Source organism: Ovis canadensis, chromosome 11, assembly GCF_042477335.2.
Source record: "Ovis canadensis isolate MfBH-ARS-UI-01 breed Bighorn chromosome 11, ARS-UI_OviCan_v2, whole genome shotgun sequence".
NCBI lineage: Eukaryota > Metazoa > Chordata > Mammalia > Artiodactyla > Bovidae > Ovis > Ovis canadensis.
The window spans coordinates 27477756-27764012 of record NC_091255.1 but is presented as its reverse complement, the minus strand read 5'-3'; the positions used below and the strand labels follow the sequence as shown (position 1 = coordinate 27764012).

Sequence of the window (286257 nt, the reverse complement as noted above, 5' to 3'; positions counted from 1 at the left end):
CCTGGTTCCTGCATAACCATCCTACGTTTGGACCTCAATAAAAGCAGAACCCCAACCTGTGCTCTCACCCCCTCCTTCCCACTGGCCACTGTGCTATGTGGCCCTTAGGGCTTGAGAGTAATAATCCTCGTTTTCTTCAAAGCTACCTGATGGTTGTTGCTGAGCTGTGTCTTGAAGTCGTGATAAGGACCACAGGGGCCCATCTGGCCACATTACTAGCTCCAGCTGGCCTAATGTCTTTGAGGCTCCCATGAGTAGTAAAGACCCACGTGAGTGCCCACGGTGCTCATGAACAGAGAGCATCTCTATACATAGTCTGAGACTGACACTACAAAACAGTACGATGTTCCTTTAACGACTAAACACAGAGTTACCATCTGGTCCACCAATTCCACATCTGGGTCAGATGGGAAAGAATCTGCCTGTGATGCAGGACACCTGGGTTTGACCCCTGGGTCAGGAAGATCCCCTGGAGAAGATCATGGCAACCCACTCCAGTACTCTTGCCAGGAGAATCCCATGGACAGAAGAGCCTAGCAGGCTACAGGCCACAGGGTCGCAAAAAGTCAGACACAACCGAAGCAACCTACCACTGCCAGCAATTCCATGTCTGGCTATATAGCCTAAAGAACTGAAAGCAGAGGCTTGATGAGAGATGTGTACACCCATGTACCTGGTATTATTTACAAGAGCCACGAGATAGAAGCAACACGGGTGTCCATCAGTGGATGACTAGATAAACAAAATGAGGTCTATTCATACAATGCAATATTGTTCAGCCCTATAAAGGAAGTGAATTCTGCCACAAGTGACAACATGAATGTTGGGGAATGAATTAATTTTCCTCTACCCTTCTAGGTTCTTCTGGCTGGTCTAAGATCAGAATGACATGAGACATATTAAAAGGAAAAAAATCTAACAAACATATAGTAACCCTTGCATACATAGGAGAGACCCAGGAGAACTACCCACCAAAATGGTCAAAACCATCACTTTAAATACCACCTTCAGCTAAAATCACAAGAGGACGTTGAGGGCAATGGTTGGGGACTTCAAAGAAGAGGAAGGCTATTCACAGAAAAGTCAGTGTTCGGTATGTCGTGTTTGCTGGGTGCAGAGTGGACTCTGATCTCCACACCTCACTGTGTTCTTCTGTAAATACCTCTGATCGCGGCTCTATTTCTGCAACAGGTCCTTTGTCTGCATTCTTTGCTGCAGTTGTTCAGTTCAGTCACTCAGTCGTGTCCGACTCTTTGCAAACCCGTGTTGTGGAGGAGGTAAAAGAAAAGCTTTGAGTCTTCAGTTTCTTGAGAAGAATCAGCCTAAATGAATACTCAGGCCAAAGTGACATGTAGGGGTGGCAACCTTGCTCCCCTGCACTCTCTAAGTTTCGGTCTCTCCTCATCTGTGAGATGGAGCTAATCACGGGCCTCCTTTGATATGACTGTCGTGAGCACTGAGTGACCTGAGGCTTGGAGGGCACTAGGTCTGACTACAACTCACCAAACTCAGTCCCAGTTGTCTTCTACCATCTGATTTGGAATCACTAAGAGCAAAATCTTCCCTTTAACCTCCTTGAAAGGGATTGTACCAGATCATCCCAACTGCATGGATGACAGTCAAGCTCTTGAATCCTGGATAAATGTCTCACAACTGAAGAAGACCCCACATGACCCCTGGTCCTGTCCAAGTGATGGAGACTTCAGAATGAGAGTGAGGGGGAAGAGCAGTAGATGACGTTCAGGTAGGCTGCCTGGGCCCGAGAGAACGGATCAAGTCTTCACACTTTAACTAAACATGACACCCTTTCTCCTTCTTTTCCTCTCTTTTTCTCTGCCACTGACTAGGAAAGAGAAAGCTCCACTCTGTAGCCCCCCATACATTGCTAAAGAAAGGAATCTTTCAAATGAATTCATCATCAGAATTTCCAGTCCATCCGTCACTATCTAGATCAGATTTACCTCCACTTACTATCACTCATCCACGCACAGTAAAACCAACCTACTGACACAGGGTTATGATGAAGGAAAGCGCAGCATTTAATGCAGGTACCAAGCAAGGAGCCCAGGCAAGCTTAAAAACCCCAAATTCCATGATGACTTTCCGGGAAATGGTCTTAAACACAGGGTGAGGGAGAGGGTGAGGGGTGTGTGATCAGCTAGTGGATGTCTTCTGATTGGTTGGTGATGAGGTAATCGGGAGCCAATATCATCAAGCTTCTGAGTTCTAAGACCATGTGAGCACCATGCAGTGAACATCTTCCACACGGTAGGGGTTTCTATATCTGTAAAACAGCACCAAGAATTTGGTTCAGATACTGCCTATAGTTCTTAAGGAGGAACTAAAGGTCCCTGATGGTGTCTAATGTTAACCTATTATCACTCTTTTGCTTGACTGTTACCCTTTGCTTCTGCATTTGCTCACTTATATTTAATCCTTGGAACCTGGGGAAGGCCTAGGAGGCTAAAGGTTTATAATACTCATGGGTCATAGGGCTGTCCCAGGATGCCCCCATAGGGTCCTGCTGGGTTACACATGTCAGAGGGATTAAGCAAACAGTCCTGCCCATGGAGACCACACCAAGGGTGAACAAAGCTGTGGGGACTCTATATCGGTAGCTGAGAGTGATGCTGATGCCTTACAGTCTGAATTTATCTTTGGGTTAGGCTGAGAGTTTGCTACAAAGTGGGGCATAGTTAAAGAGAAAACCACAGGTTCAAAATGGCCTCACTTTTGTTGAAGCCCATGATACCAAGCCTAGGTGTAACACCTGACCTAACTGTAGCTTTGACCTTCCCCAGGAATGTAGTCTAAATCAGCCATTCTGGAATTTTTTAGTCAGCATCCTTGAGGTGATCAGTCTCCTGGGACCTCTCCCTCTTCAGGAGGAAGAAGAAATCTACCTGACCTCTTTTGCTAAACAGTGGTGAAATGCACATCACGTAAAATTGACCATCTTCAGTGTACTCGCTCAGACTGTAGAGAACCCACCTGCAGTGAGGGAGACCTGGGCTTGATCCCTGGGTTGGGAAGATCCCCTGGAGAGGGCCTGGCAACCCACTCCAGTAGTTTTGCCTGGAGAAGCACCATGGACAGAGGAGACTGGCGGGCTCCAGTCCACGGGGTCACAACGAGTCAGGCATGACTAAGCAAACAAGCACACTCACGAGTGTGCCTACAGTTCCGTGTCCATGCCTGTGGTTGTGCAAAACTCACCACCATCCAATTCCAGAACTCTTTCATTTTGCAAAATTGGTCCTGACCTTTCAGATGTTGCTAACACATTCAGAAATTATAATACACAGAGAAGGTCAAATAAACCCGGGAATGGCCACAGAAAGGATATACTGTGCCCTTCGATGTGTATGGTCTCACTGAACTCATACAATGACCTGTGGGGCGGCCGATATTGCTCATTCCACAGGTGAAGAGACTAAGGCTGGGAGAGGTGAAGTCACTCATCTAAGATTCCCGAGACGATGAAAATGGCAGAGCCGGGGATCTGAGCTGGATTCAGTGTGATTCCAGGTTCTTTCTAGAAGCACAGGGCCTCCTCACCAGGGGAATGACAGAGAGTCACAGAGACAAGAAGCCTGGAGGCTGAGCGGGTGTCCCAGACAGAGACAGTGACACAAGAAGGACAGACTGGGGCAGCCAGAGGTGTGAACCCAGAAGCACCTGGAGACGAGACTGGCTGGCACCTTTGGGTTCACACAGTAGGACCCGCACAGGGGACGGGGCCCCACACCCAGCCCCTGGGGACGAGTGCTGGGTGGAGTCTCACCTGGAAGCTGATATAGGACACATGCACACAGCCACCGATGGAGATGGCGTTGACTTGTTCGAAGGGCAAACGGTGTGCATAATCCAGGAAGATGCTCCCGTTCACCGTCACCTGTTGAGATGAGCGCACATGGCAGGAGGGGGTCCAGGACCAGGTGGGAGCACACCCGTGCTGCTGGGACCCCTGCTCCCAGACATTCAGACCTGTATCTAGTTCTTACATCAACCCCCAGTAGGTCAGGGCAACAGCCTGCAGAGCTGTGCGAGTTGCACGAACATGCTCGGGACGCTAAGTGCATCGAAGGGCAACCTCCACCTGACTCTAGTCCTTGGCTTCTTCATTCTTCTGGTGTGTGTTCATCACAGTGGGTCTGTCTTTCTTGTCTCAGCTCTCCTGTGGTGTTATTGAAAAATACATGCAAATGTCCACGGGGAGCAGAGAAGAAGTGATCTCAGGTTGTGTGATGGGGGGGTGGGAACATTCATGTTCACACAGAGAAAAAAGACACAGATGTACTCAGCTCCTCTCCCATCTCCCCAAGCTCAGAGACACCGCTCTGCTTGCAAAACCAATGTGCAATGCCAGGCAGAACTAAGTCTTTAATAACACCTGGATAAATGCAGCAACAAGGTAACAGAAAAACAAATATTCCCAGGGACCTGGAGTGGAAGAAGGGCCATGACAGAGAAATGGAAATAACTTGGACTGAAGGCCCAGGAGGCCAAAGAGCATCACGGTGACTTCTCCAGTGCTTACTTCCAGAGTGAAAGAAGCAACAGGTGAAGGTGTGTAAGGAGGTGAACGTGTGTAAGGAGACTGCGGCCTTACAGGTAACAGTCCTCTTCTCTGTACAAAGTGTTGCTCACATGACTATTTCAGGCTGCTCACAGCACCTTATGGGGCTGGGGAACAGACAGCTGAGGAGAGGAGAGTTCCCACTCACCTTGAACGAGGAGCTGTCTACCTTGAAGCAGATCTCAAACAGACTCCCCTTCTGGAAGGGCATCTGCATCTTCTTCTCCTCCGGCCCCCAGTTTCCTAGCTGCATCGTGTTACAGACCACATACCCGCTTCCTTCAAACCGAGGGTTGAAGTGGAAGGCAACGTTGTTTGTGTCACTGATGCCCGTCTGAAAGTCCACTTGAAACCTAGGTCAAGGAACATCAGACAGTATCCTGGCTTACTGCCAAAGGTGGGAACAGGAAGTGCTCACTCTCACGGACATTGTCTGGGAGCCTGCATACAACCTGCGTGGCCGGTTGGTACCCATCCCTAGTCTCGTCCCATCCCTTTGGTTCACCGAATTTGCACTGTGTGTTTTGTGCAGTTACCACATTTTGCCCTTACCGTGTGGTCTTCTAAAAGTAAGGAGGAAATGGGTAAAGAAATTTGTGTCCAAGATGGAAGTAGAGGAATGTGCCTAGAAGTGAGAGTCTTGGGGGCCAAGTGGTGGCTCCCTGGAGGTCAGCCTGTGTCTGCTGAGTTGGGAAAGAGGACAAATGGAAAGAACAAGTGTATTGATGGGACACCTACAGAGATGGTGTCTAAAGGGGAGACGCAGAAAAAACCCTAGGTCTCTGGGCATGGGGACCTCAGAGTGTGTGTGTGTCCCTCTTCAGAGGATGTCGTGTGCCCACCTGACCTGAGAGAGGTCAGCAGGCCTGGACCCTGACCCCAGATCTGCCCCGTTTGTCGTCTGCAATGCCCCAGGACCATGCTATCCTCACACTGCCCCATGCACCAAAGGGGTGACTGCCTTCCTTCAGGGAGGACAACTGAAACGATCTAAGGGCACCCCTAAATAAGTATCTCTTGTTTCCATCTCACCTCAGAGGAAGCCCCTCACCATCTCCACCTCTTTTGGCTATAGCTGAAACTATCAGGTGAGGAGGGAAAACAAAAGGAGCTTCCAAGGGGCCTAGCTCTCCAAAGCGATGCAATACGTCCTTCTTCTGCTTTTCCCCAGATGGAGCTCATGCCTGTCCCCTAACCAAGGTCTAGCCTGAATTATCCAATGAGCATCTCTCTCCCAACACCTTGCCTCAACTCAGTCCCCGTGTGGTTCCCAGTCTGCTTCTTGGGATCACTTAGGCTCCCAAATAAAACAAAACAGTCAGACGGCACGTCTGGCTCACACGCCATCACCACAGAACCAGGCTCCGCCCCACACCCACGGGCGGCCCTCAGTGGACATTCTACCAGCAGAGTGCTTTGTTTTGCTTGTTTATCTGGGGTTTCTTTTGGCTTCAGGGCTCGAGCTCTGGGTCATTGTATACGAAGTTCAGTCCCAGACTCCACCTCTGGGCTGGCCTGCTTCCCTCCCTAGACTGTGAGCCTACATTCCCCCTGTCTCTGCGGAGTCTGGTTAATGGTGCCCCGGATGCTACAGGTAGGTGGTAGGGGGCGCTGAGCATTGTTGGCAGGGCCAGGCCCTTCCCATCCCCTGAACAGGGTGGTGGCAGCTTGTAGGATACAGGATGGACCATCTGGCTGACAGCACCCTGGTTCACTCAGCGGTGAGGCCGAGAGAGACAACAATTCCCAGTACCTGTTTTCGTCTGTGGAAAGAACACGCCCCATGACGGTGACCTTGTGTCCATCCTGGAGACCCCCTTCGATCCTCCCCGTGAAGGGAATAGGCTGTGGAGAGGAGACAGTGGTCAGTTGGCCTGCCTCCTTCTCTCCATCCTCATCAGCCCTGGCCGGGGCTGGCCTGGGTGTGGGGCAGCAGCCTAGGGACCCAGTGCAGCCACGAACAGGACAGAAGGAGCCTCAGCTCCACGGACCTTCCAGCCCTGGAGCGAGGAAGTGACACAGATATTCTGAGGTTGGGACAAGGAGCCCCTCAGGCTCTGAGAGGAGGTGACAAGGTCACATTGGCAGCTGGCAAAGGAGGAAGTGGCGAGTCCACAGCCCTGAGATGGGAAGGAACCAGGGGAGAGAGGGGGGTGGCTGGACCCCAAGCCAAGCTACTGCTAAAGACCCAAGTCCTGGCTGGGGACTAGGGGTCCACCATGGACCAAAGAGACCCACCCACCTGTCCTCGAGGATAAACCTTCTGCTCAGCTGAGCAGGCCAAGAAGAGGTAGGTCATCCTCCCCGTCCTGCCCACCCCACCCAGAGAACATTGTTGACCTTGACCTTTGTCCCCTCACAGACTCAGAAAGTGCCTCTTTCCCAGGTGCTCTCTGCAGCACCCTCTTCTGCTCCTACTCCTGGGCTCCCATCCTTCCTCCAGGCTCCAGGAAGCCTCCCAAGTCCTCACTGGCATCTCCACGCACCTGGGCCCCATCACCTTGTCATGTTCTCTTTCCTGAGCCTCTTTAAGCACCCAGGGTTATGGTGAAGATGCTTCATTTTAGAGTCAGGCATCCTTCAGGTTGGAATCCTGATGCTGCTGCTCATTACCTGAGGAATGCTTATTTATTACTTGGGAAGCTTATTTAACTTCTCTTTGCCTCAGTTTCTTCATCCATGAAATGAGAACAAGTCCCAGCTTCTGGGTGACATTGATGATTAGTGAGAAAATGTCTGTGGGGAGAGACTGGCGCATCCTTCCAGAATGCTTTCTATCTAATGTGGTTCTACAAACTGCCTTCAGCACAGCTGTGTCTCCAAGTCAATTTTCCATTTCCACACTGTTGAAGTATTTTCTACCTTCTCCTCTAAGTAATATTTTACAAAGATTAAATGCTTAGAGGACCCAGACAGGTGATTTGCATATTTGAGCTGGCCAGGTAGCGGGCAGTCGGAAGTGGTGGAGACTGCAGCAAAGGAGGCATCATCCCCCTCATCTAAAGAGCAGTGGCCACTCGGCTGTGACCCGATTACCTTCCAGGCCCGGTGCTGTCAGAGCTTCCAAGTCTTCAGGAGAAGACAGAAATCTGACGTTTTTCTTCTGTAAAACTTTCTAATTTGGGGGGTGAAATGCTTTCAAAAATATTGTAGTAGGTTTCTTTTGTTATAAGAGCCATATAATGAAAGATTTGCATTGGATTGATATACCTAAATTTGCTTTAAAACAATCCATGGGTGGAAAGGAAAGTAGAGCTGGGCAGAGATAAAGCAGATACTCCATGAGTTGAAACTGAGTGACTGGTATGTGCTGTTTATGATACTAATATCTCTGTATTATACTTTCTCTTTGGCAATGAGTTAAACAGTCTGCAGGCCAAACAAACAAAAAAAAATCCACACCAGCTCAATTCAGTCCTAGTCCCTATCCTTTGGTTGTAGGACCACTCAGAATCCAGGGAAGCCCCTCCGAGCCCAGTGTGCACAGCTGCCCCTGGGAGATAACCAGTGATGCCTGAACCGCACTCAGATAGACTGTGCTCTCCATGGACCTTGGGCAGAGGTGTCTGTTGTGGCCCGCCGGTCGACCTGGTCTGAATTCTGCCATTAAAAACTTTGGTGACATTAAGCAAATCACAACATCTCTGCATCTCTGAGATCTTTCTGTCAAAATCCATGTCAGTGATTTTGGAGAAGTAGAATCAGCCTACCACAGGCTGACTAGCATGGTGCTCTTGCCTGAATCCCCTCATTTGTTGGAGTTTGAAATCCCCCTAAGAGCCTTTCTCACCATCAGGAGAGACAAGGCTGAAAATGTATCCACCTGGCAGCATGGGCTCCTCCCTCAAGCATATTCACACTAAGGTATAGAGTGATAGGAGGGGTCCTCAGGGCTCAGAAGGAAGGCAGGATGGAGGAAGCCCAGTGTGGATCATGAGGGCAGGCAGTACAGGTTAATCTTAAGGAATGATTCCCCCAAAAAAAACTTCATGGGATTTTAATGTCTTAAATGGTGCCCTCACATTCTGAAACACAAGATGATTTCAAATTGAGTATAATCCAAAGACAAGATTACTCATAACTGCGTTCTAATAGCAAACAATTGGAAATGAATCCAGAAGTCCACCAGGAAGAAAATGGTGAAATTAATGGTATTTCCACACAATAGATTCTAGGGAGACTTCACAAGAAAAGAGGAAGAAGGGACCACTTTGAGAACTGATAAGTAATATTGCCCTCTGTATTATTTTTCAAATGGGTAGGAGTTGCTATATACATATATTTACTAAATATAAATTAAACTTTTCTGGAAAGATTCAAAGAAACCACTAATATTTATTGACTCCAAGAAGGTTATGGTAGACCGAGTAATTACACCCTCTCCCGTTTCCCCACCAAAATTGTCAACATTATAATTCCTAGAAGCTGTGAATATGTTACTTTACTCAGCAACAGGGACTCTGCAGGTATGAATAAGAATCCTGAGATTGGGGGGTGGGGGGCGGGGGGGGTTGTCTGGAATATCTGCGTGGGCTCAATCGTCTCAGGGTCTGCAAAGAGGGAGGCAGAGGAGGAGAGTCAGTTGTAGGAGATGTGACAGCAGAAGCAAGAAGCTGCGGCTTTAGAGAAGGAGTCAAGTGAAGAGTTCCCTGGGGGTCCAGCAGCGGTTAAGTATCTGCCTCCAATGCCGCGACTGAGGGTTAGATCCCTGGTTGCAGAACTAAGATCCCACATGGGCCACAGCTAGAGAGCCCACGGGCCAAAATGAAGGTGCCTTGTGCCACAACTGAGCCCTGATACAGAAGAAAAAAAAAATCGCAGGAGGAGGAAGGGGCCACAAGCCAAGGCAAGCGGGCAGCCTCTGGAAGTTGGAAAAAACAACGACACATTCTTCCCTGAGGCTCCAGAAGGAAACAGCTTTGCTGACATTGGATTTTAGATTTCTAACCTCAGAACTGTAAGGAAATACATTTGTATGGTTTAAGCCTGGTGTGGCCGATGGCCCCTCTGTGCGTGCATGTGTATGTGTGATCTTAGCAGGAAAGACCAGCACAGGCCTTTGCTTCCTCTGACCCAGCAAGATGGGTTTTTATGTTGGATTTATAGCCTCACAGATTAAGCTGGCCTCCCGACTCCCTGTGCTGGCAGCTCTGATGTCACCAAGTCACGTGACCTGTCTATAGTTGGGCTTTTGAATCCAAGGATTAGAGAGTAAAAACATGTCATCAGAGTAATAAACGGGTTGAACCTGGAAGCGTCTCCGGGTTCCCCATCTGATGGAGAACAAGACCCAGGTGACACATCCTGACTCAGACCGCCGTGGAGGCACCCACCAGGCAGCCCAGCTTCCTCCTGCCCCACCAGGAGCCCTCACTAGACGGGCTGAAGGGCACTGGTCATTGCACGGAGCACACAGGCCACGCCAGGGCTCCAGGGGAGGTGGGCTTGAGTGGGGACCGAGCAGCTCCCCAGCACCTGATGCCCCATGCATCCCTCCCCACGAAGGGTTCTGTCAGCCCATCTGCCCAGCCTCTCAGGAACCTGAGCCCAGGAGAGGCTTGTACTGCAGGGCCAGGCCAGGATGCCGTGAGCTCAGAAAGTCCTGCTGCCTGCCAGCCTCTTCCTCCCCCAGGGTGCTCTCTGTGGACAACACCTTCCCCCAGGATGGGGGAAATCAAGACAACTCCCTCCTCAGCCCTTATCACCTGGGAACCTTACAAGTGGCCTCCACATCTGTGAGCCTCAGTAATACATATATGTTGTGGAGATGATAAGGGTTTAAACCAGCTGTCCCAGTCTTTCTGGCCCCAGGGACTAGTTTCACGGAGACAATTTTTCCAAAGCTGGCTAGATGTGAGTGATGGGGAGTGGCTATAGATACAGATGGAGCGTCACTAGCTCATGAGCTGCTCACCTCCTGCCATGCAGCCCACTGCCTACCAGGCCATGCACAAACACCAGTCCATGCCTGGAGGTGGGGACCGCGGGATTAAACAAGGCTGCCTATGACAAGACCTCCACACGGGGGGTAAAAGTGCCCAGAAGAAAGCCCTTTGCACCTCACAGTGCAGGGGCAGCCCACTCCCCCTTCCTGGGACAGTCTTTCTCAGACACCCTTGACCTGCCCTGGCTAACTCTCTCAACCCTCAGATGCCAGATATCTCTTCAGGAGGTCTTTCCTCCTGCGCCCAGACTCCTAACAATTCTAAACACTTTCAGAGCCCCCACAGTGGGGCAGACACCTTTCAAACTCTCTCAACATGCTACCCTGCTTGATCCTTAGCCGAGCTCTGGGTGGTGACTTGATTATTCCCATTAGACCCAAGCAGAAACTGAGGCCCAGGGAGGTAAAGTAACTTGCTTGAGGTCAACCAGTTAATAAATGGCTGAACCCAGGGAGGTCATCTTCCAAGTAAGTGCCCTGAAGTGCCATGTTCCATTGTTATCCTGCCCGGAAGATGTTTATCCTCCTTCATGTTAAAATAAAAATGGAAATTCACTGTTCTATTTATTACTTAGACTCTTCTTCCCCCACTGAGCACCCAGAACAGGAGAGAGATCAGGAGGAAGCTCAGGAAACATTTGTCCCACGCACAAATCCTGGTGCCCCTTGGCCTTGAGCGGCACTGAGGAGATGGGCACAGGCAGAAGTGGGGGCAGGGCCGCCCTGGCTGGTGTCTGCCCTTCGTCTGTTCTCTTTGGAACGAGGCCTCCCCCAGCCTCCTGTAACCCCAGCAGGAGCTTGTTTATCAGAGCCCCAGAGCTGCGTCCCCCTGGCCGAGGCCTCCCCCAGCCCTGGAACTCACAAGGTTTATGTAGGGAGGCTGGGTGTCCCTGAAGGCCAGTTCTTCAATGCCTTCGTGACCACTCTCGCTTTGCATGCTGTCCAGGTAGACTTCTGCAACAGGAATGACTCACCAAGATACAGAATTCAGTGCAATTTAACTGTTATTCAGTGGGGAGGAGCCAGGAGGAGGAGAAAGTCAGTTTAGAGGAAGGAGTAAGGTAGGGAGGTAAATGGAGGACAGAAGTGGGTGCTCCTCTCCCAGGGCCTTCTCCCCTCTGCTCTCCTCCTACCCTCTACCCCAAGTCAGAATAGTTCACGTAGGATCAGACATTCTCACCACATACACAGCTTCTAGAAGACACTGCTCCTGAGCGTGGGGCTGTGTCATGTCCAGACAACAGCGTGTGTGATGGGGCGCTGCCTGGGCATGGGGTGGCAGTGCTGCAGGAAGGCCTAGTTATACCCATTTTGCAGACCGGGAAACTAAGGCTCAGAGAATCTACAGGTCATATCCAAGGTCACACAGCTCACTAGTGACAGCTTGAGCCATATAAGGCTACTCCACTTCTTCAAAAGGTATTCCTCCCCTTTAAAATTCTACTCCTCACCTAAAAGCACAATCATATAAAAAGAAATGTTTTGCAAAAGAAAAGCCGGTGGTGGAGGTTCCCTTATCTTTGTGCATAATAATGCCCCGGGAACTTCTGACCCCTCCTCTCTGTGAATTTCTCTCTCTTCTCTCTTGATTCTGGGCTTTAGAATGGGGATCAGAGACATCTCAGACATAATAGAATATTCCAAGTGACATTGAGTTGGAGGCAATATATTGAAAACTGTCTTTAATTGGTTCCAGTACCTTGTTAATGGAAACGTTTGACTGAAACAGAGACTCAGGATCAGCTTTTGTCGGAAAGGGTTTGGGGAGGAAGTACACAGCAACAACAGACTTCGCGGAGATTAAGTAGGCCCCCACCGTGTGCTAGAGACGGGACCCATGTCCAGCCAGGACAAGCAGCTGAGGGGCCTATAGGTACTGAGTGTGGAGCAGGTGCCCTGGGGCTGAGAACCTGTCTGCACCTCTCTCTATTCTTGGGCTTGCCTCGGTGCCCCAGAATTTGCAAAGACTGACTTATTTGAGATGTTCCCATAGACTGTGCACACATGCCTCGTCTGTCCACCCTCCGTCCCCACTACATTCCTTGACCAACCACAATGTGACCGGATTTAAGCGGCCGATGGCACAGTTGAAGCAGAAAGGGGGAAAAGAAGGGGAAATGCTATGCAATCCTGTTTGACACCAGGAACACGGGGACCATAACCTCATCTACTGGGATAAAGATCATTGAATTCTCATTCAGTGCAGGTTGGAGTATAAAATGCAAGCGGGTTGGAGACTTGTTGGTGGGTCTTCTGCCTCTACTGTGTCCAGGCTCCTCTGCTTCTAGATGTTTACCCAAGAGAGATGAAAACATATGCATGCATGCATAACAGCCTCACTCACCGTAGCCCCACACTGGAATCACGCTGTCCATGAGCAACAGAAAGGAAAAATGAATAATGATGTGACCACAGTGGACTAGGCCTTGGCAATAAAAAGGGGCCAAAGATATAGGCATGATCATCAGAGACACTCATAGCTGTGCACAGGAGCCAGGCACGAGTGAGCACAGGCTGGAGTCTTTTATTAGATAAAATCCAACAATTGGTCAGAAAAGTGATGACCCATGGGGGCAACAACTGGGAGGAACCCGAAGGAATCATCTGGGTGCTGGATATGTCCTGGAGCTTGACCCGGATGATGGTCACACAGCTGTTTACAACATAAAAACTCATCCAACAGACTAGAGTCCATGTGTTTACTTGAACCATAACTCAATAAATACTGTTTTGTTTTGTTTTTTTAATTCTCAGAGCCCAGGGAGACTCAGAGACAGCTAGATTTCCAGGAAACACACTTTGGCATCATCAGACTACTTGGAAGCTGCCATTCACTCGTCAAGTCATGTCTGACTCTTTGCAAGTCCATGGACTGCAGCGTGCCAGGCTCCTGTCCTACACTATCTCCTGGAGCTTGCTCAAATTCATGTCCATTGAGCCAGTGATGCTATCTAACCATCACATCCTCTGTCGTCCCTTTCTCCTCCTGCCTCCAATCTTTCCCAGCATCAGGGCCTTTTCCAATGAATGGGCTCTTCGCATCAAGTGGCCAAAGTACTGGAGCTTCAGCCTCAGCACAAGTTCTTCCAATGCATATTCCAGGTCGATTTCCTTTAGGTTTGATTGGTTTGATCTCCTTGCTGTTCAAGGGACTCTCAAAGAGTCTGCTCCAGCACCACAATTCAAAAGCATCAGTTCTCCGGTGTCAACCTTCTTTATGGGCCAACATTCACATCTGTACACAGCTATTGGAAAGACCATAGCTTTGACTATGAGTATTTGTTGGCAAAGCGATGTCTCTGCTTTTTAAAATGCTGTCTGGGTTTTTCATAGCTTTCCTTCCAAGGAGCAAGCATCTTTTCACTTCATAGCTGCAGTCACCACCTGCAGTGATTTTGGATCCCAAGAAGCCCTGGACCAACACTAGTACATGACCTGAAGGTGGGGGACCCCTGGTTTAAACAAGGCATCCTGTGATGGGGCCTCCACACTGGAAGTCAAAAGGTGCAGAAGGAAGCCCTCTGCAGCCCACAGTTCACGAGCACCTGCCGGGGTCCAGCCCCAGTGGATCCAGGGAAATTCAAAGGGGAGATGGCGTGGTGAGGAAATCTTATTTATTCAAAAATATAAGATTAGGAAATAATAGTATAGCAGGAAAATTTAGTGGGGAAAAAAGAGGCTGAATAACTTGGTTTACGTGGAAAACCAATAAAACTTCAGGAGAAGAAGTTTGCACCATCTACGTAGGCCACCGGTGCCCGTTTGAATATCGGAGGGTGCCCCGCCTTGGGCTTCCTCTCTCACGGATCTTAGAAGCCAGGGCAAGTAAGTAGACATGGTGAGCCTCCCCGCTCCAGATGGGAATTCAGCCTAAAAAGGAGAGAAGGAGAATAGACCACACGGGGGAAACCAGTCTTTCCAGTGACTGGCCCATCCTCTATTGTCCAGAAAGGCCTTTTATACCCCTTTTTTTTGTACATAGAGATCAATGGATAATATAAAATTATGCATTGTCAACAGCCCTGACTCTCATCGAGACCAGGCTTTTTCTCTGCACACCTAGTTGTATATACAAGTCTTAGGTGATTTATATCATCTTCTGGCCAGAAGGCCAATTAGCATTTTATGGCCCTTTTTTGGTAAGGGTTTGTCAACCAGAAGACTTATTGGCCCTAACAGTGTTGTTCTTCCCAAAGTCTGGTGCCACTCTCAGAAGGCACTAAATAAAGTTACATTCTTACATAGCAAGGATACAACAATTCATAACAATGAAAGAAGTACAGTGATTTTTTAACAAAGAGAAAAGTAATTAACTCAAAAGTCTAGTGTTGCTAACATCAAAACTACTATATTCCTTTTTCTATATCCCAATTACATTGATTAATATCCTTCAGGTACCTAAAAGAAAAAGAATATGGAGGCCTGGCAGCAGTCATTGAGTCAACAGTGAAACCCATCACCGATATGATTTTTAGCTCTTTAGAAAAGGCTCTGTATCTTTAAGATGCTTTAAGCTTTGTGCCTCTCCCTGTTGAGGGGCTGTAAACAATTCGCAAGTTGTAAAAAGTCCCGGGGAACCTGTCAGGCAAGTTAGAGAGCCATCAGTGGGGTTAGAGCTGAAACATTCTTTTTATATGCAAGAGACTGTAAACTGGAGCCCTAAGTTAATTCCTTTTAGAGGCAAAAGAGTGGAAAACACAGTACAATAAGGCAGGCAGACTCTGGTTTTGGGGGGTAGATGTTCAGGAACCCAGGAGGAACACCAGAACCCAGATCACGCCTTTGCATTTTGTCCGGCTTCCTTCCTCATGACCTATGCCATGGGCGGGATTCCTCACGCTGGCTCCCAGCTGGCACCCAGCTCCCCCTAACACCTGAGATGGCCCCTTCTCAAACTCCTTTGACCTGCCCTGCCTTGCTCTCTTGCCCCTCAGAGAGCTGACACCTCCTCAGGAGGCCTTCTCTGCTGTGCCTAGTCTCCTAACAACTCTAAACACTTTCAGAGCTCCTGCAGTGGGACAGACACCATTTAAGCTCTCTCAACCTTCATTCAAGCTCACTTCGTCTTTCCCCCAGATCTGGGCAGTGACTCCAGGATTAACCCCATTATATAGATACAGAAACTGAGGCCCAGAGAGGGACAGTAAGTTGCTTGAGGTCATCCAACTAGTAAATGGTTCAGCACAGAGAGGCCATCTTTAGAGTATGTCCCTTGCTGCCATGCTGGCTTGTTACCCACCCCAGAAGCCCTGCTCCCTTCATGCAAAACAATCATCATTTTCCCAGTTCTTACTTAGAACAGTAGAGGCACCCACAGTGAGCTCAGTAAACATTTGTCAGATGCAGGAATCCTGGGGATGCTCACCCGCTGCCGTCCTGAGCAGCACCCAGGAGATGGTCATGGAGAAGCTGGTCTGCCCTTCCATGTTCTTTTCAGGTTGCTGCTCCCCTCCTCTCTCACCGCAGGAGTTGTTTTCTTAGAGCCCCAGAGCTGCTTCCTGTCCACTGGGACGCACCCCACCCCCAGCCCTGGAACTCCCTGGTGTCTGTAAGTAGACTGGGTGTCCCTGAAGGCCATCTCTCCACCGCATCTGTGGCCACTGTCACTTTACACACGGGCCAGGACGACCACTACACCCGGAGAACTTAAAAATATATAGAAACCAAAGCAACTAGACTGTTATTCAGTGGGGGAGGATCCAGGAGATGATGTAGGTTTAGAAACAGGGAGAAAGGTAGGCAGGGGAGGAGAGGGTAGAAGTGGGTGCTCCCCACCCAGGGTCCTTTCCCCTCTGTTGGCCTCCTGTGATCTGCACTGAGATCCAATAGTGCATAGAGGTTCATGTCGGCTCAGAGATCCTGACCACACTCATACTGCAGGGAGCTTCTAGACGTCACTGTTCCTGAGAACGTGGCTGTCTCTTGCGGGTCCAGACAGAAACAGAGCTGCTTGGTGGGGCCCGGGCAGCTGGGTGCTACTGGTGCACGGGTGGAGGTTGTGCTGGGAAGGCCTGTTTATACCCATTTTCCAGATAGGGAAACTGAGGCTCAGAGTGTTTAAAGGTCATTCCAAAAGTTATACAGTTCATTAGTGATAGCCTGAGCCATATGTGCCTTCTTGGGGCTTCAAAAAGGGATATATTCCCTCTAAAATTCTATTCCTCACATAAAAACCTAGTCATGGAGGGATGTCCCTGGTGGTTTAGTGGTGATGACTCTGTGTTTCCACTGCAGGGGGGATGGGTTCAATACTTGGTCAGGGAACTAAGAAGAGGCATATAGTATGGTGCAGTCAGAAAAGAGAGAGAGAGAGAAAAGAAAAACAAATCAATATATGATCAGATGGAAAGAAATGTTTTATAAATATGAATAGAAAACATTATCATGAAGGTACCTTATCATTGTGTTTAATGATGCCCCAGGAGCTTCTGATCCCTGCTCTCTAAGAATCTCTCTCTTCCTTCTTTTCTCTTCTCTCCCTTCCTTCTGGGCTCTAGACTGGGAGCGGAGAAGATTTAGACATTCTAGAACTTTCTGAATGACATGGAGGTGGGTCACTGTGTGGAATAAATGTCTCATATTGGCTCCAGCACCTTGTTAAAGCAAATGATTGACTAAAACAGAGACTAGGATCAGCTGGGTAGCAAAGTGGGGTAGGGAGGAAACGCATAGCTTACCTGATGTCAAGCGGGACCCCGCTCTTTGTTCGAGAGGGGGCCCTGGGGTGCAGCCAGGACGAGCAGCTGAGGGTCCTACAGGCACCAAGTGGGGAGCAGGGGAGCAGGTGCCCCAGGGCCACACACGGGTCTGTACCTCTCTCCCTTCTGGCTCTTGCCTGGGTTCTCAGAATTTGCAAAGGCTGACATCTCTGAGACGTTCTCATAGATGGAGCCCACTTGCCCCATGCATCTACTCTCTGACCCCACTAGATTCCTGAGTCAACTAGAATATGACCGGATTTAAGGGGAAGATGACACGCTAGGAACAGAAAGGAGGAAAAGAAGGAGAGATTCTTTACAATCCTCTTCAAAACCCGGGATATGGGAAATTTTTCCTCATTGACTGGAATAGGAAGCAACTGGAACTCATTCACCACAGGTTGGAGTGTAAAATACAACAGCCTTGGAAACTTGGTGGATTATAATAAAGTTAACCCTCTACCTCTCCTATGTCCTGGCTCCTCTGCTCTTAGATATTCACCAAAGAGAGATCAGAACAGATGTACATGTGCTTAACAGCTTCACTCGTCACAGCCCCTCACTGGAAACAGCACTGTTTAAAACAGGAGAAGGGGAACAGTGAATGCTCTTTGCAAACCCTTGGGCTATAGGCCACCAGGCTCCTCTGCCTGTGGATTTATTGAGGCAAGAATATTGATACCGGTTGCCATTCTCTCCTCCAGGGGATCTTCCCAATTCAGAGATCCAACCCATGTCTCCTGGGTCTCCTGCATTGGCAGGCAGATGCTTTACTACAGAGCCACCTGGGACTTGCCTGCTATGGACTAGCCCTCAGCAAGAAAATGAGACTGAGGATAAAGGCAAGGTCTTCAGTGAACCTCACTATTGAGCACAAGAGCCAGACACAAGTGAGCACACACTGGGAGCATTCTGATCACAGAAAATCCAGAAACAGGTCAGAAAAGCAATGGCTTATGAGGGGCACCAGTTGGGAGGGACCCGAAGGAGTCATCTGGGTACTGGGAATGTCCTGGAGCTTGACTTGGATGGTAGCCATACAGCTATTTACAGCATAAAAACTCATCCAGCAGACTAGGGTCTGTGTGTTTACATGGACTGTACCTCAATAAAGTACTGTTTAAAAAGCACCCCAGGCCAAGTGCAGTGGCACAGTGCGTGAGAATCCACCTCACCATGCAGAGAACGCAGGTTTGATCCTTGGTCCTGGGAGACTCCACATGCGGTGCCACGATTACTGAGCCCAGGTTCTGGAGGCCACTTGCCGTAAATACTGAATCCCACACCCCTAAGCCAGGCTCAGCAATAAGAAACCATACGTGGCACTGAAGAAGCCCCCACTTGCTGAAACTAGAGAAAGCCAGTGCAAAGCAACAAAGAATAAGCAAGGCCAAAGGAAAATAAGCGAGTGAACTTTTAAAAATTTAGAAACCACCCCAAACTCTCAGAGCCCAGGGAGAAACAGGGATAGCTCGAGGTCAAGAAGACATGCACTGTGACATCTCCAGGTGATTTGGAAGTGAGTCACAGTGAGTCCAGCCCAAAAAGGAGAGCCCAGGGGCCTCTGCTCCAGCCCTGTAGGGAGGGCCTACTGAAAACCCAAAGGCCAGTGGGTTTTTGGATGAATAAAGACCGTAAGGAGGTGTCTCCAAGACCCAGTGGCTGGCACAGCTGACCTCAGCAACCTGGCATCACTGTGTGTGCAGTCACTGAGACCCTTGCCCAGGACCAGGCTTGAGGTGAGAGGCAGCCCTCGAGCTCCGTTACTTAAAGTCCAGACACTTGTCTGAGATTCTCTGTTCTCTGCACTGTAGACCATGGGATCTGTTCCAAATGTGTCGGCCACTCACTCTCTCAAAAAGCCAGAACCTGACAAGTGTGGATGAGGACAAGGAGAAAGGAGGCCTTTTGTGCTGTTGGTGGGATGCTACACGGTGAGGCTGTGATGGGAAACACAGTGTACGTGCTTGACCCTAAGAGACTGGCATTAAGCTTCTGATTGCTAAAGAGTCCATTTCGAAGACACTCATCCTTCGTAAACATGGTGCCGGCTGTGTGACAGCTTCTAGATAAGCCACCACGCTTGCCCCATCCATCAAGTTCTCCTTTCTAGGAAACCCTGGGCAACCTAGAAAACTGTTTGAGTGACCCCACATGTTGCTTCCTGCCCCCTGGTTCCTGCGTAACCACCCTACCTTTGGACCCCAATAAAAGCGGAACCCCAACCTGTGCTCTCACCTCCTTCCCACTGGCCATTGTGCTATGTGGCCCTTAGGGCTTGAGAGTAATAATTCTCGTTTTCTTCAAAGCTACCTGATGGTTGTTGCTGAGCTGTGTCTTGAAGTCGTGATAAGGACCAGAGAGGCCCATCTGGCCACAGTACTAGCTCCAGCTGGCCTAATGGCTTTGGGGTCCCATGAGTAGTAAAGCCCCATGTGAGTGCCCCCGGTGTTCCTGAACTGAGAGCATCACTATGCATAGTCTTAGACCGACCCTACGAAACAGTACAGATGTTCCTTTAACAACTAAACACAGAATTACCATCTGGTCCAGCAATTCCACATCTGGGTCAGATGGTAAAGAATCTGCTTGTAATGCAGGACACCTGGGTGTGATCCCTGGGTCAGGAAGATCCCCTGGAGAAGATCATGGCAACCCACTCCAGTACTCTTGCCAGGAGAATCCCATGGACAGAAGAGCCTGGCAGGCAACAGGCCACAGGGTCGCAAAAAGTCAGACACAAGCGAAGCAACCTACCACTGCCAGCAATTCCATGTCTGGCTATATAGCCTAAAGAACTGAAAGCAGAGGCTTGAAGAGATACGTGTACATGCATGTACCTGGTATTATTTACAACAGCCAAGAGATAGAGGCAACACGGGTGTCCATCCATGGATGACTAGCTAAACAAAATGAGTCTATACATACAATGCAATATCATTCAGCCCTAAAAAGGAAGTGAATTCTGCCTCAAGTTTCAACATGAATGTTGGGGTATGAAGAAGTTTTCCTCTACCCTTCTAGGTTCTTCTGGCTGGTCTAAGATCAGATTGACATGAGACACAATAAAAGGAAAACAATCTAACAAACGTATAGTAACACTTGCACACATAGGAGAGACCCAGGAGAACTACCCACCAAAATGGTCAAAACCATCACTTTAAATAACACCTACAGCTAAAGTCACAAGAGGACGTTGAGGGCAATGGTTTGGGACTTCAAAGATGAGGAAGGCTACTCACAGAAAAGTCAGTGTTTGGTATGTCGTGTTTGCTGGGTGCAGAGTGGACTCTGACCTCCACACCCCGCTGTGCTCTTCTGTGAATACATCTCTTCACGGCTCTATTTCTGCAACAGGTCTTTTGTCTGCATTCTTTGCTGCAGTTGTTCAGTTCCGTCACTCAGTCGTGTCCGACACTTTGCAACCCTGTGTTGAGGAGGAGGTAAAAGAAAAGCTTTGAGTCTTCAGTTTCTTGAGAAGAATCAGCCTAAATGAATACTCAGGCCAAAGTGACACATTTAGGGGTGGCAACCTTTGCTCCCTTGCACTCTCTAAGTTTCGGTCTCTCCTCATCTGTGAGATGGAGCTAATCACGGGCCTCCTTTGATATGACTGTCGTGAGCACTGAGTGACCTGAGGCTTGGAGGGCACTTAGTCTGGCTACAACTCACCAAACTCAGTCCCAGTTATCTTCTACCATCTGATTTGGAATCACTAAGAGCAAAAACTTCCCTTTAACCTCCTTGAAAGGGATGGTACCAGATCATCTCAACTGCATGGATGACAGTCAAGCTCTTGAACCTTGGATATATGTCTCAGGACTGAAGAAGACCCCACATGGCACCTGGTCCTGTCCAAGTGATGGAGACTTCAGAATCAAAGTGAGGACGGAGAGCAGTAGATGGCGTTCAGGTAGGCTGCCTGGGCCCGAGAGAACGGATCAAGTCTTCACACTTTAACTAAACATGACACCCTTTCTCCTTCTTTTCCTTTCTTTTTCTCTGCCACTGACTAGGAAAGATAAAGCCCCACTCTGTAGCCCCCCACACATTGCTAAATAAAGTAATCTTTCAACTGAATTTATCATCAGAATTTCCAATCCATCCGGCACTATCTAGATCAGATTTACCTCCACTCAGTACGACTCATCCACACACAGTAAAACCAACCTACTGACACAGGGTTATGATGAAGGAAAGCGCAGCATTTATTGTAGGTTACAGGCAAGGAGCCCAGGCAAGCTTAAAAACCCCATATTCCATGATGACTTTCAGGGAAATGGTCTTAAACACAGGGTGAGGGAGAGGGTGAGGGGTGTGTGATCAGCCCATGGATGTCTTCTGATTGGTTGGTGGTGAGGTATCGGGAGCCAATATCATCAAGCTTCTGGGTTTTATGACCATGTGAGCACCATACAGTGAACATCTTCCACGTAGCAGGGATTTCTATATCTGTAAAACAGCACAATTTGGTTCAGAATACTGTCTATAGCTCTTGTTGCTGCTGCTGCTGCTGCTGCTAAGTCGCTTCAGTAGTGTCTGACTCTGTGCGACCTGATAGATGGCAGCCCACCAGGCTCCCCCGTCCCTGGGATTCTCCAGGCAAGAACACTGGAGTGGCTTGCCATTTCCTTCTCCAATGTATGAAAGTGAAAAGTGAAAGTGAAGTCTCTCAGTCGTGTCCAACTCTTAGTGACCCCATGGACTGCAGCCCACCAGGCTCCTCCATCCATGGGATTTTCCAGGCAAGAGTACTGGAGTGGGTTGCCATTTCCTTCTCCAATGCATGAAAGTGAAAAGTGAAAGTGAAGTCGCTCAGTAGTTTCTGACTCTTAGCGACCCCATGAACTGCCGCCCACCAGGCTCCTCTGTCCATGGGATTTACCAGGCAACAGTACTGGAGTGGGGTACCATTGCCTTCTCCCTATAACTCTTGAGAAGAAACTAAATGTCCTTGACAGTGTTTAATGGTTAACCTATTATCACTTTGTTTTGCTTGACTATTACCCTTTGCTTCTACATTTTCTCACTGAAATTTTATCCTTAGAACTTGAGGAAGGACTAGGAGGCTAAAGGTTTATAACCCTCAAGGTTCATAGGGCTGTCCGAGGATGCTCCCATACCATCCTGCTGGGTTACAAATGTCAGAGGGATTAAGCGAACAGTCATGGTCATGGAGACCACACCAAGGTGAACAAAGCTGTGGGGACTATTTATCGTTAGCTCAAAGTAATGTTAATGCCTTACATTCTGATTATATCTTTTGGTTAGGCTGAGAGTTTGCTACAAAGGGGGGCATAGTTAAAGAGAAAACAACAGGTTCAAACTGGCCTCACTTTTGTTGAAGCTCATGATTCCAACCCTAGGTGTAACACCTGACCTAACTGTAGCTTTGACCTTCACCAGGAATGTAGTCTTAATCAGCCAGTCTGGAATTTTCTAGTCAGCATCTTGAGGTAATCAGTCTCCTGGGACTTCTTCCTCTTCAGGAGGAATAAGAAATCTACCTGACCTCTTTTGCTAAACAGTGGTGAAATGCACATCACATAAAATTGACCATCTTAAGTGTACTAGCTCAGACTGTAAAGAATCCACCTGCAATGTGGAAGACCTGGGTTTGATCCCTGGGTTGGGAAGATCCCCTGGAGGAGGGCCTGGCAACCCACTCCAGTGTTTTTGCCTGGAGAAGTGCCATGGAGAGAGGAGCCTGGCGGGCTCCAGTCCACGGGGTCTCGAGGAGTCGGGCATGACTGAGCAACCAAGCAGACACACAAGTATGCCTACAGTCCAGTGTCCACCCTGTGGTTGTACAAAACTCACCATCATCCAATTCCAGAACTCTTTCATTTTGCAAAATTGGTCCTGACCTTTCAGATGTTGCTAACACATTCAGAAATTATAATACACAGAGAAGGTCAAATAAACCCGGGAATGGCCACAGAAAGGATATACTGTGCCCTTCGATGTGTATGGTCTCATTGAACTCACACAATGACCTGTGGGGCAGCCAATCGTGCTGATTGCATAGGTGAACAGCTAAGGCTGGGAGAGGTGAAGTCGCTCGTCTAAGATTCCCCAGCCGATGAAAATGGCAGAGCCGGGGATCTGAGCTGGATTCAGTTTGATTCCAGGTTCTTTCTAGAAGCCCAGGGCCTCCTCAACAGGGGGATGACAGAGAGTGACAGAGACAAGAAACCCTCTAGTCCAGGATCCTGTGCGGGTGCCCCAGACAGAGACAGCGACACAAGAAGGACAGACTGGGGCAGCCAGAGGTGTGAACCTAGAAGCACCTGGAGACAAGACTGGCTGCACCTTTGGGTTCACACAGCAGGACCCGCAAGGGGACAGGGCCCCACACCCAGCCCCTGGGGACGAGTGCTGGGTGCAGTCTGACCTGGAGCTGATGCGGGACACATACACACCGCCCTTGATGGAGATGGCATTGACTTGGTAGAAGGGCAAAAGGTGTACATAATCCAGGAAGATGCTGTTGTTCACTGACACCTGTTGAGATGAACACACATGGCAGGAGGGGGTCCAGGGACAGGTGGGAGCACACCTGTGCCGCTGGGACCCCTGCTTCCAGACGTTCAGACCTGTATCTAGTTCTTACATCAATCCCCTGTAGCTCAGGGCAACAGCCTGCAGAGTTGTGCCAGCTGCAGGAACATGCTCGGGACCCGAAGTGCATCGAAGGGCAACCTCCACCTGACTCTAGTCCTTGGCTTCTTCGTTCTTCTGGTGTGTGTTTATCACAGTGGGTCTGTCTTTCTAGTCTCAGCTCTCTTGTGGTGTTATTGAAATATACATGCAAATGTCCATGGGGAGCAGAGAAGAAGTAATGTCAGCTTGTATGATGAGGGGGTGGGGACATTCATGTTCACACAGAGAAAAAAGACACAGATGTACTCAGCTCCTCTCCCATCTCCCCAAGCTCAGAGACACCGCTCTGCTTGCAAAACCAATGTGCAATGCCAGGCAGAACTAAGTCTTTAATAACACCTGGATAAATGCAGCAACAAGGTAACAGAAAAACAAATATTCCCAGGGACCTGGAGTGGAAGAAGGGCCATGACAGAGAAATGGAAATAACTTGGACTGAAGGCCCAGGAGGCCAAAGAGCATCACGGTGACTTCTCCAGTGCTTACTTCCAGAGTGAAAGAAGCAACAGGTGAAGGTGTGTAAGGAGGTGAACGTGTGTAAGGAGACTGCGGCCTTACAGGAAACAGTCCTCTTCTCTGTAGAAAGTGTTGCTCACATGACTATTTAAAGGCAGCTCGCAGCACCTTATGGGGCTGGGGAACAGACAGCTGAGGAGAGGAGAGTTCCCACTCACCTTGAACGTGGAGCTGTCTACCTTGAAGCAGATCTCAAACAGACTCCCCTTCTGGAAGGGCATCTGTATCTTCCTCTCCTCTGGCCCCCAGTTTCTAGCTGCCTCGTGTTGCAGACCACATACCCGCCTCCTTTAAACCAAGGGTTGAAGTGGAAGGCAATTTCACGGTCGTTGTAGCCCCTCTGAAAGTCCACTTGAAACCTAGGTCAGGGAACATCAGACAGTATCTGGGCTTACTGCCAAGGGTGGGAACAGGAGGTGCTCACTCTGACTGACATCATCTGGGAGCCTGCGTACAACCTGCGTGGCTGGTTGGTACCCATCCCTAGTCTTGTCCCATCCCTTTGGTTCACCGAATTTGCAGTGTGTTTTGTGCAGTTACCACATTTTGCCCTTACAGTGTGGTTTTCTAAAAATAAGGAGGAAATGGGTAAAGAAATTTGTGTCCAAGATGGAAGTAGAGGAATGTGCCTAGAAGTGAGAGGCTTTGGGTCCAAGTGGTGGCTCCCTGGAGGGCAGCCTGTGTCTCTGAAGCTGGGAAACAGGACAAATGGAAAGAACAAGTGCATTGATGGGACACCTACAGAGATGGTGTCTAAAGGGGAGACCCAGAAAAAGCCCTAGGTCTCTGGGCATGGGGACCTCAGAGTGTGCGTCTGTCCCTCATCAGAGGGTGTTGTGTGTCCACCTGACCTGAGTGAAGTCAGCAGGCCTGCACCCCGACCCCAGATCTGCCCTGTTTGTCATCTGCAATGACCCAGGGCCATGCTATCCTCACACTGCCCCATGCAGAAAAGGGGCGACTGCCTTCCTTCAGGGAGGACAACCGAAACGATCCAAGGGCACCCCTAAATAAGTATCTCTTGTTCCCATCTCACCTCGGAAGAAGCCCCTCACCATCTCCACCTCTTTTGGCTATAGCTGAAACTATACGGTGAGGAGTGAAGACAAAAGGAGCCTCCAAGGGGCCTAGCTCACCAAAGGGATGCAATAAATCCTTGTTCTGCTGTTTTCCAGACGGAGCTCATGCCTGTCCCCCAACCAAGGTCCAGCTTGAATTATCCAATAAGCATCTGTCTCCCAACATCTTGCCTGAAGTCATGGCCAGTGTTGTTCCCAGTCTGCTTCTAGGGTCACTCAGGCTCCCAGCTAACACACAACAGTCAGACGGCACGTCTGGCTCCCACGCCATCACCACAGAACCAGGCTCCGCGCCACACCCATGGGTGGCCCTCAGTGGACATTCTACCAGCAGAGTGCTCTGTTTCGCTTGTTTATCTGGGGTTTCTTTTGGCTTCATGGCTCGAGGATCTTAGGTCTCTGATCAGGGATCAAATCCATGACCTCTGCAGTGGAAGACTGGAGGCCTGACCACTGGACCACCAGGAAACCCCCAGAGCCCATTTGCTTTCGTGAATAAGGGTGTGAGTTCTGAATGCCATCCTAAATACCAGGATGCTCTGTGAGCCCTCAGCCATCAGGGGCAAGAGGAACTGGTGTGTTTCTGGACACAGCAGCCCTCCCTCCAATGAAAACGAAGCTCCAAGTGACCCTGAAATGAGAAATTTTAAGTTCCTATTTCTCTTAAAAGGGAGATGAGTGTTTCTGACATGTCTCTGGGTGTCGTTTTCCCCTTGCAGTCCCCCAGCTTCATTCCTGTGTTCCTTTGAAAATTCTGCCCCAGGGAAGGAGAGAACAGCAGCTCCCATCGGAAGGGGGACCCTCGGAGGTAGAGACAGGCTCTATTGGACAGAGTGGGAGTAGAAAGCCCTCCTGTGATGAGAGGAAGGGTTGGCACAGGGAGGGGGAGAGAGGGGTGGAGTTCATAGTCAAGGTCCTGGGTTCCCCTGCGGGCAGGGTTTCAGAAACAGGTGCCTCATTTCCCTCACAGTCCCCTGCAGGCACTGAGGGCTCTCAGAGTCCCACATCACTGTGGCCGTGTCACCTGGCAGGGGAGGCAGTGGCAGAGGAAGTCATCTAGAAGCCAGATGTAGAAGTAGGGCTGTGGCGGGGGAGGGGCCTGGAGGGATCCAGAAGGTCCCCAGGCCCCATACAAAGTAATGAGAGGAAGAGCTGGGGTAGAAGTCAGCTGGGATTGGACAGAGAGGCTTCTGAGAGAGGCCACGTGTCCAGAGGGGCCCCCGTGGGCACGGCAGACCTCAGGGTGCACAGGTCCCAGGCCTCCACACCACCCGGAGCTCAATATGGTTCAGCCAGGGCTTCATGAACTCCTGAGGACCTCCCACCTCTGGAATACGTGCAAGCTCTTCTCTGTTCCCGGACAGTCCCCCCCTTGGGAGAAAGACAATGGGAAACAGCTGAGTTATCTATATTTTGAACTGACTTTCGAGAGAAAAACCTTGAGACTGAAAGAGACCAAATACAACTTTGATGGCAAGTTTAAATATTTCCAGGTCCCCTGAAATGAAGTTTCCAAAGGAGATGAGACTGGCTAGAGGAAATGAAGGGAGTTGATGTATCTGCAGCTCTGGGTCATTGTATACGAAGTTCAGTCCCAGAACTCCACCTCTGGGCTGGCCTGCTTCCCTCCCTAGACCGTGAGCCTCCATTCCCCCCTCTCTGGGGAGTCTGGTTAATGGTGCCCTGGATGCTACAGGTAGGTGGTAGGGGGCGCTGAGCATTGTTGGCAGGGCCAGGCTCTTCCCTTCCCCTATACTGGGTGTGGGCAGCTTGGAGGATACAGGATGGACCATCCTGAGCTGACAGCACCCTGTTCACTCAGCGGTGAGGCTGAGAGAGACAACAATTCCCAGTACCTGTTTTCGTCTGTGGAAAGAACACGTCCCATGACGGTGACCATGTGTCCATCCTGGAGACCTCCTTCGATCCTCCCCGTGAAGGGAACAGGCTGTGGAGAGGAGACAGTGGTCAGTTGGCTGCCTCCTTCTCTCCATCCTCATCAGCCCTGGCTGGGGCTGGCCTGGGTGTGGGGCAGCTGCCTAGGGACCCAGTGCAGCCACGAACAGGACAGAAGGAGCCTCAGTCCAACGACCTTCCAGCCCTGGAGTGAGGAAGTGACACAGATATTCTGAGGTTGGGAGAAGGAGCCCCTCAGCCTCTGAGAGGATGTGACAAGGTCAGATTGGCAGCTGGCAAGGGAAGAAGTGGCAAGTCCACAGCCCTGAGATGGGAAGGAACCAGGGGAGAGAGGGAGGCGGCTGGACCCCAAGCCAAGCTACTGCTAAAGACCCAAGTCCTGGCTGGGGACTCAGGGGTCCACCATGGACCAAAGAGACCCACCCACCTGTCCTCGAGGATAAAACTTTGGCTCAGCTGAGCAGGTCAAGAAGTCGTCCTCCCCCTCCTGCCCAGCCCACCCAGAGAACAATGGTGACCTTGACCTTTGCCCCCCCACAGCCTCAGAAAGCGCCTCTTTTCCAGGTGCTCTTTGCAGCCAGGGGCAGCCAGCCCCCTCTTCAGCTCCTGCTCCTGGGCTCCCATCCTTCCTCCAGGCTCCAGAAAGCCTCCCAAGTCTTCACTGGCATCTCCATGCCTCCTGGGCCCCATCACTTTGTCATGTTCTCTTTCCTGAGCCTCTTTAAAGGACCCAGGCTTATGGTGAAGATGCTTCATTTTAGAGCCAGGCATCCTTCAGGTTTGAATCCTAATTCTGCTGCTCATTAACTGAGTGGCCTTGGGAAGCTTATTTAACTTCTCTTTGCCTCAGTTTCTTCATCCATGAAATGAGAACAAGTCCCAGCTTCTGGGTGACACTGATGATTAATGAGAAAATGTCTGTGGGGAGAGACTGGCGCATCCTTCCAGAATGCTTTCTATCTAACGTGGTTGTACAAACTGCCTTCAACACAGCTCTGTCTCCAAGTCAATTTTCACATTTTCACACTGTTGAAGTATTTTCTACCTTCTACTCTAAGCAATATTTTACAAAGATTAAATGCTTACAGGAACCAGGGAGGTGATTTGCATAGTTGAGCTGGCCAGGTAGGGGACAGTCGGGAGTGGTGGAGACTGCAGCAAAGGAGGCATCGTCTTCCTTATCTAAAGAGCAGTGTCCACTCAGCTGTAACCTGATTACCTTCCAGTCCAGTGCTGTCAGAGCTTCTAAGTCTTTAGGAGAAGACAGAAATCTGAGATTTTTCTTCTGTAAATCTTTCTAATTTGGGGGGACTAAATGCTTTGAAAAGGATTATAGTAGGTTTCCTTTGCTATAAGGGACATATAATGAAATATTTGCGCTGAACTGATATATCTAAGTTTGCTTCAAAACAATCCAGGGGTGGAAAGGAAAGTAGAGCTGGGCAGAGATTAAGCAGATAGTTCAAGATTTGAAACTGAGTGACTGGTATGTGTTGTTTATGATACTAATATCTCTGTATTATACTTTCTCTTTGGCGACGAGTTAAAACAGTCTGCAGGCCAAACAAAAAAATACGCACCAGCTCAATTCAGTCCTAGTCCATGTCCTTCAGTTGTAGGACCACCCAGAATCCAGGGAGGCCCCTCCGAGCCCAGTGTGCACAGTTGGCCCTGGGAGAAAACCAGTGATGCCGAAACCCCATTCAGACAGACTGTGCTCCTGGACCTTGGGCAGAGGAGTCTTTTGTGGCCCCCAGGTCTGGTCTGAATTCTGCCATTAAATACTTTGGTGACATTCAGTCCAGTTCAGTTCAGTCCCTCAGTTGTGTCCAACTCTGTGACCCCATGAATTGCAGCACGCCTGGCCTCCCTGTGCGTCACCAACTCCCAGAGTTCACTCAGACTTGTGTCCATCGAGTCAGTGATGCCATCTAGCCATCTCATCCTCTGTCATCCCCTTCTTCTCCTGCCCCCAATCCCTCCCAGCATCAGTCTTTTCCAATGAGTCAACACTTCTCATGAGATGGCCAAAGTACTGAGTTTCAGCTCATAACGTCTCTGCCTCTCTGAGTTCTTCCTGTCAAAATCCATGTCAGTGAATTTGGAGAAGTAGAATCAGCCTACCACAGGCTGACTAGCATGGTGCTCTTGCCTGAATCCCCTCATTTGTTGGAGTTTGAAATCCCCCTAAGAGCCTTTCTCACCATCAGGAGAGACAAGGCTTAAAACGTATCCACCTGGCAGCATGGGCTCCTCCCTCAAGCATATTCACACTAAGGTATAGAGTGATAGGACGGGTCCTCAGGGCACAGAAGGAAGGCAGGATGGAGGAAGCCCAGTGTGGATCATGGGGGCGGGCAGTACAGGTTAATCTTAAGGAACGATTCCCCCCAAAAAAACTTCATGAGATTTTAATGTCTTAAATGGTGCCCTCACATTTCAAATTGAGTATAATCCAAAGACAAGATTAATTATTACTGCATTATAACAGCAAAGAACTGGAAATGAATCCAGAAGTCCACTAGGAAGAAAATGGTGAAATTAATTATGGTATTTCCACACGACAGATTCTAGGGAGACCTAACAAGAAAAGAGGAAGAAGGGACCACTTTGAGAACTGATAAGTAATATTGCCCTCTGTATTATTTTTTTAATGGGTAGGAGTGGCTATATACATATATTTACTGAATTTAAACAAAACTTTTCTGGAAAGATTAAAAGAAACAGCTAATAATTATTGACTCCAAGAAGGTTATGGTAGACTGAGTAATTACACCCTCCCCCTTTTCCCCACCAAAAATGTCAACATTATAATTCCTAGAAGTTGTGAATATGTTCCTTTACCCAGCAAAAGGGACTCTGCAGGTATGATTGAGAATCTTGAGGTTGTGGGGGTGGGGGTTATCTGGAATATCTGTGTGGGCCCAATCATCACAGGGTCTGCAAAGAGGGAGGCAGAGGAGGAGAGTCGGCTGTAGGAGATGAGACAGCAGAAGCAAGAAGCTGCGGCTTTAGAGAAGGAGTCAAGTGGAGAGTTCCCTGGGGGTCCAGCAGTGGATAAGTATCTGCCTCCAATGCCGCGACTGAGGGTTAGATCCCTGGTTGCGGAACTAAGATCCCACATGGGCCACAGCTAGAGAGCCCACGGGCCACAGTGAAGATGCCTTGTGCCACAACTGAGCCCTGATACAGAAGAAAAAAAAAAAAACGCAGGAGGAGGAAGGGGCCACAAGCCAGGGCAAGCGGGCAGCCTCTGGAAGTTGGAAAACACAAGGACACATTCTCCCCTGAAGGCTCCAGAGGAAACAGCTTTGCTGACATTTGATTCTAGATTTCTAACCTCAGAACTGTAAGGAAATAAATTTGTATGGTTTAAGCCTGGTGTGGCCAAAGACCCCTCTGTGCGTGTGCATGTGTGTGTAATCTTAGCAGGAAAGATCAGTGCAGGCCTTGGCTTCCTATGACCCAGGAAGATGGATTTTTATCTTGGATTTATAGCCTCACAGATTAGGCTGGCCTCCCAGCTCCCTGTGCTGGCAGCTCTGATGTCACCAAGTCACGTGACCTGTCTATTGAAAAGCTGGCCTTTTGAATCCAAGGATTAGAGAGTAAAAACATGTCATCAGAATAATAAAATGGCTGAACCTGGAAGCAGCTCCAAGTCCCCCATCTGATGGAGAACAAGACCCAAGTGACACATCCTGACTCAGACCCCTGTGGAGGCACCCACCAGGCAGCCCAGCTTCCTCCAGCCCCACTGGAAGCCCTCACTAGACAGGCTGAAGGACATTGCCCAGCGCGGAGCACACAGACCATGCCAGGGCTCCGGGGGGGCGGGTGGGCTTGAGTAGGGACCAAGCAGCTCCCCAGCACCTGATGCCCCATGCACCCCTCCCAACGAGGGCTCCGTCAGCCCACCTGCCCAGCCTCTCAGGAACCTGAGACCAGGAGAGGCTCCAACTGCAGAGCCAGGCCAGGAAGCAGTGAGCTCAGAAAGTTCCTGGGACCCAGGCTGCGGCCTCCCTGCCTCCTCCTCCCCCATGGCACTCTCTGTGGACACCCCTTTCCCGCAGGATGGGGGAAATAAGACACCTCCCTCCTCAGCCCTTATCACCTGTGAACCTTACAAGTGGCCTCCATCTCTGTGAGCCTCAGTAATACATATACGTTGTGGAGATGATAAGGGTTTAAACCAGCTGTCCCAATCTTTCTGGCACCAGGGACTAGTTTCACGGGAGACAATTTTTCCAAGGATGGGATGATGTGAGTGATGCAGGGTGGCTATAAATACAGATGGAGCATCACTAGCTCATGAGCTGCTCACCTCCTGCCGTGCAGCACAGTTCCTATGAGACCACGGACAAACACCAGTCCATGCCTGGAGGTGGGGGACCGCTGGTTTAAACAAGGCTGCCTATGACAACACCTCCACACAGGAGGTAAAAGTGCCCAGAAGAGAGCCCTTTGCACCTCACAGTGCGGGGGCAGCCCGCTCCCCCCTCCTGGGACAGTCTTTCTCAGACACCCTTGACCTGCCCTGCCTAGCTCCCTCAACCCTCAGATGCCAGACACCTGTTCAGAAGGGCTTTCCTCCTGCACCCAGACTCCTAACAATTCTAAACACTTTCAGAGCCCCCCACAGTGGGCCAGATACCTTTCAAACTCTCTCAACATGCTACCTTGCTTGATCCTTAGCCGAACGCTGGGTGGTGACTTGATTATTCCCGCTATACCCAAGCAGAACCTGAGGCCCAGGGACATAAAGTAACTTGCTTGAGGTCATCCAGCTAGTAAATAGCTGAACCCAGGGAGGTCATCTTCCAAGTAAGTGCCCTTAAGTGCCATGTTCTATTGTTATTCTCCCCAGAAGACGTTTAACTTCCTTCATGTTAAAAAAAAAAATGGAAATTCACTTTTCTATTTATTACTTAGACTCTTCATCCCCCACTGAGCACCCAGAACAGGAGAGAGATCAGGAGGAAGCTCAGTAAACATTTGTCCCAGGCACAAATCCTGGTGCCCCTCGGCCCTGAGTGGCACCAAGGAGACGGGCACAGGCAGAAGAGGGGGCAGGGCCGCCCTGGTTGGTGTGTCTGCCCTTCGGCTGTTCTCTTTGGAACGAGGCCTCCCCTGGCCTCCTGTCACCCCAGCAGGAGCTGGTTCCTCAGAGCCCCACAGCTGCATCTGCCTGGCCGAGGCCTCCCCAGCCATGGAACTCACTGGGTTTATGTAGGGGTCCTAGGTGTGCCTGAAGCCCTGTTCTTCATCACCTACGTGACCATTGCTGCTTTTCATGCTGTCCAGGCAGACCTCTGCAACAGGAATGACGTACCAAGACACAGAATTCAATGCAGTTTATCTGTTATTCATTGGGGAGGAGCCAGGAACAGGAGAAAGTCAGTTTAGAGGAAGGAGAAAGGTAGGGAGGAAGACGGAGGACAGAAGTGGGTGCTCCTCTCCAGGGCCTCCTCCCCTCTGCTCTTCTCCTACCCTCCACCCCAAGTCAGAATAGTTCACGTAGGCTCAGACATTCTCACCACGTTCACAGCTTCTAGAAGACACTGCCCCTGAGCATGTGGCTGTGTCATGTCCAGACAACAGTGTGTGTGATGGGGCGCTGCCTGGGCATGGGGTGGCAGTGCTGCAGGAAGGCCTAGTTATACCCATTTTTCAGACCGGGAAACTAAGGCTCAGAGAATCTACAGGTCATATCCAAGGTCACACAGCTCACTAGTGGCAGCTTGAGCCGTATAAGGCTACTCCACTTCTTCAAAAGGTATTCCTCCCCTTTAAAATTCTACACCTCACATGATAGCATAATCACGTAAAAAGAAATGTGTTGAAAATAGAAAACCTGGTGATGGAGGTTCCCTTATCCTTGTGCATAATGATGCCCCGGGAACTTCTGACCCCTCCTCTCTGTGAATTTCTTTCTCTTCTCTCTCTTGATTCTGGGCTTTAGAATGGGGAGCAGAGACATCTCAGACATAATAGAATATTCCAACTGACTTTGCGTTGGAGGCAATATATTGAATGACTGTCTTTATTTTGTTCCAGTACTTGGTTAATGGAAATGTTTGACTGAAACAGAGACTCACGATCAGCTTTTGTCGGAAAGGGGTTTGGGGAGGAAACACACAGCAACAACAGACTTAGCGGAGATTAAGTAGGCCCCCACCATGTGCTAGAGACGGGACCCCGTGTCCAGCCAGGACAAGCAGCTGAGGGGCCTATAGGTACTGAGTGTGGAGCAGGTGCCCTGGGGCTGAGAACCTGTCTGCACCTCTCTCTATTCTTGGGCTTGCCTCAGTGCTGCAGAATTTGCAAAGAATGACTTATTTGACATATTCCCATAGATTGAGCACACATGCCTCCTGTGTCCACCCTCCGTCCCCACTACATTCCTAGATCAACCACAATGTGACTGGATTTAAGGGGCAGATGGCACAGTTGAAGCAGAAAGGAGGAAAAGAAGGGGAAATGCTTTGCAATCCTGTTTGACACCAGGAACACGGGGACCGTTTCCTCATCTACTGGGATAAAGATCACTGAACTCTCATTCAGTGCAGGTTGGAGTGTAAAATACAAGAGTGTTGGAGACTTGTAGGTGGGTCTTCTGCCTCTAGTATCCAGGCTCTTCTGCTTCTAGATGTTTACCCAAGAGAGATGAAAACATATGCATGCATGCATAACAGCCTCACTCACGGTAGCCCCACACCGGAATCACGCTGTCCACGAGCTACAGAAAGGAAACATGAATGATGATGTGACCACAGTGGACTAGCCCTTGGCAATAAAAAGTGCCGGGGGCCAGCGTGAGGAATTCCGCCCATGGCAAAGGTCATGAGGAAGGAGGCTTGGCATACGCAAAGGCGTGATCAAGCCTCAGGAAACCCCCTGTTCCCGAGCATCTAACCCCAAAACCAGAGTCTGTTTTATGCTCTCACCTACACCTCTGACTTTACGGGGGGCTCTCCCCCATAACCGTTTCTCTCGGAGAAGGAGTAAACGTGCAGCTCCAAGGCAATAAAAATTCTTGGGCGTGACAAGAGTGTTTCAGCTTACGGACTCCTCTGAAGGTTATCTAGCCCACCTGTATAGGTTCGTCCGGCCACATGTGATTGTCTACAGCCTCCTAACCTGAGAGGCACGAGATGTTTTAGACTTACTAAAGGCAAATTCTTTTGGGGAGTTGGAAATTATTAGTATAGTGTGTTGGTTAGGAATTATATTGGTGAAGGGTTTTTCATTTGTTGTGTCAATAATTGCTGCTAATTCCCTGCTCTGGGTGGAACAAGGGTGTCTCAGGTCAAACCTCTCTGCTGACAGACTAGCTTGTGTGACAGGATTATCCATACTGCTGCCACTAGGCACATGATTGTTTACTACCTCTCAACCATAAACAGCACAGAGAGTTTTGGAGTATTTTGAGAGTCTTAATTAGCATAGGACTTTTTCCTCTTGTTGAGTCAATGATTGCCGCCAGGCCTCCATATCCTTAGGCACCTGGGAATATATTAATCAATGTATTTGGAATATAGCAAAAGGAAATATAGTAGTTTTTGATGTTAGCAATACTAGACTTTTTGAGCTAATGGATTTTCTCTTTTGTAATAGATCACTGTACTTTGTTATAAATCACTGTGTCCTTGCTATGTAAGAATGTAACTTTATCACTATCTTAAGACTAAATAGATCTTAAGGGGAGCATTGGTGAAAGGATTTTCATTTGTTGGGCTGATGTTTGCTGCTAAATCTCCATGTTCCCTACCCTTATAATGAATATAACTAGCATATAGGAAGAAATAAGTATTAACCTTTAAGCATATAGGAGAAATAAGTATTAACCTTTAAGCATATAGGAGAAATAAGTATTAACCTTTAAGACTAATCACGTTAACCTTGGGTTAAATAAATTCCTTTCTTGATTGTAACTCACTACACCCTCACCCTATAGGAATGCAGCTTTATTTGGTGGGTGGTGCCTGGTTTGAGAGAAAACACCCTTGGGAAAAATAAGATTCTTGGTTATCAGAAAGAAAGGATCATAAAATGTCAGCAGGTCTCACTCATGGCCAGAAGATGATGTACCTTTTTTATACATTTATGTGAAGCACCTGATTTTGATAAAGGTCAGGACTGCTGACCCCCACGTGACTCTGTATTCATCCCTATGTGTAACAAAAGGTATATAAGCAAACCCCAAAATAAAGAAATCGGATCAGTTTCCGGAAAGACTGATTCCCCCATGTCGCTTCTTTCTTGCTCCCATTTTTCTGGCTGAATTCCCATCTGGAGCATGGACGCTATTCCACGTAATCCAAGTTATTCAGCCTCTTTTTCTCCACTAATCTTCCTACTGCACTATCCATTTCCAATCTCTCTATAACTGTGATTAAATATGTATTTTTCCAAAGACGCCGACTCCGTCCCCCCACCTTCGAATCACCCTGGATCCACCGGGGCTGGACCCCGGCAAAAAAGGGACCAAAGATATAGGCACGATCATCAGTGACACTGACAGCTGTGCACAGGAGCCAGGCACGAGTGAGCACAGGCTGGGAGTCTTTTATTAGATAAAATCCAACAATCGGTCAGAAAAGCGATGACCCATGGCAGGCACCAAGTGGGAGCAACCCGAAGGAATCATCTGGGTGCTGGAAATGTCCTGGAGCTTGACCCGGATGATGGTCACACAGCTGTTTACAACAGAAAAACTCATCCAACAGGCTAGGGTCTATGTGTTTACTTGAATGATAACTCAATAAAACACTGTTTTGTTTTGTTTTGTTTTTAATTCTCAGAGCCCAGGGCGACACAGAGACAGCTAGAGTTACGGGAAACACACTTTGGCATCAGCAGACAACTTGGAAGCTGTCATTCACTTGTCAAGTCGTGTCTGACTCTGCAACTCCATGGACTGCAGCATGCCGGGCTCCTCTGTCCTACACTATCTCCTGGAGTTTGCTCAAATTCATGTCCATTGAGTTGGTGATGCAATCTAACCATCTCATCCTCTGTCATCCCCTTCTCCTTCTGCCTCCAATCTTTCCCAGCATCAGGGCCTTTTCCAATGAATGGGCTCTTCGCATCAAGTGGCCAAAGTACTGGAGATTCAGCCTCAGCACAAGTTCTTCCAATGCATATCCCACGTCGATTTCCTTTCGGTTTGATTGGTTTGATCCCCTTGCTGTCCAAGGGACTCTCAAAGAGTCTGCTCCAGCACACAGTTCAAAAGCATCATTTCCTGGTGTCAACCTTCTTTATGGTCCAACATTCACAACTGTACATAACTACTGGAAAGACCATAGCTTTGACTATGAATATTTGTTGGCAAAGTGGTGTCTCGGCTTTTTAAAGTGCTGTCTGGGTTTTTCATAGCTTTCCTTCCAAGGAACAAGCCTCTTTTAACTTCATAGCTGCAGTGACCACCTGCAGTGATTCTGGATCCCAAGAAAATGAAATCTCTCACTGTTTTTCACATTTTCACATTCTATTTGCCATGAAGTGATGGGACCAGAGGCCATGATCTTAAGGTATTTTTATGCTGGATTTTAAGCCATCTTTTTCACTCCTTTCTTTCACTTTCGTCAAGAGGCTCTTTAGTTCCTCTTCACTTTCCTGCCATTAGAGTAGTACCATCTGCCTTTCTGAGGTTGTTATTTCTCCCAGCAATCTTAATTCCAGATTATAATTCATCCAGCCTGGCATATCTCATAATGTACTTTGCATAAAGTTAAATAAGCAGGGTGACAACATACAGCCTTGTCATACTCCTTTCCCAATTTTCAGCAGGTCAGTTGTTCCATGTCCAGTTCTAACTGTTACTTCTTAACTCTCATACAGGTTTTTTGGGAGACAGGTAGGGTGGTCTGCTGAGTAAGTAATGAAAGTTGCTCAATCGCTTCGGTCTCTTTACCACGCCATGGATTATACAGTCCATGGAATTCTCCAGGCCAGAATACTAGAGTGAGTAACCTTTCCCTTCAGGGGATCTTCCCAATCCAGGGATCGAACCCAGGTCTCTTGCATTGCAGGTGGATTCTTTACCAGCTAAGCCACAAGGGAAGCCCTAAAATACTGGAGTGGGGAGCCTATTCCTTTTCCAGCGGATATTCCCGACCCAGGAATCGAACGGGGGTCTCCTGCAGTGTCGGCGGATTCTTTACCAACTGAGCTCTCAGAGAAGCCCAGCGCGATCTGGTGCTCTTTAAGAATTTTCCAGGTTGTTTGGTTCCACACAGTCAAAGGCTTAGTATAGTCAGTGAAGCAGAAGTAGGTGTTTTTTCCTGGAATTTTCTTGCTTTCTCTATGATCCAACAAATGTTGGCAATTTGATCTCTGGTTCCTCAGCCTTTTCTAAACCCAGCTTGTATCTGGAAGTTCTCAGCTCACACACCGCTAAAGCCCAGCTTGAAGGATTTTGAGCATACCCTTGCTGGCCTGTAAAATGAGCACAGCTGAGTCACAGTGAGTCCAACCCAAAAAGAAGAGTCCACGGCCCTGCTCCCACTCCACAGAGAGAGGCAACAGCCACATTTGAGGGTCAGTGTATTTTCAGATGGATGGAGACAGTAGGGAGGCATCTCTAAGACCCACTGCCTGGCACAGTTGACCTCAGCAGCCTGGCATCATCGTGCAGTCACTGAGATCCTTTCCCAGGGCCTGGTTCTTGTCTTAAGGAGGTGAGAGGCAGCCCTCAGAGCTCTGTTACTCAAAGTTGCAGACACTACTCTCAGGCTATCCGTTCTCTGCCCTATAGACCATAGGATCTGTTCTCAATGTGTTGGCCACCTCACACTCTCAAGAAACTGACAGTATTGACGAGGTGTTGGAGAAAGGAGGTCTTTGGCACTGTTGGAAACACAGTAAACATGCCTGATCCTAAGGGACTAGTATTAAGTTTCTGATGGCTAAAGCTTCTACTTCAAACACGCATTTTGCATGAACACACTGTCAGCTGAATATCGGCTTCAAGGTAAGCCCCCATGCCTGCCTCACCCATCAAGTTCTCCTTTCTAGAAAACCTTGGGCAACCTAGATAACCATGTGAGTGACCTCACCTGTCTCTTCCTGCCCCTGGTTCTCTCTTCACCACCCCACCCTTGGACTCCAATAAAGCCAGAAGCCCAGTTCTGTGCTCCCTCCCCCTCCACACTGGCCACTGTCCTGCGTGGCCCTCAGGATGTGAGAGTAAGAAGCCCTGTTTTATCCAAGCTCCCCCTTGGTTGTTGCTGAGCTGCATCTTTCAACTGTAGTGGGAACCGTGACATTTGCACCAGCTGAGGAAATGCCTGCGGGGACTCCCGCCAGTAGTAAAGGCCCACGTGAGGGCCCCCAGGTACTCCTGAACTGCCAGCATCTCCACGCACAGTCAGAGACCAATGCCACACAGATTACGGCATGGATGTTGGGGAATGAAGAGACTGTCCTGTATCCTTCTGTGTTCTTCTGGCCAGTTTAAGAACTAAATTGGCACAAGAGAGATTAACAGGAGTTAAATCTAAGAAGAGTTAATTAACACATATATATTGGAGACACCCAGCAGAATTAGCCCACCAAAACGGTCAAAGCCCTCAGCATAAATAATCCCTGCAGCTAAAGACAGAAGAGAATGTTGAGGGTAATGGTTTGGGACTTCATAGGGGAGGAAGAGGATTCACAGACAAGCAAAAGTTTGGTTAATAAGTGCTTGCTGGGCTCAGAGTGGACTCTGATCTCTAGGTCCTGCCGGGTTTCCCCATCACACCTCCCCCAGGGTCTTTCGGAGATATCACTGGTTAAGGCTCTATTTCTGGAACAGACCTGTTTCTTAACAAAGAATCAGTCTAGGGACTTCCCTGACAGTCCAGTGGTTAAGACCCCAGACTTCCATTGCAGGGATGTGGCTTTAATCCCTGGTGGGAGAACTAAGATCCCTCAAGCCACGTACCAACCCCCACGCCCCAACCCTGCCAAAGAAAAAAAGAATCAGCCTAAATGAATCCTCCTGGCAAAACTGGAAAGACACATCAGTGTGACTTCCTAGCCCCATTAGACCTGTGACCTTTCCCCAAAGGGCCAGAGTTTTCCTTCATAGGGGGAGCACCCCAAACTGGAGCTGAGGCTTCTGACTGTCAAAGTTACCTGGGGCTCCTGTAGGGAAATTAGAATCAGACACCTCAAGCTCAGAGGAGCCTCTGGGACTCTTCATTTATTATCATTGTGTCCCTCTCCTTTGCAAAGCATTTCTAACTTCAAGACTGTATAAATGTGAGCCATTAAGGTGCCATTGCTCTCCTTATCTTAACATATCTAATCCATACCTCAAAGAGCTTTCCTTCAGGACAGATGAAATACTTCCTGTTTTTAAAAGTTTGATAACACCAAAATACAAAAGACATCGGAAAATTTCAACAAAGATGGCAGATTCCATCGTTGGTGCACAGATGAACCATTTCCCAAACCAGGTAAATAAATTGACCCTACAAAACAAATGAGCTAGTTCCTACTAGGCTGTTTCTACCGCCACAAGAACGAGTTTCCCCGTGAACTGGTTCCAACTCAGAAACAGTCCAACCACAATTCCCCTTCTTCAAGGTTCAGTTCAGTTCATTTCAGCTCAGCCACTGAGGAGAAACTCAGGCCGAGGAGGCAGTCGTCACCACCCAGGCAGGTGGAGAAGCAACTGACCATGAGGAACAAACACGCGGAAGAGAGGGTGCGTCCCTGCCCCAGACAGAGCTGGATTGTTCAGCTGTGAAGTTGGGGGTGAAGTGGGGCTCTGTGTGCATGTGCCAGGATTATCTGTGTTCAGTTCAGTTCAGTTCAGTCACTCAGTCGTGTCCAACTCTTTGCAACCCCATGAACAGCAACATGCCAGGCCTCCCTGTCCATCAACACCTCCCAGAGTTCACTCAAACTCACGTCCATGTAGTGGGTGATGCCATCCAGCCATCTCATCCTCTGTCGTCCCCTTCTCCTCCTGCCCCCAATACTTCCCCAGGATCAGAGTCTTTTCCAATGAGTCAACTCTTCGCATGAGGTGGCCAAAGTACTGGAGTTTCAGCTTTAGCATCTTTCCTTCCAAGAACACCCAGGACTGATCTCCTTCAGAATGGACTGGTTGGATCTCCTTGCAGTCCAAGGGACTCTCAAGAGTCTTCCCCAGCATCACAGTTCAAAAGCATCAATTCTTCAGCTCTCAGCTTTCTTCACAGTCCAACTCTCACATCCATACATGACCACTGGAAAAACCATAGCATTGACTAGATGGACCTTTCTCGGCAAAGTAATGTCTCTGCTTTTGAATATGCTATCTAGGTTGGTCTTACTTTCCTTCCAAGGAGTAAGTGTCTTAATTTCATCGCTGCAATCACATTTTGCCCTAAGAGTATCATTTTCTGAAAATAAGGAGAAAATGGGTATAGAAATCTGTGTCCAAGATGGAAGCGGAAATATGTGCCTAGAAGTGAGAGGCTTTGGGGTCAAGTGGCGGCTCCTTAGAGGCCGGCCTGTGTCTGCTCAGCTGGGAAAGGGGACAGCTGGAGAGGACAGGTGACACTGAGGGCACAGGAACAGATTGGTGTCCAAAAAGGAGACAGAATAAACTGTAGCTCTCCAAGAACAGGGACCTCAGTGTGCGTGTCTTTCCCTCAGTGGAGGCTGGTGTGTGTCTAGGAAGCCCTCTTCTTCCCCATTCCAGGAAGCCCTCAGTCAGCCCACGTGCCCAGCCTCTTGGGACGCCAAGGCAAGGAGAGGCTCCTCCTGCAGCGTCGGGCCCAGCACACGGTGAGCACAGAAACCGCCTGCCCTGGGGCCGTCCCCTCTTTGCCTGTCTCCTTCCGCAGGGCTCTCTCTGTGGGCACCTTATTCTCCAGGTCCCGGGAATTAAGGCACCTCCCTCCTTGGCCACTTTCCATCCAGGGGCCTTGAACAAGTGGCTTCCACCTCTATGAGGCTCAATTTTACACAGATAACATGGAGTGATAAGGGTTTAAACCAGCTGGCCCCAACCTGTGTGGGAAAGAGACTGGTTTTGTGGAAGATTATTTTTCCAAGGACAAGGGGATGTGAGTGATGGGGAGTGGCTGTAAATACAGATGAACTTTTACTAACTTGCCTGCCATTCACTGCCTGCTGTGTGGCCCAGTTCCTAAGAAGCCCTGGACCAACACTAGTATGTGACCTGGAGGTGGGGGACCCTTGGTTTAAACAAGGCATCCTGTGATGGGGCCTCCACACAGGAAGTCAAAGGCGCAGAAGGAAGCCCTCTGCAGCCCACAGTGCAGGGCACCCAGCTCCCCCAACTCCTGAGGTGGCCCCTTCTCATACTCCCTTGGCCTGCCCTGCCTTGCTCTCTTGCCCCTCAGACAGCAGACACGTCCTCAGGAGGCCTTCCCTCTGCGCCCAGTCTCCTAACAACTCTAAACTCTTTCAGACCTCCTGCAGTGGGCCAGACACCATTCAGGCTCTTGCAGTCTTCATTCAAGCTTGCTTCGTCTTTCCCCCAGATCTGGGCAGGAACTCCAGGATTAACCCCATTATATAGATGCAGAAACTGAGGCTCAGAGAGGGAAAGTAACTTGCTTGAGGTCATCCAACTAGTCGATGGTTCAGCACAGAGAGGCCATCTATAAAGTATGTCCCTTGCTGCCCTGCTGGCTTGTTACCCACCCCAGAAGCCCTGCTCCCTTCATGCAAAACAACCATCATTTTCCCAGTTCTTACTTAGCACAGCAGAGGCACCCACAGTGAGCTCAGTAAATGTATGTCAGATGAAGGAATCCTGGGGATGCTCACCAGCTGCCGTCCTAAGCAGCACCCAGGAGATGGTCACGGAGAAGTTGTGTCTGCCCTTCTGTGTTCTTTTTAGGTTGCTGCTCCCCTCCTCTCTCACCAGCAGGAGTTGTTTTCTTAGAGCCCCAGAGCTGCTTCCTGTCCACTGGGATGCACCCCACCACAGCCCTGGAACTCCCTCGTGTCTGTAAGGAGACTGTGTGTCCACGAGCGCCATCTCTCCACCGCCTCTGTGGGCACTGTCGCTTTACACACTGGCCAGGAAGACCACTGCACCCGGAGAACTTAAAAATGTATAGAAACCAAAGCAACTGGACTATTACCCAATAGGGGAGGATCCAGGAGATGATGTAGGTTTAGAAACAGGGAGAAAGGTAGGGAGGGGAGGAGAGGGTGGAAGTGGGTGCTCCTCACCAGGGCCCTTTCCCCTCTGCTGGCCTCCTGTGATCTGCACTGAGATCCAATAGTGCATAGAGGTTCATGTCGGCTCAGAGGTCCTGACCACACTCATACTGCAGGGAGCTTCTAGACGTTACTGTTCCTGAGAACGTGGCTGTCTCTTGCGGGTCCAGACAGAAACAGAGCTGCTTGGTGGGGCCCGGGCAGCTGGGTGCTATGGTGCACTGGGTGGAGGTTGTGCTGGGAAGGCCTGGTTATACCCATTTTCCAGATAGGGAAACTGAGGCTCAGAGTGTTTAAAGGTCATTCCAAAAGTCACACAACTCATTAGTGATAGCCTGAGCCATATGAGGCTTCTTGGGTCCTCAGAAAGGGATATGTTCCCCCTAAAATTCTATTCCTCACATAAAAACCTAGTCATGGAGGGATGTCCCTGGTGGTTTAGTGGTGAGGACTCTGTGTTTCCCCTGCAGGGGTGATGGGTTCAATTCTTGGTCAGGGAACTAAGAACATGCATATAGCATGGCTCAGTCAAAAAAAAAAAAAAAGAGAGAAAAGAGAAACAAAGCAGTATATGATCAGATGGAAAGAATGTGTTATAAATATCGATAGAAAACCTCATCATGATGGTACCTTTTCATCGTGTTTAATGATGCCTCAGGAGCTTCTGACGCCTCCTCTCTAAGAATTTCTCTCTCCTTCTTTTCTCTTCTCTCCCTTCCTTCTGGGCTCTAGACTGGGAGCAGAGAAGATGTAGACATTCTAGAACTTTCTGAATGACATGGAGGTGGGTCACTGTGTGGAATAAATGTCTCTAATTGGATCAGGCACCTTGTTAAAGGAAATGATTGACTAAAACAGTGACTAGGATCAGCTGGGTAGCAAAGTGGGGTAGAAAGGAAACACATAGCTTACCTGAAGTCAAGCGGGACCCCGCTGTGTGCTCGAGACAGGGCCCTGGGTTCCAGCCAGGCCGAGCAGCTGAGGGTCCTATAGGCACCAAGTGGGGAGCAGGGGAGCAGGTGCCCCAGGGCCACACACGGGTCTGCACCTCTCTCCCTTCTGGCTCTTGCCTGGGTTCTCAGAATTTGCAAAGGCTGACTTCTCTGAGACGTTCTCATAGACGGAGCCCACTTGCCCCATGCATCTACTCTCTGACCCCACTAGATTCCTGAGTCAACTAGAATATGACTGGATTTAAGGGGAAGATGACACGCTAGGAACAGAAAGGAGGAAAAGAAGGAGAGATTCTTTACAATCCTCTTCAAAACCCGGGATATGGGAAATTTTTCCTCATTGACTGGAATAGGAAGCAACTGGAACTCATTCACCACAGGTTGGAGTGTAAAATACAACAGCCTTGGAAACTTGGTGGATTATAATAAAGTTAACCCTCTACCTCTCCTATGTCCTGGCTCTTCTGCTCCTAGATATTCACCAAAGAGAGATCAGAACAGATGTACATGTGCTTAACAGCTTCACTCGTCACAGCCCCTCACTGGAAACAACACCACTGTTTAAAACAGGAGAAGGGGAACAGTGAATGCTCTTTCAAACCCTTGGGCTATAGCCCACCAGGCCCTCCGCCTGTGGATTTATTGAGGCAAGAATATTGATACCGGTTGCCATTCTCTCCTCCAGGGGATCTTCCCAATTCAGAGATCCAACCCATGTCTCCTGGGTCCCCTGCGTTGGCAGGCAGATGCTTTACTACTGAGCCACCTGGGACTTGCCTGCTATGGACTAGCCCTCAGCAAGAAAATGGGACTGAGAATAAAGGCAAGTCTTCAGTGAACCTCACCATTGAGCACAAGAGCCAGACACAAGTGAGCACACACTGGGAGCATTCTGATCACAGAAAATCCAGAAACGGGTCAGAAAAGCAATGGCTTATGAGGGGCACCACATGGGAGGGACCCGAAGGAGTCATCTGGGTACTGGGAATGTCCTGGAGCTTGACCTGGATGGTGGTCATACAGTTGTTTACAGCATAAAAACTCATCCAGCAGACTAGGGTCTGTGTGTTTACATGGACCGCACCTCAATAAAGTACTGTTTAAAAAACACCCCAGGCCATGTGCAGTGGCACAGTGCGTGAGAATCCACCTCACCATGCAGAGAACGCGGGTTTGATCCTTGGTCCTGGGAGACTCCACATACGGGGCCACGATTACTGAGCCCAGGTTCTGGAGGCCACTTGCTGTAAATACTGAATCCCACACCCCTAAGCCAGGCTCAGCAATGAGAAACCATATGTGGCACTGAAGAAGCCCCCACTTGCTGAAACTAGAGAAAGCTAGTGCAAAGCAACGAAGAATAAGCAAGGCCAAAGGAAAATAAGTAAGTGAACTTTTAAAAATTGAGAAGCCACCCCGAAACTCTCAGAGCCCAGGGAGAAACAGGGACAGCTCGAGGTCAAGAAGACATGCACTGTGACATCTCCAGGTGATTTGGAAGTGAGTCACAGTGAGTCCAGCCCAAAAAGGAGAGCCCAGGTGCCTCTGCTCCAGCCATGTAGGGAGAGCCTACTGAAAACCCAAAGGCCAGTGGGTTTTTGGATGAATGAAGACCGTAAGGAGGTGTCTCCAAGACCCAGTGGCTGGCACAGCTGACCTCAGCAACCTGGCATCACCGTGTGTGCAGTCACTGAGACCTTGCCCAGGACCTGGCTTGAGGTGAGAGGCAGCCCTCGAGCTCTGTTATTTAAAGCCCAGACACTTGTCTGAGGTTCTCTGTTCTCTGCACTGTAGACCATGGGATCTGTTTTGAATATGTCGGCCACCTCACCCTCTCAAAGAGCCAGAAACTGACAAGTGTGGATGAGGACAAGGAGAAAGGAGGCCTTTTGTGTGTTGGTGGGATGCTACACGGTGAGGCTGTGATGGGAAACACAGTGTACGTGCTTGACCCTAAGAGACTGGCATTAAGCTTCTGATTGCTAAAGCGTCCATTTCAAAGACACTCGTCTTTTGTAAACATGGTGCCAGCTGTGTGACAGCTTCGAGATAAGCCACCACGCTTGCCCCATCCATCAAGTTCTCCTTTCTAGGAAACCCTGGGCAACCTAGAAAACTGTTTGAGTGACCCCACATGTCGCTTCCTGCCCCCTGGTTCCTGCGTAACCACCCTACCTTTGGACCCCAATAAAAGCGGAGCCTCAACCTGTGCTCTCACCCCCTCCTTCCCACTGGCCACTGTGCTATGTGGCCCTTAGGGCTTGAGAGAAATAATCCTCATTTTTTTCAAAGCTACATGATGGTTGTTGCTGAGCTGTGTCTTGAAGTCGTGATAAGGACCACAGGGGCCCATCTGGCCATAGTACTAGCTCCAGCTGGCCTAATGTCTTTGGGGCTCCCATGAGTAGTAAAGACCCACGTGGGTGCTACTGGCATCCTGAACAGAGAGCATCACTATGCATAGTCTTAGACCGACCCTACAAAACAGTACGGATGTTCCTTTAACAACTAAACACAGAGTTACGATCTGGTCCAGCAATTCCACGTCTGGGCCAGATGGGAAAGAATCTGCCTGCAATGCAGGACACCTGGGTGTGATCCCTGGGTCAGGAAGATCCCCCGGAGAAGATCATGGCAACCCACTCCAGTATTCTTGCCAGGAGAATCCCACGGACAGAAGAGCCTGGCAGGCGACAGGCCATAGGGTCGCAAAAAGTCAGACACAACTGAAGCAACTTACCAAGCCAGCAATTCCATGTCTGGCTATATAGCCTGAAGAACTGAAAGCAGAGGCTTGATGAGAGATGTGTACACCCATGTACCTGGCATTATTTACAGGAGCCAAGAGATAGAAGCAACACTGATGTCTATCGATGGATGACTAGATAAACAAAATGAGGTCTATTCATACAATGCAATATCATTCAGCCCTAAAAACGAAGTGAATTCTGCCACAAGTTTCAACATGAATGTTGGGGAATGAAGAAGTTTTCCTCTACCCTTCTAGGTTCTTCTGGCGGGTCTAAGATCAGATTGACATGAGACACAATAAAAGGAAAACAATCTAACAAAGGTATAGTAACACTTGCACACATAGGAGAGACCCAGGGGAACTACCCACCAAATGGTCAAAACCATCACTTAAAATACCACCTCTAGCTAAAGTCACAAGAGGACGTTGAGGGCAATGGTTTGGGACTTCAAAGATGAGGAAGGCTACTCACAGAAAAGTCAGTGTTTGGTATGTCGTGTTTGGGATGTCGTGTTTGCTAGGTGCAGAGTGGACTCTGATCTCCACACCTCGCTGTGTTCTTCTGTAAATATCACTGCTCGTGGCTCTATTTCTACAACAGGTCCTTTGTCTGCATTCTTTGCTGCAGTTGCTCAGTTCTGTCGCTCAGTCGTGTCCGACTCTTTGTGACCCCGTGTTGCGGTGGAGGTAAAGGAAAAATTTTGTGTCTTCAGTTTCTAGAGAAGAATCAGCCTAAATGAATACTCAGGCCAAAGTGACACATGTAGGGGTGGCAACCTAGGCTCCCCTGCACTCTCTAAGTTTCGGTCTCTCCTCATCTGTGTGATGTAGCTAATCATGGGCCTCCTTTGATATGACTGTCGTGAGCACTGGCTGAGCTGAGGCTTGGAGGGCACTTAGTCTGACTACAACTCACCAAACTCACTCCCAGTTATCTTCTACCTTCTGATTTGGAATCACTAAGAGCAAAAACTTCCCTTTAATCTCCTTGAGAGGGACTGTACCAGATCATCCCAGCTGCATGGATGACAGTCAAGCTCGGGAATCTTGGATATATGTCTCAGGACTGAAGAAGACCCCACATGGCACCTGGTCCTGTCCAAGAGATGGAGACCAGAATCAAAGTGAGGATGAAGTGCAGTAGATGACGTTCAGGTAGGCTGCCTTTGCCCAAGAGAATCGATCAAGTCTTCACACTTTAACTAAACATGACAGCCTTTCTTCTTCTTTTCCTTTCTTTTTCTCTGCCACTGACTAGGAAAGATAAAGCCCCATTCTGTAACCCCCCATACATTGCTAAAGAAAGGAATCTTTCAGCTGAATGTATCATCAGAATTTCCAGTCCATCCATCACTATTAGGTTTACTTCCACTCAGTACGACTCATCCATGCACAGTAAAACCAACCTACTGACAAAGGCTTATGATGAAGGAAAGCGCAGCATTTATTGCAGGTTCCAGGCAAGGAGCCCAGGCAGCTTAAATACCCCAAATTCCACGATGACTTTCAGGTAAATGGTCTTAAACACAGGGTGAGGGTGAGGGTGAGGGGTGTGTGATCAGCTCAAGGATGTCTTCTGATTGGTTGGTGGTGACGTAATCGGGAGCCATATCATCAAGCTTCTGGGTTCTATGACCGTGTAAGCAATATACAGTGAACATCTTCAACATGGTAGCGGATTACATATCTGTAAAACAGCATCAAGAATTTGGTTCAGAATACTGTCGATAGCTCTTACTTCTGTTGCTGCTGCTAAGTCACTTCAGTAGTGTCCGACTCTGTGTGACCCCATAGACAGCAGCCCACCAGGCTCCCCCGTCCCTGGGATTCTCCAGGCAAGAACACTGGAGTGGGTTGCCATTTCCTTCCCCAATGCAAGAAAGTGAAAAGTGAAAGTGAAGTCTCTCAGTCGTGTCCGACTCCTAGCGACCCCATGGACTGCAGCCCACCAGGCTCCTCCATCCATGGGATTTTCCAGGCAAGAGTACTGGAGCGGGGTGCCGTTGCCTTCTCCCTATAGCTCTTGAGGAGGAACTAAAGGTCCTTGATGGTGTCTAATGTTAACCTATTATCACTTTGTTTTGCTTGACTGTTACCCTTTGCTTCTCCATTTTCTCGCTTAACTTTTATCCTTGGAACTTGGGGAAGGCCTAGGAGGCTGAAGATTTATAACCCTCATGGGTTATAGGGCTGTCCCAGGATGCCCCCACAGGGTCCTGCTGGGTGACACATGTCAGAGGGATTAAGCAAACGGTCATGGCCATGGAGACCACACCAAGGGTGAACAAAGCCGTGGGGACTCTACATCGGTACTGAGAGTGATGCTCATGCCTTACATTCTGATTATATCTCTTAGTTAGGCTGAGACTTTGCTACAAAGCGGGGCACAGTTAAAGAGAAAACCACAGGTTCAAAATGGCCTCACTTTTGTTGAAGCCCATGACACCAATCCTAGGTGTAACACCTGACCTGACTGTAGCTTTGACCTTCCCCAGGAATGTAGTCTTAATCAGCCAGTTTGGAATTTTCTAGTCAGCATCCTTGAGGTAATCAGTCTCCTGGGACCTCTCCATCTTCAGGAGGAAGAAGAAATCTACCTGACCTCTTTTGCTAAACAGTGGTGAAGTACACATCACGTAAAATTGACCATCTTCAATGTACTAACTCAGACTGTAAAGAATCCACCTGCAATGTGGGAGACCTGGGTTTGACCCCTGGGTTGGGAAGATTCCCTGGAGGAGGGCATGGCAACCCACCCCAGTATTTTTGCCTGGAGAAGCTCCATGGAGAGAGGAGCCTGGCGGGCTCCAGTCCATGGGGTTGTGAAGAGTCGGGCATGACGGAGCAACCAGGCACACACACGAGTGTGCCTACAGTCCAGTGTCCACTCCTGTGGTTGTGCAAAAGTCACCACCATCCAACTCCAGAACCTTTTCATTTTGCAAAATTGGTCCTGACCTTTTAGATGTTGCTAACACACTCAAAAGGCACCCCACTCCACTACTCTTGCCTGGAGAATCCCCTGGACGATGGAGCCTGGTGGGCTGTAGTTCATGGGGTCGCTAGGAGTTGGACACAACTGACCGACTTCACTTTCACTTTTCACTTTCATGCATTGGAGAAGGAAATGGCAACCCACTCCAGTTATTCTTGCCTGGAGAATCCCAAGGACGGGGGAGCCTGATAGGCTACCGTCTGTGGTGTCACACAGAGTCGGACACGACTGAAGTGACTTAGCAGAACACATTCAAAAATTATAATACACGAGAAGGTCAAATAAACCCAGGAATGGCCTTGGAAAGGATATACTGTGCCCTTCGATGTGTATGGTCTCATTGAACTCACACAATGGCCTGTGGGGCGGCCGATCGTGCTCATTCCACAGATGAAGAGACTAAGGCTGGGAGAGGTGAAGTCGCTCGTCTAAGACTCCCCAGCCGATGAAAATGGCAGAGTCGGGGATCTGAGCTGGATTCAGTTTGATTCCAGGTTCTTTCAAGAAGCCCAGGGCCTCCTCATCAGGGGGATGACAGAGAGTGACAGAGACAAGAAGCCTACTAGTCCAGGATCCTGAGCGGGTGCCCCAGACAGAGACAGCGACAGAAGGACAGACTGGGGCAGCCAGAGGTGTGAACCCAGAACCACCTGGAGATGGGGCTGGCTGGCACCTTGGGGTCACACAGCAGGACCCCCAAGGGGACGGGGACCCACACCCAGCCCCTGGGGACGAGTGCTGGGTGGAGTCTCACCTGGAAGCTGATGTAGGACACGTGCATGCAGCCGCAGATGGAGATGGCGTTGACTTGGTTGAAGGGCACACGGTGTGCATAATCCAGGAAGATGCTCCCATTCACCGTCACCTGTTGAGATGAGCGCACATGGCAGGAGGGCGTCCAGGACCAGGTGGGAGCACACCCGTGCCGCTGGGACCCCTGCTTCCAGACGTTCAGACCTGCATCTAGTTCTTACATCAATCCCCTGTAGGTCAGGGAAACAGCCTGCAGTGCTGTGCGAGTTGCAGGAACATGCTCGGGACCCGAAGTGCATCGAAGGGCAACCTCCACCTGACTCTAGTCCTTGGCTTCTTCGTTCTTCTGGTGTGTGTTTATCACAGTGGGTCTGTCTTTCTAGTCTCAGCTCTCCTGTGGTGTTCTTGAAATATACATGCAAATGTCCATGGGGAGCAGAGAAGAAGTGATGTCAGGTTGTATGATGAGGGGGTGGGGACATTCATGTTCACACAGAGAAAAAAGACACAGATGTGCTCAGCTCCCCTCCCATCTCCCCAAGCCCAGAGACACCGCTCTGCTTGCAAAACCAATGTGCGATGCCAGGCAGAACTAAGTCTTTAATAACATCTGGACAAATGCAGCAACAAGGTAACAGGAAAACACATATTCCCAGGGACCTGGAGTGGAAGAAGGGCCACGACAGAGAAATGGAAATAACTTGGACTGAAGGGCCAGGCGGCCAAAGAGCATCACGGTGACTTCTCCAGTGCTTACTTCCAGAGTGAAAGAAGCAACAGGTGAAGGTATGTAAGGAGGTGAACGTGTATAAGGAGACTGCGGCCTTACAGGAAACAGTCCTCTTCTCTGTACAAAGTGTTGCTCACATGACTATTTAAAGGGTGCTCACAGCACCTTATGTGGGGGCGGAACAGATAGCTGAAGAGAGGAGAGTTCCCACTCACCTTGAACGAGGACCTGTCTACATCGAAGCAGATCTCAAATTCACTCCCCTTCTGGAAGGGCATCTGCATCTTCTTCTCCTCCAACCCCCAGTTTCCTTGCTGCCTCGTGTTGCAGACCACATATCTGCCTCCATCAAACCGAGGGTTGAAGTGGAAGGCAATGTTGTTCGTGTCACTGATGCCCGTCTGAAAGTTCACTGAAAACCTAGGTCAAGGAAAATCAGACAGTATCCTGGCTTACTGCCAAGGGTGGGAACAGGAGGTGCTCACTCTGACTGGTATCGTCTGGGAGCCTGCATACAACCTGCGTGGCTAGTTGGTACCCATCCCTAGTCTCGTCCCATCCCTTTGGTTCAACGAATTTGCACTGTGTGTTTTGTGCAGTTACCACATTTTGCCCTTACAGTGTGGTCTTCTAAAAGTAAGGAGGAAATGGGTAAAGAAATTTGTGTCCAAGATGGAAGTAGAGGAATGTGCCTAGAAGTGAGAGGCTTTGGGGCCAAGTGGTGGCTTCCTGGAGGGCAGCCTGTGTCTCTGAAGTTGGGAAAGAGGACAAATGGAAAGAACAAGTGCATTGATGGGACACCTACAGAGATGGTGTCTAAAGGGGAGACGCAGAGAAAACCCTAGGTCTCTGGGCATGGGGACCTCAGGGTGTGTGTGTCCCTCATCAGAGGGTGTCGTGTGCCCACCTGACCTGAGAGAGGTCAGCAGGCCTGGACCCTGACCCCAGATCAGCCCCGTTTGTCGTCTGCAATGCCCCAGGACCATGCTATCCTCACACTGCCCCATGCAGAAAAGGGGTGACTGCATTCCTTCAGGGATGACAACTGAAACGGCCCAAGGACACCCCTAAATAAGTATCTCTTGTTCCCATCTCACCTCAGAGGAAGCCCCTCACCATCTCCACCTCTTTTGGCTATAGCTGAAACTATCAGGTGAGGAGGGAAGACAAAAGGAGTTTCCAAGGGGCCTAGCTCACCAAAGGGATGCAGCAAATCCTTGTTCTGCTCTTTCCCAGATGGAGCTCATGCCTGTCCCCCAACCAACGTCCAGCCTGAATTATTCAATGAGCATCTATCCCCCAACATCTTGCCTGAACTCAGCCCCAGTGTGGTTCCCAGTCTGCTTCTCGGGGTCACTCAGGCTCCCAGCTAACACACAGCACTCAGACGGCACGTCTGGCTCCCATGCCATCACCACAGAACCGGGCTCCACCCCACACCCACGGGTGGCCCTCAGTGGACATTCTCCCAGCAGAGTGCTCTGTGTGCTTGTTTACCTGTGGTTTCTTTGGCCTCATGGCTCGAGCTCTGGGTCATTGTATACGAAGTTCAGTCCCAGAACTCCACCTCTGGGCTGGCCTGCATCCCTCCCTAGACCGTGAGCCTCATTCCCCCTGTCTCTGCAGAGTCTGGTTAATGGTGCCCTGGATGCTACAGGTAGGTGGTAGGGGGCACTGAGCATTGTTGGCAGGCCGGACCCTTGCCATCCCCTGAACTGGGTGGGGGCAGCTTGGAGGATACTGTGTGGACCATCTGAGCTGACAGCACCCTGGTTCACTCAGGGCTGAGGCCGAGAGAGACAACTATCCCCCGTACCTGTTTTCGTCTGTGGAAAGAACACGCCCCATGAAGGTGACCTTGTGTCCATCCTGGAGACCCCCTTCTATCCTCCCCGTGAAGGGAACAGGCTGTGGAGAGGAGACAGTGGTCAGTTGGCCTGCCTCCTTCTCTCCATCCTCTCCAGCCCTGGCCGGGGCTGGCCTGGGTGTGGGGCAGCAGCCTAGGGACCCAGTGCAGCCACGAACAGGACAGAAGGAGCCTCAGCTCCACGGACCTTCCAGCCCTGGAGCGAGGAAGTGACACAGATATTCTGAGGTTGGGAGAAGGAGCCCCTCAGGCTCTGAGAGGAGGTGACAGGGTCAGATTGGCAGCTGACAAAGGAGGAAGTGGCGAGTTCACAGCCCTGAGATGGGAAGGAACCAGGGGAGAGAGGGGGGTGGCTGGACCCCAAGCCAAGCTACTGCTAAAGACCCAAGTCCTGGCTGGGGACTCAGGGGTCCACCATGGACCGGAGAGACCCACCCACCTGTTCTCGAGGATAAACCTTCTGCTCATCTGAGCAGGCCAAGAAGAGGTAGGTCATCCTCCCCGTCCTGCCCACCCCACCCAGAGAACAATGTTGACCTTGACCTTTGCCCCCCCACAACCTCAGAAAGTGCCTCTTCCCGGGTGCTCTCTGCAAACAGGGGCAGCCCCCTTTCTGCTCCTGCTCCTGGGCTCCCATCCTTCCTCCAGGCACCGGGAAGCCTCCCAAGTCGTCACTGGCGTCTCCACACACCTGTTCCCCATCACTTTGTCATGTTCTCTTTCCTGAGCCTCTTTAAGCACCCAGGCGTATGGTGACGATGCTTGATTTTAGAGCCAGGCATCCTTCAGGTTGGAATCCTGATTCTGCTGTTCATTACCTGAGTGGCCTTGGGAAGCTTATTAAACTTCTCCCTGCCTCAATTTCTTCATCCATGAAATGAGAACAAGTCCCAGCTTCTGGGTGACTTTGATGATTAATGAGAAAATATCTGTGGGGAGAGACTGGCGCATCCTTCCAGAATGCTTTTTATCTAACATGGTTGTACAAACTGCCTTCAACTCAGCTCTGTCTCCAAGTCAATTTTCCATTTTCACACTGTTGAAGTATTTTCTACCTTCTCCTCTAAGCAATAGTTTACAAAGATTAAATGCTTACAGGACCCAGGCAGGTGATTTGCATAGTTGAGCTGGCCAGGTAGGGGACAGTCGGGAGTGGTGGAGACTGCAGCAAAGGAGGCACCATCCCCCTCATCTAAAGAGCAGTGTCCACTCGGCTGTGACCCGATCACCTTCCAGGCCCGGGGCTGTCAGAGCTTCCAAGTCTTCAGGAGGAGACAGAAATCTGAGCTTTTCCTTCTGTAAAACTTTCTCTTTTGAGGGGCGAAATGCTCTGAAAAGGATTGTAGTAGGTTTCCTTTGCTATAAGAGACATATAATGAAATATTTGCATTGGATTGATATATCTAAATTTTCTTCAAAGCAATCCTGGGGTGGAAAGGAAAGTTGAGCTGGGCAGAAATAAAGCAGATAGTCCATGAGTTGAAACTGAGTGACTGGTATGTGTGGATTATGATACTAATATCTCTGTATTGTACTTTCTCTTTGGCAATGAGTTAAAACACTGTCTGCAGGCCAAACAAAAAACAATGTGCACCAGGTCAATTCAGTCCTAGTCCATGTCCTTCAGTTGTAGGATCACCCAGGATCCAGGGAAGCCCCTCCGAGCCCAGTGTGCACAGCTGGCCCTGGGAGATACCTGTTGATGCCAGAACCCCATTCAGACTGTACTCCTGGACCTTGGGTAGAGGTGTCTTTTGTGGCCCGCAGTTCTGGTCTGAATTCTGCCATTAAAAACTTTGGTGACATTAAGCAAATCACAACGTCTCTGCATCTCTGAGTTCTTTCTGTCAAAATCCATGTCAGTGATTTTGGAGAAGTAGAATCAGCCTACCACAGGCTGACTAGCATGGTGCTCTTGCCTGAATCCCCTCATTTGTTGGAGTTTGAAATCCCCCTAAGAGCCTTTCTCACCATCAGGAGAGACAAGGCTGAAAATGTATCCACCTGGCAGCATGGTCTCCTCCCTCAAGCATATTCACACTAAGGCATAGAGTGATAGGACGGGTCCTCAGGGCACAGAAGGAAGGCAGGACGGAGGAAGCCCAGTGTGGATCATGGGGGCGGGCAGTACAGGTTAATCTTAAGGAACGATTTCCCCCAAAAAAACTTCATGAGATTTTAATGTCTTAAATGGTGCCCTCACATTCTGAATGAAACACAAGATGATTTCAAATTGAGTATAATCCGAAGACAAGATTACTCATTACTGCGTTCTAATAGCAGAGAATTGGAAATGAATTCAGAAGTCCACCAGGAAGACAATGGTGAAATTAATTATGGTATTTCCACACAACAGATTCTAGGGAGAGTTAACAAGAAAAATGGAAGAAGGGACCACTTTGAGAACTGATAAGTAATATTGCCCTCTGTATTATTTTTCAAATGAGTAGGAGTGGCTATATACATATATTTACTTATTTTAAATAAAACTTTTCTGGAAAGATTCAAAGAAACTGCTAGTATTTATTGACTCCAAGAAGGTTATGGTAGACAGTAGTTACACCCTCTTCCTTTTCCCACCAAAAATGTCTACATTATAATTCCTAGAAGGTGTGAATATGTTACTTTACCCAGCAACAGGGACTCTGCAGGTATGAATAAGAATCCTGAGATGGGGGGGGGGGGGCGGGGTTATCTGGAATATCTGCGTGGGCCCGATAGTCACAGGGTCTGCAAAGAGGGAGGCAGAGGAGGAGAGTCAGCTGTAGGAGACGTGACAGCAGAAGCAAGAAGCTGCGGCTTTAGAGAAGGAGGCAAGTGAAGAGTTCCCTGGGGGTCCAGCAGCGGTTAAGTATCTGCCTCCAATGCAGCCATTGAGGGTTAGATCCCTGGTTGCGGAACTAAGATCCCACATGGGCCACAGCTAGAGAGCCCACGGGCCACAATGAAGATGCCTTGTGCCGCAATTGAGACCTGATACAGTCAAAAAAAAAAAAAAAAACGCAGGAGGAGGAAGGGGCCACAAGCCAAGGCAAGTGGGCAGCCTCTGGAAGTTGGAAAAAACAAGGACACATTCTCCCCTGAGGCTCCAGAAGGAAAAACTTTGCTGACATTGGATTTTAGATTTCCAACCTCAGAACTGTAAGGAAATACATTCATATGCTTTAAGCCTGGTGTGGCCGAAGACCCCTCTGTGCATGCGTGTTTGTGTGTGATCTTAGCAGGAAAGACCAGCACAGGCCTTTGCTTCCTCTGACCCAGCAAGATGGGTTTTTATGTTGAAATTATAGCCTCACAGATTACGCTGGCCTCCCAACTCCCTGTGCTGGCAGCTCTGATGTCACCAAGTCTCGTGACCTGTCTATAGTTGTGCTTTTGATTCCAAGGATTAGAGAGTAAAAACATGTCATCAGAGTAATAAACGGGTTGAACCTGGAAGCGTCTCCGGGTCCCCCATCTGATGGAGAACAAGACCCAAGTGACACATCCTGACTCAGACCACCGTGGAGGCACCCACCAGGCAGCCCAGCTTCCTCCAGCCCCACCGGGAGCCCTCACTAGACGGGCTGAAGGGCACTGGTCATTCCACAGAGCACACAGGCCACGCCAGGGCTCCGGGGGAGGTGGGCTTGAGTGGGGACCAAGCAGCTCCCCAGCACCTGATGCCCCATGCACCCCTCCCCATGAACGGCTCTGTCAGCCCACCTGCCCAGCCTCTCAGGAACCTGAGACCAGGAGAGGCTCGTACTGCAGGGCCAGGCCAGGATGCCGTGAGCTAAGAAAGTCCTAGGACCCAGGCTGCCGCCTGCCTGCCACCTCCTCCCCCAGGGTACTCTCTGTGGACAACCCCTTCCCCCAGGATGGGGGAAATCAAGACACCTCCCTCCTCAGCCCTTATCACCTAGGAACCTTACAAGTGGCCTGCACCTCTATGAGCCTTAGTAATACATATATGTTGTGGAGATGATAAGGGTTTAAACCAGCTGTCCCAATCTTTTTGGCACCAGGAACTACTTTCACGGAGACAATTTTTCCAAAGCTGGCTAGATGTGAGCGATGGGGAGAGGCTATAAATACAGATGGAGCGTCACTAGCTCATGAGCTGCTCACCTCCTGCCATGCAGCCCACTGCCTACCAGGCCATGCACAAACACCAGTCCATGCCTGGAGGTGGGGACCGCGGGATTAAACAAGGCTGCCTATGACAAGACCTCCACATGGGGGGTAAAAGTGCCCAGAAGAAAGCCCTTTGCACCTCACAGTGCTGGGGCAGCCTGCTCCCCCCTCCTGGGACAGTCTTTCTCAAACACCCTTGACCTGCCCTGGCTAGCTCTCTCAACCCTCAGATGCCAGATATCTCTTCAGGAGGTCTTTCCTCCTGCGCCCAGACTCCTAACAATTTTAAACACTTTCAGAGCCCCCCACAGTGGGCCAGACACCTTTCAAACTCTCTCAATGTGCTACCTTGCTTGATCCTTAGCCGAGCTCTGGGTGGTGACTTGATTATTCCCATTATAGTCAAGCAGAAACTGAGGCCCAGGGAGGTAAAGTAACTTGCTTGAGGTCAACCAGTTAATAAATGGCTGAACCCAGGGAGGTCATCTTCCAAGTAAGTGCCCTGAAGTGCCATGTTCCATTGTTATCCTGCCCGGAAGATGTTTATCCTCCTTCATGTTAAAATAAAATGAAAATTCACTTTTCTATTTATTACTTAGACTCTTCTTCCCCCACTGAGCACCCAGAACAGGAGAGAGATCAGGAGGAAGCTCAGGAAACATTTGTCCAACGCACAAATCCTGGTGCCCCCTGGCCTTGAGCGGCACCGAGGAGATGGGCACAGGCAGAAGTGGGGGCAGGGCCGCCCTGGCTGGTGTTTGCCCTTCGTCTGTTCTCTTTGGAATGAGGCCTCCCCCAGCCTCCTGTCACCCCAGCAGGAGCTGGTTCCTCAGAGCCCCACAGCTGCGTCCCCCTGGCCGAGGCCTCCCCCAGCCCTGGAACTCACAAGGTTTATGTAGGGAGGCTGGGTGTCCCTGAAGACCAGTTCTTCAATGCCTTCGTGACCACTCTCGCTTTGCATGCTGTCCAGGTAGACTTCTGCAACAGGAATGACTCACCAAGATACAGAATTCAGTGCAATTTAACTGTTATTAAATGGGGAGGAGCCAAGAGGAGGAGAAAGTCAGTTTAGAGGAAGGAGAAAGGTAGGGAGGAAGACGGAGGACAGAAGTGGGTGCTCCTCTCCCAGGGCCTTCTCCCCTCTGCTCTCCTCCTTCCCTCCACCCCAAGTCAGAATAGTTCACGTAGGCTCAGACATTCTCACCACCTTCACAGCTTCTAGAAGACACTGCCCCTGAGCGTGTGGCTGTGTCATGTCCAGACAACAGCGTGTGTGATGGGGCGCTGCCTGGGCATGGGGTGGCAGTGCTGCAGGAAGGCCTAGTTATACCCATTTTTCAGACCGGGAAACTAAGGCTCAGAGAATCTACAGGTCATATCCAAGGTCACACAGCTCACTAGCAGCAGCTTGAGCCATATAAGGCTACTCCACTTCTTCAGAAGGTATTCCTCCCCTTTAAAATTCTACTCCTCACCTAAAAGCACAATCATATAAAAAGAAATATTTTGCAAATAGAAAACCTGGTGGTGGACGTTCCCTTATCTTTGTGCATAATGATGCCCCGGACACTTCTGACCCCTCCTCTCTGTGAATTTCTCTCTCTTCTCTCTTGATTCTGGGCTTTAGAATGGGGATCAGAGACATCTCAGACATAATAGAATATTCCAAGTGACATTGAGTTGGAGGCAATATATTGAAAACTGTCTTTAATTGGTTCCAGTACCTTGTTAATGGAAACGTTTGACTGAAACAGAGACTCAGGATCAGCTTTTGTCGGAAAGGGGTTTGGGGAGGAAGTACACAGCAACAACAGACTTCGCGGAGATTAAGTAGGCCCCCACCGTGTGCTAGAGACGGGACCCATGTCCAGCCAGGACAAGCAGCTGGGGGGCCTGTAGGTACTGAGTGTGGAGCAGTGGCCCTGGGGCTGAGAACCTGTGTGCACCTCTCTATTCTTGGGCTTGCCTCGGTGCCCCAGAATTTGCAAAGACTGAATTATTTGAGATGTTCCCACAGACTGCGCACACATGCCTCCTCTGTCCACCCTCCGTCCCCACTACATTCCTAGATCAACCGCAATGTGACCGGATTTAAGGGGCAGATGGCACAGTTGAAGCAGAAAGGGGGAAAAGAAGGGGAAATGCTTTGCAATCCTGTTTGACACCAGGAACACGGGGACCATTTCCTCATCTACTGGGATAAAGATCACTGAACTCTCATTCAGTGCAGGTTGGAGTGTAAAATGCAAGAGGGTTGGAGACTTGTTGGTGGGTCTTCTGCCTCTGCTGTGTCCAGGCTCTTCTGTTTCTAGATGTTTACCCAAGAGAGATGAAAACATATGCATGCATGCATGACAGCTTCACTCACCGTAGCCCCACACTGGAATCACACTGTCCACGAGCAACAGAAAGGAAACATGAATGAGGACATGACCACAATAGACTAGGCCTTGGCAATAAAAAGGGGCCAAAGATATAGGCATGATCATTGCTGACACTCACAGCTGTGCACAGGAGCCAGGCACCAGTGAGCACAGGCTGGGAGTCTTTATTAGATAAAATCCAACAACAGTCAGAAAAGCGATGGCCCATGGCGGCCCCAACTGGGAGGAACCCAGAGGAATCATCTGGGTGCTGGAAATGTCCTGGAGCTTGACCCGGATGATGGTCACACAGCTGTTTACAACATAAAAACTCATCCAACAGACTAGAGTCCATGTGTTTATTTGAACCATAACTCAATAAATACTGTTTTGTTTTGTTTTTTTTAATTCTCAGAGCCCAGGGAGACAGAGACAGCTAGAGTTCCAGCAAAGACACTTTGGCATCATCAGACTACTTGGAAGCTGCCATTCACTCGTCAAGTCGTGTCTGACTCTTTGCAACTCCATGGACTGCAGCGTGCCAGGCTCCTCTGTGCTACACTATCTCCTGGAGCTTGCTCAAATTCATGTCCATTGAGCCAGTGATGCTATCTAACCATCACATCCTCTGTTGTCCCTTTCTCCTCCTGCCTCCAATCTTTCCCAGCATCAGGGCCTTTTCCAATGAATGGGCTCTTCACATCAAGTGGCCAAAGTACTGGAGATTCAGCCTCAGCACAAGTTCTTCCAATGCATATTCCAGGTCGATTTCCTTTAGGTTTGATTGGTTTGATCTCCTTGCTGTTCAAGGGACTCTCAAAGAGTCTGCTCCAGCACCACAATTCAAAAGCATCAGTTCTCCAGTGTCAACCTTCTTTATGGGCCAACATTCACATCTGTACATAGCTATTGGAACGACCATAGCTTTGACTATGAGTATTTGTTGGCAAAGCGATGTCTCTGCTTTTTAAAATGCTGTCTGGGTTTTTCATAGCTTTCCTTCCAAGGAGCAAGCATCTTTTCACTTCATAGCTGCAGTCACCACCTGCAGTGATTTTGGATCCCAAGAAGCCCTGGACCAACACTAGTACGTGATCTGAAGGTGGGGGACCCCTGGTTTAAACAAGGCATCCTGTGATGGGGCCTCCACACTGGAAGTCAAAAGGTGCAGAAGGAAGCCCTCTGCAGCCCACAGTTCACGAGCACCTGCCGGGGTCCAGCCCCAGTGGATCCAGGGAAATTCAAAGGGGAGATGGCATGGTGAGGAAATCTTATTTATTCAAAAATATAAGATTAGGAAATAATAGTACAGCAGGAAAATTTAGTGGGAAAAAAAGAGGCTGAATAACTTGGTTTACGTGGAAAACCAATAAAACTTCAGGAGAAGAAGTTTGCACCATCTACGTAGGCCACCGGCGCCCGTTTGAATATCGGAGGGTGCCCCGCCTTGGGCTTCCTCTCTCACGGATCTTAGAAGCCAGGGCAAGTAAGTAGACATGGTGAGCCTCCCCGCTCCAGATGGGAATTCAGCCTAAAAAGGAGAGAAGGAGAATAGACCACACGGGGGAAACCAGTCTTTCCAGTGACTGGCCCATCCTCTATTGTCCAGAAAGGCCTTTTATACCCCCTTTTTTTGTACATAGAGATCAATGGATAATATAAAATTATGCATTGTCAACAGCCCTGACTCTCATCGAGACCAGGCTTTTTCTCTGCACACCTAGTTGTATATACAAGTCTTAGGTGATTTATATCATCTTCTGGCCAGAAGGCCAATTAGCATTTTACGGCCCTTTTTTGATAAGGGTTTGTCAACCAGAAGACTTATTGGCCCTAACAGTGTTGTTCTTCCCAAAGTCTGGTGCCACTCTCAGAAAGCACTAAATAAAGTTACATTCTTACATAGCAAGGATACAACAATTCATAACAATGAAAGAAGTACAGTGATTTTTAACAAAGAGAAAAGTAATTAACTCAAAAGTCTAGTGTTGCTAACATCAAAACTACTATATTCCTTTTTCTATATCCCAATTACATTGATTAATATCCTTCAGGTACCTAAAAGAAAAAGAATATGGAGGCCTGGCAGCAGTCATTGAGTCAACAGTGAAACCCATCACCGATATGATTTTTAGCTCTTTAGAAAAGGCTCTGTATCTTTAAGATGCTTTAAGCTTTGTGCCTCTCGCTGTTGAGGGGCTGTAAACAATTCGCAAGTTGTAAAAAGTCCCGGGGAACCTGTCAGGCAAGTTAGAGAGCCATCAGTGGGGTTAGAGCTGAAACATTCTTTTTATATGCAAGAGACTGTAAACTGGAGCCCTAAGTTAATTCCTTTTAGAGGCAAAAGAGTGGAAAACACAGTACAATAAGGCAGGCAGACTCTGGTTTTGGGGGGTAGATGTTCAGGAAAACCGGGGGGAACACCTGAAGCCAGATCACGCCTTTGCATTTTGTCCAGCTTCCTTCCTCATGACCTTTGCCATGGGCGGGATTCCTCACGCTGGCTCCCGGCTGGCACCCAGCTCCCCCTAACACCTGAGATGGCCCCTTCTCAAACTCCCTTGACCTGCCCTGCCTTGCTCTCTTGCCCCTCAGAGAGCTGACACCTCCTCAGGAGGTGCGCCCAGTCTCTTAACAACTCTAAACACTTTCAGAGATCCTGCAGTGGGACAGACACAACTCAAGCTCTCTCAATCTTCATTCAAGCTCACTTCGTCTTTCCCCCAGATCTGGGCAGTGACTCCAGGATTAACCCCATTATATAGATACAGAAACTGAGGCCCAGAGAGGGACAGTAACTTGCTTGAGGTCATCCAAATAGTAAATGGTTCAGCACAGAGAGGCCATCTTTAGAGTATGTCCCTTGCCGCCATGCTGGCTTGTTACCCACCCCAGAAGCCCTGCTCCCTTCATGCAAAACAATCATCATTTTCCCAGTTCTCACTTAGAACAGTAGAGGCACCCACAGTGAGCTCAGTAAACATTTGTCAGATGCAGGAATCCTGGGGATGCTCACCCGCTGCCGTCCTGAGCAGCACCCAGGAGATGGTCATGGAGAAGCTGGTCTGCCCTTCCGTGTTCTTTTCAGGTTGCTGCTCCCCTCCTCTCTCACCAGCAGGAGTTGTTTTCCTAGAGCCCCAGAGCTGCTTCCTGTCCACTGGGACGCACCCCACCCCCAGCCCTGGAACTCCCTGGTGTCTGTAAGTAGACTGGGTGTCCCTGAAGGCCATCTCTCCACCGCCTCTGTGGCCACTGTCACTTTACACACTGGCCAGGAAGACCACAGCACCCGGAGAACTTAAAAATGTATAGAAACCAAAGCAACTGGACTGTTATTCAGTGGGGGAGGATCCAGGAGATGATGTTGGTTTAGAAACAGGGAGAAAGGTAGGGAGGGGAGGAGAGGGTGGAAGTGTGTGCTCCTCACCCAGGGTCCTTTCCCCTCTGCTGGCCTCCTGTGATCTGCACTGAGATCCAATAGTGCATAGAAGTTCATGTTGGCTCAGAGATCCTACCACACTCATACTGTAGGGAGCTTCTAGATGTTACTGTTCCTGAGAACGTGGCTGTCTCTTGAGGGTCCAGAGAGAAACAGAGCTGCTTGGTGGGGCCCGGGCAGCTGGGTGCTACTGGTGCACGGGGTGGAGGTTGTGCTGGGAAGGCCTGGTTATACCCATTTTCCAGATAGGGAAACTGAGGCTCAGAGTGTTTAAAGGTCATTCCAAAAGTTACACAGTTCATTAGTGATAGCCTGAGCCATATGTGCCTTCTTGGGGCCTCAAAAAGGGATATATTCCCTCTAAAATTCTATTCCTCACATAAAAACCTAGTCATGGAGGGATTTCCCTGGTGGTTTAGTGGTGATGACTCTGTGTTTCCACTGCAGGGTGATGGGTTCAATACTTGGTCAGGGAACTAAGAACAGGCATATAGCATGGTGCAGTCAGAAGAGAGAGAGAGAGAGAAAAGAAAAACAAATCAATATATGATCAGATGGAAAGAAATGTTTTATAAATATGAATAGAAAACCTTATCATGAAGGTACCTTATCATTGTGTTTAATGATGCCCCAGGAGCTTCTGATCCCTGCTCTCTAAGAATTTCTCTCTCCCTTCTTTTCTCTTCTCTCCCTTCCTTCTGGGCTCTAGACTGGGAGCAGAGAACATTTAGACATTCTAGAACTTTCTGAATGACATGGAGGTGGGTCACTGTGTGGAATAAATGTCTCATATTGGCTCCAGCACCTTGTTAAAGGAAATGATTGACTAAAACAGAGACTAGGATCAGCTGGGTAGCAAAGTGGGGTAGGGAGGAAACGCATAGCTTACCTGATGTCAAGCGGGACCCCACTCTTTGTTCGAGAGGCGGCCCTGGGGTGCAGCCTGGATGAGCAGCTGAGGGTCCTACAGGCACCAAGTGGGGAGCAGGGGAGCAGGTGCCCCAGGGCCACACACAGGTCTGCACCTCTCTCCCTTCTGGCTCTTGCCTGGGCTCTCAGAATTTGCAAAGGCTGACTTCTCTGAGACGTTCTCATAGACGGAGCCCACTTGCCTCCTCCCTCCACCCTCCATCCCCACTAGATTCCTGAGTCAACTAGAATATGACTGGATTTAAGGGGCAGATGACATACTTGGAACAGAAAGGGGGAAAAGAAGGAGAGATTCTTTGCAATCCTCTTCAAAACCCGGGATACGGGAAATTTTTCCTCATTGACTAGAATAGGAAGCAACTGGAACTCATTCACCACAGGTTGGAGTCAAAATACAACAGCATTGGAAACTTGGTGGATTATAATAAAGTTAATCCTCTACCTCTCCTATGTCCTGGCTCCTCTGCTCCTAGATATTCACCAAAGAGAGATCAGAACAGACGTACATGTGCTTAACAGCTTCACTCGTCACAGCCCCTCACTGGAAACAGCACTGTTTAAAACAGGAGAAGGGGAACAGTGAATGCTCTTTGCAAACACTTGGGCTATAGACAGCCTCCTCTGCCTGTGGATTTATTGAGGCAAGAGTATTGGTACAGGTTGCCATTCTCTCCTCCAGGGGATCTTCCCAATTCAGAGATCCAACCCATGTCTCCTGGGTCTCCTGCATTGGCAGGCAGATGCTTTACTACTGAGCCACCTGGGAATCGCCTGCTATGGACTAGCCCTCAGCAAGGAAATGAGACTGAGGATAAAGGCAAGGTCTTCAGTGAACCTCACCGTTGAGCACAAGAGCCAGACACAAGTGAGCACACACTGGGAGCATTCTGATCACAGAAAATCCAGAAACGGGTCAGAAAAGCAATGGCTTATGAGGGGCACCACGTGGGAGGGACCTGAAGGAGTCATCTGGGTACTGGGAATGCCCTGGAGCTTGACTTGAATGGTGGTCATACAGTTGTTTATAGCATAAAAACTCATCCAGCAGACTAGGGTCTGTGTGTTTACATGGACCGCACCTCAATAAAGTACTGTTTAAAAAACACCGCAGGCCAAGTGCAGTGGCACAGTGCGTGAGAATCCACCTCACCATGCAGAGAAGGCGGGTTTGATCCTTGGTCCTGGGAGACTCCACATGCGGTGCCACGATTACTGAGCCCAGGTTCTGGAGGCCACTTGCTGTAAATACTGAATCCCACACTCCTACAGCCTGGCTCAGCAATGAGAAACCATACATGGCACTGAAGAAGCCCCCACTTGCTGAAACCAGAGAAAGCCAGTGCAAAGCAATGAAGAATAAGCACAGACAAAGGAAAATGAAATAAGTGAGTGAACTTTTAAAAATTTAGAAACTACCCCAAACTCTCAGAGCCCAGGGAGAAACAGGGACGGCTCGAGGTCAAGTGGACATGCACTTTGACATCTCCAGGTGATTTGGAAGTGAGTCACAGTGAGTCCAGCCCAAAAAGGAGAGCCCAGGGGCCTCTGCTCCAGCCCTGTAGGGACGGCCTACTGAAAACCCAAAGGCCAGTGGGTTTTTGGATGAATAAAGGCCGTAAGGAGGTGTCTCCAAGACCCAGTGGCTGGCACAGCTGACCTCCGCAACCTGGCGTCACTGTGTGTGCAGTCACTGAGACCCTTGCCCAGGACCTGGCTTGAGGTGAGAGGCAGCCCTCAAGCTCCGTTATTTAAAGTCCAGACACTTGTCTGAGGTTCTCTGTTCTCTGCACTGTAGACCATGGGATCTGTTCCAAATGTGTCGGCCACTGACTTTCTCAAAAAGCCAGAACCTGACAAGTGTGGATGAGGACAAGGAGAAAGGAGGCCTTTTGTGTGTTGGTGGGATGCTAAACGGTGAGGCTGTGATGGGAAACACAGTGTACGTGCTTGACCCTAAGAGGCTGGCATTAAGCTTCTGATTGCTAAAGCGTCCATTTCAAAGACACTCGTCTTTTGTAAACGTGCTGTCAGCTGTGTGACAGCTTCGAGATAAGCCACCACGCTTGCCCCATCCATCAAGTTCTCCTTTCTAGGAAACCCTGGGCAACCTAGAAAACTGTTTGAGTGACCCCACATGTTGCTTCCTGCCCCCTGGTTCCTGCGTAACCACCCTACCTTTGGACCCCAATAAAAGCGGAGCCTCAACCTGTGCTCTCACCCCCTCCTTCCCACTGGCCACTGTGCTATGTGGCCCTTAGGGCTTGAGAGTAATAATCCTCGTTTTCTTCAAAGCTACCCGATGGTTGTTGCTGAGCTGTCTCTTGAAGTCGTGATAAGGACCACAGAGGCCCATCTGGCCACAGTACTAGCTCCAGCTGGCCTAATGTCTTTGGGGCTCCCTTGAGTAGTAAAGACCCATGTGAGTGCCCCCGGTGTTCCAGAACAGAGAGCATCACTATGCATAGTCTTAGACCGACCCTACAAAACAGTACAGATGTTCCTTTAACAACGAAACACAGAATTATCATCTGGTCCAGCAATTCCACATCTGGGTCAGATGGGAAAGAATCTGTCTGTAATGCAGGACACCTGGGTGTGATCCCTGGGTCAGGAAGATCCCCCGGAGAAGATCATGGCAACCCACTCCAGTACTCTTGCCAGGAGAATCCCACGGACAGAAGAGCCTGGCAGGCTACAGGCCATAGGGTCGCAAAAAGTCAGACACAACCGAAGCAACCTACCACTGCCAGCAATTCCATGTCTGGCTATATAGCCTAAAGAACTGAAAGCAGAGGCTTGAAGAGAGATGTGTACACCCATGTACCTGGTATTATTTACAACAGCCAAAAGATAGAAGCAACACTGGTGTCCATCGATGGATGACTAGATAAACAAAATGAGGTCTACACATACAATGCAATATCGTTCAGCCCTAAAAAGGAAGTGAATTCTGCCACAAGTGACAACATGAATGTTGGGGAATGAATAAATTTTCCTCTACCCTTCTAGGTTCTTCTGGCTGGTCTAAGATCAGATTGACATGAGACATATTAAAAGGAAAAAAAATCTAAGAAACATATAGTAACCCTTGCATACATAGGAGAGACCCAGGAGAACTACCCACCAAATGGTCAAAACCATCACTTTAAACACCACCTTCAGCTAAAATCACAAGAGGACGTTGAGGGCAATGGTTGGGGACTTCAAAGAAGAGGAAGGCTATTCACAGAAAAGTCAGTGTTTGGTATGTCGTGTTTGCTGGGTGCAGAGTGGACTCTGTCCTCCACACCTCGCTGTGTTCTTCTGTAAATACCTCTGCTCACGGCTCTATTCCTACAACAGGTCCTTTGTTTGCATTCTTTGCTGCAGTTGTTCAGTTCCGTCACTCGGTTTTGTCCGACTCTTTGCAAACCCGTGTTGAGGAGGAGGTAAAAGAAAAACTGTGAGCCTTCAGTTTCTTGAGAAGAATCAGCCTAAATGAATACTCAGGCCAAAGTGACATGTAGGAGTGGCAACCTTTGCTCCCCTGCACTCTCTAAGTTTCGGTCTCTCCTCATCTGTAAGATGGAGCTAATCATGGGCCTCCTTTGATATGACTGTCGTGAGCACTGAGTGACCTGAGGCTTGGAGGGCACTAGGTCTGACTACAACTCACCAAACTCAGTCCCAGTTGTCTTCTACCATCTGATTTGGAATCACTAAGAGCAAAATTTTCCCTTTAACCTCCTTAAAAGGGATTGTACCAGATCATCCCAACTGCATGGATGACAGTCAAGCTCTTGAATCCTGGATAAATGTCTCACAACTGAAGAAGACCCCACATGACCCCTGGTCCTGTCCAAGTGATGGAGACTTCAGAATCAGAGTGAGGAGGAAGAGCAGCAGATGACGTTCAGGTAGGCTGCTTTTGCCCGAGAGAACGGATCAAGTCTTCACACTTTAGCTAAACATGACACCCTTTCTCCTTCTTTTCCTTTCTTTTTCTCTGCCACTGACTAGGAAAGAGAAAGCCCCACTCTGTAGCCCCCATACATTGCTAAAGAAAGGAATCTTTCAAATGAATTCATCATCAGAATTTCCAGTCCATCCGTCACTATTTAGATCAGATTTACTCCACTTACTACGACTCATCCACGCACAGTAAAACCAACCTACTGACACAGGGTTATGATGAAGGAAAGCGCAGCATTTATTGCAGGTACCAAGCAAGGAGCCCAGGCAAGCTTAAAAACCCCAGATTCCACGATGACTTTCTGGAAAATGGTCTTAAACACAGGGTGAGGGAGAGGGTGAGGGGTGTGTGATCAGCGTAAGGATGTCTTCTGATTGGTTGGTGATGAGGTAATCGGGAGTCAATATCATCAAGCTTCTGAGTTCTAAGACCATGTGAGCACCATGCAGTGAACATCGTCTACATGGTAGCGATTTCTATATCTGTAAAACAGCACCAAGAATTTGGTTCAGATACTGCCTATAGCTCTTGAGGAGGAACTAAAGGTCCCTGATGGTGTCTAATGTTAACCTATTATCACTCTGTTTTGCTTGACTGTTACCCTTTGCTTCTGCATTTGCTCACTTAAATTTAATCCTTGGAACTTGGGGAAGGCCTAGGAGGCTAAAGGTTTATAACACTCATGGGTCATAGGGCTGTCCCAGGATGCCCCCATAGGGTCCTGCTGGGTTACGCATGTCAGAGGGATTAAGCAAACAGTCCTGCCCATGGAGACCACACCAAGGGTGAACAAAGCTGTGGGGACTCTATATCAGTAGCTGAGAGTGATGCTGATGCCTTACAGTCTGAATTTATCTTTGGGTTAGGCTGAGAGTTTGCTACAAATTGGGGCATAGTTAAAGAGAAAACCACAGGTTCAAAATGGCCTCACTTTTGTTGAAGCCCATGATACCAAGCCTAGGTGTAACACCTGACCTAACTGTAGCTTTGACCTTCCCCAGGAATGTAGTCTTAATCAGCCAGTCTGGAATTTTCTAGTCAGCATCCTTGAGGTGATCAGTCTCCTGGGACCTCTCCCTCTTCAGGAGGAAGAAGAAATCTACCTGACCTCTTTTGCTAAACAGTGGTGAAATGCACATCACGTAAAATTGACCGTCTTCAGTGTACTCGCTCAGACTGTAGAGAACCCACCTGCAGTGAGGGAGACCTGGGCTTGATCCCTGGGTTGGGAAGATCCCCTGGAGGAGGGCCTGGCAACCCACTCCAGTAGTTTTGCCTGGAGAAGCACCATGGACAGAGGAGACTGGCAGGCTCTAGTCCACGGGGTCACAACGAGTCGGGCATGACTGAGCAACCAAGCACACTCATGAGTGTGCCTACAGTTCAGTGTCCATGCCTGTGGTTGTGCAAAACTCACCACCATCCAATTCCAGAACTCTTTCATTTTGCAAAATTGGTCCTGACCTTTCAGATGTTGCTAACACATTCAGAAATTATAATACACAGAGAAGGTCAAATAAACCCGGGAATGGCCGCAGAAAGGATATACTGTGCCCTTCGATGTGTATGGTCTCACTGAACTCATACAATGACCTGTGGGGCTGCCGATATTGCTCCTTCCGCAGGTGAAGAGACTAATGCTGGGAGAGGTGAAGTCACTCATCTAAGATTCCCCAGACGATGAAAATGGCAGAGCTGGGGATCTGAGCTGGATTCAGTTTGATTCCAGGTTCTTTCTAGAAGCACAGGGCCTCCTCACCAGGGGGATGACAGAGAGTGACAGAGACAAGAAACCTACTAGTCCAGGAGCCTGAGTGGGTGCCCCAGACAGAGACAGCAACACAAGAAGGACAGACTGGGGGAGCCAGAGGTGTGAACCCAGAAGCACCTGGAGATGAGACTGGCTGGCACCACTGGGTTCACACAGTGGGACCCGCAAGAGGACGGGGCTTCACACCCAGCCCCTGGGGACGAATGCTGGGTGGAGTCTCACCTGGAAGCTGATATAGGACACATGCACACAGCCACCGATGGAGATGGCGTTGACTTGGTCAAAGGGCACACGGTGTGCATAATCCAGGAAGAGGCTCCCGTTCACCATCACCTGTTGAGATGAGCGCACATGGCAGGAAGGGGTCCAGGACCAGGTGGGAGCACACCCGTGCTGCTGGGACCCCTGCTCCCAGACGTTCAGACCTGTATCTAGTTCTTACATCAATCCCCTGTAGGTCAGGGCAACAGCCTGCAGTGCTGTGGGAGTGGCAGGAACATGCTCGGGAAACTAAGTGCATCGAAGGGCAACCTCCACCTGACTCTAGTCCTTGGCTTCTTCGTTCCTCTGGTGTGTGTTTATCACAGTAGGTCTGTCTTTCTAGTCTCAGCTCTCCTGTGGTGTTCTTGAAATATACATGCAAATGTCCATGGGGAGCAGAGAAGAAGTAATGTCAGCTTGTATGATGAGGGGGTGGGGACATTCATGTTCACACAGAGAAAAAAGACACAGATGTACTCAGCTCCCCTCCCATCTCCCCAAGCCCAGAGACACCGCTCTGCTTGCAAAACCAATGTGCGATGCCAGGCAGAACTAAGTCTTTAATAACACCTGCATAAATGCAGCAACAAGGTAACAGGAAAACACATATTCCCAGGGACCTGGAGTGGAAGAAGGGCCATGACAGAGAAATGGAAATAACTTGGACTGAAGGACCCAGGAGGCCAAAAAGCATCACAGTGACTTCTCCAGTGCTTACTTCCAGAGTGAAAGAAGCAACAGGTGAGGGTGTGTAAGGAGGTGAACGCGTGTAAGGAGACTGCGGCCTTACAGGAAATAGTCCTCTTCTCTGTACAAAGTGTTGCTCACATGACTATTTAAAGGCAGCTCGCAGCACCTTATGGGGCTGGGGAACAGACAGCTGAAGAGAGGAGAGTTCCCACTCACCTTGAATGAGGAGCTGTCTACCTTGAAGCAGATCTCAAACAGACTCCCCTTCTGGAAGGGCATCTGCATCTTCTTCTCCTCCGGCCCCCAGTTTCCTAGCTGCATCGTGTTACAGACCACATACCCGCTTCCTTCAAACCGAGGGTTGAAGTGGAAGGCAACGTTGTTTGTGTCACTGATGCCCATCTGAAAGTCCACTTGAAACCTAGGTCAGGGAACATCAGACAGTATCCTGGCTTACTGCCAAGGGTGGGAACAGGAAGTGCTCACTCTGACGGACATCGTCTGGGAGCCTGCATACAACCTGCGTGGCTGGTTGGTACCCATCCCTAGTCTTGTCCCATCCCTTTGGTTCATCGAATTTGCAGTGTGTTTTGTGCAGTTACCACATTTTGCCCTTACAGTGTGGTTTCCTAAAAATAAGGAAGAAATGGGTAAAGAAATTTGTATCCAAGATGGAAGTAGAGGAATGTGCCTAGAAGTGAGAGTCTTTGGGGCCAAGTGGTGGCTTCCTGGAGGTCAGCCTGTGTCTGCTGAGTTGGGAAAGAGGACAAATGGAAAGAACAAGTGCATTGATGGGACACCTACAGAGATGGTGTCTAAAGGGGAGACGCAGAAAAAACCCTAGGTCTCTGGGCATGGGGACCTCAGAGTGTGTGTGTGTCCCTCTTCAGAGGATGTCGTGTGCCCACCTGACCTGAGAGAGGTCAGCAGGCCTGCACCCTGACCCCAGATCTGCCCTGTTCGTCATCTGCAATGACTGAGGACCATGCTATCCTCAAACTGCCCCATGCACCAAAGGGGTGACTGCCTTCCTTCAGGGCTGACAACTGAAATGGCCCAAGGGCACCCCTAAATAATCTCTTGTTCCCATCTCACCTCAGAGGAAGCCCCTCACCATCTCCACCTCTTTTGGCTATAGCTGAAACTATCAGGTGAGGAGGGAAGACAAAAGGAGTTTCCAAGGGGCCTAGCTCACCAAAGGGATGCAGCAAGTCCTTGTTCTGCTCGTTCCCAGATGGAGCTCATGCCTGTCCCCCAACCAAGGTCCAGCCTGAATTATTCAATGAGCATCTCTCTCCCAACACCTTACCTGAACTCAGCCCCAGTGTGGTTCCCAGGCTGCTTCTTGGGGTCGCTCAGGCTCCCAAATAACACACAACAGTCAGACAGCACGTCTGGCTCCCATGCCATCACCACAGAACCAGGCTCCGCCCCACACCCATGGGTGGCCCTCAGTGGACATTCTACCAGCAGAGTGCTCTGTTTTGCTTGTTTATCTGGGGTTTCTTTTGGCTTCAGGGCTCGAGCTCTGGGTCATTGTATACGAAGTTCAGTCCTAGAACTCCACCTCTGGGCTGGCCTGCTTCCCTCCCTAGACGGTGAGCCTCCATTCCCCCTGTCTCTGCAGAGTCTGGTTAATGGTGCCCTGGATGCTACAGGTAGGTGGTAGGGGGCGCTGAGCATTGTTGGCAGGGCCAGGCCCTTCCCATCCCCTGAAAAGGGTGAGGGCAGCTTGGAGGAACAGGATGGACCATCTGAGCTGACAGCACCCTGGTTCACTCAGGGGTGAGGCCGAGAGAGACAACAATTCCCAGTACCTGTTTTCGTCTGTGGAAAGAACACGCCCCATGACGGTGACCTTGTGTCCATCCTGGAGACCCCCTTCAATCCTCCCCGTGAAGGGAACAGGCTGTGGAGAGGAGACAGCGGTCAGTTGGCCTGCCTCCCTCTCTCCATCCTCTCCAGCCCTGGCCGGGGCTGGCCTGGGTGTGGGGCAGCTGCCTAGGGACCAAGTGCAGCTACGAACAGGACAGAAGGAGCCTCAGCTCCATGGACCTTCCAGCCCTGGAGCAAGGAAGTGACACAGATATTCTGAGGTTGGGAGAAGGAGCCCCTCAGGTTCTGAGAGGATGTGACAAGATCAGATTGGCAGCTGACAAAGGAGGAAGTGGCGAGTCCACAGCCCTGAGATGGGAAGGAACCAGGGGAGAGAGGGGGGTGGCTGGACCCCAAGCCAAGCTGCTAGTAAAGACCTAAGTCCTGGCTGGGGACTCAGGGGTCCACCATGGACCAAAGGGACCCACCCACCTATCCTCGAGGATAAACCTTCTGCTCAGCTGAGCAGGCCAAAAAGTCATCCTCCCTGTCCTGCCCATCCCATCCAGAGAATAATGGAGACCTTGACCTTTGCCCCCCGCCCCCACAGCCTCAGAAAGTGCCTCTTCCCGGGTGCTCTCTGCAGCCAGGGGCAGCCCCCTCTTCTGCTCCTGCTCCTGGGCTCCCATCCTTGCTCCAGGCTCCAGGAAGCCTCCCAAGTCCTCACTGGCATCTCCATGCCTCCTGGGCCCCATCACTTTGTCATGTTCTCTTTCCGGAGCCTTTTTAAAGCACCCAGGCTTACGGTGAAGATGCTTCATTTTAGAGCCAGGCATCCTTCAGGTTTGAATCCTGATTCTGCTGCTCATTTACTGAGTGGCCTTGGGAAGCTTATTTAACTTCTCTTTGCCTCAGTTTCTTCATCCATGAAATGAGAACAAGTCCCAGTTTCTGGGTGACATTGATGATTAGTGAGAAAATGTCTGTGGGGAGAGACTGGAGCATCCTTCCAGAATGCTTTCTATCTAACGTGGTTGTACAAACTGCCTTCAACACAGCTCTGTCTCCAAGTCAATTTTCACATTTTCACTCTGTTGAAGTACTTTCTACCTCCTCTAAGTAATATTTTACAAAGATTAAATGCTTACAGGAGCCAGGCAGGTGATTTGCATAGTTGAGCTGGCCAGGTAGGGGGCAGCCGGGAGTGGTGGAGACTGCAGCAAAGAAGGCGTCATCTCCCTCATCTAAAGTGCAATGTCCACTCAGCTGTAACCCGATTACCTTCCAGGCCCAGTGTTGTCAGAGCTTCCAAGTCTTTAGGAGAAGACAGAAATCTGAGATTGTTCTTCTGTAAAACTTTCTAATTGGGGGAGCAAAATGCTTCGAAAAGGATTGTAGTAGGTTTCCTTTGCTATAGGTGACATATAATGAAATATTTTCATTCAACTGATATATCTATATTTGCTTCAAAGCAATCCAGGGGTGGAAAGGAAAGTAGAGCTGGGCAGAGATAAAGCAGATAATTCATGAGTTGAAACTGAGTGACTGGTATGTGTTGTTTTCATCTCTGTATTATACTTTTTCTTTGGCAATGAGTTAAACAGTCTGCAGGCCAAACAAAAAAGATACGCACCAGCTCAATTCAGTCCTAGTCCATGTCCTTCGGTTGTAGGACCACTCAGAATCCAGGGAAGACCCTCTGAGCCCAGTGTGCACAGCTGGCCCTGGGAGTTAACTGGTGATGCCAGAACCCCACTCAGACAGACTGTGCTCCCAGACCTTGGGCAGGTGTCTTTTGCGGCCCGCAGGTCTGGTAAATTCTGCCATTAAAAACTTTGGTGACATTAAGCAAATCACAACGTCTCTGCATCTCTGAGTTCTTTCTGTCAAAATCCATGTCAGTGATTTTGGAGAAGCAGAACACAGGCTGACTAGCATGGTGCTCTTGCCTGAATCCCCTCATTTGTTGGAGTTTGAAATCCCCCTAAGAGCCTTTCTCACCATCAGGAGAGACAAGGCTGAAAATGTATCCACCTGGCATCATGGGCTCCTCCCTTAAGCATAATCACACTAAGGCATAGAGTGATAGGAAGGGTTCTCAGGGCACAGAAGGAAGGCAGGATGGAGGAAGCCCTGTGTGGATCATGGGGGTGGGCAGTACAGGTTTGCCAGGAGCCAGCACGGGAGATCCCGCCCATGGCAAAGGTCATGAGGAAGAGGCCTGACAGGCAAAGGTGAGATCAGGCCTCAAGGGGCCCCCCTTCTCGAGCATCTACCCCAAAACCAGAATCTGTCTGTCTTATTATTTCATGACGTTCACCAACTCCTCGGACATTAACAGGGGGCTATCCCCGACCACCTTTCTCTGGAGAAAATCAACTTAGGGCTCTAGGTAGTAAGTCTCCTGGACATGAGAAGAATATTTCAAATCAAACCCCCTCTGTTAGCATTCTAGCTTGCTTGGCAGGTTTATCTAGACTCTTGCAGCTACACATATGATTGTTCACAGCCTCTCAACTGTGAGAGGCACGGGAAGCCTAAAACATAGAGCCTTTCAAAGAATTAAAAGTTATTAGAGTAGTGCTGGTGTAGGATTTCATTATTGGGCCAATGGTTGCTGCCAAGTTCCCATGTCTCTTATCCACTGTGCACCTGGGAGTACATTAGTTAACATAGTTGGAATGTGAGAAAAACAAGCAGTAACCTTGGAATTAACCACATCAGACTTTTGAGCTAATTGGTTCTTTCTTTGTTGTAACTCACTGCACCTTTGCTCCGTGAGAAATGTAACTCTGTTTAGCATTTTCTGAGGCTGACATAGATTCGAAATATAAAGAAAAAACACTTTGAGGGAAAATAAGTTTTCTGGTTGAGCAGCCTTTATCAAAAGAGGGTCATTAAATGTCCACAGGCCCCCAAGGCCAGAAGATAATGTACACAACATTGTCTATGGGAAAAGTCTGCAGAAAAAATCTTGGTTTCAAAAAAGACAAAACAGATGTAATGTTTGGGCTGACTCTGTATGACTTTGCATCTTTCATTTCCTCTATGTACAAGTCAAGGTATAAAAGTCCCTTTTGAAAATAAAGTAATGGGCCTCGCTCACCGAAGCTTGGTCACCCTAGGTCTTTCTTTTTTCTTTTTCTCCTCTATTTTCTTATCTGCAACATTCTTTCCTTATCTCTCTTTCGAAGTCATTTTCCACACGTCACCTTTCTCCTTCGGGCTCCCCTGGATCCTGCGGGGGCTGGACCCCGGCACAGGTTAATCTTAGGGAAGGATTCCCCCAAAAAAACTTCATGAGATTTTAATGTCTTAAGTGGTGCCCTCACATTCTGCAACACAAGATGATTTCAAATTGAGTATAATGCAAAGACAAGATTACTCATTACTGCATTCTAATAGCAAAGAATTGGAAATGAATCCAGAAGTCCGCTAGCAAGAAAATAGTGAAATTAATTACGGTATTTCCACACAACAGATTCTAGGGAGACTTAACAAGAAAAGAGGAAGAAGGGACCACTTTGAGAACTGATAAGTAATATTGCCCTCTGTATTATTTTTTAAATGGGTAGGAGTGGCTATATACATATACTTACTTATTATAAAGAAAACTTTTCTGGAAAGATTCAAAGAAACCACTAATATTTATTGACTCCAAGAAGGTTATGGTAGACTGAGTAATTACACCCTCTCCCTTTTCCCCACCAAAAATGCCAACATTATAATTCCTAAAAGTTGTGAATATGCTACGTTACCCAGCAAAAGGGACTTTGCAGGTATAATTAAGAATCTTGAGACTGTGTGTGTGGGGGGGGGGGGGGGGGCGGTTATCTGGAATATCTGCATGGGCCCAATAGTCACAGGGTCTGCAAAGAGGGAGGCGGAGGAGGAGAGTCGGCTGTAGGAGATGTGACAACAGAAGCAGGAAGCTGCGGCTTTAGAGAAGGAGGAAAGTGAAGAGTTCCCTGGTGATCCAGCAGTGGTTAAGTATCCGCCGTCCAATGCAGCAATTGAGGGTTAGATCCCTGGTTGCGGAACTAAGATCCCACGTGGGCCACAGCTAGAGAGCCCATGGGCCACAAGGAAGATTCCTTGTGCCGCAATTGAGACCTGACAGAGTAAAAAAAAAAAAAAAGATCGAAGGAGGAGGAAGGGGCCACAAGCCAGGGCAAGCGGGCAGCCTCTGGAAGTTGGAAAAAACAAGGACACATTCTCCCCTGAGGCTCCAGAGGAAACAGCTTTGCTGACATTTGATTCTAGATTTCTAACCTCAGAACTGTAAGGAAATGAATTTGTATGGTTTAAGCCTGGTGTGGCCGATGGCCCCTCTGTGCATGTGCGTGTGTGTCTGTGATCTTAGCAGGAAAGAGCAGCACAGGCCTTTGCTTCCTATGACCCAGGAAGATGGGTTTTTATGTTGGATTTGTAGCCTCACAGATTAGGCTGGCCTCCCAACTCCATGTGCTGGAAGCTCTGATGTCACCAAGTCACATGACCTGTCTACAGTTGGGCTTTTGAATCCAAGGATTAGAGAGTAAAAACATGTCATCAGAATAATAAAATGGCTGAACCTGGAAGCGGCTCCGGGTCCCCCATCTGATGGAGAACAAGACCCAGGCGACACATCCTGACTCAGACCACTGTGGAGGCACCCACCAGGCAGCCCAGCTTCCTCCAGCCCCACCGGCAGCCCTCACTAGATGGGCTGAAGGACTTTGGACATTGCACGGAGCACACAGGCCACACCAGGGCTCCTGGGGAGGTGAGCTTGAGTGGGGACCAAGCAGCTCCCCAGCACCTGATGCCTCATGCAACCCTCCCCACGAAGGGCTCCGTCAGCCCACCTGCCCAGCCTCTCAGGAACCTGAGCCCAGGAAAGGCTCCTACAGCAGGGCCAGGCCAGGAAGCAGTGAGCTCAGAAAGTTCTGGGACCCAGGCTTCTGCCTGCCTGCCTCCTCCTCCCCCAGGGCACTCCTCCTCCCCCAGGGCACTCTCTGTGGATACCTCCTTCCCTCCGGATGGGGGAAATCAAGACACCTCCCTCCTCAGCACTTATTACCTGGGAACCTTACAAGTGGCCTCCATCTCTGTGAGCCTCAGTAATACATGTATGTTGTGGAGATGATAAGGGTTTAAACCAGCTGTCCCAGTCTTTCTGGCCCCAGGGACTAGTTTCACGGGAGACAATTTTTACAAGGCTGGGAAGATGTGAAAGATGCGGAGTGGCTATAAATACAGATGGAGCGTCACTAGCTCATGAGCTGCTCACCTCCCGCTGTGCAGCCCAGTTCCTACCAGGCCATGCACAAACACCAGTCCATGCCTGGAGGTGGGGACCGCTGGTTTAAACAAGGCTGCCTATGACAAGACCTCCACACAGGGGGTTAAAAGTGCCCAGAAGAGAGCACTTTGCACCCTGCAGCGCAGGGGCAGCCCGCTCCCCCCTCCTGGGACAGTCTTTCTCAAACACCCTTGACCTGCCCTGCCTAGCTCTCTCAACCCTCAGACCCAGACACCTGTTCGGAAGGGCTTTCCTCCTGCACCCAGACTCTTAACAATTCTAAACACTTTCAGAGGCCCCCACAGTGGGCCAGATACCTTTCAAACTCTCTCAACGTGCTACCTTGCTTGATCCTTAGCCGAGCTCTGGGTGGTGACTTGATTATTCCCATTATGCCCAAGCAGAAACTGAGGCCAAGAGAGGTAAAGTAACTTGCTTGGGGTCATCCAGCTAGTAAATGGCTGAACCCAGGGAGGTCATTTCCAAGTAAGTGTGCTTAGAAGGGCACTTGTTCCATGTTCCATTGTTATCCTCCCCAGAAAACGCTTACTTTCCTTCATGTTAAACAAAAAAAGGAAATTCACCTTTCTATTTATTACTTAGACTCTTCTTCCCCCACTGAGCACCTAGGACAGGAGAGAGATCAGGAGGAAGCTCAGGAAACATTTGTCCCACGCACAAATCCTGGTGCCCCTCGGCCTTGAGCAGCATGGAGGAGATGGGCACAGGCAGGAGTGAGGGCAGGGCCGCCCTAGTTGGTGTGTCTGCCCTTCGTCTGTTCTCTTTGGAACGAGGCCTCCCCCAGCCTCCTGTAACCCCAGCAGGAGCTGTTTCCTCAGAGCCCCAGAGCCGCGTCCCCCTGGTTGAGGCCTCCCCAGCCCTGGAACTCACTGGGTTTATGTAGGGGTCCTGGGTCTCCCTGAAGGCCCGTTCTTCAATGCCTACGTGACCACTCTCGCTTTGCATGCTGTCCAGGTAGACCTCTGCAACAGGAATGACTCACCAAGATACAGAATTCAATGCAGTTTACTTGTTATGCAATGGGGAGGAGCCAGGAGGAGGAGAAAGTCAGTTTAGAGGAAGGGAGAAAGGTAGGGAGGAAGACGGAGGACAGAAGTGGGTGCTCCTCTCCAGGGCCTTCTCCCCTCTGCTCTCCTCCTTCCCTCCAGCCCAAGTCAGAATAGTTCACGTAGGCTCAGACATTCTCACCACGTGCACAGCTTCTGGAAGACACTGCCCCTGAGCGTGTGGCTGTGTCATATCCAGACAACAGTGTATGTGATGGGGTGCTGCCTGGGCATGGGGTGGCAGTGCTGCAGGAAGGCCTAGTTATACCCATTTTGCAGACCGGAAAACTAAGGCTCAGAGAATCTACAGGTCATATCCAAGGTCACACAGCTCACTAGCGGCAGCTTGAGCCATATAATGCTATTCTACTTCTTCAAAAGGTATTCCTCCCCTTTAAAATTCCTCTTCTCACCTAAAAGCATAATCATGTAAAAAGAAATGTTTTGAAAATAGAAAACCCGGTGGTGGAGGTTCCCTTATCCTTGTACATAATGATCCCCCGGGAAATTCTGACCCCTCATCTCTGTGAATTTCTCTCTCTTTTCTCTCTTGATTCTGGGCTTTAAAATGGGGAGCAGAGACATCTCAGACATAATAGAATATTCCAAGTGACTTTGCGTTGGAGGCAATATATTGAAAACTGTCTTTAATTGGTTCCAGTACCTTGTTGATGGAAATGTTTGACTGAAACAGAGACTCACGATCAGCTTTTGTCGGAAAGGGGTTTGGGGAGGAAACACACAGCAACAACAGATTTAGCAGAGATGAAATAGTCCCCCACCGTGTGCTAGAGACAGGACCCCGTGTTCAGCCAGGACAAGCAGCTGAGGGGACTATAGGTACTGAGTGTGGTGCAGGTGCCCTGGGGCTGAGAACCTGTCTGCACCTCTCTCTAATCTTGGGCTTGCCTCAGTGCTGCAGAATTTGCAAAGACTGACTTATTTGAGATGTTCCCATAGATTGAGCACACATGCCTCCTCTGTCCACCCTCTGTCCCCACTACATTTCTAGATCAACCACAATGTTCCTGGATTTAAGGGGCTGATGGCGCAGTTGAAGCAGAAAGGAGGAAAAGAAGGGGAAATGCTTTGCAATCCTGTTTGACACCAGGAACACAGGGACCATTTCCTCATCTTCTGGGATAAAGATCACTGAACTCTCATTCAGTGCAGGTTGGAGTGTAAAATGCAAGAGTGTCGGAAACTTGGTGGGTCTTCTGCCTCTACTGTGTCCAGGCTCCTCTGATTCTAGATGTTTACCCAGGAGAGATGAAAACATATGCATGCATGCATGACAGCCTCACTCACCGTAGCCCCACACTGGAATCACGCTGTCCACGAGCCACAGAAAGGAAACATGAACGATGATGTGACCACAATGGACTAGCCCTTGGCAATAAAAAGGGGCCAAAGATATAGGCACGATCATCAGAGACACTCACCGCTGTGCACAGGAGCCAGGCACGAGTGAGCACAGGCTGGAGTCTTTTATTAGATAAAATCCAACAATGGGTCAGAAAAGCGATGACCCATGCGGGCCCAACTGGGAGGAACCCGGAGGAATCATCTGGGTGCTGGAAATGTCCTGGCGCTTGACCCAGGTGATGGTCACACAGCTGTTTACAACATAAAAACTCATCCAACAGACTAGGGTCTATGTGTTTACCTGAACCATAATTCAATTAAATACTGTTTTGTTTTGTTTTAATTCTCAGAGCCCAGGGAGACACAGAGACAGCTAGAGTTCCAGTAAACACACTTTGGCATCACCAGACAACTTGGAAGCTGTCGTCAGTCGTCAAGTCGTGTCTGCCTCTGCAACTCCGTGGACTGCAGCGTGCCAGGCTCCTCTGTCCTACACTATCTCCTGGAGTTTGCTCAAATTCATGTCTATTGAGTTGGTGACACAATCTAACCATCTCATCCTCTGCTGTCCCCTTCTCCTCCTACCTCCAATCTTTCCCAGCATCAGGGTCTTTTCCAATGAATCGGCTCTTCACATCAGGTGGCCAAAGTACTGGAGCTTCAGCCTCAGCACAAGTTCTTCCAATGCATATCCCAGGTTGATTTCCTTTGGGTTTGATTGGTTTGATCCCCTTGCTGTCCAAGGGACTCTCAAAGAGTCTGCTCAAGCATCACAATTCAAAAGCATCAATTCTCCGGCATCAATCTTCTTTATGGTCCAACATTCACAGCTATACATAACTACTGGAAAGACCATAGCTTTGACTATGAATCTTTTTTGGCAAAGTGGTGTCTCTGCTTTTTAAAATGCCATCTGGGTTTTTCATAGCTTTCCTTCCAAGGAGCAAGAGTCTTTTAACTTCATAGCTGCAGTCACCACCTGCAGTGATTTTGGATCCCAAGAAAATGAAATCTCTCACTGTTTTCATTTTCACATTCTATTTGCCATGAAGTGATGGGACCAGAGACCATGATCTTAAGTTTTTTTTATGTTGGATTTTAAGCCATCTTTTTCACTCTCTTCATTCACTTTCAACAAGAGGCTCTTTAGTTCCTCTTCACGTTCTTGCCATTAGAGTGGTACCATCTGCCTTTCTGAGGTTGTTGATATTTCTCCCAGCAATCTTGACTCCAGATTATAGCTCATCCAGCCTGGCTTTTCTCATAATGTACTTTGCATAAAGTTAAATAAGCAGGCTGACAGCAGACAGCCTTGTCATACTCCTTTCCCAATTTTCAGCAGGTCAGTTGTTCCATGTCCAGTTCTAACTGTGGCTTCTTGACCCTCATACAGGGTTTCGGGAGAAAGGTAAGTTGGTCTGGTGAGTAAGTAAATGAAAGTTGCTCACACGTGTTGGACTCTTTACTACCCCATGGATTATACAGTCCATGGAATTCTCCAGGCCAGAATACTAGACTGGGTAACCTTTCCCTTCAGGGGATCTTGCCAACCCAGGGATCGAACCCAGGTCTCTCGCATTGCAGGTAGATTCTTTACCAGCTGAGCCATAAGGGACGCCCTAGAATACTGCAGTGGGGAGCCTATTCCTTTTCCAGCGGATCTTCCCGACCCAGGAATCGAACCGGGGTCTCCTGCATTGTTGGCAGATTCTTTACCAACTGAGCTTTCAGGGAAGCCCAAGGTGATCTGGTGCTCCTTAAGAATTTTCCAGTTTGTTTTGTTCCACACAGTCAAAGGCTGTAGTGTAGTCAGTGAAGCAGAAGTAGGTGTTTTCTTCTGGAATTTCCTTGCTTTCTCTATGATCCAACAAATGTTGGCAATTTGATCTCAGGTTCCTCAGGCTTTTCTAAACCCAGCTTGTACTTCTGGAAGATCTCAGTTCATGTACCGCTAAAGCCTAGCTTGAAGGATTTTGAGCATACCCTTGCTGGCCTGTGAAATGAGCACAACTGAGTCACTGTGAGTCCAACCCAAAAAGAAGAGTCCACGTCTCTGCTCCCACTCCACAGAGAGAGGCAACAGCCAAATGTGAGGGTCAGTGTATTTTCAGATGGATGGAGACAGTAGGGAGGCATCTCCAAAACCCAGTGCCTGGCACAGTTGACCTCAGCAGCCTGTCGTCACCGTGCAGTCACTGAGATCCCTTCCCAGGGCCTGGTTCTTGTCTTAAGGAGGTGAGAGGCAGCCCTCAGAGCTCTGTTACTCAAAGTTGCAGACACTTGTCTGAGGCTATCCATTCTCTGCCCTATAGACCATAGGATCTATTCTCAATGTGTTGGCCACCTCACACTCTCAAGAAATTGACAAGTATTGACGAGGTCTTGGAGAAAGGAGGCCTTTGGCACTGTTGGAAACACAGTAAACATGCCTGATCCTAAGGGACTAGTATTAAGCTTTTGATTGCTAAAGCTTCTATTTCAAACACGCGTTTTGCATGAACACACTGTCAGCTGTATACCAGCTTCAAGGTAAGCCCCCACGCCTGCCTCACCCATCAAGTTCTCCTTTCTAGAAAACCTTGGGCAACGTAGATAACCATGTGAGTGACCCCACCTGTCTCTTCCTGCCCCTGGTTCTCTCTTCACCACCCCACCCTAGGACTCCAATAAAGCCAGAAGCCCAGTTCTCTGCTCCCTCCCCCTCCACACTGGCCACTGTCCTGTGTGGCCCTCAAGATATGAGAGTAAGAATCCCTGTTTTACCAAAGCTTCCTCCTGGTTGTTGCTGAGCTGCATCCACCAGCTGAGGAAATGCCTGCAGGGACTCCCGCGAGTAGTAAAGGCCCACATGAGGGCCCCCAGGTACTCCTGAACTGCCAGCATCTCCATGCATAATCAGAGACAAAAGCCACACAGGTTACAGCACGGATGTTGGGGAATGAAGAGACTGTCCTGTATCCTTCTATGTTCTTCAGGCCAGTTTAAGAACTAAATTGACATGAGGCAGATGAACAGGAGATAAATCTAACAAGAGTTTATTAACACATATATATGGGAGACACCCAAGAGAATTAGCCCACCAAAACGGTCAACGCCCTCAGCTTAAATAATACCTGCAACTAAAGACAGAAGAGAATGTTGAGGGTATGGTTTGGGACTTCATAGAAGAGGAAGGGGATTCACAGACAAGCAAATGTTTGGTGAACAAGTGCTTGCTGGGCTCAGAGTGGACTCTGATCTCTAGGTCCTGCCGCGTTTCCCCACCACACCTCCCCCAGGGTCTTTCGGAGATATCACTGGTCAAGGCTCTATTTCTGGAACAGACCTGTTTCTTGAAAAAGAATCAGTCTAGGGACTTCCCTGACGGTCCAGTGGTTAAGACTCCAGACTTCCATTGCAGGGAGTGAGGCTTTAATCCCTGGTGGGAGAACTAAGATCCCTCACGTCACGTACCAACCCCCACCCACTCCCCATCCCACCAAAAAAAAAAAAAGAATCAGCCTAAATGAATCCTCCTGGCAAAACTGGAAAATCACATCAATGTGACTTCCTAGTCCCATTAGACCTGTGAGATTTCTCCAAAGGGCCAGAGTTTTCCTTCATAGGGGGAGCACCCCAAACTGGAGCTGAGGCTTCTGACTGTCAAAGTTACCTGGGGCTCCTGTAGGGAAATTAGAATCAGACATCTCAAGCTCAAAGGAGCCTCTGGCACTCTTCATTTATTATCATTGTGTCCCTCTCCTTTGCAAAGCATTTCGAACTTCAAGATTGTATACATGTGAGCCATTAAGGGGCCACTGCTCTCCTTATCTTAACATATCTAATATATACCTCAAAAAACTTTCCTTCAGGACAGATGAAATACTCCCTGTTTTTAAAAGTTTGATAACACCAAAACACAAAAGACATAGGGACATTCCAACAAAGATGGCACAAATTCCATCATTGGTGCACAGATCAACCATTTCTCAAAGCAGGTAAATAAATTGACCCTACAAAACAAATCAGCTAGTTCCCACTAGGCTGTTCCTACCCCCACAAGAACGAGTTTCCCCATGAACTGGTTCCGACTCAGAAACAGTCCAACCACAATTCCCCTTCTTCAAGGTTCAGTTCAGTTCAGTTCAGCTCAGCCGCTGAGGGGAAACTCAGGCCGAGGAGGCAGTCGTCATCACCACCCAGGCAGGTGGAGAAGCAACTGACCATGAGGAACAAACACGCGGAAGAGAGGGTGCATCCCTGCCCCCAGACAGAGCTGAATTGTTCAGCTGTGAAGTTGGGGGTGAAGTGGGGCTCTGTGTGCCCATGCCAGGATTATCTGTGTTCTGTTCAGTTCAGTTCAGTCACTCAGTTATGTCCGACTCATTGCAACCCCATGAATTGCAGCATGCCAGGCCTCTCTGTCCATCACCACCTCCCAGAGTTCACTCAGACTCATGTCCATCAAGTTGGTGATGCCATCCAGCCATCTTATCCTCTGTCATCCCCTTTTCCTGCTGCCCCCAATGCCTCCCCAGCATCAGAGTCTTTTCCAATGAGTCAACTCTTTGCATGAGGTGGCCAAAGTATTGGCGTTTCAGCTTTACCATCATTCCTTCCAAAGAAATCCCAGGGTTGATCTCCTTCAGAATGGACTGCTTGGATCTCCTTGCAGTCCAAGGGACTCTCAAGAGTCTTCTCCAACACCACAGTTCAAAAGCATCAATTCTTCGGTGCTCAGCTTTCTTCACAGTCCAACTGTCACATCCATACATGACTACTGGAAAAACCATAGCCTTGACTAGATGGACCTTTGTTGGCAAAGTAATGTCTTTGCTTTTCAGTATGCTATCTAGGTTGGTTACTACCCCAATCAAATTGGATTGTCTTGTAGAGGAAAAGCCTAAATTGAGGGGGGAATATGTTTCCAGAGTGCACACTGGAGGAACTTATGCTACAAAATCTAATCCATCGATTGGTAATGTTAGGACCAAACAGGCACCATTACAGGCTTCAGGGGGCCGAGGTAGGCCTAAGTCTCCTTTACAGAGGGGCTGAGTTATTGCCAAGGAGGAGCTGAGATCATCTTCTGCCGGCGCCAGGACTCAACCAATCAGTATACTCCCTGTAGCCTGGTTCAAGCCTACCAGCACGAGGTTGAAAATCCCCTAAGAAAGCCCGCGCGTGTGAAAATCTAGCCAATTAGTAGATGCTAAGGAACCCTTGCAACCAATCCGCCCCCGTCAACTCCCTGTCTTTGTCCTAAACCTATAAATACTGCTGTAATTCAGGGCTCAGGGCTCTCGTCAAGACTCCACTGCGCTGGGTGAGACTTGAGCCCTAGCTCGAGCTAGCAATAAACCCCTTTATGCTTTTGCATTGCTGTGGATGTCTTATTCTCTCAGTTTTGGGGACTCGGACACTGGGCATAACAGGTAATACAAAATGACACACAACACAGATGAACCAGTTCCCAACTCAGGCAAATAAATTTACCCTACAAACAAATGAACTAATTTCAACAAGGGTAGGATTATCCCCACAAGAACTCGTTCCCCAGTGAACTGCTTCCAACTCAAGTAGAGTCTAACAATTCCTCTCTCCACAAACTGAGGGGGGAATATATTGACTCACAACACAAAAGGACACACAGACTTACCAATAACATTGCGTTTGTCAGTTCCTTGCTTCAGTGCCAAGTGCTGGGGCAGCTGGTGCCACTTCAGGGAATCTTGAGTGAAAGATCTTCAGGACAAATGGTCCCAGCAGCTGCTAGAGCCTTGCTCCAATATTCCCTGACTGGAGCCAGCAAAAGGCAAGGCCCCTGCCTGGATGCACCAAATTTCTTACCAAGTCCAAGCTTGCTGTGCCTGCTGCACAACTGGCCAATGAGTCTGAGAGACAAGGTGTGTTGACAGGAGGAATACTGTTGCAGGGAAAAGCCAATTCTGACTCCATGTTGGAACTGTTTCTTTAACTTGTTTTACATCGCTTTTGTCATAATCTTATAGACTGCCTTGGAGAACCCTACCCCTCTGCCATACTGTTAAACTAAAAGAGCCTTTGTTCAGAACCCTGTCTACCTGTAGAAGATGGCAGGAAGGAAGAAATTAACACATTCCCTGCCTGAGGCTTGCCATTCTAGGAGATATTTGCAAAGTTAATGGTCTTTTTGCTTTGTTTCCTCCCACCCCCACCCCTGATCTATTAAAGAACCTAGCATCCAGACCCCAATAAGATGGTTATTTTGAGACATTAATCTGCCATCTTCTTCAGTCAGCCAGCTCTCCAAACAAAGTCATATTCCTTGAGTCAATACCTCATCTCCAATTCATTGATCGGTCAAGTGCAAACAGAACAAACTTGGACTTGGTAACAATAGGAATTTATTCAGGAAGCTAGCTGACTGAGAAGATGGTTGACTAATGTCTCCAAATGACCATCTTGTAGGGGTCTGGATGCCAGGTTCTTTTAAGAATCGGAGAGAAAACTGTGAGGTTCCAAAGTCAAAAGGTAGAATAGAAAGAGAGAGGCACTGAGGGAGTAAATAAAAAGGCCATTAGCCTTGCAAAATATCTCTGGGAAGGGCCAGACTTTGGAAAAGCTGTGTAAATCTCTTCTTTTCTTTGAAGCCATTCACAGGTGGGCAGGGTCAGATTATCTCTCTATGAGTTGAACAAAGGCACTTTAGTTTCACAGTCAGGCAGAGGGGCAGGGTCCTTTGAGGAGGACTCTTCAGTTCAGTTCAGTTGCTCAGTCGGTCAGACTCTTTGCAACCCCATGGATTGCAGCATGCCAGGCCTCCCTGTCCATCACCAACTCCCAGAGCTTGCCCAAACTCATGTCCAGAGAGTCAGTGATGCCATCCAACCATCTCATGCTGTGTCGTCCCCTTCTCCTCCCACCTTCAACTTTTCCCAGCATCAGGGACTTTTCCAATGAGTCAGTTCTTTGAATCAGGTGGCCAAAGTATTGGAGCTTCAGCTTCAGCATCAGTCCATCCAATGAACATCCAGGACTGATCTCCTTTAGGATAAACTGGTTGGATCTCCTTGCAGTCCAAGGGACTCTCAAAAGTCTTCTCCAACACTACAGTTCAAAAGCATCAGTTCTTCAGCACTCAGCTTCCTTTGTAGTCCAACTCTCCCATCCATACATGACCACTGGAAAAACCATAGCCTTGACCAGACTGACCTTTGTTGGCAAAGTAATGTCTCTGCTTTTGAATATGCTGTCTATGTTGGTCATAACTTTCCTTCCAAGGAGCAAGTGTCTTTTAATTTCATGGCTGCAGTCACCATTTGCAGTGATTTTGGAGCTCCAAAAAATAAAGTCAGCCGTGTTTCCACTGTTTCCCCATCTATTTTCCATGAAGTGATAGGACCAGATGCCATGATCTTCGTTTTCTGAATGTTGAGCTTTAAGCCAACTTTTTCACTCTCCTCTTTCACTTTCATCAAGAGGCTCTTTAGTTCTTCTTCAGTTTCTGACATAAGACTGGTATCATTTTCATATCTGAGGTTATTGATATTTCCCCTGGCAATCCTGATTCCAGTTTGTGCTTCATTCAGCCCATCATTTCTCATGATGTACTCTGCATATTATAAGTTAAATAATCAGGGTGACAATATACAGCCTTGATGTACTCCTTTTCTATTTGGAACCAGTCTGTTGTTTCATGTCCAGTTCTAACTGTTGCTTTCTGACCTGCATACGGGTGTTTCAAGAGGCAGGTCAGGTGGTCTGGTATTCCCAGAATTTTCCAGTTTATTGTGACCCACAGAGTCAAAGGCTTTGGCATGGTCAATAAAGCAGAAATAGATGTTTTTCTGGAACTCTCTTGCTTCTTCCATGATCCAGTGGATGTTGGCAATTTGATCTCTGGTTCCTCTGCCTTTTCTAAAACCAGCTTGAACATCAGGAAGTTCACAGTTCACATATTGCCAAAGCCTGGCTTGGAGAATTTTGAGCATTACTTTACTAGCGTGTGAGATGAGTGCAATTGTGCAGTAGTTTGAGCATTCTTTGGCATTTCCTTTCTTTGGGATTGGAATGAAAACTGACCTTTTCTGGTCCTGTGGCCACTGCTGAGTTTTCCAAATTTGCTGACATATTGAGTACAGCACTTTCACAGCACCATCTTCTAGGATTTGAAGTAGCTCAACTGGAATTCCATTACCTCCACTAGCTTTGTTTGTAATGAGGCTTCTTAAGGCCCACTTGACTTCACAGGATGTCTGACTCTAGGTGAGTGATCACACCATCGTGATTAACTGGGTCGTGAAGATCTTTTTTGTACTGTTCTTTGTATTCTTGCCACCTCTTCTTAATATCTTCTGCTTCTGTTGGTCCATACAATTTCTGTCCTTTATTGAGCCCATCTTTGCATGAAATGTTCCCTTGGTATCTCTAACTTTCTTGAAGAGATCTCTAGTCTTTCCCATTCTATTGTTTTCCTCTATTTCTTTGCACTGATTGCTGAGTAAGGCTTTCTTATCTCTCCTTGCTATTCTTTGGAACTCTGCATTCAAATGAGACTATCTTTCTTTTTCTCCTTTGCTTTTCACTTCTCTTCTTTTCACAGCTATTTTAAGGCCTCCTCTGACAACCATTTTGCTTTTTTGCATTTTTCCCCCCTTGGGGATGGTCTTGATGCCTGTCTCCTGTACAATGTCAGGAACCTCCATCCATAGTTCATAGGCCCTCTGTCGACCAGATCTGCTGCTGCTACTGCTGCTGCTGCTGCTGCTGCTAAGTCCCTTCAGTCGTGTCCGACTCTGTGCGACCCCATAGACGGCAGCCCACCAGGCTCCCCCGTCCTGGGGATTCTCCAGGCAAGAACACTGGAGTGGGTTGCCATTTCCTTCTCCAATGCATGAAAGTGAAAAGTGAAAGTGAAGTCGCTCAGTCTTGTCCGACTGTTTGCGACCCCATGGACTGCAGCCTTCCAGGCTCCCCTGTCCATGGGATTTTCCAGGCAAGAGGACTGGAGTGGGGTGTCATTGCCTTCTCCAGTCTATCAGATCTAGTCCCTTAAATCTATTTCTCATTTCCATTGTATGATCATAAGGGATTTGATTTAGGTCATACCTAAATGGTTTAGTGGTTTTTCCCACTTTCTTGAATTTAAGTCTGAATTTGGCAATAAGGAGTTCATGATCTGAGCCACAGTCCGCTCCCGGTCTTGTTTTTGCTGACTGTATAGAGCTTCTCCATCTTTGGTTGCAAAGAATATAGTCAATCTGATTTCAGTGTTGGCCATCTGGTGATGTCCATGTGTAGAGTCTTCTCTTGTGCATGGGGGATCTTAATTCCAAAACCAAGGACTGGGGGGGGGGGGGGGGGGGCGGTCCTAAGATGGCAGAGGAATAGGACGGGAAGACCACTTTCTCCCTCACAAATTCCTCAAAAGAACATTTCAACGCTGAGCAAACTCCACAGAACAACTTCTGTAGGCTGGCAGAGGACATCAGGCAACCAGAAAAGCAGACCATTGTCTTCAAAAACAGGTAGGAAAAAATATAAAAGACGAAAAAGGAGACAAAGGAGGTGGGGAGGGAGCTCCTTCCTGGGAAGGGAAGCCTGTCCCAGGAAGGGAATTTTAAGAAGAGAGGTTTCCAAACACCAAGAAACACTCTCCCTGCTGAGTCTGTGGCCAGCCTTGGAAACACAGAGGGCAACATAACAGGAAGGGGAAAATAAATAAATAATTAAAACCAAGATATTACAAGCCCAACAGTAACTCCCCCAGCGGAAAAGCAGCACAGACGCCTGCGTCCGCCACTAGGAAGTGGGGGCAGGGCAGGGAAGCGTGGGAGGCGCGGGCTGCAGTGCTTTGTAAGAATCCAGCAGGAACACCCCACGTGCAACCAGAACGATCTAACTTGGGCTAGCAAACCAGACTGTGGGATAGCTACCAGGAGAAAAGCTCGAACATAAGACACTGCCAGGACCGAGCACAGAACAAAGGACGGAACGGAAATAGCCGGCTGCAGACCATCCCCCGCCGGGGACAGGCAGCCAGAGCCATAAGGACTGGAAAGGAGCAATTGCAGACCCAGAGAGACTTTACTTACCAAACTGCAAACAGGCTTCTTTGCTAAGACTTCTGGGGGTGCTGGACAGTCACCATCTGCCTCACAAGGGGCACCAGCGGTCCACCCAGAAAACTGAGCAGCAGAGGCAGAAAAGGCGACAAGTCGCAGCGATCGCGCTCGCCAAACGCCTGAGCTACTCGGACCTGGGAAGGGCACAAAAGGCAGTCCCAACTGAATCTGTGCCTCTGAGGGCTACCTGAGCACCGAACCTGAGCAGCTTAGACCGGGGAAGTGCACGCAGCCTAGGGCTGGCCTCAGACGGTTCCCGGCTGAGCATTGTAGAGCCGGAGCAGTTTGTACGCTGCAAGAAGGGACAGGTCCAGCGGGGCTGAGACACTGTGTGCACACGACAGCGCTATTTGTTTGCACATCCCCCCTCCCCACAGCGCGCCTGAACTAGTGAGCCTGAAAAACCAGCAAACAGAAGAAGTTAAACAGAGGGAACCACCTTGGAAGTGACCCCACACTGCCCACAACATCAGAGAAGGGCCAAATATATTTTCACTGTTTTTAAAATCGTTCCTTTTTTTTTCTTTTTTTTCTAACTTTTTTTTTAATAGTTAAGTCTTCTATTTCTCCTCTAATTTTTATTTCTATACCCTATTATTATTATTCAAAAAAAAAAGACTTTTTTTTTTTTTAAGGCAAACACCATATATAGTCTTTGGGTGGTTATTGGTGGGTTTTTTTTGTTGTTTGTTTTGTTTTGTTTATTAAATAATTCTTGTGGCTTTTTTTTTCCTTTTTCCTTCTGCTTCTTTTCTTTAATATTGTATTTTTGAAAATCCAACCTCTACTCTAGATTTTTAATCTTTGCTCTTTGGTTTTTGTTGGCAATTTTGTACATTTAAAAACCCAAACTTCACTACCCAATTTTACCTGAGAGCGAGATTTCTGGCTTGACCACTCTCTCCTCCTTTGGACTCTCCTTTTTCCTCCACCAGGTGGCCTCTGTCTCTTTTCTCCCCCATCTCTTCTCTATCCAACTCTGTGAATCTCTGTGTGTTCCAGACGGTGGAGAACACCTAAGGAACTGGTTACTGGCAGGATTTGTCTCTCTCCTTCTCTTTCCTCTCTCTTATCCTCCTGGCCACCTCTGTCTACTTCCTCCCTCTCCTCTTCCCTCTATAACTCCGTAAATACCTCTGAGTGGTCCAGACTATGGAGTGCACATAAGGAAGTGACTACTGGCTAGCTTACTCTCTCCTCTTTTGATCTCACTCCATCTCATTCCAGTCACCTCTAACTACCCCCTCCCTCTTCTCTTCTCCTTCTAACTCAGTGAACCTCTCTGAGTGTCCCTCAATGTGGAGAAACTTTTCATCTTTAACCTAGATGTTTTATCATTGGGGCTGTATAGATGGAGAAGTCTAGAGGCTACTGTAAAAATAAAACTGAAAACCAGAAGCAGGAGGCTTAAGTCCAAAGCCTGAAAACATCAGAGAACTCCTGAATTCAGGGAACATTAAGCAATAGGAGCTCATCAAATGCCCCCATACCTACACTGAAACCAAGCTCCACCCAAGGACCAACAAGTTCCAGAACAAGACATACCATGCAAATTCTCCAGCAACACGGGAACACACCCCTGAGGTTCAATATACAGGCAGCTCAAAGTTACTCCAAAACTTTTGACGTCTCATAACCCATTACTGGTCACTCCACTGCACTCCAGAGAGAAGAAACCCAGCTCCACCCACCAGAACTCCAACACAAGCCTCCCTAACCTGGAAACCTAGACAAGCCACTGATACAACCCCACCCACAGTGAGGAAGCTCCATAATAAAGAGAACTCCACAAATTACCAGAATATAAAAAGGCCACCCCAAACACAGCAATATAATCAAGATGAAGAGACAGAGGAATACTCAGCAGGTAAAGGAACAGGAGAGTTGCCCACCAAACCAAACAAAAGAGGAACAGGTAGGGAATCTACCTGAGAAGGAATTCTGAATATTGATAGTGAAAATGATCCAAAATCTTGAAATCAAAATGGAATCACAGATAAATAGCCTAGAGACCAGGATTGAGAAGATGCAAGAAAGGTTTAACAAGGACTTAGAAGAAATAAAAAAGAGTCAAAATATAATGAATAATGCAATAAATGAGATCAGAAACACTCTGGAGGCAACAAATAGCAGAATAACAGAGGCAGAAGATAGGATTAGTGAAATAGAAGATAGAATGGTAGAAATAAATGAATCAGAGAGGAAACAAGAAAAACGAATTAAAAGAAATGAGGACAATCTCAGAGACCTCCAGGACGATATGAAACGCTCCAACATTCGAATTATAGGAGTCCCAGAAGAAGAAGACAAAAAGAAAGACCATGAGAAAATCCTTGAGGAGATAATAGTTGAAAACTTCCCTAAAATGGGGAAGGAAATAATCACCCAAGTCCAAGAAACACAGAGAGTTCCAAATAGGATAAACCCAAGGTGAAACACCCCAAGACACACATCAATCAAATTAACAAAGATCAAACACAAAGAACAAATACTAAAAGCAGCAAGGGAAAAGCAACAAAAAACACACAAGGGGATTCCCATAAGGATAACAGCTGATCTTTCAATAGAAACTCTTCAGGCCAGGAGGGAATGGCAAGACATACTTAAAGTGATGAAAGACAATAACCTATAGCCCAGATTACTGTACCCAGCAAGGATCTCATTCAAATACGAAGGAGAAATCAAAAGCTTTACAGACAAGCAAAAGCTGAGAGAATTCAGCACCACCAAACCAGCTCCCCAACAAATTCTAAAGGATATTCTCTAGACAGGAAACACAAAAAGGGTGTATAAACCCGAACCCAAAACAATAAAGAAAATAGTAACAGGATCATACTTATCAATAATTACCTTAAACATAAATGGATTGAATGCCCCAACCAAAAGGCAAAGACTGGCCGAATGGATACAAAAACCGAATGGATACCCCTCTATATGCTGCTTACAAGAGACCCACCTCAAAACAAGGGACACATACAGACTGAAAGTGAAGGGCTGGAAAAAGATATACCACGCAAATAGAGACCAAAAGAAAGCAGGAGTGGCAATACTCATATCCAATAAAATAGACTTTAAAACAAAGGCTGTGAAAAGAGACAAAGAAGGCCACTACATAATGATCAAAGGATCAATCCAAGAAGAAGATATAACAATTATAAATATATATGCACCCAATATAGGAGCACCGCAATATGTAAGACAAATGCTAACAAGCATGAAAGGGGAAATTAACAATAACACAATAATAGTGGGAGACTTTAATACCCCACTCACACCTATGGACAGATCAACTAAACAGAAAATCAACAAAGAAATGCAAACTTTAAATGATACATTAGACCACTTAGACCTAATTGGTATTTATAGGACATTTCACCCCAAAACAATGAATTTCACCTTTTTCCTCAAGTGCTCATGGAACCTTCTCCAGGATAGATCACATCCTGGGCCATAAATCTAAACTTGATAAATTCAAAAAAATCGAAATCATTCTAAACATCTTTTCTGATCATAATGCATTAAGATTAGATCTCAATTACAGGAGAAAAACTATTAAAACTTACAACATATGAAGGTTGAACAACACACTTCTGAATAACAAACAAATCATAGAAGAAATCAAAAAAGAAATCAAAATATGCATAGAAACTAATGAAAATGAAAACACAACAACCCAAAACCTGTGGGACACTATAAAAGCAGTGCTAAGAGGAAAGTTCATAGTAATACAGGCATACCTCAAGAAACGAAAAAAGTCAAATAAATAACCTAACTCTACACCTAAAGCAACTAGAAAAGGAAGAATTGGAGAACCCCAGAGTTAGTAGAAGGAAAGAAATCTTAAAAATTAGGGCAGAAATAAATGCAAAAGAAACAAAAGGGACCATAGCAAAAATCAACAAAGCCAAAAGCTGGTTCTTTGAAAGGATAAATAAAATTGACAAACCATTAGCCAGACTCATCAAGAAGCAAAGAGAGAAAAATCAAATCAATAAAATTAGAAATGAAAATGGAGAGATCACAACAGACAACACAGAAGTACAAAGGATCATAAGAGACTACTATCAGCAGTTATATGCCAATAAAATGGACAACGTGGAAGAAATGGACAAATTCTTAGAAAAGTACAATTTTCCAAAACTGAACCAGGAAGAAACAGAAAATCTTAACAGACCCATCACAAGCACGGAAATTGAAACTGTAATCAGAAATCTTCCAGCAAACAAAAACCCAGGTCCAGATGGCTTCACAGCTGAATTCTACCAAAAATTTCAAGAAGAGCTAACACCTATCCTACTCAAACTCTTCCAGAAAACTGCAGAGTAAGGTAAACTTCCAAACTCATTCTATGAGGCCACCATCACCCTAATACCAAAACCTGACAAAGATGACACAAAAAAAGAAAACTACAGGCCAATATCACTGATGAACACAGATGCAAAAATCCTCAACAAAATTCTAGCAATCAGAATCCAACAACACATTAAAAAGATCATACACCATGACCAAGCGGGCTTTATCCCAGGGATGCAAGGATTCTTCAATATCCGCAAATCAATCAATGTAATTCACCACATTAACAAATTGAAAAATAAAAGCCATATGATTATCTCAATAGATGCAGAGAAGGCCTTTGACAAAATTCAATATCCATTTATGATAAAAAACTCTCCAGAAAGCAGGAATAGAAGGAACATACCTCAACATAATAAAAGCTATATATGACAAACCCACAGCAAACATTATCTTCAATGGTGAAAAATTGAAAGCATTTCTCCTAAAGTCAGGAACAAGACAAGGGTGCCCACTTTCACCGCTACTATTCAACATAGTTCTGGAAGTTTTGGCCATAGCAATCAGAGCAGAAAAAGAAATAAAAGGAATCCAAATTGGAAAAGAAGAAGTAAAACTTTCACTGTTTGCAGATGACATGATCCTCTACATAGAAAACCCTAAAGACGCCACCAGAAAATTACTAGAGCTCATCAATGAATATAGTAAAGTTGCAGGATATAAAATCAACACACAGAAATCCCTTGCATTCCTATACACTGATAACGAGAGAGTAGAAAAAGAAATTAAGGAAACAGTTCCATTCACCATTGCAACGAAAAGAATAAAATACTTAGGAATATATCTACCTAAAGAAACTAAAGACCTATATATAGAAAACTATAAAACACTGATGAAAGAAATCAAAGAGGACACTAATAGATGGAGAAATATACCATGTTCATGGATCGGAAGAATCAATATAGTGAAAATGAGTATACTACCCAAAGCAATCTACAAATTCAATGCAATCCCTATCAAGCTACCAGCCATATTTTTCACAGAACTAGAACAAATAATTTCACAATTTGTATGGAAATAAAAAAAACCTCGAATAGCCAAAGCAATCTTGAGAAAGAAGAATGGAACTGGAGGAATCAACTTGCCTGACTTCAGGCTCTACGACAAAGCCACAGTCATCAAGACAGTATGGTACTGGCACAAAGACAGACATATAGATCAATGGAACAAAATAGAAAGCCCAGAGATAAATCCACACACATATGGACACCTTATCTTTGACAAAGGAGGCAAGAATATACAATGGAGGAAAGACAATCTCTTTAACAAGTGGTCCTGGGAAAACTGGTCAACTACTTGCAAAAGAATAAAACTAGATCACTTTCTAACAACATACACAAAAATAAACTCAAAATGGATTAAAGATCTAAATGTAAGACCAGAAACTATAAAACTCCTAGAGGAGAATATAGGCAAAACACTCTCCGACATAAATCACAGCAGGATCCTCTATGATCCACCTTCCAGAATACTGGAAACAAAAGCAAAAATAAACAAATGGGATCTAATTAAAATTAAAAGCTTCTGCACAACAAAGGAAAATATAAGCAAGATGAAAAGACAGCCTTCTGAATGGGAGAAAATAATAGCAAATGAAGCAACTGACAAACGACTAATCCAAAAATATACAAGCAACTTATGCAGCTCAATCCCAGAAAAATAAACGACCCAATCAAAAAATGGACCAAAGAACTAAATAGACATTTCTCCAAAGAAGACATACGGATGGCTAACAAACACATGAAAAGATGCTCAACATCACTCATTATTAGAGAAATGGAAATCAAAACCACAATGAGGTACCACTTCACACCAGTCAGAATGTCTGCGATCCAAAAATCTGCAAGCAATAAATGCTGGAGAGGGTGTGGAGAAAAGGGAACCCTCCTACACTGTTGGTGGGAATGCAAACTAGTACAGCCACTTTGGAGAACAGTGTGGAGATTCCTTTAAAAATTGCAAATGGAACTACCTTATGACCCAGCAATCCCACTGCTGGGCATACACACCGAGGAAACCAGAATTGAAAGAGACACATGTACCCCAATGTTCATCGCAGCACTGTTTATAATAGCCAGGACATGGAAACAACCTAGATGTCCATCAGCAGATGAATGGATAAGAAAGCTGTGGTACATATACACAATGGAGTATTACTCAGCCGTTAAAAAGAATTCATTTGAATCAGTTCTGATGAGATGGATGAAACTGGAGCTGATTATACAGAGTGAAGTAAGCCAGAAAGAAAAACACCAATACAGTATACTAACACATATATATGGAATTTAGAAAGATGGTAATGATGACCCTGTATGCAAGACAGCAAAAGAGACACAGAAGTGTATAGTGGACTTTTGGACTCAAAGGGAGAGGGAGAGGGTGGGATGACTTGGGAGAATGGCATTGTAACATGTATACTATCATATAAGAATCGAATCGCCAGTCTATGTCCGACGCAGGATACAGCATGCTTGGGGCTGGTGCACAGTGATGACCCAGAGAGATGTTATGGGGAGGGAGGTGGGAGGGGGGTTCATGTTTGGGAACGCATGTACACCCATGGTGGATTCATGTCAATGTATGGCAAAACCAATACAGTATTGTAAAGTAAAATAAGTAAAAATAAAAATTAAAAAAAAAAAAAAACAAGGACTGAACCCATGCCCCTTGCAGTGGAAGCTGGGACCCCTGGACCACCAGGGAACTCCCCCTAGGAATGTAGTCTTAACCAGCCAGACTGGAATTTTCTGGTCTGCACCCTGGTGGTAATCCGTCTCTTGGGCCCTCTCCATCCTTGGGAGGAAGAAGCAATCTACAAGAGTGACACTTGCCCTGCTTCCAGAAGAAGGTGAGTGGGTATGAAACAGTCCTTTATTAGCTTTTGTTAATAGCTCCTACTTCCCACCCTTCTTCGACCTCTAAAAACCTTTCTTTTTTCTTTTTTTACAACCTTTCTGTTTCTATTTACAACATCAGATGCTGCCTGATTCATGAATCACTGAATAATAAAGCCAATTAAATCTTCAGATTTACTCAGTGGAATTTTGTTTTTATCAGCTTTCATCTTCATCTTAGCAGCTGGTGGTTCTGTGTCTCCCTTCTCCATAGACCAGCCAAAGCACCCAACAGAACCACACCCACATGCCAATATATTCTAGGGAAGTCTTCTCTCCAGCACCAATATCTGGAACCATCCACTCCTGCAGAGGACGTGCACTTGTGATGCCAAAAGCTCAGCTTCTCTGTACACTGGTGCCAGATCAAATCTCAGAGACAGAGTTTTGAGTGAAGTAGAAAACAGTAGCTTTATTTTCGCGCCAGGCAAAGGGGGCTACAGTGAGCTAAATGCCCTCTAATTCTTGTGTCCCAACTTGGGGAAAATAGTGAGGAATAAAAAACCTTATTTTTTATTACTATAAAAAAAAAGTTTTATAGTAATAGTTCAAAGAGAGTGTGTTCAGTCCATGGACATTCTTCTGATGGGTTGATGGTGAGGTGAGTAGACTTCAGGTCCAACTGGTCCGGGGTCTACATGATTGTGGTCAGCATATCATCATTAATTGTTAACTTCTCCCACCTGGAAGGGGTGTCAGTATCTGCAAAACAACTCAAAGATATGGTATGTATCCGTTGATGGGGAAACAGGACCTTGTCCCAAGGCTGCTCTTGACTGTTTCTCTTTGGTCTCCAACCCTCTCCCTTCCCTAATGAACAACAGCTTGAATCTGCCCCTTGTGTGGGAAATAAAGCCCACCAGCCCCAACCCAAGGAATAGACTTGGAGACACAAGATGCAGCGAGAAGTAAGGCTTTAATGACAAGTCTCGCAAGATCGGGTGTCTGGTGGGAAGGCTGTAGACCCAGCGTCAATGGGATTTTTATCCTCTCAGCATGCAAGTCCCTCCCCCGGCTCCTCATTGGCTAAGTACTACAGGGTTAACAATCTTCCCGAGAAAGTCACTTGGATTTATTACTCTCCCTCTGTCTGGATTCTCCTATGCAAGTATCCTAAGGGCTCTTACATCAGCAGACTCTCACTCTAGGCTAGTTGTCCTTGAAAATGGACCATTTTGAGTTTTTATTTCTTACAGTTGGAACTCAGGGAAGGTCATGGAGGCCAAATCAAGGCTGTTTCCTATAATCAAAGAAATGGGAGACATAGGAAGGCCTTGTGCCTGGAGCCCCATCATCAGGCCCTACATGTATCACCTACTTGAATAGAATAGCATTTAAAGATGGGTTTCAGGGCATAGAGGTAGCTAGGAGATTTTAGATGTGAAACAGTGGGCTGAAGACAGAGCCTTGTTTGCCAAAAGCTCCTTCCCCCTACTGCTTTCAAGTCAGTCTGGAAGCTTCCATGAGCAGAAGGACAGAGGAACTCTCACCTGAACCTCGATTTACCCTGGTTAATCGTCAGCCTCCCCCACCTACACTCAGACCCTGGGTAAAGAGGTTTCCATTGCCATTGATTAGTGTTTCCTCAAAAGATAAAAATCACCTATTGAGAAAGGAAAAAAGTCCAAAGGCCAGTCGGTTGGTTTAGTCAACTAACTCATGTCTGACTCTTTGCGGCCCGCAAGATTGTAGCCCTCCAGGCTCCTCTGCCCATGAAATTTTCCAGGCAAGAACACTGGGCTTGGGTGCCATTTCCGTCTCCAGGGGATCTTCTCGGCCCAGGGACTGAACCTGCATCTCTTGTGTCTCCTGCAGTGGCAGGTGGATTCTTTACCACTAGCACCAGCGGGGAGCCCACCCTCCACTGCAGCTTAAGGGAAAACATGTAAATCTTTGCAAACACCTGCTCTGTCCACAATAGCCCCTGAACATTGTAAGTCTCACAAAATGGTTAGATTCAGCAATACATTTTCTTCTTTGAAAATCCTGCAAATCATCCTTCAACAGAGTGGAGGAATGTGTCCTGTGAAAGCGGAATCAATGCTCAATGTTCATTTCCAGTGTTGATGATTCAGTTTCCTAGTTCCCACCCTTGCTCATTCATTTCTACAGCCAATACATCTTGAAGGTTTGCAGCCAGCCAGTGCTTCCAAACTCATTAGCCTCTGCCATGCAGATAAGCTGGAATCAAGATTGCCAGGAGAAATATCAATAACCTGATATGCAGATGACACCACCCTTATGGCAAAAAGTGAAGAGGAACTAAAAAGCCTCTTGATGAAAGTGAAAGAGGAGAGTGAATAAGTTGGCTTAAAGCTCAACATTCAGAAAACAAAGATCATGGCATCCGATCCCATCACTTCATGGGAAATAAATGGGGAAACAGTGGAAACAGTGTCAGAGTTTATTTTTGGGGCTCCAAAATCACTGCAGATAGTGACTGCAGCCGTGAAATTAAAAGACACTTACTCCTTGGAAGGAAAGTTATGACCAACCTAAATAGCATATTGAAAAGCAAAGACATTACTTTGCCAACAAAGGTCCGTCAAGTCAAGGCTATGATTTTTCCAGTGGTCATGTCTGGATGTGAGAGTTGGACTGTGAAGAAAGCTGAGCGCCGAAGAACTGATGCTTTTGAACTGTGGTGTTGGAGAAGACTCTTGAGAGTCCCTTGGACTGCAAGGAGATCCAACCAGTCCATTCTGAAGGAGATCAGCCCTGGGTTTTCTTTGGAAGGAATGATGCTAAAGCTGAAACTCCAGTACTTTGGCCACCTCATGCAAAGAGTTGACTCTTGGAAAAAGACTAATGCTGGGAGGGATTGTGGGCAGGAGAAGGGGACGACAGAGGATGAGATGGCTGGATGGCATCATCGACTGGATGGACGTGAGTCTGAGTGAACTCCAGGAGTTGGTGAAGGACAGGGAGGCCTGGCGAGCAGCGATTCATGGGGTTGCAAAGAGTCGGACACGACTGAGCGACTGAACTGAGCTGAACTGAACGCAGATAATCCTGGCATGGGCACACAGAGCCCCACTTCACCCCCAACTTCACAGCTGAACAATCCAGCTCTGTCTGGGGCAGGGACGCACCCTCTCTTCCGCGTGTTTGTTCCCCGTGGTCAGTTGCTTCTCCACCTGCCTGGGTGGTGACGACGACTGCCTCCTCAGCCTGAGTTTCCCCTCCTACCTGGCAAGTGAGAAATGAGGCAGGCACACCCACCCAGATAAGCCTCCAGTTCCCTGTGAGATACTCTAAATCTCACAGGGGAAACCGTGGAAAAATTCAAAACATACGTTGATAGCTGGAGTCTTTTTCATCTTTGTTACACGTGGAACCTGGAGGCCTGCATTCTGGCTCGAACTGGGGGCACCTTCTCATGGCAGGTGTCACCTGAGCCTGCTGCACCTCCGCTGAAACTGAGCAAGACCCTGCGGGGCCCTCCCGGGCACAAAAGCCCCTCTGCATCCCCCATTTCTTCCTTTTTTTTTTTTTCTAAACAACCACTTGATTTTATTTCCATCATAAAAAAATGATCACTTTGGGGCAAACTATAAATTAAGTTCTTGTTCGTTTTCATTTTCTTAACAACCACTTGATTTTATTTATATCACAAAAAGTGATCCCCCGTTTCTTGTTTATAAAAAAGACTTCAGTCTCCTAGGACTTCCTTTACTTCCAAAAGGAGACTCGAGCAGTTCCTAACGAGAGAACTGAAGGAATGCAGAAACAAAGGAGAAGCAGGCAAGACACAGTAGTTCAGGGACTTCCCTCGTGGCCCAGTGGTTAGGGCTCTATGTTTCCACTGCCGGAGGCCCAGGCTCAATTCATGGCTCCCCAGCGGTGTCATGTTCAAGCCTAAACTCCTAGCTTGGCACCTACAGAATCCTCTCCAGGTTCCTTCTCCTCCCCGGGTTCCATTTCACAATGAAAAGCTGAACGCCTTCTGATATCCCAAGCACACTCTGTATTCCCAGACCTCTAAGCCTTTGCTCAAAGTAAAACCGTCTCCTCTTATTTCCATGTTGTTGTTTAGTCGATCAGCTATGTCTGACTCTTTGTGACCCCACAGACTGTAGCCCACCAGGCTTCTCTGTCCATGGAATTCTCCAGGCAAGAATACTGGAGTGGGTTGCCATTTCCTTCTCCAAGGGATCTTCCTGACCCAGGGATTGAACTCACATCTCCTGCACTGGCAGGTGGATTCTTTACCCCTGAACCACCTGGGAAGCCCTCTCGCTTACATGCAACAGGCATATTAGTCACCCTTCAAGTCAGCTCCAAGGCCACCTCCTCCATGAAGCCTGCTAGAAAGACTGAGGGACTCCTTCCCTGGGTCAGCCGCCCACCGAAGCCGAGCATTCTACCTCTTTCCTGTGCCCCAGCACTTTGCACCATCTTTTGAACACAGAGGTGCTCAATAAATGGCTGGCCAATAAATTCCCCAATTTCTGATGAGAGGGAGGTTCTGGAGTCAAGGTGTGGCCCAAGTCCTAGACTAGCCACTGACCAGCTGTGTTATCTTGGGTAGATATCTTCTCTGTGCCTCAGCTGAAATTTCACAACAGTTCCTACCCCAGGGGTGCTGCTGTGAGGCTTAAGGTAAGATGATGTGCAGAAAGCACTTCCTTGGCTCAGACGATGTTGGTTCCCCTTGGCCCCCATCTGTTTTGCTTACCCCAACCACCAGCTCACCTGTTTTTTCTAAAAAAATTCTTTTTATTTAAGACTTTTAAAAAATGTGGACCATTTTTAGCCTTTTTTAAAATTTATTTTTAATTGGAGGATAATTGCTTTACAATATTGTGTTGGTTTCTGCCATACATCAACATGAATCAGCCATAGGTATACATATGTCTGCCTGGAAAATCCCATGGACAGAGGAGCCTGGCAGGCTACAGTCTATAGGGTTTCAAAGAGCTGGACACAGCTGAGAACGCTCACATACGTATGCTCCCTCCCTCTGGAACCTCCCTCCCACCTCCCCAGGTTGTCAAAGAGCACTGGGCTTGAACTCCCCGCGTCATACAGCGAATCCCCACTGGCTCGCTGTTTACACATGGTTAAGGCATGTTTCCTTGCTGCTCTCTCAGTTCGTCCCACCCTCTCCTTCCCCCACTGTGTCCACAAGTCCTTTCCCTACATCTGCATCTGCATTGCTGCCCTGAAAATAGGTTCATCGGTACCATCTTTCTAGATTTCATATATATGTGTTAGTACACAATAATTATTTTTCTCTTTCTTACTTCACTCTGTATAATAGGCTCTAGGTTCATCCAGCTCTTTAGACCTGACTCAAATGTGTTCCTTTTTATGGCTGAGTAATATCCCTTTGTATATATGATTCTATACATAGAAAACCCTGAAGATGCCTCCAGGAGATTTATAGAGCTAACCAATGAATATAGTGAAGCCTTTACATATTGTCTCTGTTTTATGTCTTGGTTTTTTGGCTGCGAGGCACATGGAATCTTAGCTCCCTGACCAGGAGTTGAACCCACACCCCTGACATTGGAAGGTGTAGTCCTAACCACTGAACCACCAGGGAAGTCTCACCTCTCTTTATAACTGGTGAGGAGAGGCTCCTAAAAATAATATTCAGATGAATCTTATTTAGACTCCCTCCCCTCAAGGCTTTCACAAGTCAAAGACCCCTCCAGCAGAGGAGACAGTGACGGGTCTGAGCATGTTACCAGGCCGGCACTGTTGGGGGTAGGATGACCTTCTTCTGTACATCATGGGCTTTGATGCTCTTATCTCTACTCCCATGTGTTTGGAAATATCTGCCTCCAAGGTCCAGGCAAAATTTCTTTCCCTGGAAGGAGCTCACAGATGGGGGCCAAACACCCTACCCTCTCCCGTCCTGCTCTCCTATGCCACCCATCAGACAGCCCCCCACCTCTGCCCCACTCATCTGGAATGGACCCAAGCAGACACAAGGCCCAGACACCTTGGTACGATTTTATTCACAGACTCTAGACACCCAGGCTGGGCCTGGCACAGTGTTCTTGCCAATGGCAAAAAAAAAAAAAAAAACAAACCACCCACAAAAACAGATAGTGCACGTCCATTAATACTAACCATTTTAATTTAAATTAATAACATTTCTGGAAGACAAATGCAGTTGATAGAAAATATAAAAACTTTTAATATACAAATTTTACATCACATTCAAAAAAGCAAGTGTGTGCCTCGTGGCCACAGAAGATGCTGGGTTTGCACACACAGATGAAATCCTGGCTGACACTGCAGCATCGCACAAGCTCCCTAACTGGCTTCACATTTATATCTCCACCCGCCCCCCAAAGCAACACAGACAACCCCCACCACCCCCACCAGGGGCTTACAGGGCACGCCACGCCCCTCAGTGATCACAGGAAGAAATGCTGTGAGAGGGCAGAGGGATTCCAGGACCCGTACGCGTCTTTGATATAGCGGTTGGTATGGAGACGTCATCTTGGCTACACGCCACTCACAACTGGTGGGGAACTCAGGATTCAAGACCTCGGGTTGGATGGGGACCACGGGTTGTGGCTCTGGTGTTTAAAGGCAACAGGAACAGATCCCAGGCGTTTGGAGGTGATGCTGGGGAGTGGAGTTGGGGGGTGTGGGCTGAAGGTTGAAACTTGGGCTCCATTCTCAGACCCCAGGGGACCTCTGCAGCCCCCAAGATCTTGTCCAGGAGGCCTCCCAGCTTCTCCATCCCTTTCACAGTTGGCTGTGAGGGCTGAATTCACAGTATCTGCCGTCCTTCATGTGTTTCCAAGGCAGGCGGGGGAGCACACGGAAGGGCAGGCGTGTCTTCCTAACCTCAATTCACAGTCACTTAAATAGAGACAGGGTGATGGGGACCACCTGGGGAGCTCCTCAGCTGCTTCTCTTCAATGACAGGCAGGGCAGAGGCTCAGACTGAGAGCAAGAAGGCATCCCAGGGCCCGGGAGAGGAAGGGGGTGGCCCCCAGGCCCACCCTCCGGGTTCCTGGCAAATCAGCAGTTTCCTGAACGCGGGCGCGGTGACTGCTCCCCTCCTGGGCCGCCAGCACTTGCACCCAGTAGGCACTCAAAGAAAGCTTCCTGAACTGACCCAAGAGTGTGACACCTTCAAGGGAAAAAAAACCCAGACTGTCCGTCCGTGGGCCTGAGGTGAGTCCCATTCACTCAGCTGCCGTCCCAACCCTCAGGCCACCTGCTTGTCCAAGGGTTTGGAGGGGAATCGTGAGAGGCATGAACTGTGACCTCTGGGAAGGAGCTGATGTGGGGGGAGGAGCCTGATGACCAGAGGAGGCGGAGTCACATACCACCTGGAGTGGAGAAATCAGGGGAGAGGCTGACCTGGAGGTCAAAGGGATGATGGGGAGAAGCCAAGCGTCCTACAGAGCACAAAAGACCCCCAGAGCCAAGTCTAGCTGGTTTACAGCCTCTCCATCTTCCTCCCCACACACCCAACAGGCAGGATTGAGGTGCTGTTGGCCCGGAGGCCCGGGTACCGAGCACAGCTGTTTGGCTGTGCCCTCCCAGCAGGGCCGCCAAGGGACGCTCAGCCCAGAGCCAGGAAGGTCGCTCCACACTCCCCAGGCCAAGTGACAATTTGGCCAGACTCCAGGTTCAGAGCCTGGTTAGACAGGTGTACATAAACCCGGTGGGAGGGCCACATGCCTTCTCGTCTTGGCTCCTAATGTGGACATCGGTTCTGGGTCTGAAGACAATCTCTCCTCTCCACTTTCATCACCATGGGTCATTTTTGGCTTTGGAGCCTGATACGCCCTAACCTTCACTGAAGGGCTTCTCTGGCATTTGGAACTTTTCTCTTTAGGAGTCAGCTTCTAATGAGGACAGGCAGGACCCTCTCACATCCTGGACTTTCCCAAATCTGGTTCCAATGGACACAAACCTTGGTGCTTGGGAGGACTCTGAAGGTGAGGGGCTTGCTAGCTGGGTCTAAATGAAAGGCAGGGCACACACCTCCCACCTTATCTAAGAGCTCTGAACACGGGCAGCGGAGGAGTCAGGGGCAGGCTAAGGTGTTTCAGCAGGATTCAGGGGTGGGCAGTGACAGAAATTTGGCAAGATCGATGATGGGCTTCTAAAGGGCCACGGCACCCTATGACTGGGAGAGTGGGCTCAGAGACCCTGCCTGCTTCTTCCCCCACCTTCTACCTTCCCTCTTTTCATGGATCAAGCTTTCACGGTATACACAGCTGCTGGGCTGGGCCTTAGCGCTGGGGTCAAATATTAGTTAAGGACTGGGATGTATCTAAATAGTTAAAGCCTTTCATTCCATCTCCCAGATATCCCGCTGGGGGCTTCATGAAACAAACAGCTCCATAGGCAGTGGAGACCCTGGCTGGGAACCACTGGATCAGTCCAGATGTTATCTGGATTTGATCTGTCTCTGCTTTTCCAGCAGATATGGACTGGATTACAGGGGTCAAAGGTGAACTCAAGCTCTCTGCAGACTCCTGACCCTGTTAATCCAGCTTAAGGTCATGGTCAGGGTCTCACCTGCAAGAGGAGGAAGAGACCACACCTCTTTGATAGGATGAGGGGTGATAGGATTTAGGGCCAAAGTAGAAGCCTGGTCAAACCCTGTGCTTGCCACCCCCCAACCCCCGCCCATCCTGCCAGGAGACCAGCCACAATCATGATGCTTTTCTTCCTCTGGTTCAGTGTGGGCGCCTCCAGAGGGGAGGGCCCCTTCTGCTATCCTGGCCCACGGTGCCAGCAACCTCTGCACAGACCATTTTTTTTATTAATACCTACTGTACAACCTCAAGTCCAACTCCACACGAACATACATGTAAACATCTGCCGCCTGTCAGGACAGGTCTGGTTGTTGGTGATGTCATTTTAAGAAACAGCAGGCACAGCTCCATCTCCAGGACCCAAGTGTTTTTGCAGATGAACGGTCTAAACCAAGGCCTCATGCTCCTGGTTTGCGGCACTTAGGAGGGTGGCTGGCATTTTGAAGAGCATTGTTTTTTTTGTCGTGGTGGTGGTTCGGATGTTTTAGAGACACATTTAAGAAAGAAATATGTCATCAGAAAAACTGCACAGCTGGCTACATCTTTGGATTACTGGACTCCAGGATGCCCAAGCCAAACCTTTCAAACCGGGGTACAACTTTGCTGCTGTTAATGCTGAAAGAGGAACAAAAACAAGAATTACTGCCCTGCAGATTTTGATCAGAATTTGGGCAACATTAGCTAATGAGCAGGCCAGTTCCAGAAGCTCCATAGAGGACCTGGCCGCACCAAGCAGTGGGAGTGATGATAAGGCCAGCGGCCTTGGCAGAGCTGCTCCTGGTCACACCTGGCCGGGGGTGGGGATGGGGGGGTAGAGGTGCTAGGCCTCAGCTCCCTCCTGGAGGGCGGTGGCCTGTTTGTGTCGAAAGCCCCAGCACCCCGCGTGCCCAGTAACTGCTGCGGGCTCATTCTCATTGGCAGCTCATTCTCAAACCTCTTGCTCCGAGTAGAACTGGGAGGGAAGAGAAACTCAGCCCCAGCCTTGAGAGTGATATTTGCATGTTCCTTCTAGAAATGGTCCTCAAACGTAGGGGGGCATCAGGGCCATCTGGGAAGCGGGTTGAAATACAGGTTCTCAGCTTCTGCCTCCAGACACCCAGATTCAGGTCTTGGTGGGTCAGGAACCTGCGTTTGGTAAGCCATGGAGGACCCGTGCATGACCTGGCAGCCACACTCTTGCCAAATGCTGGCTTGGGGTCTGGTACTTTCTGTTTACACAGGGCAGGTGCAAGGGGAGTGATGCTGTGGGGGCGGGGGGATGGACTGGAAGCTTTCTCACAGTTGTTTGGAGACAGGCCCCACCCCCTTGCTTCAGGACGACTGTCCCAGGTGTCTGTGCGGCCGAGGACACACCCCTTCCAGCTGGTGTCTTTCACGGCAATAGAACTTGTGATGTTACACCGGCAGCCCGCCCAGAGGGGACCGCAGGCAGCTCTGAAATCATTCCACTCCTTGTTGGACAAGATCCTCGTGGGTTAAGAGCCAAGCAAAACCCCGCCCCCTGTCCCGAGGACACACCCTGCGAAGGGCGGGTATGTTGCGGGTGCGGGAGAGGGGGGATCTCTCTCGTTGAGCTGTTAGTAGGGAGACGGGACCGCCCCACAGAAGTGCTGCAGAGAGATGAAGTTGCATCCAGGGAGGAGGTTCTGGGTTGGTGGGGCGGGGGGGCGGCGCTGTTAGGGAGACCCTCCATGGAAAGCTGTTACTCAGGCACACACGGGGCCACAGGGCGGGGCGAGGGCCAGTTTTAACAAACAAAGCAGAAAGAAGTCTCAGCAGAGAGGCTGGGGCGGCAGGATCGCATTCCCTGGGTTAGTGGCCGCAGCGCTGTTTGAGCTGGAGTAGAAGTCGCGGTGCCGAGCGTGGATTAGGAGGAAGAAAGCCCCGAACATGCAAGGCAGCCAGGCCTACAACCTACAGGAGGAGAGACAAGAGGGGAGAGAGCAGAGTCAGAGCCTGAGACCGCAGGGAGGGGACAGGGGCCATGGCTAAGGCCTGGCCAGGACACAGGGCAGGGGCCCCTCTTTCCCTGTAGACAGAAGAAAGCACATCCCCACTCCAGTCCATGCTTGGCAGCAGAGCAAGCTTGGAAGGGAACCTGGCATAGAGAACCTCCCCCAAGCTTTCCTCTGGGACACAGCCACAGAATGCTGAACAGAGGTCGACCAGCAGGCCCACCGCTCCTCATTGAAACTGACATCTTGGAGTTTATTGTCTGGTCCCTGCATTTTCTTCTCTAAGATCCAGCCAGAGGGGCTTCTGGAGACCCAGGCCAGCGATCTGAGTTCTTGCCCTCCCTAGAACAAGCCATTGTCTGGCATGCTGTGTGGACAGAGGCCCTGCCACATGCTGTGAGTCTGCTCTCAGCCTGGGGACAGAAGCAGCCTGCAGGGCCCCTGCCAGTGGCCATGTGAGCTGCCAGAGCATCACTGTTGTTTATGGGAATACCACCCGCCAAGAAGGGGAAGCTGGATGCAGAAACAGTAGGAGACAGGATGTGCAAAGGGTTAAGTGTAAACAGGCCGAGGATCAGGGAAATGGCAGAAGACACACTATTCCTCCAGGACTGGACAGTTGTTCCTAAAGTCAGGGTGACCGGAACGTCCTTTCCCGTAGTAGCGGCTCCGCCAGCGCCTGGGAGTGCCCGCAACCATTTTGCCAGACGTGGGAGGAACGCAGTCCAGCAGGTGATGGAGATGGACACCCAGCGTGGGTGGGTGGAGGGGGGCCCGCAGAAATCAGCATGGCAGGAGAGGGGGGAGATGGCAGGACAGGCCAGCACATCCACCACCCCCCAAGAAATAAAAATAAGCAACAAGATAGATGGAAAAGAAAAGAGAAAATGAGAATTAGAGGCTTGAGTGTGTGGAAGTAAAAATCATTAACAGAAAGCTTTGATACAGATTTGTTGAGGTACGCTGGCATTCTCTCCCTGTGGGGGCTAAAACTGATCACTTTGGGCGGGAAACATCCCTATTTGTGACTCTGTGTCCCACGTGTGGAAAGAGAAGGTGGGTCTCCATGGCCTTTCAGGAATCTGGAATCATCTGAATGTCAGCACCCGCTCAGTGCAGCCTTCTCTTTTGGGGAGGAGAAAATCAAGGCCTGGTTTGCTAAACGAGCCAAATTTACCTTTATGCTTCAAAGTATTTTATTGACAACCTTTCCGTGTAACTCATCCACAAGCTATGTACATAATTCAAAATTAAAATTTTCAAAGTTGCTGTGACCATAATTCAAGCATACAAAAAAACTTCCCAACATCTGACAGACCAGATCCTTGAACTTCTTATGAGACCAGGAGAGCCCCAGGCTCCCACCCAAACCCAGCTCCCGTGACTGCTGTCTTCTGGAGACCCTTCCTCAAGCTCCCGGGGGTGAGGGCAGCGTGCCCACAGAGGCTGGGTTTTTGCCTGGCACTCAGCATGTTGTCATCATTCCCTCCTTCATCCCCTCACCCACCAAATATTTATTGAGTGATTACTACACCCCCGGAACTGAGCTAGGAGCTGAGAATAGAGAGGTGAGGAGACAGCGTCCTGCTCGGAGGGCTTACAGCGCACATCTGCTTGTCTTTATCCTAGACCATCAGTTCTGTGCTGGTGGAGGCCCGGTCCTGGCATGTGACCTCAGGGGTGGTGCAGCTGCCAGCAATCTCTGGGAAAAGCCCACACCTCTGACAGCTACATCCTGTCACCCGCTATTTGTACTGGACTCTGACCCATCTTGAGTGCAAAATACTGAATCGAATCTCCATTATAAGGTACAGTATCCCCTCACCACATATCATCATTCCTCAGCCCGTCCCTACAGCGGGCTTCAGTTGCCACATTTCTTCAACAAGTCCTCCTCACAGGTTCAGCCTGGGCCTCTCCTCCCCTTCAACTCAAAGCTTGGTTTGGTGTATTTTCAAAATGACCTGGCAAACTAAGTGTCTGTCAAATCAGGCCACAAAAAAAATGATCATTTTAGAGTTGTGAAAAATACAAAACAGGCAAAAAAAAGGTGTGACAGAGACCATATCTAGCTCATTCTGGAAGACGGAGGTACCGACACCACCACACTCATGGGCCAGTGTGAGATCTGGGTACAGATGTTCGGGGGGCTATGCTCTTGCCCTCCCTCCAACTCCCATCAAGTGAGGCACCACTTGGGACTTCCCTTGTGGTCCAGTGGCTAGGACACCCAGCTCCCAGTGAAGGGGGTCTGGGTTTGATCCCTGGGCAGGGAACTAGATCTCACATGGCGCAGCTGAGACCCACTGTTGTCCAGCAGCATAGCTGTGTCTGAGACTTTATGACACACCAGGCTTCCCTGTCCTTCAGTATCTCCCAGAGTTTGCTCAAACTCATGTCCATTGAGTCGGTGATGCACGGCAGCCAAACAAATATTTTAAAAAGAGAGAGAGAGGGAAGCCCCACTGTATCTGTTCTATCTTCATGTTCTGGGGCTGTGGCAGATTTCACTTCTAGAAAGCGCCTTTCACTTAAAACGAAGTTCAAAGCCATGAATCTTGCCCAAGCATCCAGCCACATGTGACCTCCCACTTGTTTCTGTGCAAGCCACAGACCAAGAATGTTTGTTTCTTTTCTTCACCTTTCTAAATTGTTTGCGGGGGAGGGAATCAAAAGAAGACTATTTCATGGCCTAAAATAATAGGAAATTCAAGTTTCAGCATTCGTAAGTACTGCTTTACTAGCACCAATCTGCCCGTGGCTTACAGGTCTGTGACTGCCCGCACACCAGACAGCAGGTGAGTTGCTATGACACAGACTGCATGCAGTTGTGTCACTGCTTTGCACACTGCTGGGTGCACTGCAAACCCCACTGACAAGAGCTGTCACTCGAGTTTCCCTCTCGGCCTGCAAAGCTGAACTATTTCCCATGTTTAGGCCATGTCTGCCCACCCCTCCACTTTGTCCAGCTGTGGAGCTGAGGCCGGAACAAGGAAGGACTTCCCCAGATTCTCGCAGAGGCAGGGCAGATGTCTGTTTATGAGGGATCTGGCAGAGAGAGCCAGAGGGACGAAGGAAAAAGGGAAGGAGGCAGAACTCAGAAGAGAGGAGTGGAGACCACCCTGGCACTGAGGCTGCCAAAGATCAGGATTACACAGAAGGAGGGTGGGCCTCCAGTGTCTAAGCGGCTCTTAACCCCAGAGATGCAGCCCCAGTAACCTGCTCAAGGGGCTGAAAGCTCTGTCGGGAGACTGCTATTTTAAGCAACAGCCACTCTGCTGGTTTTGGTGAAGCTCTGTTTTGCCCTTTCCCAGGCAGAAACTTCTTGCTGGGGCCTTAGCCTGGGCCAAGCTTTAGCACTGAGCTGATAACAGTGATATGGAGGTTTTCACATATCACATTTCACAGGAGGACGGAAGACACCAGCCTGTAGAAGAGTCTCCAAAATAAATGCGGTGAACAGCAGACTTAGAGAATGAACTTATGGTTGCTGGGGGAAGGATAGTGGAGGGGGATTTAGGGAGTTTGGGATGGACATGTATGCACTGCTATTTTTAAAATGGATAACTGATAAGGACCTACTGTATAGCACAGGGAATTCAGTTCAATGTTATGTGGCAGCCTGGATGGGAGAGGAGTTTGGGGGGAGAATGGATACAGTATATGCATGGCTGAGTCGCTCTGCTATGCACCTGAAGCTCTCACAGCACTGTTAACTGGCTGTACTCTAACATAAAAAGTTTTTTAAAATGTGGTAAACAGAATCCCAGTACCCCTTGGGCAAGAGAATGAGTCCTCTCTGGCTAACCAGCTCTAGGGGTTCTGTAGGTAGAAGTCTCGGGCAGACAGAGCAGATGGTGCCCCATCCCCAACACCTGGCTGCAGGTCTGTCTCCGAGGGCTACTTACTCAGCAGACTTCCAGAAGTGCCCAGGGTGCGAGAGCCGCCGGTTCAGCTTGGGCAGCTTCTCCAGCATGTCCATCAGCAGGGGGAAGCTGGGCCTCTCCTGCAGGTCGAAGGCCCAGCAGGCGGACAGGATCTCCTGCAAGGCGAGATGCCACAATAGGGCATGAGAGCTGGCAGGGAACAAGAGGGATGCATCTGAGGCCCTCTGCCCAGGGTCCCTTTGATGCTCCCAGGTACCACCTCCCATCCCTGCAAGCAGATGGTCCCCTGACCCTCCTGCCAACACTGAGGTGACCAGCCATGGCTGAAATACAGCCAAGAAATCACTGAATTTCAGAAGCACTCCCAGGCTTCCAGTTAAAATGAAAAGCATGGGCCTGCCTCTCCTCCTTCCTTCCTTGACCTCCCTGGGATAACAGTCACAAAGCCAAAAGACAGGCCAGAGCCAAGAGATCACAGACGTTTAGAATGGAAAGCAGAAGGCAGCATGTTGACGGGTGAGATACTCAGAAGGTGCCCAGGGCGGGGCTGCAGCAGAGGCGGGAGCCCAGGCAATGCAGGCATGGAGGCGGGAGTGACAAGACGGGCGGGGCGCAGGGCAGCGAAGTCGGCAGAGCAGCTGTCTTGCCCACCCCAAGTGACGGCAAAGCCCTCCTCCTGCCGCCTGCTCTCCAGATCCACTCATCCACACTGCAACCCCGTCGGCCTTTCAACTCAGGAGAACTTCCTGTAGAAGACAGGCCTGCACACACGACCAGGCAGAAGGTGCTCACACGACAGGGCAGGCGTGACACTCACCGCCTAGGTAGCACTTCACCTGGACGAGTGCCGGGTGGTCCCCCCAGAGGCCTCCACTGCCGCGCTGCCCAGGAACCCCCTGGAGCTCCTTATCAACACCCCCTGGCATCTGTCTGCTCCAGGCCCACCTGACTCATGAGCGCATGGCTAACACTGAGAACACCACCCCTGGACTCCTGCACGTATCACGGTGCCAGGCGGGGTGAACTCACACACGGTGATGCAGAGAAACAAACCATCAGTCACGCGAGGGCAGCAAACCTGTGATGATTTGGCCTCTTGAAAACAAATTTGCTGGGGTTCTCAAACACTCGAGAAAGACATGAAGGAGAAAGACCTGACACTACCACAACCCCACTGTTTGTACTTTAGGGAGTGAAATTTGTTATTATCTTTCTAATAAGTAACATACAGGCTTTATTATCTTTCTCATAATTCAAGAAAACCTTGAGCTTTATTTCCTTTCTATTTTTTTAAGACAGTTGTTTTTTAAAAGTTAGCAGTGGGGTAGTGAAGGATACAGGCTTCGTGTGTGTGTGTGTGTGTGTGTGTGTGTACACAGTCATGTCCAATTCTTTGTGACCCCATGCCCGCCAGGCTCCTCCGTCCATGGGATTTTCCAGGTAAGAATACTTGACTGGGTTGCCATTTCCTACTCCAGGGGATCTTCCCAACCTACAGATCAAACCCATATCTCCTGCGTCTCATGCATTGGCAGGTGGATTCTTTACCACCCGCCACCTGGGAAGCACACAGGCCTCCTAGCCAGCAGCACGGAGGCCAGCCTGACATGCATCCACTTCCCGGTTCCGCTTCTCAGGTGGGTGAAGGAAGAGCAGCCAGGCGCCGGCCCTCTAGCCCCACCGCCCTCTCCCAGCGCAGGGCAGCTACTCACGGTAACTTCCTTCCCCAGGCTGACGGAGGCCAGGACTCGCTTCATGCCCTCTCCGCTTCCAATCTGCCAGATCAGGGCCTCTGCAGCTTGGTTCTTCAAGGGCCAGTCTCTGGCTTGCAGCTCATACCAAACAGTCCTGTGGAGACCACCCACCCACACAGTGTGAGCTCCTGGACGGCTCCGCCCAGCTCTCACTAGCAGGGCGTGGGACGGTGTTGGGGGGGGGGGGGGGAACCTGCTGCCATGATGCCCGGAGCCCAGCCTGAGGACCCCGGACCCTCAGCCCACCTTCCTCACCTGCCAGACTTCTGGGACCACCCTGAGTCCACCCGGTGCCCTGAGCTCCCAGTGTGGTGAGAAGTCTGAGACACTGCTGGCTCTGGGCAGAGATCCTGGTACAACCATTCAACCTCAGTTGGGTAGGCGCCCACAGCCAAGGTCCTCTGAGGAGTGACAGGAATGCCCAGCCTGGGCCTGGCACATGAAGGTGCTCAGGAAATGACAGTGACAGGCCAGGGCAGTCCACCCATGAGGAAAGGATCCCCCAAGAGATTATGGCATGGGGCCCTCACTCTGACCCTCCAAGTCCCCTAGTGTTTCTCGACTCATCTGCACGGGACCGTCTCCATTAGACCCACCCTGACCAACACAGGGACAGGGGTGGAGGGCACACATGTGAGGATACTGTGTAACTCAAATGTGGGGAGAGGAACTGAGGTGTAAAATACACGACATTTTTGAAAGCTCCGTGGCATAAAATATCTCCTGAATTTCTTATTTTGATTACATGCTGAAATGATCATATTTTGGCCATAGTGAGTTAAATATCTATTTAAACTGACTTCACCAGCTTATTTTTCAATGGCTCAGAGAAGGTTTTATGCATCTGGCTCGTGTTTTATTTCTGCATTTCTGTGTGTCTATCCGTCAGCATGCCAGCTCTGCTCAGGGCACAGCGGAAAGCTGCCCCCTCCTCCCAGAAGGACAGCTCTCAGTTAGCTCTGGAGACTGTCCTTGGGGAGCAACAGGTGAGAAGGACGCCCAGAGTTAAGCATTTTATGCATGTGCGCTCACTCGCTTCGGTTGTGTTTGACTCTTTGCGACCCCATGGACTGTAGCCCGACAGGCTCCTCTATCCATAGGGATTCTCCAGGCAAAGATACGGGAGTGGGTTGCCATTTCCTCCTCCAGGGGACCTTCCTGACCCAGGGATCAAACTCGCATCTCATTAGGTTTCCTCCATTGGCAGACAGGTTCTTTTCCACTAGCACCACCTGGGAAGCCCCTTAAGTATTTTATACAATTACCTAATTTGGTCCTCATGAAACAGCTCTACCAGGGAAGAGCTCTATTTGTCCCATTTTACAGGTGGGGAAAACAGAAGGTCAAGGACACAGTCACTGGCCCAAACAAGCAGCTGAACCAGCCTCAAAGCACATCCCCCTGCCCCCCAATAGCCAGCAGGGCCCTCTGTTTCAGCCACAATTGGCCTCAGAGGCCCCAGGAAGAGGGACGCCAGGTGCCTCCTCACCCGAATGCATAGACGTCGGCAGCTTTGGAGAAGGGCAGCTGGTCCTCGTCCTTCCCGGGGGTCATCTCCCGCACGATCTCCGGGGCCAGGTAGCACAGCCAGTCATGTGACAGCTTCAGCTGGTTCTCACGCCTGGAGGCCAGAAGCCAGGGCAAGGACAGGGCCTTTAGTGGGTGGCAGCGCGGCCTGCAGGGCATGTGTCTTCCCCAGGGCTGGCACGCCACCGCGTGTGTGCGCTCAGTCGCTAGGGCATATCTGACTCTTGCAACCCCGTGCACGGCCCAGAAAAGCAGCACGCCAATGGTGCACTTGCCAAGGCACCCGCGCTTTGGGGGGATGTTACAGACGAGTGATAAGCAGGTTCTTCTAGAAAAGCAGGCCAAGGACAGTATTGGCCGGGAGCTGCCCCTGAGGGCGCTGATTCTCTACCCTGGGAGAGCAGCGGGAATCTCAGTGCAGGAGCCGGGAACTGCCTGTGGGGCTCACAACCTGGCCTGGGGCTGGCCCTCCCTCCTGGGGTCCTGAGGCTGGGGGAGTAGCCTTTCTCCTTCAGGATTCGTGGAACTAGAACCTGATGCTGGGAAAATGGGAGTGAGGGGACCCAGCCTCCTCGGCAGTCAGCCTGAGGATTAAGCACTATGAGGGACCTCAAGGTCACCCAAATCTGATCCTGAACCAGAACCACAAGAGCAGGAGCAGAGCAGGCCTGGCCTTTCCTATAGCAGGGCTGGCCCTCGGCCACCAACGGCAAGAGTGCCCAGGCCTCAGGCCCACCAGCACCGCCCCAGTCTCTCTGGATGCCCAAGGCCAACTGACCGTCCCTCTCGCACGACGCCTGAGATCCCGAACAGCCCAAAGTCTGTGATGACCACTTTGCCGTTGTCGTAGAAGACGTTCTTGGATTTGAGATCTTTGTGCACGATGCCCTTGGCGTGGAGGTACCCCATGCCCTGGAAGACAGAGAGCCTCACGTCAGGGGCACAGGGAAGACGAACAATGATGGCTTAGCTTCTACCCTGGGCCAGGCCCTGAGCCAGATGCCTTAGCCCAGGCCCCTCATTTAACCTTCGCAGCCCTATGCAGTGTGGCTGTCTCCTTTTCACGGAGGAGGGAACCCAGCCTCAGGGACAGGCAGTCCCTTGCCCGGGTCACGCAGCGGATAAGCAGCACGGCTGAGATCTGGTTCCAGGCCAGTCAGTGCTGCTGCCCCACATCCACCTTATACTCAGATGAAGTGCAGAAAGGGGGGATGGGGGGCTCTGGGGGAGGGGTGGTCAGGAAGTATAGAAAGGTTCACTGTGATGCTACCCTCCGTGTTTTGTTTCGTTTCTTTTTAAATTTTTTTGGCCATGTTGTGAGGCATGTGGGATCTTCCCCAATGAGGGATCAAACCCGTGCCCTCTGCATTGGAAGCATGGAGTCTTAACCACTGGACCTCCAGGGAAGTCTTTACCCTCTGTGTTAAGTCACAAAAGACCCAAGGATTTAAGGTCTCATCGGGCTTTACACAGCTAGCCTCGCCTCTCAGGCTGAGCAAAGGCTTGGGCTGGGAGAGGGGAACAGAGTGGAATTCCCACAGGGGGCGTCCCCGAGCTCAGGTGGCCCCACTGCCCGTGCTGCCGTAGAAGTCCTGGACTAAGACTGAAATCCAGCTCAGATGATTCGAATTCACTGTGTGGCCTTGGACTTGACTTCTGAGCCTCAGTTTCCTCATCTGCCAAGTGCCAGCTCCGGGCTAGGTGATTTCTAACCAATGCCTTATTTGCACTGAACGCTGACTGGCCAGGCACACAGGACGTGGGTGACCTGATGCAGGCATGCTCTCATCTGAGGTCAAACCGAGGACTCCCGGGTACCCTGATGTGCTTGGGAACAGGAAGAGGGGTACATGACGCCATGACTGAAGTGGGCATCTTTGCCAAGTCAGAAAGGCATGTGCAAGCCCACCTCCCTCCCTCCCACATCAAGGGTGCGTCACATGTGAAAAATCTCCCTGCCTTCACAGGTGTCTCGGGGTGAGGAGGGGAGAGGTCAGCAAGTCCCACTGAGGAAAGAGAGGGAACGAGCTGCGAGGCAGAAGCAGACAGAACTCAGCCGAGCCCAGAGCTTGGACCAAGTGGGGCTGGAGCGCATCCGAGAGGAATGTACTCAGGCAGATGCTCTTCTGTAAGAGATGGGAGGGCGCGGGGTTCACTGTGGCCACTTCCCTCAGGCCTACTGAGAGCTGTCATCCCACCACGGAAGCAGGGAGGTTTCAAAAAGAGTGACTTACTCTCTCCCGAAGCTCCATCCTGAATGCAAGACGATCCCCCTTAAAATATCTGCCCACTTCCCAAACCAAACCAAGGCACACTGCGTCCCCAGCGACCAAGGAGAGCCAAAGACCACACCTTGGGTTGAACAGGGACCAGCTGTGTGACTGAGGACAAGTGGCTGCACCTCTCTGAGCCTTGTTAATAAAACAGGTGCCACAGCCTCAAACAGCCAGAGACAAGATAGAGAGTGCCCGGGTCTGGAGCACAAAGTCTCCTCCCTTCCTATAATTTCACAACACTTCAGAGGTGGCCCCCCAAACCCTCTAACCAAAGGTCTGCTGCTAAGTCACTTCAGTCGTGTCCGACTCTGTGCGACCACATAGACGGCAGCCCACCAGGCTCCCCCATCCCTGGGATTCTCCAGGCAAGAGTACTGGAGTGGGGTGCCATTTCCTTCTCCAATGCATGAAAGTGAAAAGTGAAAGTGAAGTTGTTCAGTTGTGTCCGACTCTTCGCAACCCCATGGACTGCAGCCCACCAGGCTCCTCCGTCCATGGGACTTTCCAGGCAAGAGTACTGGAGTGGGGTGCCATTGCCTTCTCCGAATCAAAGGTCAAGACCACATTATTCTATTTTGAGCCTCAAAGTATCAAAGATGCATACAAAAGGAAGTGGCTTAGAAGTTCCCAGAAGAAGGGGGATGGGGAAAATAAATGAGCCAGCAGAGAGTTTGCTTCTGGCTCTGCAGCTCCAAAACCTTTCAGCAGCTTCTACCCTGGAATCTTCCAGATGACTCATTCAGCCTAACTCAGCACCCAGACTCCCCCAGTGTCCTGACACTAAGGAGACACAACAGTTTAGGGGAGCAGGGCCCAGCAGGTTTGGGGATATCACAGAGTAGGTATAACACTGCAGCTCCCCCCAACTTCTCTGTGATGAGACAGACTACAGATGAAGGCGTACATGTGACATTTTGGTTTCGGGGGCTGCAAAAGTTTAATGCGTTCATTTGTGGTTGTGTAGTCGCTAAGCTGTGTATCTTTTTTTGTGTGTGACTCTTTTTCTGATCCCATGGACTTTAGCCCACCAGGCTCCACTGTCCATGGGATTTCCCAGGCAAGAATACTGGAGTGGGCTGCCATTTCTTTCTCCAGGGGATCTTCCCGATTCAGGGACTGAACCTGCATTTCCTGCATTGGCAGGTGGATTCTTTACCACTGAGCCATCAGGGAAGCCCAGGCGTTCGTTTTGCTATGAGGAAATGTCGCGGAGAAATCTTGGTGTCCCTAAATGTCACTGAGATTTTTATCTTTTCCTCTCCAATGATGCGCACACATGATGGATGGAAGGAGGGAGGGAGAAAAAAAGAAAAGAAGCAAAACTGAAGACAGGACAGGGACAAAAACTTGGTGGGAGCTGGTAAGAGAAAGCTTTTCTGCAAAAACAAGAACCAGGAAGAGGAAGCTCATCCAGCCCGGATGGAGTTTTTCTCAGACCCTGTCTACTGCTAAATTAAGAAACAAATAAGCGTTTCTTTCACTTTTGTTTAATTACTTGGAAAAGATGGAAGCAAAAGAAAAAAGGCTGCCTGAGTTGAGCCTGAGGGCCTGTGTGCATGAAACTTAGATTCAGAAACTTTAAGGCAGAACACCTGCCCCCAAACTTAATCAATTCTAACAGACTCTCACCAAGTGCTAGTGGCCCAGGTCTCAATGCTCTCTCCATGGATTATCACAGTTTACCTTTGCACCAATCCAATGAGGGAGGTGACGCAGGCAACCCCATTTTACAGGGGAGAAGGCTGAGGCTCAGAGAAGCTAATTGACCTGCCCGAAGTCACACAGCTGGTATCACCAAGATTCAAACTCAGGCCATCTGTCTTTATAGCCCACTGCATTTCTCCAGTGTGTTCAGTTCCCAGCAGACAAGATAAAGAAAGAGGAAATGAGATGGAGGTCCCATCCATGAGGCACCCAAGCTAAAGGGAGAGACGGAAGAGCCACCACCACCAGCTGGACACCGGCAGACGGATTGGGGGACAGCTAGGAGCTCTGGAAACTTTACCTTAATGATCTCCTGGGCGATCTGCCTGGTCTTGTTGATGTCCAGAGATGTCTTGGGGTCCCTCACAAACGAGTGCAACGTCCGTCCCTTGCAGAAGCTGTGAAGAGCAGAGAGTTAGGCAGAGATCTGGGGCCTGTGCAGCCTGGCCTCAGCCCTTGTGGAGCCAGGGAGAGCTGTATCCACCGGCTCCATGCCCTGGACCCTGGGGGCCAGAATCCTTCTTGACCAACCTGATGCCATTCCTTCTTTGTTTCATTTTGGTCGCACTTCATGGCACATGGGGACCAGGGATTGAACCCTGCCCCATCATGGAAGTGCTGCGTCTTAACCACTGGACCACCAGGAAAGTCCCCTTGATGCTCATTGCTGCAGGGGCCCAGCCTGAATGGGCAAGAACACACGTCCCCTGAGACCTCTAGCCCACCCACCAGAGAACAGGAAATAGTTCACTAAGTTTAAGGATTGCTCAGTTGTGTCCAACTCTTTAAGATATACAGTCCACGGAATTCTCCAAGCCAGGATACTGGCATGGGTAGCCTTTCCCTTCTCCAGGGGATGTTCCCAACCCAGGGATCGAACTCAGGTCTCCCACATTGTGGGCAGATTCTTTACCAGCTGAGCCCCACATTCAGAGCAGTCCACCTGCTCTGATGGTTTGAGGCAGGAACCAGGGAAGAACCTGGCCTTTTCAGGCTATAACCAGGCAGCATCCGGGCTCTGGGATATCCATAATGACATTCATGATCGTGCAGTTTTCTGATCACGGGGTGTTTTATGACAAGGCAGAATGTGCAGTGGAGCAGGGGTGGGGGGGGGGGCGGGGGCGGCCATCAGCGGTATCAGAGTGATTATATTCGATAAGGGGCTTGGATATTGGAGTCCCTACCTGTACTGACTCCTGAAACCTGGGGTGAGGGACTTCAGTGGTTAAGAATCTGCCTTGCAATGCAGGGGACTCAGGTTCGATCCCTGATCAGAGAACTAATAATCCCACAGGCCATGAAGCAACTAAGCCGGGATACCACAGTGAAAGATCCTGTGAGCTGCAACTAAAACCACACACAGCCAAATAAATACATAAATATTTAAAGCAAAACCTGGAGTGAGGAAGGACCTAGAGAAAATGGGTGGCTTTGCTGCTGCTCCAGGGAGAAGCCGACTTAAGCCATCTGAGGGAGGGGCTAGTTTTTAGGAACTGTCTCCAACGAGATAAGATTCCTCGACCCTCAGGGTCTGGAGTATCGGTTGATGGTTACTGTTTCATGTTCCAGCCCCCTCGGCCGCGTTAAATGTTTTGTTAATGTTCTTTTATTCTTTTACTATATGTGCTAAGTAGCTTCAGTCGTGTCTGACTCTTTTTGACCCTGTGGACTGTAGTCCGCCAGGCTCCTCTGTCCATGGGAATCTCCAGGCAAGAATACTGGAGTGGGCTGCCATTTCCTCCTCCCAGGGATCTTCCTGACCCAGGAACTGAACCCACGTCTCAAGTCTCCTGCATTGGCAGGCAGATCTTTACCACTAGTGCCACATTCCCTTTAAGCAGACTCAGATCTCTCTTGGGACTGGGTAGATGAGACAGAGACGGAAGGCTGAGTGATGGACAGCACCGACGCTGGGGTCTGAGGGATGCTGAGCACCTCCTGCATTGGTAGCTGGACTCTTTACAACTAGCGCCACCGGAGAAGCCCTTAAAAACATGAGTGTATACAAACTCCCTGATTCAAATGGAAGGCATGATAAGGAACTGTTTACAGTACCCACCTTTGTTTACAGAAGCACCCAGGTAGGGTGGGAGGAGATTAGTTTTTACTTTGCGCTTTTCTGGAACATTTGAATTTTCTCTGTCTTTAGGTATCCTTTCATTAATTTATTTATTAATGTCAGTGGGGTTGTTTGATGGGGAAATTAGACCCCATTTGGGGGGTTTCTTCTTTTTTAAGATTTTTTTAAAATGTGGACCATTTTTAAAGCCTTTATTGAATTTGTTACAATATTGCTTCAGTATCTTAAAATTTATGTTTAATTGGAGGGTCGCTGCTTTACAATGTTGTGTTGGTTTCTGCCATACAACAACGTGCATCAGCCATAAGTATGCATACATCCCCTCCTTCTTGAGCCTGCCTCCTACCCCCACTCCATCTCTTCCCTCTAGGTTGTCACAGAGCATCTGGCTGAGCTCCCTGTATTGTATAGCAACTTCCCATTAGCTATCCATTTTACATATGACAGTGTATATATGTCCGGAGAAGGCAATGGCACCCAACTCCAGTATTCCTGCCTGGAAAATCCCATGGACGGAGGAACCTGGTAGACTGCAGTCCATGGGGTTGCTAAGAGTCGGACACGACTGAGCGACTTCACTTTCACTTTTCACTTTCATGCATCGGAGAAGGAAATGGCAACCCACTCCAGTGTTCTCAGGACCATTTTTCTTGATCCCATAGATATGCATTAATAGACAATATCTGTTTTTCTCTTTCTGACTTACTTCACTCTGTATAACAGGCTTTGTCTTTTTGGCCCTGAGGCATGTGGGATCTTAGCTGCCCGAACAGCTATGGAACTCACACCTGCTGCACTGGAGGCGAAGTGCTAACCCCTGGACAGCCAGGGAAGTCCCAGGTTTTTTTCTTTGTGCCTCTCTACATGAAAACGCCCTCCAGGAGCATACAGATAACCAGGCCCCCAGGGAAAGGGGAGGGGGCGGAGGCCACCCCTGGGAGGGCAGGGCCAAGTTACCTGGTGATGATGGCCAGGTGGGGCGGGTTCATGCAGGCCCCCATGAAGAGCACCACGTTCTCGTGCCGCGTCTGCCGGTAGTTCATCACCTCCTTCTTGAACAGCTTCAGGTGGTCCTGGTTGTGGCCGTCCATCTCCAGCAGGCGGATGGCCACCTCGCCGTGCCAGCGGCCACGGTGCACCCGGCCCCAGCGGCCCTGCCCGATGGGCTCGCCCAGCTCCACCTGCTCGAAGGGGATGTCCCACTCCTGCAGGTACACACTGGTCTGGCTGGCCTTGCGCGAGATGGGGCCCCGCCAGGGCCGGCGGGAGGTCGGCAGGTCGTCCACCTCGTCCTCGTCGTCTTCGGCCTCTGACTTGCTGGCCTCAGGCTCCTCGGCCTGGAAGGAGAGGAGGAGGGAATAGAAGGGGCAGCAGGCCTGGGGGCAGGTGACTTCCCTCCCCCAAGACCCCCACCAGGTCGGGGAGCAGAGGGCCCTGGGGTCAGGAGGCCTGGGCTCTAGTCACAGCTCTATGCAGACTTCATGGGCGAAGTGGATGGGTCACTCAGCACCACACGGTCTCAACGTCCTAATCCACAACTATGGAGCGTGGCCCTTCTTCCCGCCAATGTTCCAAGACATTGTTCCTAGGAGCAATACCTAATCACTGGGGAAGAACACTAACACCCTTTCTGGATATGCTTTTATTTTTTAAAAAATATTAATTCACTTTATTTATTTTCCTGCACCAGGTCTTAGTTGCAGCATGTGGGATCTTTTTTCTGTTCTTTTTTTAGTTACAGCATGCAGGAGTTTTAGTTGTAACATGCGGACACTTGGTTGCAGCATGTGGGATCTAGTCCCCTGACCGGAGATCAACCCTGGGCCCCCTGAATTGGGAGTGCAGAGTCTTAGCCACTAGGAAACCAACAAAGTCCTATGCTTTTGTTTAAACACAGAGTTTGAGACTTTCCTCTGTGTGCTGTGTTGTGCTTAGTTGCACAGTCTTGTCCAACTCTTTGGGACCCCATGGTCTGGGGCCCACTAGGCTCCTCTGCCCATGGAATTTTCCAGGCATATTCTACTCCACAGGATCTTCCTGACCCAGGATCAAACCCATGTCTCTTGCATCTCCTGCTTTGGCAGGTGGAGTCTTTACCACTAGCACCACCCAGGAAGCCCGTGACTCCTCTGGGCAAGAGTAAATCAGTCTGCTGAGGCTCCATAAGCCAGCACACTTGCCAGGTTCGTGTGACACTGGTTCAAGGGTCAAGGCAGCAGTCCTTGGCCCCAGCTACAATCAAAATCACCCAGGAACATCCAACTGCCTGGCCCCACCCCAGACTGACTGAGGGAGAGTCTCCTGGGCTGGGGGCCAGGCCTTTTGGCTGGAGGTGGAAACCACAGGAATGAAGAGCTTACTTTAGCCTCAAAAAACAGAAAAGCAAAAGGAAGCTTGCTTCGTGGCACCCCTCACTGCTCTTGCTGCTTTGCACACTGCCTGCGTCTGGTGCAGCAGGTGGGCACCTGAGATAGCCCCCACCAGAGCCGGGTGCCCACATGCTCCCAGACACCTCCACGCACTGAGCCAAGGAGAGAGGAAAGAGATGCTCCGTCTACGGCTCGCGTGTCGCCATCACTCACCTCCACTTCCTGATCTTCCGACACATCTGCTTTGGGCTGGTCGTCAAGCCTAAGAGTAAGGCAGGGTTTGTCAAAGAGATCCCGAGGCCGGGCCACTTGGGACAGGGCAGGGGACTCCCCATGTGAGGTCTGAGAACGGGGTGCCAGGCCTGGGCCCTTCCTTTGACCCACTTGGCCACGGGGAAGGCAGTCTGGATGCTGTGGAAACAGCAGGCCGAAGGCCAGACCCTACTTCCCTTCTCTGGCCTTGGCCTTCCCCAGGCTGAACTTGAGGGTGGTGGGGGCTGAGGGGTAGACAGTGACCATCAGCGACCTTTCAAATCTCACAACTAGTATGGGGTTCCGAGCGCAGGCACAGGATTTGGAATTCTACTTGACTGCTTCCGTTACTCCCTAAGCTGTGTGACTTAATGCAGCTTCTTAACCTCTCTGAGCTGATCCCCTCATCTGGATGTCAAGGATGACACCTACTTTACACCTGGCTGACAACTCTACAAAGCAAGGTGAGTCAAGCGCTCGGCGTGGCCTGACCGAGAAAGGGCTCCTTGACGCCCAAGGAGCTGTATTATTAGGGTTCTCTAAGGCTGGGTGCCCTTTGCCCAGCCCTCCTGGGTCTCTAGACAGCTCCTGTTGCACAGGCAGCCCCACCCAATGCTGACTGCCATGATAGGAGGCAAATAAAACCCTGTGGCTGAGTTCACTGGATCACAGGGAGAATTAGCCCAGGGAGTGCTCCATCTGACTGCCCAGGTCCATGGTAAGGTCTGAAATTAGAGGGTCAGAGATTTAAATGTGGAGGCAGAATACGGTCCTGCTATAGAGCTCAGGGAACTCTGCTCAGGGTTATGTGGCAGCCTGGATGGGAGGGGAGATTGGGGCGAGGGGAGAATGGATACACGGAATACGTATGGCTGAGTCCCATTGCTGTCCACCTGAAACTATCACAACACTGTCCATCGCCCATACTCCAATATAAAATAAAATGTTAAAAAAATATTAATAAAGGTAGATGAAGGAGGTGGTCAGGGATATGGGTCCAGCTTTAACAAGTCCCCAAGGAGGAGAAAGCGCACGATGCCTACCGGGAACTGTCTGCTCCATCGGCAAACGGTGCTGCCTGTGGAAATGCCGAAATGTCTGGAGAAAAAGGAAAAAAAAAAAACAAGGCATGAGGCCCATTCCCACTGCCCCCGGAGACACAGGGCAGAGGTGCTTCCCCAGCGGCCCCTCCGTGGGTCGCACGCGGGCCCTCGGGGCCACTTCCATGTGCTTTCCCTAAAACGGAGTGCAGACGCAGCCTCCGCAGCACTTGGTTTTTCCACATGGCTCTGCCCTGGGCAGGGATTCCAGGCAGCGTGGAAGCTGAGACTTCTCAGTTGTCACCATCGCCCTGAGGCCCCCTACAAGCAAGTGGTAAAAGCAACTGGGCCCCTATTGACTGGACGTGTGGGCTGGACCCTCCTCCTCGCCTCTGAGGCAGGAGCTGCTGGCTGCAACAACCCTTGAAGGTGGCAAGACCCTTGGGCCAGCAGAGGCCAAAGGCCAGACTCACAGGTGGCTCGTTGGTGACACTGGGTGCCTGGCATGGATGCCGGGCGCTTCGGGTGGGAGCCAGAGGCCCCATCCCCTCAGCTTCCAGCTTTGGTGGCTGGCAGAGCAGCCCTCTGGGGAGACAAATGCACAGTCCCCACATCAGGGACCCCGGGATCGGGCAGCTGGCGCTGACGCCTGTTTCAGCACCAAAAGGCCCCCATCCGGAGAACACTGGGCAGATGGTCACCGCAGGGTGGAGCCAGCGCGGCACAGGCCCACTCTCCCCTCTCCCCATGGCTGCTCCTGCAGCTGGCTGCTTTCTGCTCTCTCTGCTCCCTGCTCAGAGAGGCTGGCTGCCTCAGGGCTGGGTGGGCCCCTCACCCCCTCTTGCAGCAAAAGAAGAGATTGGAGGTGGCGGTGGTTGGAGCTAATCAGGGCCTCCCCCTGTCTGCTGGAACAAAGAGAATTCCCATCAGCCAGCAAATCTCCGTCACCTCCCTCTGGGCTCTCTGCAAGGCTATTCCTGAGGCTTTCTCGACATCTCTGCCTGCGTGTTCAGTCGTGTCTGACTCTTTGTGACCTCATGCACTGCAGCCCACCAGCTCTTCTGTCCATGGGATTTCCCAGGCAAGAATAGTGAGGTGGATTGCTATTTCCTCCTCCAGAGAATCTTCTCGATCCAGGGATCAAACCAGTGTCTCCTGCATTGGCAGGCAGATTCTTTACCGCAAGTACCATCTGGGAAGCCCTCTCAATATTTCTGGGACCTCACAGAAGTCCCAGAAGACCTCTGAGAGAGTCTGATAGAGGTCGTGGACCTTCTTATCAGAGAAAGGCACACATGTACCCAACATCCTGTGTGCAATTTCTGGGGAATCCTAAACCCCAGAAGTCTCTGCCAAGGCTCCCCCAGACACCACTACCTTATGTCTGCAGACTGTCAAAGGCAGCCTGATGTTTCTACCCACCCAACACTGCTCAAATGTTTCCACAGAAGAAAAACACACGCACAGAGGCAGGGTGACACAGGGTAGATGGGAGTCTGGGGAGAAACAGCACCCCAAGTTAGGGGGAGGCAAAATGTCTCTGAAGCTTCACACTTTTCCTTAAATATTAAGAGTGTAATCTGTATTCTGCTCCATATGTGTCCGTATCTGTTTTAATGGAACTGTATTTCCTTCCTCTCCCCCCTGACATCTTCAGAGCAAGATGGACCCTTCTAGAAGAAAAGCCACGTCCTCCCAAAGCTTTCAAGGGTACTCCCCCGTATGTCACCCTAGAGCAGTAACCAGGCAGGCTCTTGGAGGGGAACCACAGAGGCAGCTCAGGGAGCCTGGATCTACCCCCAACCAGCCTGCACAACCTGAGAAACCACCTATAAGAGCTAACAAGTGCTCTTAGTCACTCCCCTAATGGAGCTGGGATGGGGAATAGAAAGGCCTGGAATTACCAAAATACCATGACTTCAAGACAGGCCTGTTTAATCCAGGGAAAAACAATTAACTACAGTCTTCATCTGAAGCACATAGAACCTTCATATGACTAAACTCAGAATTAAAGTCACAGATTACTCATACTATTGCTTGTCACCTCCAATTAGAGAAATAAATACTAAAGAGTATGACCTCCTTAGGGGCAGGAATATGGTCACACATGCAAAGGCTGGCACATAGTAGGTGTGCAAAACAATTTCTGTGGAAGGAAATTAATGAGGACGTCTGACAAAATTTTCTTTCAACTTTCTGCACCGCAGGCATTTCCAACAATGGCCAGCAGATGGCGCTGTGCGGCAAGGCTCTGGAAGGAGACACCCGCCAAATAAATGAAGTCTGCAGACCTTCCCGGAGAAGGCAATGGCACCCCACTCCAATACTCTTGCCTGGAAAATCCCATGGATGGAGGAGCCTGGTGGGCTGCAGTCCATGGGGTCGCTGAGAGTTGGACACGACTCAGTGACTTCACTTTCATTTTTCACTTTCATGCATTTGGAGAAGGAAATGGCAACCCACTCCAGTGTCCTTGCCTGGAGAATCCCAGGGACAGAGGAGTCTGGTGAGTTGCCGTCTATGGGATCGCACAGAGTCGAACATGACTGAAGTGACTTAGCAGCAGACCTTCCCAAACTGGCAAGGTCTTCTTTAAGAAAGGGTAGTAGTTTCCTTGCCATTATGTAGAAGATGATATCTTGTCAGATGCGTAAAAGGCATCAGCAAAAGGTCCTCTCCCCTTATTCTGCAAACTGGGTTTCCGCCACCTCCTGGCTGTGACCCTGGACAAGTTGCTTGCAGCCTCTGCAAAGAGGCGGGGGAGGGTGGATGCCAAGGGTCCTCGCGGTAAGGTACTGATCCTGTGAAGGGCTGGCTTCAAGGCTACTCACTCTGCCCCCTTGCCCACCCTCAACAGACAGTCAGCTCTCAAAGTAGATGGGTGTGACACACAGGTCCTCAGGCTGGGCAGAGGGGGTCTTGGCAAGGGACAGTTAGTGGAACCATGCAAAGGACTCACCTGGGAAGATAAACTGCTGTCTATGATGAATGAAGTGGGCAGCTTTAAACAGAAGAGGAGGTGAGTCACACACAGAAGAGCAAAGGCAGCGCAGGGAGAGGGGACAGAGGCAGGGGCTGGGGGGAGAGGGGCTGGTTACAGGGCTGGGGCGCCCCTGCCCCACCTGCCCTGTCCCAGGTAGGCCTGGCCAGGACGAGGCGCTCCATGCAGGAAGGAGGAAACGAGCTGGGAGAGAGTGGGTGCCGGCAGGAGCCCCCGGGAGTAAGGGCTCTTGCACTGCAGGACTGGGGTTCCGAGACCCAGGCTTGGGAGCCACCCTGCTGCAGCCAATTCCATTCACCTCCCAGACCCCCTTCTCCTCCGTGAACTGCACATGAGCCCAGGAGGGCAAAATATAACAGGGAGAAAAACCAAGATTCTGAAAACAGTGAACAATGCTGTGTGCGGGAGAAGGGAAAATCCACCAGCCCACGTTCACACCTGGAGGTACCGAGGCTTCTGCCATTCAATATCACCATCCAAAAAAAAACCTTTCTCCCAGGTTAGCCTCAGACGTACCCAGAAATGCTCCCGCACAGTATGGAGCGGGTGGACTATGGGAAGAGGTGCCACCCCACATTAACTGCCAGCCCAGCCAGCCCATGACCAGAGAGGGCTCCGTGCAGGGTACAATGCCGGCCCAGCCTGGGACATCAGGGAAGCTAAGAAGCTCCGGCTGATGTCACACAAAGGACTTTTTCAGTGACTCTTGTTTCTCAAACAGGCTCTTCCTTTCAGAAAAAGCCTTTTCTTTCCTTTCAGACTAGAAGGTTCAGCAAAAGGCCCGGTTCCAGGGCATCACAATGACAGAGCAGAACAGAGGAGTGTAATCACGTGGCCATCGCTGGGTCGGAGGAGGGAGGCGCAGGCTTGGAACGATGCATTAGTGTTGGGAGATAGCCAGCCACATGCACGTTAAGGCAAAAAAGAAGCAAGAGTCCTAAAAAAGTCTCACCACCGCCCCCCAAAAGAAGTCCTGGGAACCTGGGGAGATGAAGCTAGAGAGGTTGCCCAGCCGGAGGTCCCCTGGCACAGGGAAAGCCATGCCTTTGTTCTCCTCGGCCTGGAGCCCTGGGGACCGGTGACAGGTGGGGCCGGGCCTGGAGTCCACAGGCTGAAGCTGGCAGCCAGCCTGACTGGGCCCGGAGCAAACTGGGGCTGCCCTCCTTCCCTGAGCTTGAAACACACTGAGGGCCGAGACCGGTTTCAAGGGGCTGCCTGGGAGCCCAGGGCTGGGGCTCAGTCCTGAAGGGGGCCAGTGGGCTTTGTTCCGCCCCGTGGGGAGGTGGGACACGCCAGGCCTGGCCGAGTGGCAGGAGCCCTGCCCCTGTAGACCCAGGGCAGCCGGGACCGTGCTCAGAGGTCGGCTCAGCTCTGGCACACACCCTTGGGTGGACTCTGTGGCCTCACCCACACAGTGGGGATAACCTAACTCCAGCCTCACATGGTCTCTTGTTTTATAGAAAAAAGAACAGAAGTGCCCCCTTAAGCAGCTTGTCCAGACCCAGAGCAGGTAAGCCACAGGGCCCCGGATTCCTTTGCCCTGGCCTTCTGGGCTTGCCCCAGGTCTCAGTGCGGCCTGCCCTGCTTCTCAGGAGCCCAGGAGCCCCGAGTGAGTGAACAATGCCCCCAAGAAGCCATCCCACACACAGGGGGGCAGCCTGGGGACTAGGTCAAGAACCCAGGCTTTACATCAGACAGACTTGGCTTTGATCGCGGCTCTGCTGCTTACAGCTGGGGGCAAGCCACTTACTCCCTCTGAAACTCAGTGTCCCCATCTGTAAAATGGGCACAATCACAGCAGGTTTAAATATGGTGATACATTCAGTGTTCAACTACTGCTTTTAGCAGTAGAGACGGTTTGGCCTTGAGTCAGCCAGGATGATGGGCAGAGAAGGGACATGCAACCCCATCCCTCAGGCCCGAGAAAGCCCCAAGGTGTGGTACCTGGGAAGTTGAACCTGCCATCCCGCTGGCCAGGCGAGGGGTTGGGGGGCGTGGTGGCACTGGATGGGTTGGATGACGCTGGGAAGGGCGCAGGCGAGGAGGGCGTGGAGGATGTAGTGGAGGACGGGTTGCTGCTGGAGTCCAGGTGGTTCATGGCTGGAGGATGCTCCTGCAGGACCAAAGACACGGGGAGTGGCAGGGACCACCCAGCCCAGCCAGCCCACCCCTCCCCACCTGGAAAGGAGGAGGTCAGCCAGGGTGCCCTGGCGCTTATGGGTGTAATGTTAGAGGGAAGGACGGCACAGGGAAACCTGCACCTCAACGCCTGACCCCTGGAGGGCTCCTCTCATCTTTCTGATTTCAGCTCAAGCATCCTTTCCTCCCAGAAGTCCTCCCACAGCCCTGGTGGAAGCCAGGCTACCCCCACCCCACTTTTATCCTCCCAGGGCCCTGAGAACTTTTCATTAGGGCACTTGAACTATGGTTTGCCAGCTGCAGGGGTGGTTTTCTGAAGACTCTCTCCACCACACTGTATGTGTCCCAGGAAAGCAAGAGCCACATCTTGTCACACACCCAGGGCCTAGCTCTTGGCTGACCACAGAGTAGGGTCCTTTAATGAATTAAATTCAGCCTCTGACAAGTATTTGTTTTAGTGGGTGGTTCACAATGGGTGGGGCTTCCAGATGACTCAGTGGTAAAGGAATCTGCCTGCCACTGTAGGAGATAGAGTTCAATCTCTGGGTCGGGAAGATCCCTTGGAGGAGGAAACGGCATCCCACTCCAGGATTCTTGCCTGGAAAATCCCATGGACAGAGGAGCCCGGTGAGCTGCAGTCCATGGGGTTTGCAAAGGGTCAGACATGACTGAGTGACTGGGCACACACACACAGTGGGTGCCTAATAAGTGCTCCCACCACTCAGCAGGTGGATCTGCCAGTTGGGCCACTCTAGCAAGGCCAGAGGATCCCCTGAGGGAGGGTCACCAGGGAACCGAGTCCATGCCTGGGGGACCATGGGCCTGACCAGTGTCTCCTGGACCAAACGCCAGTTCCTCAGGGGGTGGGGCAGGCAGTTCTGTTCAAAAAAAGTCGGGGCTAACCTGGGTTAAAAAAGCTAAGCTGAACCGGTTTCTCTCTGGCAGGCCCTCAAGGCTCTGGGATGCGGGGGCGATTCTGGAAACCACCAAAGCCACGCAGTGGGTCTCACTGTCCAGTGATGGCCAACACCGCCTGTTGTCAAGCTAAAGGGGGAGGTGGCTGCACCCCCTGCACCCCCACTCTGTCCCCTCACACACCACGTCCCAGACCCCTCATCCCAATCAGGCCAGGCCAGCAAGGGCAGGGGGTTTGTTTGAGGCAGGATGAACCCCAGCCCAGAGTCAGCGGCTGTGTGACCCTGGACGAATCGGCCCACGCTTCTCAGCCACATGGTGTGTTGTCTACATAAGCGGGGCCTCACAGCTGCTGCCTCATGGGGTTGCTCATTCGCTCAGCGTTCCATAGACACATTTCCTTGCTGCCAAGGCAGGCATCAGGGGCCCGGCTGGAGCACGGCCCCACAGCCCTGCCTTCCACAGCACCCACGCGCTCCGGGCCTGGCTCTCACCCACAGGGAACCTCGCACGCAGTTTCTTCATCTCTAAAAATCCCTGGTGGTACAGTGGTTAGGACTCTGTACTTTCACTGTTGAGGGCACAGGTTCGATCCCCAGTTTGGGAACGAAGATCCCACAAGTCACAGTGTAGCCAAAAAAAAATAAAAAAGAGGGCAGTGACATCAGCATGTGACTTTTAGAACCATCGTGGGGATCAGATGAGTTATCTGTGGAGAAAGTTCTGTTCCTGACACTGAAGTACAACCGAAGCCCGTGAGCTCTAGAGCCCTGCTCCACAACAGGAGAAGCCCCCGCCACGAGAAGCCTGAGCACGCTCCACGACCACAGAGCGGCTCTGGCTCAACGCAACTTGAGATAGTCTCCACATAGCAATGCAGACCCACTGCAGCCAAAAATCAACTGATTAAAAAATGCGGGCGGTGGGTATTGTCACATAACTATGGTTTGCACACAAATGTGAAACCTACGCAATGGCTAAACATGAGGTCCCCGCAGGCTACCCTCTGGCCGTGCAACCGGGTTGCAGCATCACACTTCCTTACTGGGCGTGTGTCACAGAAAGGGACCCTGGGCGAGGGTTCTCCTGACATGGTACCTTCTTTGTCAGTGCTTTAGGGAGTGTTCCAAAATGGGGTTCAGCGGCTCTGTCCACCGGATTGTTGATGTCCGAGGGCACGGATTCTGTCCTCCGAAGCTTGGGGACTGTTTAAAAAGAGAGGGGGTTGTAACCATCAGCAGTGAACAGGATCAAGAAAGATGCACCCCAAATCCCGAAGGTAGAGGGGAGAAGGGCAGGACACTCACGTGGAAGGAAGGATATTCTACAGGCAGGGGCTTCTTTTGTACACTTGTTATGACACTTGAACCTGGTGGAGAAGGCAGGGTCAGTGCACGGAGGGGCCACATGGGCCCCAGGACATACACAGGGGCTCGGAAGCACTGCCTGGCCGTTCTGTGCAGCACTCAACCCTGACTGCCTCAATTCCCACAAACGTCTCAACAGACGTTAGCTTTAGAGTGGACAGCATCTTGTTAATAGTACTAGCAGCTAGTATCCATTGAGCATGGCCATGTTCCCACTGTCATCTGCCTCATCTTCACAGCAAAGCAGGGTTTTGTTTTGTTTTTTAATTTAATTGGAGGATAATTGCTTTACAATGTTGAATTGGTTTCTGCCATACATGTACATGAATCAACCTGAATCAACCAATGTTCCCCTTCCTCTTGAATCTCCCTCCTACATCCCACCCCATGCCACCCATCTAGGTGCAAACAAGTTTAATTTCACCCATTTTTAACTTGCTGTAGGTCATACATCTATTTCTCTTTTCTAAACAAAAGGAGACCCTCTACCCACATTCAGAAAGCTTGAGACAAATCTGAACTTGAGAGAGATGAATTAGAAGGAAAATATTTCCATTATCCAAGGATCCCAGGGAGGCCCCTCCTGCTACCTTCTTGCATAGGCCACGTTGTCTGAGGATCAGAGCGAAGGGAATGGAAAGAGCGGGATTTAGATTCTTGGTTTGGCTCTGCCTGCTGAATCCTCTCAGAGTTCTCATTGAACAAATGGGCTGACAATTGGGGTTCTCCAACTTCACACTGCGACTACAGGAGAGCTGGGGGTTCAGAGGTTATCCTGTGCTCTCTGCATCAAAGGCATTACTTGAACAGGAGGTGGAGGCCCCTGATTTAAAGCCACATGGCCAGGAGCCCCCAAACACCTAGACTGGTAAGAAAGGTCTGACATCTCCTTTGCATTTTCCTGTGGTTCTCTTCTAACCACAATTTATCCAACAGACACACATGAGACCTATCACTTATAGTCTGGCGGGAGCCCGAATGCTTTTTACTACACACTCTAGTTCAGATTTTGAGAGTAATCCTGATTGCACAGAGAGACCTGGAAGATAAAAATGAGGCCCAGAAAGGGCAAGCACCTTGCTTCAGGTCACACAGCAATGCAAGGACAAAGTGAACTGGCAACAGGCTTCAGGTCCATCCAGGTAAAGTGGGAGTAGCTCGATAGCAGGGAACAGACTCTGCTCACCCTACTGTTCACTATCCTTGCCCTTCTTTCTTACCAGAAACCTCAATCCTAGGAAAAGGATTGAATTTATATAGAATCTACATTCTTCCTTCATTCTCCTCTCTAAATACCACAAGCCACTTCTCTGTATGTACCATGCCCTGGCCCCATTTCCCGATTCCTTATGTGCTAACCTTAAACTTCAGAACTCCTTACAGTCTCCAGAAAAGTCCTGCCATTCCTCTCTGCCTTTATTCAAGGTGCTTTCTTGACCCAGAATTCTCTTACCTCCTTAGCCCACCTGGTAAACTTCTATTCATCCTTCAAAGCCCACCTTAAAACAGTCCCTTCTTCTAACAATGCTTTGCCTGATGCTTCCTTATTCTTCAAAGAGAGGGCTGATCACTCCCTGATGTGCTGAGATTACAAACAGATTTTGGAACTCTCAAATGAGTTCCTTTGAACTGTGATTTGACCTGAGGCCAAGAACCAAGTAGCAAGACTTACTAAACTGGAAGTGTGGAGTTTATGCCCCCTCTCCCGCCTCTGCCACCCTCCGCTCATCACCTGCAATGCTTGCACTTCACTCCAAACATCATGCTCTTCTGGCACACGCGGCAGACCTGCGACAGCCAGGACTTGGTGGAGAACCTGCAGGGGCGGACACATGAAAATGCTCAGAGGGGCCAGGATGGAGAAGCGTCCCCACAAAGCCACAGGCAAACCAGAAGAACTGGTTGCACCCCAGACACCCGGGCACCCTCTCAAGTGGAGGGCAGGGACATCCAGGGCCACTGCTTTCCCCAGGCATTCAGATTTCTCGGCCACAAAGTCTTCATTGCCAAAGCTGGTGTGGTCACTGATGCCGGCTCTCTGGCAGGCAAACTGGCAAAAGCAAGCAAAATTACAAGTGCACCCATGGAGCAATTCCAGTCCCAGGAATTCATCCAACAGATACTCCCACGGGTGTCACATGAGGTACTGACAAGGCTACTCACTGCAGCATGTTCGCGGCAGCAGAGACTGGAAACGAGCTCTGTTGTTTAGGGGTACAGGTGACTGTCTGCATGATGTATCGTCCATGCACACAACTGAGCCCCAGACAGTCGGAAAATAAAGGAAGGAAGCTCTCTTTATGCAAATGGGGCACGATCACTAAATTACACCGTCAGTGACAAAAGGAAGGTACACTGCTACATGACTCCATTTATTTGAACTTCAGATACAGGAAAATCTAATCTATGATGACAGAAGGGAATAGCGTCTCTGGATGGTAGCACTATGGACTAAGAAGAGCCAAAGAGAACTTCTGGGGTGGGGACGTTCTGAATCTTCGTATGGGTGGTATACGTGGGTGTACACATATGTTAAGCATTTGTGTACTTAGCTCCATATAAATTACGCCTCAACTTTAAAAAGAAAAAAGCAAAGTATAGAACAGTGTGTATAATATATGCAATATTTTTGTGAAAATAAACGAAGGAGGCGGAAGAATTTACATATGTATTTGATTGTACAAAAATATCTCCGAGGACACAGAAGACTGCCGAGATCTGCCTATGGGGGGGTTGGGGGGTGATGACCAGAGGGAGGGGACTTTTCTCATAAATACACATCTTCTGGAGGTTTGAATTATAAATGCATCTCAATCCAAACTAAATTTTTTAACAATCCACAAGATACACTGAAAAGAAGGGTGGGGTGGAGTGGGTGGTTGCCTCCCAGAGCAAAAGTCCAAGGTCTGTGCACAGGATGGGGAGCCTCAGGGCAGAAAGAACTCACAGTTTTGCAGGACTCGATTTTTTAAAAGCATAGGATATCATAGTAACGACAGAACAAATAGCAACAGGGCTTGGGGAACGGTTTGTAATGCATCCATAAACATTAGCTCACTCCTGGGAGTGACCACCCCAGGGAGTTAGGCAGGTCAGGGATTCTTAGGACACAGGCAAGCAAACCAGCTCAGAGAGGTTAGGTGACTTTCCCAAGGTCACACAGTTGGGCTGCTGTGCAGCGGGGGCAGACCCCAGGTCTCTGAACTCAGAGAATGGCCCTGTAAGAGAGACCACTGGGATGGAAAACGAGGGAAAGAGCCGGGGCTTTGGGGTCAGACCACACCGGGTTTGAATCCTGACAACTGCTGGCTGTGGGATGGGTCCAAGTCTTTGCAAATGAGGCCGACACTCTCCCCTCACAGGGCTTGAGGAGAATCACGTGTGCCGTGTAATGTGCAGGGCCTGGACTGTGGGTGTGGACGTCGCTGCTTCTACTAGCCAAGATGGGAGCCTCTAGGCCTAGGGGAAAGGCACCCACCCCCTTGGAATGACTTTTTTAAAAAATATTTATTCATGTATTTATTTGGCTGTGTCGGGTCTTCGTTGCATCACTTCGGGTCTTTCGTTGCAGCACAGACTCTCTAGAGTGGCTTTAGTAGTTTCAGGCTTAGTTGCCCCACAGAATGTGGGGTCTCAGTTCCCCAACCAGGGATCGAACCCATGTCCGCTGCATTGCAAGGCAGATTCTTAGCCACTGGACCACCAGGGAAGTCCCTGGAATGTCTTTTAAGGAGCTCTGATCTGGCCTCTCTGGGATCCACACAGTCTCTCTGGCCTTTAATCTCTTGTGAACACGGGGGTTAGGGGAGCAGCTCAATGGTACTTGAGATGGCCTCCACTAGAAAATCCTGAAAACAGGTTGAAATGACAGCTGGGGGCTCAGCCAGAGAAGGGGCAGGCGCTGGGGAGGTTTGGGGGTGTGGAGTAAGCATCATAAAATATATTCCCCCTATGATTAGACCAAAGTGCTTCAGAACTTCTGAAGCGGAGAGAGGCTTGGATCATGACTTAAAAATCCAAGAGAGCGTAACCATGATGTCCCATGCCCAAGACGAGAGCCTAGGTGGGCAGGGCCACCTGGCGATGCCAGACAGGATGGATGCTGCTGCCCGCGGTCCAGCCAGCGAGGCCTCAAATCCGTGAGACCAGGTGCAGCCAAGACAAAAATGAAACAGAGCAGCCTGCTGATCCTGGTGTCCCTTACTTACCTAAGTCAGCCTGTCTCAGGCCAGAGCCAGGGGTTCAACACCAAGTGCTTCCCAGCACTGGATGCATGAGGCTCACATGCATGTCATCCCCCTTCTATCCTCCCAACAGGACTGGCAGCAAGTTCCAATCACAGAGAGGGAAACTGAGGCCGGGAGGGGTCACTGGCAGGGAAGATGGCACTGGGTGTGCTTGAAGGAGGCCCTCAAGACCTTCACTCAGATGGCTTCTCCTGGTGCCAGGGACTCTTCTCCCCGAGGATCTTGGGGACGGGCATCCGGGCCCTGCCAAGGCTTGGGACAGAAGTGCCTGGGCACCAGCCAGCAGTTTCAAGAGTATCTCAGTGGCCATGAGACCTCAGGCAAACTACTCAACCCCTCAGAGCCAAGCCTGCCTCACGGGACGAGGATTCGGTGCTGGCCTTCCGCACAGGCCAGAGTGCAGCACACACTCCAGGGAAAACCAAAGGCCCTGGCAAGTTGCAAGACTCTCGATAAGCATGCCCGGCCATGTTCACAACTTGTTTAATGGGGTGGCCAGAGTACAGGGATCCCAAAGGACTGTACTGCTGGCCGCCAGTGGGGAGACAAGGTGCTTCTCAGACCTGCTGTTGGCAGCACACGCCAGCCTCACAAGCGTTGAGGCCGAGGCCTCTGGGTGGTCCATGTCATGGGCCCTCACCAGCCATACCACCTGCATGAGCATCAGTCTCCAGAAGTTGCTAGAATCCTGACTGGCAAGCCAAGAACCTTACAGATGGAGCCTGGCATTTTACCAAGCTCCAGGAGGCTCTGACATGTGGCCAGTTATGTCCATGGAAGTGATGTCATGCCAGACCCAGGGGGACGCTCTCGGCTCCCTGTTTCTCCTGGGACCTGTGTTTTTCCTCAGCAGATGGAAAAGGAGACTCGAGGAGGGGCAGGGGAGGGCCAGCGAGTCTGAAAGGGCTGCTGGTGACAGGCAGGGCCTCCAGGTGGGTGCCATGTCCACAGAGGAATGGACAGACCACTGTCTGTCTGTGAGACAGAATGGACTGACAGACACACAAAGAGCCCTGAGAGACAGGGTCAGGACAGAGCTCCAGCGATGCAGTGACTCCCCCAAGCAGGGCTCAGCCTACACAGGTCCCAGCCCAGCTCTGTACCCCCTCCCCACCCCAGCCCGGCCACGCCTACCTGTGTGTCACGGAGAGCCCGATGTCCCTTCGTACCATCTGTGGGGATCCGTGAGGGTGATCTGCGGGGAAAGAGGCAAGGTCGGCAGGCTGAGGGGTCCTTCCTACCTGGACAGTGTGTACCTGGGACCTGCTGTCTCAGAGATCACAGACTGGGGGTGGGGGTGGAGACCAACCACATGGTTGGGGGAGTAGACGGGGCAAAACCAACCACATGGCAGAGGGCCGTTTTCCTGAACCTGCCTCTAAGCAACACAGGGATGGCCAGGCAAGACCAAAGCAGGGCAAGTGTGGTTACTCCCACCCCCCCACAGATGCTACCACCTAGCCTCTGCCGACAGCTCAGAAGCAGCCCCTGGGAGATTTCCAGCTTTGGGGGAAGACAGGCTTGTGAGGCAGAAGGCAAAGCCAAGGTGAGGCCTGCAGCTCAGCTCCCCCCATCTCCTGCACTTCCTCGTGGAGGCAGCCACAGGTCACCAATTCTTCTTGTCGCACAGGTAGAAGTTGCCTGACCCTGGCAGAGGGGGTGAGGCTGGCGGCCATGTGGCACACCCAGCTCTCCAGGCAGAGGCACCTTGGGCATTTTGCTCTGAGAGCCGCCACTGCCGGATCCCAGCAGGTAGAGAAGACGAGGTGAAGCTTCACTCGTTTCCATGCGGCCCAGCCCCGGCCAGGCACTCAGTCTGAGCCTCGGGGGAGGTCTCAGGCCATGAGCTTTGCATGCTTTCCAAGAGGGCACCCTGGCCTCTCTCTTCAGCCCTGGCTTCCTTACATGAATGGGCATCCCTGGGGTTGGCGGTACAATAGGTTGGGCAGTAGAGGAGCAGCTGGAGGCAATCTGTCATCCACTGGCAGCCCTCATGTCTAACTCCCTCTCCCCTCTTCCACCAGAGAGACCCCCGCTCCTCCCCACCCCACCTTCTGCCCATGCTCACTTCTGCCTATCTCCCCCTAGAGCAGGGTTTCTCAAAGGAGCCCATGGAGGTGCTGCAGGGGGTCTGGGACTCCTCTGGACTGGTAAGCAGGGCAGGGGTCCCCAGTCCCTGGGCTGTGGACTGGTACTGGTCTGTGGCCTGTTAGGAACCAGGCCACACAGCAGAAGGCGAGTGACAGATGAGACAGCAAAGCTTCATCTGCCGCTCCCCGTTGTTTGCATTATCACTGCCTGAACCATTCCCCTGCCCTCCCCCACGCCACCGCTGTCCATGGAAAAACTGTTTTCCAGGAAACCAGTCCCTGTGCCAAAAAGGTTGGAGATGGTTGATGTAGGATTTTCCTTACCAAGAAGGTCTGGATTTTTATCCAGTTATCAAAGAGACCTGTGAGTCAGAAAGGTCGGGAACACAGTGCTCTAGGGATCTGTGGCCATCTCCACCCCATGCTGGCCTGGCACACAGCTGGTGCTCAATAAGTGGTGGTTCACTTAAAGCTGTGTACCAGGAACCCAACCACAAGAGAAGGGTATGAAGGAGGTACTGACTTTCCTCCTACAACAAGGGGAGTTTGATGAGGACCTCTGCCACCTGCTGATAGCTGAACTCACAATCTCTCCAGCACATCTGCCATGGGGCTGACTTCTCCCAACTCCCTTGTCCGGGGGCAGAGTGGGCCAGGGTGGGGCACCCCACCCACCCCAGTCAGTAGCCAAGGCCATGAAAGCATATGGATCTAAAAGGGCTTAGGCTACCAGACTAGGAGAAACAGACAGTGGGATAATGAGATTTTAATCATCTATCTCTGGAGACAATCTGTGGTTGATTAGTAATGTCTGCCACAGGCCTAGGCCAGGACAAAGGTGAGATGAGGTGGTCCCTGACCCTGAAGACAACCTACAATTGATTAGTAATGTCTGCCACAGGCCTGGGATAGGACAGAGGTGAGATGAAGCTGTCTCTAATCCTGAAGACACCCTACAATTGATTACTAATGTCTGCCACAGGCCTGGGATAGGAAGGATATGAGATGATGCTATCCCTGATAGAGGTGAAACACTGGTCCTAAAGGCCTCGTCCCACCTTCCCAGCAAACTGGGGAAGCAGCCTCACCGTTGTGGTCCCTACATCACTATAGCAACCAGGAAGATGGATGTCCTAGGGATGCAGATGCTGGATTCTCCTCCAAGGCTCTGTGAGGAGTCCTGGGAGTCTTCCACCTGTGCCCTGGGGACAGGGAAGGGCAGTCTCCCTCCCTCCTTGCCCTATACCTCCCTGGTGGTCCTGCATTCAGATCCATTTTGGCAAAGTCACTGTCTGTTACCCCACTCCACATCTCTCAGACACTGCTGACAGCCTCTTCACTCTATGTAGCCAGTATAGGACAGTACAAAAACAAGCTGCTATTTTGCTCAGGCAAAAACCAGATGCCTCTGCATCTCCACAGAGACAATTAAAAGCAGACCCCAGAAGCTGTTTTCCTCTGCTTTGACTTTGGAGAGAGATGCCCTGCAGCACAGCCACATACAAGAATCAGCTCTCAACCCAGAGGTGGAAAAGGGACTTGGAGCCTGCCTGGGCATCCTTACCACCCCCCTCCAAGGGGACATCCATACCCTCTGATCTCTCAGACCTCATTCAGAGCTGACCACATCCTTCCTCCAGGGATGTCCCTCTCCTGAACAGGGTGGAGGGTCCCAAGACGTCAGCTGGACTTTGCAGATGGCTACCATCCATCTACACTGGACATAAGGAACCTCTCTCCCAGGAGCACGGCATCACCACAGCAGCCCAGCAGGTAAACAACTCCTGCCAGAGGTCGCCTGTGGGGGTGGCAAGGTGCAAGTGGGGCCCACAAACGGTGACATTCTCACGGTGCCTGCTTCTCAGGGCAGCTGCGGGCTGGGCTGAACCACCTTGTCTTCTGAAGGTTCCCTGTTCTAAGAGCTACTTCTTGAGGCAGAGCCCAGCATCTCTGCTTCTGGACCACAGCAAGGCCAGAGGACTAAGAGAGGGTCGAAGAAATCCACCCCTGATGGGGACAGCGACAGAAACAGGACTCCCGGGTGGCAGAGGGGATGAAAATGAATCACTCTTACCCAACCTGGAGGAGACAAAAAAGAGACAAAGCGGGATTATGTCACCATGCTGGCCTGGTGTCCCCCGGAACATCAGTCCTTGGGCAGGAGCGGATACAGTGCTTGGATGAGGACTTTGAGCCCCTGTGTGGGGCCGGGCTGGCTGAGTGACTGGGGACTTTCCTCAAGGACAAGGGCTAGAAGTGGCCCCCTCCCAACTCCCCAGTGGACAATGGAGCCATATACTGTGCTTTAATACATTAGATTTCCTAGCCCTCGCCAGCTACCTGCATTGTAATTAGAGTTCATTCCTTTTCACAGCTGAGCAAACAGGCTCACAGTCTCCCAAGATCATAGGCCAGTAGGTGGAGGAGCCCTGGGAGGAGGGCTGCTCGGACCAAACAGGAGGGTGGCTCAGGGAGCCAGAGAAGAAGTGGCTGGGGCAGAGGCGAGGAGGCCAGTTGTAAGAGCAGAGAGGCAGCCCCCAAGCAGGGCCTGAGCAACATCTCCTGCGGGTGCCGCTGTCCCAGGGACGAGGACAGCTGGGAGCCCAGGGCACTCAGTCCAGCCTCAGGGCTCATTGAGGGCGGCAGGAGGCCCTGAGTACTCATGTCGGTGCCAGCTTTGGTCTTTGTGGGATTCTGACTCAGAATCCCAGGGGGCAAGGCCCAGCTCACCAACAGTGGGATCCAAGGAAGTGTCATCTTCCTGAGAGTCTGTTCTCCACCCAGAGCCCCCCTAACACTCTTTTCAGGAAAAAAAAAAAAAAACCGAGGAAGAGAGGCACTGGGTTTTGCCCACCAAGATGCCCTCTGAATGACCCACACGTGTCCACATGGCTGTCATCACTGTGCTTCAGAGAGAAGATCCAGGGGCGGATGGAAGGCTCAGCCCCTTCTGGGGGTCAGGAAGGAGGGAAGCCCCAGGCCCCAGCAGGACAGTCTGATCGGGAGTGGCAGGTAGGTCACAGCTAGATTTCTCTCCTTGGGTGATATACGCTCAGAATCATCAGACTTGTCCAAAGTCTATCCCACAAGGGACCCAAAAGAGTCTGCCCAGGGGTGGGGGAACAAGCCCACTTGAGACCCAAAATGACCATATCAGGAGAGAGGCCGGGTTCCCAACCCTCAGGGCACAAGAAGGTAAGAGGCACCCAAGGAAAACTACCCCTTCCCTTCCACAAGGGTATATAGACAAGGGCGAATTTTATAATAGAGAAGGACAAAGACCTAAATATCCATCAAGAGGGGAGAAATTAAACTATACACTAGAAAGAGGCTTTACAAAGCTTAAAAGATGAAATAGCTTGAATTATAGATATATACAAAACTGATAACCTGGTTGGTTCCTGAAAGGAAAAGGAACAATGGTATGGGACAAATTTAACCTCTACAAAGTTCTATGTGAGTGATACTGGACCATGTGACTGTCACTAACTATTTAAAATACATAGATCAAGGGACTTCCCTAGTGGCCCAGTGGTTAAGACTCTGCACTTTCAATGCAAGGGGCATGAGTCCAATCCCTGGTCAGGGAACTAAGATCCCACATGCTGCGGCCATAAAATAAAATACATAGATAAATTTTTTATGAATAAATAAGAGAGTAAGGTAGTTCAAGATGAACTGATGTTTAGTTCTCAGAAATAAAAGTTGAAAAAATAGGTTATAGCATAAAGTACATAGTATTTGATAATTATTAGAAGTTTCAGCAAGATATTCTAGTTCCCCCTTCTGGGCATATAGGAGGATGACATTGTTTGGTTCTTTTGTTTGGGTAGGGTCATAAATGGTGTGTAGAACTTTTGGGAAAGAGCATTTAATTGCTCAGTTAACATGTCAAGTTGTGGGTTTTTTTTTCCCCCTCTGCCACAGTGGGATGGTCTAGACAGTGTTCTGGCCTGGAATCTGGAATGAGGCTGACCTGTGATGGACAGGTAGCATGAGCAAGAAATAAATCTCTGGTTATTTGAAGATCCAGAGGTCCGGGGGTATTTGTTATTGCATCATAACCCAGTCTATTCTGACGTGTCTGTGTGTGTGTACAAAAAAAAGAAATCTAATAGAATTCAGCCCAAACAGTTCAGGTTGTCTGGGTAGTGGACTGAGAGACGGGGGCATCTTTCACTTTTTGTGTTGCGGTTTCTATGTTGGCCAATTTTGTCCTTTAAAAATTGGCCCTATATTACCTTTACAGCGAGAAAACTGTAGTCAGAACTTTCAGTAGGTGGCAAATTCGGCACCTGCCTGGCAGGGACACTTACCTCATCGGGGAGACCTCGTCAATGCGGTTCCCCAGCTGAGACTCGTGGGACTTGCTCCTGGTGAGCGTGGGGAGGCTGGGCAGCAGTTGGAAGACCTTGCGGCTGGGCGGGGGCGGCGTCCTGGGTGGCTTCAGCTTGGAGTGCCGTCGGAGCTGGGGCGTGGTCGGCGGGGTGATGAAGCTGGGCAGGGCGCGGGGGGTCAACCGGCCGCTGGTGTGCAAGGAGATAAAGGGGTCCGACAGGCCCTCACTGGGGCCGGGGTTTGGGGAGTCCGAGGCGGGCAGAGCGGACACGGAGACGGAGCGTGGGCCCTGGGCACTGCTGCCCAGTCTGCCCAGCTGGGAGCTCCCTGGAGGCCAGGACAGGCTAGCTGTCGAGAGGGTGTCTGCGGGAGGCCCGGAGCCACTTTCCCGCCGGGCATCAGATGAACTCCAGCCTGAGTCCTCTTTGTGCTCCCCGCCTGTGGGCCAAAGAATCGAGTCACAGGTGGCTGCAGCCAGAGGGAGTCACAGGCGAGGCGGCCAGGGCCCACCCAAGAAGCACCGTCCCTCAACGGAGGCTCCAGCTGCCAGCCATCACCATTTTATAAAGGCCACTCGAGCACACACGCTACCTGGCTGACTGTCAGAACACCAGTGCAGATACTACTATCCTCGACATATAGAGAAGAAAATGGGGCCCAGAGAGGGACAGGGCAGGGCTCCCGCTGGCAGGTGTGTGGAAGCCCACCCCCAAAGTCAGTGATCTCAGAGAGGGAAGCGGTGAGTGATCTCTGCGAGTCAGGCTGTGTAGGGACTTCCCTGGTGGTCCAGAGGTTAGGGCTCCGTGCTTCCAACGCAGGGGGTATGGCTTTGATCCTTAGTCGGGGAACTAAGATCCTATATGCCACTCGGGGTGGCCAAAAGTAAACAAATAAAAAATAAAGATTTTTTTTTTTTAAGAGTTAGGCTGTAAAGGGATAACTCTCCTCTGAGAAAATTCAATCATCAGGAAAAGGGGCTGCACGGACCTTCTGAAAGCAAACTGCCCTGGGAATTTGCTAGAAGAGAGACACAGCTAGGAAGAGATCAACAGCCACTTCCTTTTGCGAGAAGCCTGTGAGTGACTTTGGGCTGCTCCCACGGTGACCCTCTGTCGGAGGCTCCTGAGGCTTTGGGGCTCTGAGGGCTCCAAATCAGTGACATGTCTGTCCATTCATGCGAGCACTCACTGTATGCCGGATGTCAGGGCATAAAAAGGCACGTCTGTGGCGCATACAAGTCCAGTGAGAGTGATGGACACTCAGTTCGGTGTGCTGTGTGCTGACAGAGACGCACGGAGACTGAGGGGATACAGAGGAGGACCCTAAGTATCTTGAGGGTCAGGGGGCTTTCTAGAGGAGGTGGCACCTGGGCTGGGCCAGCTAAGGGAGAATTGGAGAAGGCGTACCAGGGAGAGGGAACAGCACATGCGGGGAGCACAGGGCATCTTGCGGCAGCTACAGAGTCCCGCATGCCTTGAGAAGTCAGGACAAGCCAGGGAGAGGCGAGGGATGAAGCTGGAGGGTCAGTCCACTGGGGACCAGCTCCAGAGGGGCCTTGGATAATCTTGCCAAGGGCTTGAGGCTTGACCTTACAGGAGACGGGGAGATATTGAAGGGGTGGAGGCACGGAGAAAGGACGCCAGTCTACAGAGCCCCTGTCGTGGGAAGAGGACACCTCCCTCCTCGTATTTATCAATGAGTGGAAAGCACAGGAGGGGAGATATTGACTCAAGACAGAATGAACTTCCACCCTGTAATTCTTCTACTTTGCGTCCCTCAATCCGCCCAGCATGGCGAGGTTGATGAGATTCAGAGAGCCCATGTATACTGCCAACTTCACGCGGCAAAGTAAGAAATGGGATGGGAACTGAGCCCTTGATCTCAACCACAGCCCCGGACCTCCTCCTGCAAAGCTACCAATTCTGAATGACCTGTAACGACACAGCCATGGGAATGAATGAGCTCTCTATCATCAAAGATGATAAAGCCAGCCCACATAGTAATCTATTAGGGATGGTGGAGTGATATTAACCTTCTCAATTCTTAAGAGTTTGTCTATTCCATCCTCTCCTCAAATGCCCTTCCTTCTGCCTCACTGCATGGTGACTTCCTATTCATGCATCAACGTGGATGAGTTAGTCTGTGTATTCCTCATTCTTGCTCCTTTAGAACTGTGGCCAAGACCTAGCATGCATGCGTGTTCAGTTGCACCCGACTCTTTGCAACCCTATGGACTGTAGCCCGCCACGCTCCTCTGTCTGTGGGATTTTCCAGGCAAGAATAATGGAGTGGACTGCCATTTCCTCCTCCAGGAGAACTTCCTGACCCAGGGCTTGAACTCAGGTCTCCTGCTTAGGCAGGCAGATTCTTTACCACTGAGCCACCTGGGAAGCCATGGCCAAGACCTACACTTGAACTTAAATACTGCTCTTGTTGAGGGGATAAAAGAATGAGTTCCATGGATCTATGCACAAGTCTTCCACCAAAGGAAACAAGCCCCCAGTTCTTTAAATTGTCTATTTAATCACCATTGCTTTAGCCAGCTCAGGGATATGGCTCTGGTTTTGCACACGGACACTAGTCAATTGGCAGTGGCTGCTTGACAATGACTCTGGAGTCACTAAGCATGAGGAGCTCAGGGACTGACTAGTGATGTCTGCTATGGATGAAGGATGGGGAGATTCAGCAAGCATGAGCCTACCCTGTTCACCAGCCCCAGGCATAAAGAAACATCCTTTATCACCTTTCTTAAGACCAGAGACGTGGCCATTTGCCATCACCCCACAGGCCTAATACTGAAAAATACATACTAATATGTGCCAGGCTCTAGACTAAGTAGATGAATTTAACTCATTTAATCCTCCAACAAGTCCATGAGAGGAAGTCTTGTTAGTATGTCCTTTTTACACATAAGGAAACTAAGGCACACTGAGGTTAAGTAACAGCCTGCCAGGAGCCATGAAGACTGACTACAGGACCTGAGGGACAGGGCGATCACAGGTACCACCCAGTCCCCAGCAGGTACACTTGAAGTGCAGCCACTGCTGGGCAGGCCCATCCACCTGCCTGCACCCTGGACTTGGGTGTGGCAGGTCCCTCTTGGAGATGCAGGGCACCACAAACTAAGATGGAATGAGAAAGAGCACCTGGAAAGGACCCTCTGCCCAAGGCCTGCTCTGGGGCACTCTGGGAAAAGCATCTTCTAAGGAAGAGACCTGAGAGCAAAGTCCAGCTCAACTGAGTCCAGCTCGGGTGTGGGGTCCCAGACAACTCACCCAGAGCCTCTGATGCTTCAGCTACAAAGGGCACATACAGCAAGCGCGCCATATGTTAGTGATCTTCCGATCCTGGCACTCAGGATGGACAGCCAGCAGCCTTAACACACAGAGGTCACCAGCACCCTATGGCCAGAGCCTCCTCAGCTCCTTACAACACAGGCATAAAGAGGGCAGACTGACAAGGTCCCCCAGATTCTCAGCTTGGGAGGCAAGTACTTTTTTTTGACGGTTGTCTGAAGGAGACTGACAGAAATGGCTAAATTAGTCACGCTGCTAATTTACCTCCAGGGGTTTATTTAGCACATCAGAAATATATTTTCTCTTAATATAAAGAAAAAGATAATGAAATGTGCTTGGGCGGCAAGGGCTGAGGCTCGAGTCACAGTTCTGCCACCCACTGCTGTGTGCCCTTGGGTAAGCCCCTTCCCCTCTCTGGGCTCAGTCTCTTTCTCTGTAAAATGCAGAGATAAGAATGCTAACTATGTCCCTGTCCTGTTTACTTCCTGGCACTTGCCAGAGGCCTGATGTGTTGAGGTTTTCCAAATCAAGTAAAACTCTGGACTCTGTGTTCAGAGGAAGACTTGATACAATGGGGCCAGGGAAGAAATTAAGCACCATCTTCTCTGGGGGGAAAAAAAAATCAAGCTGAATATAAACCTCAGAGCCTTCCTTAAGCTTCAGGCAGCTGGAGATAAGACAAGAAGCTCAGCTAATTAAAAAATGGAGCTAATTCCATTCATTAGGTTCATTTTAAAGGCTTATCTGTGTGGTCATGGGAGCGCTAAGTCTGGGCATTTGAAGCTATTTCCAGGGTAAGATTGAGAAAGCCTGCAAATGAGTTCCTGAGGAACACCAGTCATCATGCCAGGATTACACACTTCGCCTGGGGCAGCCATGTCCATACTCACAGCTGAAACGTGTACAGTTTCTCTCCGCATGCTCGGCTCAGGCTGAGCCCACACCAGCGCGTGCCTTCTGAGCACACAGCCCAGATGGGGATGGAGAGGCAGGGGGAGGGTGGGGATCACAGGTATGGGAGAGGCAGGGAGAGGGTGAGGAGAGGGCTGGGCGGGGAGGGGGCTGGTGAGAAGATAGCTAGGGAAGGGTCACAGGGCCCTACCTACAGAGATGTTCCACAGAGGGGAAGTCATGCAGCCCCACCCAGCAGACCAGCCTCGGGTTGGTAACAATGGCTAAAGCTTCACACTAGCCAGACCAGTGGGACCTGGGAGCCTTCTGTCTCAGGGAGAGCCTCTGCCTTGAGTGGGGTCCATCACGCACTTTCTGAGTGTGGACTCCAGCCATTCCAAGCCAGCCCAGAGATCCTGGTCACACCGGCCCCACCCAGCCCCTCATCTACCCCAGTAAAAGCCCTGGGGCCCCGGGAACCAGGCCAGGCCTGGGAGAGAAATGCAGCGTCCGGGCCGGCGGGGAGGGCGAGGCGGCTGACGGGACTGGCCCAACCTACCCAGGCGTGTCACCTTCCGCAGGCAGGTGAGGGCGTACTGCAGGCGGCCACACTCCTCGGCGCTGGCCCCACAGCGCCGGAGCGTCTCCTTCACCTTGGCCTCGTTCATGTCCAGCAGGGCATCTAGCGTGAGCTCGCGGAGGATCTCCTGGGGAGGCACAGGACAGGCAGAGAACTGGGTGAGCAGTCATCCTGCTTGCGGCCAGGCCCAGCCTCCTGCTGAGTGGCAGGGGCCAGCTGCTGGGGCCGGCCTCCGACCCGCAGCCACCACTTGTCTGAGGACACCAGCAGCCAACCCCGGCCCCCACCCCCAGCATCCCAGAGACAGCAGCTGAAGCCGACATGCCAGAACCTGGGGATGGGGGCTGGGGAGAAGAGAAGGAAAAAACCAGAAACGTTCTGATGAGGGCATGTTGTCCCTCTGGTCTCTTTTTATTTATTCCTCTGGACAGGAAAATGATGAATCATGACAACTTTGGAGAATGACAAGTACTTCAGATAAAGATGGTTCTTTACAATTTTGCTGTATCTGAATCAGACCAGATAGGATTCAAAGAAAACTAGCTTCCAAGAAAAGGATTACAAAGAATTAACCCTCACCAAGATCTGTGTTTGGAGAAGGAAATGGCAACCCACTCCTGTATTCTTGCATGGGAAATTCCATGGACCAAGGAGCCTAGCCATACGGTTGCTAACCAGGAGTCAGGCAGGACTGAGCGACCGAACAACAGCAACGAAGATCTGTGCAGGTCTTTCCTACCGGGTCTTATCTGATTCTCAGCTGGGGTCTTCCAAGGTTTCAAGGTAGCAAAGAGAAGTGAGATGCTCGAAGCATATAAAGCACTCATTCAAACTCTGAGGATGGAGGGGGCTACGTAGAAGGAACAAGATGGCCTCGGGGGACAGAGCGGACACTGCTGAGCCCGGAGTTCAATCTTTGGTTGGAAAACTAAGATCCCACAAGCCACAAAGAGTGGCAAAAAAAAAAAAAAGACGAAAAGAAGCTACTGCAACGCAACACGATATGGACCAGCATAGAGAAAGCTCAAAGAGTTATGGGACCAGTGGAGGGATGGGGCGGGAGAGGGGAGGGGGGAGAAGTTGGTTCCGGAGTTTCTATAACAGGGAAAGCCAGACAACCCACATCAAATGATTCCTATAAACTTGCAGTTCTTGAGAATCTAAGTTGATTTTCACTGATTTTTATTAGCAAACTGTGTCTAATGTAACACAAGCAATGTTGCGGTCAGTCAATCCATGGTGCTATAAATCTTAGACTCAAGTGTCAAAACAAAACCTGATGAAGATACCAACTATGAGTCACTGGGGCAATGGTTTGGGGATTCTGTGATGCCTGGGTGCTGGGGCCACATCTGAAGCCTGGCATGTGGCCTCTGGTGTCTGGCTCTGTCCCCTCTCCCCATCTTTGGTCTTGTGTGAATATTCTTCCATCTCCAGGGTTGTGGAAAAGAAATCTCATGGCTCATTTTGGAGTCATTCTAGACTCTAAAAATTAGAAATAAACAGATACTCCCAGAGCGCCAAGAAGCTCATCAGTGGTTTGGACAAACCCTTGGTGGTGAGAAATCCTTCCAGATGATAAAATGAGAACGTCACAGGAAACCCTTGATAAGAACAACACAGAGAGCAGGATGCTTAGATAATGGCCCCAAGGCAGAAGCTTTTATTCAATCCATGTGTCTTCTTCTGTTGCCTTCAACAACGCCCTTCATCAAAATGCAGTTTTGACATCTTTGCCCCTCATTCCACTGACAGAAGCCATTTGGCAATACTGTCAGGGAAGACCAAATGGAAGTGGACGTTGCCCTGCACAACACAACCCTCCACCTCTCCCTGGGGTGGCCTCTGTTCTCACCCACACGGGTGCGTTTTCCCCAGGCTGTGATGACTCAGCAGTTCTCTCGAAAGTAGAGATTCCAGTATCTGCTTGATTTGGGGGTGGAGGTGGTATTGATGACGACAAAGGCAAGCCTAGAAACCCAATCCCCAATCTGACTACAATGCAAAGGCAGATTTTTTTTTCTTTTATATACGTTTCCTCCCCACCCACTTCAAGTTTCAGTTTCTCCGGCATAATAACTACATATATTATTACAAACTATTTGCTAGCACTTCACAAGATGTCCAGGGCTTTGTGCACTGACTCCGCTCAAAACAATTCAGCAAGGAGATGCCGCTAAGCCTGTTTTATTGAGGTTCAGTGACCTCACGCTATGCAGCTTAATAAATGGTGGCGCCACAACCCAAACCCAGGTGTGTCGAGTCCAAAGCACCTTCCGTTACCCCCCACTGTCACTCATGAACTTACCCAGGGGAAAATGATTTTTTTTTCAAAGTAAATTAATTTCTACCTGCTTTCTGAAAAAAAAAAAAAAACCTGTATTGTAAAATGAAGTCCTTTGTCATTAGCAAGTAACCCCCTAAATAAGAGAAATAATAGGTTCAAATTTATGGTCTTAAAAAAAAAAAAGAATGAAAAGAAAAAGCATTCCTTTATAGCTTTGAATAAGCTAGAAGGTTTGTCTCCATCCCCTGAGGCTGCAGGGATCAGTTCATCCTTAGGGAATAAGGGAACAGGATCTGCTTTCCCTTCCCCTCTATGCGCTCTCTTCATGCTCCAGTTCAAACCAGGGGTTGGCTAGACAAATTGAAGGGGCGTAGGGTACAGAACCCTTTCCTGGGATAGAAGAGCCAACCCAGGGTCCCGCTTGTACAGGAGCTGCCCAGTATCTCCCAGGACAAGCATCACTTTCTGGGGAGTGAACTATGTATGTCCTCAGTGAAACGGGAGTGCTCAGCACACCAGCATCACTAGGATTTCTGACTGTTTCTTCCACTTTCTAATCCCTCCTCCCTGCAAAGCTAGGTCATTGAAGTGGGGAGAGGGAACCACCCTGTTCTGCCTAAAAGCTGCAGTCAGTGACACTATCCACCAGTTAGCAGGTTATCTGGTAGAGTTAGGGTCTCAAACACACAAGCCTCAGGACGAGGTTTCAGAAAAGAAAAAAAAAAAAGGAGGTAGGTGGGCATGTTGCCCCTCGATCTATCTTTCCATGGAGATAAAAGTACTAGAAGGGGCTTCCCAGGTGGTGCTAGGGGTAAAGAATCTGGCTGCCAACGCAGGAGACACAAGAGGCATAGGTTTGAACCCTGGGTCAGGAAGATTCCCTGGAGCAGGGCATGGCAGTACATACGACACATGGCAATACACTCCAGTATTCTTGCCTGGAAAACCCCATGGACAGAGGAGCCTGGTGGGCTACATTCCATGGGGTCACACAGAGTCAGACATGACTGAAGCAACTTAGCACACACGCAGAAGGACTAGAAACGCTTCTCTTGCCTCTTTACTAGACAACAAGAATCTCAAGGAAAACGCTCATCAGAAACCCACTCTGCTCTCTCTCAGTGTCAGGGGGTGAGGAGAGGCCACAAGAGGGGCGCCGTATCATCATATAAAGAAATCGGAATTTTTATTTTAAAACAGCTGATTTTTATATGGTGGCAACTCATGCAAATCTGTGCAGACCAAACAGTCACGTCAGAGCCCCCAGATGACAGCACAGGGAACCCAGCAGCAAGGGGCTTGGGCGACACGTCACCAGGGGCCAGGCCTTCCCAGCCAGGTGCTGGCCTGGCTCTGGGACCCCATCATGAAAGCCAAGCGGGCCCTGGCCTTCCAACTCCTATGAGTTTATTCAGAAAGTAGTATTAGTCACTCAGTCATGTCTCTGCAACCCCATAGACTGCAGTCCACCAGGCTTTTCTGTCCGCGGAATTCTCCAGGCAAGGATACTGGAGTGGGCTGCCATCCCCTTCTCCAGGGGACCTTCCTGACCCAGGGATCGAGCCTCGGTCTCCTACGTTGCAGGCAAACTCTTTACTATCTGAGCCACCAGGGACCCAAAGTTAATCCAATTGAGAAGGGACAGTCCATGAGGGAAGTGCGCTGGAACCAGGCGAGCCAGGATACAAAGAAGACGCCTCCCGTGGCCTCTGCTGCGCCTCTGGCCAGACAACAGTCAGGCTGGGCCAGTGGCTGTGCCGGTCCCGGGAGGGGCTCTGACGTCTCCTCCCATCAAGACTCAGGCAATGCCCCCACCAGCAAGCCTCACACGTGGTTGTGATCGTCTTGCTCAGACATAAGCACGGCCAAGACTGGGTTAGGAGGTTATTTCAGACCAGGGTAATTCATGTACAGTTGTCCTGCGTAATCTCTAAACTGAAAGCAAATTAGGGAATGAGTGTTACCCCCTGCTGAAGGTGAACTCATGGGCTCACTGACAACCCAGGAGGTGAAGCCGCCCGGAAATGCTCTCAGGTCTGAGAGGCCCCGAGACTGTGGGAGGGTCTCTCACCCACCTGGAGGCATGTGAAGATGCCAAGTTGTCTCAAGCCAGGCGTCCAGACCCTGGAGTTCTGGAGAAGGGATGACAGGCTGAGGACGCACACTGCTTCAGGAATTAATGTCCATCCCACCCCAGCTTCCATGTAAAGAAGAAAATATGGGAGGGACTTCCTAGTGGTCCAGTGGCCAAGACTCTGTGCTCCTAATGCAGAGGGCCCAAGTTCAATCCCTGGTCAGGGAACTAGATCCCACGTGTTGCAACTAAGGCCCGGAGCAGCCAAATGAATAAATAAATACTTAAAAAGAAGAAAAAAAATATGAACTAGAAACCAGGAAGGGAAGACGTGTTGTCCGACCCATTGTTGGAGATGCCCCGGTTCCACCCAGCCCTGGGTCAGCACATGAGCGTGGAGGCGGGGAGCAGGGCCGTGGGACAGGGCACACTGGCTCCCTGCCTCTGCCTGTCCCCTTGAGCCACAACTTACTTCTCCCGTAGGTGACATTACGTTATGCTTTCTGATAATAATTAGAGGGCAGGGCCAGTGGAGCAGGGAGGTGACTCCCAGTCTGTGATCGTGAAACTGCTGGCTGTGTTCTTGGCAGCAGAAGGCGGGCTCGGGCTGGCCTGAGCACGCTGCCCCTCCCCTCAGCAGCTGGCAGCGACTGGTGTCACAGGCCCGGCTGGGTATCAAATGGTGTCCCAGGACTTACCAGCAGCCACGGGGCTGCCTGGGGTCTATACTTAGCAAACGGTGCTGGCTGACATGGAGAGCTGTCCCCCTGGCCGTGGCCAGTCAGGCGGGCTGTGGAAACGCCAGGGACTTCACACACTGCGTGTGGACCACGTGTCACAAGAATCCATGTGGCTCGGGATGGAACTGGGATGAAGACCTGGCCTGAGGGAAGGCTGAGAGGCAAGCCCACACTTGGCGTCTCCTTCTGGCATTGTGTCTAGTCCTGGAGCATAGCACGGACTGGTCACAGTCGTAACTGCCTCAACCAGTGCGCCCAGCACGCATGGTGCATCAACCAAACCTGGATTTCTGGTGGGTGGGCAGAGGTGTCCCCAACTGGCCTGGCTGGGGCTTAATTCAAGAGCCGGGATCCTCCACCTCACATGCTTTCCCAGGAGCTGGTCACAGCAGAGAGGCCAGAGGTGGGCTGCCAGAGCCCTGTACACCCCTCTCTGGCTGGCGAAGCAGAGACAGAGCAGTAGGGGGTTCTCCGGCAGCCCAGGTGGGGAGCCCACATCTCTCCAGTTGGCAAGGGGGCACCTGACAGATGCTCCTTCCTGCCTTCTCACCACCGCTGGTGCCGAGGGAGAAGAAGGGATGACACTTGGATAATAATAGCTGGATATTCTAGGAAGCACAGGAGGGGCTGAGGCAGTGAGCGGCCTGGGTCGGGCAGCTTCCTGGGGTTTCCATGGAGATCAGCAAAGAGCTTAGGGATACTGGCTTTGTCAATGGACCATGTCTGGATCTAGTCACTATCCCAGTTCTGGGGAATGAGAAAAAGTCCCTGCTGGGAAAAGTTACCCTGATAGAGAGGGCTTCTCTCTATCACTTCCCAGGGAAAGAAGGGTCAGATTTGGTCGGAACTCTGCCAACCTTGGGCCAGTCCCTGCCCCTCTCTGGGCTTCGGTTTCATCATTTATAACGTGAGTAGGTTTGGCTAGATCAGGTCAGTGTCTCTCAACCCTGTCAGCAACCTGGAATCACCTGAGAGGCTTTAAAAAAGGATCCTGGGACTTCCTTGGCAGTGCAGTGGTTAAAACACTTCATTTCCACTCTGGGGGAATGGGGGTGGGGCTGGGCATGAGTTCAATTCCTGGTTAGGGAACTAAGATCCCACAGGCCAAGCAGCAAGGCAAAAAAAAAAACACACAAAAAAAGGATCCTGATAACCAGGCCCCACCTTACATCAATTGAATTGGAACTTCTAGGGGTGAGAACCATGAGGGCAGACAAACTGTAGGGCCTTAAATCTGGCCAAAGTGGTCCAAGGCAGAAAGGTCTAAGAAAGTGGGGCTGGCCGGGGCAGGGCAGCACCCTGGGGGCTTGACCTCCCACCTGTCCTTTCACGAGGCCCCTGATCCTTCAACTCAACCCCAGCCCAGCCCAAGCTCACAAACATCCTAGGAGATTTACTCTCCTGTACCCTGGTGCCTCCCTCCCTCCCACAAGGCAGGGTGGACGTTTGCAGAGCAGGGAACCTGGTGGACTCTTCAGGGAGTCTGGCCTACACATTAGTACATCTGGGCTTGAAAGCCTCAGAAAGGGGGCGCAGCGGTGGGATATGGTGTGGAGGTGGAGGGGTGCACATAAAAGTGGAGGAGGTAAGAAGGGGGTCAAAACAGGGTGAGCAACAAGCAGTTATTACTCAGCCCTTGGGTGCCAGGCACTCTGTTAGATCAGCTATAGAGGTCAGCACAGGCGATCCTCATAAAAGCCTGAGATGGGTGACAAGGCTCAGAGAGGCTAGGAAACTGGCTCAAGGCCACACAGCCTGTTTGGTGAGGCTGAGACATGGCCATCTCTACCTCTTCACAGCCAGCTGGCTCTGCCTGCACTGGTGCCCACTTCTCTGCTCTATGATGTGGGATCCTTTCCCCAGGGTAGGATCTGCTTGGCATCACAGGTCACATCTGGTTTCCAGGCTCCATGCTGTGCCCTCCTTCCATGCAAGCTGGGGTGCACTCTGGCTGTGGGGTTAAAAGCAGCTGCAGGAGGCCTCCAGTGGGGGGTTCTTCTCTCTACATGACTTCTGAACCCCCTTAGCAGTCCTGCCAGGCCCCCTCAGTACCCCCCTGCCCTCTGGAGGAGGCAGGTGCCCTCCAAGTCTGCCTGAGACCAAATCTCTAGCTTCTGACGGCATCCGTCCTCACCACAGCCACCACCATCAGCCCAGGCGGCTGGCCTCACCCTCCTGAAAGGCCTGTCTTGGGGCTGCCTACCCAGGCCCCATTCTTCCTCCCATAAACCCTAGGCATCTAGTGCAGGAACTGGTACACTTTTTCTGAACAGACCATAGAGTATCTTCATCTTTCCAGGCCATACGCCCTCTGTCACAACTAGTCAACTCTGCTATCAGAGCTCCCAAGCAGCCACAGCCAGTATGGAAGCACATGGGTGTGGCTGGTGCCAGTAAAATCTCAACTATGCACCCGGAAACATGAATTTCATATAATTTTCACACGTCACAAAATAGTCTGGTTTTGCTTTGTTTTGCTTTTCCTACCAGTTACAAATGTGAAAACCATTCATAGCTCCAAAGGCTGTAGAGAAAGCAGTAGCGGGCTGGACTGGGTCCACAGGCCGACGTGGGTCATTCAGCCACTCAACAAACACACACCAGCTATGCTGGGCCCAGAGGAGAGACAAGGCAGGCCCACATTTTGTCACCTTTCTCTGTATCTTCAACACACATTTCCAAAACCAATTCTCCTGCATGCTGTTTGAAAACCGTCAGATACTTCCAGCATTAGAGAAACACACACACCCCCCCACCTCCATAGGTTTGGGGCTGTGTGCTTTCCCCCATTCATACTACTCCCAAGATGGAGAGAGGAGATGGGTGGGCTTCTATAGCAGGGGGTTCTCTTCCCCCAGGATGCTAGCTGACTGTTGGAAAGAACTCACTGTTGTCCACTAGACTCCACAGTAAAACACGAGTCAAAAATGGAATACTCTAAAAGGGGCTCACTGGCTACAAGAAAAAGAACATTCCAAAGTAAGACTGGGGTCAGGGTAGGACAGGGGGAGGGTGTAACATCAGTCAAAAGAATACACGAGCCCCCGTGGGTAAGGCTTCCTGGTGGCTCAGTGGTAAAGAAGCTGCCTGTGATGCGGGAGCTGCAAGGAGATGCGGGTTCAACCCCTGGGTCAGGAAGATCTCCTAGAGAAGGGCAAGGGCATGGCAACCCACTGCAGGATTCTTGCCTGGAAAATCCCACGGACAGAGGAGCCTGGAGGGCTACAGTCCACGGGGTCGAAAAGAGTCGGACAACTGAGTGACTAACACTTCCTTAAACCCTTGGGTGATGCTTAGGGAACCGGCAGATGGGGGCGGGGGGAGGCCCCTTCTGGCGCACGCAGGGCAGTGTGGAGGAGCCACAGCTGGGGCAGCTGGGGGTCAGGGGTCTGTCGCCGTGAGCCCCGCTCCAGGGCAGCAGCTTCCCCAAGCCGGTAGGCCCTCGTGGCATCCCTTGTTGACACAGCAGATGGACGAGGAGGGTGGCAGTGGAGACACAGGCCAAGCCAGCAGCAGGGTGAAGAAGAGGGCTTCCAGGGAAAGGCTGAGCATGGGATGACCATCTCAACAGGGACACTTCTGAGATGGGAAGGGGTAGATGTGAGAGGCTGCCCAGGACGACAGCTCTGGCAAACTTCGATGCTGAGCAATCCTCCGTAGAGAGTGCAGGGAACAGGGTCTGGTTAGAAATGCACCTCCCTGTGGGGAGCCCCAGCTCTCCGGGGCATAAAGGCACCAACAGAAAGACAGAGGGATCAGGCGTGGCCATTGCCTGTGGCCGGCTGGTGCCCAACATCTCCCCTTCCAGTTCTCCCCTGTGCAAACATACCAGTCAAGAGAGGGTTCCGAGACAAGTCTCCTCCGTCTCCTCCATACCCGCAGTGTGACAGCTCTGAGTGCAGCCCGTGAGCCCATTACTCAGCCCCATGCCAGACTGGCCAGCCAGCAAACTCAGGGCCCAGAGATTTCGCTCAGGGCCCTGGCGCATGACCAGCCCCAGCCGTGAAGTCTAACCCTCCTGTGAGGCCAGGAGACAAATCTCAGACCCCTCCCTCCACCAGAGGGGCACATCCCTCCCAGCGTTCAGCACGAAGTCTGTCCTTTGGGGCCATGGGTCAAGGGCTGGGGTGGAGTGGTGGGAGGGATCGGGGATAAGCCGCACTGCGGGAAGTGAGCGCAGAGCTGGAGACCTGAGAGGCAGGCTGCTCCACTGACAACAGAGGCCCATTGTTTCCGAGCTGCCCCACAAGGTCCGAGCAGGAGACTGAGATCTCTTGGGAGACCCTGGAAGGAGGCAGCCCCCTCTCTGTAGTTTTCCAGAAACTCTGTAAACAGCTCCTGGCCCATGGGAGTCACAGAGGACTCAAGCCAAGGAGACCATCGCCAGAGCCATCGGGGCTGAGGGCAAGAAGGGGCCAATGCGTATTCATGAGTCTGGGAAGACAGGAGAGAAAGTCTTCCTCTGCCAAGATCAAAGGCAGAGGACACTTGCAGGCATGCTAAGTCGCTTGAGTCGGACTGTTCAGTGTCTGACTCTTGGTGGCGCTACGGGCTGCATAGCCTGTGGGGCTCCTCTGTCCATGGGATTCTCCAGGCAAGAATACTGGTGTGAGTTGCCACTGCCCTCCTCCAGGGGATCTTCTGGACCCAGGGATCAAACCCGCATCGGCAGGTGGGTAGCGCCACCCAGGAACCCCTCAAAGGACCCTTAGAGACATTTTAGTCCAACACTCATTTTACAGAGGAGGAAATCGAGGCCCAGGGAGGGGAGGGGACTGATCTGGGTCACCCAGAACAATAGGATCAAGGCGTTGCCAGTGACTAACACCAGGATGTACCAACCCCTGGTGGGCATTCCTTACCCAGATATAAAGGTTTCATTCCTGCCAACTTTTCTGAGCTGCTCTAAGAAGGTGAGCCAAGAGGAAGACTTCCCTGAGAACCTTTTCCAAAGGTGCTGACCTAAGGGACACCATGCTATGTGCTTACCTCATGTGTCCAAAGCCCATGGAATGCAGGGTTCTTGGCTAATAGCCTCACCCTGGCAAGTCCCTAAAGTCTTGGTGGCTCAGAAGATGGTGGGTGGGCAGAAATCCTTGACTCCCTGCTCTTGCCCACCCCGACCCATGCCCACTTCAGGGACACACATTTTTCTTCTTTTCTTCTTTTTGTAAAGAAGCAAACCCCATATCACCACCTACAGCCAAACACCCAGCTTCTGAGCTGAGCTCTAAGACCCACCCAGGGCTGTGGCACGTTGATTCTCACCCAGCTTCTTGACCTGCCTCTTTTCACAACCAATCCAATCATCAAATAACAACTCCTTGTAATACAGCCACTCGTGAAGTGGCCTGGGCACGACTGCTTCATGGTGAAGGAAAGTGGAGTTCAGAGAGATTAGGTTACTCACCTAGGACACAGCAAGTGAGCAATGGGCCTGGGTTGGACCCTGGTCCGTGTGCCTCCAAATCTAGCACACACAGTCTCTACACGGCTTGGCCTCCTCTTATCAGGTTGACCAGAAGCGCTGAGGCAGGGCTGGGCCTGCCCATACAACTCCAGTTTCCTAAGCTCCCAGAAGAAGAAGCTGGCTCAAAACAAGTGTGTGCCCTGTTCAAACCAAAAGCACAAACGGGCCCCAAACCATTCACCAGGAGAATGGGGAAATATCTATTTCAGTAAGTGCCCGATGGGTCCCCACCAGCCACTTCACGGCAAAAAAGAAAGCAAATGAAATCCTATGAAGTGGAAGGCACATTCTACCCCATACGCTCATTTTTCCTGAAGTGTCTATAAGACAGCAAAGCGAGGGCCCGGAGCCCAGCCAAACACACTCCCTTCCAAGCTCTCATGGAAAGGCCGCTTGATCCCAGACCCCAGTGCCTACCTCACAACCCTTCGGCCGGGGCTGGTCCAGGCTCCGTGCCTCGCGCAGCACCACAGGAGGTGGGGTCCCTGAGCCCCGGGTAGCCTTGGCCGGCACCCAGCTCCACAGGCAATGCATGACGAGGGGCCCGAGCCCAGGGTCCCCAGCAGCCTCGGTCCCTGGTGTGGTGTCCCAGGGAAGGACAAGGTAGAGAGAAGAGTTTCTGTTTTCATGACTGTAGTGAACAGTCACTGCAGCCAAAAATAGTCTGTGCCCGGGCGCTGGGGAGTCAGCACATAGCTCCCAGAGCAGGTGCTGGGTGTAAGACACGCAGGTTCCAGCCGGCCTCGCTGCAGGGGGCCGGGTGTCGGGCAGGCGGCCGGGCACCCAGGGCACCTAGGATACAGGCGGCAGACAGAGAGGTGCTCCCTGCCTCCCGGCCCTCCTCCAAAGATTCCGACTTGAGTCAACAAGGAGCGTGATGATCCCTCCTCTTCCAGTGAATCATCTGGGGAACCCCCACCCCTGCGTGAACTCCAGCTGCTCCCACTGCCTCTGCGGTTCTCACAGATCTGGGGCTGGGTGATTTAGACACCCGTGGGAAGAGCTACCAGCTATCAAAACTCAGAACCGTATGCCAAAAAGGATGCACTTGACTATGCGTAGATTGGTGGGGCGGGGGGCGGGGGGAGGTCTAAAGTTATACGGCTGGCTAACAGTGGCTGGTGGGGTTGTGGGGGTATTTTTTTTTTTCTCTTTTGGGCTTCTCTATATCTTCAAATTTTCTTATGATAAACATGGGTCATTAGATTTAGAAAATGTTACTTTTAAAATGAAATTTTTAAAAAGAAAAGATGTTCAGGATCACAGAAGGAATATACAACATGGGCCTATCCATGAGAATATAAAGTGTGTGTGTGTGTTGTGTGTGTGTGTGTGTGTGTTGTGACCTTGGCTTTGGAGCCAGACTTCCCGGATATGAATCCTGGCTCCTCCACTTACCATCTAAGTGACCTGGGATAAGTGACACTGTCAGTTTCTCTATCTCTAGCCTGTGGAAGTGTCAGTCGCTCAGTTCTGTCCAACTCTTTGCGACCCTATGGACTGCAGCCCACCAGGCTCCTCTGTCCATGGGATTTCCCAGCCACGAATACTGGAGTGGGTTGCCATTCCCTTCTCCAAGAGATCGAACCTGGGTCTCCTGCACTGCAGGCAGATTCTTTACATCTGAGCCACCAGGAAAGTCTATCTCTATCCTATTTGGGGGATACAAGCATTGCCTCTTGCTACAGACTAAACATGTGTTCTCCCCAAAATTCACACGTGGAAACTTAATCCCAATGTGACAGTATTAGTAGGGTCTTTGGGACATCATGAGTGTGGAGCCCTCAGTTTGGGATTAGTGCCCTTATAAAAAACACTGGAGAGCTGCCTGGTCCCTCCCATCATGTGAAGACACAGCAGAAAATGGTCATCTATGAACCAGGAAGTGGATCCTCACCAGACACAGTATCTACTGGCACCTTGATCTTAGACTTCCTCGTCACCAGAACGATGAGAAATAAATTTCTGTTGTTTATAAGCTGCCCAGCCCACTCTATGTTATTTTTGTTCCAGCAGCCGGAATGGAATATAAGACATCTCCCCAGAAGGTTACTGGGAGGACTGAAAGAGACTCTCCACGTAAAGCTCACAGCTCAGTGCCAGGCACACTGGCAACACTTGCTAAACAATCATAGTATAAATTCACGAATAGATGACTTTAAAAAAGAAGAAAAAGAAAAGAAAGATCAACCAACAAAGAAGGCCAACTGGAAGGAAAGGTACCAACATGTTTCCAGCATTTCCTCTTGGTTGTAAGATTATGATGTAAACCGTCAATAAGCAGTAGTATTGTCTTCTTTAATTTCTACATTTTTCATACTTTGAAAAGGAATATTTGTGTAAATTATTGGCTATGAAGAAAAAACAAAAAACACCCTGAAAAGCTAAGAAGCAATCATTACCTCTGTGTAGGGTTACAGAGGACCTATTTTCTTTGCTTTTGTATACTTTCTAAAATAAATATTTTTTATTTTCACAGTGAAGAAAATGAGGTGTTATTAAAAACAAAAACTGGGACTTCCCTGGTGACGGAGCAACTAAGCATGCCTGCCACAACTACTGAAGCCCGCATGCCTGGAGCCTGTGCTCCACAAGAGAGGCCACTGCAATGAGAAGCTCTCACACCCCAGTGAGGAGCAGCCCCCACTCACTGCAGCTAGAGGAAGCCCACACAAAGGGATGAAGCCCAGCGCAGCCAAAAATAAATATTAATTTTTTAAAAAACTGAGGAATAGGCTCACCTATTACATCCTAGATATAAGATCTCTGAGGACCCCCTGCCAGAGTCTAGGCCTTTGATGACCCATCTCTGAGCCTGCGGCCCCTCACCTCCTATACCAACAAAGGAGTTCTACTCACTGTTGGGAAAAGCAGGCCCAATGGCACCCAGAGATTCCCCCCAGGGGAAAGCCAGGTGAGCCAACCCCATGGAGGGCCCCTGGTGAGGGTGAGGGTGGTGAGCTGCAGTAGCAACAGTTGGGAGTGAGTGTGTGCTTGTGCGTGCTTCTTCTGTCAGCAGGGTGGTCTTTCCTCCAAGACACATTTCCCAAGTGCAGATGGCGCTGATCCTTCAGGCTCACCATCTTTCTGCCAAAGGGCTGAACCTATGACCTAGTTTTGGCCAATGGGAGTTCTCTGTCTTATTAGCTCTGTGATTGGTTCTGATGTGAGCACATGACTAAAGCCAAGCCAATCAGAGCCTTCCCTGGGATTTTTCACCCACAGTTCTAGGGTAAGAAGCTCTTAATAGGCAATACCACTACTCTACTGAAAAAAAAGTGAGGCTTAGCTCCTGGTGCCCTTCAAGCCTGCCACGTGAAGTGGGCCTGTCTGAGAAGTGTGCTCTAAAGGCATCAGCTGGGCTTCTGCATCCAGACTTCCCGGACTTTAATTACTAAGCTGATAAAAGACTGTTTTCTTCAAGCCAGCTTGTATTGGAACTTGTTATAGAAAAGTTTTAACTAGTTGTAGAAGAACATAAAAGCTTTTACTTAGTAAGGGCTTACTATGTGCCCTGGTACCATGTCATTCTCCACCTATTTATCTATCCATCCATCCACCCACAATCAATAGACAGCTACTAAACAGCAAGGGTGGGCCAGGAACCTTACTCAGCACAGAGGATACAGCAGCGAACAAAATATATAGTCTCTTTCCTTAGGGAGCTTATATTCTATCAAGAAACAATAAAAAAACAAATTCAAAAATAACTAAAATACGTAATCGAGATTCGTGAATAAGTGCTAAAAGGAAATAGCAGACTGACACAAAGTGGTGGCTGTGGGGGCGGGGGGCGGGGTGTGCAGCTAATTTTAGACAGGATAGCTTCTCTGAAGAGCTGACTTCTAAGCTCCCATCAGAGGATGAGAAGGTGCTAGCCATGATGGTATAGAAATTTTGACAGAGGAAACAGAATACACAGAGGCCCCGGGCCATGACAGGAAACAACCTAACCTGTCCTAACATGAGGGGGAGAGTGAGAAGGGGCAGCAGGAGACACAGGAGGAGGCAGATGCGGATACTCCAGAGCCTTGAAGGCCACGGTGAGGGCTCTGGATTGTATGCTGAGTGCAACAAGGCACCAGTGAGGCACCCTACTCAGAAAAGTGAGGGGGTTGGGCTGGGGCACCACTGACGCACCCTACTCAGAGAAGTGAGGGGGTTGGGCTGGGGCTTTAAGAAGAATCACGTGGGAATTCCCTGGTGGTCCAGTGGTTAGGAATCTGCCTTTCCATGCAGAGGACACAGGTTTGATCCCTGGTTGGGGAACTAAGATCCCATATGCCACAGGGAAACTAAGCCCTCAAGTTGCAACACAGCTCGAGGTGGTGAGCCCACGCACCCCAACTAGAGAGAAAGGTGAGCACTACAGAGAAGAGCCTGCATGCTGCGGAGCCAACACAGCCGAATGATAACAAATAAATACGTTAAAAAGAAGACAAAGGACCATATAGTCAAAGCTATGGTTTTTCCAGCAGTCATGCACAGATATGAGAGTTGCATCATAAAGAAGGTTGAGCATCAAAGAAGTGATGCTTTCAAATTTGTGATCCTGGAGAAGATTCTTGAGAGTCCCTTGGACAGCAAAGAGGTCAAACCAGTCAATCCTAGAGGAAATCAACCCTGAATATTTATGGGAAGGGCTGATGCTAAAGCTGAAGCTCTAATACTTCAGCCACCTGATGCAAAAAGTCGACGCACTGAAAGAAGACCTTGATGCTGGGAAAGATTGCTGGCAAAAGTAGAAGGGGGTGAGATGGTTAAATAGCATCACCGACTCAATGGACATGAATTTGAGCAAACTCCAGGAGATAGTGAAGGACAGGGAAGCCTGGCATGCTCCAGTCTGCAGGATCAGAAAGAATTAGACATGACTTAGTGAGTGAACAACAACAACAAAAAGACGACGAAGAAGAAAAATCACTCTTGACTCATGAACAATGAAACGGAGGGAAGGGCAAGACTGATACAAAGAGCAACGTAGGTGCTAATGCACAAGTCCATGAAGTGGCTAGGACTAGGGAGGTGGCAGTGGTGAAAAAGAGACATAGATGGATTGGGATATATATTTGGGAATAGAGCTAGTGAGATTTGCTAGTCAACTGAATGTCAAGGTGGAGGAAGCAGAAGGAATCAGAAATGACTCCTCAGTTTCTAGTTAGAGCAGTCAACAGACTAGTAACAGGCTCGGAAAGGTAAGGGACTTATCACACCATTGGCGAGTGGCAAAGTGAAGCTTGTGTCTGCCTCCCAGCTCCAGGGGCTAGGCTGTCTAATTCCAGGGGTCATGGCCTTAAGCAATCTTTTTAACCTGTTGCCTACTCAAAGGCACAGAGCTGGAAGCAGGAGCCACTGAAACCTATTTTTTCTTTCTTTTGCTGATTTTTTTTTTTTTTTAAAGGAAGCGCAATGAGAGAAGAGACTTTTTCTTTAAGATAATTAAAACAGTGTGGTGTCGACACAAGAATTTCCCAATATCTAGCTGGGCAGATCTGTTCTAGAGCAATCTTGCCTTTGGAGGTAGTCCCCACAGAAGGCAGGCCAACAACTCAGGAGCCAGTGGCCCCAGAGGAGGCAACAGGCACATGGTCTTGCTCAAGTCTGCCTGTTGCCAACGGAAACCAAAGGCAGCTCAGGAACCCCAGACCTCAGCAGCCCCCAAAGGCCTCCCCAGAGACCCCTGCAATTCAACTTTCACTAGCTCAGATCAGAGAGCTCCTGAGACTGAAGAGACCAAAACTCTTGGATAATCTCACTTAGCTGCAGTCATTCATCAAGAACACTTCCCACATGCCAGGAACTGGAGACAGAGCAATGAGCAAGACACCCAGGTCCCTGCCCACGTGGCACTACCAGTCTCATTGGGTTTTGCTGGACTTGGCAGCCCAGAAATCTAAAAGATTGAGGAAATGGGCTCACTGTAAAAATGCTCAACCAATACGGGCTGAGCAGAGCAGTCGTCTCATGATTTTTCAGATATCTAGGAACCAGGAGTACCCCTTCAGTCAAAGCTTAAAAGAAGGCACTGTGGCTCATAATTAGAAAAATAAATCACTTCATTCATGGAAGAGGGTGATGTCTGCAAGTCTTGTAAGGACAGGAACTCATGGGCAGTGCCTAGATCAGGACCTGACTCACAACAGGAGGTAAGTGCGTGTTCACTGGGCGTGCGCATGCGTGGACGAACAGGCGAAACGTGAGCAGGCATCCTCTGCTCTGCTTCCTGCCGTATTTCATCCTTTCCTCCCTGGGGACCCATCACCATCGTTATCTGAGATGACTACATCCCACCACCCTGTAAGCCCGTCAGGGCAGACTGCACTTTGTTCATCAAGGAATCCCCTGTAGTAATGAATCTGGGTACCTGGCGCAAGGTAAGTAAGTGATCATTGGATGTCGAACAGGCGGTTGGAAAGGAAAGAAGACGGAGATTGAGGAAGGGAAGAAGGATGGAGGGATGAAAGAAGAGAAAGGAAGAGTGGGGAAGGGGAGAAAGGACGGCTGGAAAAAAAAGAGAAAAGAGACTGAGAGAGGGGAAGGGGGGCGGGGCAGGGAGGGGGATGGAGAAGGAGGAAGACTGGAAGAAATAAAGATCAAGTCAACCACGCAGCGACATACAGTAGCCCAACCCCCACCCCCACCCCAGGCCGGGCTGTTCTGGGTCAGACGACAGACAAAATCTGTCAGGGAAAGGAAGCCTGGCTTTGGAGTCACAAGAATGTGAGTTTGAAGCCTGACTTGGTTATCCGCCTGCTGTGTGACGCTAACATGTCACCCAATGTCTCTGAGCCTCAGTTTGCTCAGCTACAAAGTAGGGATCCTAGTGTTTCCCTCAACCCCCATCCCAGGGATTAAAGAGGATGGTAGCTATAAAATGCTCCCTTGTAGTTTGCCCTCTTCCTTCTATATCTGGCTTTAGATCTTCTCCTGACTGGCTGGGTGATGCCCACAGGCCAGTCCACTGGCCAGGGCTCCACTTGCCAGCCACACTGAGCTGGTACTGAGATCAGTGCCAGAGATCTCAGCAACTCTGTATGGAGGCAGCCCTGGGCCTGTAGGACTGACAGCCGGCCCAGATCCCTGCAGGCGGCAGGGTGAGGGTGTGGGCCACATTCCAAGGATGCTCCCAGCTGCCAACGAGCAAGGCAGTCAGGATGGCGGGGCTTCAGGCTTCCTGAGGGAGAGGGCAGGGACACGAAGAGGGCGGGAGGAGAGGCGAGGATGGCAGGATTCATGTCTATTAAAGCTGAACCCAGAAGCCAAATACCCCCTCGCTCTTCTGGTCTAATCTACAGCCTCCCACTCACATGGCCTACCTCCTGGGGCCCACGGAGCTGCAGCCACTCCCAGCCAATGGGAAGGCAAGATGGTAGCAGAGGTCAGGCAGCTTTCTTCTCCATCCCCAAGAGAAGACCGGACTTTAGACACGGGGATACACGGAAAGAGGAAAGAGAAACCTGCCCAGCGGGGGCCACCACATAAACCCCTTACCGGACCCGCCTGCATCTTCAATTCTGACCACGCCACCAGCAAGAGCTTATTCAAGGAGTCTGTGGACTGTGGCTGCAGCCCTGGAATTCAGCCTCTGCATCCCCCACGCTCCCTGCTAGCACTGGTCCCAGCTAGCGCTTGCCACTTCCTTTAACAACTTCCAACAGGGAAATTGCTGAAGGGAAAAAAAAATGGCTCCATGCCAGCAGGCTGTGAAATCATTTCCCCAGCTGCAGCCAGAACATGAAGCTGTGATTTTTAGTTTTTAACCTGTAGATGAGGAAGAGGCTGAGAAAAAGGGCGGAAATAATACAGTGTGCGACTCCAGATGCCCAGAGAAGGGGCCCTGCCTCTACACTCACTCGCCTGCCCACTCCCTCATCTTAACGACCCCAACCATCCAGATCTGCTCAGGGAGGGCGCTCCTATTTCTCACCAGTCAGGGGCACCATCTCACTTTCCTGTCCAATTCTTTGCAACCTCATGGACCGCAGCCCACCAGGCTCCTCTGTCCATGGGATTCTCCAGGCAAGAATACTGGAGTGGGTGGCCACGTCCTCCTCCCGACCCAGGGATCGAACCCACATCTCCCACATTGTGGGCAGATTTTTTACCGTCTGAGCCACCAGGGAAGCCAACTACCAAGGAAGTCCAGGAGGAGGTCTACTTGTCTTCAAACAACCCTAAAGTTCTCTCTCTTCCTCTCTCACATATACACCCTTCCATGATCTCCCAGGCAAAAACCCCAACCCTTACACTCCACTCATGGAGGTTCCCATGAACCAACCCTGTTTCCTCACTGATTCCTTCCAGATCTTTGCAAATTCTTCCTGGCAAGGACGGCACAGCTCTGTCAACCCCAAGGTCTTGCAGTTTCTGTTCCTTCCTGCCCGTCTAGCTGCCTGCTGGCACCCACGGTGAGTCTGCCCACCAGCTCCCACAGACCCCAGGCTGGCTTCCATCCAGGCACTCAGCACCAGCTGTTGACTATGCCTCTCCCCAGCCTGGGAGCTCCTGGCCCTGGGGAGAGCGCGATTAGAGTCCCGGCTCCCAGCACAGGACCTAGACCTGCACTGGCCCATCATAGCAACAGCCAAGTAGCTATTTATATGAAAATCCAACATGACAGGGGCTTCCCTGGTGGCTCAGATGGTAAAGAATCTGCCTACAATGCGGGAAATTCAGGTTCAATCCCTAGGTCAGGAAGATTCCCTAGAGAAGGGAATGGTAACCCAGTCCAGTATTCTTGCCCGGAGAATTCCATGGACAGAGGAGCTGGCGGGCTACAGTCCATGGGGTTGCAAAAGCCAGACATGACTGAGCGACTTACACACATACTGACATGACAGAATAAAATTTAAATTACGGTTTCTCAATTGCACTATACATATTTCAAGTGCTCCCTGGCCACATGGTTACCATGGTGCATAGAACAGATTGCTTCTAGCATCACAGAAAGTTCTGTCGGATGGTGTCACTCTAGACAAAGATGTGATGGTTGGGTGAATAGATAAAGGCATCTCCAGAGCTGCCTGTTTCCAGCATCCGAGGAGAAGGGGTCAGGGGTCACACAGGTCAGAAGGGCCCGCAGCAGGCTCTGGAGCCAGAGAGGGCTGGGGTGTGTCCCTGGTGGGAAAAGAAGGGAGAGTCAAGAGTCCCTTCGTCCACACCAGGACCCCAGAGGAGCCACACTGCCCTGTGGCCACTTCCATGTCCAGCCCCTCTCTTCATACAGCAGAAAGGCGTTCTTTCCTGAAAACTGTATGACCACAAACTGGTGACCACAGTCTTAAAGACAAAGCTGAAATAATGTTTAGATAACTCTAACCGGAGAAGGCAATGGCACCCCACTCCAGTACCTCTTGCCTGGAAAATCCATGGACAGAGGAGCCTGGTGGGCTGCAGTCCATGGGGTCGCTAAGAGTCGGGCACGACTCAGCGACTTCACTTTCACTTTTTACTTTCATGCATTGGAGAAGGAAATGACAACCCACTCCAGTGTTCTTGCCTGGAGAATGCCAGGGACGGAGGAGTCTAGTGGGCTGCCGTCTCTGGGGTCGCACAGAGTCGGACACGACTGAAGCGACTTAGCAGCAGCAGCAGCAGAAGGACAAACAGCTTCCCAGGCGGCAATAATGGAAAAGAACATGTCTGCCAATGCAGGAGACCTAAGAGATGTGGGTTCAATCCCTGAATAAGGAAGATTCCCCCAGAAGAGGGCAGAGCAACCCACTCCAGTATCCTTGCCTGGAGAATCCCATGGACAGAGGAGCCTGGCGGGCTACGGTCCATAGACAGAGTTGGACACGACTGAAGTGACTTAGCACACATGCATGGAGAGGGACGGGGCCCGGGAAGGAGATTTTGAAAAGGAAGGAGGAGGTTACGCACGGACATAGGGCTACACTCATATACACTGCAGGTATCAGGATCAGCAGAAAACCCCAAGAGAATAAAGAGACAAGTCCCATCACACAAAAGCCATTCCCAGAGGCCTAGGGAGCAGTCCTGGCAAAATCGTCTTGAGAGTGTTGACTGCACCAGTGCACCCCCATAGCTCAGCAGAAGGAAATGCCAGACTTCATGGATTTGAATCCTTTCTCCAAAAAACTGAACAGAAAAAAGACAGACACCCCGTTTTCAAGTCTGGCACCCCCAGCCTGCATCCCACTGTGACTTTTGCTCATTCCTCAGTCACTTTTCACCAGCAAATATATGCCAGGGCTTCCCGCATGCCAAGCACCACGCTGCCTGGCACACAGCTTCTACTGGGCACAAGCTGATGCCTTCTGGAGGGTTCCAACACAGCCATTCCTGAAATATTGAGGAGAAACCCAACCTCTTCCTATTCTATTGCTAAAGAAGAATGAAGTGGGCGTCCCTGGTGGCTCAGTGGCCAAGAATCCGCCTGCAAATGCAGGAGAGAGGGGTGGGTCTGGGAAGATCCCACATGGCCTGGAGCAACTCAGCCTGTGCACTGCAACTACTGAGCCTGTGCTCAAGAGCCCAGGAGTCGCGACTACTGAGCCCGCGTGCTGCAACTACCGAGCCCGCGTGCTGCAACTACTGAAGCCCGCGTGCCCTACAGCCCATGTTCCACAGCAAGTGAAGCCACCTCAGTGAGAAGCACTGAGAAAGTCTACACCTGGAGAAAGCCTGCAAGACCCAGCACAGCCAAACAAGTGAATAAATAATTTTAAAAGAAAGAAGAATGAGGTGGGCTTGCATGGACCAACACTGCGGTGAAATTCAAACTAAAAACCTCAGGATGATACCATTCTATGATCCCATTTTAGCATCATATATATATATATATATATATATATATATGTATATATATATATATATATATATTTTTTTTTTTTTTAAGGGAAACAAATTTGTATGTGAATAAACACAATGTGGTGAGACTTCCCTGGTGGTCCAGTGGCTAAGACTCACCACTTCTTAAGCAAGGGGTCCAGGTTCAATCTAGAGCCCGCGTGCCACAACTAAATGAATACATCTTTAAAGAGAACAACATGGTACCCTGGATTGGAACCTAGACCAGGAGGAGGACAACAATGGAAAAACTGGTGAAATCCAAATGGAATCTGGAGTGTAATTAGTAGTTGTAAACCAATGCCATGTTCTGAGTTTTCACAAATGTACGCTGGTAATATATGATGTTAATGACAGGGGACGCGGGTGAGGGGTGCAGACGGGAACTCTGCACGGACTCTGCAACTTTCCTGTAAATCTAAAACTATTCCAAAATAAAACATTCATTTAGGAAAATAAACGGTGGTTTCGCTGACATTCAGAAGTCAACGGATTCTGTCTCTGCGTTCAGCTGTGGAAAGGGGCGTGACTTTCATGCCACTTGGAACTTTGGTTTCTGAAATGTGCACCTGCCTATCTAGGCGGCACATCACTTTGTCGGCAAAGGTCCGAAGAGTCAAAGCTACGGCTTTTCCTGTAGTCATGTACGGATGTGAGAGACGGACCATAAACAAGGCTGAGCATCAAAGAACTGATGCTTTCAAACTGTGGTGTTGGAGAAGACTCTTAAGTGGGACAGCAAGGAGATCAAACCAGTCAATCCCTAAGGAAATCAACCCTGAATATTCATTGGGAGGACGGATGCTGAAGCTGAAGCTACAATACTTTGGCCATCTGATGCGAAGAACTGATTCATTTGAAAAGACCCTGATGCTGGGAAAGATTGAAGGCAGAAGGAGAAGGGGGTGATAGAGGATGAGATGGTCAGATGACATCATCGATTCAATGGACGAGTTTGAGCAAGCTCTGGGAGATGGCGAAGGGTAGGAAAGCCTGGCATGCTGTAGTCCATGGGGTTGCAAAGAGTCAGACACGACTGAGTGACTGAACAACAACCTATTCTCGAACCAATTCTGGCTGAAAGCACATAGGATGCATCTGGGCCTAGCAGAGTGGAGTGGGAGCCAGTCAGAGTCCACACAATTGGTGGGTTAAGAAGCACAGGAGTGGCAGCCATTAAAGAGAATGAAATGATGCCGTTTGCAGCAACATAGACAGATCTACAGAGTGTCATCCTGGGTGAAGCAAGTCAGACAGACAAGGAGAAATACTGGAAATAATGGATGACATTCCTTGCATGTGAAGTCTAAAATGAAATGACACAAAGGAACTTACTTAGGAAACAGAGAGAGACTCACAGACCTAGAAAACAGACTTACAGTTGCTGGGGAGAAGGGATAGTTAGGGAGCTTGCGATGGCCATGTACACACTGCTATATTTAAACTGGATAACCAGCAAGGACCTACTGGATAGCCTGGATGGGAGGGCGGTTTGGAGGAAGAATGGATACATGTAAACGTATGGCTGAATCCCTTCGCTTTTCACCTAAAACTATCACAACACTGACAGTTGGCTATACTCCAGTACAAAATAAACAACTCCAAAAAAAAGAGAAAGAAATATAAGAGTGGCCTTTTGCTCAACAGGGAAGACTGCGTGGAGGAGGTGACGATGGCTCTGACACTAGAATGATGTCCATGGGATAAGCCTAGGCAAGAGCACTCCAGGGAGCAAGGGAGTGGGTGCAAAAGTCAGACCAGAGGGAGTGAAGGGGAGGGTTAGTGAAATGAGGTCAGAGACATGCAGAGGGCAAAGTGTGTGAGGCATCTGGTGTTTATTCGGAAAGAAATGGGAAGCCCTGCAGAATTACGTGGTCCAATTTACATTTCCTCATGCTGCGTGGAAAATGGAGTGAAGCAGGTCAATGATAAAGTAGGGAGACAGCTCTGGGGCTGCTGCAGGAGCTCGGGTGAGAGGATGGGGGCCTGGGCCATGGTGCAGGCGAAGAGGTGGAGGGGTGAGGGGACACGGAGGGAGGGGCCGGAGACACTCCTGCCGTCTCTCCCCGACCCCACCACCCACACACAGCTTTCTGCTCAGACTCTGTCCCAGTGCCCTCCGCCAGGGAGCATCCTGGCTCCCAAACACACCTGGCTCGTGGGCTCTCCAGCCTGCCTGAACCTGCGCACAAATGAGCTCTCCCCTCATTTACACCCAGCTCTGACTACCCCAGATGACTTTGTTTTTGTTTGCTTTTTAAAAATATGTATTCATTTGCCTGTACCAGGCCTTAGTTGTAGCACGTGGGGTCTTTTTTAGTTGCGTGTGGGATCTAGTTCCTCAACCAGGGATCGAACCCCTGGGCCCCCTGCATTGGGAGCATGGAGTCCTAGACACTGGAAACTAGGCAAGTCCTCACGCATGACTCCGTGATTCAGACACCACTTAACTCACGATCACCTCTGGGCCCGGCTGGGAGACCCCTGTCCCGGCTGCCACCAGAGGGCTCCCCAGAGGCCAAAAAGCTTCTGCAGCCAGCCCACGGTCCTGGCTTCTGCCCTGGGCATGGCCAGCTCCTCTTTCAAAGCCGGGCACGGGTGAGGCTGGGTCTCCAGCATATTTCACATCTCTGCAGATCTGAGGGAAATCCCTCAAGGAGCAAAGCCACCTGCCAAAGATGTCTTAAGCCCAAGAAAGGAAGTTAGAAGGCACAGTTTGGAGTCCAGCAGCCCCGGGTTTGACCCTCAAGTCTGCCCCTGTTACCAGCTCGGGGACCTTCATAGAGTAACTCGGCCACTCTGAACCCGGTGGTCCTCATCATCAAGCAGGGAAGATGCTGATGCGATGCTGGGCAAGTCACTGCCCACGTGGGGCCCCAGCACCTTCCAGGGAGGCTACAGACATGAGTCTGGTGGGCTGCAGTCCATGGGGTCACAAAGAGTCGGACACACTGAGTGACTAAGCAGCTGGTGGCTTCCCTGGAGGCTCAGACGGTAAAGAATCCGCCTGCAGTGCAGGAGACCCGGGTTCAATAACTGGGTCAGGAAGATCCCTTGGAGAAGGGAAAGGCCACCCACTTCAGTATTCTTGCCTGGAGAATTCTATGGATGGAGGAGCCTGGTTGGCTATAGTCCAAGGGGTCACGAAGAGTCAGACATGACTGAGCGGCTAACAACATACCTATTATGTGCATGCATGCATGTGACTGTTAACAATACCCCCAAGGTACCTCCATCTCGCAGCCCACCAGGCTCCTCCATCCATGGGATTTTCCAGGCAAGAGTACTGGAGTGGGTTGCCATCGCCTTCTCCGATCTCACAAAGCAGTTTCCTTCAAAATTCTCATGAGCAAACTCTTTTCTGCCAGCTTCTTAAAAGTTGACGTATGTCACAACTATGAGGGCCACTGGGGCCAAGGCCAGGGCTGGGAGCGTGTAAGGTGCTAGAAGTGCCCTTGTGGGGAGCCCGCATTCACCCCCATCTTCTCTCACCCATAACAGGAATTTCTTAAGTTCAAGTCACCTCCTGTCCAAGGAATCTCTCCTAGTGAAAATTCTTAAATATACAAGCAGATTCATAAACAATATTAACCACCATGACATATACAATAGTCAACAACTGGAATTAACCTCTGCCTGGTAAACGATAGCACATAAACTCAGACATTATGAAGCTCCTGAAAGAAAGTGGGGTGGGAGGTGGTTACCAAGTGTGAAAATACAAGGAAAACATGGTTAGCATGTCCAATGATAAGAGTAAAATATAAAATTGTTTATTCAGGATGGTTTAAATCAGTGTTGCCCTAGAGAAATATAATGCAAGCCACATACTTAAATTTTAATTTCTGAATAGCCACACTTGAAAAAGTAAATATATATGAAATAAATTTTAATCATGTTATTTAGCTTCATATGACCAAAATAGCATCTCAACAGATTAACTATTAAGTTTTTAATATTTTCTTTTTTCTGGATCACGTCTTCAGAATTCAGCACATCTTTGAATTTATGTCTTTGAAATCATAATACATCTCAGTGTGGACTTGCCACATTCCAAGAACATATTAGCTACCTTACTAGACAGCACAGGTCTAACCCATCTAGAGATTTTTTTTTTAAAGACTTAAGTATTAGGGTAAAAAAAAAAAAAGGCTGGAAGGAAATAAAGTCTTAATGATCACAGATTTTTCTCTGAGTGGTGGTAATACGTATGTGATTTTTTCCCCCTTCTTCTTCTGTTTTCCAAAGTGTCTAAATAAAATGAATTCGTGTTGCTTTTACAACAATGGCCAAGTCCATCTTTTCCATTTTAGAAGAGAAGTGAGGGATTTAAAAGACCTGCCCGGGTGAACAACACCTGTCAAGCACTGATTTATTGATACGCCAAGAGAGCTGCCCCTGACCTCTGACCTCCTCCTTGCATACTGGTTGATTAGTTTAGTGGGTAGGTGGGTGGGTAGGTTGGATGGATGGGGAAAGAGAACAAAGGAAGGAAAACAGAATTACTGCTGGAGTTACAGGAGAAAACTAAACTCAGATCCTTGCTTCTAAATTCCAAAACTATCGTCTATCAGCCGTATGATTTTAAACAAGCTATTTGACCCATCCACGCTTTAATTTGTTCAAGTATAAAATGGTGCTTTAATTTTCTCAAGTATAAAACAGCGATCATGATAGTAACTCCTTCACAGGGCTTTTTGGGAATGAAGTGAGACTATTTATACAGAGTATTCAACAGTGTCTGTTGCACAGTCAGTGTTTCCAGAGACGCCGGCTGTTGTCCTCATGATGAACCTATGAGTGGCGGGGTCAGGCTGTCTGGCTATAGAGTGATGGCACCCAGGACACAAGCTAGAGCCACGTGGGCCCTGGGTCCCTCCTGGTGCTGCCGTCCCCTCCACATCCCACTCCTGCCCCATCGGTCGCAGCCACGGTGGAGCCAGTCCTCGGGTTTGTGTGTGGTCCCTTTGCTCGACACCCCGCCCACATCCCACCCGGAGACCCCAGTCCCCATGGCGCAGCCCCCGTACCTGCACCACCTCCGGCCTCACGTTGAAGGTGTACAGCCAGTCGCTGAAGCGAGGGTAGCTGTCGAGCTCCGAGGTCCTCTCGCCCGGAGCCACGCTCAGCTTGCACTGCCACTGCTTGCAGATGTACCGGAGCAGCTTCGCCTGCAGGGAGCCCAGGAGAGAGAAGCGGGTTCACTCGGGGCACGTGGACGTGATTCGGGGAGCTCTGGCAAACACGAGCCGTGAGACATGGACGGGGGCCTGCCAGGTGCCCCCTCCGCTGCCATTCAAGCAGGGTGAAGCAGGAAACCGAGGAGGCACGGGGAGACGAGTAGGGTCTGGCAGAGCCAGCAGGGAAGCCTAGAGAACCAGCCCCTACCCTCTGTCCCACCCAAGGCCGGCGGCCACACCACCCTCCCCACCTCCCACCAAGGACCACGCTCTTCAGAAAGTAATGGGCAAGACTGGGCAGAACAGAGTACAGGGTGGCACAGAAGAAGGGCTTCCTGCTTGGGAGAAGGGGAGGGGTACAGGGAGTCAGTGATGGATGACGTGAAAAACGCAGGGGCTTGGGGAGGATGAGTAACCTTCCACTTAAGAGGCTTCCAGCCAAGAATCAGATTGCCCGGGCTAGGACCCGAGGGCTCAGACACACCCGAGCCCTGTGACCTCGGACAAGCTACAGAACACCCTGCCCCCAGGAAAGTCTCAGTTTCCTACTCCAGAAAAGGGGGTAAGAATAGAACCTCCCTCTCAGGGAGGCTAAGAAGAAACGAAGCCCTCAGCGTGAGTGCCCAGCCCACGGCACGCTCATCCTGAGGGCCAGCCAGGCCGGCGGGCTGCGGCTCTATTGGCCAAGGTCCCTGACTGGGGTCCACCAAGAGGCTTTCAAGACTCGCTCCCTGAAATGCATGCAAATTTCAGACACGTGAATCTATGTGTTTTCCAGGCAAAGCCTGTCCACGGGTTTCAAAAGAGTCTCAAAAGGCTAAAGCTGCAAATAATAATAGAGTAAATACTAGTATTCTCTTTGACAAATGCTGGGCTGCCCCACACTGTGCTGAGGAATGCGGAGGGGCAAGACCTTCAGGGCAGAGTGCAGCTGCGACTGATTAAGAGGGAGTGGACTCAAACGTAGGGAAATGAGCGACAACCCAAAGAGGGCAGGTCCCACTGAGACTCAGCGACCCCGGGACCCCATGAGAGCTGCCGAGATGGCGACTTGGGAGCTTCCCCTCAAGACAAGCACCACCTTCACAGTCTTGCATGAATGAACCCTGCCCTTGGGAGCCACTTCCCAATACCTGCTGCCCCCTCGAGAGTTTTGCTGTTGCTAATTCATTCCTTGTTCTTTCATCTGTAAATATCTCAATGTGGTCAACTCTCTGGGACCCTATGGACCCTAGCCAGCCAGGTTCCTCTGTCCAAGGGATTCTCCAGGCAAGAATATTGGAGTGGGTGGCTGTGGGAATCTTCCCAACCCAGGGATCGAATTCACGTCTCTTGTGTCTCCTGCACTGGCAGGCGGGTTCTTCATCACTAGCGCCACCTGGGGAGCCCTTCTCCAAGTGTGACCAGAGGCCATTCCAAGTTCAGGACCTCAACTTTCTTTTCCAGCCTCATCTCCATTCCACCCTACCCCTGACCCACCCAGTCCTCCAGGTGAGCACTCTCCTAGGAGCTAGTCCTCAAATATTAATACTTTCTGTATGTCCATACTCCTGGGCCTCTGCTCAAATGTCTGGAGTGGCTGGACGTCCTGCTCTCTTCCAGCCACAGTGTCCTTGGCCTGGTCAAGACCCCCTGGGCTAATGAGAATCCTCCCCCGTCTCCCCTGCCTAGTGCCCTGTCCATACCTCTCTGGGAGCCACTACCACAGAGGGCCTCCTGTTCAAGCTTCTAACCGGGTCTCCCCCTACAGATGTGAGCTCCCAGGGCAGTGAACACAGCACAGATTTTGGAGTTGAACAGAATCTGCATTCAATACTGGAACTCCAACTGAAAACCTTAATTTATCCACTTAAAAAAAGAACTGTAATATATAGTAGAACTACACGTAACTTTGTTCTGTATTTTGCAATGTCTTGTAGCATAAATGTGTTATCAGACTTCGATAATTTAATGTGTTATGTAAATGTGTTATCATACTTTCATAATTTTAAAAAAAGAAAAACGACTCTGATTCAGATCTAGTTTCTGTCATTTAACTGTGTGACCTTAGAGAAGTTCATTAATTTTCCTGAGTCTTGGTTCTCTCATCTGTACAACAGCAAGGATGATTCCAGCTCACAGTAAGGTGGGAGGATTGAACTATAGTATGGAAACTTCCCCCCAAAACTAGGTTAGTCCCCCATTATTATACACCAGGGCAGGAACTATGCCCGCCTCATTGGACTGTCCGCACAAGCCTATTGCTGCCCCTGGTACATAATGTGTGCTCAAAGATGCCTGAGAAAGGAAGGAGGGAAGGAAATACAGGGGCCTCATCCCCACATTAAACGGTTTCCCACAGCCTGCCCTCCACTCCAAACTGCTCTCAAACCACAGCGTCAAATTGCTGACCAAAGATAGGGCAATAAATCAATTAACTGTGCAAAGTCAAAACCATTCTCTTCCGCATGAAGCAACAAGGTCGGGCTGCTGACATTGACATCAGCAGCAAAGAGGTCTATCCATCCCCAGCCTGAGTGTTTCAGGGGCCACACCCCTGGGAGCCAATGAATAACCTGTTCATTGTGCTAAGACTTTGGCCCACACAGGGCAACATCAAGATCAGCCAATCTGGCCTTGGCAATGAGCCAGGATCTGGGGGCTTCTCTCGTTCAGCCCCATCACCAAGTGCAGCCCCTTTCAGCCTCCAGGCCCTCAGCCCTTGTCCTCTATCAGATCACACATTTAATATTTGGCTTGTCTGCTTCCTTCTTCAGATGGGAAAATCCCTGAGGCCAGGTGCCTGGTCTATGTTCTCGATCACCTGATCACCACTGTGTCCCCAGGAGCCAGCATGGCACTGATGCATGGTCTGCTATGGTGAAACCTTTGTTGAATGAATGAGCAACTTAACACATATTACATTCTGTAGCCCTGACAGGCCCTCATGTTTATTAAAATGAGAGTTGAAAATAAATGTCAGCTGGGCAAGTGATGGCTCAGGAGAGTCTCAAAAATCAGGGTGGGTTCCCCTGAAGCGGAGTGAGAGGTTTCTTTATTTGAAGGCTGCTAGAGGTCCTCACTGGTCTTCTCAGGTGGTTCAGATGGTAAAGAATCTGCCTGCAATGCGGGAGATGCAGGTTTGATCCCTGGGTGGGGAAGATCCCTTGGAGAAGGGAAAGGCTACCCACTCCAGTATTCTTGCCTGGAGAATCCCATAGACAGAGGAGCCTGGCGGGCTACAGTCCATGGGGTTGCAAAGAGTCGGACACAACTGAGCAATTAACACTTTCATTTTTTTTCAGAGTTCCCATCAAAAGGCAGCCAGAGTGACTAGTGGGTAGGACCCAGGAGAACTTAAAGAATTCCTCTCTGTACCCAGGTGACAATCCGCAGCCCTGGCTGGTCATGAAGACCAGGAAGGAGAATGAGTCATGGGCAAGGGGGGTTGGTGTCTTGAAGCTTGTGAAGAAGAAACGACACCTGCAGATTTGCGTTCTGCTGGAGGAGGTGTCCGGCGTACAGTGCCTACCCAAGCAAAATAAGACTGCTCTCACTTTTTGGAAAGTTGGCCACAGCTGTAGAACCACCCAGGGGTTACTTTCCCAGACAAACCACAGCGGGCTGGCCAGCCCAGCCCTAGGGGCCTCCACCAGGGCCTTTCATGGGTAGCGTCATTTTCTCTTAACCACAAAACCGCCAGATAGAAATTCTCCAGAAGGGAAGAACACCTGGGGTTTCAGCACTGGGACCCAGCAGCGAGAGGGAAAGAGTCATCAGCACCCTGGCCGCAGGGGCGGACCGAGGCTGGAACGAAAGTCTTCGCCCACCTCTGATACTCTTTCGTTAACTGAGCGTGCATCCTGCGCCTGCCCTGAGGCTCAGTCATACTTACAGAAGGAGCAGAAGAGCAGCAAGTCAGCCCACAAGCAGCCGCTGGGTATCACCAAGACATGACGCATGGCAAGTGTTTGCTAAGTGTCCGAGGCTCAAAGATCTGGGCTCTGGTTCCAGTTCTGACATGTCAGATCAAGGCTCTTAGGGAAATCTCCCTTAGCTCAGCTTCAATATTACCATAAAATGGTATTGTTTTAGAGAAGCTGGAGTCAAAATAACTATATGTGAATGTGCTTGGAACAACACCACCAACAAAAACACAAGCCCCAGAAGGTTTCCACCGGTTACACCAAACACACCCAAGACGCAGTGTAGCTCCGAGGAAGAACTCTGGCTCTCGGGACACAGAGACCTGGCCCCCAAGCCCCTCACCATCACCCTCCCCCAGAAGTAAACACAGATGTAACCTGTCAGCCTCAGCTTCCCCACCTGTAAAATGGGGCTGATTTCCCTCAAAGGGCTATAAAGATTTACATGAGAAAATCTGGATGTAAAACGTTCGGCAAAGTGCCAGGCCCTCTCAGAGTCCCAGGACATGCCATCTCAAGCAGGGCAGGTGGGTCAGTCTATAAGGACAGAGGTGACAGACATAAATGGGCAACGAATCCCAGCACAGGCAGAGAGGGACACCAGACTCCCATGGACAACAGTGAGCTCTCTCAATTATGCAGATCACCTCAACACTCAATCAGCAGCCCTAGTAGTAATAATAATCGTATCTATCTATTTTTTCTCCATGTATGCAGCTTGTAAAAATCCTGGTTCCCCAACAAGGATCAAACCCACACCCCCTCCCTTGGCAGCTTGGAGTCTCAACCACTGGACCGGCAGGCAAGTCTCTCTCTTCTGTTTACTTAGCACGTTATCCTCTTCTCTTGCTGGGTTCTCAATGAAAATTCCAGGAGGTAAGCATGGTGTCCCAATATTCACACAACCCCAAAGCCCCTAAGCATAGCATTTTCCCACAGAATAGCTCTGTACAACCAAAAAGGTCACAACCCATTCAGACTCTTGACGGGAGACAAGAAGAGCGATGTCAAGATCTGGGTGCTGGGCAGCCTACCTGGCTCACTCGGATCCAGTCATGTCCAGACCGTCCCAGGTAGTGAGTCCTCTGAATAAAAGTCACAGACTTCCCCACACTCTCCACACTCTCCAGGCACGATGGGCCACCGCCTCTGGTCCTCTGTGCAAGAACCTACCCTCTGGGCTACACCTGACTCCTGCTCTGAAATCATTAAAACCAACTACCACCCTGCCCAATGCCAGGGGGCTGCCCCTTTCAAGGAGACCCCACCATGCTTTGCAGAGTGAAGCGAGGCCCCTGCAGGCCCCTACACACTTCCACCCCTTTCCCCGGCTCACTCAGCCCTCCAGCCAGCAGGCACACTTCACGGACCAGCCTCCAGCTCACCCACACCTATGGGACCCTGAATCCTTCCTCCCAGGTGGACTGCATGAAATATTCTTAAGAGGACGTCCATGGCAGTCTTTGTTAGCGCCGTATTCCTGTGCTTTCATGCATGCTAAGTTGCTTCAGTCGTGTCTGACTCTTTGTGACCCCCATGGATCTCAGCCCTCCAGATTCCTCTGTCCATGGGATTCTCCAAGCAAGAATACTGGAGTGGGTTGCCATGCCCTCCTCCAGAGGATCTTCCCGACCCAGGGATCAAACTCGTGTCTCTTATGTCTCCTGCAACCGGAAGGCGGGTTCTTTACCACTAGCGCCAGCTGGGAAGGCCAGGTCCCTGTCTAACCCATCCCAAACTTCAGGAAGTCGTCAAAGCTCTCAGGACTGACTCCAGCCTTCCCCGGACAGTCCTTGAAGCTGCAGCTCCTTCCTGGGCACCAGCCAGATCTGCCAGGGCCTCGGGAGGCTCCTCTTACTTCTCCCATCTCCTCTCCGAAACTGGAGCGCGCTTCTGGGGACGCCCGGCCGACCCCGCCAGCTGAGCAGCCTGGTGTGGCTGCCACGGCCAACGTGTTGCGAAATGATTTCTGAGATAGTAAGGAAGGCTCTGAGGCCATGGCTCGGCTCACGGCTCCCCCGCAGGCATGACCAGGCGCTGGGCTCCAAGAGTGCCTCGGCGCTGGCACTGCCGAGTCCCACGGAGCTCTCGAGGGTACCCAGGGGGGCTGCCGTGAGCAGGCAAGGGGCAGAGCCAGCATGCCAGGGAAAGTGGGGATGAGCAGAGGAGAAAGTGACCTCAGTTCCCAAACCGGGCATTTCGCAACCAGCCATCCTTCGCTCCCTCCACCCCACGCACCCGTGCTCTCCCTCCAGGAGAAGCTGCCAGACACGTGCATTTGTTACAGAGACAATCTCCCCGCCAAGCCTCCTGCCAGCAACCTTGCCCTGACGTCAAACTCGGAGTCGGGGAACTTCAAACACAAACAAACAAGTCTGCCCCAGACCACAAGTGGAGCCGTTCCCAAGGAGGCCGGGGGTGAGAAGGCCACAGCTGGAAACTCAGGGCCTCCCGCCCCCTTCCTTGGCTCCACTGGGGCTGCAAACTCTGGGGCCTGACAACCAGCGGCAAATGGGAGCTTCAAACCCCAACCAAGACAAAACAGGATCAGTCTTTGGTTCTGCTGATGGCTGAGAGTACCAGGGGCCAGTACAGCAGAGGGTGCAGGGAGACCCTGCCCGGAGGCACTGATGACTCCGTTAATTTCCTCTGTGCAATTAGCATCCCCATTAGATAGCATCGCCCATTCTAATTGCTCTGGTGCTGGGTGTTAAGTAGGCAGGAAAGGAGGGACCAATGAGGCTCAGAAGTACCTAAGAGACTTCTGGGGAAAGAGGGAGCTTGAGCCAGGCTAGGGTGGACAGCCAAGGACCCTCGTTTTCTCAGCAACACCGGTAGGTGTTTCTCAGCAACTCCACTGCAGTCCTGAGACTCAGAAGGAAAAGTTTCCAAGAGAAAGGCATTCCCTTGACCTACATATCCTAAGGCAGCTCCTACCTGAGAGGCCAAGGGTGGGCAAAGTGAATGTGCTCTAGAAAGCAACCGTGGCCTTGAAGAACCAGTGCATGAGCAGTCTTGGGGCTGCCGTGGCGGGTTTGCTTCCCAAGTCGATTCAACACTACAAGCGCCCAATACCCCCATGGGTTTTTCAGAACCAGCAGTCCTCAGGGGCTGCAGGAACAAACTGGACTAAATCATGAGAAAGCCAAACACCTGCTTCAACCCCTAACTGCCCTGGGCCTGAAATGACGACACGAGGGAAGGAAGAACCTCTATACATCACCCATTCATTCAGCAAATCATCAGGAAAGTTGGTCTGGGCTCCCAGCACCGAGAGGCACTGTGACATGGCCATAAGCAGCCTGGCGCATAAGCTTGAAGAACTGGTGTGTGAGATGCATCATCAACTAGTGACAGATGTGTCCACAGACAGATCTGACCAGACGGAGGGACAGAAAGGGGAGAAGGTATGCCCACCCTCGGAGCCTCCCTGATGGCCCCAACGCTCAGCGCGTCTGCTGAGCAGCCACAGAGAGCAGATGTCAGGAGACAGAGGGGTTGAGGCACCCACAAACCAGACCCCTTAACGACACAGCCTGTGTCTCAACTCAGACATACTCCACATGCCTGTCTGAAGTTCACCAGCCCACAGAGCACAGCCTAGCTCTCAAGCCCTGGACGACAAGAGGAAATCCCGGAGAGTTCCTGACACTGCACACCAGAAGAGACCTGGATGCGAATTATCAAGCCGAGACCTGGAAGAAAGGCAGAGGCTGCACCTAACGACTAAGGTGGGCTTTTGCCAGTGGGCCCACTTCAAACTCTGATCTGAAAGCACCTGCAATGTGTAGCAGGTTGTGTCATATACTGGGGAGGCAGGTCTTCCTTTCCAGAGACACAACTGTTTGCCTAGCAACTGAGACCATCACAGAAAAGGATAGAGAACCGTGCAGGGGTGAGGGGCCAGGGCAGGGGAGCTCCTCGAATACCCGGGGCTGACAAATGTGGTGGCCATCTCCCCTGGCACGCTGGGTGCCATGTTAGGTGCTGCCCACTACCCATCTGGTAGCCATGCCTGACCTCTTCTGCACTCGCAGGCCGATTTTGGCTAGGGCAGCACCGTGCCTGGTGATGAACTGATCCAAGTCAGCGGTTCTCAACCCTGACTTTACATCCACATAATCGACCTAGGATGGGATCCAGCATGGCTCTTTTGTGATCTGGGCCCCACTTCCATCTTCCTTTGAAATTAACTATGTATGACAGGTCTGGTCAATGAGATATGAGGCCATGTCCACTGGAAATGCCGGGAAAGTGTTTCCCTCACAAGTGGGGCAGTCTCTGGGGCTTCCCACAGCCCTGCTTTGAAGATTAGAATAGCCAAGAGTTGTCCAGAGACACCTCTGTCCAGCTGCTAAACACATGAGCCACCTAACTCCAAACTTCTCATTGCAGGAGAGACATAAGAGTCTGTTTGTGGAACTCACATTTTCTGTTACTTGCGATCAAAAGCAGTCTTTACTGCTAACATTTATTAACTTTGCACTATCACAGGTTCAGTTCAGTTCAGTTCAGTCGCTCAGTTGTGTCTTTGCGACCCCATGAATCGCAGCACGCCAGGCCTCCCTGTCCATCACCAACTCCCGGAGTTCACTCAAACTCATGTCCATCGAGTCAGTGATGCCATCCAGCCATCTCATCCTCTGTCGTCCCCTTCTCCTCCTGCCCCCAATCCCTCCCAGCACTATCTCAAATCTCCTTCTAAAACCTTGTAAGTCTTCCTGTTTGCCTCTGGAAAACCTACAGAAGGAAAAAAAAGGTCTCTCTCCATTCTTCTTGGGGCCCCGTGCTACCCACAAGCACTCCTCCAAACGTCTTCGCAAATTTCAAAGAGCAGCTACATGTTTATTAAGCCCAAGTTAGCCTTTTTTTTTTTTCTTTTTTGGTTTGTACTTTTTATTTTCTTGCCATGACCACTCTGAGGGAGGGACCACTTGGAGAGACTCTGAGCCCGTACAGGGAGGGATGGTGGGCCAGCTGAGTCCAGCTGCCCAGCCACCCTCGCCAAGATCCAGAGGTGTGGGTGGGGCCCTCCAGATGGGGACAGCTGATGCCACATGGAGTATGCCACCTGGGTGCTGCCACAGAGGTCTGTGGGACCCCAGGGGGACTGGGTCTATGGGGTGGGGGGGCTGAAATCCTAGAAAGACATCAAAGAGGAGATAATCCCCGAAATGGGTTCAATCAGTTGTGGGGGGGGGGGTGTGGAGTGTGACACACAGACAGAGGGTAAGGGGTAGGGACGACACCCAGGTGAGGAGCAGAGCAGAGGAAAAGCCAGAGTCACAAGAAAACCTTTATGGGGAAAAAAAAAAAAAAAAAAAAAGGGATATATTTATATGGCAAGCAGCCAGAGACTAGAGGGATGGGGAAGACGGGAGAGCAGTCAGCCAGGGGGCAGGGCCAGCTCATGCAGACCCCAGAAGGTTCTGGAAGGCCCAGGAAGACCACACTAAGGCGTGTGCACTCAATCTTGCAGGCATGGGGAGGAACACAAAGGCAGAAACGTGGTCAGATCTGCATTTTTGAATGATCATTCTGGAAACCATGTGGAGGACAGATTGAAGTGGGTGTGGAGAAACCCGAAACGGGGAAGCCAATTAAGGAGCCAAGGCAATTCAGCAAATGAGAACAAAAGGTAATTTAGTCAGTGGCTGTGTGGGTGGAAAGGAAGGAGCAGATTCTAGAGATGTTTTATTACATTTTTTACTCTAAGACAAGACTTCCCTGCTTGCTCCTCCAGAGAATTTCTGGCATACCAGCACCCTGGAATGCAGGAAGCCCATGAGCTGAACTTCTCCAACAAATGAGTCAACACGTGTTTGACTTCTTGGAGCTCTGTGCTTCAGGGGGGAGGGGGCCGGCTACAGGTCAGAAGCCTTCAGGCCCCAAGGTCTAACTTGGCCCAGGCACCTCAGCCCAGGTGGCTCTCCACTTGAGGTCTGCCCCCTTCTCCACCTCCCAGGCAGAGGGGAGCCCTGCACCCACCAAAAGTAAAAGTCATTCCCCAGAATCTCCATCTTCAGCTCCTCCTGAAACCCCCAGAGGAGATCAGACAGAAAGAGGTTGGAGAGACGCAGAAACTGCCAGAGCGGCCAGGTCCAGGAGGAGCATCGCCAGCCTGCCCACTCCAGGCCACACGCAGAGCACTGCATCCCCTCCCAGGAGAGCTGCCCAGGTGTTCCTGCAAGAGAAAGCGGGAGCTCTCCCCATCTTCAATGGAAAGATCATGGGGATCAGAGCCAGAGGGAGACTCAAGTTCAAATCTCGCCCCCACCTCCTACCAGCTAAAGGACTGCAGGCCATGGATCACGCCCCTGAGCCATCATTTCCTCTGTTGTAAATGAGGGGAAAGATCGGCCTCCAAAGAGCACCGTGGAGACAAAACGATAAGACGATAAGACGTATCCAGCAGCTGGCATGCCCATACGCAGCCGGTATGCCCACAGGCACCTGCAAATATCTACTCCCATCTCCCGTCTCTGTGGCCTTAATCATGCGTAAGGCTGTGGCTTTGATGACTGGCAGGGAGCCCGGGACAGGGGGTGGGAGGAGACCCCAAAAGGTGAGTGTCCAAATGGCCGGGGTGGATTACTGATCTGCTGAGGTATCTGCAGGCTCCCATGGAACAAGGCAGAGATCTGATTGTGGAAACAGTTCTGAGCACAAGGCGTGGGGTGGGGCGGGGTCGGCATTACCCCCACTTTTACAATCCATTCTGTACCATCAAGGTCTAAGCAACACCTCTGACACTGAACCACCACCGTGAGTTCCAGGTGAGACCAGGATGCCCCACCAGTGATGTGACTGTCCGTTCTAGCTTGAAGCGCACCCAAGAGATGACATCAGATCATGTGCGGGTCAAGCATCTTGGGCAATGCCTCACACGCGACACAGTTCACAGCCCTCATCCTAACCTACCCTCCCCACGGGTCCACGAGGACCATCCTCATCGCCAAGGCTCAGAGGCTAAGTGACGTCCCTCAGATCACACGGCCTTTACTGCACTGAGGCACCAGCTCCACCCCCAAGCTTTGAGAGAGAGAGAGAGAGAGAGAGATACATTTTACATATATATGTATTTTATTTATGTATTTTATTTATATATGTATACATACACACATATATGTTTTATATATATATATATATATATATGTATGTATGTATGTATTTGGAGAAGGGAATGGCAACCCACTCCAGTATTCCTGCCTGGAGAATCCCATGGACAGAGGAGCCTGGCAGGCTACATATAGTTCATGGGGTCACAAAGAGCCAGACATGACTGAGGGACTAACACATATAATTTTAGACGTATTCCCAGAGAATGACCTATCAGTAGGAATCAGGGTTTTTTGCCGCTTTCTTTGGCCATCCTGCGGCATGGAGGATCTTGATTCCCTGACCAAGAATCGAACCTGTGCTCCCTGCAATGAAAGCTTGGGGTCTTAACCTCTGAACCACCAGGGAAGTCCCCATAGCCACGATTTTCAGTCCAGTTGTCAATGCTTTCACCCCTCCCCCAAACCCCCAGAGTAGACAAAATGGTTTTAAGTTAATAGACTAAAAACGAGCTCTCAGCTGAAACAGTGGGACTCCCTGGGGCCACTACCGGCTGGGACCCCTCAGACATCTCTCAGGAAAGGAAGACCGGGGTGCTTGGCAAGTGTATCCACACCTCCTTTCACCAGGGATCTGCCAAGGCCATTCGACTACCCACAGCCTTCTCTGTTATAAAGTCTTCCCAGCTCTCTTCTTAAGAGACCATTTTATCTGGGCAGAGCAAGATAAGGACATACGGGGCTTAGGTAACACAAGAAAGAAATCAGACCTGGAACCCAGGAGCGGAATTGCAGTGGGGTTGAGGTGACATCAGCTCTGGGACCACCCTCTCCAGCACACAAAGGCCCAAAGATACAGGGTCTCTGTCCCTAAGGCCTGTGCACGTCCCTCAGCTGTACCGGGGCTGACATGACCAACACTGTCATTGGTGGAGAGTGAGAAAGGGCTCAGATAGCAGAATGTCACTAGTGAGCCATCCCAGGAATGCCAGCTCAGCTCTCCCTAGAGGGATGGTCAGACCAGGGTTCGCATCCCAGGTCTATTGCTGGCCAGTTGCCTTGAGTCAAGTTATTTAGCCATTCTATGCCTTAGTTTCCTTATCTGTAAAATGGAGGAATAACAGGACTAACTTCATGGCAGGAGATGAACGATGCTCGGCACTAGGCTTCAGTATCAGTAGTGTGCGTGCTCAGTCATGTCCGACTCTTTGCGACTCCACAGATTGTAGCCAGGTTCCTCTGTCCATGGAATTTTCCAGGCAAGAATACTGGAGTGAGTTGCCATTTCCTCCTCCAGGGGATCTTCCCGACCCAGGGATCAAACCCTCATCTCTTGCGTCTCCTGCCTTGGCAGGCAGGTTCTTTACCACTGGTGCCACCTGGGAAGCCCAACACTAGGCCTGAAAGATGGTTAATATTCACAGTCAGCCATCTTTATCAAGAAAATTCCAGATCACGCTATCTTTGAAAATAGTTAAATTTAGTTAAAATTCTGACTTGTTGATTCCCTTAAAATCTTGAGCATGTTCCTAAGTGAGTCAATACACATGGCAAATTGCAATGTGTCCCCCCAAAAGGGGCAGATGCAGACAAGGCCAGGAGAAGCTGGAACACACTCACCCCAGAGCCTTCCTGTTCCTACTATTCCTGGCAGGTCAAGAGCAGGCAGCAGAAGCGGACCTATTGTGACAGGCGCCCCAGTGAGCTGACCGAGCAGCAGAGCGAGACAAACCAGGGCAGCTATTAAGATGCAACCGCTCACCAGGTTTAAGTCAGCTGTTGGCATGACCAGCTCGGTGACTTTGGGTTGGCTCCCTGAGTCTCTGGGTCCCTGTATAAATGAGAATCCTCCTAGCACGGTGGCCAGCGCTGGCCTGGCTCTGGTAGGGGCCTCAAACAGCTGAGGCACTCGTGGAGGTAGCAGGGCCAGAGGCAGAGTCCAGGAGGGCCTGGGAGGGGTGGGCAGTGGGGGCCTGGCACGCGGGCTGTCACAGGAGCTGTCCTCCAGGCCCCAGGCAGAGGTGACACAGCTCTCTCTCACACACACACACACACACACACACACACACACATACACACCTGCCATCCGAGACAAGCTATGGCTGAACAAAGAGGGACCCCATTTCAAAATAAAAACAGAGCAGGTGGGCTGCCAACTGCCCAAGAAATCAACTAACCGGAACTTGTTGAAGAAACTAGATAATAATATCGGACACTGACAAGGGGTCTATCCCGTGCCAAGCATCGGTTTAATTGGCATATATGGCTTCCCTGGTGGCTCAGATGGTGAAGAATCTGCCTGCCATGCATCAGACCCAGGTTCAGTTCCTGGGTCAGGAAGATCCCCTGGAGGAGGAAGTGGCAACCCACTCCAGTACTCTTGCCCGGGAAATCCCATGGACAGAGGAGCCTGGTGGGCTACGGTCCACGGGGCTGCAGAGCCGGACCGGACTGAGCGCGCAGCACAAATGAAGCACAGGGTGCAGGCTCCGGCCACACAGGGAGGAAGTGGCAGAGCAGGGGCTTGAGCCCAGGTCCGCAATCTGCCCCCGGCTCTACCTCCACGAGTGCCTCAGCTGTTTGAGGCCCCTACCAGAGCCAGGCCAGCGCTGGCCACCGTGCTAGGAGGATTCTCATTTATACAGGGACCCAGAGACTCAGGGAGCCAACCCAAAGTCACCGAGCTGGTCACGCCAACAGCCGACTTAAACCTGGTGAGGGGCGGGGGGAGGCAGCTGATGCCCCATGCTGGGTTTGGCCTTATAGAACACCCCAGCCCAAACCTACAGTTCAGACAAGGACCTTCCCACCGTGCGGACAGACACATCAGCGACACACTGCATACAAACCCAGGCGAGGCTCTGCCCCCTGGCCAGCAGGCCTGGGGAACCCGCGGAACCCGGGAGAGAAGCCACCCGTCTCCACCCGCTTCCTCGGCACAGTTCCCTCCTCTGGGGCCTGGCCAGCCACCTCCTACTCCCTCCTAGCTGTCCGCAGAAAGAACCAGACCAAGAGCCTACTGCTGGGTCCCCAATCGCAGGAGCTCTGCGTATCTGGCCTTCTGATGTAACTGCTCAAGGTGGAAAGATACACACAGGCTCTTGCATAAGGACCGATTTCACTCACACACAGAACTCGGGGGCAAGTGGTGAGCTCTGAGGGCCGGGGTGTGCCAGCGGCCCACACCACTGGGCAGGACGGCGCACGTCTCACACTCCGAGGAGGCGAATTCTCCCATGGCCCGTTTCCAGGTGACCCAGATACTCTAATTCCCTATCTAGGTGGAGGAGGGTTCACCTGCATAGAGAACAACCTGGAAAAATCCTAGAGGGCTCTGGACCTCCTGCCCATCAGTCTTTTCAGCCAGCCCCCACTGAGGACCAAGGCGGGGGTCGGCAGGGGGCTCAATTGGCAGAACAGGACCCTTCTTGAGATCTCTCACATCCTTTTAAGTCACAAAATCCAAGAATTTTCTACAATGAGAAGAACCTTCAAGACGGCCTCACTTGTGGGGACTTCCCTGGTGGTCCAGTGGTTAAGAATCCACCTTGCAATGCAGAGGACGTGAGTTCGATCCCTGGTCAGGGAACTAAGATCCCACATGCCATGGAGCCACTAAGCCTATGTACCCCAAACAGACCATCTGCATGGCAAGGAAAGATCCTACACGATGCAAGCAAGACCCGGGTCAGCCAAATTAATTAGTTAATATTTTACAAAGATGGATACCCAACAGCAACAACAAAATGAGGTCCAGAGAGGGGCAGTGACTTGTCAAACAAGCACAGGAAGTTAGAAGGCAATGCCAGGACAGAACCCAGGCCCCCAGGCTCCTACCCAGGGCTCTTTCCTCCTTACTGGACAATAGAAGGTCTGGGTTCAACTTGCTGTATGAGAGAGATGCTTGGCTGGGCCTCCAGCTCTCTATTTTTTATTTAGCAACTTAGGGACTGTTTAAAGAAGTTTATACACGTTAACTCATTTCATCAGAGGAGCAAGATGTTATTACCATCCCCACTTGGGGATCAAAGTAAGACACAGAGATAAAGTAACTGTTGGAGGCAGGATGTGACCTCAGACAATGTTACTCCACCTCCAGGGCCTGGACCGTTGGCCCAGGCTGCCTTTGTGACTGCAGGCCCTCAGGGTAAACAGTTGGTTAGGACAGTTGTTCTTCAGAGAAGCAGGGCCCTGAAGATGCCTCCAGGACTGTGCCCAACCCAGCAGCCCCCGTGGATTTGCCCAGAGAATGCAGGGAACAGACCTGCCACCCAGGATGCAAGTCTGGAACCAGCCAGAGAAGGGACACTGTAAACTCCTGTGTGTGTGTGTGTGTGTGTGTGTGTGTGTGTATATTAGTCGCTCAGTCATGTCCAACTCTTTGAGGCCCTTATGGACTGTAGCCCACCATGCTCCCCATGGAATTTTCTAGGCCAGAATACTGGAGTGGGTAGCCATTCCCTTCTCCAGGGGATCTTCCTGACCCAGGGATCGAACCCCGGGTCTCCTGCATTGTAGGTGGATTATTTACCAACTGAGCCACCGGGAAAGTCCATAAACTCCTCGGGGGCCTGGAATGCGGGACCCGAGTTTACAGCTGGGAAGAGCAGCTCGGCTGGGTCTGAGGCCTGTGGCCCCTCCCAAGGCTAAACACCCCTCCCCTGCACCCCGGGCCTAGGAGGGGAGGAGCAACCGCTGTGCAGCCCCCAGGCCCTGACCCCGGGGCCATGATTCTGCACTCTTGTGCAGACTCCTCAAGGCTCAAGCACTTGAGTCTTCTTTCTGAAAAAGGAAGCCATTTCTCAATGAGGTTGCTACACGCGGATACTGAGAAACACAAGCCGAGAGGCAAAGGGGGCACCGGCCCCAAAGGGAAGAGACTGAGGGGGAGGGGCTGGCGTGAGCTGGTGAGCCTGAAGGTGCCCTCGTGAAACCCGAGGAGACAATGTGCCTGATCTTGTCCACTCCTGTTCGCCACTGACACAATGGGAACAACCTGAAGACCCAACCGCAGAAGCATGGCTGAGTAGGTTATGGTAAAACCACTTAAAGTATTACAAAATCATTGAACACGCTGACGAGAAACATGGGAAGTTTTTTGTATCGTTCTATTGAGAAGGCAGGAAAAAAGAACTGCTCTATAGATGTAGGGGGAAAAAACAAAACATTTTTGCCTAGAAAATGCATCTATGAGAAACATCTATTGCCAAGTGAGTTGAGTATGGGGGGTGGGGAGGGAGGGCTGTAGGGAATCTTTTCTTCTACTTCTCTGTTTTCCAAATGTTCTATAATTACCATATCCTGCTTTTATTAATATAAGGCGATTGGCAATAATAATACATTTTGCCTTTTTTTTAGTATTTATTTACTTAATTATTTGGCCACACTGGGTCCTAGTTTCAGCATGCAGGGTCTCTAGAGGTGGCACGCAGGACCTTGTCCTATGTGGCAGCAAGTGAAGTCTTAGGAGCAGCATGTGGGACTAGTTCTCTGACCAGGGATCAGACCCAGGCCCCCTGCATCAGGAGCTTAGAGTCTTAGCCACTGGACCAGCAGGCAAGTCCCATTAATAATACATTTTAAATAGTCAAAAGAGGGTGGTGGTGATTCTCTTCCAGCAAAAGAGAAAAAGTCTGGGTAGGCAGCCAACCTCAAGTCCTATCCGGAGCAGAGCCCTGCCCAGGACTGCCACACCCAGCCTTCCCACAAAGGCTGCCACAGCTGGTTACTCCACCTGCCCGGCTGGGTCTCAGATGGAGAGGAAAAACTCACTGATTCTGAAGGGAAAGGGGAGGAAGGGAATAAAACAATTTGATGAGATGGCATTCATTTCACCAAAACGTTTAACTTAATTTTTAAGAACAGTGTGTGTCCATCCATTCATTTAAGAATATGGAGTACCCACTATGCCATGCCCTACAGGTAACAGAGAAACGAGTAAGACCCATTTCCCACCTGAAAGACTAGATTCTAACAGGGGCCGAAGATACCAAGTGACCACACAGAGGGGTATTTGACAAGTACTTCTATGATGTGAGCTGTAGTGAGAATTCAGATATGAGAAAATAAAACATCATTTCCAGCTTCCGAGAAATGACAGGTGGCAGACAAGGGTTCATGGCCAAGGTAGGCTTTGAATTTGGTCTTGGAGAATGAGCAGGTGTCCAGAAAAGGGTCAGGAAGATAAGCCAGTTAAATAGACACGCTTACCTCAAAAGAAGTTACAGATGGAAGCAATCGTAACAAACCTCTCCACCTTAATAATAAGCAAGGAAGTGCAAAATGAAAAGAAATGGCAGGGTGACTCCAAAAAGTCCCTGGCTGGGATGTTGTGGGAGCACTGAGCTGAGAGGTACAGCCTTGCTGGAGGGCAGCCAAGAAATACGACACTGCAGCAGCAGCTTGCAAATCGGCACGCACGCTTTGAGCCAGCAAGTCCATTTCTAGGAATTTATCCTAAAGAAACAATTAAGCATGAGCCGAAGGCTATTCACGGAAGTGTAACTTAAAATAGCCAACCACAGGGAAGTGGGTAACTAAATTCTGATATGTTTATATAGCAAAAACTATACAGCAACTAAAAAAAAAATCCTATTTTCAAAGAACATTTAATGACATGGACAGTGTCCATGATAGAGCAACTTAACAACTCGAGAAAATCTATTTTCAGCATAAACCCCTCCCCAAATTAACTTTTTAAAATTTTAAAGCATTATTTTTCTTTTTTCACCTTTATAGAAGTCAAGTTATATCTTGTAGCAAAATAAATCTATCAAAACTTTGACACTGGAAATATAGTCTATGCTGATGTTTTTACTTTTCGGTATTTTGCTTATAATGACCTTTGTATAATGTTATTCCAAATGAAAGTATAAGATATGTTAGATGGGTTTTCAGTGGGGCGAGAAGGGGCATTACAGACTTAGAAAACAGCAGAAAGCAGAAGTTGAGAAATATGGGAATTCCTGGGGAGGAAAAATGGCTGAACTTTCGAGATAGAGCTCGGTTTAATTGCTGGAGCCATTATTTTCTAGTTGTGTGACCTTCAACAAAGTACTGAACAGAACGCCTCTTGAGCTTTGGTCTCCTTCAAAGACATCGTCTTAAACAAAGGAAGCCCCAGCTTAAACAAAACACCTACTTAATACGCTGGCCAGGGGCCCCCATCAACTCTCTCTCAGAAGTTTATACATGTAGAGTCCTTTCTACCAACCATGAAACAAAATCCACCTTGGCTCTGTTTTTTTTGTTTGTTGTGTGTGTGTTATATTTATCTATTTATTTGATTGTGCCAGGTCTTATCTGTAGCATGTGGGATCTTCACTCTTCATCACGGCATATGGGATCTGGTTCCCTGGCCAGAGATCAAACCCGGGCCCCCTACATTGGGTGTGCAGAGTCTTAGCCACTGGACTACCAGGAAAGTCTCCAAAATTCATTTTGGATGCACACAAGTAAGGTAGGAATTCTCATGTATAAGACACACCATCTATGTAATAAGAGCATTTGGGGAATACAAAGGAGTGTTATACTAGAAGCCAGTATATAACGCATCCCAGTTTCAGAAAGAGTAAACTCTGACAAGGTATTTGTCCTAAAATCAAGAAAATATGAAAATCTCTCTCTTCTAAAGACGGTGATGACCAGGTGAAGCCTTTGGTCACAACTCAAGCAATAATGTCATCCACATGCTGCTTAATAAGTCTGAATTGTGTCCAAAATGAGGAAACAGACATGAAAGTCAGATTCCAGGTCCTAAGCAGACTGCAGGGGTAAGAACTCACCTTCTACAGAAAGTCTGGATTAGAGAGCACCACCCTCATTCTCTCCGGAATCTGCCTATATTTCCCCAATTCAACACTAAAATAGAATTGAGGCAAAATTCTCTTGCCAGCCTACCTGGAGTACCCTGGTCCCAACCACCCCATCTTCTTTCAGATGAAAAAGGCACCAGAAATGCCAAGGTCAGCTGCCTTAGGGGTAAGAAGCCACACCCTGTAAAAGCTTAAGATTTGGAAAGAATCTTTCGGAAAGAAATGCAAGCTCAGGGAACAAATTATAAATAATCCAGAGCCCCAACCCCTCCCAATGCCAGGCTTTGGCAAATCCAACAAGATAAGCCTTCGGAGGAAGAGACCCAGGAGGCTCGGCTCATTCCCAATTATGTATGATCACAGCAGCTAACCCCCACACAGCGGTGATTACATGACAGGTGCCGTTCTGAGCACTTTACATGCAGTAACTCACTGATGCTCACAACGGAAGATGAAACACACACACACAGAGGATAAGCAACTCGCCCACAGTCAGGGCCAGAACCGGCCCATCCAGGGCCTTTGTGCAAGCTGGAAAAGAGTGCCCCTACCTCTAGAGAGACGCAGCACAGCCCTACACAGCACACATGCCTGGCAACTGGAGACAGTCTGGATTTCAGCAGCCTCTCACCTCCTTGTGCAGTGCGCAACCCGCTTGACTGTATCAGAAGCCATGCAGTGCTTCCCTAATGGCACAGTAGAGAAGCATCCGCCAGCTAACGCAGAGGACGCAGGTTCCATCCCTGGTCCGGGAAGATTCCACATGCCACAGGGCACCTAAGCCCGTGCACCACAACTGCTGAGCCAGGGTGCGGCAGCGACTGAAGCTGCGAGACAAGATATACAGAAGCACTGATTTGGTGACTACGTCACAGTTATTTTACTCTGCTGATGTCATTGTGAATGAAGCGTAACTTAATTTTAACTAATAGTCCATCCAAAGCAGTCTCGGTCAATTCAACATTCATATCTGAGGGCCCTTGGCTGCTTACTTGTCAATTCCCCCCCATGAGCTTATTAGCAACTAAATGATAGGAATATGTCTCTCACTTTTTACACAAAATATTTCAAACATTCCCCCCAAAAGTGCAACATAACATAACTTCACCACCAGATTTAACAAATGTTAACATTTTATCACATTTGTTTCAGACATTTTTAGTAAGAAATGAAACATTATAAATGAGGTTAAAATTCCCTTATATTCCTTCCTAGAGCCTTTTTTTTTTTTTTTGGCTGTACTGGGTCTTAGTTGCTGCATGTGGAATCTAGTTCCCTGACCAGGGATTGAACCCAGGCCCCCTGCATTGGGAGCTCGAAGTCTTAACCACTGGACCACCAGGGAAGTGCTCCTACAGCCTTCTAACTTTCTCTAGTGCCTCTACAGGCAACCACTAGGGTGAAGCTAATGGGTACTCTTTCCGTCAAGGATTTTATAGTTTTGCTCCATCGTTTTGATTGTTTTAACTTACAAATGGTTATGATGACTACACATATACTATAACTTGACTTTATACCCATCTTTCTCTTAAAGTAGCCAGGCTGATTCATGTTAGGTTTAACCTCTGAATAGTTCCACCATTTATTGATACATTTCCCTCCTGATAGGCATTTAGGTTGCTCCCAGCTTTTCAGGATAAAAGATGCTACAATGTGCATCCCTATCTATTTCTCCTTGAGCACCTGCATGGTAGATTTCCTAATACGGATACTAGAAGTTTCTGGCTGTAGGACACGGGCATCCTTAACTTTACCATCTAGTCAACTTCCTTTTGTGAGGAGCTGTACCAATTCATGGTCCCCCTTGTGTGAGAGAGGGGCCTTTCCTCCCAGCCATGCCATATTTATTCCTGAACCACTGCTGCTGCTGCTGCTAAGTCGCTTCAGTCGTGTCCGACTCTGCGACCCCATAGATGGCAGCCTACCAGGCTCCTCCGTCCCTGGGATTCTCCAGGCAAGAACACTGGAGTGGGTTGCCATTTCCTTCTCCAATGCATGAAAATGAAAAGTGAAACTGAAGTAACTCAGTCATGTCTGACTCTTAGCGACCCCATGGACTGCAGCCCACCAGGCTCCTCTGCCCAAGGGATTTTCCAGGCAAGAGTACTGGAGTGGGTGCCACTGCCTTCTCCATCCCGAACCACTAGCTCCTGCCTAACTCTGTGGTGGCAAGAAATGCTCTCATTCCCATTCTCATTCATGTCATCCCCTTCTCTTGCTTGCGTCCTAATACTTTGAATAAGCTACAGCAGAAACACAGAAAGACCCTCAGCCTGAGTTCCTCTTCCCAAAAGGCTGCCTGACTTCTATGTCAAAAGCCGTCTAGCTGGGCAGCCGACATTCCGAGCGAGGACACACGTTATTCTCCTTGTATCACATCTCCCTGTAAGATGGAATCAGATTCTTTTCCCTCCGGCAGCATTTGGAGTTGGGAGGGGGGTCCTCCACAAACTCCCCCACCCTGCGCAAAACTATTTCATACCAAGCCCACTTGTTCAAGCAAGTGGAAAGTGTTAGTCACTCAGTTTTGTGACCCCATGGACTGTAGCTCACCAGGCTCCTCCGTCCCTGGGATTCTCCAGGCAAGAACACTGGAGTGGGTTGCCATTCTCACTTGCTCAAGCCCTCCCCAATTACCAACATGAAGACAGAAGAGGACAATTTAGAGGTGTCTGGCCCACCCCAAGTCGTCCCTCTCTAAAAAAAACATTATTTATATTTGATTGCGTTGGGTCTTAATTCCATCCTGTGTGATCTTCATTGCAGCAGGCAGGATGTTTAGTTGTGCCATCCAAACTCTTGGTGGCATCTAGTTCCCAGACCAGGCATCGAACCCATGCTGTATGGGAGTGCAGAGTCTTAGCCCCTGGATCACCATGGAAGTCCCCTGGGCCCTCCTTCTTCTCCCCAGAGTTCTCCAGAAGATAGAAGGAAACCTTTCATCTCTCGGGTGGTGGCTTGTGTTTCCTGATAAAGGAAAGTTCCAGGCAAGGAGAGGGGCCAACTTGTTTATTTCCAAACACAAGCCAGATTCCAGCTGGGACATGTACACTGGATCTGCCCACTGTAAAACAGAGCTGGGAGGGAGGGCTGGGGGAGGGACGACTAAGGCTGCACAGGATGAGAAAGGGCTGTTTATTTTTAGGTAAGCTGGTCTTCCCTGGATCAAGCACACAGCTCCCTCCTAGTCCTGTTTTTCCTGACTCTGCCTGGCGGTGCATTTTTCATCTGGACTTGCCTCAAACACAGAAAGCAGCTGCCTCGACCCACCTAATCTAGGGGCTCACAAAGAGCGACAGAAGGCTCCTGTGTGGATATCGGCTCTCTCACTCCACGAACACCTACTGAGTGCCTCTTCCATCCAGGCACTGGTTTAGAATGACGGCTTTCACTCAGAACCTGCCCCAGGAAGCTCAGGGCCTAGTAAATAAACCTGTGAAAAGAGGCAATGGTAAATACAGTCATCCCTTGGTACCTGTAGGGGATCGGTTCCAGAGCACGCTCCACCCCCAGATACCAAAATCAGAGGATATTCAAGTATTCCCTTATATAAAACGATGCAGTTTAGTCGGATGCTGAACCCACGGACACACAGGGCTGACTACTGGTGCGAAATAAAGGAAGGCTGGAGAGGGACTTTCCCGGTGGCCCAGCAGTTAAGATTCTATGATCCCAATACAGGGGGCCTAGGTTCAGTCCTTGGTCAGGACTAGATCCTGCGTGCCACAACTAAGACCTGGTGCAGTCAAATAAGTAAATTAAAAAAAATTCAAATAATTTTTTAAAATATGTGATTAACATTTTAAAAGAAAAAGGAAGCACAGATAAGGGAAAGATTAAACTCGAGTTGAAAAATTCTGGCAAGACTTTCTGAACACGGTGATGCTAAGCTCGGTCTCCCTACCAGTTTGGGTGATGAGCATATACTTGATTATCAGCATCATCCAACCTCTGCCTTCCTTTCGCATAACCATGGACATGAGGAGTAACCACACAGCAGTCAGTGTTGGAGGAAAGCCCCAGGTCCCACGACGGAAGACCTGATTCTAACCCAATCTGCCTCCACCAGCATCGACTCTGCCAAGTCATCATCCTTCTGGTGGATAAACTGAAGGGTGGACAAGTGTCTCAGAACAGTCCACTCAGCTCCAACCCTCTCTGTGTGTCATACCCACAGGAAGGAAGTATAGGAATAGACACCCAGGACCCAAAGATATTGAGTCAACTGGTCTGGGGCTGTGCCCCCAGTATCTATAGGTTTTAAAAAAGCATCCTAGTGATTCAAATGTGCAGACAGGGTTAAGAACCATGAGGCCGATGACGTTCTGGCGGTGATGCTTGAAGGCTGGGTATCCCGTTTCACAGAACAACCCAGAACTTGCCCAAGTCAGGGAACAGACAGAGGCCATGGAGCCCCTAAGCGCCTGTTCTCTTCTCACAGGAATGTAATGATTCAAGGCAGAATTCTCTAAGATCCAGTTAGGAAGACAAGGAAATAAGGCATACACCATCTCCAAAGCACTCTCTCTCTCTCTACCTGCTCTCAGCAGGCTGAAGATGCTCAGTTCTGGGGGTGTTAGGAAAAAAAAAAAAAGGTCACCTTCATAGGACACAATGGCATCCCCTCCATCCACTGAACAGGGGGTCACCTCCCCTTAAGGGAGCTCCTGGTGTATAAGAGCAGGAGTTAGAGGCAGCCTGGAGCCTGGGAACCATGGACAGGCATAGCTCAGCCTCCTGCCTGTGAGTCAGCCTCACAGAGGCTGCTTTCAGACAAAGGGGCAGAAGAACAAAGCTCCATTGTGCATGTTTAAAAAAGTCAGCCGAGACAGGGAGACTTTGGGGCCAATGGGGGTGGCATTAGCATTTTACTTATTTATTTATTTACCTTCACTGCATCTAATGGACACTTAGTATGTGCCAGGCATAGCCCAAAGCCCTTCCAAATATTCCATGTAGTTTCTGATCACACTGTTGGCCACAAATTTAGCAGGTCAAGCTTTCCAAAGGCAACATCCAGAGAGGGGGAAGATCTAATTCTCCCTCCTCCACAGGTACACGAACCATCCAAGGATGATATTTACCCCCTGCATTCTGCCACTGCCTGGCCTGAGATGAGATACACATACCACTTGGATCTGGGACTGCATCCCAGGCTGTGACCTAAATTCCTCTGTTGCTGTAATGCAGGGCCATCCTCCGTAGGAACAGAAACTGTGTCATGGCAAGGTGGAAAGGACTGGGGAGTCAAACTCCACTTGATATGTGAACTCGCACAACAATCGTAACTTCTCCAAATCTCACCTCTATGTCTGCACAATAAGAATAGTGTCACCGCTGACCTCAGAGGAGGTGTGGGGGTGAAATGGATTACAGGAAGTCCCTACATATGAACCTTCAAGCTTCAAACTTTCAAAGATGCAAATGTGAGTTCCATCAAAGTCAGCCATGAGTGAAACGCCCTCCATCTCCTATTCCCGACGATCCTTGAGCTCTACCATCTCCCACCTCCTCTCCCTCCTCGAGTCGGTAACCCTTCCTTCCTGTTCACTCAATGCCAACCCCTGTATGGAGGCTGTTATACTGCACTACTGTACTTTTCAAGGCACTATACTGTATGATTTAAAATGTTTTATTTTTTGTGTTTATTGTTTTTTTACGTATTATTTGTACAGAAATGACTATTACTCAGTCACTCAGTTGTGTCCAACTCTTTGTGACCCCATGGACTGTAACCTGTCAGGCTCCTCTGTCCATGGAATTCTCCAAGCAAAAATACTGGAGTGGGTTGCCATTTCTTCCTCCAGGGGATCTTCCCTACCCAGGGATCAAACCTGCATCTCTTTTATCTCCTGCGTTCACAGGTGGATTCTTTACCACTAGCACCAGAAAGCCCCATTACAATCCAGTGCTATCTTCCTGTATTACAGAACAGTATTAAACAGCAGAATGTGTTCATTGGGTCCTAGGCTAAGTTTGTTGGATTTACAAACAAATTGGACTTACAAACACGCTCTGGAAATGGAACTGGTTTATACATCGGGGGCTTACTGTAATTAGATGTGACAATCTCGGCAAAGGGCCTGACATCAACTGAGGGCTCTTCCCTTCTCCCACCTGCAAAGCGCCATCCCATCATCACTGGACCTCACTCCCTTAATCTCACAGCAGCCCAGTGAAGCTGAGTTACAATCCTCATTTCCAGATGGGGAAACTGTGGCAACCCTGGAGAAAGACCTTCTGTGGAGCCCAGGTTCAAAGCCTGCACTGTGGAGTTTCCTGTGGCCCTTGCTCTGAGCCCCTCTCCTCTGTCCTGTGCGCCACCCAGGTCTAGGGTTTAAACAATCCTAGAGCTCAGTAGCACTTCTGCTTTTTTGTTCAGTTCGGTTTGTTTTGAACCATGTCAAACCCACCCCCTGCAGCCTGGCCGCTCTCACTGCAGTCCCCTCAGGGCAGGAACCTCGGTCCCCACCTGGGTCAGGTGTCCAAGGCAAGGCTGGGCAGAGAAGAAGGGGGGTCTCACTCTGGGGACAATCAGTCTTGTGACATTCCGTGTGGCACAGACAGTCACCATCCCACTTACTCATTCTTGGCATCAAAGCTGCCTAGTACAAGAAGAGAGGAAAATCACACCAACACCACAGAAGCGCCAAATGCTTGGGGTTCAAAGAGCCTCAGTTTCCTCGGCTGCAACATGGGTGTGGGGAGCATGGGGCTGAACGAAACAACCTTGAAGGGATCTCCTGACTTCCTGCTTCTGGGAGCCCTAGGGGAGCGGCTGATTCAACCCCAGTGTTGCCCCATGCTTGAGCCACAGGGCAGGCCTGGACCCGCGTTTGGAGAGTGGGAACCAGGGCGCAGAGGAGGACAGCAGCTCCCAGACTCCCACGTCAGAAGGGTGGGGAGCTACTGGGGATTGTTAAGGGATGAGGGCCATCCAGGTAAGTACAATTTTTTTTTTAACACTTTATTATAGGGACTTCCCTGACGGTCCAGTGGTTAAGGCTTTGCCTTCCAATGCAGGGGGGCACAGGTTTGATCCCTGGTTGGGGAGCTAAGATCTCACATGTCTAGCAGTCAAACAACCCAAAACATAAAACAGACGCGATACTGTGACAAATTCAATAGTGTTTAAAAATGGTCCACAACGAAGGTCCATCTAGTCAGGGCTATGGTTTTTCCAGTGGTCGTGTATGGATGTGAGAGTTGGACCGTGAAGAAGGCTGAGCGCTGAAGAATTGATGCTTTTGAACTGTGGTGTTGGAGAAGACTCTTGAAGAGTCCCTTGGACTGCAAGGAGATCCAACCAGTCCATTCTAAAGATCAGTCCTGGGTGTTCTTTGGAAGGAATGATGTTAAAGCTGAAACTCCAGTACTTTGGCCACCTCATGCGAAGAGTTGACTCCTTGGAAAAGACGCTGATGCTGGGAGGGATTGTGGGCAGGAGAAGGGGACGACAGAGGATGAGATGGCTGGATGGCATCACCGACTTGATGGACATGAGTTTGAGTGAACTCAAGGAGTTGGTGACGGACAGGGAGGCCTGGCGTGCTGCGATTCACAGGGTCGCAAAGAGACTGAGTGACTGAACTGAACTGAACTGAACAACAAAAAAAAATATTAAAAAAAAAAAAAAAAGACTTGGCCTTCCCTGGTGGTGGGCTTTCCTCGTGGCTCAGTTGGTAAAGAATCGGCCTGCAATGCGGGAGACCTGGCTTCGATCCCTGGGTTGGGAAGATCCCTGGGAGAAGGGAAAGGCTACCCACTCCAGTATTCTGGCCTGGAGAATTCCATGGACTGTATAGCCCATGGGGTCACAAAGAGTCGGACACGACTGAGCGACTTTCACCTTTTATTTTCCCTGGTGGCACAATGGATAAGAATCTGCCTGCCAATGCAAGGGACACAGGTTTGATCCCTGGTCCAGAAAGATTCCACATACCACAGAGCAACTAAACTCCTGAAGCCCAAGAGCCTAGAGCCTGCGCTCTGAAACAAGAGAAGCCAGCATGATGAGGAGCCCACATGCTACAACTAGAGAGCAGCCCCGACTCGCCACAGCTAGAGAAGCTCACACACGGCCACATAAATAAATAACACGCAAAATAAATAATAAAAATAAAAATATTTTAAAGGACTTTATTATATTTTCTGCATCTAAGTGATTCAATTTTTTGCTGCATCCTGAGTCTACCTTTTGTTTTTTGTTGCTGTTGCATTGGGCGGCATGTGGGATCTTAGTTCCCCAACCAGAGATTGAACCTGTGCCTCCTACAGTGGAAGCATGGAGTCTTAACCACTGAACCACCACGCAAATTCCCCGATAAGCTACCACCTTGATTAAACAAAAACCTCATGTCCAAGTCCTCAGGACTGCCCTCTGCAGTAGAAGCCCAGCCGATTTCCACTTGCTGACTACCCCAAGTCATTATCGGGAGGAGGCCTCCTCTACTCCCCAGTCCCACCCCCAGCAGCAGCTTGCAAGGCCCAGAATCGAGATCTGCAGCTCCAGGCTTCAGGATCAAGTAAGCCCAAGAGAAACGCCAGTCTCACCACTTCTAGGCCATGTGACCCTGGACAGACCACCCAACACCTGCGCCTCAGTGTCCTGGCTCTAAACCACCACTCGAGGGGATGATACATGCATCCCGCCACAGTCCCCACTCAGGGCCAGCTCCAGTGAATGGCAGCTCCCTGGAATGGCTGCACAGCTAAGGGATATGGAAACTCCTCCCCAGCACTGCTGTGCCTTTTACGGAGACAGAAGGGCATCTTGATAACACTTTTCCTCCTCTTTGAACATCAGAACCTTAAGGCTGCCCCACTCCTGAAGACAGAATTCTTGGCTGACCTCCTCTCTCCCATAGGAACTAGCCCAAAACGTCAATTGTTCACCCAGATGCCCACCTCCATCCACACCCTGTGGGGGCCCAGCAAGGGCGGGCTCTGGTCACCCAGGACAAGGCCTGGTAGAGAGTAGGCACTCTACCAGGTGATGGATGGATGGGCAAAAGTACTGCAAACACCAGAATTACTAGACACGGCTTCTCTGATTTCCTGGGGGAGCATCCGCAGTTCTTAGAGAAAGTATGGCAGGAAAACCTTCAGGTTTACAAACCTTTGGGCGTACTTACGAAACAAGTACCTTGGGTCTTTTCTTTTTACTTTAAGAATATTAAAGTTCACGCTGAATTTCACAAGTGGAACTTCCCGGCCCAGCATTAAGTGGCTTGAGAAATGAAAAGGTGTAGCTATTGCTTCATCTTGTTGCTAACTTAATCCAGTCAAGCTGTTTCACACCTCCAGGGCCTTGCTCCCAAGGTTCCCTCACCTGGAATGACCCTCTACATAGACTCTGAGGTTCCAAATCCCATCACCACCACCCTAACCCACCCCGGCCTCCTTAGCAAGACTAACCTCCCTATCCATGGGGCTCCCTCTGGGGACAGCATCACTAAGCTTTTCTAAGTCATCCCTCAGAGACTAGTCTCACTCTAAGACTAGAAGCTCCATGAGGGCTCCTGGCCTCCTCCCCCCATCTTTTTTTTTTTTTAATACTTATTTTTATTTATTTGTCTGTACCAGGTCTTAGCTATGGCAGGCAGGACTTTAGTTTCAGCATGTGGAATCTAGTTCCCCAACCAGGGATCGAACCCAGGCCCCTTGCATTGGGAGTGCAGAGTCTTAGCCACTGGACCTCCAGGGAAGATCCAGGTGGGCCCTGTCTTGTCTGTTTCTGCATCAAGAACACCTAGCCTGATGTGGCAGCACACAGCAAGTCCTCATAATGACTAAATGAATAAACAGCTTCAATTGTTGGACTGCTTTCGCTTCCTTAAGTATGTTCCTGCCTGTATCTGAAACTTCTGCAGGCCCCCACATCTGCTCACCATCCGAGCTTATAACACTCACAACAGCAGCAAACAGGATGGTGGTTTAGTCGCTAAGTCGTGTCCGACTCTTGTGATCCCATGGTCTGTAGCCCGCAAGGCTCCTCTGTCCATGGGATTCTCCAGGCGAGAAACTGGAGTGGGTTACCATTTCCTTCTCCAGGGCATCTTCCCGACCAGGAATCGGACCCAGGTCTCCTGCACTGCTGGCAGATTCTTTAATTGACTGAGCTATGAGGGAAGCCCCACACATGGGGACCCAACCGTAATCCACTCAGCCCCTTAGCAGGGTTTTCCAGTTTGGAAGTGAGCCAAGGGGGTTTTCCCTAAGATTGCCCAGGAGAGTTATGCAGTCTTCAAATCTCAGGGGTGTCGTCCAACTCCAGGTAAAAATCTAGCCAACGGAAGCTACGTGGCCACACTTAACAGGCGAGCATTCACCTGTGATTTACTGCACTAGAGAAATGGAAGCACATTACAGAACAGAGCATGAGGTGGTCCCACCTTTTTATTTTGTATTTTCTTTAATATTTATTTATCTAGCTGGCTATACCGGGTCTTATGATGTAGCTGAGGGATCTTTAGTTGCAGGATTCAAACTCTTAATTGCAGCATGTGAGATCCAGTTCCCTGATGTGGGGTCTAGTTCCCTGACCAGGGATCAAACCAGGGTGCCCTGCCTTGGGAGTGCAGTCTTAGCCACGGGACCACCATGGAAGTCCCTTTCTTGAACCATTTAAAATGAAAATACATTATGGTGCTCACAGGAGTAAGTTTCTTACCAAGGGATGTTTTACTCTATTTGAAACTTGTTTCCTACAGTATCCATGAAAGTGTGGCATCTGCTGTTAGCTGGCTTCCTATGCCCATTCTCCCCACTTTCCTGAACTGTGGGGATCCCTGATTTTGTTCAGAGTAACAATGTGCTCAGCTCCCAGACACCCCTGAAATCAGCGGTTGCCATATGTCCCAGTTCTAGCCAATGAAATGTAAGGGGAAGCCTATTACTTGGTACTTCCACGAAGTTAGTGTCCCTCATTAAAATGGGTAAGGCAGTTGGCAAAAGCGAGCTTCCCTCTCCCTTTCTTCTTGCCTGGAATGCAGATGTGAAGCCTAGAGATACAGCAGCCATTTTGAGAGCATGAGGAAAAAAAGCCTGAGGATGATAGAGCAAAAAGACATAAGGAATCAATGAGGAGCCCTAGGACTGACCGCCTGCCTCTAGACCTCTTGTGTCATGAGAAAAACACTGCATATTCTGTTACCATCGTATGGTGGTAATGGGATTTGTTTTTCCATTTTCCCATCGGATGAAAAAACCCAAATGAACTTTTTGGCCAACTCAATAATTCCCTTCCTTGTTCAACCCAGTGTTATTTGTATTTTCTAAACATGGAGCCAAGTGAACCCTAAGTCACACATTAATATCAGATTATAATTCCAGGTTGATAAAGATGACTCCTAATACCTTACTGTGTTCTTCCAAGAAGCTGCAAAAGTGTTTTTGTGTGCTTGGGGTACCCCAATAAAACACAAGCTGGCGGACCGTTGCTCACTAGGCGCTTGCCTAGCTGCTGCAAGTGGCGAATGGCCATTAATTGGTATTGTGTCTTTGCTAAGCTGACATGCTCTTGCAACTTGGAATTTTGTTAGGAAACAAAAAGCGCTTTATGGCTAAAGCATTAGTGCCACAATGGGACCTTTCTGCTTTGATTATGAAAACACATTAAGAGCTCAGCTGCCCTGCAGGCAGTGGCCAGAAGCCTCAGCTGAGGCCTCAGCCTCCCTGACCGTTCTCCACTAGTATGCTGGAAGGGGGCCCAAGCCACTCAGGAGGAAACAAGGCAGGCAGACACTCAAGCTTACGGGCCCAGGCATTCAGGTCCACCTGGAGGACTGTGATGGACAGGCTATGCCCACAACACTGCCAGCATGCCCCCGATCAGGCTGCTACATGCCACTCACACCTCACACCTGCACAGTTACCCATGTGCAGCACACACAGGATTTAGTGCCCTGATCTCTCATCACCTGGAAAGGTGATACGGCCCCAGTGGGAGCTCAGAGACAAGTCAAGGTGTACAGAGGCAGGACAGTGAGGAAAGTGCTTCCCATACTGCTGAGCTCAGCCAACCCTCCCCACACACTGACAAGGCCACTGTGAGGACAGACCGGCATGTTGTGATTCCACTGCCAAGTATAGCCAAGAGAAAACACGTGCACACACACACACAGGCTTATCAAGACACATGTCCAATGCTGATCCCAGCAGCATTTTTGGGTGACATTTCCAAACATAAACAAACCAAGTGTGTATCAGCAAAACAGAGACAACAATTTTGCAAATCATTCAATAGAGTGATATACAATGGACATGAATAAATGATACCTACATGCAAAACCGCAGGGCTTCCCAGGTGGCGCTGGTGGTAAAGAGCCCACCTGCCAATGGAGGAGACTTAAGAGACATGGGTTCCATCCCTGGGTCAGAAGATCCCCTAGAGGAGGTCACAGCAGTCCCAGTATTCTTGCCTGGAGAATCCCATGGACAGAGGAGCCTGGCGGGCTACAGCTCAGGGGGGTTGCAAAGAGTCAGACACAACTGAAGCAGCTTAGCATGCACATACGTGTAAAACTGCACGAATTTCACAAATAGCGTTGTGCAAAATAAGCTAAATACCAAAGAATACGTAACGATTCTCCGTCTAGAAAGCTCAAAAAAACAGGCAAAACTAAATCACAGTGCTTAGGGGCACTTCTGAGTGCTGAGATCACTGTGTCGAGAAGTAATAGGCACATGGAAAGATACTCAACATTGCTAATCAACAGAGAAATGCAAATCAAAACTATTAATACAATGAGGTAACGCCTCACCCTGGTCACAATGGCCATCAACAGAAAGTCTACAAATAAATGCGAGACAGAGTGTGGAGTAAAGGGAACCCTCCCACACTGTTGGGGAGACTGGAAGCTGTGGCAACCACTACGGATAACAGCATGGAGGTTCCTTAAAAAGCTAAAAATAGAGCGGCCATATGATCCTGCAATCCCATTCCTGGGCATATATCCAGAAAAGACAGAAACTCTAGTTCAGAAATATACATGCAGTCTCACGTTCGAAGCAGCACTATTTTTAATAGCCAAGACATGGAAGCCACCTAAATGTTCATAGACAAATGAATGGATAACGAAGATGCGATACACACACACACACACACACACACACAGAGGAAGATTACTCAGCCATAAAAAGTCACTTTAAAATGCCATTTGCAGCAACCTGGATGGACCTAGAGACTGTCATACAAAGTGAAGTAAGGCAGAAAAAGACCACTAACCTATGATAGCACTTACATGTGGAATCTAAAAACAGATACAAATGAACTTATTTACAAAACAAAAATAGTTTCACAAAGATAGAAAACAAATGTATGGTTATCAAGGGGAAGGGAGTAGGGAGGGATAACTAGGAGTATGAGATTAATAGATACACACCACTGTGTATGGACTAAGTAAATAACAAGGACGTATTATATAGCAAAATCTCATGTAATAACCTATAATGGGAAAGAAACTGAAAAAGAATATATATACGTACAACTCAATCACTTTTATATGTGTATAATTGAATATGTATGTATAATTGAATCACCTTGCAGCAGAAATTATTGCAAATCAACTATAATTCAATAAAAGTTGTTTTGGGAGAAAAAAAAGTCAGGTCAGTGTTACTGTGCTGTCCTAAGTCACTTCAGCCCTATCTGACTCTTTGAGACCCCATGGACTGTAGCCAGCCAGGCTCCCCGTCCATGAGATCCTCCAGGTAAGAATAGTGGAGTGGGTTGCCGTGCCCTTCTCCAGAGGATCTTCCCAGCCCAGGGATCAAACCTGAGTCTCTTAAGTCTCCCGTGTGACTCCTGGTAGTAAGAGAAGGGGTTAGGAGCAGGAGAGTTCTGGAGTGCTGGCAGGGTTCCCTTTCTTGCTTTAGACAGTGGTTACGAGGGTGTTCACTTTGAGATAACTCCTTGAGCTGTGTGTTTATGCTTTGTGTACTCTTCTGAATCTGTTTGTATTGTGCAATAGAAACAGCCAAAAATTAGAAGTGAAAAAGAACGATGTCTAGATAACAAATCCAGCCTGCTCTTCAGAAACGAAGGGGTGCCCATACCAGTGCCAAGTCAAAGATTCAGCATTTCGTCCCCCTCCAGTATATTCAGCTCTATCTTTCCCAACCAGAATTGTAAGCTCCTTGGAGGAAAGAAACAGCTTGGAACACATACTTAACTATGCAGATTAGTGCATGTATGCTAAGTTGCTTCAGTCACGTCCAACTTTGTGATCCTATGGACCGTAGCCCACCAGGCTCCTCTATCCATGGGATTCTCCAGGCAAGAATACTGGAGTGGGTGGCCCTGCCCTCCTTCAGGGGATCTGATCAACCCAGGGACTGAACCCAGGTCTCCCACATTGCAAGCGGATTCTTTACCAGCTGAGCCATCAGGTAAGCCCAACTAGAACAGAAAGAACAAGGAAAGTCAGTGCAGGAGGAGGAGATGACATTCTGCTGTGTCATCAGAGCAAAGTTTAGAGCCCAGTCCACAGTCAGGCGGACAAGGAGACAGAGGTCCAGGGTCTGGCCCAGTCCCAGCCCTGAGAGGGGGCCTAACCTAACTGAACACCCGCAAGATCATTATACACTAGCAAAAAGCCACTTTATTGTTTTATGGTGAGAAATTGCCACCTTGGGTTCTGCTATCCTAGAAAGTCTGCATAAATCAGTGTATTCTCCTCCTGGTGCACAGGCTTATTATCACACTTCAGCAGATGTCTGCTAGGTGAGCTTGTCCTTACCTAGCACCTGGTTTGAGAACTTCCATATTTAGTGGGATCGAAGGGGAGGGGCAGAGGGGGGTGCGTGTGGAATGCTTGCAGCTAAGCATAGCGATGAAACGCACAGAAGTCTAATGGCTGGGTGCCCGCTCCCCTGAGCAACTTTGTTGGGCACTGGCAAGGTTGACTCAGGACCGCCCCCCTTTTCTAAGTTTCCATGGATGACCAAGCCATCTTTATTTTGTTTTTCTAGTCGTTTTATTTTTTTACTTTTTATTTTATATTAGAGTGTAGCCAATTAACAACGTTGTAATAGTTTCAGGTACACAGCAAAGGGACTCAGCCATACATATACATGTATCCATTCTCCCCCAACCAAGCCACCTTTAAATCATACAGTCCCTGGCAGTCCAGTGGTTAGGACTCAGAGCTATCCGTGAGGGCCTGGGTTCAGTCCCTAGTCAGGGAAACTAGGATCCCACAAGCCTCAAGATGCAACCCCCCTCCAAAAAAAATCATACATTCTCTCTACTAAGATATCTAAACTGAGCCACAGCCAAACCCTGCTGGCCCGGGGACCACTCCCCACCCGCCATGGGATCCTGTTGGAAACTTTGCCCAGCTGTCCACAGGCTCCTCACAAGTGGACTCTAAGAGATCCAGGGGGCAGGCTATTGAACTTCCTTCATGAGTTCCAGTCCCGGAGTATGTCCTGACCCTCCTACCCATTAATGGGTGTTAAGCTTCTTCCCAGCAGAGTACAGCAGCCTACAGTCCCTGGCACATCCTCAACTACCCTCCACTCCACCCTCTGCCATAGCAAAGCTACTTCGAGGTGCTTACCTACCACCACCCCAGAACCCTCAAAGCCCTCAGACTGGGAGGGATACAAAAGCAGAGACCCTTCCTGGCTGGGTTGTCATGAAGGTATTGACCCTCAACTGTCAGCTCCCTAAAGATGCTCTGCGAATGACAGCTTTCCAGCCCCAGGACTTCCCTGGTGGCCCAGTGGGCACAAATCTGCCTGCCAGGGCAGGGGACACAGGTTCAGTCCCTGGTCAGGGAAGATCCCACATGCCACGGGGCTACTAAGCCCATGTGCCACAACAGCTAAGCCTGAGTTCTAGAGACTCTGAGCTGAATCTACTAAAGCCCGCACACAAGGAAGACAAGTGTAACCAATATATAAACAAAATTTCTAGCCCCGGCCCGCTGTCCCCACAACCATGCTCCCTGTCTATCTCTTCACAGCCAACCCTTCTGCATAAGCAAGATGTATTAACACTAAAATCTCTATCCCGTCTTTCTCATTCTTTTGCTAAGAAAGAAACCAACAGCAAAGAAGCTGATGGCAAGGGTTTTTTATCTAGAGAATTTCTAGATTATTCTTCCCAGGGCTGCGTGTGCACAGGTGTGATCACTCCCACCTTCTGAGACCCCGTCTTCTAAGATGGAATAGTGTAGGTTGTGCCCACGGTCGGGACAGCTGTGAGCATCGGGGATGTGAAGGCACTCTGTCATTTAAGACGCCGCAGTTACTGGGGCAGAACAGCTGTCAATATGGGGATCACACTGGCCCAGGAGTGTACCCAGGAGGCACTGCGGGATGCTCAAAGGATTAAAACTCATCTGCAGCTCAGAAATGAACCAGGAAATGGTATTCATCCACCTTAAAAAGAAGCTAAGCAAGCATTCTCTTGATAGCCTTCAGCTTAAGCAGATCCCATCACGCCCAAGCATTTAGGAAAATGGAGACTCTACAGAGCATCCGCCAGGCACATGCCAGGCACAGAGTCACATTCAAGGTCTCTTCAACCAGCCCATTTTACAGACCAGGACACTGAGGCCTGGAAGGTTACCTTAAGCTAAGACCATTCAGCTATTCAGCGTCAGGACTCAGATACACTCTGGTTCCCATTTTCTTTCCAATTCCATTTTGTCTGGAAGACATCCATGACACTATGGAAAACGACCTTCACATGGCTCTTACACGCTTCACCAAACCCTAGTACATGTTCTCCCCTGTCCCTTACAACGCGCTGGGGTCTGTTTCAGCACCACCAACATTCCCATTTTATACATGAGGAAACTGAGGCTTAGGGAGGTGAAGTGACTTGCACAAGGTCACTGAGATCAAGGAGGGCAGCCCCTGCCACCTTCACAGGCTAATCAGGGGTGGTCGTTCCCCGACTGGTGGTTCTGCCATGACTCACTGCCCTCAGAAGGGAGGGTGGCAAGTCCACAGAAGAGGGAAAACCACAGCGGTTATCTCCGGTCAGGGCGGAGTGGGCAGTGAAGAAGTGGGCCCAGGTGGATTTTATTGGAGACAAATAGCTCAATTCCTTGGATGCTAGGAGGAAGATGTTGGGGGGCACTGGCCCCCGAGTTTAGATTACATGATACTCCTAGCCCCTGGACCAGGGGCTAGAGGCCAAGGCAGCATTTTGCCTCCTCTCCATAGCACACACCTAATAGAGGTCTCTGACCTCTTAGACCAATATTTATTCAGTGTTTAAAAGGTGCTTGACTGTGAAGCAGAGCTTTACCCAAGTGCCTGCAACCCAGGAACCTGGGCCTTCCCCCCTCACTCTGCAGAAGATGTGCTGGGGCCTCAGGGCTGGCTGTCCAGCCTCTGGGCACTGGGGTTCTCTCAGGGTCTGTCCAAAATTCAGACCCAAACTCAAACTCAGTTAACACAGGAAAGAAGGCTGGGTCAACACAAGCACACACGTCCCCTCTCCCTCCAGGATGGGAGCCCTGAATTGAAAGCCAACATTCTATCTACCCCTACCTTCCTCCGCCTCCTGTGAGCAAGCGTCTGCCGCGTTGTCTTCATCATAAAACTGAGGGTCAGAGGAGCCAGAGGGACTGAGTCCAGAGAGGAGTGGTGTGTGGCAAAGAGCAGGACACTAAGTTAGACAGGGGGTTCGCTATAAGCTCTGACACTTATCAGACAGCAGGATCCCAGGCCTATATGTTACTACTTAGGCCCTCAGTGATACTCATCTGCAAAATGGGCACCATGGCACCTCCCAGCCCAGTGGGAGGATTCAGTGGGATGATAAAGTGCCCAGCACAGGGCTTGGCATGTCATAAGCAACCAGTCAATGGTAGCCAATATTCTAAGTGCCCAGAATCAGGTTTCCGGCCAGAGCTCAAGACATTAATGTCCAGTACAACACCGTGGAGCCCAAGTCCATGCCTTCCATGGCCTAAGCCATTCAATCCCACTGAGAAGTTCCCTCAGTGAACTGACTTCTAGGCCTAACACCCAGAGGTGTTACCAGGGTGGCGGGCACAATGAACTCTCTGCCCCAGGACACTTGCTCCTTCTCATCCATGTAGGCAGGTCTGGCAGCAAGAAGCACTGGGCACATGGGGACTGGTGGGTGCCCCGGTGGGTTTCACTTTCTGCCCACTCTAAGCACTTCCTGGGGCAGGACAGCAGCTTCCAGTCTACACTTTAAAACAGTACTCTCCAACCAAAGTATAATACTAGTCCCTAGGGAGCTTTATGGACTTCCCTGGTGGCTCAGATGGTAAATTGTCTGTCTACAATGCAAGAGACCTGGGTTCGCTCCCTTGGTTGGGAAGATTCCCTGGAGAAGGAAATGGCAACCCACTCCAGTACTCTTGCCTTGAAAATCCCATGGATGGAGGAACTTGGTGCAGGCTACTGTCCATGGGGATGCAAAGAGTCAGGCACGACTCAGCGGCTTACATTTTTGTATAAAAATCAGTATAATTTTATAGTATAAGTATAAATTTTATACTTTCTAGCCAACATGAATGGGCTTCCCTGGTAGCTCAGCTTGTAAAGAATCTGCCTGCAATGCAGGAGACCGCTGTTTGATCCCTGGGTTGGGAAGATCCCCTGGAGGAGGGCATGGCAACCCACTCCAGTATTCTTGCCTGGAGAATCCCATGGACAGAGGAGCCTGGCAGGCTACATTCCATGGGGTCGCAAAAAGGCGGATACAGCTGAGCGACTAACACTTTCCCTGGCGGTCCAGTGGTTAAGAATCTGCCTTGTAGTGCAGGGGACATGGGTTTGCTCTCTGGTGGGGCAATCCCACATGCCTGCACGCCACAACTACCGAAGCCTGAGCGCGACAACTAGAGTCCCTGCACAGAAACAGAAGATCCTATGTGCTGCAACTAAGACCCGACTCGGCCAAATAAATAGTTTTTTTTTTCCCAATGAGCTGCAGTCGATTCTTTTGCTTGTGCTAAATCTGCCGCATATCAGAACACATGCGGGTCTAGACGAAGCCCCATTTTAGGGCTCAACAGTCCTCGGTGGCCAGCAGCTACCATCCTGGAAAGAGCAGAAGGTACATTTCCATTATCAGAAAAAGTTCTGCTGGACGGTGCAGCTGTCCTCCTTCACCAAGTCCTGGGGGTTGCAGGCCCTTGGGGCTGGGGAGTGGCCTGGGTGGGGCTCATTTTTCCGAATTACACAGGGGGCTGATTTCTCAGACAGCTGGGGGCTGACAGGAAATACCTGTTTGTCTGCCTAAGAAAAAGTTTTCCCCTCCTTCTTCCCCGGGCTTGGGCAGGGCTGGGGGGTTTCCAGGGCACCTGCAGAACCCAAAGCCGTGTCCCCCCAGGGAGCTGAACCCACACCCAGACCCACAGAGGAGAAAAATCCAGCTTAGGGCCTGGGGGCGGGGGGAGCAGGGAGACAGATAAAGGCTGACCCTCAGCAGGGCTCTGCGAGGGCTGACTCCAGAGGCTCCCAGCTGCCAACTGCCAGGACTGCTCCCTCCAGAGGGGACAAATCCACCTCTGTCTAGACGACCACATGTCAGGCAACCATGAAAACTCTAAAAAGTATGCCTTTACCAAGCTAGAGCCTTTACCTAGACCATTTCTTCCATGACAGCAGCAATGTCACTCCCCTGCTACCCAAGGGAGTGTGCAAAGTTAGATTAACTTGCCCGTGATGGTGCTGGAGAAGACTCTTGAGAGTCCCTTGGACAGCAAGGAGATCAAACCAGTCAATCCTAAAGGAAGTCAACGCTGAAGATTCATTGGAAGAACTGAAGCTAAAGCTCCAATACTCTGGCCCCTTGACATGAAGAGCCGATTCCTTGAGAAAGACCCTGATGCTGGGAAAGACTGAGGGCAAGAAGGGAAGTGGGGGACAGAGGATGAGATGGTTGGATGGCATCAATGGACATGAGTTTGAGCAAACTCCAGGAGATGGTGAAGGACGGGGAAACCTGGGTGCTGCAGTCAAGAAAGGAGTCAGAAAGAGTCGGACATGACTTAGCGAATGAACAACAACAAGATGGCCCGGCCAGCAAGGGCGAAGGTCACACTGAGCCAAAGCCCACCAGACCCCAGGCGGCAAATACATTATGATTCTACTGCTCCTGGTGTATATTAATAGAACAGTTATTTACTGGGGAGAGGGGCAGGGTGTACCATCATCAAAAAGTGTCTTTGCTCTTTAATTAACCATTACTAGATGCATATCTGCTCCTGACAAGGATAGGGAGAAAACACGGAGACAGGAAAACAGTTTAAATTAGGTCGGGGCAGTAAGGCAACTGGTTCCTTTTTAACACTGTTACTTTGTTTATGTAATGCATCTTTTTTTTTTTTTTTTAAAGGCAGCTATATTCTGGGAAGAGGGAAAAAATGATAGAAATACCAAGAAAACCATACAGGTAGCTGTCCTGGTCACCCCTCAAGGTCTGGAGTCCCACGTTCCCCACGGCAGGCAGGACTGAGGCTTGAACGATGATGTCTGCATGATGTTCCAGTAAGACTGAAAACAGCATCGTTTACATCAAAGACCTGGGCAGAGGCATGGTTGATGGCAACCCCTTAGTGACACCAATAATGAAAGTGAAAATGAAAGTCGCTCAGTCGTGTCCGACTCTTTGCGACCCCGTGGACTATACAGTCCAGGTCTCCCGCGCTGCAGGCGGATTCTTTACCAGCTGAGCCAGGAGGGAAGCCCAGTGACACCAACACCTGGCACAAAAACGTGAACAGCCAGTAGATTTATGGTGTTCTGGGCTTCTCCAGTGGCTCAGCAATAAAGAATCCGCCTACAATGCAGGAGACCCCGGTTCAGTTCCTGGGTCGGCAAGATCCCCTGGAGAAGGGATAGGCTACCCACTCCAGTATTCTTGGGCTTCCCTTGTGGCTCAGCTGGTAAAGAATCTGCCTGCAATGTGCGAGACCTGGGTCCAATCCCTGTGTTGGGAAGATGCCCTGGAGAAGGGAAAGGCTACCCACTCCAGTATTCTTGCCTGGAGAATCCCATGGACAGAGGAACCTGGTGGGCAACAGTCCACGGGGTGGCAAAGAATCGGACAAGACTGAAGCGACTAAACAGGCAGGCAGGCCCTGTTGGAAGCATTTTGCAGGTAATAAATATTCTCATTCATCTGAAACTCACAACAACCCAGTTGAGCTAGGTACTGTGATGACCCAGTTTTATTGATAAGGCAACTGAGTCTCGGGGAGATGAATAACTTGCTCCAGACCACACAGCTAGGGAATGGCCGGGCTGGGCTTCAAGTCCCAACAGTCTGGCTCCAAGCAGGACCTCTCGGCCTCTATGTTGTGATTTCAGTCTCTTTTAACAATAATAACCTCCTGGCTGCCTGAATCTGCGTGAATCACCCAGCTGAGGTGGAGACTGCTGGTACCTCCGTAGCTTTAAGATCCAAGCCCTGCTGGGTTAGTGCGGGCAGTGGAGGGGGGAGGGGACTAGCTTACAGGAAATACGCCCATGCACCTGCAGGCACCGTGGGAAAGGCAGTCTGGCCGAGCAAGTGGGCTGCGCTGCGGAAGCCACACCGGTTAGGATCAACCTGTGAGGCTAGAAGCACCCAGAGGGAGAGGATGGGCCTGCAGGAGGCAGAAAGACAAACCTCTCTGGTCCGCACCCGGAGCAGCCAAACGGACAATCCCACCTCTAAGGGTCAGCAGAGCCCACCGGTGCTGCCAGAGCTGTGCCCAGGCTCCCGCCCCATCCCCCGCCAGGCCCGAGTTCCTTGGAGAACTGAGTTGGGTGGCAAGAGACTGATGTGTGATTCCTCCCGCTTCTCCCTTTCTAAAGCCAGGGAGATGCTACAAGGCAGAGCCATGTGGCACGACAACCTTCGCCAAAGGCAGATCTGGTGAGCTCTCCCGATGATGCTCCTTTTGTGGACGGGAACACTGAGGTGCCTGCGAGTGTGAGTCAAGCTGACTTTGTTCTGCGCTGCTGGGAAGGGCTCTGGCTCTGTGCCAGGATAAGCCGGTTCCTGGCACCAAAAGATCATCCCTCAAGCCTCCGGAGCACAGCGCATGAGCCTTCAGAGCAATTCCAGGAGGTAACACCCGCTTCCCAGCGTACATGCCAGTAAGTACATTCCCAGTAAGGTAGTGGCTCCCCAGGCAAAGCCGGGGACACCAGAGGCCCTCTCTGGGCACGTGCACGCTCAGTCATTTCCTCATGTCTGACTCTTTGCAGCCCGCCAGGCTCCTCAGTCCAGGCTCCTCCAGGCAAGAATACGGGGGTGGGTTCCCATGCTTTCCTCCAGGGCATCTTCCTGACCCAGGGACCAAACCCATGTCTCCTGGGTCTCTTGCATTGCAGGCGAGCTCTTTATCCACTGAGACACCTGGAAAGCCAGGAGGCCCTCTCCAAGACCTGCTGAAGGAGGACAACCCACCCTAAAGTCCTCCTTCTTCATGGAGACCCCAGGATTGGGGTGCTTCCTGCACATGTGAAACTCACAAAAGTGAGAAATTCCCAGTTCCTCCCTCCTCTCCACTCAGGTCCCATCCTTTGTGGTACCCACCCCAGAAAGCAGGCTGTGCCCCCGCTGGCCACTTCCAGTCATCTCTTCCCCCAGAACCCTCAGGGCCCTCAAAGTTGTACCCCCATCATGGCACCGCTCACTCCCTACCCCATCCCCCAACCCCAACTCGATTCACTCAACAAACACCACTGTGCCAGATGCTACACGAAGCCCAGGGCAGGTAAAGACGGACTTTGTCCTCCAGGCATTCAGAGACCAGCCAACTGATTAAAAGCCTCTCACCGAGTTCCGTAAGCACAGCTTCACAGAGCCACAGTTTGGGTAGGGTTTCCTGATCCCAGCAGGAGACTCAAATGATTGGGTAAGTCACTTAACCTCTTTAGACATCAAAGAGGTCCAGATGGGCCCTGACAGATCTTCTAAACTCCCTTCCATTCCTTCTATGAAGCCATCAATCTGGCGGCGTCTCTCAGTCTCCCACAGAGCTACACACAGGATCTTCCCAAGAGTAAGCGGATCCACAAACACCTGGCGCTTGAGTGGCCCACATCAGCATCCAGACAGAAACAAAATCACATACCACCTGCTGATTCGAGTCCTAAACTTCTTGTGTGTGCGTGCTAAGTCACTTCAGTCATGTCCGACTCTTTGCAACCCCATGGACTGTAGTCTACCAGGCCCCTCTGTCCATGGGATTCTCCAGGCAAAAATACTGGAGTGGGTTGCATGCCCTCTTCTAGGGGATCTTTCTAACCCAGGGATCGAACCCTCATCTCATGTATCCTGCATTTGCAGGTGGGTTCTTTACCACTAGCACCACCTGGGAAGCCCCCTAAACTTCTTAGTTTTGTTCTCTTCAGAATACATCAGTCAGGATCTGATAGATTATCAGTTCAGTTCAGTTCAGTTCAGTGGCTCAGTCATGTCCGACTCTTTGCAACCCCATGAATCGCAGCATGCCAGGCCTCCCTGTCCATCACCAACTCCCAGAGTTCACTCAGACTCACGTCCATCGAGTCAGTGATGCCATCCAGCCATCTCCTCCTCTGTCGTCCCCTTCTCCTCCTGCCCCCAATCCCTCCCAGCATCAAAGTCTTTTCCAATGAGTCAACTCTTCGCATGAGGTGGCCAAAGTACTGGAGTTTCAGCTTTAGCATCAGCCCTTCCAAAGAAATCCCAGGGCTGATCTCCTTCAGAATGGACTGGATAGATTACACCATGGTAATAAAACAACTCCCAAAGTTCAGTAGTTTAAATAACAAAGTATTTTTCATTCAGTACTTCCCAGCTGGCAGTAGTAGTAAAGAGCCTGCCTGGCAATGCAGGAGACATAAGAGATGCAGGTTTGATCCCTGAGTTGCGGAGATCCCTTGGAGGAGGGCATGGCAACCCACTCTAGTATTCTTGCCAGAAGAATCCCATGGGCAGAGGAGCCTGCCGGGCTACAGTCCACAAGGTTGCAAAGAGTCAGACACGACTGAGCGACTTAGCACACATGCACGCATTTCTCATTCATCCTGCACATCCATGTGAGTTAATCAGGAGCTCTCCCCCTGATTCCTGACTCCAACACACAGGCTGATGGAGCCTCTACCAACTGGAAGCATTGGTGGTTGCCATCGTAAGTGGGAAGGAATATGGCAGATTACACCTGAGTTCTTGAAGGTTTCAACATTAAAGTGCCGTGGTACTTCCTGCTCACACTTCTTTGGCCAAATAAGCCACATCTCCACTTACGAGAAGGAGGGAAGCGCAATCCTCCCACCGGTTTCGTGGGGAAACCAGAAAGAGGTGATGAATAGCATCAACGACCACAAGCAGGGTTTGAGCAGGACTTAGAGGATGACAGGATAAATACTGTCTTTTTCTTCCCTTCAGATCTGAGTTTCTCAACCTGCCACTCTTGATACTGGAGATGGATAATTCTTTGTCACGGGGGTGCCGTAATGTGCGTTAGAGGATACCTAGAGGCATTCTTGGCCTCTACCCAAGAGATGCCAGTACCAAATCCTTTCCCAAACTGTGACAACCAAAAACGTCTCCAAGGGAACCTCCCCAATGGTCCAATGGCTCCCGACGCAGGGGGCCCAGGTTCAATCCCGGGTCAGGGAACTAGATCCCGCAAGCTGCAGCTAAGACCCAGAGTAGCCGAATAAATAAATCAATAAATTTTTAAATGTCTCTGGACACTGCTAAATGTCCCCTAGAAGCCAAACAGCTCCCAGCTGAAAACTTCTGCTTTAGACTTGCAAGAAGCATCTATCTCTTTAAGTGGAAAATAACATCATCTTCCGGTAAGATTTCCCACTCAGAATTAGCTTAAAAGACAGGTTTCTCATTTGCTAGGGATAATCATCGAACCCAGGGTCATTGTGAGGATTAAATCAGCCAGTGCTGGTAAGGGCCTGGCACACAGGAAAGGTGAGCCAGCGGTGATGCAGTGTGACCGTCACCACCAGCGCTCCTGCGAGCATTGCCGCCCACGTGAAGATACGGCAACAGGCAGCACAGACTTCTTCCCAAGAAAACGACAGACTCACTCAGCCCAAGGCCATTCCTACCTCTGGGCAGGAGTCTCACTCCCTGGGCCCAAGGTCATTCCTACCTCCTGGCAGGGGTCCTACTCCAGGCTGGGAGGCTGCTGCAGAATTCTTGCCATTTGCAATCCAGCCCCCAACGCTCCAAGTCAAACAACATCTGTGTCATGATTATGCCAGACAGAGGAGGCAGAATGCGCTGACCATCAAGTGCGGGCAAGCACGGAGAGATGATAAACGAGGGTCTACAGCCAGTGATGCGGTCACCCGCCGGCTACAATGACCATCTGTGAGGCTTGCACACAGCTCCAGGCCAGCCCCACCCCTCCCAGCATCTGCAACCCAGCCCCCACCAGAGTCAAGTAGCCTTTTCACCCAGGGCTGAAGGGTGGGGGTGGGGAGGGGGAGGGGAGGAGAGGTCGGGGTTGATTTTAAGCCAAAGGAAACACAAGGCACATGGAGGAGAGATGACGGATTTGAAGATGTTAAGCCTGGTGGCTCAGAGGTTAAAGCGTCTGCCTGCAATGCGGGAGACATGGGTTCGATCCCTCGGTTGGGAAGATCCCCTGGAGAAGGAAATGGCAACCCACTCCAGTATTCTTGCCTGAAGAATCCCATGGACACAGGAGCCTGGTGGGCTACAGTCCACGGGGTTGCAAAGAGTTGGACACGACTGAGCAACTTCACTCAAGCTTACACGAATGCCTCATTTGGATCACAAACTCTCTGAATTGGCAGAAGGGCCCTTCGTATTCACTGAGGCCAGCGTCCTCCACCCTGACACCTGTTTCTCGGGAACATGTCCAGGGATGAGCCCAAGGATGGTCGCGTCCAACTGGAAGGCTCTGACGGGAACAAGGTTCTCTCCTGGGCATTGGTGAGGGGCACTAGCTCCCAAATCACAGACGTGGCTTGGGATTCCAGCTCTGGCATCTCCTGTGTGGTTTTCACCAGCTCCTCAGCCTGCTCATCCCCAGAGTCCCTATGCAGTCCCTATGCAGTCCCTATACAGCTCATCCCCAGAGTCCCCGCCTACAGCTACGCAGTCTGAGCCCTGCACTGAAGACACCGGACGAGGGGCAGGCTGGTGGGAGGAAACCAGCCCACATGACCTCAGCAAACCAGGCACCCTGGCCTGGTTCCCCTGAGGAACACCCTTTAGTAATTTGCATGAAATTGATGGCTCAGTGGTAAAAGAATCCAGCATCCAATGCAGGAGATGCGGGTTTGATCCCTGAGTCGGGAAGATCCCCTGGAAAAGGAAATGGCAACCCACTCCAGTATTCTTTCCTGGGAAGTCCCATGGACAGAGAGGCCTGGCAGGCTAGACTCCATGGGGTCGCAAAGGAGCCGGACATGACTTAGTGACTAAACAACAATGAGCATGGATTTGCCATAGGGGCCCAACTGATAGTTCCTCCACTTCAAGATGGGAATAAAAATCCCTAAACCACCACTGAGGTGTGATGAAGATTAATGATGCAAAGTGTTCTGCAGTGCCTGGCATACAGAAAGTGCTCAGTGATCACTGCATGAAAATTAATGTAACTATCAGTGATGACGATGATATACTTATGTAACCTTGGTCAATGCCTTACCTCCAAAGCAACCAGAACAAACCTAAATGCTGCCGTGTGGGGCAGCAGTGAGAATTAAATGAAATAACGTACAAGAGTTGCTTAGCATAATAGGAGTGGCTCCACAAACATCAGCAATGATTATTAGAGACGTGCACAACCTTGGGTCTGAATTCTGCATCCTGGAGCTCACACAACCGTAATTTTAGCAAAATGCCTGGCACAGAGGAAGGGGTCAGAAAAACGTCAGCCACTGTTATTACATAACTTGCATACCCTTTGATTTGATTTCAGAATCCTGGAGGTTCACGTAAGTATGATCTCTTGGAAAGATTGTGCCAAGGATTCAGAGTGAAGCCATGTGACCTGGGCTGGACCTGGCAGAGTCAGAACTATGACCAGTGAGCCCCCTCTCCCCTCCTCCTTGCAAAAGGACAGTCCAGGCCTTGTCTTCCCATTTCTCATATCTCCATAACCTTAATTACCCTGTCAACATCCTTCCAAAATGTAGCCTCAGTTTTTCCAAACTTTTCTGTTGTTACAATGTTATTTGTTGCTGTTCAGTCGCTAAGCTGTGTCCAACTCTTTGTGACCTCGTGGACTGTAGCACGCCAGGCTCCTCTGTCCTCCTCTGTCTCCCAGTTTGCTCAAATTCGTGTCCATTGAGTCAGTGATGTTATTTAACCATGTAATCATCTGCCAGCCCCTTATTCTTTTGCCTTTAATCTTTCCCAGCATCAGGGTCTTTTCCATACAATGTTACTACTAGAACTTTAAAATATTCTTTTAAAAACGATTTCTAACTTAATCGAATATTAAAGTGGCATGTGCAAAATAGAACATGAATGTCAGATTAGGCCTGGCTGATCCATCTGAGCCAGGATGATGTCTGAATGCCACACTTTGATGGTCATGGCCCAAGCCCCACCTTCACTTTGCTTGCAGGCAGACAGCCTTGCCTCTGGAGCCCAGTGGCAACTGAAATCTGTCTTGTTCACACTGTCAAACCCAGACTATTCCATATGCACCTGTGCACCTGTCACTTTCTGGCTGGGTGGCTTTGGGAATGTCACTTCACCTCTCCAGCCTCAACTTTCATCATCTCCAGGCCCACTTCTGACTCTAACACTAAACAGCAGGCTTCAAGGGTACCACTTAGGAGCCTTCTGATCAGGTGCAAAGCTTTACATCCCCAATATTGCAGGAAACTTCCCTCAGGCAGGTCAGCCTACCGACACTATACCGTTGACCCTCAGGATCCACAGGGGATTGGCTCCAGAACCATCTGTGGGGATCAAAATTCGAGGATGCTCACATTCCAGAATCAGCCCTCCAGATTCGCAGGTTCCACCTTCACAGATTCGACCAACCAGGGACAGAGAATACCACACCTGATCCATGGTTGGCTGGATCCATGGACTGGAGCCCACAGATATGAAGGGCCCACTATATTCTTTAAGCTGGATGGTCACCCACCTTGGCTCAGGACCACCCGTTAGGAAACATGCCTTTATCCAAGTGCTGCAAAGATTCTCCAGACAGACTCAGACCCACCAGCAAGAAGAGGGCAGAGGGCAGTACAGGCATGACAGATGAGTTCAGCCTCTCCCATCGTCACCAGTCCTCCCAGACTACCCTCAAGTAACAGGCAACTTAAACAAGAACATGGATGCTTGCCACACTCTCAAATCCCCTTTGCCCTCCTTCCAGGGAGAAAGCCTGACCAGACCTCTTCTACAGCCAATTTCTGCTTTAAGCGGTGGCTGATGAATTGACTCTGAAGCCATACACATAGCTGTCTCCCCTTCAGTTCCTATCTCCACATCTCTCCACGAGGATTTTCACTGACCCATTAGACTCGAGCAGCCCATGAAGAAACAGCACAGGTGCTTGGCGAACTGCTGAGTCGAGAGGCCTCAGGCGCTCCCCCACCTGGCAGTCAGCTACCTACCAGAACAGGAAAGGCCAGCCTAGCATGCCTCATTCTGAAAAAAAAAAAAAAAAAGCCATCACCCTGACCCAAACTGGCCAGCCTAGCATGCCTCATTCTGGGAAAAAAAAAAAAAAGCCATCACCCTGACCCAAACTGGGCTTCATACTCGCTCACAAAACAGCTGCTGAGTCATGTTTGGGGGAAGTTTCTTGGTGAGCTCAAGATCACTGGACTAGGGTTTCTAGAATTCACTATTTCCTAACTTCTTAAGAGCCAGGACAACTTTTGCCTCCCCTCCCCGCAGTCTTCAGGAGCCTGGCTCTCCCTTGAAAGCTCCTTAAATTGACCAAAAATGATGGATGACCAGGTTCCCCAGTCCCCAGGATGACACAGGGGTGGCCTCATTGAAAGCAGCTGGAACAAAAGGTGAGGGGAGACAGAATTTGCTGGTAGTCCGGTGCTGAGGGCTCTCCTTTTATTGCAGGGTCACAGGTTCCATCCCTGGTCTGGGAACTAAGATCTTGCATACTGCAAGACACAGACACAGAGAACAGACTTATGGACACAGGGTGGCGGGCGGGGAGGAAGGAGAGGGTAGGATGTGTGGAGAGAACAACATGGAAACTTACACTACCCTATGTCAAATAAATAGCCAGTGAGAATTTGCTGTATGACTGACTCAGGAAACTCAAACTGGGGCTCTGTAACAACCTAGAGAGGTGGGATGTGGAGGGAGGGGGGAGGGAGGTTCAGAGGGAGGGGACATATGTATACCCATGGCTGATTCATGTTGATGTTTGGCAGAAAACAACAAAATTCTGTAAAGCAATTATCCTTCAATTTAAAAATAAATAACTTTTTTTTTTAAAGACGCAGCTTAAACCAAAAAAAAGGGAAGGAAGAAAAGGAAAGGAAAGAAAGCAGCCAGTGTTCTCCGGCTGTCTCCAGCTCAGCTCACTTGCTTCCGGGTGGGTCACCCTTGCTGCCCAGGGACCGAACAGAACAGAGAGGCCACATGAGCTGTCATCCTGCTCCCCTCCACCCTCCATCCCCCAAAGCTCTCCACCTCGTGGCCTGGACTGAGCTGCAGCTTACTGTGGTCTTGCTCTTCTCACTCTGAACAAACCCTAAACTCACACCTGTGAGTTTTCTCTGCAGACACACCAATTTCTGTAAAGGCCTCACGCATCCCTTAACCTCTTCATTATGAGCATCCCCAGGTGAGATTAAAGTCAACCCCACAGTCTCTACCAAGCCGGTGCATCTCCACCACACACCAGAAGCACCTGGGGAGCATTTAAAAATTCTTAAAGCCAGGCCCCAGCCCCACAGATTGGGGGTGGGCTTCTCTGAGGTGGAATCCAGGCCTCAAATCTTCAACAGCTCTGCAGGTGACTCCCATGGGTAGTCAGATCTGGGACCCACAGCCTTTGATGGGACCATGAGCTGAGACACTAGTGTGTGGGGGGATCATCTGGGGCACACAGAGGCCCTGCTAGGTGGGGTAGGGCAGGTCCAGAGTTTTTGTCCCCCATCAAGGTCCCCAAGATTTCTTGGGCTCCAAAATAACTGCAGATGGTGACTGCAGCCATGAAATTAAAAGACACTTGCTCCTTGGAAGAAAAGCTATGACAAACCTAGACAGTGTATTAAAAAGCAGAGACATTAGTTTGTTGACAAATGTCTGTCTAGTCAAAGCTACGGTTTTTCCAGTAGTCGTGTATGGATATGAGAGTTGGACCATAAAGAAAGCTGAGTGCTGAAGAATTGATGCTTTTGAACTGTGGTGTTGGAGAAGACTCTTGAGAGTCCCTTGGACTGAAAGGACATCAAACCAGTCAATCCTAAAGGAAATCAACACTGAGTATTCATTGGAAGGAATGATGCTAAAGCTCCAATAGTTTGGCCACCTGATGCAAAGAGATGACTTACTAGAAAAGACCCTGATGCTGGGAAAAATCAAAAGCAGGAGGAGAAGGGGACGACAGAGGATGAGATGGTTGGATGGCATCACCGACTCAATGGACATGAGTTCGAGCAAGCTCCGGGAGTTGGTAATCAACAGGGAAGCCTGGCGTGCTGCGGTCCATGGGGTCGCAGAGTCAGACACGATTGAGTGACTGAACAACAGGATTCCCCAGGTGACACTGGTAATGGCTAAAGTTTGAGAACCACCAGACTGTCTGGAAAACAGGACATTAGACACTGTTTTACAATGGGGTTTGGGACTTCCCTGGTGGCCCAGTGGTTAAGAATCTGCCTGCCAGTGCAGGGGACGAAGGTTCCATCCCCGGTCGAGAAAGAGCCCACATGCTGCGGGGCAGCTAAGCCTGTTCGCCACAGTGACTGAGCCAGCGCCCTAGCGCCTGTGCTCCCCAACAAGAGAAGCCACTGCAAGGAGAAGCTCGCACATCGCAACTGGGCCGTAGCCCCCACCCACTGCAGCTAGAGAGAGCCCGCGCAGCAACAAACACACAGCACAGTCGAAAATCAATAAGTACATAATTTAAAAGGTGGGGTGGGGTGGATAACTGGGCTTCTTCCTTGGAAACTCCTGGGCTGCTTTCTTGTGGATAAAAATCACTCAAACAGAAACGGTCACCCCAAGCTGAGTATAAGTAGGGCCAGCCAGTCGGGAGGCATCAGGGTAAAGTAATACTACTGCTGAATGCCAAAAAAAGCACACACTCCCCTTTTTTTTGCAGCAAAACCTGTACAAACCTGTCTGCCCATTCCGGAAAGAAACTGCCGCCCTGACAGCAGTGTGTGTGTGTGTGTGTGTGTGTGTGCGCGCACGCGTGCACATGTGCATCACCTCTGCCTGACTTTCCAGAAAGGTACACTCCCTTCTTGGTCAGTTCCTGAGTTTCCTCCTGACATACCTGCTGTTATAGCCACGCAAGGTTTCTCAAATATTGTTCACTTCTGATGTATACCACCAGTGCTATTATTTATTTAATTTTTTTATTAAATCTCACTTTTCAAAAAATTAATATCACTGCCTTCAAGAGACACCATTATCCATGCCAGACTGAGAGGATTTCCACACAAAAAAAGTCTTATTGGGACTTCCCTAGCAGGCCAATGGTTAAGACTCTGCACTTCCAATGCAAGGGGGTGAGAGTTCGATCCCTGGGTTGGCGGGGTGGGGAGGGGGGGGGCCCTAAGATCCCACAAGCCGAAAAAAGAAAAAAAAAAGTCTAACTGGAATAAGACAATGTTATTAAATCTAGCAGACCCTGTTGCTTGTGAAAGCCTGGGATTCAAAGGCCCACTGAAGGCTGGGAGAGGGGCTCTATGGAGCCAAGTGCTTTGTTATGGGATTTAATGTAGCTAATATCATATCTGAGTATCCCCTAAAATCAAATGGGGCGCCCACCCTGCCCTTTGTCCTCAGCCAAGTTTTCTAGGAAGGACAGCCATACTGAGATGTGAGGCACTGGGATTGCCGGCCCTGTAATGACAAAGAAAAAGATCGCATCCACTGGCCGGAACTCCCCTCTGCCCAACCTGACCCTGGTTACTCAACTTTTCCCTGCTTCAGTGTTTTGCAGGGGGCTGCCGCTCCTTCAGGGCTTCCCCGGCGGCTCAGCAGTGAAGAATCCGCCTGCAGTGCAGGAGATGTGGGTTCGATGCCTGGGTTGGGAAGATTCCCTGGAGGAAGGCATGGCAACCCACTCCAGTATTCTTGCCTGGGAAATCCCATGGAGAGGAGCCTGGTGGGCTACGGTCTATGGGGTCACAAAAGAGCCGGACTTGACTGCATGACTAAACACCAAGCTGCTTCTTCATCTCTATGTAAATACCATGGGATAGAATGGAACTATCAGGAACGCACACAGCAAGCCCCAGGCAGATATCTGCTGCTGCTGCTGCTGCTGCTAAGGCGCTTCAGTCATGTCCGACTCTGTGTGACCCCATAGACGGCAGCCCACCAGGCTCCCCCGTCCCTGGGATTCTCCAGGCAAGAACACTGGAGTGGGTTGCCATTTCCTTCTCCAATGCATGAAAGTGAAAAGTGAAAGGGAAGTTGCTCAGTCATGCCCAACTCTTAGCGACCTCATGGACTGCAGCCCACCAGGCTCCTCTGTCCATGGGATTTTCCAGGCAAGAGTACTGGAGTGGGGTGCCATCGCCTTCTCCGAGATGTCTGCTGTCCTCATACAAAACAAATATGGGACTAAAAGAGATGAAGACCAAATATCTTCTCATCTCCTTCTCCCAATGGGAGGGAAGAAAGGACCACTTACTGCTGCACCACTCCCCGCCACTGCACACAGAAAATGCCAGATCAGTCAGCATCTGATGCTTCCTATTTACAGGAAAACGAAAACACTGGGCTTTTAAAACTTTCTGAACAGAAGCTGAACTTCAGGGCAGGCCTGGGAGGCTCACCCTGCACTCTCACCTTTAGAAGATATTCTGGCATGGCTGTGACTACCAGGACACTCACTGGCCCCACTGACAGCCTGCAAGCCCCTCAGTACCCCCCTCCAAGACACTTCTCATCTTCATTCAACGGGAAGGACTATCAGAAGTCAACAGCACTCAAGTTTGACTGGGGGTTGGGAATGCTGAGGGCCACTGACTCATCTGAAATTGCATGAAGGGCTTAATCATTAATCTCAGGTCCCCCAGGCCTTGCTTGCTGGTTACCACGACACCCATGAGGTCCCAACCCAAATTCTTGCTCCAGGGCCCTCTCAGCCAGAGGCCCAGCTGGCAACACCAATGTCATGCCAGGACACTCCCCTCTGTCCAGGGGGACAAGGAAGGAGGGCCAGGAAACCAGGCTGTGACAGATTTACAAGACTTAAATCCAACAGGATCAGCCACAGGGTTCGACAAGACAGAGACAGAAGGCAGCAAATGATCTGGGTTTTTCTAGTCAACTCGCAGATTCCAAGCTTTCTAATTTTAGGAGAAGCTGGAGTTTCATTAACTGGAAGTATCTCTTATGTGTAACCCCCACCCCCACATCTTATTAAACAGAATGGGAGACAAAGGCATCGTGACTGTCTCTTTCTAGGTATATCCAGGTGGTTACAGAAGATGAGGCATCCCCTTGGACGAACGTCAAACACCACCCTTGGGCCTCAGTCTCTTGCTCAGGGTAACACCTGCTCACGATGCATTTCCTAAAGAAGAGACAGGCCCATTCTGGAAGCAAAATGCCAAGTCAGACCACTGGCCTCTGAGGTCCCACCCAACAAGCCAGAGTCTGGGTCTCCTCTCAGGGCAGTGGGCAGAGTCCAGAAGGTTCCAGAAGCCCACATAAGACCCAGCCATAAATCAGGCTTACAGGCAATGGAATCCCATCCCCAAAAGGACTCATTTTCCAAAGGACCCATTTCCCTTTGAGGTACCAGTGGAAACACAGGGAAACAAAATTTTACCAGCCATAACAGGCAAACACGAGTCCATCTTAAAAAATAAGGCAATCATAGGCTTTGAAGAGAGTATCTGAGCCCAATCAGTGTCAGACCACTCCAAGAAAACCGAACCGACTGTAGCCTTGCCATCAACTCAGGTTCCACTGGGATCGCATGAGCGGCGAAGCAGTGAGCCCTCATGAAAACTGGCCCTGTTATTCTGAAGTCAGAGCGATTAAAATACCCACTCGGCAGTCATGTGTTACCTGGAGGAGGCGGTCTTTCTGGACAACATCGCACTTAGGATTTCAGAGCTTGAGGGGCATTGGAAAGGATCGCCCAGCTTCCCTCTCCTTCACTGTCCATCTCCACCCTTGAGGACAGAGAAGGGGGTCAGGTCTGTGTGCCAGGGAGACCAAGGAACCAGGCCTACATCAACATCGGGACAGACATGGGGCCCCAAGTCCTCGAACTCCTGTCCAGGCTGACTACTGCACCTCACCCACTCTGTGTGAGAGGTGCCCTGGACTCCTGAGTTAGACACACAGAGACTTGCTTTTCTGCCAACTGGATGCGGCCAGGGAAGTGAGAGACCTGGGCGGGGCGGGGCTGGGGGGGGTGTAAAAGAGGAGCGGCTCCTGATGACATCCCATCCCCTCCACCTCCAAGCTGCACATTCTTTTCAAAAGCCCAGAAGTTTCTGCTCTCCTGAGACCAAGTTCCCAGTAGACACCTTCTCCAAAACCAGCTCAGCTTTTCCAACTTCTTTCCCACCCCCACCCCCCCCCCGCAACCCCGACAGATAAAGGAAACAACCAGCCAACAATCCCAGGCCTCCCCTACTTGGAGGAACCTCACACCCGCCCAGCACACTCCCGGCCAGCAGCCGGCTGACCCACGGCACCCACCTCGGTACGCTCTGCCCTCAGCTCCTTCCTGTGGTCCCTCCCGCCGCTGCCGCTGCGTCTGGGCAGGATCACCTGGGGCACCTGCTCATGGGCTGGGCCCAGGGACACTGCCAGGACCGCCTCCCGGGAGCAGGGAGCCACCCAGCTGGCCACACTGAGTCAGCGGCCAGGGTCCACCATCGGCTTCCTGGATGACCTGGAAGGGACGCTGCCCGCTTGGGGGAGCCTCCACAACAGGGCCATCGACTCGGAAACAGCGCCATCGGGATCTGACATCCAGTTGGCTTTCACACAAGCGCAAGTGCCAGAAATCTCGCTCTTGATGGCTTTTGAATGTAAATTCAAAGGCCTGTTCGTTCACGTCTCCAGAGGATTCTAACCTACACGTCCCTGAACAGGTCTCTGAGAAAACATTAACCCTGTAGAGTTGAGACAGGCTGGATGCACGGCGAGTCAGAGGCTCTGCATCCCAGGTCCAGTTAAGGCTGCAGACCAGGCACATGACCCCAGGCTGGTGAAATCTAATCCCTTTCACTCGACTTTTGTTATTATTATTACTACTACTTTTCGCAGCGCTGCGCTCCAGGGTGGGGTCTCAGGAGTTGTTGCACTCAGGCTTAGTTGCGACATGCGGGATCTTCATTCCCCGACCAGGGATCAAACCAGGGATGGAAGCAAGCCACCTGCCCTAGGAGCAGCATGGAGTCTTATCCCCTGGACCACCAGGAAAGTCCCTTCACTCGCTTTTTTAATACCTGAGATAGAGGCATTCTCTTAACCTCACTCAGAGGTGGTCCAAGTGTCTGCCACCTGCTGTGGCCTTCCCTTCCTTTCCACAAGCCCACGACATCACCTGCTTGGATGTCCAGGCTGATGCACTTCCTTCATTCCTCATCCTCACAAGCCCGCCTCCCCAGGAATGATCCTCTGTGTGTGTGTGTGTGTGTGTATGTGCGCGTGCACACACATGTGTGTTAGTCACTCAGTTGTGTCCAATTCTTTGCAACCCCATGGACTGCAGCCCACCAGGCTCCCCTGCCCATGGAATTTTCCAGGCAAGAATATTGGAGTGCCATTTCCTACTCCAGGGGATCTTTCTGACCCAGGGATCAAAACCGGGTCTCCTGCATTGCAGGCAGATTCTTTACCATCTCAGCCACCGGGGACACCCATGATCCTCTACACTTCCCACTATATCATTCTCAATGTTCCCATCTTTGTCTGAGGGCTTAAAAATAAAACCCTTGCTTGTTCCTGGTAGCTCTTTGTACTCCCATCCGCTCTCGCCCCGTGGTCCAACAGAGGAGAGGGAGAAGGAGCGTGGTTTCTAGTCCGCAGAGACCCAAGAGCATTTCTGGACCTCTACTCCAGACCCTGGTAGACATCAAAGGCACACAAGGATGGCAGCCACCTCAAATGGTGGGGACAAAGCCAAACCTCCCCAAGAGTCCCAGGCTTCCCTCCAGGCAGAGAGAGGCGGGCTCAGTCACGTCCATGGTCCCCAGTATGGGACCCTTGTGCGTCCCAAATTAAAGGGTGTAAACCCAACAGGCAACCATCTTGGCTGAAGCAGGGGCTGCTTTGCATTTTAACTGTCCCAGCAGCAGACACAAGCCTTCAACCCCGCTACCGAATGTCACCCTACAACTTAGAATGCTCTGATGATCCCATTATTTCCTATTCTGTGCCCCTCCCTCTCCACTGTACCCCATAATTAGAGAGTTGAGGGCTGGGGTTTTTTATGATGCTGCTTTTTAAGTGCGTGACAACACAGAAGCAAGGGTTATTTAAATCTGAGTTACGGGGAGGGTAAATATCAGCATCATGAACAGGGCAAATTAAGAACACATTTCTCTGGGGTTTAGGTAATTCAAGGTCACCAGCAAATAACAAGACAAAACTGAATCATCGGGTCTATGTGGGCCACAGGCTCCACCACCCCAGGGTCTGGCAAGACAGAAGCACTGTACGGGGCTGATCCTTAAGGTCTATGACTTGGAAAAATCTACCACCTTAAGGACGTGACTTCCCATCTGACTGTCCAAGAGCTTTTTCTTGATCCCCAAATGCAGCCTCTTTTCTGAAAAGCACACACAGTGGTTAAGGACAAGGACTCTAAGATCTGAAAGACACGACTCCAGCCCCAGCTTCACCACTGAACTGACTGTGTGACCCTGGGCACGTCACTTAACCTCCCAGAGTGTCAATGTGTTTACTTATAAAATGGGGATAATAGTCCCTATTACTTCACAGGGCTTCATGAGGATTAAAGGCGATCAAAGTTGTCACGAGCATCATACACAACAGATGCTCAACATGACCCATAATCAGAGTGATGGAGGAACACACACTGCTTTGGGGAAAGTTAATGAGGCCAACGCTTTCTATGAAGTGGCATCTATAAAGTAAGACGATGCCCATCCCCTCCCCAACATGAAATACATTTTCCAGCTAAGAGAAAAAGCAGGGTTGGGAATGCCAAGTACTAAGTGTATAATACCATTTAAACACCTGCCACGTGCCAGGAATCTAACCATGTTTCCACAGATCCTCATCATCCTGCAAGGCAAGGACTGTCAGTTCTCTTTTTCAGGTGGGGTACTCAGGCTCAAAACGTGTCCCTCCTCCTCTCGATTCCAGGCCAGTCTCGTTGCCCTTGTGACCACTCAGGATCTGCCTAGCTGCAAGCACCCTCAACTTTTGGGGCCTTTTATCCAGTTCATGACTCCCTGAAAATGGAATGTAGGGCATATCACTCACAGAATGTTCTAGAGCTATGAGAGATGACAGGAGTGTCAGAAATTCAGTCCAAGGGAGGGGAAGTGGCCTGTCCAAGGTCACATGACAGGTGAGAGGCAGAGCCAATATTTGGAATCCGGTCCAGTGACTCTGGAGAAGGATCTGACCAGTGGATCCCAGACGGTTGCTGGGGGACTGAGCCAGCACCAGGAACAAGCAGGCAGAGCTCCAAACAGATCTCCGAGTGATGTGAAGGTGAGCTAAACTGACCCCTCCCTCTCCAGGCTCACAGGAAAGCAGAGCTTGCCCTCCGTGTGTCTGGCCGGCTATCTTCAGCTTGGCTCACCGCTGAACCACAGTCTTGAGGCTATTGGTGTTTAAAGTTACCTTCCTAGATGCTTCATGAATTTCTATTCTGAGGCCACCCACTCCTTGCTATCGCACACAAGGAATCTCTCCTCGCCTCCCAACAGCCATGCATCTGCTCGTCTGCACCATCTGTCTCCGGCAAAGGAGATTCATCAGGTGGCTGACCCCTGTGAATAATTAAAGGGTGATCCCCTAGCCTAGGTGAGGCCCATTGAGAGAAGAGCAGCTTATTAAATTAGGCATGGTAGGGAGGAGCCGCCAACAGCCTCACAACTGCTTCCTCAACAGATGGCGAGCAGACTGTATCAGGAACGCAGCCCACAGAGCCAGCCTGCCAAGGGAAAAACAAGGCAGGAGCCAGGACCCACCCACCCACCCACCCCGTTCATCAGTCCAGCTTTCATAACATCAGAGCCTGCACCTGCAGCCAGGCTCCCCGTGCAAAGACCTATGTGACACTGGGCCAACCCATCACCCGGCATGGGGCTGTTTTCTTACCTCCAAGCTGACCTCTGTCTTTCTAGTTTGGAGGAAAACACCAACTAGAAAGCAAATTTACCCAAAGCACTAGTCTTTGGGGGGACCAGGAAGAACATCATAAAATAAGAAACACCAGCCTCCCCTTCATCACCTAAACAGCAAGTTAACCATTTGGTGGGTACCCTTCCTAGCTGGTTCTTGTACCAAGGAATGATGGGGTCCTCACGCATCTGTGTATATCCACAGCTAAAGGTATAAATACATATGCACACGCTTTCAAAACACAGGAATACACCAGATACATCATTCTGCATCTGATTTTTTTAACAATATATCATGAAACTCTTTCCAAGACAGTCCACTTTATAGTATATCAGATTTCATAATTGATTCACTCTTTCCCTTACTACTAGACTTGGGCATCTCTAAACTTTTACTTGTAGTCACAATGCTACACTGAGCAGCCTGTGCCTATATGTACACCTGTCAGATTCGCAGGACTTGGAATACTGGATCCAAGGAATTTTCAGTTTTAATAAGTACTGTCAAAGTACCATCCAAAAAGGTAGTACCAATTTGCACAACTCAGTTATGTCCAAGAGTTGCAAGCTGCTCCCTGGATCACAGGAAAAAAGCTCAGGGGCCCAGAATAAAGACCCCTGGGCCACCTTCCACCACCTCATCCCATCCTTTCAACCAGTGCCACTCCATTTCATTGAATATATCGGCTTTCCATGGAAAATTTTACCAGGGAAACAAAGGAGGACTGCTCTGCCTACAATGTTTGAAAACCACCTAAATGATATTCATAACTGCCAGCACTGATGCAGTATTTACTGTGTGCTGAATGCTTTACAAGGAAAATTTCCTTTCATGCTTCAACAGCCTCATTTTAGAGATGTGGAAACTGAGGCATAGAAAAGTGACTTTTATAAGTATGCTGACAAGAGATGGAGCCTAGACAGACTTAGGCAACTGCACTTTTATTACCCTCCAGAGAGAGGACTGAACACACAGACCCACAAATACAAATGTGCTTCCAGAGCTAGGCCTATTGACTTTTTTCGACCAACTTTATTTGAGAAGCTTCTAGGTCATCAGCTTTCTGCCCAGACTGGTGAACCCAGGGAACACTGTCACTCTGAGAAGATGCCTGCACCTCCTCTTCTCCCTGAGGGCCCTGCCACCTCCCATTCCCTTGGCCCTCAAACCCAAAGGCCATCATCATCTGTATTCCTGACTCTTCAGGGCCGCCTCCTGTTTCAGGGCTGCCCTTCCCATTTCCCAGGTGCACACCCTGAAGAAGGAAGAAGAGACCGGAGGCAGAAGATCGCTCACCAAGAAGCAGCAGGAAGGAGGCAAGGCCCTGCTACCTCCAATTCAGTGTCCATGGCAAGAATACTGGAGTGGGTTGTCAATTCCTTCCCCAGGGGATCTTCCTGACCCAGGGATCGAACCCGCATCTCTCACCTCTCCTGCAGTAGCAGGAGGATTCTACACCACTGGTGCCACGTCGGAAGCCCCTGACCTTAGCATCTACCACCCCTCAGTTCCTCTCACGGAGCCCATCCACATTCAGAAGGCAAGGAGCCAGAATGTCTGCACGTGTGAACGGCAGCACAAGCCTGCATTCCAGGAATTTCAGTCCAAAAGGGTAGGCAGGGGGATGCAAAAAGAAAAAAAAGCAAAATGAGGGGAGAGAAAAGAAAAAGAAGAAATGAGGAAGGGGCAGATGGAGCAGGAAAGGGAACGTGAAAAGGATGGTCTCAAAAGCACCAGCGGCCTAGTCTTGAACCCCCAAACCAGCTCCCTGCTTCATTCCATTTGCAGGAAGATGAAGAAAAGCAGAAGCGCAGACCCTGGTCCCTGGCAGGAACATTGCATAATCAAAATAAAGGAACTTTTCTGCTTGGAGAGAAGCTTGCAGCTGAGTTCCCATCAGCGGGGTATCCCGTACTTTCCCAGAGGCCCCAGCCCTGAGGGCTTCAAGGAAAGCATGGCATCAGACAGCATCGCTGGCTCCTGGAAGGTGCAAGGAGAGGAGCGCAGGACATCCAGGTGTGAGGAGGCCAGCGCCATCCACGCAGGGCTTCCCTAGTCTGACTCCATGCTGTTCTGGTGCAAGTGAAGCAGCTGAAGCAGCTGAACCTCTTACAGGGTGCTTTGATTACTGTCAGTTCCTGGAAGCCGGAAGAATTATTGCAGCGTTGTTGGTAATGGCAAAAGATTGGAAACACCCTGAATATCCATCAAAAGGAATCGATAAACAAATAAATAATGGCAATCCACATATAGGGGATGTCATGAACCTATTAAAAAGAACAAGGTAGCTTGATATGTCCTGATATAAGCCAATCCCCCAGATAAAATGAGTAAACAAAGAAAGGGACTTCCCTGGCAGTCCAGGGGCTAAGACGCCAATGCAGAGGGCACAAGTTCGATCCCTGGTGGGGGAACTAAGATCCCACGTGCCACGTAGCACAGCCAAAAGATTTTTTAAAAAAAGAAAGTACAAAAGAACACAAAGAGCATGTTCGTTTGAGTAAATGGCACGAGGAACACAGTAATGGAATGTGCGAGCTCAGTCGCTTTCGTGGTGTCCAGCTCTTTGCAACCCTATGACTGTAGCCTGCCAGACTCCTCTGTCCATGGCACTTCCCAGGCAAGAATACTGGAGACTCCCATCTAAGGCACTGGGAATTCTGCTTCTCAGCCTGAGTGATGGGTACACAGGTATTCATTCTTTAGACTGTACATGCATTGCGTACATGCTTTTGGATGCATGCTGTTTCACAGCTGGGCTTCCCTAGTAGTTCAACTGGTAAAGAATCCACCTGCAATGCAATATATAGTCAACGGGGTCGCAAAGAGCTGGACACGACGGAGCCACCTGCACTTTCACTTATCGCACAACTAAAAAATTTAAAGGTGGGAACATGTGTATACATTTATGGGTACATATGCACAGAAAATCTCTAAAAACTTCAGAGTGAATGCCTCTGAGAAGGGAAACTGGGGGTGGGGGAGCCAGCAGGGCAACAGGAGAGAGAGTTGCTTTGACTCTATATCCTTTTATAACTTTTCAATATCTTTTACCATAGGCAGGAATTGCCCATCTTAAAAAAAAAGAAAACCCACACCAGTCACTGGCAATTCTCCAGGGTGTTTCAGCATCACAAATCGGGAAAGTACCCACAGGGCAAGTTTCCCCATTTTACAGCTGAAGAAGCCGCAGCTCAGAAGCTCAGAGCTCCGATCCACAGCCACACAGCGTGTAAGTGACAGACGCAGGAAGCCAAGCCATGACTCCAGGTGCAGGCCAGTGTCCTCCACCCTCTCTCTCTCAACCAGGGGCTCCCAGGCAGCTCCTACGCAAGGACCACCCGCCTGGCCTGACCACAGCCTCCGGCACCCCCTTCCCCCAACCTCAGTCACAGAAGGGGCGTGGAGAATCAGGGAGGGGCCCAGGATGGGAGTGAGGGGCAGAGTCGAGGCTGGAGCCACCAGCTCTGGAGGCTGCCTCCAGCCTGTGGGCACACAGACAGGCAGGCTTCAGGGTTCCTACCTCCCATCCTGACACGCCGGGCGCTGTAACTGCATGGCCTCTCCCCTGACCTCAGCAGGCCTCCTCCTGGAAAACTGACCCCATCCCCCCTACCCCAGCAAACCCGCTGGAGGAGTCCCACATTCTGGCCACTTTGCAGTCATAACCACAGCTGGACAGGAGGGGAAGCACTTACCCTGAGGTCTTCCTGCCAGCAACCAGGCACCAGACCGACCAGCTCAACAGCCTTAGATCCAGACCCAAGCCAGCGGTGGACACCAGGAGCCAAACCAGATGCTGGTCGTAAAATACCCCCCTTGTCGGTGTGTTTACATGGAAGGGCATCTTAAGGACAGCGCAGAAGAATCATAAAACCTCAGAGCTGGGGATGGGGGGAGGAGGGTTAGGAAAACTGGATCCTAAAATCCACCATGCCTGCTTCATTCATGGAAGGCCAGAAGCAACTCCAATCAAATTTTAATACTTCCTTATTTAACAAATGCTAACAAACCTGAGTTCACATATTCTGTTCAGCAAACAGTACCTCACCATGAGCCAGGCACTGGGAGCACGGATGGCAATTAGAACAGCTAACATTTGGCAAACGTTTACTCTATAACTTAACTCAGCAGTTCCCAATCTTTTTGGCACCAGGGGCTGGTTTCGCAGAAGATAATTTTTCCACCCACTAGGATGGGGTTGGGCAAGGGGCGGGCGGGGGGGGGGCGGCGGATGATTAAAGCACATTACGTTTATGGTGCACTCTATTTCTATTATTATATCGGCTCCACCTCAGATCATCAGGCATTAGAGTCCAGAGACTGGGGAGCCCTGACTTAATACATACTTGGCCTCCTAAGCACACAAGACTTCATTTAGTCCTCAGAGCAGTTCTGTGGGATAATCTGTTGTTATCCCATTTCGCGGAGGAGGAAGTCAAGGCTTTGGCAGGAGAAGTAACTTGTCCAAGGTCAGAGAGCTAGCAAATGGCAAACTGAGGTCTGCCAGGCTCCAAAGCCCATTCCCCACTCATTGAGTGAGACACTACCCAGTGCACAAGGGCTCTAGAGAAGAGAGGGGTGGAGATGGGGGTGGGGGGCAGGGAGTGAATCTGGGCTTCCTCTGAATCTGCTCCACCTATAAAGGGCCAATCAGGCCCGTTACTTCCCATTCCCTCAACTCTGGGGTTGGGGAGATTCTCCCCAGGAGTTCCAAACAAATCAAGAGCCAAGAATCCATCCATGAACCTTACCTCTCTGCTTCAGCTCCAGACCAAGGGCTCGAATGACCTACATACCGGCAGCCTGAACCAGGAGGATTAGTGTGAGAAGGGACTCCACACCCTCATCCCCACTGATGGAGACCCAACTCCGCAGGGGCCCACAGAAGCGGGACCCTCTCCGCACTTCCCTTGCTCTGAAGGCCAGGACAGTCCTTCCAGCAGGCAGGGGGTGGTGCTGCGGGGGTAGGGAACTGGGCTAGCCACAGAAAGTGGGTTCTAATCTAGGCTCTGCCACTAGTTCTCTTTGGGAAATTTCCCTAATCTCTCTCTCTGGATGTCTCCACACCTGTAAAAGTGGGGTAAACCCCTAAATCCCATGGGGAAGGGAGTGTTGGGGATTTTTAATATTTCTTTATTTATTTGGCTGCTCTGGGTCTTTAGTTGCAGCATACAAACTCTAAATTGTGGCATGTAGGATCTAGCTCCCCGATCAGGGTTCTAATCCAGGCCCCCTGCACTGGGAGCATGGAGTCTTAGCCACTGGACCAGCAGGGAAATCCCAGGGAGGGGAGTATTGTTAAAGACTCAGTCACGTAAACTTCTTGAAAGAGCTAAAAAACACAAGACATAGCTTACACATGTGAGGTGTCACTCCCAGTGCGTGCATGTGTGCGTGCGCGTGCTCAGTCACTCAGTCATGTCTGACTCCTTGCAACCCCATGGACTCCTTGTAGCCCACAAGGCTCCTCTGTCCATGGGACTTCCCAGGCAAGAATACTGGAGACAGTTCCCATGTCCTACTCCAGAGCACCTTCCCAACCCAGGGATCAAACCCATGTCTCTTCTGTTCCCTGCATTAGCAAGAAGGTTCTTTACCACTGCACCACCTGGGAAAGCCCACCACTCCCAGGATAGCAGGAGAAACATCTATGGTGTCTGGCATGTATTAGGTGCTCAGTAAATGTCTACTAAATAAATGAGAATTATCAGTGTTGTCATCATCGCTCCCTGGAATCTGTGAACAGGACAGAACCCTCAGGGCAGGGGAGGGAGGGTGGTTGCCCACAAAGGCCTCCAACACTGGGACTGACCGGGACCATCAGAACAGAATACCCAAATCTCCCTGCATTGTCTGCTTTCCAGCAAGTTCTTCTCACACCCACAAACTTCCCTCCGTGAAGCAAAGTCCGCCTCGTCTGTACCCGGCACTGAGGATGCAGGCAAGACTCAATCTCTGACCTGCCCCCTCCCCCAACCCCGGAGCCCCCAGTCCAGGAATTCCATCCTTTCGAGCATCTATTTTTGCAGATGTATTACTGCCATAGACGTTCTATAAGAGCACAGAGTACAGGCATGTAAGTATTTGCTTATTTGTTTATTTAGGGCTCGCAGGCTTTCTCTACTCGCAGGAAGTGGGCTCTGTGTGCTGTGTGGGCTTCTCCCTGCAATGGCTTCGGTGGCAGCACTGTCAATACAGAGCACAGCTCTAGAGCCCGCAGATTTCGGCAGCTGCAGCTCATGGGCTCTGGAGCGCTCAGGCTCAGCAGCTGCGGCGCACAGGCTGAGCTGCCTTGCAGCATGTGGAATCTTCCCGGACCAAACCCGTGTCCCCTGCAGTGCATGGAGGATTCTTAACCACTGGACCACCAGGGAAGCCTGATATAATTTGTACCTGAAAATGCCTATGTTGGGAACCCATGATCAATATTTCTTTCCTGGTAGGTATACCAGAGCAAGCCTAGGGACCAAAGGTCCAGCCAGGGAATGGGCCACACCAACACAGCAAGGTAAGGACAGGAGAGAAGTCTCCGGCGTTTCCAGGCCGAGGGGGCCACGAAGGAACAAAGACGGGGAAGTCTCGAAAATGAGCTGCTCAGGGCCTCACACATTCCCTGCTGGGGAAAGATAGGGCGGGAAAGAGGAAACAGATGAGAGGGGCCATCAGTGAGACAAGAGGGATTCCGGACATTCCACAGAGAAGAGGCTAGAAGGCATGAAACAGCAAGGCACTCAGGGAGATCCCAGTGTGCTCTGAGATTCCGGGCGTTGGGACAGGGAGCAGACAGGAGGCCTGAGAGGCAGGCAGTGTCATGCTGAGGAGGTGGAACTCGGTCCCGCAGGCATGAGGAGTGGCCCCCAACCCAACACGAAGGAAGCAACCGTCCTCCATTTGTCCGTCTGCTTATCAACAGGCGGCCACTTGATCGGCTAATGATCTGAGATCTTTGTAGCAGGAAAACTTAGCGCTTGGACGCCCCAGGCAAAGGGTTGCCACAGATGCTGGCCTCAGCAGAAGCACAGATCTGTTCCAGGCACGGGTGGACGCCCTTCTGGTCCAAGCTCTTAGAGGTAGGGATTGTGCTGGGCAGCCTGTCCCTAGCAGGCAGCTTGGCCCAGCCTCCGGGAGCAGCACTGTCAACAGGCCCAGAAGGTGGGGGTGGAGGAGGTGCACCAGAGAGGTAAGAAGATTCACTGGCCCCACCCAGGCCTGCAGCCTTCAGTTCTCACTAGGGACCCCACGACTCTAAGCCACTTGCTCTGAACGTGGTTAGCGGGCAAGGAGACGCCAGACGACAATCCTGAGGGTAATGCCAACCAAGAGCGCCAGAGTTTGAGAGAGGAGAGTCCCACTTCCTTCCCCACAACCTACTCACGGTAAAATCGGGGCTCTGAGATAGGGTTTCCCGAGAAACAGACTGGAATGGACGTCTGCGTGCGGGGAAGCAGGCCCTAGGCAGTTGGGCTCTGTATGACTCAGATTCAAAAAAGAGACTGCAATCAGGCCCGTGCGGAACTCTGGAACTCTGGAGCTGGACCGTCAGAGCTGTCCCGAGTGGAGGCAAGGGGCCAGCCCTCTGTACCGCATGGTGGAAGAGGGGTTACTTTGAGAGAGGAAGCTCCCTGGGCCTGAAGGCAATTTCTGCAGCGGGACTGGACTCTGATCAGCCATAACCCATGGCTGCCGGGACGTGGGAGTGAGCTCTGCCATAAGTCTGGGCAACACAATCTTTTTGATGCATCTCAACCTTTGCAAATGGTTCCCTCAAGAATTTCGCTTGAACCAGATCATCCCAATGATCTCAGAATGAGATGACACGTAAGCTCACGGGGAAAAGCACTTGTCTGTTATTTTTATGTCACTCATAACTGAGCTGATAGAATCTAATGCTCTCTTTCCTGGTTTTAGATTCTTTTTAAGAACACATCATTTCACTTCAAAGAGCCCATCAACGAGCTGCTCTGTGAATTCTTCCATTTATCCCTCATCATTCTCAAGTTCCTAGTTCACCCGTTTGGGAAAAAAAAGTCTATTTTTTGATCTGTAGACTCAAGCCACCTCATCTGAGCAGATATTTGCATTACGTTGGGGTGAGGTCTGGGTAATCCAGTGGCTAAAATTTTATAGCGGGGGTAAAAATAAAACATGAAAAATGCTTGTCGTATTTTAAAGAACATAAAAATCCATCCAAAATATTTTTATATTTATAAGATGATTTCCCCTCCCCTATACATGAAAAACGCATCTTTACTGGGAAAAAAAAAAAAACTGGGAAGAAAAGCATCCAGAAAAAATTAGGTTAATTATTATCCCATTATTCACAGGGAAGGGACCCACCATCAACAAGCATAAGCATAGCCTTTTCTTTCCTCCACATATTTCATTCCTAATAATTAACTGGAGTCATATTGTTAAAATTCCATTGACAGAGGAGCCTGGCGGGCTATAGTACATAGGGTCACTCAGAATCAGACACAACTGAGTACAACAACAACAAATATTGTTTAGTAACCTGGTTTTTTTTCCCCCATTGCAAATGTTCTTTCAATCAGTAATTCCTCACAGCAAGTGCTTGCTGTTTTTAAAGGCCAAAAGAGCTAAATGAACTCCACTTACACAATATCCCAAGGTTGTGTGTTTAGGATGATGGATGTTTAAATTATTTGCAATTCTTCATCAGTATAAACGTGAGTGTTAGTTGCTAAGTCATGTCTGACTCTTTGGGATCCCATTGACTGTGGGATTCTTCAGGCAAGAACACTGGCATCAGTATAAATAATGCTACAATTAACATCATTGGGGCCAAATACTAATTGGTCCTTAAGGCCAAATCCCAGTGCCGACATTCACATACCATTTTTGGCTGCACTAGGTCTTCACTGCTACTTGAGGGCTTCCTCCAGTTGCAGCGAGCAGGGGCTATTCTTAGTTGTGGTGCTCGGGCCTCTCATTGCCGTGGCTTCTCTGGTTACGGAGCACAGGCTCCAGGCACGTGGGCTCTGTAGTTGTCGTGCATGGGCTTAGTTGCCCTGCAGCACGTGGGATCTTAGTTTCCCGACCAGGGATTAAACCTGTGTCCTCTGCATTGGTAGGTGGATTCTTAACCACTGGACCATCAAGGAGGTCCTACACTCATATAACTTCATTGAACTTGCATCTGAGGAATCTAAATAATGGGTTCCTGGTACCTGCAGCCTAGTGCCCAGCTCCATCTCAGCCTCAGCAACCCAGAGAGACAGACCAACCTTCTCTTTGTTGCTGTTTGAGGGCAAGATCTGTGTCTGCAAACTCAGGAAGAGCTGAGGAGCCAAACCACCCCAGGCCAGGGTCTCCCCACATGCTATTCGCTGTACCCTGAGGCACCTGCATACACAAATAAACCCCAGCTTTCCCCAGCTTTCCCAAGGCATCCCACCTGACTTTTGACCTACTTTAAGCCAAGCAGTACTAATGTAGTTCCGATTCAAAAAATTAGTATTGTAGATTACAGATCTCCTAAGCTTGCATTATCTATTTTCAGCTTTTGGAGATAGTCTTTACCCTTACGTCAGAGCAGTACTCCTTTATCATCAGCACCATCAGTAATATGTACACTTTTTTCCTAAGCAGTGGGAAAGTATTGTCACATTGAACCCTCCTAACTATTCTGAGAGAAATTACTTACTACCCCAGGACATGCTTTTGAACTGTGGTGTTGCAGAATACTCTTGAGAGTCCCTTGGACTGCAAGGAGATCCAACCAGTCTATCCTAAAGGAGATCAGTCCTGGGTGTTCATTGGAAGGACTGATGTTGAAGCTGAAACTCCAATACTTTGGCCACCTGATGCAAAGAGCTGACTCATTTGAAAAGACCCTGATGCTGGGAAAGATTGAGGGCAGGAGGAGAAGGGGACAACAGAGGATGAGATGGTTCGATGGCATCACCGCCTCAATGGACATGGCTTTGGGCGAACTCTGGGAGTTGGTGATGGACAGGGAGGCCCGGCGTGCTGCGGTTCATGGGGTCGCAAAGAGTCGGACATGACTGAGCAACTGAACTGAACCAGGACATTAGCCAGGAAGATCCCCTGGAGAAGAGAATGGCTACCCACTCCAGTATTCTTGCCTGGAGAATCCCACGGGCAGAGGAGCCTAGCAGGTTACAGTCCAAGGGGTCACAAAGAGCTGGACATAACTGAGAGACTAACACGTTTAGGACATAAGTACTGCATTAGCTAAAAAGTTTGTTCAGGTTTTGACCAATCCAATGGTATCATACATACCAAGTGCAGCATGCTTTCATTGGCTACAGTGAGGTACATACGTGCTATGAACTTACATTATGATTTCTATTAGTTTCATCCATGAAAGACAGAATTAGAGGTGAAAGTGATCTCAGAGAAAATTAGTCAGTGCAAATCAAGGATTCAGTCCATTATCTCTGGTATATTTGACCAGAATAAAACAAAACAAAAAAGACAAGGGATGTAATGTCCACAGCACTAACTAAAGGAGTGATGAGAACTGGTTCAGTCAAAGCTTGTCTCATTTTGTAAACTGACATCAGAGGATTATTACAACTGGAATCACAGAAGTCTGTGTGGATCACAACAAACTGTGGGAAATTCTTCAAGAGATGGGAATACCAGACCACCTTACCTGTCTCCTGAGAAATCTGTATGCAGGACAAAAAGCAACAGGTAGAATCAGACATGAAACAACAGACTGGTTCAAATTTAGGAAAGGAGTACATTACACACTGTCTGTATATTATCACCCAGCTTATTTAACTTATATGCAGAATACATCATGTGAAATGCCATGATGACTCATAAGCTGGGATCAATACTGCCAGGAGAAATATCAACAACCTCAGATATGCAGATAATACCACTCTAATGGCAGAAAGGGAAGAGGAACTAAAGAGCCTCTTGATGAAGGTGAAAGAGGACAGTGAAAAAGCTGACTTAAAACTAAACATTCAGAAAACTAAGATCATGGCATCCGGTCCCACCACCTCAAGGCAAAATAAAAAGTGGAAACGGTAGCAGATTTTATTTTCTTGGCTCCAAAACCACTGCAGTGGTGACTCCAGCCCTGAAATTAAAAGACGTTTACTCCTTGGGAAAAAAGCTATGACAAATCTAGACAGAGTATTACAATGCAAAGACATCACTTTGCCAGCAAAGATCTACATAGTCAAAGCTATGGTTTTTCCAGTAGTTATATATGAATATGAGAGTTGGACTATTAAGAAGGCTCAGCACCAAAGAACTGATGCTTTCAAATTAAGGTGCCAGAGAAGACTCTTGAGAGTCCCTTGACTGTTAGATCAAACCAGTCAATCCTAAAGGAAATCAACCCTGAATATTCACTGGAAGGACTGATGCTGACGCTGAAGCTCCAATACTATCTATAGCCACCTGATGCGAAGAGCCAACTCACTGGAAAAGTCCCTGATTCTGGGAAAGATTGAAGGCAGGAGGGAGAAAGGGTGACAGACGATGAGATGGTTGGATGGCATCACTGACTCAATGGACATGAATTCAACAAACTCTGGGAGATAGTGAAGGACAGGAAAGCCTAGCGTGCTGCAGTTCATGGGGTCACAAAGAGTTGGACATGACTTAGCAACTGAACAACAATAACAACAATTACAGAAGCCTGGGGCACACCCAGCATTATCCTGGTAGACACAAAAGAACACACACACACACACAGAGATGGTTCTTGCTCTTGGCAGGTGGTATTACAATCACTCCAATTTTCCCAAACTAGAAAATTACTCAAAGGATCCTACTGTGCTCTGACAGGCAAGCTGCACGAGGCTTTGGCAGTTTCCTTTATAACTTACTTTGTTTATTGTTTCATTCGTTTGAATACTATGATTCCAGTCTACTCTACTTAGGTATTGAGGATATATCAGTGAACAAAGCAGATAAAAATCCCTACCCTTCTGGAAATTTCATTCTGGAGAGGGGAGATGGCAATCAAGAGGTGAAACCATACTGTGTTTGCGAAAGGGGAAAATGAAGTGAGCAGGGGACAGACAGATGGGAGTGTGGTCAGAGAAGACCTCCCTCACTGGGGGTTGGGGGGCTGGGGTTGGGTCCTGTGGGCATGTGGGGAAGGACATGCCAAGAGAGACAAAGGCTGCAGGGTAATGCTGAGGGTGCCTGGCTGTTCAATAACAGGAAGGAGGCCAGTAGGCTTGGGGCAGAGGGAGCCATGAGGCAGAAGGAAAGAAACCAGGACCCTGACTTTGGCTTTTACACCAAGTGGAATCTGACAGTCATTGAGGGTTCAAAGCAGACGGTTGACAAGAGCTGACTAATGTCCTTTAAGAGAAGCTCGTATCATTTAATCTTTCCCTGAACTTCTTATCAAGATCTTATTTAGGTTGAGATCTAACGCCACAGAGGTATGCGCATGCGCACGCGTACACAACTCGCGCCAAAAAAGATGGCCACACACCAGTGTGCGCATGCGCACACGCATCAAGAAAAAGCAAAGAAGCTCCCTTACTCTGGTTCTGGTCCAGGACACCGCCCCCCCCCCCCCCCCCGGCCGCCTGCATGGCCAGTGGCCGGTAGAGAATGTTGCCTGACCCTGATGTCCCCAGCCACACAGCTCACCCCGAACGCAAGCATTCGGGCCGCAGCACCCCAAATCCCCCCACGCATCAGGCTGCCGACGGTGCTGTACAGCCGCCCCTCCATCAGCCAGTGTCCAGGACACTCCGATGGCGTGGGAGTCTCACCACATCCGTGCTTGCACAAGGCTCAGGGATCAGGGTCGCATTTCTCTCCTGCGCTCGCAGTTCACGCCCCACAGAAGCCCTTCCTCCTTCCAAGCAGAAACCACCCCATGTGAACCCAGGAGAAACCCCCAGCAGAGCCCTGGGGTGACCACCTTTGCAGGAAGCCTGAAAGGCAATCATCTTGAGGGGAAGGAGAGGGCTGAGCAGGAAAAAAAAAAAAAGCCAGGGGAGAGCCAACACACAGTGCTTGCATTATCATCCTAAAGATCAGCCCTGGGATTTCTTTGGAAGGGCTGATACTAAAGCTGAAACTCCAGTACTTTGGCCACCTCATGCAAAGAGTTGACTCATTGGAAAAGACTCTGATGCTGGGAGGGATTGGGGGCAGGAGGAGAAGGGGATGACAGAGGATGAGATGGCTGCATGGCATCACCGACTCGATGGATGTGAGTTTGGGTGAACTCCGAGAGTTGGTGATGGACAGGGAGGCCTGGCATGCTGCGATTCATGGGGTCGCAAAGAGTCGGACACGACTGAGCGACTGAACTGAACTGAACTGTGAGCAAAGCTTGTTCCATGCACTTTATGCACTTATTCATTTAATCCTCACAACAGCCCCCACAAGATCTTCTGATTGTCCCCATTATACAGATGAAAAAACTGACACCCAGAAAAGTAAACTTGCCCAAGTTTAGAAACAGTCCATGGCACAGCCACGAACAATTCAAACCCAGGCTGTCTGACTCCAGAGGCCACATTTCATCCCCTGCACTGGATGGTCCTTCCCACTGATTCACAGTATTTCTCTAGAAAGGTCAGGAGGTTCATTTAGTGCTGATCACAATATACACTCATTGATTCCTTAGTACTTAGTATGTGCCAAGCACTGTACTAGGCCCTGAAGCTTCTGGATAAAGGCGTCAAACACAGTCTTTGTCCTGAAAGAAACAGGAAATCCTTCCTTTAAAGCAAAAGTGCACTAGTCATCCTTCTTGAAGGACCGGAGGCTGTTCCAGAGCATTTGGTGTGGCAAGCAGAGAGGCTGCCAAGTGGAGAGGCTAGGGCACTCCACTCCAGGAGGGAAAAGCAGGGATGGAGAGGGGAAGGTAGAGGGGCGTCCCAGTTGCAGTTTTCACTGCATAGCCTGGTTCAGCACCTCTCCCCCAATGAATGCATGATGCCACAGAAAACACCAAGGTGTGGGCACTATAAACAGCTAGACTCTGATTTGAACCTCACCTCTGTCCCCATGGGGCTTCTTCCCTGGTGGTTCAGATGGTAAACAATCTGCCTGCAATTCAGGAAGACCCAGGTTCGATCCCTGGGTCAGGAAGATCCTCTGGGGAAGGCAATGGCAATCTGCTCCAATATTCTTGTCTGGAGAATTCCATGGACAGAGGAGCTTGGCAAGCTACAGTCCACGGGGTCAAAAAGAGTCAGACACAACTGAACAACTAACCCTTCTGTCCCCATGGGTGTGACCTCAGGAAGCTAAACCACCTCCACCCACCTCTCTGGGCCTCAGCTCCCCCCTTTGCAATGCAGGTGAGACCTACACCCACTCCTGGGGTGCTGGAAGGACTCCGGTTATAGCATTCTCTGTGCTAAGAGCCTAGAACAGCGAGCACTCAGTAAATGTTTGCTCTGGTCACAGATGTCCTCCTCACCACCACATCACCGTCCAGACAGCCAGAGAACTTTGCCCGGAATGTGGCCAGCGAGGCTATAAGTGGTTGTCAATATCTGCGCTCAGGTCTCCCTGAGCCCACCGCCGACTTCCTGGGCAGCATCACCAGCAGTGTTTGTTCCAGGAGTGTCAACACCCACAGCAGTGGTTCTCCTTTCTGGAAGGCCCCTCACCCAGCAGGCCCCGCAGCCAAGACTGGGTGCTCCCTCGAAGACTGGATCTCAACTCGGGGCCATCAGGTCGGGCAGCTAAGGCGTGGGGAGACCTCTGGGTGCCAGGCAGGCTGCACCCACAGGGACTGCTTGCTAGAAACAGCACATCCCTCAGGCGGGGCGGCGGCTCTGGAAACCTCTCTGCTTCTCAGCAGACTCCACGAAGGCCCTGAAGGAAAAGCTGTGCGACCAAGAGTCTGATGTTTATTCCAGAAGGTGTGAGTTTTGCATCACAGCGCGTGGCAAGCCTTTGATCCAGGAGCACTGAGAAGAGAGGGGCTGAGCACTCTGGAGTGCGGCTGGGGACTGGGGGAGTGGGGTGGGGTTGCAGGGTTCTCCGGTCAAGTCCACCAGTATCTGTGCCTCTGGTATGGCAGGCAGTCGAATATTCATTACTTTAATAAACAAATGAATGAAAATAATAATGATACAATAGAATTTTTCCAAAAATACTTCCCCCCACACACACACAACTCATTTCTCTTCTAGCTTTTTCCATCTGCAGATAGAGTTTGACAATTTACATAACTACAAAGGCTACATGCATGCAGTTCTGTACTCTGTTTTCCCTTAATGTAACATAAATACAGTCATGTTTCTACCCAGCCTTCATAATTAACAGCTTCGTGTGTTAACTACCCATGGTGTGCTGTGCACCACTACCTCCTCACCGCTGGACAGCTACCTTGTTTTTTCTTTTTCTGTATTATGGATAATGCAAATACCCTTATAAATGTTGCTTTTCTCTTCTACTGAATGACTGCCTTAGGAAAGCTCTCTTGGAAGGATGGACCGACTTCAAGAGGAGCTGCTGGCCTGGGGTTACAGATGAGCAGAGTAATACCAGGAGGTGCAGGCATGATCTACCCCCACAGGGATCCAGCAAATGCTGCGGAACGAATGAAATCAACTCGCCCGAGTGACGCGTCCTTAGCGGGTGGCAGGGCCACAGGGGGCCTCAGCCAGGATCCCACCACCCACCTACACGGTCAGAAAGTCAACGACAAGACTTTTTATAGGAGGTGAGTGAGGACCAACCCCCAAACTCCCATTTTTTAATAAGAAATAAGGGTTGACAACACAGACCTACTGTAAAGCACAAGAAACTCTGCTCAGTGTTACGTGACAGCCTGAATGGGAGGGAACTTTGGAGCAGAATGGATACATGGATATACATGGCTGAGGCCCTTCACTGTTCACCTGAAACTATCATAGTGTTGTTAATCGGCTATACTCCAAAACAAAATAAAAAATTGAAAAAGAAAGAAAGGAGGGTTGAGTTTCAAAATTCCTTTGATTCCACTGGATGGAGGGTGGGCTTGCTGAGAAACCCACATGCCACCTTGGTACCCTTCACAAACGTCTGTTCTCATCCCCCTTTTCCCCCTTGCTCCTAGATGCCAGCCTCAAGGTCACCTGAGGGCAGGCGGCACCTGAGGGCTGCATCACTTAGGCATTTCTCAGGGCACCTCGAAGCCTCACCCAGCCCCAGCACGCTAGGCCCACTCCCTACCTCTGCACTTGTTAGACTCAGCTTCCAAAGCTCCTCCCCAGATACATCCCCAAGGAGGCCCTCTCACCCTGCTGAGATCTTAAATACTACCTTTTCTGCCAAACCATCCTGACCCTTCATTTAAGGTATACCACTCCTCACCTTGGCCATCTTCCTGTTTTCATGTTTTTGCATAGCACATCCACCATTTAACAAACAATATATTTCCCTTATTCACTTATTGTGAATGTCTCCTTCCGACAGCCAAAACCCAAGTTCCACAGAGCTGACAATTTTGTCCATCTTGTTCACTTACTTCCCCGTTTAGAAGAACAACCAACCTAGAGTGGGTGCCCAGCTCAGAGTGGGTGCTAATTAAATACCTGTTGAAAAAACCAAGAATAATAAAATATATAGACAGATTCTTTCTCTGTGTCAGGCATTGTGCTTTACGTGACTCATCTCACTTACTATGAGCAATTCTATTATAATCTCCATTTTACAGATGAGGAAACTATTGCTCAGACAGGTTAAGTAATCTGCCCAAAGACACGCAGCTTATCCAGGAAGGGAGAAGAGTGCAAATCCATGCCAAACAACAGAACCTGTGCTCTCACCTACTTCAGGGTGCTACTCACTCACTCGGCCTTTCCTCCAAATGGCAGCCCATGAACCAGCAGATCTTTCTAGAATAAAGACAAGCACCATCCTGTGATCGAAATGGGGAAGAGAAGGCAGGAGCCCAGACAGAGGACCACAGGAGGCCACTCACTTGCTCTCCACTTCCCCAGGGGAACAGCATGTCTCAGTTTTGGAAGACAGACGCTGTCTGGCAGCTACAGGGTGACCAGGGGGGCCTGTTTGCTGTGACAAGTGGAACTGGGGCTTTGACAAGACGGATGCTAAGAAAACAAATCCTGCCAGACCAGGAAACTGCTTAAACCAAACAGGGCTAGAGAGGAAGTTTAGTTTAAGATGTTAGATGCCTGAGACAAGCTCTGGTCATTTGAGGCCACCTGAGTCCTTTTCTGAGAATAGTCAGAACCCCCCTCCGGCTTAGGGACCACAAAAGGTGGGGGAGGGTACACATGAAGTGGGGCCAATGAGCCAGTTTCCGTCAGTTACATGGCAACTCACAGCCCACCTGGCTGCACACAGGTATGGCGACTAACGACCTCTTTGGCTTTTGGTTTCTTTTCATTTTTCATTTTTCTTTTTTTTTTTAAGAACTACTTCCTAAAACTCAAAATTGTCAAAGATGCAGCTATAAGACTGGCCCAGGCTTTGTCTCAAATGCTCACCTCTCCTCCTAAACCACCAGGCCAACCACAACAGAGGTTTCCTGTCCCCTAAAAGGCAAGTTTCCATTCACTGATGGATTCTTCCTTGCTCTGCTCAGTCCCCTTGGCCGCAGTGAGTCAGGGCCACCGGGGGGAAATCTCCCCAGGGAGTTGTCACCTTCTTCCTCCTAAAATTTGCCAACATTTAAAATATAACCCTGCTTGCATGTCGTCCCCACCAGGCACCAGTGTCGCCCAGTGCTAACAACTAACGTTACCCTTTCTAAGCAGAGCGCTTCAAAACAGAGGGCAAAGGACACCCCTGGTGATCCAGTGGTTAAGACTCCAGACTGACTGCCAATGCAGGGGCATGAGTTTGATCCCAGGTCAGGGAGCTAAGATCCCACATGCCATGTAGTGTGGCCAAAAGATCTTTTAAAAAGAGAGAGAAGCCAAGTTCATCCAAAATGGAATCAGGGAAGAGCCTTTGCTCTGAACACCCCCCCCTCCCTCCCCCAGGATGCTTTTCTTTCCATCTTTGTTCTCAACAAGGAGCACCCACCTCTGCAAATCTGCTAATCTGGACCCTGATGCTGCGGTCATCTCATCCTGCTTACAACTTTGAGGTAATCCCACCCAAATGGTGTGGAAAAGGAGAGATTTTCAGATCCTTTTCCACACAGCATTATTGCTTTCAAAATTCTGAGCATTACCAGAGCTGACCTCTCTCTGTTCCAGACAAGGTCCAAGGTCAAGCAGGTTTCTGAGTGCAGTGAAATGCACAAAGGTGTGAAATCAGGCAATTCCAGATCTGAACCCCAGCTCCACTGATTACTGTGACCTTGGGCCTTACTTCCCCAGCCACAAAGTTGGCTCACGAGTTGCCTCCAAACAAAATGGCACGCAACATCTTCTACTAGGTCCATTTCCTGGAACTGCCACAGGGTCACAGCTCACTAGGTGTATACAGTCTATGCTGTCCCAAAGTTTGGGCTCCCCTTCTCTTTGCCCTACCCTACGAGAAGAAAGGGCTTCCCTGGTAGCTCAGCTGGTAAAGAATCCGCCTGCAATGCAGAAAACCCGGGTTCGATTCCTGGGTCAGGAAGATGCCCTGGAGAAGGGATAGGCTACCCATTCCAGTGTTCTTGGGCTTCCCTGGTAGTTCAGACAGTAAAGAATCCATCTACAATGCAGGAGACTTGGGTTCGATCTCTGGGTTGGGAAGATCCCCTGGAGAAGGGAACAGCTACCCACTCCAGTATTCTTGCCTGAAGAATCCCCATGGACAGAGGAGCCTGGCGGGCTACAGTCCATGGGGTCGCAAAGAGTCAGACAGGACTGAGCGACTGAGCACAGCATACAGTACAAGAGAAGAAAACAAGGACAAGCACAGAGCCCGAAAGCCTTCATTTCCAATGAGAGTCACAAATCAGGGAAGACTGGGGCAGGGCAAAGCAGCATGGTAAACAGGGGCTTTCCCACAACTATTTCTCAAGCTCGTTTCCCATAAGTGCTGCCTAGCTACTCATACCTGATGCAGGCAGCCCCGCTTCTGAGCTGGCAACCTCAGTCCTCGGGGCCTCTTCCCTGGCAGGCTGAGACTGCCAGGCCTGACAGCAGACAATTGAGTTTCAGTTGCCACGGTGAAGGCTCGCAGCCCAGAGCCCGACTTGGTTCAAATCAAGAAACACTTCCCGAGTCCCCGCACATCTCAGGATGCAGAGATGAGTCAGCCAGGCGGTACAATGGGCCTCCATTCACACATCACTGGCACCTTCTATTGGTTTACTCATCTACAAACTCCCCTGCCAAGCTAACTTTCTCATCCACTCTTACATCCTGCAACAGTGCCTAGCACATAACTGGAGCAGGCACAGCAACTGGATGAATTAGTGCCTTAACTCTTGGCCACGGCCCAACTTGAGGAAAATGGCCCAAGGGACCTCCCTAAGGTCATGGCAGACCACAGCCCTCGTGGACCCCACTTCCCACTGTGTCCAGGCAGGCTGGCCTCCTTTCTGGTCCTTGAACACAAGTTCACTTCTGCCTCAGGGCTCTTGCACCTGCTAGTCCCTCTGCCTGGAACACTCTTCACCCAAGCTTTCACAAGCCCACTGCCCTCTCATCTTTTAACACTCAGCTCAAACCTTCTCTGGGAAGGAAGCTTTCCTGATGACCCCATCTAAAGCAGCAGCCTTTTAGGAACTTCCCTGGCAGTCCAGTGGTTAAGACTCTGCTTCCAATGCAGGGGGCCTGGGTCCAATCCCTGGCTGGTGAAATAAGATCCCACATGCTTCAAGGTGCCACCAAAAGATAAGAAATAAACCAATAATACTAAAGCAGCCTTCTCCGCATCCCATCCCTCTAACCCATTCTCAGCGTTCTTTTCCTCAGTCTACCTGTCTCTATCTATTGACTTTTTATTTTTCTCTTTCCATTAAAGGAACCACTCTGTCTTCTTCACTGTTCTTTTCCCAGTACCTAAAACCAAACAAAGTACATGCTCAATAAACAGTCAGTGAATGAATGGGCAGAAGACAGTAGATAGAAATAAATAGCAAATTCAAGACCAGGAATGACTGGCACACTTTGAATGTCTTACAATTTTATTTGGCAATTACAACTCAATAAAGGTGCTTTTTAAAAGAGGAAAATGGGAAATGATTTAACAAGGCCCCCAAAAAAGGTCAGGTAGGTAGGGGAAGAAAGGCACAGAGATCAGTGAGAATTGCAAAGGGAAAAAATGAGCTTTTCAACCAAGAATACAAATTTTAAGAGCGCTATTGTACAAAACCCAGAAACTGGAGGACAGTTTTGCAACTCCCATCACAAAAAATATCCATGCTCTTTGACCCAGTAATTCCATTCCTGGGAATTATCCCAAGGAAATGAATTCAGAATAGGAACAAAAATAAAGAGGTGCTTGTACAAAGATGATTCCAGTCATGGTGTTTATAAGAGCAGGAATCTGGAAACAACCGAAATGTCCCATAACAGGGGAAATGTTTTGGTAAATTACAGCATACCCACTGGGTGAAATAGCAGGCACTGATTAAAATGACGGAAAGGAAGATAACAGAGACATGTGGACAAGTGTTTTAGAATAATGCTAAGTGAGAGGAGGTGAAATGAAAATACCGAATCCCTTCTAAATATCGTCTAGCACACCTTCTGTATCTCAATGACTTCTCTCGAGAGTCTAAAATAAAGCTATTCTTATCTCCTTTTAATTTCTTATTTATGTTTAAAATATTTGTATTTATTTATTTGGCTGCACTGGGTCTTAGTTGCCACACACAGCATCTGCAAGGATGCTTAGTTGCAGCTTGCAGGATCTTTTCATTGCAGCATGCAAATTCTTAGTTGTGGCATGTGGGATCTAGTTCCCTGACCAGGGATCGAAGCTGGGCCCCCTGTATTGAAAATGTGAAGTCTTAGCCACTGGAACACCAGGGAAGTCCCTTTTACACCTTTTAAGGAACAAGAAAACTGAGGTCCACAGAGCTAAGGAACTGGCCGCGCAGGTCACAGAGCTAGCAAGGAATTACCATTCAGGAGGCTACTGGGGCCCTCTCCCCCGGAGCCCAGGCACATCCTGAAGTCCTGAGGCAGCCCTCAATGTCCCACTGCGTGCCCAAGACCATCCTTTCCCACGATAACATCATGACTGCGTTTGGGAGGCCAAACTCACAGATCTGAAGCAGCCGGCCAAAAGCGACAGGCTGAGAAACACTTGTGAGAATACAGCCCCAACAAAACACAGTGAAACAAACAGAAAGCAACAGAGAAAACCACCTCTGCCAGGGGCAAGAGACGGCAGAGAACAGAAATGTAAGACTGGCCAGAAAGACCAGGCTTCAGGAGGACCGTGCAGAACCACAGGAACAGCCACAAAGGTTAAGGAAGCCCCTCAGTGGGTCCTGGATCTCATCTTTAGTCCAGAACCGTAGAGTTGAGAATTTGCCAGGATCTCCTTGGAGACGCGGGCTGCTTGTGCTCGCTGACGCTCCTCCCAGGGTGCACACAGTGGCGCTCAGTAAATGTTGGCTGAAATACACTCATCTCACGATGTGCGGATAAAGCAATGAGGAAACGGAGGAGAGGAGATACTAGGCTATCTGGCTGGAAGTTGGGTCTGTCGCAGTGTGACTGCAGGGTCAGTCTTGGGCGGGGCTGTGGAAGTATTCCCACAAGGCCGTGGCCATTCCTTGACTCTGCCACGTGAGAACAGCTTTCAGTGCCTTGGGAGCTTCAGTTTACAGAACGAGATGACCTGCCTGTCATGTGAGGGCCGCCAGGAGCCACACTAAGCTTCAGGGGAAATTTTTAAAGGGTTCTTTTCTGAGGAAAGGTACAGAGATTCCGCCCAGCCTGCTGGGGTCCACACAGCACTGCCTGGAGGCAGAAAGCTGGACCAGAAGACCTCTGCTTCCTTGACACTAACTGCCCCACGCCACCATTTTCAACAGGCTTATTCGAGTGTAAACACCATAGATGATCCAAGACTCGATGAAGCCGGTCATTGCTGTAGTGGGGGGATTCCTGCACAGGGGTCCATTGTACCATTCTCCAGACTTTTGTACATGTGTGAACATTCCCATAATCAAACTTAAAATATATATATAAACTTGGGACTTCCCTGGCAGTCCAGTGGATAAGACTGTGCCTCTACTGAAGCAGGCACCAGTTTCATCCGCTATCGGGGAACTAAGACCCCACATGCCACATGGCCAAAAGAGTACAGAATTATATATATAATTTTATATCTATCAAATGCAGGCATTTCACCTAAAGAATCACCAAGGGCCTGACCAAAGTTTGGGGGCAGCCCTCTGGAGCCAAACAAAAGACACAGGTCTTTTAAAAAATGATTCTCTGCTAACAGATTTTCTAGGTGGATGTGGAGTTTGCAAACACAAGTCAGGTAGCACCAGCAGGTAATTAAGACGATCTGGGTTCAAGTCACAGCTTAGTCTCTCCTTGGATCTATGACTCTGGGCAAGTCATTTAACCATTCCGCACCTCAGTTTCTTCATCCATAAAATGGGAATGACAGTAGACTCTTCCTCACAAGGTCATTGGGAGGAGTACAGGCCACATAAAACTCCTAAGAAGGAGGCCAGGCCTGGAGTAAGCTCTCAGTAAATGTCAGCTATTGCGACACATCCCTTTTGTAACACGTATAGATACTCATTTTGAAAACCACATATCCATTTGATCAGTTACCTGGAGAAAATGAAAAGGGGCGGACCCGGCGCTCTGGGCCCTCGAGCAGCTGTATGGGAGCCGTATGTGTATCTCTCACACCCAGAGTGGCCCCAGCCGGCCCGGGGCCTCCGCTGGCCGAGGGGTTAGAGAGCTCCTCCTTTCACAGAGCCAGCACCAGAAACAGGAAGCTGCTTCCTTTCCTTTCCATTCTGAGCTAGCATTTCCTTTTTTGTTTTAAAAAGCATTCCTCAGTCTGCAGCCCAGCCCTTCCCCTGCCCTCTGCAGCCCCAGGCTCAAGCACACTCACAGACAACTGCATATCTCCTGGACTGTTTTCTGCCCTCCATGGGGGGTCAAGAGGTTCCCTGGTAGACCTCAAATAAGCGTGTCCTGGGCACCAGGCTAACTGGCCAGTGGGGCCAGAAGGAGGCAGGACTCAACGACTCCAGACCTACAGACCTTTCTGGGTACATCTTCCTCATCTTGTTGGGAGGATTAAGTGAAATCTGTCTCTAATGCAGGTGGTGTGGTGCGCCCAGAACACAACCTGTCTCCCTTCAGAAAGTATGTCCCCGCGATAAAAGGTAACTTTGCACAGGTAGGTAAATGGATGGGGTCACCAGCCTCTCCTCAACCGCCCCAATTTTAGCTGGGACCTCAAATGGGAGCCCAGTATCATAAAACCAACAGTAGGTGAAGCTACACCTACCATTTCTTGTCTCCTTTCCTGCTCCTGCTTCCCCAGCTACGTTCAAGGAGGTGGCTGATGGTGCCCATTCTCAGCTACCTGAAGCTTGCTTTCACGTGAGCATCACACAGTATAGGAAAGGCTGCGTGAAGCCCTTTCAAGGGTCCCAGACTGGGAGGAGGGGATAGTGCCCCATATGTGCCCAATGTGTGAGAACACAGGTCACTTTTTATACGTTTTGGTTTGCCTTTTTTTTTTTTTTTTTTTTTGCAGTGCCATGAGACTCGTGGGATCTTAGTTCCCAGGTCTATGGTAGTGAAAGCTCTGAGTCCTAATCACTGGACCGCCAGCAAACTCTCGGGTCACTTATTTCTGACCAGCAAAACTCTCTGTGCACCATGAGTGAAGCTGCTTCTACTAATCTATATCCAAACCCAATCCAAATGAACGGGCTAAACAGGGACTCAATACCTCCAGGTGCCTTGTCAAAGAAAAGCTCCACCACTCTATAAGCAGCTTATCTCATCAGCTTTGCAGAAAGCAAAACCCTCATGATCAATATATTACAGATTGAAGTCTTTCTTTTTCCTAACCATGGCTGGTCTCTTCTACGTAATGTATTATGCTTTCTCCCCTGGCTCTGATTTAAATTTTAAACACAATTCTTAATTCATTCTTGCAATTATTCTGAAGGTGGAAAAATGAAAAGAGGGGAGAAAAATGGCAAGCAAACAGAATGACTTCAGCTCCATTATTGTCAAAGGCAATCCTCCCTGTTAAAACACACCATTGCCTGCCAAGGCTAGAACAACACAGAAATACAGATGTATATAAATAGGCAGGTTTTGTAATGTGGCGGCAATTTGAATCAAGACTTTTTCAATGCAGATGGGAAACGATTGTGCCTGGAAATGAATGACAAAGCATTTGTGATCCCAACATCCATCCCCAAGGTATGCTTCTGGAATAGGGCAGAAAGTCAGACAGACACAAAGACATTGGATTCAAAGGCTGTATCTTCTGGAAGTGAAACAGTAAACCCTGTACAATGTATCATGGTACAGAATGCAAAATCATCACAAATTTAGGACATAAACACAACCCTTAGAGGAGAAAAGGTTCACCCACTCAAGTCCTAGAGGATCTTTCAGTCGAAGGATGAGAAGCCCTTGAAAGTACAGTCAGGTCAGGTTGAAAGACTCAAGACAGGCCATTGGGGCTGAGCCAGCCCATCGGGCAAGCTGGCTTTCAGAAAAGGTCCCACCTACTGGACACCCCAGACAGGTCCCCAAGAACCCCTCCAGTCCCCAGGGTGCCTAAGATACTGAGATGGGGCTGGGAAAGCAAACCCGATGGCTTCCTCTCGCAGGAAACTCCTTGAGGTCGAGGATCCCTTCCCATCCCCCCACCCCCAACATAGGAGGGTGGGGTGGCAGACTGCTGTTTGCAGTCAGTCAAGGTGGCATAACATCTCACTTCAGGGCATGACTCCCCACTCAGTGCTCCTTCATAACCACCTGTCTCTCCTCTTTGTTCAGGTTCATAACCTAATATGTGTTCCTAGCAAGTCACTTTCCCTTTGGGCACTCGGTTTCCTCGCCTGCAGATGAGAGGGCTGGACCAGTTGGGAATTTCAAGATCCTTAGGAGTCCACAACTCTATTAAATCAACCCCACAACCAAGGCACCCAAATAGCACTGATCAACATTTGTGGCTGGTGATGAAACCGAGCTTACAGTTCCGTAAGGTGCCTTTCATGAGCCTCAAGTGATGAAAACCTCTCCATGGGGCCCCAACTTCCAGCTCCCACTCTGCTGCCTGGGAGCAACGAAAGATCCCTTTTCTAAATGGTCAGCCCAGGGCAGCCCTTGCTACGGGAAACCACAAAATGAGAACGCACAATTCTTGGCCCAGCACCCAGAACCTCAGCCATGGGGGCCATGTCCTGTCTCCCATTCACACTCCTTGCCCTCAGGGTAGACACAGATCCAGTGGCAAAGAGGTGAATGCATAAAGGCTGCCATTTTGTGAATCTTAGCACTCCGGCTGGGAAGCAGGGTGGGAGAAACAGATGAGGCCCTAAAGATTTCAAAGAACGGGGCTGCTGTTAAACGTGTTCATATACTTTGACCCAGCGAATTCTACTTCTAGGAATGCACTCACGCACTCACTGCAGCAAGGTTTATAACAGCAAGACATGGAAACAGCCCGAATGGCGACAAGTGGGGACGAGTGAACTGATATGATCACAGGAGACAGCCACGATTAATGATGGTGCGTATCTGTATGGACTGGAACAGACAGAAGACATTTACGAGACAATGAGCATGGTGAGCTCCATGAATACATCTCTGTATATTTGTATACAGATGCACAGGATTAAAACGCTGGAAGAATAAACTGCCAAATGTTAATAAGAATTAACTCTGAGGGACTTCCCTGGTGGTCTAGTGGTTAAGAATCTGCCTACCAATGCAGAGGACAGAAATGTGATCCCTGCTCAGGGGCCATGGGGAAACTAAGCCCATGCACCACAACTCCTAAAGCCCACATGCTCCAGAGCTCGGGCTCCGCAACAGGAGACGCCCCAGCAATGAGAAGCCCGCTCGCCGCAACCAGAGAAAGCCCGCGCACAGCAATGAGGATGCAGAGCAGCCAAAGACAGATGAATGCATAAAAAAGGATTTAACTCTGAGAGGTGGCATTATGGGTGGTTTTTATTCTTTTTTTTAATCTGTATTTTCTTTTCAATCGTGAGCATATCACTACGTGTATTTTAAAATACTTTAATACAGTTGGAAAGTTAAAGAACGTCGTGCTTACCAGAGGAATTATGCAGTGAGGAGAAAGCAGGTATCCATTAAAACAATGACAAGTAAGATGATCTCGAGGCAGCTTCTCATTTCTCAGAATGAGACTAGCACAGAGTAATTGCATCACAGCGCGCTGGTGGGGACCTGTCTTTGAGGATGTGCCAGGCCGCACTTTAGGGAAGCTCGAGCTCAGAGGGTGCGCAGCCTGGTGCGGCCACCAGAAGGCCCGGTCATCTGGAACTGGGCCACCAAGTGCCCCTGGGCCGGCCCTTTGTGTTACCGGCCACTTCCTCGGGCTCGGCAGTCACAACTCTGACCAGAAACACCGCCCCCACCCACTATGGTTTCTAGAAGCAGTGGCGAAGCTCAGAACATGAGTTCTGAAGACTAGTCAGGCTAAGTTCCACCGCCTACTAACTCCATCTCGCAGTCCCTCTGAGCGGCAACGTCCTTATCTGCAGAATGGAGAGAAAACGTTGCAGGGTCCCCATGAGCCTTAAATGGGGAACACATGCCAAGAGCCGAGCACAGGGCAGGTGACCGACAGGGTGTCTCATTCCACTGTAAGGAATGGGATCCCTCCACTGCAAGGAAACCCTGCCCCTCACTAGGCTCTAGGGCCCTTCTCATAACCCAGAAGGCACCTCAGCGCAGCTTTCCCTTTGAACTCAGTGTAGAAGTTTCCCGTCAGCCTACTCTGAAAGCATGTCCTTTTTCAAACGCGCAGCTGGGGAAGGCATGGCCACAGGCACCTGGTGGGGAGGGAGGCACTCCCATCACTGTCCCCAGGCAGCAAACCAGAGGCCTCCTGGCACCCAGGCCAACCTGGGCTGCAAATCTGATAGGGCCTCCCTCCAGCACCCCGCAGGCCTCCCCAGTCGTGGAAACCGCAGGTCCTTCTCCAGACTACCTTGGAGGATCGCTGGTAGCAAGTTTCACCAGGGAAACAAATTGCCAAGGTGAAAGCAAAGGGTGCCTCAGTTCTGGCTCCCCCCAGGGACGGCTGGAGTTAGAGCCTCCAGCAGGAGGTTAACACTACCAGGTAGGGGCCCCCCAGTTGGCTTAGTGGTAAAGAATCCATCTGCCAATACAGAAGACGTGGGTTCTATTCCTGGGTCGGGAAGATCCCCTGGAGGAGGAAATGGCAACCCACTCCAGTATTCTTGCCTGGGAAATCCCATGGATAGAGGAGCCTAGCGGGCTACAGTCCGTGGGGTCGAAGAGTTGGCACGACTGGGCACAGAACACAACAACAAGGGCACAAGCAGAGAAATGCCGCCCGCCGAGGCAGGGGCTGGGTGGGGAAGCGGAGGCTGTGCCAGGGATGTGTGACGTGGACAAGTCACCACCAAGACTCTGGGAATATTTCCCAGAAAAGCAGGAGTTGGACTGGTCAACCGTCCGGTCCTATTTCCAATTCCGAAGCGATTTCAGCAGGCTACAGTGATGGAGTCAGTCCTGCTCACCTGCCTGGCTTCCCCAATAGTCTGAGAGTGTCCCCAAACACCAGGAACACAGCCTACCTACTTCAGAATCCTTGCCGGGGTGGCAGCAGTGAGCAGCTCAGCAGGCAAACCAGTAATAACCGCAGGTCTGTTGAGTGACTGCACATCCACGCACACCCCAAGGACCAGTTCTGTGAGGACCGACGGCGCCCTCTCCTTTCCTGGCAGCTCCACCATCCAGATGCCCCAGGGGGCTGGGGAGGGGGCCACAGGGGAGAGCTCAGGCCCTCCACACAGGGTTTTGACCTCTGACCTCTGCCACGGCAGAGCTGAGTGAAGGTCAGTGCCCAGTGGGGATCTCTTTCTCCAGGTCAGCTTGCTGACGAGGGACTTTTTTCCATAAGACCACCAGGTGGGACTTGCCTGGTGGTCCCGCGGCTAAGAATCCACTTGCCGGGGCAGGGGACATGGGTTCCTTCCCTAGTCTGGAAAAATCCCACATCCTGGAGCAACTAACCCCGGGCAGCACAACTACTGAGCCCACACGCCCTGGAGCCCGTGCTCAGCAACAACAGAAGCCACCGCGACAAGAAGCCCACGCACCACAACCAGGAGTAGCCTCTGCTACTAAGAAACTAGGAAAGCCCGTACGCAGCAACGAGGACCCAGCACCGCCAAAACTAAAATAAATTTTTTTTAAAAAAGAGCAGCACATGGGAAGACTCCTCGGTGTGATAAGGTCTGCCTCTGAAAAGAACCAGGAGGCTGGCAGGAAAAGGCAAAGTTACAAGGTCCATAAAACGAGAATCTTCACGAGACGCCCCGCTCTCCCCATGGCCCGGCCCAGACCCAGCCCAAAGAAGACGCACAAACGAGGGAATGAACCGGTGCGGGGTGCAAGGCCAGCCGGGTGTCCCTTCGTGAGCACGTCTGGGGAACGAGAACATTCTATCTTGCTCAGTTCTCAGCCCCTGAGGAGGGCCTGGTGTTCTGCTGGGATCTTCAAAGTTGCCTCCCTACTTCTGATTCAGATTCTAGGGTCAGATTTTATCTCCCTCCTCATTTCACGTCGAGAGGAAAAAAAAAAAATACATGTGTGATGAAGTCTGATGGATTTCCAGGAAATCTTCGGAGACTGAGAAGGCTCCAGCACACTGACTGACAGGTAGGAGGCAGACATTAAACCTTGGCTTCTTCCACTCGTTTGGATCCAAAGTGGACCACTGCGTGGAGGAAGGAAACGAAGTCAGGCAGACCGAACCTTACACATCATCCGACCTACAATAAAGGCGTCAGCAGTTGGGCCCTGGGTCAGGACTTGCCGGGGCTTCTCATTGAGTGCTTATTTAACAACGGCCAGGGTGGGCTGGGGTTCCTTGGATTCTGGGAGAAGTCTGGCGTGCTTACGTAAGCCAAGCCCTCTTTTTCAAAAGCCAGGAATCCAATGTTGCAAGTCCAGTCTCTGGGGGCCCTGGCCTGGTATGTGCGAGGAGCCTGCAGAACAGGAAAGAAAGCCAGAATGGACATCACCACTGCCCTGCGTGACCTCACCACGGTCTTCGGAGCAGTCTCTTGGCCTGTGTCACCCACCTCTAGGGAACAAGAGCCAGCTGTCAAAGGGCCTTCCTCCCAAATACGGCCCGTACTGGATCCTCACTAGGAAAATTCATGGGCAGAATCTCTTGGTAGAAAGCATAAGGACTTACAGACACACGTGAGGCTGCAGGTTTAAGTAGTCTTGGCCCATTTTACAGATGGGGAAGCCTGAGATTCAGAAGTCATGGGACTTACTACCCAAGGTCAGATAGACAGACCCTGGACCTGATTTCTAAGCCTCAGGCTTTCCACCTACCACACTGCCCTCAAAGGTCAGGATTCTTTGAGTAACAAACTTTCCCCCTATTTTATCAGTTTGGTAAATCTAGATTTCAGAACTATTCTTACTCAGGGGTACTCTTACACAGGGGTGTGTATAACAAATGTTTGATTCCATCCAACTGAGGCCCCTTCATAGACCACAGCATTGTGAACTGCAAGAGCCCACAGAGACCTCTCCACAAGGCCTAGGGAGCTAGATCCTGGGGTCAAAAGTCCCGTCCCCCAAACAGCCCGTGTCTCCCCTTTTCACGGAGGAGCGTGGACCTGAATCCACAGCACAGCAGAGAAGATGGGGAGCTGGGTATTTGTTCTAATTCCTGCTACCAATCCCCTTTGGGCTTTGGGACGGGTTTTTGGCTGCCACGGCTGATCATCCAATAAACGCTCAGGAGGCAGGTCACCGAATAAACCAGCGCAGAGACCTAAATATAGGATGTTCTAGGGTGTCCTGATGCCATTCCTTGGTCAAAATGAGTGACTTTGGGAGGCAGGGTACCAAGAAGGCAAGGTGCCATTTCCAGAGAAATCACCCATCATTCTCCCAGGTCCCCTCTTCGAACAAGGAGCATTTCAGAGCAACCTGAGGGGGCAAGGGGGGACAATCCAAGAGAAGCCAACAGAGGACAACCTCTTATCCCAACAACACAGCAGTCCAACCAGGCACATGCTGCTGGACAAGGACCCCTCCTCCCAGAACGGAGCCAAACAGGCCCCCTATTGTGTCAGTTTAAAAACTGAACTTTGCTGGGCAAACACACCCGGCTGTGTTCAAGAAACCAGTTTCTCTTCACCACTTGGAAAACAGCAGCATGCATGCAAGAGGGACAGTTGGGGGCGGGGGTGGGGGGTGTTGCTGGTCAGTTTGTTTTTTAAGCCAAGCCCTGGTCAGCACTGCTATAGCAACTGAAACAAAAATAATAGTAGCCAGCACTGATTGTATCCTTTCAATGTCCCTGGTTTTGTCGCTTTTAAGAAAATAAAACTGAAGGAAAGAAGCCTACCCCGAGCGTTTTAGATCAAATAGGGCTTCAGGCTTCTGGTGCACACAGAGGATGGGGTCTGGTTATCATGGCCACAAATCACCCACTGGCCCTAAGGTGGCTGGCAGAGGCAATCAGCAGTAAGAGGGTGTGGAGGGTTTGGGATGAAGAGTTAAGGTTCTAATAAAACAAAACATCTCCAGATCTGCAGAAGGCCAGATGAGATCAAGCAAGGTGGAAAGAGGCCCGTTCTTCAAAACAGGGTAGCTATTAATACCAAGTGGTGCCTGGAATTTCACAGCTTTCCCAGCCTCTGGACAAAAGCAAGTTGGAAACGCACTAGTTTCCCTCTATTGTGTATGATAGGAGAGGGAGAGACGGCCCTCCAGCCCCTTCTAAGAACGCAATAACCCTTTTGGTTGATTCTTCCAAATCCTTTTAATACTGGACTTCCCAGCTATCACTTGAGAGAGTAGGGACCGCATGTCTTATTTCTTCTTTACACTGGAGGCTATCTCCACTAGAACCCCTTAAATAGTGTCATCTTCCCATTGAAGGCTTTGGTCCTCAGCATAATCATTCCTAAACCAAAGTTCAGTAGGGGGAAGGGGGAGGCAGCGTCGGTAGGTTATTACATTTTGAACAGTGAAACGCTGTGGCAGTGCGAAAGAGACGCACTCAAGGCAAAAATGCAGTTTCAGCAAACAGTTTGATAAGCGGCAGACAAGAACCTGGAGGAGAGGAAAGGAAGAAGCAAGCCAGAGTCTGGGGCGTGCGGGGAGGGCAGAGAACGAAGGGCCTGCGCTCACTCTTCAGGGGGACCTCCTCCCGCCCCGTCACCCCAGCCCACAGCGGCTGGGCTCCGTCACCCAGGGAAAAGTCCACCATGTGACTCAGTGGGAGAATGAGTCCTGCGGCCCGGCGAGCTGGAAATGCGGTGGCGGCGGAGGGCGGCGGAGGGGATGTCCGCGCGCAGCCCACCCCGCCCGCGGGCTCCTCCACCCTCCCTCGCAGGTCGCACCACGCCCCTCCCCCCAAATCCCGCCCAAGGTGAACCGGGCCGGTCCCGGGTCCTCGGGCCGCCGCGCCAGCGAGTGGAAGAGGGTTAAAGAAGCCGCAAAGGAGGTGACCGGGCTCAAGGATGCAACTGGGGAAGGAGTGAGCTGGAGTCGCGAAGGAGGTGTTGGGGCGCTTCCCGAGGCGCAGACCCCTGACTCCTCACACCCAGCGCGGGCGCCCCGATTCTCCGGCGTCGTGGCCCCTTACCTCCAGGGTCCGGATCTCCTGCTGGGTGAGGTCGTTGGACACGGCGCACTTGGTGCGCAGCCCTCGCAGGCTGCCGATGGAGATGTCGATGAGCTTCTGGAGCTGCCCGCACTGCTGCAGCGCCCGGCTGGCCGCGGCCCCGGCGCCCCCATCCGCGCCCGCCGCGTCCCCCCCGCCGCCGCCCTCCTTCTTCTCCCCCATCGCCGCCGCGCGCAGCGCCGCTCTATCCATGCCTCGGCATCGGGGCCGCGGGGTGGCCGAGGCGGCGGAGCCCGGGGGCGCGGGCGCCTCGAAAGGGAATCCTCGAGCCGCGAGGGCTGGACGAAGAGCGCCCCTCGGTGCTGCGGGACCTGGGACGCGAGGACCGCCCGGCCGCCGAGTCCGCCCGGCCAGCCGCGGCGGCAAAGCGAAAGCCGAGGCGACCCGACGGCTGAGGCTCCCGGAGCCTTTAAGCGGCAGCGGGGGCCGGGTCAGAGCAGCTGGGCATGCTGGGACTTGTAGTCCCCGCCGCGCACCTGCCGCTGCCCGCGCCCTCGGGGTCCCCGCGGGCGCCGGCGCCCGGCGGTCCCGGCCTTCCCTTGCGCGGTGGGCACAGGCCGCGCGGGAGCGCCCCGCCTCTGCGCCCCCGGAGGGTCTGCTGCGCACCGGCTCCTCCCTCGGCGCCGGGATCCCGGGGAGCCTTGTCTCCCCGCCCACCCCCGCCTGCTCCCCATCCCTCCTCCTCGCTGGGGGCTTCCCACGACCCCCCAGTTGAGGCGAGGTGGAGCCGACGGCCCTTGGACCGGAGGAGGGTTCGCATCCTGCAATTCCTCGGCTTCAGCCAAACCCTGGAAGACAGGGACAATGGAAGTTTCAGAATTTCTGTGTGGGTTTAGGGGTCGCCATCTAGTGGGAAGGGGAGAGAGTTCGCAGAGCCCAGGTCTCCCGATTGTCTAGCCAGAGAAGGGCTCAGGCTTGGAAAGACTCAGGACATTCTTCTAGATGCTATTTACCCACCAACATAAAGGTCCCATCCCTCCACCACCTCAACCCAGCAGGCCGGTCCAGACACTGGGGGTGACAGTTGATTCGCTGTGCCTTTGGAAGGGCTCGAGAGCAATGAGACAGTCTGAGTTCCAGTAGTGTCTACCACTGCCTAGCCACTGGCTTGGTTGGCCCAGTGGACCTGAGTCTGGGCAAATTTCTGGAGGTAGTGAAGGATAGGGAAGCCTGGCATGCTACAGTCCATGGGATCCTGAAGAGTCGAAAGCAACTGAGCCCCTGAATAACAAACAACAGCTGCCAAACTGTGACTTTAGGCAGTTAGCTCACCTTTGAGTGTCTGAGTTCCCCATCAGTTAAAATGGGGTGATGATAGAGCTTATCTGATGGGGTTCATGGGGCTTCTCGGGTGGCTCAGTGGTAAAGAATTCACCTGCCAGTACCAGAAATACCTGTTTAATCCCTGGGTTGGGAAGATCCCCTGGAAGAGGGAATGGCAACCCACTCTGGTATTCTTGCCTGGAAAATTGCACGGACAGAGGAGTCTGGTGGGCTTCAGTCCAGGGAGTCACAAAGAGTCGGACACAACTGAGCACACACACACAGTGTGGTTCGTATGGTGGTGTAGTCACTCAGTCATGTCCGACTCTTTGCAACCCCGTGGACTGTAGCACGCCAGGATTCCCTGTCCCACACCATCTCCCAGAGCCTGCTCAAACTCATGTCCATGGAGTCGGTGATGCCATCCCATCATCTCCTCCTCATATGCAGAATTAGTTAATGTGCATACAGAACCTGAATTGATAATTGCCATGTGTGGGCACTAGAGAAATGTTATCAATGGTTACTCTTCCACTTCAGGTCTTCTAACCGTGGCCTCACACCTGAGCAGTGGGCACGAGCGAAATACTGCTCCTGGGCTGGTAGTTGTCTGTTTATGCCTTTCTGTACCTTCTAACTCCGTGTTCAACCCCCCACCATATTCCCCCACCCTCCCCTCCCACCTCCTATGAGTTCCTGTGGGCTCTATTATCTGCCTAAACTGAATAGACAAGACTCAGATCAAAGGTCCCACACATCCATACTTTCAACATCTGCCAGCCAGAAGAAATCTCTCTCCTAAACTCCTTGGCTGCAGAAGCTCCTAGTTAAATATCTTGGTATCCTTTTCACAGAACCAAATCCAGAGCATGGCACACAGCAGGGGCTCCATAAAGCTGTGCAATCCACTTCAAGAGTTTTTCACACAGGTCCTAGCCCCTGAAAGAGAAACTGCGTAATGGTGGTTCTCAAACTTGAGAGTGGATCAGAATCTCCTAGAGGGCTTCTTAATCCACAGAATGATGAAACCCACTCACTGAGATTCTCGTTCAGTAGGTCGAGGATGAAGCTGGAGAATTTGCATTCTAACATGTCCTTGTGTAATGCTGATGCCGCTGGCCTGGGAGCTGAAATTTGAGCATCTTTTTCACGGAGGAAGGTCATGGACCAGGAGAACTATCTCCAGGCAGGATCCATACCCAGGCTACAGCGGTTGGTTCAGAACCTCTGTTTGTTCAGCAGCCAGAGCTGCCAGGGTTGAGTGACTGGCTCTCTCTAGCTCAATTCACAAAAGATTTCCTGATAAATGCCTACTATGCAATTACATCAAGCTTGTAATTGGGCCTGGGTCAACACATTTTTCCACGGGGCCACTTTATGTGGAAGCCATGTCCTGTGAAGGGCCATTGTCAGCCTGTGGCATCCACGCCTATGGGGGCAAAGGTGTTAGGGCTGGAGACTGGACAAGCCCCAGATCCCTGGCTACTCTCCCGCCAGGCCATGCAGCGGTCCCTCCTCTGTGGACACAGTCTTCCTTCTGGTTTGTGGGGAGCACTCAGTAAGCCATGTGTTCCTTCCCAGTTCATCTCAGGCACACCCCAGCCTTCTCAACTGGGTTTACAGAACTGCCTCTTAGTGATACAGAAAGCAAAGATTTTAAAATAATCCCTTTGTTCATCCTTTTCACATTCCATAAGTATTCAGTAAACCAGTCAATCCTAAAGGAAATCAACCCTGAATATTCACTGGAAGGACTGATGCTGAAGCTGAAGCTCCAATACTTTGGCCACCTGATGCAAAGATCCAACTCACTGAAAAAGACTCTGATGCTAGAAAAGTTTGAAGGCAAAAGGAGAAGAGGGCGGCAGAGGATGAGATGGTTAGATAGCATCACTGATTCAACAGACATGAATCTGAGGAAACGGTGGGAGATAGTGAAAGACAAGCGAGTCTGGTGTGCTGAAGTCCATGGGGTTGCAAAGAGTAGGATATGACTTAATGGCTAAACAACAAGTGTCTACTTATGTGGCAGGCCCTGTTTTGGGCTCTGGGAAACAGTGAACAAAGCAAAGATCTTTACCCTCTGGGAATTTATATTATGGTGAGAGAAGACAGAAAATAAATAAGAGGAATGCACAGTGCGTTAGGTGGTAACAGGTGCCTGGAAGGCATAAAGCCTGGAAGGGGACAAGGAGTGTCTTGTTTCAGAGCTGTCTTTGGAACTGAAGTTCTCAGTGTAGTCTCTGAATTGCTGCATGACCTTGGGCAAGTCTCTTTACTCAGAGCCCTGCTCCTCACTTGCAAGTTGGAGAGTCTGTGTTGTGAGCATGAACAGAGATCGTTGTGTAAATGATGGTCACAAAGGAAGGGTTCCACGTATTTTTGTTTATCCAATAAGTAAATTCACAATAAATCCCTTCTTCCCTTTCCAGAGTGTGAGTGAGATGGATTTTAGTGAGATGAATTCATCTATCAGATGTTTGTTTTAATCTTTTAACATTTTTTCAAATTTTTATTTATTTATTTGGCCTCATGGGGTTTTAGTTGCAGCTACAGGATCTTCACCGGGGCATTCAAACTCTTAATCGTGGCATGTGGGAGTTAGTTCCCTGACCTGGGATCAAACGCAGGACTCCTGCATTGGGAGCATAGAGTCGTAGCCTCTGGACCACAAGGGAAGCCCCCATCTATCAGGTGTTGATTCTTAGGTTTGGCTTTGGCTCTTGAAACTTTTTATGGGACTCCCTCAATGCAAAAAGTTCGCCTCATCTCTCCTCCTACCCACCTCTGCCACAGGATGCTCTGTTGGCAGCACTCTAAGTTTCCCCAGCTTGGACTCCTCTACCTACATCTCAACACCCCAGCAGCCATGCAAGCACATTCATGAACAGACCAACAAACAAGAAAAACCAAGTCTTTATTCACGTGGAACAAATGTGAGAATGAAGACCACTAATTAACAAGTCAACAAATACATTGCCAAAATAAATTCGCAGAAAGATAAGTGCTATGAAGGGGGGAGAAAGCAAACAGTGATAGCAAGTTCCCAGGGGATGAAGTGCTTCATTAGATGAAGTAGTCAAAGTAGTACTATCTGAAGGATCATTGAACTGAGATCTAAGTAAAGAAAAGGAACCAGCCAGCTGGAGCTCTCAGAAAGGGGCATTCTGGGCAATGGGAACACCACGTGCAAAGGCCCTGAGGAAGGCACACTCCAGGAACAGAATGAAGGCCAGTGTGGCTATCACCGCGTGGCGTGGGAGCAAAACAGGGGTTAGAGATGACGTGGGAATGCTGGAGAGAGGTCAGATACAGGAAGACATGGGCAGGAAGTTTGGGTTTTTCTCTAAGTCTTTGTTAGTCCTAGTGTGGTCCAAGAGTACTACATCGCCTGGAAGCTTGTTAGCGATGCAGTCTCCCCACCCCAGATCAACTGAATTACAACCTGGATTTTAGCAAGAGCCCCACGTGACTTGAATGAATTTTTAAGTTTTGGAAGCACAGCTCTCTAAGTACGTGGAAGGAAAACCACAATCCTTGAGAGGTGTTTAAGAGCTTCCTCTGGGGGTGGAACTCCCCCAGTGGTCCAGTAGCCAAGACTCCGTGCTCCCAATTCACAGGGTCTGGGTTTGATCCTTGGTCAGGGAACTACATCCCACATGCAGCAACTAAAGATCCCACACACCAAAACTAAGACCCGTGTAGCCTAATAAATATTTTTCTAAAGAAAAGACTCCTCTGGGGAGTTCCCTGGTGGCCTAGTGGTTCTGGGCTTTCACTGCTGTTGCCTGGATCCAATCCCTGGTCCGGGAACTGAGATCCCAGTTCCCAAGGCTGGGCCAAATAAAATTAAAATTCCTGTGGCCACCACACGGACAGTGGATGGTCAAGAGGCAGGGGCAGAAGCAGAGATGCTGAGTTTGAGACTGCTGCAACAGTCCAGACGAAGTGTGGGGGCAGGAGTAGGGAGGGAGAGGAGGAGACAGAGCAAATAGAGGGGATGGAGGACACGTTTTGGGGACAGAGTCAACAGGGTAAGCTGATGGGTTCAGTATTGAAGGAGGAAAGAAATGATTCCTTCCATCCTTTGCTCTTCCAAAGACACTTTGGGGCAATATGGGAGGAGTCAGGTGTGGCCACAGCCTCTTTGCCACACCCACCAACCTCCCCTTCCCACCTTCACCCCCAACTCAGGACTCCGTAGTATTGTCTTAGAACCTAGGACTGTGCAGGGAGAACTTTGGCTTCCTGGATTTCACCTGCAGTTACGTTGTCCAGGAAATTCATGGAGCTGCCCTGGAGAGGTGAGCTCTGTTATTACACACTCGAGTGCCCGTTCAACCACGTAGTCATTCATTCATTCAGCAAATGTTTACTGAGCCCCCAGTATGTGTTTGGTGCTCTGCCAGACTCTGGGAATAGAGCAATAAACAGTATATCCTTTTATCACTTATAAAAGGACTTTGATTTGAGCTCAAAGTCACCTGTGTTGTCTTCCTGAGGCCCATCCCTTGAGCCTCTGATGACCTCAGAGGGAAGTATGAATTCCTGAAAGAAGGCCTATGAGGTCCTTCATTTCCAGGCCCTATATTTCTCTTCAAGGCATCTACTACCCAAGACGTTTTTGAGTCAGTGTCTCGATTTAAGGATATAATGAAAATAAAATGATCTTTCCAGATAAGTCATACATGTCTACTCACAAGAAGCCCCATCCCAATATGCATTGTGATACAACTTCAGGAGGTTTGTAGGTTCCTTTAAGCATAGCCTTGAACTCTGGGGCTCTAGGCAAGGCTAGGAGCCCCGCTCAACTGCTGATCCTCACTGCCTTTATGCAAGTCTTGGGTCACGCTGTATAGCGTCTTGTCACCACGCCTTTGCTCCAGCTGTCATTTCTGCCCACGGTCCTTTCTCTCCAACACCCCACGTGCGTTTCTCTTTCCATTGTGTTCATGTAGGATCTTCCCTTGTAGCATGCAGGCTTAGTTGCTCTGTGGCATGTCGAATGCTAGTTCCCTGATGAGGGATTGAACCTGTGTCCCCTGCATTGCAAGGTGGACTTTTACCCATTGGGCCACCAGAGAAGCCCCATCCCAAAATGCATTTCTATCCATCCTGTAGCTCTGGTTCACATGCCCCTCCACCCACCCGCTTTCCCACAATAGAAGCAATCGCTAACTTCCATATTCCATAGAACTTTGCATAGATCACTTATCTTTGGTTCTCTCCCTGCCTGTTTCCCTGACTAGACAGTGAGTCTTCTTGGATTCAGATAGACTCTGTATGACCTTGGGCAAGTTTTTCACCTCCCTGAGCTTTTATTTCCTCCTTTGAAAAAATGAGAATAAATAGTCTCTCCCTTCAGGATGGCTGAGAAGGGTAGAGGAAATAAAGCAGATAGACCTGATATACAGCAGTGCTTAACATGTGTTTGAATGAACAAAGGATGGATTGCATTTTACAGGTGAAGAAACCAGGGCCTCTGTTCACAGACACTGAGCCCTGTGGCCTTACGTGTTCATTCTAAGAGACGTCACCACCACCTGCACCATATGGTGGGAACCAGCTCTGGGGCAGGTCACAAGAAGGAGCCTCGTTGACAAGTTGCCTTCTCAGCCTGAAACAGAAGACACACAAATTGTCACAGCCTTTTCAGGCCAAATGGCAGGAGAGGACTATTCTGGGAGATGCAGGGAGAAACTAGTCCAAGGAAGGCCGGGAGGTGATGAGGGTACCCTCCTTGCTCCCAGTGACCTTGTCCAAACCAACCATTTATCCTCTTCTGCTTCCAAGTTCTTGCTTGTCCTTCTGAAGCCGCTGGAGTCCACCATGTGCTCCCCAACTTTGTGGCTTCTTGTACCAAAATCTCCCGATCACGCCAAGTCTTCTGTTGTGACTTTCCTCTCCACGTCTGTTGTTGTTTAGTCACAAAGTAGTATCTGACTCTTGGCGACTTCATGGACTATATAGCTGGCCAGATTCCTCTGTCTGTGGGATTTTCCAGGCAACAACATTGGAGTAGGTTGTCATTCCCTTCTTCAGGGGATTTTCTAACCCAGAGATTGAGCCCATGTCTCCCGCCTTGGCTGGCGGATTCTTTTCTGCTGAGCCACTTAGGAAGCCCCTCCACCTCTGTGCTACATCAAAACCCCATCCATTTCCACTAACACCTGCTCATGGCCTTCCTTCCCTTCTTACCCCATGCAGATTCCATGCTCCACCATGACTATCACTGCCCAGTGAATCCCCTCCATAAACCACCCTTCTCTCCCCACCATCTGCACCTGGCCGGATCCAAGCCCTTGTAAAACCCTACCCTCTACCTTCTCCAAGCCTGTGCTCAAGCAGCTGGGTGCTGGGGAAAAGCGCACAGCCTTGCTGATGGCTGCTGTTTAAATTCATGACCACAAACCTCAAATTGGCACTCTTCGTGCCTGGCAAGCCTACCAACCTTTCCTAGAAAGTTTATTTTCCTGTTCTCAGGGATGGCTGTCCTATACTTTTCTCTGTCTCCCCAAGCGCCCCTGCACCCCTCAGCAGATGTCCTTGGTGCAACCTTCCTTGAGAAACTAGAAGCCGTCAGAACAAATCTGCCCATCCTCCTGCCCGTGCCTCTGCTCCCTGCCTCTCCTCCTGCAGCCAGCCCAAGGCACCACCTGCTGCTTGGACTCTGGAGCCATCCCTTCCAGCAGGCCTAGGGCCTCCACCAGGAAGTATCCTGCTTCTCTCAGCATCAGCACCTTCTCCCTTTCTGCCTTATCATTCTCTTTTGCGCACATACACACATGTTCTAATAACTTCCTTCAGGAAAGAGAGAGAGGGAAGGAAGCAGGGGGGAAATGAAGAGAGGGAGGGAGGGGAAGCACACCACTGCATCAGTTAAGGTTCTAGCAGGGAAACAGAATTCGTGTAGAGGATTCAACTGACATCAAAGAAAGGACTACTTACAAAGTTGAAGGAAGAATCAAGGATATTGGGCACCCAGAGACAAACCAAGCTCAGTGGGTGAGATAACTCCTAGCTCAGAGGGAGCCAGGGGAAGAAATAGTGTTCTGAGAGCCAAGGAGGCGGGGCAGCCCAGAAGGACCTGCAGGCATAGAGCACACAGCTCCTGCCCCAAGACCAGATGCAGAAGCAGCAAGGGAGGAGTACGGGGCAGAACATGGACCTCCCTTATCTCCAGCCTTCATTCGACTCTCCTGCCTTTGCCTTCCCTGGGCTGAAGCCGTCTGGTGCATGCTAACAGAAGAGTTCAGGTGATGCAGTGCAGAAGCGTCACCCTCCCAGCCTCCAGCGCAGAACATGAGCAGAGAACGGGTCTTGAAGGGAGACTGGCCAGCACCCCTTCCCTCGACCCCACACTCCCTTCCAGCTTCTGCCCCATTTCTCTGACAACACTCACAGCAAAGCTTCTTGGAGGAGTTATCTTCACCTCTCGTGATTTTTCCAAACCACTAGTCCAGCTCTTGTCTCCATTGGACAGCCTGACAAACTTTCCATGGGAATTCCTCTTCTCAAGTCATAGTGGCCTCCACTTTCCCAAGCCTGAGAGACAGCCTCTAAAGCACACTTACCACGCACTCCTTTGTTGAAACAATAATCTTGGCTTCCTGGTCCCCGATGCCTCGGGTTTTCCTCCTCCCCTTGGGCTACTCTTTCTTGGTCTTGCTTGGAGGCCACCCTCACCTTCTGCTTTAGCTCCACACAGAGCCCAGTCCCAGGCCTCTCCCTCTTCTCCATGTGGGCCATCACCTTTGTTTCTGCTCTGTGGTTGACCAGACGCACAGGACCTTCCCAGAGAGGCTGTCTCTGACCAAACTCAGCAGAGCAACCACTCCCTGCCCCGTCACTATGTCATGCCGCCTTATTTGCTTCCTTCATCAACTTTATCACTGTTTGTCCACCTGGTTGGTTCAGGGATCTGTTTCCTTGTTTATACAGGCACTAGTTATCCAGAAGCCTTGCCCATTGCTATATCCCTAGGACTTCATGCATGGTTGACAGTAGCAAAGTAGGAGGGGAGGAGGCACTTTTAAAAGAATGACATAGGACATGACAAACATTGGTTCAGTTCAGTTCAGTTCAGTCGCTCAGTCGGGTCCGACTCTTTGCGACCCCATGAATCGCAGTGCGCCAGGCCTCCCTGTCCATTCCCAACTCCCGGAGTTCACTCAAACTCACGTCCATCGAGTCGGTGATGCCATCCAGCCATCTCATCCTCTGTCGTCCCCTTTTCCTCCTTCCCTCAATCCCTCCCAGCATCAGAGTCTTTTCCAATGAGTCAACTCTTCCCATGAGGTGGCCAAAGTACTGGAGTTTCAGCTTTAGCATCATTTCTTCCAAAGAACACCCAGGACTGATCTCCTTTAGAATGGACTGGTTGGATCTCCTTGCAGTCCAAGGGACGCTCAAGAGTCTTCTCCAACACCACATTTCAAAAGCATCAATTCTTCGGCGCTCAGCTTTCTTCACAGTCCAACTCTCACACCCATACATGACCACTGGAGAAACCATAGCCTTGACTAGACGGACCTTAGTCGGCAAAGTAATGTCTCTGCTTTTGAATATACTATCTAGGTTGGTCATAATTTTCCTTCCAAGGAGTAAGCGTCTTTTAATTTCATGGCTGAAGTCACCATCTGCAGTGATTTTGGAGCCCCCCAAAAAATAAAGTCTGACACTGTTTCCACTGTTTCCCCATCTATTTCCCATGAAGTGATGGGACCAGATGCCATGATCTTTGTTTTCTGAATGTTGAGCTTTAAGCCAACTTTTTCACTCTCCTCTTTGACTTTCATCAAGAGGCTCTTTAGTTCCTCTTCACTTTCTGCCAGAAGGGTGCTGTCATCTGCAAATCTGAGGTTATTGATATTTCTCCCAGCAATCTTGATTCCAGCTTGTGCTTCTTCCAGCCCAGCGTTTCTCATGATGTACTCTGCATAGAAGTTAAATAAGCAGGGTGATAATATACAGCCTTGATGTACTCCTTTTCCTATTTGGAACCAGTCTGTTGTTCCATGTCCAGTTCTAACTATTGCTTCCTGACCTGCATATAGGTTTCTCAAGAGGCAGGTCAGGTGGTCTGATATTCCCATCTCTTTCAGAATTTTCCACAGTTTATTGTGATCCACACAGAAACATTGGTTAGAGCTTAAGAAATCAACCCTGAATATCCATTGGAAGGACTGATGCTAAAGCTCCAGTACTTTGGCCACCTGATGCGAAGAGCCAACTCATTAGAAAAGATCATGATGCTGGGGAAGTTGGAGGGAAGGAGGAGAAGGGGGTGACAGAGAATGAAGTGGTTGGACAGCTTCATCGACTCAATGGACCTGAGATGGTGAAGGACAGGGAAGCCTGGCCAGATGCAGTCCGTGGGATTGCAAAGAGTCGGACACGACTGAGCAATCGAACAACAACAAATCCAAGATGGTGGGGGACTGGACCTTGAGCCTCATTATACGCTCATGGTAATATGTTAGCATCTAAATGCCACACCCACCAGTGTCATGACAGTTCTGAGGCCAACCGTAAAAGGCCAGAAAGTGGTCCAATTCCTGGAAATCTCTGCCACTTCTCAGAAATAGTTGGAATAATCCTCCTGCTCATTTCACAGGCTTGTGAAATTCCAAACCCATAAAAACTAAGCACCCTGTATTTTGGGGCCACCTAAGATGGCCCACACTCTGTGGACTGTGTTTCTCTCTCAATAAATCCACTTCTTACCTATCACTTTGTCTCCCACTGCATTCTTTCTGCAATATGACCTCAATAACCTGAGTTTCATTAAATGCCAAAACCAGATGTGTCATCTCAGTTAAAAGACTACGGGGTTCGAGTTCCAATCCGAGTTGCATGGTTTCCACAGGCACTAAATAAATAGCTGTTGAATGAATGGTCAGGAACCTGTTTTGCTATTGTAAAACTAAATTTCTTGATAGGCACTTAAATATTCTCTTGGGTCTTTTAAAAGAAACCTCCTTTCCTCTTAACTTTCTACTCACATGCATTCCCAGGTGGCCCTAGCAGTAAAGAACCCACCTGCCAGTGCAAGAGGCACAAGAGGCTCAGGTTCAATTCCTGGTCAGGAAGATCCCGTGGAGAAGGGAATGGCTACCCACTCCAGCATTCTTCCCTGGCGAATTCCATGGACAGACGAGCCTGGCAGACTACAGTCCATGGGGTCACAAAGTGTGGGACACGACTGAAGTGACTTGACAGCAAGCATGCCTCCTCTACCTCCTCTAACATCACATGTGAAAGTAATCTGGCCATATGGATTTGGAAGTAAATGAGGTCCCGTGTTAATATCAGATAATCCTGTAAAGTGAAGGCTCGGGATGAGAACATCTCTCTGCCCTCTTTGGTTCTACCCTAGGAGGCAGCACAGGAAGTAGTCAAGGGCCATTGCTGTGGAATAAGGCAGACCAGGTTTAAATTCCATTTCTAATCCTCATTCCCAATGTGACCTCGACCAAGCCGCTTCATCTCTCTGAGTCTCAATGTTCTCCTGCATAAATTTCCCCGGGTAAGGCTGTCAAGAGGGCTTAAGGGGACAAGACGCAGAACACCCTCAATCTGTGAGCCTGGCACAGGACACTAATTAGCATCAATCATTTCCAGAGTTATGATGGAATTCTTTTAATTCCAGAAGCTTCTCCGTGATCACAGTTGCAAAAGGGAGTGATGAACACGGTTAGGGAGTTGAGTTAAGGTTGAGCTGTTTCTGGAAGGTTGTTTGGAAGGGAGTGGGAAATGACTAGAAATATAAATTACTGTACTATCCTGTCCAGGGTCAAAGCACGGAAAAGATGGCAGTGTCCATTCCCACAACCATGAGTCAAAGTCAAAACAAAAATCAGGAACTTACCTGGTGGTCCAATGGTTAAGAATCCACTGGCCAATGCAGGGAACACTGGTTCGATCCCTGGTCCGGGAGGATTCCACGTGCCAAGGAGCAACTAACTCGTGTGCCACAGCTACTGGAGCCCATGCACTCTACAGCCTGTGAGCTGCAGCTACTGGAGCCTGCGAGCCTAGAGACCTTGTGCCACAAAACGAGAAGCCAGAGCAACGGGAAGCCTGCACATGCTCACCCCTTGAGCAAGGGGTGAGCTCACCCTTGCTCACCACTGCCAGAGAAAGCCCATGCACAGCGACAAAGACCCAGCACACCCAAAAATAAAATTAACTAAATTTTAAAAATTAAAAATATAAAAACCATGAATCACTAAATCTGAATATATGCTAAAATGAAAACAGCTTCTTTTGAGATTCTCTGATTGCGTAACTCTAGATACATTCATTGAAGACTGTATAACTAGATACATTCATTGAAGACAAGCTTTTTATTTATCCAGCGCCCCTTCTGTGTTCACTACCTCCAGGTCACCCAGCACGCATTGGATTCCAGGTTCAAAAACTCCTAGGATCTGAGTGCCAAGAGCTATTTCCCCCACCTGTAATATAATTAATGATAATACATTGCATTTCTACTGTCCCATCATTCTGAACTCTTCAGAATTCTTTGATGTATACTAATTTGCTTAAATGCCACATCTCCAGGATGTGGTTAGTAGCTCCATGGGCTTAAATCCAGAGACATTATGTGGTTGCCAGGGGTCACCCTCTCATTCCCAGAATAATCAGAAAAGTATCTTCAGTCCCTGAATCTATCAAATCACAAGGCAAATGACCTTCAAATTACCCTTTGTCCAGAAACCAACCACTCACCTTTATTCATTCCATCCAACTTACCGCTCTAGACTTAGTTGCTACCTCCTCCTGGAAGCCCTCCCTCTCCTCCTGACTGGCCCAGCTCACTTCTTTCAAGCTGTTAAAATCCTGAGATCCTCATAACTTGCACCCAGCATCATAAGACATCCCTGAAACACTTCATTTCTTCATCTCCCTCCTACAATGGACAGGGCACCATCTTTACTCACAGCCCAGTGCTCCCAAAGGTGTGGGGGTCATTTTTTAATTAAATGAGCCAATCTAATTAATAAATGGATCTTTCTCAAGATGAATTTAATATCCAGGGAGGACTTGTTTTATTGGAAATAGAGGCAACTCTGACCTAGTCCCAGGCAGATGGCAAAGACTTGAAAATGTTTTCTTGTGCCACCTCCATCCCATAAACACAACCCTCACCCTGATAACTGTGGGCCTCCAAATGCCACCATTTGAGAAGAATTTATTGTCTATTTTTTTAACTGGTCTTATTCCCCTGTTAAGTCGCTCAGTTGTGTCTGACTCTTTGCAACTCCATGGACCGTACACCAACCACCAGGCTCCTCTGTCCCTGGGATTTTCCAGGCAAGAATACTGGAATGAGTTGCCATTTCCTTCACCAGGAATTGAACCCAGGTCTTCTGCATTACAGGTAGATTCTTTACCGTCTGAGCCACCAGGGAAGGTTCTGCTGCTGCTAAGTCGCTTCAGTCATGTCCAACTCTGTGCAGCCCCAGAGATGGCAGCCTACCAGGCTCTTCTGTCCCTGGGATTCTCCAGGCAAGAACACTGGAGTGGGTTGCCATTTTCTTCTCCAATGCATGAGAGTGAAAAGTGAAAGTGAAGTTGCTCAGTCGTGTCCGACTTCAGGGAAGGCGCTAGTCGGGACTAAAGTGAGGCCCATGCATGGTTAAGTGCCTAAGAGGGGACGGGCTACTGAAAGATACTAGTTGCTACATTTATGACAGACCTACAACAATTAAGCATTTTATGAAGGCTGAAATGCAGCAAACCTGCCTCTTTTCCCTTTGTCCCCAGGCCTCTGAGACAGCTTCAGGGCTCAGAAGCACAGAATGAGGTCACATTTCTCTTGAATAGCACAATTACAAGGACTTGAGACACTCACCCTCCTTAATCACAGGCTTCGGCCAGGCCCTGCCCCTGAGGGTGGCCAGGCCTCTGCTCTGGGCGCCAAGCCTGGTGCACAAGCCTGCAGGCTCAGAGGTGGGCCTCAGGCAGTCCCCAGTGCTAGGTGCCTGGTGGAGAAGGGCTCCAACCATCCCTAAGATGCTCTCATTGCATAGCTAAAACCAAAAGGCAGGTTTAGCCATTCTTTAGATGGGTCAGAGAAAACCTGCTTATCTTTAGCTAACATGTCCTTACATTGTCTTGAGCACTTTCACTGCATCCCCCGGAGCCTCACCCACTCTAGGAGGGAAGGGCAATTAACCACTAATGCCTAGTTACACAAGGAAACCAAAACTGAGGACAATGACTACATCTCCCTGGCTGCTCCTTCTGGGTCTCCTTACGAGGCCTCCCTCAGGGTCCAGTCTCCGTCTGCAGAGGCCTGGGGCAGGCCTTGATCCTCTGTTCCTCTCTGGGCTCACCCAGCCATCTCATCCTGGAGCTGACCTTGCCCCAACCTCCAGGTTCCTCTCTGAGTATCCCTGTGGATTCTTTTTCTTCCTTTCTTTCTCTCTTCCTTTCTTCGTTTTTCTGCCACACTGCAGCAGTATTTGGGCTTCTAGTTCCCCGACCAGGGATTGAACCAGCAGCCCCTATAATTGGAAGCAGAGTCCTGACCATGGACCACCAAAGAAGTCCCTCCCTGTGGATTTCTAACAGACAAATTCAAACTCACTGTGTATAAAAAGATCTCCTGATCTCCCCCACCTTCAGCTTGCTGTTCCCACAGTCTTCCCCATCTCAGACAATGGTAACATCATTCTGCTACTTGCTGGGCCAAAAACATTGGAATCATTTTTTTTTTTTTTTTTTTCGCTCTCTTCACTTCACAACATATGGTATCTTAGTTCCCCAGCCAGGGATTGAACCTGGGCCCCCACAGTGAAAGTGCCGAGTCCTAACCACTGGGCTTTAGGGATATCCCCAAAACATTGGAATAATTCTTGATTCTTCTGTTTCTTTCCCCCACATCCAATACAATCCTGTCTGCTACACTTAAAAGACATGTATGTATATATGTGTGTGTGTGTGTATGTGTGTGTGTGTGTGTGCCCTGCTAGACGGTCAGTTCTATGAAGCTGAGTCTGTGGTCATTTTGTTCACCACCAGGCCCCCAGCATGTAACCCACAGCCTGGCACAGGGCACATACTAATGGAAAACTAGTTGAAAGAGAAAGAAAGGAAGGATGGAAGGAGGGATGGAGGAAGAGAAAGTTCCACCCCTGAGCGCTGTTACTAACAGGGAGATGATTGAACATGTGCCTTAACTGATTGAATCAGGCACGGAAATAGAGGCCCATACATCAAGGTTCTGTTTGTTCTGTGACAGCGTACAACCAGCGCATTTTTCAAGGTGGAAACAACAAACAAACACAAAGCCACAGAGCCCTGGTCATGGCAAGACCTTCTGCTCCTTGATCAGAGTGAGACCCTCTGTGAATGCGATCCAGCTGGGAGGAGCGGGCGGGCCCCCGAGTGCAAATGGACCCGGTCTGAGTTCAGGAGTTGGGATCCAGCGGTCAAGCTGGGGGTCAGGAACCAAAGGCAAGGAGATCAGAGGTAGATTAATTACCTCGGCTACAAGTTAGTAGTTAACTTGTTTAAACTCCACAGTAATTCTGTGAAGTTAGGAAATGTTATCCCCATTTTAGAGATGAGAAAACTGAGGAATTTGCTTAGTGTCACAAAGTTTCAAACCCACAGTTCTGGGTATGGTTTTTTTGTTTGTTTATTTGTTCATCTTTGTTCCCTTTTATTTTGGGTGATGCTACACAGCTATAGGATCTTAGTTCTCTGACCAGAGATTGAACCCAGGCCCTGACAGTGAAAGCGTTGAGTCTTAACCACCAAAACACCAGAGAATTCTCACAACTACAGTTTGTGCCCAGATCCTCCTGACCCCAACAACCGCACTCCTGTAGCTTCTCTGAACAAGAGGCGTAGGTACCACCTGCAGCTGCGGGAACAGACCTGAGGCTTTGGAAGTCAGGGCATCCTTGGGCATCATTTGCTGAGTTTGTCTGTCCAACAGCCCTCCTCTGGCAACACACCACTCTTTCCTCTTTCCAGGGGAAATTCATTCTGTGAGGTTCTGGGGAGCTGACCCTGCCCCTCTCTCACCCCAGTTCCCAAAGGAAGACACACATTCCATTAGAATACCCATCCCTACCTGCACAGCTAATGCTGCCGAAGCAGGCCTGTGATCCAGCAGGATCAATCAGAGGCCTTCCCTGGAGTTTTGTGCTGAATCTACTGGGGAAGGTGGTCTTTCCCACAGAGGTTCTAAGTGTGTGGGAAACAGCAGTGGAGCTGCCATGGGTCATCATTCTTGCTATGTGAACTGGGGACTCAAAGGGGGCAGCAGATAAGACAGTGGGTGCCCTAAAGCCTTGTTTGAGCCTCACCTGCCCTGACCTTGGGCTACCCAGATACACAAATTAATCAGTTCTCCTTTTGACTTAAGCAGGAGAAATGTAGGCACACGGGAATGGAGAAGATGAGAGGGCAGAACAGGAGCCCAGCAAAGCCTGGACCGACACAAGCAGGATGAAAGGGGGTGGGGGGCGGGGGAGGGAGGGCAAACAGAGTCTCAACTCAATTTACTGCCATCCCGACACCCACCCAGCAGCCTGCCGTGTGACTTTGTACCCGGGGTGTACTTCTCTGATCTCAGGCCTGCCATCTGCGGAGGGATGTACTCATTTGCTAAACCACAGCAGAGACTGCTTGTTCCCGGGAAACTGCAGAGAAATGGGACATTTTCCAGTGAAATAAATGAAAAGAGATTATTCCCGGTCTGGAGAGGGAGGAGGGACCACACATTTTCCGAGTCCCTTGTGAGCGTCAGATACAGCCACTAGGTTCCTTATCTGCTTAACAGTAAGCTACTAAACTAAAGGTGGATGCTCAATGGGTATCACTTGCTCAGAAGGGAAATATTTTTGGAATGAATGTAACACTTATCTCAATTGATCCTCATAAGAGTCCAAGGAGAAGAGCATTAGAGACAAAGAAACTGGGACATTCCCTGGTGGTTAAGACTCCAGGCTTCCACTGCAGGGGCCTGGGTTCCATCTCTGGTTGGGGAACTAAGGCAGAGGAAACCGACTGTCCATCAGGGTCGGAAACTCCCCCGAAGTCACAGAGTCGGTGTGACCGAAGCAGAATTCAATGCTTGCTTTTCAGGCCTGAGAACTTGCCTTCTTGCCATTATCCTAGACCAAGAGGAAATATCACCTCTACAGAACATACCATGTGGGGCCTCCAGGAACTAGAACAGAGCAGTTGGAAAGAGCAGCTGAATTATATGACTTCTATAAATTGGATTGAAAGCATTAGATGATGAAGGCTGTGTAGCTGCTGAGATGGAGGAGAAAGCCACACCAGCAGGGGTGGGGGGCGGGGCACGGTGGCACCCAGTCAGGGCCAAGGAGGACTCTGGGAGGAGGTGGAGAGGAGCCAGTTTTGAAACACAAAGTGATAACTGAAAGAGGCTTGGAATGAAGGCTTTATCTGAAACTGCTGGCCTTGAGGATGGGATTCTTCTTGCTTGGGAAGGAGAGAACAACCAAAAGGTGGCTATGGTCAGGAGTGCCCGAGACTGCCAGAGGCGTAGGGTCTCTGCCTGGGGAATGGGAAACAAAGCAAGAGAGACTCAGGGTAGACTAGAGGGAGCCTCCTGCAGGACAAGTGAGGGAGCCCTGGGCTGGGTGCATGAGAAAGCTTAGAGACGGGAGGGGCTCCTGATTCAACGTTAGAGCTAGGGTCAGCCAGCCTGGGTTGGAATCACACAGTTCAGCTTGTCACTAACTGTGTGACCTCATGTTACATCCTTCTGAGCCTCCATTGGCATCTAAGAATCAGTTGTTGTTGTTTAGTTGCTAAGACGTGTCTGACTTTTTGTGACCCCATGGACTGCAGCCCACCGGGCTCCTCTGTCCTCCACTGTCTGATGGAGTTTGCTCAGATTCATGTCCATTGAGTCAGTGATGCTGTCTAACCATCTCATCACCTGCCAGCCCTTTTTCCTTTTGCCTTCAGTTTTTTTCCCAGCATCAGGGTCTTTTCCACTGAGTCGGCTCTTCACATTGGGTGGCCAAAGTACTGGAGCTTCAGCTTCAGGAACAGTCCTTTCAATGAATATTCAGGATTGATTTCCTTTAAGATTGGCTGGTTTGATCGCCTTGTAATCAAGAGCCTTCTCCAGCACCACAATTCGAAAGCATCAATTCTTCAGCGCTCAACTTTCTTTATGGTCCAACTCTCATTATCTATACATATGACTACCAGAAAAACCATAGCTTTGATTATACAGATCTTTGTCTGCAAAGTGATGTCTCTGTTTTTTTTTAACACACTATCTAAACTTGTCATAGCTTCAAGCATCTTTAATTTCTTGATTGCAGTCACCATCCACAGTGATTTTGGAGCCCAAGAAAATAAAATCTATCACTGCTTCCACTTTTTCCCCTTCTATTTGCCGTGAATCAGTACAATCCTTTATTTTTTTAAAAGAATTCTTTTGATGTGGACCATTTTATTAATTTGTTACAATATTACTTCTGTTTTATATTTTGGCTTTTTGGTGAGTGGCTTGTGGGATCTTTGTTCCCTGGCCAGGGATAGAACCCACGCCCCACTGCAATGAAAAGTCTTGTCCACTTGACCGCCAGAGAAGTCCCTCAGTACAATCTTTTACCAAGCCTGGCACAGAACTAGGTGTATCAGGAAAACAACAAATAGAACTTAAACCTTCTCCTTGGAGTCTGGGGTGGGGTGGGGGAGGAGCTGTCTCTCCTCCTCCTCCTCCTCCTCGTCCTTCCCCCCGAAGGGGGCTGGGTTCAGGGATGATTTCTCAAGCACGAAGATCCCTAGAGGGAAAAGGAGGGGAGGGGGCCCGAGTCCAGTGCCTTACCCTTGAGCCTTGTCTAAAACCCTTATCTGGGACTTCTGAAACTTTTTCTTGGGAGAAAGAAATATAAACTTCAGAACTTCCTTATTCTCTGTGCTGGGGGAAACAAATGTCTTAAATTAACCTTTGAGGCTCAAGCCCTTCTTTGGAAAGAAACACTGCTATGGATCTCGGCTGACCAGGGTTAGACCACATGTTGTTCTGGAGTGAGTGTGTGCAGATGGGGACTTCCCTAAATGTCTGTTGTTTCAGCTGCCCAACCCATGGGCTTTTTATTAGAACAACCCAAATGGGCTAAGACATGGCACTGTGGGAAGAGCTTCGTGATTCTTCAGTACCATCTCAAGAGGGTTGGTTGAGTCAGTAAAAACCAAAGGAATGTCCAAACTTTTTAAAAATATTTTATTTACGTATGTGTCCTGCGTCGGGTCTTAGTTGCAGCACGCACACGGGATCTTCATTGCTACAGGCAGGATCTTTGTTGCAGCCTGTGGAATCTTTAGTTGAGGTATGCAGGATCTAGTTCCCTGACTGGGGATCAAATCCAGACCCATGCATTGGGAGTGCAGAGTCTTAGCTACTGGACCACCAGGAAAGTCCTCAAAATGGTTTTATATTAGATTTTATTTGGTACAAACAAATCTTTACCTTGGACTTGAAAGTCTCTCTGTGCCATAAGAAACTGGGGTTATTTGGGAGGAAATGTCAATGGGGAATACCCCATATGCTTCTTTTTTTTTTTTTTGGCTTGCTTGCAAGTTCCTCAGGAGGGAAGACTGTAGTCATGAAGCGGTCTGATTTCTTATGCAGCAGATGGTTGGAAAGGGCTGGAGCACAGTGGAGATGAGCTGCAGTGGAAGCGACAGTGGAGAAAGAATCTTTACTCCCTCATTTATGAGCTGAGAAATCTTGAGAAGCTTACTTAACCTTGGGCTTCCCTGGTGGCTCAGATAGCAAAGAATCTGCCTGCAACGCAGGAGATCAGGGTTTAATCCCTGAGTCAGGAAGGTCCCCTAGAGAAGGGAATGACAACCCTCTCCAATATTCTTGCCTGGAGAATCCCAGGAACAGAGAAGCCTGGAGAGCTATAGTCCAAGAGGTCGCAAAGAGTCGGAGACAACTGCGTGGACTAAGCGCACACACATCCTTAACCTCTTGGATAGCCAGCTTCCTCATCCGTGAGGAATAAGTATCTTTCTCCTAAGGTGGTGAGGCAGGCGGGATGAATGAAAGGAGATACCATACACAAGCCCCTAGGATGGACATAACTGTTGCGCAGTCAATGCTCAACTAGCATCGGTTCCTCCCACCCACCTTGCCTCTAGATCCCAGGTTGCAATGCTGCAGAGGAGACTCCAGGCTTGTAGGGGGAGGGCTTGGCCCACGAGCCCACTCACCTGCATTGCACCTCTGAGGTTTCATATTCCCAGGCCCCACAAATCACAGGAGAGAGACGTAGACAGGCTGGGCAGTCCACGTTCCTGCTAAGGGCCCCGCAGAACCAGCCATCCTGGCTCAGCACTATGGTACTTTCCCAACCTTCGCTCCTGTGTTTCTCTCATCCTGCTCCTGGTTTGGCTTCCCCTTCACCTCTGGCCTCTTTGGCTCAGGCCATGGGAAGGCAAACACAACTTGGACAATGAGGGAGGCTAAAGGCTGGACAAAATTACAGATGGGCAGTTGGAATTTTTTCTGATGTTTCTGTTCTCTGTCTAGGGATTTGTCTCTTTTATCATCATCATTTTATCTTCTAAGCAGGGCTTTACAGGAAGCTGGATAATCAACTCTGGGAGACAGAGTATATGACAAGCAAAACTTACCCAGGACAATTAATGTCTGAGATTCCAACAAATAGAGTCCCATGTTCCACAAATTAATTAATATCCATAGGGGAAAAAAACTTTCCCTCTACCTCATATCACATACAAAAATTAATTCAAGATAGATCACAGATGTGCAAGTAAAATATAAAACTATAAAGCTTCTAGAAGAAAACATAGGAGAATATCTTCTTGACCTTGGGATAGGCAAAGATTTTTTTAGACAAGACGCTAAAGCATTAACTATTTTCAAAAATCGATAAATTTGTCATGATCAAAATTTAAAAGACCCAAAGACACACTTGGGGAAGTAAAAAGGTACACCACAGATGGGGAGAAAATATTCACAGGAGATAAAGGGCTGACAAAGGGTTCATATTTAGAACATATAAAGAACTCTTACTAAATCAACTTTTTAAAAAATAAACACAAGGGTCAAATAGATATTTCTCAAAAGAAAGCAAACAGATGTCCAGTAAGCAAATGAAGTGTACTGCCATTTTTTATTACCAGGTAAATGCAAGCTGAAACCACAATGAGGACTTCCCTGGTGGTCCAGCGGTTAAGATTCCACACTTTCGGGCACGAGTTCAATCCCTAGTCGGGGAACTAAGACCTCACAGCCTCATGGCATGGCCAAGGTGGGGGGGTGGGGAACCACAATGAGTTACCACTTCATATTCTTGACTCAAAGTAAAAAGTCTAACAATTCCAGGTGTCTAACAATTCAGGAAACGGACCACTACTCAGCCATACGAAGGAATGATGTCCAGATACATGTGGCAACATGGGTGAGTCTCCCAAACGTTTTATACTGAGTAAAAGAAGCCTCATGCAAGGGTACAAGGGCTTCCCAGGTGACTCAGCGGTAAAGAATCTGCCTGCCAACGCAGGAGATGCGGGTTAGATCCCTAGATCGGGAATAATCCTGGAGGACGAAATGGCAATCCTCTCCAGTATTCTCGCCTGGGAAATCCCATGAACAGGAGAGCCTGGCAAGCTACAATCCATGGGGTCACAAAGAGTCGGACACAACTTAGTGACTGAACACACACACACGTGCAAGAGTACACTGTATAAATCCACTCCATTTACATGAAGTTCAAGAACAGGAAAAATTAATCTCTTAGTAATAGAAATCAGAACAATGATTGCCTCTGGGGAGTTGAGTACTGACTGCAGAAGGGCACCAGGCAACTTTCTGGGGTGCAGGCAATGTTCTTACTTTTTTTTTTAATGTTCTTACTTTGATTTGCATGATGGTTGTATTGGAAGGTATTTTAAAAATCTGCCATTTTTTCAACATATGAAAAATATACCTCTATAAAAATATACAAAAGCTTAAAAAGTTGTAAAGCCTCCCTACAAAGATAAATGGAGAAATACATTTGTTATGCACAGTCTTTTCTTATTTGATGTACAGGTGACCCTTGAACAATGTAGGGTCAAACTGTGTGGGTCCCACTTGTATACTGATTCTTTTCTCAACAAATAGAGTACTCATATTTTCATTTTGGGCTTTCCCAGTTACTCAGTCATAAAAAAATCCACCTGCAATGCAGGAGACATGAGTTCAATCCCTGGGTCCATGGGTTCAATCCCTGGAGGAGGGCATGGCAATCCACTCCAGTATTCTTGCCTGGAGAATTCCATGGCCAGAGGAGCCTGGTGGGCTACAGTCCATGGGGCTGCAAAGAGTCAGACACGACTAAAGCAACTTAGCATGCACCCATTTTCATTTGACGGATCTTTAAGTTAACTAAGTATACGGAAAAGTTTGCATTTGAATACAGATCACAATATGTGAGATCAAAAGAACTAGCGTCTGAGACCTGAAAATATCCAAACTGTTTAAGCTTCTCACCTTTGGGTACGCTATTTATCAATTCTTCCCCATTCCACCTCCCACCCCATCGTTCTTTTCGAGGCAAAGATAGCAGAACGTGGATTTTCAAATGCATGGGCCAGGCGGTGGGGGGTGTTGACACTTCTCACTCCCCAGCAGTTCAAGGGTCAACTGTACGTTTTCACATGCACATTCCTCATATTCAAAGTCCTGACGGGGATCTCTGTTTTCTCCCCAGCTTTCCCCTCCATCATTCTCCCCCAGAGCCCTCTGCTCCAGCCCCACCAGCACTAGTTCCTTAAAGAAGCCAGACACGCCCCACCCCAGGCCCTTCCCACTCACTGTCATCTCTGTCGGGAACCGTCTCCTCCCAGAGTCTGCCTTGCTCCTTCACTGCTCAGTTCTCTGATCAAATATCCCCCATCACTAACAACGCACACATCCTCCCTTCTCTCTTTCCCCTTTGCATCGTTTTCCTTCACTCCCCTTACCACTCCCTGACATTTTGCACATTTATTTGCTTATTGTCTATCTATCTCGTCTGCTAGAATGTCAGCTCTCAGAGGCGGGGCTTTGTTCTACTCACTGCTATTTCCCCGGGACTTGGAAAAAAGTGCTCGCTACACATCTGTTAGGTATTTGGTCTCAGCGGGTACTTCCAGCCATCCTGAGAGATTTCTTTAAAGATTGTAACATTTAAAAAGGATAATAATTGTAAGCAGAAGGCCTGACGC

At 49.8% G+C, this 286257-nt stretch overlaps 4 protein-coding genes, 1 long non-coding RNA gene, 1 other non-coding gene and 1 pseudogene across 14 annotated transcripts; all 7 read right to left on the bottom strand.

The window, feature by feature from the left end:
- Nucleotides 1–2015: 2015 nt before the first annotated feature.
- Nucleotides 2016–16030, bottom strand: LOC138447273 (galectin-9B-like). Of its 6 annotated transcripts, none has more exons than XR_011259762.1 (7): nucleotides 11711–11800; nucleotides 11386–11524; nucleotides 6333–6424; nucleotides 4728–4932; nucleotides 3632–3895; nucleotides 2992–3162; nucleotides 2016–2284 (listed from the first exon to the last, which is right to left on the bottom strand). XR_011259762.1 is itself a non-coding variant. In XM_069602935.1 (7 exons), the coding sequence occupies exons 3-7, from the start codon at nucleotides 11458–11460 to the stop codon at nucleotides 2279–2281; spliced, it is 489 nt and encodes a 162-aa protein (XP_069459036.1). In that variant the 5' UTR covers nucleotides 11461–11524; nucleotides 12868–14393; nucleotides 15889–16030; the 3' UTR covers nucleotides 2016–2278. The 6 variants fall into 6 exon arrangements, 4 of the variants coding, with proteins under 4 accessions (XP_069459036.1, XP_069459035.1, XP_069459033.1 ...); XM_069602935.1 differs by lacking the exons at nucleotides 2992–3162; nucleotides 11711–11800 and adding exons at nucleotides 12868–14393; nucleotides 15889–16030 and having other exon boundaries at nucleotides 3785–3895; XR_011259761.1 differs by lacking the exon at nucleotides 11711–11800 and having other exon boundaries at nucleotides 11386–11643.
- Nucleotides 16031–16768: 738 nt separating this feature from the next.
- LOC138414812 (galectin-9-like) lies at nucleotides 16769–32691 on the bottom strand (annotated as a pseudogene).
- Nucleotides 32692–47701: 15010 nt separating this feature from the next.
- LOC138447271 (galectin-9-like) lies at nucleotides 47702–58905 on the bottom strand. Of its 2 annotated transcripts, XM_069602928.1 has the most exons (6): nucleotides 57629–58256; nucleotides 52576–52667; nucleotides 50975–51179; nucleotides 50251–50433; nucleotides 50031–50141; nucleotides 47702–47968 (listed from the first exon to the last, which is right to left on the bottom strand). In XM_069602928.1, the coding sequence occupies exons 1-6, from the start codon at nucleotides 57701–57703 to the stop codon at nucleotides 47945–47947; spliced, it is 690 nt and encodes a 229-aa protein (XP_069459029.1). In that variant the 5' UTR covers nucleotides 57704–58256; the 3' UTR covers nucleotides 47702–47944. The 2 variants fall into 2 exon arrangements, with proteins under 2 accessions (XP_069459029.1, XP_069459030.1); XM_069602929.1 differs by lacking the exon at nucleotides 50251–50433 and having other exon boundaries at nucleotides 57629–58905.
- A 545-nt stretch (nucleotides 58906–59450) lies between these two features.
- LOC138447279 (uncharacterized) lies at nucleotides 59451–62211 on the bottom strand. The gene is made up of 2 exons (XR_011259764.1): nucleotides 62122–62211; nucleotides 59451–61343 (listed from the first exon to the last, which is right to left on the bottom strand). It is a non-coding gene; the product is annotated as an uncharacterized lncRNA (long non-coding RNA).
- A 5428-nt stretch (nucleotides 62212–67639) lies between these two features.
- LOC138447278 (galectin-9B-like) lies at nucleotides 67640–78289 on the bottom strand. The gene is made up of 5 exons (XM_069602947.1): nucleotides 78139–78289; nucleotides 71966–72057; nucleotides 70365–70569; nucleotides 69420–69530; nucleotides 67640–67908 (listed from the first exon to the last, which is right to left on the bottom strand). The coding sequence occupies exons 1-5, from the start codon at nucleotides 78211–78213 to the stop codon at nucleotides 67903–67905; spliced, it is 489 nt and encodes a 162-aa protein (XP_069459048.1). The 5' UTR covers nucleotides 78214–78289; the 3' UTR covers nucleotides 67640–67902.
- A 24792-nt stretch (nucleotides 78290–103081) lies between these two features.
- LOC138447268 (kinase suppressor of Ras 1) lies at nucleotides 103082–263372 on the bottom strand. Of its 3 annotated transcripts, XM_069602921.1 has the most exons (21): nucleotides 262723–263372; nucleotides 173658–173798; nucleotides 147224–147371; nucleotides 142456–142915; nucleotides 138096–138100; nucleotides 137184–137244; nucleotides 133535–133618; nucleotides 131743–131804; nucleotides 131534–131640; nucleotides 129326–129494; nucleotides 127340–127381; nucleotides 124384–124438; nucleotides 123302–123350; nucleotides 121677–122056; nucleotides 118938–119034; nucleotides 115435–115568; nucleotides 114619–114750; nucleotides 113088–113223; nucleotides 111397–111530; nucleotides 108087–108167; nucleotides 103082–106148 (listed from the first exon to the last, which is right to left on the bottom strand). In XM_069602921.1, the coding sequence occupies exons 1-21, from the start codon at nucleotides 262951–262953 to the stop codon at nucleotides 106070–106072; spliced, it is 2787 nt and encodes a 928-aa protein (XP_069459022.1). In that variant the 5' UTR covers nucleotides 262954–263372; the 3' UTR covers nucleotides 103082–106069. The 3 variants fall into 3 exon arrangements, with proteins under 3 accessions (XP_069459022.1, XP_069459023.1, XP_069459021.1); XM_069602922.1 differs by lacking the exon at nucleotides 108087–108167; XM_069602920.1 differs by lacking the exons at nucleotides 108087–108167; nucleotides 127340–127381; nucleotides 138096–138100; ... (2 more) ...; nucleotides 173658–173798; nucleotides 262723–263372 and having other exon boundaries at nucleotides 137184–137267.
- LOC138415556 (small nucleolar RNA SNORA19) lies at nucleotides 145983–146110 on the bottom strand. The gene has a single exon (XR_011247309.1). It is a non-coding gene; the product is annotated as a small nucleolar RNA SNORA19 (small nucleolar RNA).
- Nucleotides 263373–286257: the final 22885 nt, after the last annotated feature.

Coding starts and splice junctions, on each gene's coding strand:
- LOC138447273 (XM_069602935.1), bottom strand. CDS start 11,460: ATGCAAAGCGAGAGTGGTCACGAAGGCATTGAAGAACTGGCCTTCAGG. Junction 4,933..6,332: donor CTTTCCACAGACGAAAACAG/GTACTGGGAATT, acceptor TCCTTGACCTAG/GTTTCAAGTGGACTTTCAGA. Junction 3,896..4,727: donor TAGACAGCTCCTCGTTCAAG/GTGAGTGGGAAC, acceptor TCATCTCAACAG/GTGACGGTGAACGGGAGCAT.
- LOC138447268 (XM_069602921.1), bottom strand. CDS start 262,953: ATGGATAGAGCGGCGCTGCGCGCGGCGGCGATGGGGGAGAAGAAGGAG. Junction 173,799..262,722: donor AGGAGATCCGGACCCTGGAG/GTAAGGGGCCAC, acceptor GGCTCCCTGCAG/GCGAAGCTGCTCCGGTACAT. Junction 114,751..115,434: donor GGCGTCGTGCGAGAGGGACG/GTCAGTTGGCCT, acceptor TCTGGCCTCCAG/GCGTGAGAACCAGCTGAAGC.
- LOC138447271 (XM_069602928.1), bottom strand. CDS start 57,703: ATGCAAAGCGAGAGTGGTCACGAAGGCATTGAAGAACTGGTCTTCAGG. Junction 52,668..57,628: donor AGCCTCCCTACATAAACCTT/GTGAGTTCCAGG, acceptor TCCTCTCCACAG/CCTGTTCCCTTCACGGGGAG. Junction 47,969..50,030: donor TGTCCTACATCAGCTTCCAG/GTGAGACTCCAC, acceptor GCTGTTTTACAG/ATATGTAATCCGCTACCATG.
- LOC138447278 (XM_069602947.1), bottom strand. CDS start 78,213: ATGCAAAGCGAGAGTGGTCACGTAGGCATTGAAGAACGGGCCTTCAGG. Junction 70,570..71,965: donor CTTTCCACAGACGAAAACAG/GTACTGGGAATT, acceptor TCCCTGACCTAG/GTTTCAAGTGGACTTTCAGA. Junction 69,531..70,364: donor TAGACAGCTCCTCATTCAAG/GTGAGTGGGAAC, acceptor TCATCTCAACAG/GTGATGGTGAACGGGAGCCT.